This window comes from Rhipicephalus microplus, chromosome 3, assembly GCF_043290135.1.
Source record: "Rhipicephalus microplus isolate Deutch F79 chromosome 3, USDA_Rmic, whole genome shotgun sequence".
NCBI classification, from domain to species: domain Eukaryota; kingdom Metazoa; phylum Arthropoda; class Arachnida; order Ixodida; family Ixodidae; genus Rhipicephalus; species Rhipicephalus microplus.
This window is the reverse complement of record NC_134702.1, coordinates 237,562,172-237,850,529: the sequence shown is the minus strand read 5'-3', so window position 1 is coordinate 237,850,529 and position 288,358 is coordinate 237,562,172. Positions and strand designations below refer to the sequence as shown.

Sequence of the window (288,358 nt, the reverse complement as noted above, 5' to 3'; positions counted from 1 at the left end):
ACAAGTCCAAATTTAACGTTTTTGGACAACACGCTTTCACCGTTTGCGCAGTTGCAAACACAACTAACACCAGGTGGTCGAAATTTCCGGAGCCCTCAACTACGGCGTCTCTCATATTCATAGGGTGGTTTAGGGACGTTGAACCCCACAAATAAATCAATCAAACACAACTAAGCACAGTGAAATTAGTTTATCGCACATGGTAGTCAACGCGAGAAAAGGCAGAATGGGCATGTGACTGCATGGCGAAGCGAGGTAGGCGACAATTCACAAGAGCTATCTTGTATATCCACCGTTCGAGAGCTTATTTTTTAACCCTGATGTCACGAGAACAAAACAATCTGCTGTTGCTGCTGAAACGGGAAACGCTGAGCGACATCCCGCGACATTTTGTGCTGACCCGAAGATGACGGTTGACATCCATGCTGCGGCGGTCCCAATTCGATGGAGGCCAAATGGTAGCAACCCGCATATACTGTGTGACGGCAGTGCACGTTAAAGAACACCAGGCGGCCAGAATTTCTGTAATCCTGTAATATGGCGTCTGTCAATATCATATGGTGGTTTTAGTACTTATAAAAACGCAAATATAAATAATAATATTCGTATTTTCAGAGGTTGTTTACGAGCCTTTTGACGTAATGGACACTTCTTTATTCTATTCTTGAAACTTTAATAACTTTGCATCCAATTCAGCTGCACTTTTTATTGGTCACAAAAAATACAAATGAACGAATTTTACTGAGCTCTAATTTAGAAGAGTTACTTAACATTTTTGTTGCATGTAAATTTTCATAAAAATGTCTCACTGGTCGTTAGTTTCATTCAACGAGCTTGAATAAGATTTCCTCGAATTTCAAAGCTGTTGGCACAGTTGCTTTTGTGATGTGATTAAAAAATCATATTTTTCCTAAGGAATTTGCAGTCCTGAAATTTCTGCTGCACATGCTTCAATGTGTTCTCTTTCATTAAAGCTCCAACATTTATGCTGGTCTTGAAGTGAGACCTTCAACAAGAGTTCACTGCAGAGCAAAACGTGACAAGGTCCTTTCTTCCTTTTCCCAACACAACTGGTTGATCTCACTCTTCCTGGCCGTCCATAAAAAATATGTCACTCACACGCCGGCCGAATTTCATTACTTGGAGATATCAAAGCTGCAGTAGTTTCTTACCACGTATTGAGGATCAAGCCATATTTCACCACGCGATGATGTAATGTGATTTCGTTGAATAAACTCACCAACTCTAGCAACCTGTGGCATCATGATGTCACAATCTTCGGCGACCTGCAACATCATAGGGGGACATTATTTCGTAATTTTCCGCATCACTCACGTGAATGGTGGCACTGCCTGTCAGTTTTTTTACGTTTCGTGATTGATTGATTGATTGATTGATTGATTGCTATGTGGAGTTTAACACCCCAAAAACCACCATATGATTATGAGAGACGCCATAGTGGAGGGCTCTGGAAATTTCGACCACCTGGGGTTCTCTAACTTGCACCCAAATCTGAGCACACGGGCCTACAACATTTCCGCCTCCATCAGAAATTCTTCTTGTGTTTCGTGGGGCATCAAATACTTTCGACTTAAACGTTACCTCTGATCGGACGCAACCTGGGCTACTTCGGTTTACGCCAGATATCTATTGTCACCACCCATTGCGAAAAGCGCCATCACTTCTGCTTTCCTCGTAACTCCCAAAGATAATCAAATTCAGTGTGCACTTTCACATACGTAATTTTGTATACTAGTTTATTATTGTTGAACACGATCGTGTGCGCCTGCGTAATTTACCATTTCGTTCTGCCCAGCACCCGTAGAGTTTAAATGTGGCTCCAGAGTTACATCAGCTCTGCGCACTTGTACCAGTATTGTGGCAGCTTTTCTGCTGCCACAATACTTGTACCACAATCTTATGACACATTCGCGATGCCCTAAAATCAAGTATTACTTCATTCAGCACTTACTTTTTTGTATGAACTAAACAGAAGTCTTAGAAAGTTGGTTTTATCACGTAGGACTAGCGTGACTTTACGGAATGCATATTTATGCCGTAGGCAAGTCCCCCACGATGTGCATCGACATTTCTCGCGAGGTGTTTTGCCTGTGCATGCTGCTTTTGTGTGGGCATATGGAGTCAAATCTTGGCCAAAGTACTCAGGAGATGCTAAAACAGGTGCTTGAAAGCCAAAAAAGACTAGTAGCCGAAGCAGCACTCAGAAACCAGCGAACTAGTTTCCAGGACTTGTTTACACAATATAACCACCAGTTCACTGAATGGGAAAGAATTGCGCGCATTGACGAAATGTAAAAAGATTCTAGTTTCTTAGCGTGATATTCTGCGAAACGTTAAATACGTCCGGCCACACAGTGGGCCGGATCCACCGCCTCGACAAACCAGGTAATCAAAGACATGTGATAGTGTATTTTCAGGATTGTAATGAAAAAGAACTTGTTCTTAGAATCGCACACACGCTCAAAAGAACGAAATTAGCCACACAGAATGACTACTCGCGCAATACTGAGGAAAAAAAAGCTGTTGTGGAATAGTGCCATAAGCGAAAAGGAACAAGGCAAGAAAGTAACCTTTATTCACTATAAACTTGGATTCAATGTTAATTCGTGTTATTTAGATGAAACAACAACAGGCAAATTAAAATGCTAAACTAAAAACAAAGGCTCTTCAAAAAGTGGTTTACCAGTCTGAATACTCTGACCTTCGGCTTCTGAATATCAGTGCGTGCAACGTCACCAACAAAACTACGCAACTCGAAACGATACTTCTGCCTTATGCTCCCGTTGTGGTTGTAATCACTGAAGCATAGTTACACAGGATGCTGATAATGTTCCACAGTGTTTTTCTACCATCCTATCATGTTTTTCGAATGCACGTGGAGGGGCAGTTGCCCTACTTGTGAGAAGCAACACGCTGGCTTCGCTTACGCTCCAAGTTAATAATTATGTACGTATTACGCTGAAGTTGTCATGTAGGCAGCGCTGTGCAGTTCTGATTGCGCTAAATCGGGCACCCGATTCGCCTCATGAGTTTTGGCATTGTCTTCGCGATCATGTGGTGCGTTTTCCGGATGACAGAGTCAATATAACAGGCAATTTCAGCCTTCCAAAGATGAATTGAAATCACCCATACTCAGATAGTGCTACACCCGTGACCATATTGACTACGTGGCCGACATAATTCTGAGTGCTAACGTTCACCAGATTGTAAGTCAACCAACCCACTCCAATATAATACTGCTTCCTTGTTCGATCTCTTCTTCTTTAGCCATTCAGTTAAAAATTATGTAATGTCTATAAAAGAAGGTATCTCTGACCACCATATGTAGTGTCTTGCGTGTTTCATCAACGTAAAAAAAACAATCAGCCCTCCGGTTACTATTAAAGATTTCTCTCGTGATAGAGGTGAAAGTATTGTGGAACATAGGCAATTTTTAGGGGCATGCTACAGACGTGCTGTGGCACACATCGGAGAGCCTGTGCGCGTTCTGTCTTCATAATGTCGTGCCGCAGAAATTAAAAGAAAACAAGCAAAAATAATCCTTGGATTACAAGAGATATATATTTTACATCTCAAACGAAAGTTTAAAAGATTAAAGCTAGCTAACTAAATAAACCACACAATACGAATCCCCTATTATGGCAGGACGAGGCAATCTACAATTTCAATCAACATTATTTCGCCTACAATCTTCGTAATTTTATTAAAAGCTCTACCGAGAAGTGTTGGCGATACGTTTCCTTACATAAAAAGGTATCTTATCGAATTACGTGCGACGGTGTACCAATCGATGACAAATGTAGTACCAGCTGCAATATTTCATGGATATTTTATGCTGTGCTTTTTCAGTCAAAAATTAACAGTTACGTCAGATTGATTAAAATGACCATGAAAACTTCACCCTGATTTTAGAGGCTAGTGGGTTTTCAGTGTTGCTAAATTTAAAGACGAAGCCGTCACCATTCCTCGTCGGTATGCCGAAGTGCTTGCATAATTTTTTGTTGTTATTGTCCGTGTTTTCTTGTCATCAGCTAACATTACTAATAACTGGAAAACAGCTTGAACTGTTGCGGTCCTTAATAAGAGATACAGTACGTTACTAGCAAATTATCAAACGGTATCACTGACATTGTTAAGTTGCGAAATGCTGGAGCTTCTCATCGGATATTACATAAACAAGTTTTTAACTGAAAATAACACCAATACCCCGTTTCAGCGTGGTTTTAGAAGGGGCTGTCTACAGTGACCCAGTTGACAACCACCATATGTAACTTCACCTCCCTTCATGACAAGTTAGGACAAGTTGACGTTGTTCTCCTGAACTTTAAGAAGGCTTTTGTTCTTATATGCCTTTCAAAACAACTTTTAAAACTTCAGGCTCTAGACTTACCTTATTTTGTATATTCTCGGGTTACAGCATATTTAAGTGACACATTATAATTTGTAAGTATCGATGGCCATTGCTCGCGGCAGTTACCAGTTGCATGGAGTGCACCACAAGGAACTGCCCTTGGTTTCTTGTTTTCATATATATAAATTATATCGTTCATGAAATAAGTGAAGCCGTTTGTATTCATTGATTGATTGATGGATATGTGGGGTTTAACGTTCCAAAACCACCATATGATAACCCAATTTGTATTCCACATTTTGCAAATGATTGTGTGCTACTCAGTAAAGTGTCAGAGGATCAAGTACACTTTAAATTTATCTTATTAAAGGTTCATAAGTGTGAGTGATGGGATATGGTTCTTAACGCCCAGAAAACTGTGTTCATTAAAATAACAAAAATAACTATTGTCTTAACTTTTCCTATTCGCTAGAATGTATTCCATTTTTGAAGTTACAAACAACAAAAATCTGGGGATAACGATAACAAATACGCTGAAATGGAACTCACACATATCCAACAGTTGTGCATCCTCCTTCCGAAAAATCAGACATAGGTTCGAACAAACACCAGCAGACACGAGAAAACTGGCATATTTATCTATAATTAGACCGAAGCTTGAATACGTCACTATTGTTTGGCATCCACACATAAAAAGAGACATGGATGCACTCGAAAGAATTTGTCGGAAAGCTATATTGTTCATTTACTCAAAGTATTAGCAGACTGGCTTCCCAAGCACCTTATTTAGTCAACACGGTATTCAGACATTGCTGCTTCGGCGAAAGGTACACAGAATAAATTTTCTCCTTCAGTTGAAATACAGCAAACTAGCGCTAAAACCAGAAGATTACGTACCTCACCTTTCAACCCGACAAACTAGGTACAATCATGCTGAATGCCTAACCGCGTTCATCACCAAAACCAACACTTTCATATTTTAATTTTTTCCCACGTACGATAAATGGATGGGAGGCGCTCCCATTGACTTTATACACAGCGCACAGCTAATAAAACCATTGGTTAAACAGGACGTAGTAGTGTCCGTTTTTTGGTTTCATTATTTGTTGTTTTTTACTTCATTATGCATAATCAAGATGATATGCGAAGCACGAATGGGAAATGTTGATATGTCACTTTAAAATCAGCACAGCGTTACAAGGTGGAGGTAAATGATGCCGCACATGACTTGCGTCTTATGATTATCATGTTTGGATGTGTCGTTTACATTCGTGCTCTATTTACGTCACGTGATACCAAGCTTAGTATATGTCGAGCTAGCGAAACGGCCGCGAGCACACTATGGGCGTGGTATGTTGTCATGTTCTTACTTAACACGCGTGTCAGGATTATTATGTTTTCACCAGTCATATATTTCGCCATTCATTTACGTCACTTAACACCACATTTGGTATATGTGGAGCTAGAAAAACGGCCGCGAGCACATCATGAAAGGCCCAATATATTCCAATGTAGCGTTGATGCGTGCGCCCGCTGGGCACAGTGACACTACCAAAACGCGAGCACTCCATAGTCTGATGACAGACGCGACTGGTGCGACCAGCGTCCGTCGGCACGGCCCGACGGCAACCGGCGCGAGATGCGACATGATGCATTTCGCGCCGATGCGTTGCCCAAACAACACTGCATCACTCTCTTTTCGTGACGGAGGGACGCTGGATGCGCTGAAATGTGCATGTGTCAAAACAACGCAGGGCCTCACGCACCTGCAAGTATATGGCAGGACCCGCGCCTGGCGTAGCAACGCCGGCGTGATGCGACAAAACGAACACCGGCGAGCACGCGCACCGCGTCACGTCGAAATGTATTTGTGCCTTGACTGTGACATGTCATGTTTTCACATGACACCATCTCATGTATATCATGTTTGCACCAGTCATATACCTTCGTCATCCATTCACGTCACGTAATACGGAATTAGGCATATGTGAATATAACGAAGTGACCGCAAGCGCACCATGAGTGTGGCATGTAGTCATGTAGTTACATAACACGCATGTCGTGATTATCATGCTTGGATGTATCATTTACCTATGTCGTCCGTTCTCGTTGCGCAATACCGAATTTGGTGCATGTGAAGCCAGCAAAACGGCAGCGAGCGCATCATGAGCGTAACATGTAGTCATGTTGTTACATGACACGAATGTCACATTTATCATGTTTGCACCACTGTCGTACCTTCGTGATCTATTCACGTCCCGTAGTACCAAATTTGGTATAAGTTAAGCTAGCGAAACGGCCGCCAGCACATCATAAGCGTAGCATGTAGTCATGTTGTTACATGACACGCATATCATGGTTATGTTTGCACCAGTCACATGCCTTCGTCATTCATTCTCGTACCGTAATACCAAGTTTGTTATATTGTCACGAAGAATCACAAGTACTGGGGGTTTATTAAACCACCGAATAGCTAGCGCTGGGACGATGCGTCAGTCGTGGCTGGCTCTCGAGTTGTGAAGAGGCACGCGATCTCCTTTCTTTCCTCCAGATGGTAGAGCCGTTATTGCAGTCAGCCCACTACGTGTGGGTGGCCTTATCCCCCCTTTCGAAAAGAAAAAAAAGTCCCAAAAGAGGGAAAGAAAAGAACATAACACCACCCCGATGTTACGACATAGGCGCGCGAAAAAAAAAGAAATTGGAAATTTGTATAAAGTAAAAGTAGAAATTAACGAGCGTGTCAATATAGGAAAAATCAGTGAACGAAGAAGCAAGTTCACAAAAATAAATAAATAACACAAAGAACAGTGTACGGCAAGGAAAAAGTTACAAACGACGCGCAATAAATGGTTTCATGCGCAACACATGAACGACGTCCGGCCTCGGTCATGTCCTGCTCCTCGCCTGCGATGTTGAGCCCGGAACCACTTCGTAGTTCATGTCACTGACGCGACGTAACATTTTATATGGGCCAAAGTACCGGCTCAGTAACTTTTCACTAACGCCACGGTGGCGGACGGGCGTCCACACCCAAACTTAGTCTCCGGGGTTGTAAAAGACTTCTCTGTGGTGGATGTAATAGCGCCGTGCGTTTGCCTGCTGTTGCTGGCCGATGTGGAGTCGCGCGAGCTGCCGGGCTTCCTCAGCACGCTCTGCGAATTCATCAGCGTCAGTCGCCAACTCGTCTTCGTCTTGACACGGTAGCATAGAGTCCAGCATGGTCTGCACTTCGCGGCCGTAGAGAAGCCGAAATGGCGTGAATCGCGTGGTCTCTTGCACAGCGGTAATGTACGCGAAGGTCACGTAAGGTAAGATCCGGTCCCATGTTTTGTGCTGTACGTCGATGCAGATTGAGATCATGTCTGCGATGGTCTTATTCAGTCGCTCGGTAAGTCCGTTGGTTTGCGGGTGGTACGCAGTTGTCTTTCGCTGTCTGGTGTTGCTCAGCTTGAAAACTTCGTCCATAAGCTGCGCCGTGAATGCCGTCCCTCTGTCCGTTATTATACTGGAAGGAGCACCGTGTCGTAACACGATGTGGCGCATGAAAATTTTTGCTACCTCAGAAGCCGTGGCTCGTGGGATCGCCTGCGTCCCAGCGTAGCGTGTCAAATAGTCGGTCACGACGATCACCCATTTGTTGCTGTCCGCAGACAGGGGAAATGGCCCAAGAATGTCCATGCCGACTTGGTCGAATGGGGTGAAAGGTGCTTCAATGGGCTGAAGCAAACCAGCTGGCTTAACAGAAGTTGCTTTCGGTGCTGACATTCCCGACAGCTCTTGACGTACTTCTTGACGCTTGCCGAAAGTCCTGGCCAATAGTACCTTTCGCTCACTCTGGCAAGTGTCCGTGAGTAGCCCAGATGACCGGATGTGGGTTCGTCATGGCAAGCAAAGAAGATGTCGTCTCGCATGTCTCGAGGAACCACCCGAAGGTAGGCACGGTTGTTCGAACTAGCGTTCTTCTTGTACAGCACACCATCTCGAAGGCAGAACGACGGCAACGAGCGGAATAAGTGACGTGGTATGATTGTGCCCTGGCCCTCTAAATGATCGATCACTGGACGAATCTCTGCGTCATCCCGCTGCCGTTTTCTCAAGTCTGATGAGCTAATTGCGCCCAGGAAGCCTTCGTCTTCCTCTGCTTCCTGACTGACGACATGAAGGGGTGCGCGTGACAGTGTGTCAGCGTCTTCATGCTTACGGCCTGACTTATGGACGATGGTGACGTCAAATTCGTGCAGCCGCAAGCTCCACCGTGCTAGCCGTCCTGAAGGGTCGCGCAGGCTTGCGAACCAACAGAGGGCGTGGTGGTCCGTCACTATCTGAAGGGACGACCATAAAGGTACGGGCGAAACTTGGTGATTGCCAACATGACTGCGAGGCACTCTTTCTCCGTAGTGGAATAATTCGCCTCGGCACGGGATAGAGAGCGGATGGAGTAAGCTATCACTCTTTCGATGTCCTCTTGACGCTGAACGAGCACTGCAGCAAGCCCAACGTTACTAGCGTCAGTATGGACCTCCGTGTCAGCATCATCGTCGAGATGAGCGAGAATGGGCGCTGATTGCATGCGCTGTCGCAGTTCATCAAAAGCTGCTTGTTGCTCGTTTTCCCAGACAAATGGCGTGTCGTCCCTTGTGAGATGATTCAGAGGTTCTGCTATCTGTGAAAAGCCGTGAATGAACCGGCGATAGTAGGCGCACAAACCAAGGAACCGCCGGACGGCTTTCTTATCGACAGGAGCTGGTAATTCGGCAACAGCGGCAAGCTTGTCTGGATCAGGCCGGACTCCTTCGGCGCTAACTACATGTCCAAGAAATTTTAGTTCTTCATAGCCGAATTGGCACTTCTGTGGCTTTAGTGTGAGGTCCACCAATCGGATAGCCTCCAGCTCGCTGCGCAGGTGGTGAAGGTGCTGCTTGATCGTGGCAGAGAAGACCACCACACCATCAAGGTAGACAAGGCAAGTCTGCCACTTCAGCCCTGTGAGGACAATGTCCATCATTCGCTGGAAAGTTGCTGGCGCTGAACACAAGCCGAAAGGGAATACTCGAAATTGGTATTGTCGCGAGCAAAAACAAGACCTGCAGCCAGGAGTTAACCTGAGCCCGAGCAACGAAAATGTTCTCTTCCTCTTCGTAGCCCAAAACGGGTATGAGCCACAGTGGCTCGTTCATGAATGGTGGCATTACCCCATCTCCCAAGAAGCATCGTCTCGATGCTGTACATTAAGGCAAAAAAAAAGAAAGTGAGATGAAAATTACCATGCAAGCAAAATGAATGGCGTAGGGCGGAATAACATAGTTGGTTGTGGAGCCAAGAGTTAAATGAGAAATAAGAAAAATAGGATAGAATGTAAGGTAGAGATGAATAAAGTCAGTCACTCACTGGTGATTCACAGCGCGAAAAGTATGGTTTGAGCCGTGAAACGTGAACGACTTAAGTCCGTGGGGTGAAACGGGAACGGCTCGAAGTTCCTTCTGAGAGAACCTCGTATGTGACGTCGCTGAGACGTCGTACGACCTTGTAAGGGCCGAAGTAGTGGCGAAGAAGCTTTTCTGAACGGCCACGTTGTCGGATAGGGGTCCACACCCAGACTTCATCACCGGGCTTGAAAATAAATTCACGGTGACGAAGATTGTAGCGGCGTGCGTCTGTGGTTTGGTGATGTTGAATACGGTGACGAGCAATTTGACGGGCCTCTTCTGCACACTGCGCGAGTTTGGCGGCATCGGTGCGGTATATTCCTAAGTTGTTGGGCAGGAGCATGGCGTCGAGCATCGCCGTGACCTCGCGACCATGGACTAGGCGAAAAGGTGTGAAACCGGTACTTTCTTGAACAGCAGTGTTATATGCAAAAGTTACGAAGGGAAGTATGGCGTCCCAGTTCTTGTGATTGATGTCCACATACATTTGCAGCATGTCTGCAATTGTCTTAATGAGTCGTTAAGTCAGCCCGTTTGCTTGCGGGTGGTAAGCCGTTGTTTTACGATGTTCCATGCCACTTAATCGCAAAACTTCCTGCAGCATCTCTGCAGTGAAAGCTGTCCCACGATCAGTTATGACGACAGCTCGAACATCGTGACGTAAGACGATGCTGTTCAAAAAAAATTGGGCGACATCTGCTGCGGTTGCTTTTGGAAGCGCCTTGGTTTCACAGTAGCGTGTTAGGTAGTCGGTAGTGACCACAATCCACCGGTTTCCAGACGAAGACGTGGGGATTGACCCCAGCAAGTCCATGCCAATCTGATGAAAGGGCGCCTTTGGTGGGCCTATTGTTTGCAGTAGTCCCGCTGGTCGTAAAGGTGGAATCTTACGTCGCTGACAGTCACGACATGTGCGAACGTAACGCTTCACAGTCTTTGCGAGACGTGGCCAGAAGTAGGAGCGTTCAATCCGTTGCAGCGTGCGCGTATAGCCGAGGTGTCCGGACGATGGCTCATCATAACACGCACGTAAAATGTCACCACAAAGCGTAGTTGGCGCAACAAGCAGATACATAGCTTGTTTAGGATGAAAGTTCTTTTTGTAAAGCACTCCATCGCGGAAACACAAGGAGGATAGCGAGCGTGCAAAGCTTCGAGGAGGGTGGGAATGGCGTCCTTCCAGGTAGTCAATGAGCGGAATGACTCCGAGTCGTGACGCTGTTGCTCAGCCAAACGGGTGGCTGATGCGGCAGAAAGAAAAGTGTCGTCGTCTTCAAGGTCAGTGTTGGCATTTTCGACCGGTGCAGGTGAGAGACAGTCGGCGTCGGTGTGTTTCCGCCCAGATTTGTGGACGATGGTGACATCGAAATCTTGTAGCCGAAGGCTCCATCGTGCTAGACGACCTGAGGGATCTTTGAGGTTTGCGAGTCAACAAAGGGAATAGTGGTCGCTAACTACCCTGAAAGGGTGGCCATACAAGTATGGGCGGAACTTTGTTATGGCCCAGACAACAGCGAGGCATTCCTTCTCGGTTGCAGAATAGTTTTTCTCCGCTGGGGATAACGTTCTGCTCGCATAAGCGATCAGGCGCTCTACGCCATTATGCCACTGAACTAATACCGCTCCTATTCCAACGTTGCTGGATTCCGTGTCAGCGCTTTCGTCAAAATGACCCAGTACAGACGGAGCCTAGAGGAGGTTTCGGAGGGTGTCGAAAGCATGACACTGATCGGGACCCCAAACAAACGAGACACCGTCTTTTGTAAGCTTGTTGAGGGGTTCAGCAATCTTCGAAAAGTTTTTGACAAGGCGCCTGTAATACGCATAGAGCCCCAGAAATCGGCGTAGGTCGCGCTTATTTGTGGGCACGGGAAAGGCGGCAACAGCACGGGTTTTCTCCGGATCTAGGCGGATGCCGGCATGGCTCACAACGTGACCAAGAAACTTCAGTTCTTCATATCCAAAATGACATTTCTCGGGTTTGAGAGAAAGCCCCGCTGTTCTGATTGCCTGAAGTACTGCATGAAGGCGTTGGACGTGTTGTTCAACCGTGTCTGCAAAGACCACGACGTCATCAAGGTAAACAAGACATGATTGCCATTTGAGCCCTGTGAGAACCGTATCCATCATTCTTTTGAAAGTAGCTGGCGCTGAGCATAGACCAAAAGGCAACACTTTAAACTCGTACAGGCCGTCGGGAGTAATAAACGCCGTCTTCTCGCGGTCGCGCTCATCCACTGCGATTTGCCAGTAGCCGCTACGTAAATGCACGGACGAAAAATATTTAGCGTTGCGTATACGGTCCAACGAGTCATCTATCCGGGGTAGAAAATAAACGTCTTTTTTGAGGACCTTGTTCAGTTTACGGTAATCAACGCAAAAACGCAACGTACCGTCCTTCTTCTTTACTAGCCCAACTGGCGAAGCCCAGGGACTGGTTGATGGCTGAATGACGTCGTCTTGAAGCATCTGCTGGACTTGGTCACGTTTAGCATCTTGCTCTTTTTGCGACACCCTATAGGCGTGTTGACGGATGGGTCTCTCAGTGGGTTCCGTGAAGGTACGGTGCTGAGCAAGTGGTGTCTGTTTAACCTTTGACGTAGTGGCAAAGCAGTCTTGAAATGAGCCGCGTAAACGCAAAAGGCTTTCTCGTTAAGCCGAAGGTAGTCTCTCGTTTACGTCGAGAGTGTTCGCGAAGGCCTCGTCAGGGTGGCCATTCGATGAAAATAAAGCTAACGTGGGCGAACCATCGGCATCGGCAAGTTCTTCACAATATGCAATGGCAGTGTGTCTCGTTAGGTGGTGATATTCATCGCTGAAGTTCGTGACCAGCAGGTGAACATGCCTATTGCTAGGCTGAATGATTCCTCGGGCAACACTGATTTGTCGTGAAATAAGGAAAGACAAATGGGCCTCTGCAATTACCGCGTCAGACACGTCCTGTCCCAATTCTACTTCAAAAAAGAGGCTGCTTCGAGGTGGGAGAGTCAGAGAATCGTCGATAACACAGAGCGCTCTTTTCCGGAATTGTCTACTGTCAGTTGCAGCGCAAAAAGGATCCTCGAATGACACAAGTAATTCACGGAGGTCGATGACGGTACCGTTTTCACGAAGGAAGTCCATTCCTAGAATGACTGGCCGAGAGCACACGCGCAATACGAGGAAAGAGCCCGCAAATGTCGACGTACGTATACGAATGCGTGCCGTGCACATACCGGTAGGCATCACAAGATGACCCCCTGCCGTGCGCAACTGGGGTCCTTGCCATGGTGTGGTAACCTTCCTCGGTTCAGATGCCAGTGTGGCGCTTATTACGGAATAGTCGGCACCGGTGTCGACGAGGGCGTTGACAGCATGATTGTCGACGAAGACGGCGATTTCAGCAGAAACGATCTTTCTGCTGTCAGACAACACTGCAAAACCGGAATGGTCCTCGTCTGGTCGTTGCGTCGAATGAAGGTCTTTTACAGTTCACCGGGCCGCGACTTCACCCCCAGAAGTCACCGTTCCTAGTTTCTCCTGCGGAGACTTGGTGACCGGCTCCTGAAAGGAGCGGAAGATGATGAGGGCAAACTGGGTGACGTAGACCGGCGAGGCCACGGTGATCTCGACTGGTGGTGCTGAACAGTCGAAGGTGTTCGCTGGCCCGTGAGATAGGCTTCGATTTCGCGGGGGCGCTCACCGTAGCGCGGGCATCGAGCATCAGGATGGAAGCCGCGGAGACCTAGTTGCCGGTATTGACAGTTCCTGTATACGTGACCCGCTTCACCGCAGTGATAGCAGAGCGGACGGTTATCCGAGGTGCGCCGCGTGCTTGCCTTGCTACTACTTTGTCTTGAGGTAGACGGCAGATAGGCGGGTGTGCTCGGGAACCTTGAGCCGAGAGGCGGGCTCGAAGCAGTGGCGTGGAATGACTGCATAGCCTGGTACCTGGGCCGCATAGCAGGATCTGTAGCCGGTGGCACAGGGGATCGCAATGCCGCTGCGTATGTCAGGACTGGGGCCTCGGGAATCGGTGGTGCGATTGGGGTCAGGGGTGTGACGGCCTGCCGGACTTGTTGTCTGATTACATCCGCGAGGGCTGACACAGGTTGATGAGATCTCACTGCCTGAAGCTGTCGCAGTTCGTCTCGAACAATACTTCGAATGAAGTCTGCGAGGGCCTGTCTCTCGCTGTCGGAGCCGATAGAGCATGCGGTGGCCGGGATCTGGCGTTCGTATTGTGACGACCACTGCTGCAGCGTACGTTCCATAGTGGTGCCTCACTGATGAACAGGGCGACTGTCGTCGGTGGATTGCGGACGAGCCCAGCGAAAAGCTGTTCTTTTACTCCACACATCAAATGCCGCACCTTCTTTTCCTCGGGCATGGTAGGTTCCGCGCGCTTGAAGAGCCGAAGCATGTCCTCGACAAACACGGATTTTCATTAGTTCAGCCGCTGGTTTCTGCCGGATATGGCTTGTTCAGCCCTCTCCTTCCTCTCGGTGTTCCGATAGGTGTCACGGAGCTGACGGCTAAACTCTTGCCAGGTTGCAAAGAAGCCCTCATGCTTCTCGTACCACGTCTTCGCAGAATCCTCCAAGTAGAAGTAAACTCGGCGCAGCTTGCGAACATCGTCCCATTCGTTGATACTGGCAACCCGATCAAAGTGGTCAAGCCAGTCATCAACATCCTCGAAGATGTCTCCATGGAATGGCTTTGGTGTCTGTGGCTCATGAAAAACATGGGCGAGAAGAGAACCATGGGCATCGCTGGTTTGGACCGCCTGGCTTGTCATCGGAGTTGCCATTTTTCTGGGTGTCGATGTCAAGGGACCAAATTCAGGGGGTAACCCACGCAGGCGGCGGCTGCTTCTTGCTCTGGGAGATGTAGCTGTCTCCCCGATGGCCGACACAGCCGAAGTACACGTACGCAGCGTCTCCACCAGTAATGTCGCAAGCAAAAACAAGACCAGCAGCCAGGAGTTCACCCGAACCCGAGCAACGAAAATGTTCTCTTCCTCTTCGTAGCCCAAAACGGGTATGAGCCACAGCGGCTCGTTCATCAATGGTGGCAGTATAGGCCATCTGGAGTCACGAAGACTGTCTTCTCGCGGTCCCGCTGATCTACCTCGATTTGCCAGTACCCGCTTTTGAGATCGAGAGAAGTGAAATATTGGGCACGACGAAATCATTCCCGCGAATCGTCAACACGCGGCAGCGGGTACACATTCTTTTTGGTCACGTTGTTAAGCTTTCGGTAATCGACGCAGAAGCGTAGCAACCCGTCCTTCTTTTTGACAAGCACGACTGGAGATGACCACGGGCTGTTGGATGGTTCGATAACGCCATCGTCAAGCATCTCGCGAACTTGCGTACGTATCGCTTCACTTTCTTTAGCCGACATGCGGTAGGGGTGCTGGTGTATTGGGCGTACGACCTCGTACGTGATGATCCTGTGTTGAGTGATGGACGTCTGGCGGATCCTTGAGCAACTTGCGAATCAAGACCTGTACTCGAACAAGAGCGCTCGCAGCGCAGTCTGGTTATCGGTGAACTGATCAGGATTGATGTCAATGTTGCTCATTGACGTGTCTGCGTCATCCACTATTTCTGACGTGAGACAGTTGTTTACGTTTGCTACTTCATGGGCAAACGCTATTGAAGTGCCACGGAAAAGATGTCGATGCTCGTTGCTAAATTTGGTAACGAGCAATTCAGATCGGCCATCGCGAACGTGTATTACACTTCTCGCTACACAGATGCCTTGCTGCAGGAGGTGTTCTAAATTTGTCTCGGCCACCACATCGCCATCGCTCAAACCACAACATGTTACGTCGACTATAACACTTCCTCGGGGAGGAAGCGTCACGCTCTGTTCAGAAATACGGAGTACGTCGACACGCCTTCCGTCATCCTGCACGTTGATTGCTCGCTGGGCTGAGAACGTGACGCGGCCCTCTTGCAGATCAATGATAGCTCCATTTTCCTGTAGAAAGTCGAATCCCGGCATGAAGTCACGGGAGCGTTCATGTAGAACAAGGCAGCTTGCTACGAATGTATACCCTTGAATCTCTACTTTAGTTGTGCAGGCGCCCAGTGGAGTAACGACATGGTGACCAGCTGTCTGAATCTGCGAGTTATGCTACGGCGTGATTACTTTCTTCGGCTGCGTTGTCAGTTTCCCGCTCAGTATGGAATAGTCTGTGCCGGTGTCCACTAACGCATTAACTACACAACCATCAATTGTCAGTGCTATGTAGAGTGAAAGCCGGCTATCCTTCGCAGCTGCAGGTGATGTCGGACCAGTTTCTGTACGGTTCTGCGTCAATAGGTGATCTTCAGCGCTTCGATGTTCAGCGACCCCACCCCCAGAGGTCGCTTCGGCTCGTTTTCTCGGCGGGGGCTGGGAGATCGTGCGGTAGATTACCACTGGGGCGTCAATGAAAATGGCCTCGGTGATGGCGAGTGCGACTGGCGCCCGGCAGACGGTGGTGCATGCTGCTGGGAGAGGTAGTTTTCGATGCCGCGTGGTCTCTGGCCGTAACGGGGTGGCGGCGAGTACGCAGAGAAGCCGCGAAGCCCAAGACGGTGATATGGGCACTGGCGGTACAAGTGATCAGCTTCTCCGCAGTGAGAGCATAGAGGCCGGTGATCGGGCGTGCGCCAGACATCAGACTTCCGAGGAGACGAGTGCCAATCGTCGATGTATTGGACCGGTTGCACCGAACGATGGGTGACAGAAGCACCACGGACAAAGGGCAGGGCGGTGGCGTGTACGTGCCTCCGTAGTATGGTATGTGCAGTGCTGACTCGAGTGAAACTGCAGGGACAGAATGAACGAACAATGGTGGCGTTGCAGCAGGGCGTTTCAAGGCTTCCGCGTAGGTTGTCCCACGGCGGTATTCAGCAGGAGCTGACGCAGCTGTATCAGGAGGCAAGGTGTCCCGGAGGGGGCCTGGTGCAGCTCATCCTTGATCACAGTTGCAATAGAGCTAACCGTAGGATGAGGTGTTACACCAGCCTTTTGCAACTCTTCCCGTACAATATTACGGATGAGTTCACGTAAGGAGTCATCGCTGGTCCCAGCGGTGGTGAAAATGTCAGCAGTGGACATGCCACTGACTTGCCTGTCGTATTGCTTTGATCGCTGCTGCAACATTTTTTCCATTGTCACGGCTTCGGACAAGAACTCCGCGACCGTCTTCGGAGGGCTTCGCACAAGGCCGGCGAAAAGCTGGTCCTTGACACCGCGCATCAAGTGACGCAACTTCTTGTCCTCCGTCATTCTTGAATCTGCCCGTCGGAAAAGACGCGTCATGTCTTCGACGTACGCGGCCGCAGTTTCGTTTGGCGACTGGAAGCGGGCAAGAATAGCTCGCTCAGCTCTTTCTTGGTGGTCAGCGCTGGCATATGTCTCAAGAAGTCTACGAGAGAATTCGGGCCACGTCGTCAGCTGCTCCTGTCGATTTCGATACCACGTGCGTGCCCCGTCTTTGAGATAGAAGTAGACACGACCCAGTTTCGCCGCGTCGTCCCACTGATTCAAGGTGGCTACGCGCTTGAAGTCCGCCAACTAGTCCTCAACATCTTCGCGCTCCGTACCATGGAACGTCGCCAGTGTCCGTGGGCTTTCCAACGTATAGCGGTTCGACGACGTGCTTCTCGTGCCGGTTGGCAAGGTTTGTACCGAAGTGCTGGTCATGTTTGTTGACGTGGTGGCAGCAGTGTTGACGACTTCCGTAGGCAATTCCCTGATTCGGCGGCTGGTCCGATGCACGGGCGTATTGACTGGCACTGGACTCGTATTACGGCTTTCTGGGGGGGGGAGGGGTCTGTAGCATCCATGAGACTACCCAGCACCTTCCACCAATTTGTCACGATGAATCACAAGTACTGGGGGTTTATTAAACCACCGAATAGCTAGCGCTGGGACGATGCGTCAGTCGTAGCTGGCTCTCGAGTCGAGAAGAGGCACGCGATCTTCTTTCTTTCCTCCAGATGGTAAAGCCGCTATTGCAGTCGACCCACTACGTGTGGGTGGCAATATGTTATGCTAGCGAAACAGCCGTGAGCGCATCATGAGCGTGGCATGTAGTCATGTTGTTACATGGCACGCATGACATAGGATCTGTTGTTTGTGTTCGCTATGCAATCATGTCATACCATACCAGTTTTGCAACATGCCATGTGAACGAAACCAGAGCAAGAGCAGGAATACCATAAAATGTAAACCATGACATTCATTACATATATCAGGATTTTCATGCTATGAGTAATCAAATATGTTCTTCATCAGTCATGTTATGACATACCAACTTAGGTATTGATACCATTATCGGAATGGCCAGGAGAGCTAATAGGCGTAGGCAGCTAGATAGATAGATAGATAGATAGATAGATAGATAGATAGATAGATAGATAGATAGATAGATAGATAGATAGATAGATAGATAGATAGATAGATAGATAGATAGATAGATAGATAGATAGATAGATAGATAGATAGATAGATAGATAGATAGATAGATAGATAGATAGATAGATAGATAGATAGATAGATAGATAGATAGATACGCTCGAAATCACCAAAATTCGCTAAGAAATGCTTCGCATTTAAAACTTTGCCTTGAGCGTGAGCCGCGAACGTGCTGCTTAACCATATGATCCAACGCTCCCCCTCCGGTACGAAGGCGAACACCTCTTGCGGCCGTCACCAGCGGACACAGCAGTGCTCTCATAGTTGCCTCCGAGCAGCTGTGATCTCATGTGACAGAGCGGTACGGTAATGTCACGTGACTGAGTGGTACAGAGGTGAGCGTTCTCACGCGGTGGACGATCGCAACATGCGTCAGGAGGCATGGCCTCCGAGATTGCGTGCTGGCAGGAAGCTCCCAATTAAAACGAGAGCGACGTTCCAGGCATACTTTTTCTAGGAGGCTTGGTTTGGAGTGGCGTGTTCTGACACTTGATGGTAATGTTCGCCTGTGCCACATATTATTATTGTAATATTTGATGTTGTATTGCGAAGCACGTATACAAAATTCGTGTATTTGTAAAGCATGAAAGTTACGTTCTCGGTATTTTCGAACACTGGAAGTTTTCACTGTATTCACAAGGAGATGCGTGGCTCTGTATTATAGCACCTGCTTGCCACGCAAACGACCCGCGTTTGGTCCTCCCTCAGACCCAAAAAATTTTATTGTTTATCTTTAATAACCTCTTTGTCACTTTTTAAGGGATGCACAAGATGATTTTTCGCTTACAGCCAGCGATGCCGACGCCTACACTGACATCTAAGTCGACGCTGTAATTTTTGAAAAACTAGCGATTTTTTGCGCATTGAAACTTACGTTATACAGAAACGGTATTTACGCAATGTTTACAATATGGAGTAAATGCCACAACTAGTACACTTTACGATAAAATTTTTCTATAAAAGCTCATAAACAACACTATTATCAATTGAGTTGCAGATTAAAGTATGAAGTGATAAATTATCTACATGAATTATATATCCCAACACATTTGGAAAACAAATGGTCAATCCTATGAAACAAAACATCAGGAGCATTGGAATGTGGTCACATCGTGTTTGAACACTGGCATAGAGCTTTTGCGTTAGGTTTTATTGTCACTCGTAAAGTAATTCCAGACAATTTTGATATGTTTGGTTGTTCCTGAGCAAAACTTGGATAGATGCTTGTAGAAAAACTTGATTTTTTGTCTTGGCATTTTATCTTTGTATTTATGTGTGCTCTTTTTTCTGGCTAGGGTGTATTTTATTCTGAAGTCATATTCTTTCCCTTGTCAATTGACTGTTTTTCTCTGCTGTTGGCCACACGCCATAGCCGCGAATTAGTCAAGTCACATCTAGGCAGCTTTTTTTTCTATTGTCCCACATTTTCATGTATATGATGGAAAATAAACTCTTGCTGTCCTTCATTTTTTTTATGTGGTTCACTTGTGCCAACACAACGTTCCAGTCATTACATTTGCACTGGCTGCTTGAAAGCGCGTGAGAAAAACGGCAGAAATATATCGATTGCTATTAGCTGATATGCTGACATGAACTTTTTTTAATATTGTTTCAGGTAAGAGGAGGTTCAACGTCAAGTTGTGGAAGACCTTCACCGACCTCTTCAACTGCCTACCAGTGGCTGCCATCGTAGATGAGAAGATTTTCTGCATGCACGGAGGTAGGTGCCTGAATTTTTCGCTCCACTTGTTACCATAAGTCGGCAATGTCAATCGAAGCCCACTTAAACTCGTTCAACAAATATATTCTGCGCTTAAGGATTCCCCTGTCTCAGACAAGTATTTTCTTCATCCGGATCTACTCTGATTCAGAATAAACAAACTATTCCGCTACCGGACTCACTTGGACTCAAGGTTGCAAAATTATTATGAGTGTAGCTTCTTAGGCTGGCACTCCATGGTCACCGTCAGCGCTGGGTGAAGCTTCCAGCGACGGGCAAGCGTGCTGAGCCACGGCCGGACTCGACTCCTTCTCCGGCGCTCCCCTTACGGCCTTCGCATTGGGGCGTTTTGCTGCCTGCCGCCGCAAGTTCGGGGTGGCGCTGCTAGACCACTGTTGCTCCGCCGCCTCCAAGCGCGTTTACGGGTGCAGTGTGCACGCCACAGCGCTATGGCCATCATAACAGCGCTGAGTACGAGGAACAGAACCAACTGCGGCGCCTGAATTCTTGAAGATGAATGTTTTATTCACACAATACCGCTCGGTCGTTGCATGTGATGAGGTTAAAATGGTATAGTCGACCTCTGAGAGCACCGCTTACCCAGTCGCAACCATTCCGGCAGCTTTCCCGGATTTTCGCACACGCGTGTTGTCACAAGCAACAGTAATCCATTACAGCGCACAAAATTCAGAGAGAAAAAGCAATATTTATTTTGTCGTAAGGTGGACTAGAACTTAAATAAAAAAAACAATTTCTGTGCGAGGTGAGCAAAAATGCCTTTTTCTTTCAAACCCACGCTAGCAATACAAATTAACACAAACACAAATGCATGGTACAAATAAAGCGAACCTCCATGACATACTCATCAAAGTCTGAAATATTTTCTAGACGGCTTGTGCACATACGCAAGTGGTTTTTCATTTCTATCGCTCACCATCTTGGTGTAGTTAACGAGAAGTCTGATGAATTTGTCCGCAATTAAACGAGCTGTGCGCCTTGCGTGGCTGCTGTCTACACCCTCTGGGCAGAGGAGGACGGGTGATTGTTCGAGGTGTGGGGTAACCAGAAGTTGCAGCACTTCATGCACTTTTGTACGCGGAAGTTTGCTAGCAGTTTTTTCAAAGAAAGTAACAATGTTGTCCAACAGTGTCAAAAACATACGGTTTGGGTAGTGGAATGCACTTTTGTCCTGGCTGTGCAACATAACATACAAAGGATCAGATTTATTCGTAGTCGTCAGCATGGTAACACAAGCATCACACTCCAACTCACTGACGAGCTTCACGATGTATCCACCAACGTACACCAGACCAGAGTACGTGACAGACGGCGATAGATCACAGAGCTGTCCCTTCAGGTTCTCGAGGTCTGCAAGCACTTCTTGTGGCACACTCAGCGCTAGCTCCTCTGCATCAGCATCCTCCACTTCCATTTGCTTTGAACAGAGGGCTTTGCCCTTTACAATGTTGTCCAGGGCTACTGTCACTGAGCGCGCATATAGTACGTCGTTGCCCCCACACATGGACCTTAGCCGGCCAAAGAGTGCCTCCACAGGATCACTGTTAAAGTTCTTGGTAGAGACGTACTTGACACCCCTTCTTAAAAGAAACCGTGTTGCGTCCACTGTGGCCCTCGACGTGAACAACAAAGCATGAAACGTTTGCTCTGTGAATGCACCTTCTCCCGATGCAAGTGAAGCCTCTTGTACCTCTTTTATGTAGTCGGTGAACTCCTTCTCAAGCCACACGAGTCTAAGGTCATCCTCGTTAGATATTGGCCTCTTGTGGTCACTCCCTTTGTACGTTGTGTCATGAACGTCGAACCACTGTCCCATCATGTTCATGTTCATGGCCGAGGGGCCACGCGCTGCAGGTTCTTTACGCGGCCTCTTCGTAGCCGGGACCATATACGAAGGATACTGATCGAAGACCGTGGGCACAGCTCCTGGACGCAGTTTCCAGATACGATATCCGGGAACATAGTCATTTTCCTTGAAGTGTTTGCTGCACACTACAGTCGATGCGGACTTGTCATTGATGACGAGGTTTTCACGTGAAACATTTTTCCTCCACTTCGAACACAGTTCCTCATCGCTAGGAAATTGGTGGTACAACACACCCGGTGTCTTCCCTTGCTGTGACTTACACAGCGGCACGCAACAATAAACCATGGCTACGCTAGTGCAGTTAGCGTGCCTGAGCGTGTCTGATGCATTGTTTACCCGAGGTCATCGAACGCAGTCAAGAAAAGTCAACACTCATATCGTCGACGAAACAGTCTGCGCAACGGTGCGCGCACCGGAAAGTCAAGTTTTACACACCAACAACCACAAGCGTCTGTCCGCGAACAAACAGCTGCCGATGTACGTACAAAGACCGCGTTCGCGATGAGCCGATCCGCACGTGGTAATTGAGGAGACGCGGCGACGCGGGGAGCCGGCGGAGCTTACAGTGAGGTGGTGCTGCCCTCGTGCGGTTAGCCGCCGCACTACGCGTCAGAAAAAAATACATGCGCGGCGCCGGTATTGGGAGCGTGCGGAAGGAGCGTCGAGTCCGGCCGTGGCTGAGCAAAACAGCAGGGGCGTACTCCCGGTGACCGCAGGAGTGGCGGCAGATTCGCAGGCGCTCTCTCCACCCGCTGCACACCCTATTCGCAACTTCCGGGTACCATGGCACCGCTGAGTTCTGGCGGCCGGAAGCTCTGTTGAGATGATTCTAGTTTCAAATCTGCTTCAAAGCGCAGATGTCGCTGCTTGTTTTCCCGCCTTTGTACTCATTTTTCAACATTGTGAACAGCCTCAATGTTACCGTAACCCTTTGAGTTTTGCAAGTTAATAAGAAAGTAGAAAGGAAAAAAGTGGCAGATTTCACGTACAGTGGGAATCAATAATATGTGAAGCACGAATGAGGAACGCTGATATGTCTCATTAAAATTAGCACAAAGCTGCGAGGGGGCCGTAAATTATGCCGTTACATGACTTTCATGTCATGATTCTCATGTTTGGAAGTGTCATTTACCCTCACCGTTCATTCACGGCCACGTGACACCAAATTTGCTATTAGTGTAGCTAGCGAAACGGCCGCGAGCTCGCTATTAGCGTACAACGTAGTCATATTTACATGACACGCATATTATGGTTATCATGTTTGAACATGACATTTACGTTCATCGTTCATTCACGTCACATGACACCACATTTGGTATATTTGGAGCTAGCAAAACGGCCGCGAGTGCACAATGAGTGCAGCATGTAGTCATGTTTTTACATGACACGCATGTCATGATTGTCGTGTTTGCACAATCAATATGCCGTCGTAATTCGTGGACGCCACGAAACACTAAATTTGGCGTATGTGAAGCCAGCGAAACGACCGCGAGCGCACTATGAACGTGACATGTAGACGTCACTTACATGACATGCATCTCATGATTTCCACGATAGGGTCTATCACTTACTTATGTGTGCCATGCAGTCGTGTCATTGATTGATTGATTGATTGATTGATTGATTGATTGATTGATTGATATGTGGGATTTCACGTGCCAAAAGCACCATATGAATATGAGAAACGCTGTAGTGAAGGGCACCGGAAATTTTGATTACAAGGGGTTCTTTGGCGTGCACCCAAATCTGAGCACACGGGGCCACAACATTGCCGTCTCCATCGGAAATGCAACCGCCGCAGCTGGGATTCAATCCCGCGGCCTACGGGTCAGCAGCCGCATATCTTAGCCACTAGACCACCGCGGTGGGGCATGCAGTCATGTCATACCATACAATCTGTCATGCGAACGAAAGCATCGCAAAATCAGCAAGACCGTAAATTGTAAATCGTGAGTGACATCCATGACATACATACCATGATTTTTATGTTATACTAGTCAGTTATTTTCTTCATATATTCATGTTATGCCATGCCATTTTTGGTGTCGACATCATTATTGAAGCAGCCAGGAGAGCTGAAAGTCGTAGACGGCTAAATAGATAGATAGATAGATAGATAGATAGATAGATAGATAGATAGATAGATAGATAGATAGATAGATAGATAGATAGATAGATAGATAGATAGATAGATAGATAGATAGATAGATAGATAGATAGATAGATAGATAGATAGATAGATAGATAGATAGATAGATAGATAGATAGATAGACAGACAGACAGACAGACAGACAGACAGACAGACAGACAGACAGACAGACAGACAGACAGACAGACAGACAGACAGACAGACAGACAGACAGACAGACAGACAGACAGACAGACAGACAGACAGACAGACAGATAGATAGATAGATAGATAGATAGATAGATAGATAGATAGATAGATAGATAGATAGATAGATAGATAGATAGATAGATAGATAGATAGATAGATGTAGCTGAAGTTCGCTAAGAAATGCTTCGCATTTAAAGGCCGACTGATGTCACTGCGTGCCTTGATGCTCACAGATTATCTACACCAGAAGGAAAAGTAAACCTCCCGTTCAAATTCATCATCATCATCATCAGCCTGACTAAGTCCACTGTAGGACAAAGGCCTCTCCCCTGTTCCGCCAGTTAACCCGGTCCTGTGCTTGCTGCTGCCAATTTATACCCGCAAACTTCTTAATCTCATCTGCCCTCCTAACATTTGTCCCGCCCTATCCCGCTTGCCTTCTCTGGGAATCCAGTTAGTTACCCTTAATGACCAGCGATTATCCTGTCTACGCGCTACATGCCCGGCCCATGTCCATTTCTTCTCCTTGATTTCAGCAATGATATCCTTAACCCCCGTTTGTTTCCTAATCCACTCTGCTCTCTTCTTGTCTTTTAAGGTTACACCTACCATTTTTCTTTCCATTGCTCGCTGGGTCGTCCTCAATTTAAGCTGAACCTTCTTTGTAAGTCCAGGTTTCGGCTCCGTAGCTAAGCACCGGCAAGATACAGCTGTTATATACCTTCCTACAGAATCGAAAGTTGGGCTAGTAGGATATACCATATACCATATACAGTTATACCCTATACCTTCCTCTTGAGGGACAGTGGCAATCTACCTCTCATAATTTGAGAGTGCTTGCCAAATGTGCTCCACTCCATTCTTATTCTTCTAGTTACTTCAATCTCGTGGTTCGGCTCCGCGGTTACTACCTGCCCTAATTAGACATAGTCTTTTACAACTTGAAGTGCACTATTACCTATCTCGAAGCGCTGCTCTTTTCCGAGGTTGTAGTACATGACTTCCGTTTTCTGCAGATTCATTTCAAGACCCACCTTTCTGTTCTCCTTGTCTAACTCTGTAATCATGAGTTGCAATTCGTCCCCTGAGTTACTCAGCAATGCAATGTCATCGGCGAAGCGCAGGTTACTAAGGTACTCTCCATTAACTTGTATCCCTAACTGTTCCCATTCTAGGCTTCTGAAAACCTCCCGTAAGCACGCGGTAAATAGCATTGGGGAGATTGTGTCCCCCTGCCTTACACCCTTTTTGATTGGTATTCTGTTGCTTTCTTTATGAAGCACTATGGTAGCTGTTGATCCCCTGTAGATTTCTTCCAGGATGTTTATATATGATTCATCAACGCCCTGATTCCGCAGTGTCTGCATGACGGCTGATACTTCTACTGTCAAACGCCTTCCCGTAATCTATGAAGGCTATGTATGGTGGTTGGTTGTATTCTGAGCATTTCTCTATTAGCTGATTCATAGTATGAATGTGGTCAATTGTTGAGTAGCCTGTTCGAAATCCTGCTTGTTCCCGTTCAAATTAGTGCCCCAGAAAGCCATGAGTGGTTATGAGGGTTCAATTTAGCTGGCAAATAACCGAGGCACGTCAATGTATGCAGCGCCCATTTTGTGTACGAGTACAGCAACTTCTAGATTTGCAGTTTTCACTCTTAGTTCGTCTGCACGACACGGTCACGTGCAAACAGTAGCAGTACTAAATTAAGAATGTATTCCGCCTCTAGCATACAATGAAAGGACTGGTTTCAAAACGTTCATTGCGATGTTGCACATCTGAACCGTCTGCGAAGTGCCTTCATGACCTTCACGCTTGTAGCTGTTTATGTTCGCTCTTACTTGCTGATGGTGCTTTTTTGTCATTTTTGGCTCGCACCATGCTATATTTTGTAATTCTCAACCACGGAAACACAAAATACCAACAGGAACGCCACCTTTTTATATTGAAAATTGCATATTACCACTGGTTTCATTCACTGCTTGCATATTTATTTTATTAGTATTCTGTTGTTTTTTAATGAAGAATGCATTCTAAGAATATATTGCCGGCAATATGACAAGCCTCAGTCGGTGCTTATGCATCGATATTAAAAAACATGTTTTCTCTGCTTATTCTACCTCGTACTTTTAGGTGAGCTGAACAAGCATCACGCAGAATGCAATGCGAGCACAAGTGTAAGGTAAAGCGCGTCCCCAGAAATGTTTCTGATATGACTGACAAATTCGTACTGAGGCTACCCTTATAATACTTTTCCAACATGACACCAGGCGTTGCGTGCGATTACGCACTGTCATCAATGTGGAGAGCGTACGTGTGGGCCTTTTTCACAATTTTGCGCATATTTGTCTACCCATTGTGCTACCCGACCTTCATTTACCTAATATAGTGTGTTAGCGCTTCCCTACTTTATCAAAAACATAGATCGAAGGGTGGCCACGCAAGTACAAAGACTTGCACTCTTCGTCAGAGGCGTACTTTCCAGTACCGTCTCTCTCGGGGCAATCATCTCGACAACCGTCATGTTGAATGTACAGTCGCGCCATCTAGAGGTCGTGAAAGTTACGAATACTGCCCTCGTGAAAGCCAGCAGCGAAATATGGTGCATAGTCGCACCTTCGTACGCGCAAATGAAGCATGCGTCCGCAAGGCACTTTGGGAACCGCAGGCAGAAAGTGCTCGTCATTGCGCTCATTGTGCGGATAACGAAGACCTGCGCAAACGGGAGGCGTTCAAGCACGGATTGCGACAAGCTAGGTCCTCGCCAAGAGATGCAACCCATTGTACAAGAAACGCAGGCGGACCGAGCACGTGATGCGGCTGTAAAATACGATGAAGTGGGCCACTCTACTTCAACATCGGTGTCGACACTCGTTTCAGACGCTCGGTACCGAGTGCACTTTCGGGCACAGTTGCGTGTATGTGGCGGAGTCTAGTTGAAGAACAATATGTCTCACCCCAGTGGTATTCGCAACAAGCCAAAACGTGAACTCACAGTCGGAGTGCTCAAATAAACGTTTTCCCGTTCGGACGACTGCGCCGAGTTCAAATGCGGGACAACGTTCAGCATGGTGAAAGGCTTATACTACCCGCCGAAACCGCATCACTTGCTAAGGCTGAATTTCGTCGAAGGACTCACTCATCTCATCTCACTCCAAATCTCTTTATATCTGCCGTCTCACCAAGCTAGAAGTACAATAAGGTCTCAAGTGACAGTGCGTCAACGCACCAGTGGACGTTTAAAAGATGCGCAGTGACTCGCTGCGTAACCTGTGAAGTGACGTGGACGTTCCTGTCAATTAACATCAATCGGTTTCGCACTTCTATTCGAATTTAATGGTGGACGTTCTAATCAAGCCCCTCAAGACACCCTTCATAAGTACAAGGCAGTCATCAAAACCAAGCAAAAGCCAGAAATGTTCTATTAAAGTGTCTCCGCTAAACATTGTGAAAACGTACATAGTCGTGTTCGTGGCATTTCTGAAAAGGTTCACTCATTGGTTTTATCTGTACACGGAACAGCTGCTAGTTTTTTTCTGACCAGGACCCATCCAGATTCCCACTCACGGCCTCATATTACAACGAGCACGTCTGGAGAGTTGACTCGTGAGCGGGTTTGCCCACTCATTCCCGTTACATATACTGAAATGTGCGTCGAGAAAGTAAATATTTGATGCGCATTAGAAACTTTGAATATTCATATGCCACTCCCGTAAAGGCATCGCCTCGATCACGCGTTGATAAACTATATCGAAGATCACTGGCACTCACCTTGATGCGCGCAACATGAAGAGCACTGCTAACTTCTATGCAACGAAATGTTGAGGTCTGTAGTACTTATTAACCTTGCCCATAGGATGACCAGTGCAGCAGGGGTCCGTCACTTCAGCTTGTGGGCCGCAGCCACCAAATTTAGTCCCACAAGAGTTCGTATAGTTAAGGAGATTCTTGCGGGAAGAAAGGGTAGATATAATTTAACCTAACACTGTCGTTTCAAAGAAGGCATTCCCAAATCTCATATGTACAATTTCGGGAGTGAATTAGAATTGCTGAACCATGTACATCAATTCAGAAATACGCAGTGTTTGTTCCATGTATATCTCTTAACACATAGAGACTGCATGGGGTACTTCACGAAAAAGGTGCTTCAGACCAGTCCCGTCTCTGTAGCTCACCTGAAGAAAGCGTTCAGCGCCGCAGATGGTATCATTTGTATCACTTGTATCATTTACCAAAGTCGCATTTTATTCCTCTTGAAGCCGGTGGCTGCTAGTGACTTGCCCACTGGCCGGGTATTCTGAACCGTGAAGTACGGTTTCAGTAGCCTACACACATAGCTGTATCCTGGATGGTACAACACAGGAGGTCAGGATGCAGTCCTTCCGCAGAAAAACATATTCCGCTGATGTACTTGCAGGTCTAAGTCCCGACCTGCAGTCGATGGAGCAGGTGCGGCGGATAATGCGGCCAACGGACGTGCCCGATCAGGGCCTGCTGTGTGACCTGCTGTGGGCCGATCCCGACAAAGACATCATGGGTTGGGGGGAGAACGACCGCGGAGTCTCTTTCACTTTCGGTGCCGATGTGGTGGCAAAGTTTCTGCACAAGCACGACCTCGATCTCATCTGCAGGGCACACCAGGTGAGTTTTTTTGTTTTCTACTTCTGTTGCTTACACCTCTTCACTTTGCAGTATGGTCCCCTGAACGAAAGCCATGCTTTACGTTCACAGAATAGCAATTTACTTAGTGTCCATCCTAAACATCGTTTAATTTTTGTCGTCTTTGAAATAAAACACTTTGCTGCATCAGAGATTTATTGTAGTATAATGTCACAATAGGATGAATATTTATGGTTCATTTTTAAAGGCCGTGAAAACAAGACAAAAGAGCATTGAACAAGGTGCTGTCCTATAGCACTTTGTTTCTCGTCTTGCTGTCTTGTGCACTGCCTTCGGAACATAATGTCAGTACAGCACGTTTCTTTTTTTCGCAATAGTGTTAGGAGGATAAACATGTTCAAAGCAGTGCTTTCATAAGAGTGTTGCAATAACGAACACTGAAAGAATTTGTAGAGTACAAATGAATTCGCCTTTTTCTGCTTGCTCAGGTTGTGGAGGATGGCTACGAGTTCTTCGCCAAGCGACAACTGGTGACAATTTTCTCGGCGCCCAACTACTGCGGCGAGTTCGACAACGCTGGTGCCATGATGAGCGTCGACGAGACCCTCATGTGCTCATTTCAGGTGAGACTGAGCACTCTATCGCTCATCCTATTAAATGAGGCCGTGACATGGTTCCGGCAGGCGTTACCTGAAGAAAGCGGGGCTGGTAGACGTGTTACCGGATTGGTAGACGAAGAAAGTGTTTAACAGCGCAAACGACAGGAGGGGAAAGAAGAGACGAGAACAGAGCGGTAAACTAACAACCATAGTTTATTGCAAAGCAACTGCACTATATAGGAAAGAAAATCTGCGCATAACCATGCAACATAATCGGAATTGCACATACATGTCCCATAAGGCGTACATTATCAAGAACCAGTGATATCAGTGGATCCCAGATAACTAATTTTACAGACGTGAAAAAAAGATTGAGGACATGCTAACACAGGAAGCACCAAGTTGTTGAATGTTAAAGGCTTTGCTACTCTAGCACTTGAACTGACGGTATATCGCCCCATAATTACACACTTCTCGAGAATCGGCTGACAACCATACTTCTTACAATGGTCCGCCAAGTGGCTGGGAACGGAACCTTTTAGAAAGTAAGCGTGCTCCCTCAACCGATAATTTATGAATCGGCCTGTTTGACCAATGTAACAGCGCCCACGAGTAAATAGTATCTTTTAGACAATCGCTGAAACACATTCAACATAGCACGTAGCGTGTTTCTTAGTGCATACATTTTCTCAGGACCATCGCTGTTGACCCTGCAACATAGCCCAGCAAGCTTGCCGCGTGCGCAGAATACAACTATAAGTCTCATCAGTGTTGCCCGGTTAGGCGAGGCAGTATAGACAAAAGCTTGAGAAACTGCAGCTGAAATGTAGCAGACCACACAAGGAGATTTAGCCACAAGATTTGTAGCGAGCTATAGCTATTCTTTTTTTGTAGTATTATATGGACATTTTATTTTACATGCAATACTACAATCCCTTCTTGTACAGCCCATTGTTTGTGTATAAAATAGCCTGGATTCAAAAAAGGGGAAGTGTCGATGTTCTGGCACTCTCTTCTGCACGAAATAGCAAAACGTCTTTTCGCGCATTAGTAAAGCGAAATTCCACAATCCGTCTAGCACCACTCTTAACGGAACATGGCGCTTAGTGAGTGAGAAAACGCTAGAAAAGGGAATGTGGGTGAAGACTCCACCTTGAGATTATTGCGCCAAACTACATAGCACCTTAGACTTTGAAGACGTTTATATAGTTTCTACGTAGCTTATACTCAATAAATATAAAAAATTGACATCAATGGGTGCCAAAGATTTGGCATACAAATTTTAAGAAAAAATCATCGAGCCAATGTCACAAAAACATAGCATATGATGCTACAGTTCGCACAGAGTGTACCTGATTATTTTAAACAATGATTTATTTAGTGTTCCTTTAAGCAATCATCGGTCATTCATTGAAAAAAATAACTAGATTCTGCAAGCTACGTCTTATCACGCCTTTTTACGTATTTTTTTAGTTTTGTGTTAGTGAAATTTCAAGGTGAGAGACCAGTAATCTGCAAAATTGCAGTACCATACGCATGAAGAAAAACAGGGTCAACGTCGTCTTTTTTTTTTTAGCTTTCCTAGACAAATTTCGTCATCACAGCCAGCAGCTTTTGTCATCTGCCCCGTGAAAATTCGGCTAATGCGTCAGATTTAGTTTAGCGCCGATAAATAAACAGAAGGCCCAGTTGAAACTGTGTAATGCAATATTTTAGTGGCAGCTAGTGAAGGACAGACCAGCAATAGTGGTAGGTAATAAACAGCTGCCGGAGCTTTGAGTCTTAAAATATGGACGTAATTACGCGAAATGCCGTAGTGGAGCGCTCTGTAAATTACGACTGGAGTATACCTGGGGTTCTCAAGTCCCGACTAAGTTTAGCACACTGGCTTCTGCAGCGTTTTGACTTTAGGGAATCGCGACCTCCACGGCCGGGTGCGGTCTCGCTATCTTCAGGTCGGCAGTCGTGCACCATACCCAGTAAGCACGACACCGGGCGAAAACGTAGACAAAGTAATTTTTTTTTTTTGCGGAAGCTAGATAAAAGCGGCGCTGACGTCATTCAAAGCACGAACGGCGAGTATAGAAGCATCGAAATCTACTTCATGTTGAAGTATTTATTCACGAACATGGCCGGTTGCATGGCTCATCACAGTTCACCTCGTAGCCACTCTGGATTGTGCAGCTTCTACAACATACACCACTGTCTGTGATGCACCAGCAACCTTAATAAATACCAGATGAGCAGCTAAGGAATCCGCGCGCCTTCTACATATGCAGGGATCTTCTTGACCGCAACTCGGAAATATCGGCCTGACGTCACGTGCTTTGTATGCTACCATATAAAGCACGTGATGTCAGGCGGAAGGGCTTTCGACGGTAACCGCAAAGAAAAAAACTCTGGTCAGAGGGCCCATGGGGCTAGAAGCCTGGTCCTGCAGCCACTCAAGCGAGGAAGCGTGCAGAATTGTGGTGAATTTTATCACTTTAGGCATCTTCATGGCCAAATGCGAAAGTGCCTTTGGTGATTTCTTTCTGCTCGATCACAATGACATCTGGAGCGTGCTTTGCGGCGGCACGTCTTATAGCGCAAACATAGCCAAGTCACCCACTTCTAGACGTCCGACCGTAGCTACACTGCCAATCCACCCAAATCGACTGTAGCCCTGTTCATCTATATTGTTACAATGATTCAGGAGTACTGAGAGAGGGGGGGTGTTAAGCCACCGAGTAGCTATAGCTCCTGGACAATACGTCAGTCACGGCTGGCTTTCGAGCAGAGAAGAAGCACGTGATCTTGTTTTCCCTCCAAGTAGAGAGCTGCTCTCCGTCGACCCATTACGTGCGGGTGGCAATATATTGTTAAAACTGGCATCAATCAGCTAACTTCGGCAGTCGCTTGAAAAATAGCGATCCATGACGTCATTGCGCTTTTAGCCTCGTCAACTTACCGGAACTGCCAGCAAGTTCAATGAAGAAAGTACACAAAATGTGGAGTCAATACCGGCAGATGCCACGCGCAGTGAGACTCGACGTAATGCGAAGCAGCCAGGAAGAACGAAATCAAGCTGCACATGACATGTCTGCCGTGACTCGCATGTCACGACCTATCATTTACGTTCGGTTACCGTCACATCATGCAAAAGAAATTTCGGTGAATACGTCGAGCTAGCTAACCAGCCGTGAACGCACCTTGAACAGGTAATACATGTCATCACCGGCATGTTACCATCAGTGAGTTATGTTAGTCTTACAGTCACGTTGCGCAATACCAAAAGATTGCACCGTCTTCGACTAAGGAGAACCATGAGTAGCGTGCTCAGCAGCGCATGGGTCGACTTATAGTTCCGTTTCTCACGGGCACCTTGCTCGATGTTCGCGCGTCCTTGAGGGTGGAGTGCACCATGAAGTCACTGTGGCTGACGTTCCTGTTACTCGTTCCGAACGAACTCTTGTTAGAGCACGTCTCACGGGAGCACGTGGGTTCATCGCAATTCTGCAGAATCTCGTTCCCCGATGCCATCACATGATTGCTGAAAGAGTGTAAGGGGTAGAGGCCACAGCGTCTTACCCAGCCCCTAATACAGGCCGGAACCCGATAGCCCGTGAGTGCGTTCTGACAGTGCTTAAGTCAGCTGTTGCACATGGCCAGTAAGGATGGTCACGGTGCACCCCACCGGATCGAACTCCGCCATAAGCTGTTCGCGAAGCAATTTTGGGGAAGTGTGAGAACTTTGAGCATTTCTGTCCATACATCCGTCCGCGCGTCCCTCCGCCCGTCCATCCATTTGTCCATCTATTCATACATCCTTCCATCCGTCCATCGATCCGTCCCTCCATCCAGATAGCTGAGCTAGCTGGTAGGCATTCATATTAAAAAGGGGACGTGCGAACACGAACACAAGAGAGGTAGAATGGTCAATTTTCACGCAGACCACTACGCCCACCTAACTTACAGGTATTCTCTCTCACATAGAAATGCGCCGATAAGTATTTCTGAATCACGTGACATCAATAGAGTTCATACTCTCAATTGTTTTGTATTTGTAAAATACCAGTTGTGTAGTTGTTACCGTACCTGCTTTTCCAGGCGGTTGCCCAACCGGTGCGTCCGTCCCTCCTACGACCAAGACCATCGTGCGACATAAAATTTTGTGCATTTTGTGCATTTTCGGCTTTGCAAGCGGAGATATAAGAGTGTAGTCGAAAAGCACAACACGCTTAGTGCCGACATTGTCATCGTCATCATCAGCCTGACTACGTCCACCGCAGGAGAAAGACCTCTCCCATGTTCCGCCACTCAACTCGGTCCTGTGCTTCCTGCTGCCAATTCACATCCGGAAACTTCCTAATCTCATTTGCACACCAAACTTTCCGTCGCCCCCTGAACCCTCTCGCTTTCTCTTGGAATCTAGTCTGTGACACTTAACGGCCACCGGAGACCTTGCCTTCGCGCTACGTGCCCTACCCACGATCATTTCCTTTTATTGACTTATACTAAGATGTCCTTTACATCCGTTTGTTTCCTGATACCATCTGCTCTCCTCTTGTTCCTTAGGTTTACACTTATCACTTTCCATTTCTCACTGCGTCGTCTTCCACTCGGAAAATTTTTCTTCGATTGGGGCGCGAATTAGAAGATTGTTCACCACACCGGCGGCAACGACCATGTTTTTGTTCCATAAAAAATGCGTTTTAACTCTACCTTCATGTAGAATGCCGACAAATAAATGATCACTAGCGTCACCCAACAGTGATATGGTCAATATACTGGTACGACAAGAAATCTTCGCAGGAAGACTTATTTTGCCTAATAACCAACATTCGCAACTTGAAATTTTATTCGACACACTTGAGGCAGCTTTAGGGGGTGCTTTTGCTTTCTTTCGCGCGTTCAAATCAAGGTTTTAAAAAAGTTTTTGAACCTCCTTGGTTCAAATAGGCACCTGGTGTCACTGCAGGTTGTGTGTTTGCCTGAAAACGGTGTAGAAACGTGTGCACGGCGTCTGGCGGTGTTCATAAATACAACAAAAAAGTGGGTGTGCCTTAAACGTTCAATAAGGTATTTCTTGTATTAATAAACAAAATGCGTTGCAGCCTGTAAAACCTCACATGGTTTCAGTCTTCCACTTTTACCGGCAGTACAAATGGCATCACCTCCACCAACCATTGTTTTGGGCATTCATCCCGCTGATGGAATGAGACCGAGCGCATACCAAAATGTTTTATTTCAAAGACTTCTACACACTTTCCAAAAAACCACTGCGAGGTTAGACACCCCAGATTTACTTTTTTATTGCAACACAAAACAGAAAGGCAGTGACAGACAGACAGTACCTTTAGGTTGAAACCTCTTGGTCATCCTTCCGCTTTCTGTTGCGTAGGTAAGTGTCGCTAACACGCAGTAGTTTAGTAGCGTCCTCTTGGGGGATAGTGACAATCCAACAGGCATTATTTTAGAATGCTTGACGAATGTGCTTCACCCCACACTTATCATTTTTGTTACTTCAATCTCGTGGTTCGGCTCTGTGGTTACTACCTTAGTTGACGTGCTCTTTTACAACGTCAATCGCACTGGTACCTATGTGGAAGTGCTGTTTTAACTGTGAATACACTTTATAAGCGACCCCAAACCATCCACCACCGTCGGCGGCGTAAGCAGTCTTCTCTCTGTCTTTAAAAGAAAGAGGACTTGGCGGGCCGCAGCGCGACGCTCTACCGAATAAGCCACGGACGCGACGCTGATATCGGTGTCAGTAACGCGCCTTATACCCCCTCCCCCTTCGCTCGCTCCTCCGCTCTCCTCGCTCGCTGCAGCTGCGCGCGCACCCCTCTCTCTCGCGCGCCCGCCTTCTCTCTCAGTCTCCCGTCGAGAGCGGGTCGTGAGGGGGAGTAAAGTTAAAATCCGTTGGCATTCGCCAATGAGTTAACGTAAACTCCCCCGTGTGATAAAATTGCGATTCCCAGGAACCATTACACCATAAAGGCACCATGGTGTGATTAAAAAATATAACAGTGCGAATTAATAAATACCCCTCATAGCGTCACCCCGTGTATTCGCACCTAACCATGTTCACCCTCGGGGAAATGCTTCGGAGTTTTCTTCCGAGGTTATTGTTTATTTCCTTCATTTTCTACAGATTCATTTTAGGACCTGCCTTTCCACTCTCCTTGTCTACTTCAGTAACCATCATTTGCGATCCGTCCTCTGAGTTACTCGGCAATGCAATGTCATCGGCAAAGCACAGGTTACTAAGGTACTCTCTACCGACTCGTATCGCTAACTCTTCCCCTTCTAGGCCTCTGAAAACCTCCTGTAAGCACGCGGTGATCAGCATTGGGGAAATCGTATCCCCTTTCTTGCACCCTTTTTGTTGCTATTCTGTCGCTTGCTTTATGAATCAGTATGGTAGCAGTTGATCCGCTGTACATTTCATTCAGGATATTTATATATTTTGACATTATACGTGTGCTTTACGAATAAATAAGTGGCAAGCAGATATTGCTTTGGAAAGAGTAGTGAACTCGACAATGCAACTAATATGTAAAAGGCGACGAATGATTCCATTTCTTCAATGCATGCACTCGCCGAAAATGATTCATCCCTGTAGAAAAAAGTAAGCCCTCTTCCATGCTTTTGTATATTTATTTATTTATTTATTTATTTATTTATTTATTTATTTATTTATTTATTTATTTATTTATTTATTTATTGCAATATCAATTATACATGGACTATATATGAAGCTTCGTCGTCGTGTTTCATATAATGCCCAAATCGATAACATCGCTATGCGAATCGTAGGCTTTCGCAGGGATAACATTGAACATGCGATAACATTATCCAGCATGAGAAGACTCTCGTTGATTACTCATCAAGCAACAAAAAAACTTTGCTAGAAAGCATTTAAAAAGTGCCCCTCACCGGGTTTGGCAATTTTGAGTTGATCAGTGCAATGCATAAGTGGGCGCTCACAATCACGTCTTCTGAATTTCGTAATGCTATACGCGCCGCGGGATGGGCCAAAGTTCAAGATGAACGCTGCTTGCCCTTATTTTCGTGGGTGTGCGCACAGAGAATCAAGGCAAGACGTAGACTTAGGAATTGTCCGACGCAGACGGTGGTGCTGTAACGCCGGTCCTCTATGTCCTCTACGCAGACGACTGTGCTCTTACGCCGCTAACAGTAGACCGTGCCACGGTGAAAATTATTTCACACATGTGTATTTTGTCTGATTTTAGGGGCGAAACTCCTTAAAACGACACCTGTTCGTCCCTCGTAGCCGTTGTAATACGTAACAAGTATACCATTTTGATCTTCAAGGTGGTGCCGGTGAGAGATTTCTTCTGTGCGTTGTTGAACAATAAAAAATAGTGCTCAATGTGCACGCCAATGGCTGCTGCTGAGAAATAAGAAACAGGGGCAATCGGCTTTTAGTTAACGTGCACGCTGCGATCCTCATTAGCAGCCATTGTCATGTACATTGAGGACTATCTGACAAGGGGTTGCTACGTTATATTCGCTGGGTGTACCCTCCTTAGTTTTAGAAAGGTTTAGCGAGCGTTGAGCCGCATTGCCACGAATACAATAAACTAGTATATACCATAAATGAACTCGAGGTGGTTAAAGGTGGGAAGTAGATACGAAGCGCAAGCCGTAAGAAAGTAAAAGCCGAATTTTCCTGTCTCTCATTTCCCATTAGCAGCCATTGGCATGTACGTTGAGCATTATCTGACAGGAAAAGGTTGCTACGTTATACTCCCTGGCCGTAACCTTCTTGGTTTTAGAAAGGTTTAGCGAGCGTCGGGCCGCAGTGCCATGAATACAGTGAATGAATATATACCATGAACTCGTAGTGGTTGAAGGTGGTGGTGGTGGTAGTGGTTAGAAGATGAGAAAAGGCACCTAATTTCTGCAACCTGGTCGGGAGCACGGCGCAGTGCCTGCGCGGAAGGGAAAAGGGAGAAAAGTGGAAAGAAGAGGAAAGATTAATTGAGCAGTGGAACGGTCGTCATCAACAGAAGCAGCAGTCCAGAAGCAAGGGTGGGGGTGGCAAGGGGCCCGTCCTCAGCGCTAGAGGTTAAAGGTGGGAAGTAGACCCGAAGCGGAAGCCGTAAGAAAGTGTGCGTGTGCCACCTCTCGTTTAGTCCTCGGAATGTCCGCTGGATGGCGGTGCTTCTATATGGGGAATATATGATGAAAAGATGCGAGAGGGTGGTACTTGGAGTGTTGAATAGATGGACGAACTGACACACAGACAGATGCATGGATAGACGCATGAACGGAGGCCGGGGCGGATGCATAAATGAACGCAGGGACGGACGCACGAACAGACGCACGCACGGGCGGGCGGGTGGACGCGTGGACGGTCACACAGACGGACGCATGGATGGACGGAACGAAGCAAGAACGAATGGACGGACGAATGTTTCGCCGCACTCTCCATCATTCACTCCGTGGATATGCTGCCAATTTTTTTCGCTTGAATAAATGAATAAAAATTGAGATAAATAATGAGACACGAAAAGGAGATATGCGCGTCTTTTTTTTAAATTTGATTTCATTTAATTGCGATGATATGCGGGGCTATTAAACCCGCATTTGGCATGTGGTGGTGTCGCTGCGACGCCAGCCCTGGAAATAAATTGCCCTGGGCGTTCGAGCATTCAATATGATCATCTATTCAACCGCGTCTAAACCATCGTTTCCAAACGAGCGCGCACCGAGGCATTCAACCCGCACAAAGAGGCAGTACAACAATATAACGCTGATCAATAAAACAACGCCGCTCATGTTCTCGGGGGTTCCGCTCGCTCAGTAACGTCATGCAGTCATGCGCACGTGACCATTTGTTCGTATGCCAGAGAGGATAGAAAAGAGGTTTAACTTGCGAAGGCTACGCGGTGCTAGCGGCAAGGGTTTTGAGCTCGCCTCCTCTAATTGCGGTTTGGCGACTCTTCAAAATACTGGTTTTATCCATTCGTAATGACCCAATCAATAAAATTCCAGTGGCATAATGCTCTTCTTCGAACACACAACTAAGAGCGTCTGTCTATAAGTTGGCTTTACGTGATGTCATCCGCTTGAGGCGCTAGCGGCGTTTGCCTCCATCGCCATGGCAGTGGTCTGGGCGCGCCCTTTTTGAAGCGGCCAGTGGCACCGGGAGGTTGTGTGCGTGCCACCACGTACGGTACCAACGTGGTGAAATACGACTGAGTGCTTACGGGCGGGACTTCGAGGTCCGGCGAAACTTCGCTACGAAAATAAGGTTCACCTTTCCAGAGGAAATAGACCCGTTCGACATCAGCTGCGATGAAACTGTGTGTGATGCGCAGTGTTATTCCTGCATTGAGCTCACGGACATTGAAGACCACCTTGTTCGCGGAAAAAGCTTCGCAACAAGGGACGAGCTTAAAGCCTATCAATCGATGGACGTCCACAACTATGTGACTAGTGGATAGGCCAAACAGCACCGAGTTCGAAACCTCGGAGACAGCCACCGCCTCGTCATCGGAAACGTGACTGGTTCCCCTTGCTCAGTGCTCGAATAAATCATTTTTGTCACCATGGTGGTGTCGCTTCACCAATTCTTTGTGTGGAAGGGCTTCGCCGTTTGCAAGAGCATGTGGCGTCATACAATTGGCCTAGTTCGTTCGTGGTTGAGCCCAATCCGCTTGTGATCAAAAATGCTCTTTGCTGCAAAGTCCAACGACATGTGTCGGGCAGTTGCGCACCACACACGGTCTCGATTGTAATTGATCAACGTTAATGGGATATCACCGTTCATGTGCTTAGCTGACCATTGTCTTACACAGTCAGCGACGCAGTGTGCTCTCGTCAAAGCAAGGGTAAACGAGAACGCACTGCGGCATGCCCGCACTGCGTTGCTGACTGTTTACTAACACACCGAAATCAGTAACACGCCGCACCCACCTGAATGATGCCGCTGATAAGAAGTGATCGCGGACCTAGTGCGCGTGCTCGTCTCCTGCTGCGTAAACAAAGCTTCAAGGCACTTCGCGAAAATCTTAGTTTTTCACCACAAAAGCAAGCCTCTGTGAAGTTGCATAGGTTCTGAACACTAACCGGAAATGAAATGCTGAAAACACACGTAGTATAGTGTATGGCTGAGCCATCCAAACTTTTTGGATTGGTTTACAATCACTTTAAATGAAAAAAAAAAAGCCGACATCAGACGCATTCTCATGACCAAGCTTCTTAATCGAGTGGTTGTAGCGACCAAATACGCACACCTTTGATCATACGTTCTGCGATTGCTTGCCGGCGGTGGCCGAGAGAGAGACCACACAGATGAATAAGCTGCCTCTTCGACGCTGGCGCCATCTCATGGGCCACGCCTCTGTGCAACCGTCCTATAATTTGTTAAGGGGCCTGATGAGGGACCTTTTAAAACGAAGCATCCACATATGTCCGGGGCACACACCACGGAACAGATGGTAGACAGTTATAGTTTACCGTTGGCGTGATAGCGGAAATAAAGGAATGACGTTGCCGTGCAGCAAACGTTCGTTGTGGACAGCGTGTCACGCAGCCACCCTTAGGCAAACGAAGTTAAACGGAGAATTTCGCAAACGGCGCTCGACGATCTCCCTTTGCAGCGGAACGATATACTCTCGTCCCCAGTATCTGAAGGTAAGAAAAAAATTTCGACTGTAAAAATTGCCATAGTGAGTACAATAATACATTTTGGCATTATTAAACATTTTTTTACTTGCATTACTCATTCATAACGTGTTTGTTTACATATATATACGCTCGCCAGAGCGCAGCTATTCTCCACACCGATGCCCTCCACACAGTGCCTCACCTGTCAGGCTGGGCGCCGCCATTTAAAAATATTTCGTCCATGCTTGCGGTTCTTGTCATCGCTGTGTTTAAGTTCGACCGTGAGAGGAATGGCTGGCAGCGCTGCATTATCGTCACCTGCTTTGACAGCTGCAGGATTGGGTAATAGGACCCGACCTGATTCAAGGGCAACTTGGAGTGCGCTCACGATAGCAGAAAACCAATACACAATAACTTTCATACACGGGCTACAAAAACAACTATTCGTCGAGAACAGCGCAATATTAACAAACTTAGCGTTGGGCAAAAGGTGGCCAGCGTCGCTGCCAGCGTCGCTACATTTAACGAATGCGTTTTCATTTGAAATAATTTAAATTTTTTGTTCACGTCAGACCTACTCAGTATAGTGTTTTTGTAAAAACGGCATTACGAAGATCCACAAAAAAGCATCTACAGATGAAATTAGGACACTTCTGCAAAAAGCCAACAGCGCTGGCTGAGCCCCCTCGCGGCAACTATGGCAACCTTGTCATTGCCGTGTGACACTCCCACAACTCAATCTCCGTCAAACTCCCTAGGGAAAATTTACATTGACGGAGTTTAACAGAGTTCGGTGGTGGCCATGTGATAGGGGTAATATAGTTTAGTGGGATAGTGTTTACGTGGTTTACGTGCCCCAGCTGGGACGATTCCGCCACCTATCAGATGGTTAATAAGTTAAAAAAAGAGTGAAAGGGAAAAGAAAACGAGAATGTTTGCCTATTCCACCATACAAAGTATTTTTGCAGGTTCATTTTAGTAAAATAAAAGTACATAAATATCAACCACGCACCAAACGCGGAAACATTTATGTTGCCGGTTTATTTACATCAATTTTCTAGTTAGGCTTATACGCGTCCGAAATGGGAAGCTACCTAAAAAACTACGCCAACTTATCCGTAATACTCAGTCACCGAAGCTAACTTAAGGCCAGCGAAGTCACTTCAAACAGCCGTGTGCTGCTAACAAAGTGAATATTTCAACAACTACGCCAAAATCACTTCAAAGCGGGCGACCGAGAGCGCTGCCATGTTGTACGTCCACTACGTACACCTAGGCTACCACGATAACGCTAAATCTGAAATATAGCGCGCGTACGGTAAGCTGTACGGGTAACGTACGTATCTGCGCATGCGCACTTCTATCCCGCTATCACGGTACGCCTGGTGTCCTGGTAAGCCCGGTATACTATAACTGTCTAGTGTCGCAGGATGAAACGAGAATTGTGTTGGGAATTTTCTTCGCAACAACAAAATTAAGGCTGATTTTTTTTAATTTACAACAAGGTCGTCCTTACCAATAAAACTTGCTGAAAGACGCATTTAAATTTTTGTTGCAGTGGTCAAAAACTTAATTACCTTGAATACTGGCTCAGAACACGGATTTTCGCTAATTCTTTTTTTCCGAAGTGTGCAGCAGAATGGAATGAGCTGTCTGAAGAACAAGCATGTTGCACAAATGAAGAGATATTTGTGTCTTATTTATATTGTAACCTCCCAGCGGGAACCCCAAAAGGCAATGTGGGGTCGATTTTCAGACAAGTTCTTAGGTCTATTTCGACATAATAAAAAGTCACTTCCGGTCACAAGAATCGCTGTTGCGTGTCGCTCTAGTCTCTAACGTTGTTTCTGCGTTGAGATAAAATTATAACTGCTTTGTTTTATGCTTTGCCACTTGTGCAATGATGTCGGTTTATATCACAGTTCCGGAAGTAGTAATAAAAATGACATGGTTGATATGTGTCACATAGCTCTTTTAAAGAACTTCTGATGGTTAATATTTCCCCAATCCTGCAGCGTCCCTGAGAATGGTATCGTAGTCTTGGGACGTAAAACCCCAATGCTTGCTTTTCAAAGGCCACTGACAGGAAGTAGACCACCTGTAGAGACTGCAGTCACGCGAGGGGTGTGCGTAGTGATGAATAGTGACAACTCTCACAGCGCTTGCGCTGCCTCTCTTACAGATTTTGAAGCCAGCCGACAAGAAAAAGTTTCCGTACGGTGGCATTGCAGCGGGAGGGGCCAAGCCAGCACCACCAAAGCGGGGACAGGTGAGAGAGCATATTGCATCGCTTGCTCATTATAGTTCTGCAGGGCTAGCTCGGCCAGCCCCTCCGAAATTTTATACCTTCTGAAAACAATGACACCTCATTTCATATGAAAAGGAGCTTCATGCACAATCTTATGTTAAATGCTTTATGTATTTATTGCAGATGCTTTATGCAAGGTTGCACAAACTGTCATTTGCGATACTAAAACACTGATCATTATGAATCATTGGACGAGAGTTCTATTCCTGGCTAAGTGGCTTCATTTTGACGTGGGTGACGTGCAAAGACACCCAAATTCTTCCAGTGGCGGATTATCCTAATTCAGCGCCATCCCTCAACTGCAACAATCATGCTAGCCGTTGGTGGCTATATCACTCCAAATTGGGTACTTTTCGGCCCCGTCAGGCGATAAATACTTAAGGTTAGTGACATGGCTGTTTTCTGGCTCCCTTTTGCAACTGTTCTGGCGTATTGAGCAGTCATTTTTCCTATTGTTAGCTGATTTAACATACTAGTACATGGCGTAGTAATTTAATGACGTACACTAATGACGAGACGAAGATTTGTACCGTAACCATTTATTTACACATTCATCAGCCCTTGTTTGTGCTGTCATCGTACCTGACGGTCATAATCTCAGCCTTGTGGTCGCGAAAGTGTACAGTCAAAGGGTCTTTGAGAAGCATGCGCACGTTACAGTTTTGGGTAAAGGCGAGATCAATGAAACGTCCGTGAATGATAGTCGGACACTTGCAGGACTCGGCGGAGGCTGTTCCAGAATAAGGCACGCGCTTCACTCCATCGAACGGAAGAGTGGGGCGCTTGGAGGAGAGAGAGAGCAAATGGCGAGAGAAGGAGCGGCGAAGCATTGCACCTGTCATTTTACCTGACGGCCACAATGCCAGTGTCTTATCAACACACACACTACACAAAAGCTGTCAGCACGAATGCTACAAATGCGTATCGAACACACTGCATTGAGGCGGTGGTATAGTGAATTAGTTCACTATGACGGCAGCAAGTCACGTTCAAGTCAAGGAGGCGGGGGCTCCGGTTGCTAGGGGTGCGCCCGTAGCTGTTGCTAACAGCTGCCGACGCCGAGGCAAGAGATAGTGGAGGCTCCGGTTGCCAGGGACGCGCGCGCCCACACCTGTTGCTATGGAAGAGGCCTGTGGATGGATGCCAACGAACGCCTGCTATAGCCCGACCAAAAAATGCATCCGCATTTAAAAGACAAGTAACCACCAAGGAAAGACTCCGCAGCGGGCACACAAAAAATGTTATACAAAAGTAGCTTTATTTTCTTTAAAACGGCGTTATACAGCCAATATTAATTTATTCATACCTGACGAAAACAAAAAAAGCCCAGTGTATGGCTGGAACAAGTTGTTTATGCGCATTGAAACGCAAGCACACTTACGCAAGATCGTGTGAGGCTCTATTTTAACCTGTGTTTCGCCATCATTATAGGTAGACAATAGAGGCTTTCAGCTTAGTGTACGCAAGGCTGTACTGTACGTTAGCAACGTGCTGCGTGCGCTACGTTTGACTGAAGCTACCTCCTACAGCACTATAGTTTACCGTGTGCAACATCCGAAACGTGCACTGCACTTGAGCGTCAACAGACTTGTCTTCGAGTGTTGGTTAGTGCCACCTAATGAAGACGCATCAAGCTCTAATAATAGACATTGGTCGACGTAACGCGCCGCAATTCAAAACATAAGGCAAGCAGATATTTTATGATGACGAGTTGTAGTTCGGGATGCTCGGGCTGAATGAACTTAAAACACGAGGAATACAAACAAAAAAGACGGGTGCGCACCACCAATTTAACATTTATTGTCTCCTGCAGACAATTTGTAAGACAAAGAGAAAAACAAAAGAACCAAACCGGGCTTTCACAAGTAAATACAAAAAGTGGCTCGTTGGCGCCGGCATCTTTTCGCGCCACGAATGCTGCTTTCGCAATGAAGAATCGAAGAACCCCAGGTGGTCGCAATTTCCGGAGCTCTGCGCTACGTCGTACCTCGTAATCATATGGTGGTTTCGGGGCATTGAACCCCACATATCAATCAATAAATCACAATGAAGAAGGTGCTATGTTATGGTTTTTGGGACGTTAAACCCTACATATCAGTCAATCAAGGTGTTGTGTTGCTTATTCGTGCACGAGAACAATCACCCGAGCTTGGTAGAGCACTGACGTGCATCCGTTCATATACGCTACAAATGAATGACGAACTATTCATTTACTTTCTGACACTCGGCATGCTATTTCAGGCTATCAATCAGACATCTGCTGATTAGACACATGTAGCAACCACCACAGTTAAAATGGAACACACACGACACACAAGTTATTTTATTTCGGTGGCAAACAGCACACGAGAGTTTAATGAAAATTGCAGTGCCCTACGAGATCGGCACTAGTGCTACGTGCTGATATATTCCACAAGAAGTATATATATTGATATACGTGCTGATATATTCCACAAGAAGCATTCTGAGTGACGATGCGCCAGTAGCGATAACGTGTACGATCCGAGTGTCTTTATCGTGGCGCTCACTGGCGCCGAAGCACTCGCTCGTTGATTGATTGATTGATTAATTCATATGTAGGGTTTAACGTCCCAAAACCACGATATGATTATTAGAGACGCCGTAGTGGAGGGCTCTGGAAATTTCGACCACCTGGGGTTCTTTAACGTGCACCCAAATCTGAGCACATGGGCCTACAGCATCTCCGCTTCCATCGGAAATGCAGCCGCCGCAGCCGGGATTTGATCCCACGGCCTGCGGGTCAGCAGCCGAGTACCTTATCCACTATACCACCGCGGCGGGGCGCACTCGCTCGTCGCGTCTGATCTTTGTCGCACCTCTTTGAATGATTTCCAGAAATCATCACAATGAAAACCACCTTTAAGGAACAGTGAGAGAAAAGAGCATGACTAAACGTGTGCTTGTCGGTCAGCATGCATGTCGGGGAATCGTTCCGAGTTGCAGGTGAGTTGCAGTCGTCTCGTTCGAAGCACGGAAAAAAAACACTGCTTTCATGATGGTGTCTTTTGATATCACGTATGTGTTAAATGCCAACACGATCACAGGCTATCAAAGTGGAACAGCGTATAGTCAGACATTGTGGCTAACAAGTAACACGCCGGTATCGTTGAATTTTTGTTCATCGTAGACTTTGCGTTCGTGTAATACCGCGTTACTGCCACCGCCAAAGGCTGGATAGGTGGCACCATCTGGAGGCGCAAAGAAGAACCTGGCAAACAGGGAAGTATTCTATTTCTCCGCTGATGTTCATTCCCGATAGCGGTATACCATAGGCCTCTCTGCGTATACCTGAATGCTGTGCACGCCAAAACACACCAATATAGCTAACTGAGACACACGATCGAGCGAACATGTCTGAAGCATGCATCCTCGGGCTCCTCTTCAGTGCTGCTTGGAACGGCGGTCATTTTGGAATCGTTGCTGTGTAAAAGGTCTATCGAAGCAAAAATAACTCGCGGGGTCACGAATCGCGGAGATTCTGAGCTCCAGACTGTCGTATTCAACCCAACTCGACACTTTGCGCGGTGACGATGGCAATGCAGGTGACAAGGCATGACTGAATGTGTCAGCTAAGCAAACGAAATTTTTGTGGAGCAGCTGAGCCATCACTCTTTTCTGTGAAGAAGTGGTCAGCTGTGGCGTGATCTCGACGTGACCGTGAGGTAGCGCCACTGCTGGTGCTCCCAGCGCTAAAAATGGCGGCATTGCCAGCCGCTTTGAATCTCGCTATATACCAGTGATATTGACGCAAGGTAGGCCCTCTTAGGGGGATAACGAAGTAGTTCTGTGGGCGCGTGCTCTGATGTTCGTGCTTTTGGCCTTTGGTTACGAAATTAAACGCCCTGTTTTGTACCTGCATCCCTGTGTCCTTCTAACAACATAAATCAATAAAAATGATAGTTATTCGTCCCTCAGTTGCGTTTTAGGTCATAAATCGCTGCTACGGGGTCTATAGCCATGCAATATCACACAGCTTATAAGTGAAACTCTTAAAAAAATCTGGACACTGGCGATTTGATGTCAGTGCTCCTTCCATGACCGGTGATTATTTTGCCTCCATGCTATATACATGCCCTGTCCATCCGTATTTCTTCTTGCTGATTTCAAATATGATGTCCCTAAAGGACCCCGACACCAAATTTGGAAACTCGAAATGCTTGGGTTTAAGAGTCCTGTACTCGGCAGCTCTTCTGACCGCATATTATAGTGACGATATTTGCCTATGAGACATTTAAGTTTGGCTTTAAAGTAAAAGCTCATACGAGTATTCAGACCAACTCGACATTCTCTTTGGTTTCACGTAAACGGAGGTCCCCGCGTGACGTTGCAAAGGGCAAGAAATTCTTTTCGACGTAAGAGAACGTTTGCAGAATGGGCACAACACCCCGAATGTAACCCGGTGGGGACTGTTTGTTACCCCTCTCGCTCTGTCGGGCTGCTTTCAAGGTGGCTTGGCTGCATACGCCAGGAATCTTTTCTTTGTTGTGTGCGGGACACGCTGAAAGCACCCACATTGTTTTATTCTTCACCACCCCAGTTGAAAATTGCACATCATCTCACTCTACGCGCGACCATGTTGGGATGCGAAAGCATCGTGTGGGGTGCGCATCGAGTTTTCGTTTTATTTCACTTGGTAACACAAAGGTAATGAGTGAGAAAAGGTTCTCAGAAGAAAGAACTTGTTAACACGTCGAAAACCGAACGTTGTAACGGCCTCAAACGTCTTGCTGTTCTGGCCTCATACTCGCGTTGCGTCGTCGCTTCACGATCAGGAGCTGCTGCTCGACGCCGCCGTTGCGCTTCGACTTTCCGAGCCGGAAGCTTGGGGTCGGCTTGATAACGATGACGTTCCACTTCGACGTGCATCCGCAGAAGTTTCCTGCCGAAGTTGTCGTTTACGTTCGGCTTTCCTGGTCCAAAGTTTGGAGTTCGCTTGCCGACGCCGATGTTTACGTTCGCGCTTCCCGGGCCTGTTCATGGCGTTTATGACGTTGTTCATTGCGTTTCGCACACCGTTGCACACCAAGATAACGACTAAATTGCAGTGAACGCGTGCTTTATTTGGCGCGAAACTCACCACTGGAGGCGCGAGCGCTGCAATTGCTGTTACGTACGTGCGTGGTTGAATCAAGTGGTCTCGCCTCACTCTGGCGAAGGAAAGCTGGCAGTTCGATGCGTTGTTTGCACCTTGACTTCGCGGTGTTTCCATTTTCGAATGGCGTTGGGTTTTTGTGACTTCATGCACGTGGACTTATGCGGACTGCATAATTCGGAAAGTTAGAGTGTTACATGTGGCATGCCACAGTGCGCTACGTACATGAGGGCACTGGCCCGGCCTCTGGCTGTGCCACTGTCACCTCTCTGTTTTTCTGTTGCTGTGGTTGTTATTTCGAGCTTATGGGGTTAAAATGAGCACCGACCGTTAATTTTCACAGAAAAGCAGAACTTTTCTATTTCCGCATGGAAGCTAGCCTCTTTCACAACAAAAGTTATGGTGCAATCAATTGTGTATATTTTAAAATAGGACGCAGGTGTGTATATGCGGGAGAAATTGCCGTCATTACATTGAAAAATGTGTGCCGTTGTCTGAATTGTCAGACAGTCAAAATATACCCCGGAAGTCGGGCTTGTTCCCTTTATTTTCGTTAATTTTACCCTATCCCTGTCTATTTGTGGCCAGTTGCTACGGCGTGTTCTACCAGCCTGTTCGACAAAACCTTCTTTCTTACATTGTACATAGGCTGCTGTCACAGGTCCCATTAATTCGGGAGGCGATCGCCGGGCTAATTCCAAGGGTCGAAGTATCAGCCCCCCGAACCGCACCACGAAAGCCTGGACAATTTATAAGCGGTCCTGTTTGGCGCGCCAGCGGACGCCGGCTGTGGCCCAAAGAACAACTCAGAGCTGAGAGTTGATAAACAAAACAAAATTATATTCTCAGTTATGGCAGATCAAAATGATACACAAGTATGCACACTCGACAATAGTTGAATACAATATGTCACCAATCAAACAACGTACTACACAGTACAATCAGCCACACTCGAAACGACGGACACAGACAACAATACGCACTACAATGCAGTCGCATGCATCGAACAACCAAGACACTTAAAGACTAAAGAGTTGGAAAACCTATTCAGTCCAAAGTTCTTGGAACAAAATTCTGAATGATACTCTTCCGAGAATCACTCGCTCAAAGTCCAGCGTTGTTGTCGGTCCGCTGCCCACGAAGTTTCTCTTCCAGGAAACCTCGCGTCTTCAATTGGCCGCTCTCCAGGCTCCAAACTTCTTCACCGGAAACACGTCTGCTTCACACACGCAGCTGTTGCCACGCTTCTTCGCTCGATAGCGGTAGACACACACTCTTGCCTGTAGCTCGAGTCTTCACCCCTCAGGTGGAAATCCTCTTCTTCTCCTCCTTTGTCAAGGAAGAGAAAAGGCTTCGCCCACAACACGGAACACCCTACGTTCTCTGGCGCATACTTTCTTCTTCTCCTGCTTTGTCACTAAGGACAAAACCTTCACCGACAGACGCGGCGGAATACCCCACGCACACTGGCGCTAACTTCCTTCTTCTCCTCATCTCCCATCTCGGCTGCTCGATTAAATACCTTCCGCGCGAGATTCCAGAAAGTTCTCAACGTTTCGTCGGCGCGATACGCAGCGAAGGCTGGGGAAAGGGTGAGACGGTACGAGGGCCGTCCACGAAAGATGACGCAACCCTGCATCACCACGCCCCTTTCCATCGAGAACTCTATAGGGCTTGCTCGGCCGCTGATGCGAGGAGGTTCGTTGGCGAACCTACGCTTCCGAGGGGGGAGGGACGCGCGCCCGGGGAGTCTTTGCATGCTTGTTTTCTTTTTTTTAATCGTTGACCTCTCGGCGCTTCGTCGCGAGAATTTGGCGGCGCGCCCTTTTTTGAGCGCTCGGTTTGTGACACTACCCCCACTTTAAGAATATTATCTCATAATATCCAAAGCCACACAAGCGAGCGCACACAGTCCCCACACTCTCAAAGACTGTAACATAGTCCGTCCCTCATGACACGTCAAATTCACAATAGATCACTCAATACAAATGTACATTGCAATTCAATCTCACAACACATGAAATATAACCACAGGTACATGAGTTCAACACTCCATCACATATTGCAAACAATACAATTGTACAAAGTTCTCTCATTACAACAATGGTACAATACTATACGTCACATCACCGTAACAAAAATTTTGATTCACTCGACATACAGTTGTGACACGGGACAACAACCACATTAACTTAACATATAGCACTGTAAAACACATTCCGATTCGACCTCAACACCTATACCATGTATTTCGAGCTGCGCTTGCGTGCTTTCTTGCGGTGCTCGCTCGATCTCTTCTTGTTTTTCCTCGTTTTGTTCCAGCGAGCCTTTTCCACCGATGGTATCTGAGGCGGCGTCTCAGCCATCATTGTCACTTCCGACACCGTTAACAGGTCATAACGTTCAACCTATCCTGTCACCCACTTGTTCATGTTACGACGTTGGCCCTGGCTGGCCGACTCTGTCACCTTTACACTGTCGGTTGGTTGAGGTCGTGCCGACGTAAGTCCAGCTGCCCAGCACGTGAACTCGTTCAACACGATCATCTTCTCATTCACTGTCTCTTGCACCGCGGCTTCACCTTGGGCTCGAGTGAGATCCGTCACGGGATGCTCGTCCACTGTATCTCGTGGTCGCTGGGTTGGCGAGGGCTCTATCTTAGGGTGTTTTCTCAAATGTTCTGGATCAATCGGCCCTCGTGCCCCGTCGATGTTTCCGATGACTAGGTCATACAGGGGATCGTCATGCATAGAGCAGTAACCTTCCCGCTGAAGTACGGGGTTTGAACCTCAATTTCTGCTTCGGGAAGCATCCGAACCATACTGTCAATTAGGCAAACCGGTTTCGTTTTGCCTGTCAACTCACCTTCCCGTACCAAATTTCTCCGCACGATAACCGTGGAGCTACCGGTGTCTCTTAACACCGTAATCATCTTGCCCGCAACTTTTCCAGGCAGCGTTGGCATTCCCTTCGTAACACCGGTTGGCTGTTTTGTCACAACCGCACCCACAATAGCAAGTTTCTCCCCATTTTTCAACTCTACGAATCCGTCGGTGACGGCATCACCATCGGATTTCGGTGCTGCTAGTACACAGGATACCTGGTGAGTTTGACTCACTCCGTTACGACAAGCGTCTGCTGTGTGCCCAGTCTGACCACACTTGAAACATTTTACGGCCCTGGGACTCGTAAAGTTAGTTCAACAGTTGTTAGAGCGATGACCCACTCGGTTACACAGAAAACATCGCGGAACACTCTCCGGTGCACGCTTCTTTTGTTCGGGTGCCGAATTTTTCGAATATTCGGGACACTCCTTCTTGACCTTGGCCAAATTAGTTCCACCTTGCGCTTCCAAGAATTGATCAGCCAATTCAAGCATGCCTTCAAGTGACTCAGCCTTCCTCTCTTTCAAGTACAGCAACAGGCTTGGGTGGCCACTAGTAAGAAATTGCTCTCTAATAAAGAGCTCTCTAAGCTCATCGTACTCCTGCGCTGTCCGTGAAAGTTCAATCCATCTGTCGAAATAATGGCTAAGTCGGGTGGCATACTGCGTAGCCGTCTCACCATCAGCTGGCTTTCCTGTCCGAAATCTGTCCCGGAATACTTCCACAGTAAATCTAAATTGCTTCAGTAAAGCAGCTTTCACCTTTGCATAGTTGGCTGCATCGGTCGGCGTCAGCCTACCGTACACACTGAGCGCTTCACCACTCAAGCAAGTACTCAAAGCAGTTGCCCATTGAAGTTCCGGCCAATTCTGGCTCCTTGCAATCGTCTCAAATCTGTGAAGGTACGCGTCAAGGTCGTCCTTCCTTTCATCAAACGCTACGAGCAGCTTCCTTGGGTTCAAGCGTAAGCCATGATCTTCCCGTTCACTGTTTTCAACTCCAGCTTGGACCAGAGTTTCACTTCGCTGTTGCAAACGGAGCCGCTCGAGTTCCATCTCGTGCTGCCGCTGCCGTTCCCTTTCAGCCATCTCCGCTTCTCTTTCTTCTTTCGCCCTTTCGGCTGCCAACTTTTCTCTCTCCAACTCAGCTGCTTTTTCCGGTTTGGTTCTTTCGACCGCCAACCTTTCTTTTTCCAGCTCAGCTGCCTTTTCTTCTTTGGCCCTCTCTTTTTCTTCTTTTTCCTTCTGCGTGACCCACTTCCGTAGTTCAGCGCCAGAAAGACCCATCTTCTCACCAAGAGCTAACTTTTCGAGATCCATTGTGTCTCGCAAATGAAGTCTTGCCGCGTGTGAAAAGTATCTGCCTCAATCAGTCTATCGAAACACTCCCCTGCACTCGTTAACGAGAACACTGAGCAACACACAAAATCGTTCCGATAGCACTATCAACAACTCGAGGCTCTTTCTCACTACTTTGGACACACTGTGCACCAAAAGGTCCTGTCGCGGACGCCAGATTAATTGTCACAGGTCCCGTTAATTCGGGAGGCGATCGCCGGGCTAATTCCAAGGGTCGAAGTATTGGCCCTCCGAACCGCACCACGAAAGCCTGGACAATTTAGAAGTGGCCCTATTTGGCGCGCCAGCGGACGCCGGCTGTGGCCCAAAGAACAAGTCAGAGCCGAAAGTTGATAAACAAAACAAAATTATATTCTCAGTTATGGCAGATCAAAACGATACACAAGTATGCACACTCGACAATAGTTGAATACAATATGTCACCAATCAAACAACGTACTACGCAGTACAATCAGCCACACTCGAAACAACGGACACAGACAACAATACGCCCTACAATGCAGTCGCATGCATCGAACAACCAAGACACTTAAAGACTAAAGAGTTGGAAAACCTATTCAGTCCAAAGTTCTTGGAACAAAATTCTGAATGATACTCTTCCGAGAATCACTCACTCGAAGTCCAGCGTTGTTGTCGTTCTGCTGCCCCCGAAGTTTCTCTTCTAGGAAACCTCGCGTCTTCAATTGGCCGCTCTCCAGGCTCCAAACTTCTTCGCCGGAAACACGTCGGCTTCACACACGCAGCTGTTGCCACGCGTCTTCGCTCGATAGTGGTAGACACACACTCTTGCCTGTAGCTCGAGTCTTCACCCCTCAGGTGGAAATCCTCTTCTTCTCCTCCTTTGTCACGGAAGACAAAAGGATTCGCCCACAAGGCGGAACACCCTACGCACTCTGGCGCATACTTTCGTCTTCTCCTGCTTTGTCACTAAGGACAAAACCTTCACCGACAGACGCGGCGGAATACCCTACGCACACTGGCACTAACTTCCTTCTTCTCCTCATCTCCCATCTCGGCTGCTCGATTAAATACCTTCCACGCGAGATTTCAGAAAGTTCTCACCATTTCGTCGGGGCGATACGCAGCAAAGTCTGGGGAAAGGGTGAGACGGTACGAGGGCCGTCTGCGAAAGATGACGCAACCCTGCATCACCACGCCCCTTTCCATCGAGAACTCTATAGGGCTTGCTCGGCCGCTGATGCGAGGAGGTTCGTTGGCGAACCTACGCTTCCGAGGGGAGAGGGACGCGGGCCCGAGGAGTCTTTGGATGCTTGTTTTCTTTTTATTATCGTTGACCTCTCGGCGCTTCGTCGCGAGAATTTGGCGGCGCGCCCTTTTTTGAGCGCTCGGTTTGTGACAGCCACTCGTCTTTTTAAAGCTTGTTTCTCTCGCCAAGGTAACCTATAGCCGCAGCATGTGCCACCCCCACCCTCCTCCCCAGCTGTCTGTCTCCTTGTGTGTACCCGACCACACGGGTTTCTATCCGCCAGTAGCGTAGCCAGGGGGTGGCACACCAAGCCCTTTGCCCCCCCCCCCTATTTTCCCCCATGAATAACGGTCTACCACGATTACCTGCCCGGCCCCAATTCTAGTCAAGGTGATGCCCCCTCCGGAAAAGAATTTCGGAAACGCATCTGTCGTCTGGCACTTCAGCTCACAGGGTTGCTCGCTTATAGTTTACCTCTGTAGAATTAGCCACTGTCGCTAGCTCTCAATGATGTTTTGATCTACAGGCCCAAACTTGACCAGCTTAGAAAACTGATTCATCTTCTAAGAGCTGTCATGCAATATCACACAGCTTATAAATGAAGCTCTAAAAAACTGGACACCAGTGATTCCACTGAAACATGGGCGTTCAGATGACAGTACGCAAGACCTCGCAGCAGGCTCATTCAAGAGCGCAAAATGATGCGGCTGGCTGATCGAATTTTTCTCACAATTTACCCCTTGTTAGAAGTTTTGGAACTAAACCAACCATTCATAATTCGTTTTCGCCCATTTGTGGATCGATGGCGATTGAATGTGCAACGAGTGACCACTGAAGAAAATTTCGGCAAAAAATATTAGAGTAGTGTCGCAGACAAATCTTACAGCTCTGAATGAGGCACGCACGTGCATGATTCTCGCGTTTGCCCGCAATCATAACGGAAACGTTGCGGCTGGAAGAATGCTGTGCTGCTTTCCACAAAGCGGAGAATCCACCTGCGCTGTGCTTCGTACGGCTATTTGCGCTAAACAAAGCTAAATTTGCCCAGGCTTGTCATGCCAATCATGGCTCGTCTTTAGATGGAAACCTAAAATGAATAAAATAGTGGTTGCGCGCATTTGTTGCAGCGAAGGTAAGTTCTTTTACCTTTATTACATATTTCATGCTTTATTTTGACCAGGAATATCTCGTTATCATTTGCAGAAGCAGCGCTCTCAGCCTCCGTGGTTTTCACTTCGGTGGCAACAGCAGACGACGCCGGTAGTACGATAAGTGCAATGCGTTTCCGGGGCAGTTATTTAGCACTTTGTAAAGTGAAGGAAGGAGCTCGAGCAGTACTTTACTAATTTAGTTGAGGGAAGTACCACAGAAATAATAGTAATAAAAGCTGTCAAAAAATTGGCAGATCCCACGTACATTGGAATTCAATGATATGCGAAGCACGAATGAGGAAGGTTTATATGTCAGTTTAAAATCAATACAACGTTACGAGGCGGAAGTAAATTATGCCGTACATAACCTCCTTGCCACAATTATTACGCGTGGGCGTGTCATTTACCTTCACCATCTATTCATGCCACCTGATACCAAATTTGGTATATGTGGAGCTAGCGAAACGGCCGCGAGCGTGCTATGAGCGTAGCATGCAGTCATGTTTTACATGACACGCATATCATGATTATCATGGTCAGACGTGTCATTTAACTTCGTCGTCTATTGACGTCATGTAATACCAATTTAGTATATGTGAAGCTACATAAACGACCGTGAGCCCATCATGAGCGGAGGGGAGACGCGGGGAGCACTCGACGGTGACGGTCGCTCCCGCATCGGCTCCGTCAGTGATCAAGGATTATTGCGGTTCTTCACGCCAGTGGCGAAAAATCTTGGCCTCATTGACACCGCCAAGTTCTCTGCTCCGAGTGGATACCACCCGTGTCCAGGTGGGCCACATTTTCGACAACTTCTTCATGTTTTATCTCTACGCCAACGCCGAGCTAGGCCACGTCCCGTTAGGCCTAGCTCCGCAACGCCCTAGTTTTCCCGGCGCGGCCACTACCACGGTTACAGGCTATGACCCGACCACACTTCAAGTTGTGACGATGGAGACCACCTCCTCTGACCAAGGCATGCCGTTGGAGAACGAATATTTAGCTGACATGGTGAAACTCTGGGAACGGAAGCTATCACAGGCCGCGTCTGCGCCCAAGGGAAATGGGTCGTGCGTGGTGGCCCAGCAAAAGGCGGCTGCCGCCAGCTCATCCTCTCGCCCCTCTGCGGATGGTGCGCGCACCACAGCTCCTGCCTCGCCGATGCGTCAAGTCAAGTGGCGACCACGCCATACAACTCGTCTCTCTCGTGACGATTACATCATCGTGCTGAAGCCGTGCGCTCCTTTCGAGCTCAAATCCATCCTCTCGTCCGATCGTGTTGGTGATGCGATTCGTGCATACTTGGGTGAACACTCGTCCAGTACACTCCACGTGTGGCCAGTGTAGAACCAAAACGTTCTCGTGTGCAGTGTCACCTCACTATCCATGGTGCAGTGCCTGCTTGGGGATATTCAGTTACTGGTGGGAAACCAGCAGCTCCCTTTTCGGGGCCACGTCAAGGCGTCAGGGGAAATCTGCCGGGGTGTGATCACCATCAACCCGTCTGAAACCCCGCAGCGCATCAAATCTGAACTCGAATGGCCGCGAGGCACTATCCTGGCGGTCCGCAAACTTGTTGACTCTAGTGCAGCGGTGGTGACATTCGAGGGCACAAAGCTCCCTCACTTCATCTTCTACCACAGTGTCGTGGCCTACGTGCGCCCCTATAAGAAAACTATCCCAGCCTGCTCTCTCTGTGGCACCATTGGTCATCGACCCTCGGCTTGTCCGCGACCTACTCCCGGTCGCTGTACCCGCTGTGGCACTCAAGTCCAAGTGACTCCTAAAGGCCTAGCTAAACATGAATGCAACCCGACATGCCTCCTCTGCTCCGGGCCACATGAAACTGGTGCTCGGGGATGCCCAGTAAAGTATCGGAAACCTAAGCTACCATCGACCCCAAAGCGGACTGCGCCGCCATCAACAGGCCCACCAGCGGATACGCAAGCCAAGCGCGACTCACTTCTCACTGAGCCGCCGACCCCACCGCCAGCCACCTCAATTCACTACCCGCCACTTGTCACAGGATCACCTCAGGTAAGCAGCCAGGCAGGAATGAATGCTCCTCGGCCTCTCCTTCCCTTCCCTCTCCCTTCTTCCGTAGAACTCTCCACTCCACTATACGAAAAGAGAACGCGCTTCTTCATCGGCAAATCGCAGCTCTCACTAAGCAGATCGCAGCTCTCGAACTGCAACAGCAGAAATTGGCAGGACTTCCCACTGCTACCCCATTGGTTGAACCCACCGCCCCTAAACTTGACTATCGTGCTACGCCCACCCCGCGTAGTGATACCACTCCCCCGACAACGGCGTCGGCTACCCCTCCAGCTTAGGGGCCAACTCAGAACATTCCTTCTATAGACCAAACCTTACCATTGGAGGACCGCATTAGTCGCCTCTAAAATGCCGTTCTCTGTCACATGTCTACCATTAATGTTCAACACATTGTAGCTGAGGTGGTTCAGGCGGTTCAGGACTGGGCTGTCACCCAGTTTCGCACCAAAACTTGTTCACGCTCGGCCTCTACGGACAGCAATTCTGTCCCACATCGACGCTAAGTTGCCGGTTCCTCTTCAGCAGCTTGCAATCCAGCTTCTGTCCCCCTTCCAACTCTGCAAAGTCAGGGGCAGAACATGGAGGATGGACCATAAAACTTTAGATTTTCATCATGGCAGCTCCGTCATTTACATCTTCACTATCATCTCAATTCGAAATCATTCAATGAAACTGCAGGGGATACGGGAACAGGCGAAAACGCGCACACCTTTTGCTCTTCCTTCAATCTCGTAGCTCTCTTCCTGCCGTCATCGCCATTCGAGAATGCGGTTCAAACCCTACCCTCTCCAGCTACTGCTCCTATACAGGCGGCACTACCACTAGTCTACTTGTTCACAAAACATATACGGCTGTTCAGGTCGATCTAGACCTAGACCTCCCCTACGATTACTGCATGATCTCTGTTCTTCCCCAGAAACGAGGTACTCCATCAATTCATATTCTTAATGTGTACTGTCTCCCACATATACAGCGGGTCACTTTCGCGGAACTCTTCTACAAGGCTCTATAAGCGGCGGCTCGGCAGCCCTTGGTGGTGGTCGGAGACTTCAATGCTCCTAACCCGCACTGGGGACACCGCTGAAAAGCCTCGTGGCCAAAAGCCTAAAGAAGTTATATCCACTCTTGGTTTCACACTGCTCACTGAACCAGCGCATCCCATGTGTATCCTCCTTAGACCTGAGAGTAATGGCACGGAGAAATAACTTTGACCAAGTTCTTATACTTACTTTTGTGTTACATAGAACCCCCCAAAAATTATTGTGAATGTGCGCAGAGCCTAACAACAAGTAATTGTTTGTCCCCCTGCAGGGACACTGGGTCTATCCTTAGGCATTGCTAGGATTACGTATGCATTTTTGTGTATTTGGAAAGGGCCGCAAATAACTGTTTCCAGGATGAACTTTAGAGAAAGAAAGATTAAATTGATTTTTATTAGTTCTGGTGACACATTTAGAGCACAAAAAATCACTTTTGGGACGTTCTTAACCCCACACACCAGTGAGTCAAGCTATCAGCGCAATTGCTTTGTGACAGAACTCAAGAATGGAATTCATAGAAGCAGTCTCTTCCAACTTTTATGCAAAGGTACACGTCGCACCGAGCACATCTAAGGCGTGTCTTCATGCTGCAGCCAGCGTTCCGGCACCTCGCTCAATTTGGTAGGTCGTCCTTGATTGGCAAATGCAGTGCGTCTGTTTTGCGGAAATGTTCTGATGGCAGACCTTTTGGCCTCTTCCTTGGTGGGATGTCTAGGTCATCTTCGTCTTCTTGAGTTGCGATCACCTTCTGCCATACCAATGCTTCGGCCACGCAAAGCTTGAAATCAAGGTACTCTAGAATGTTTTTTATTTGGACGCCCTCTGCTTTCTTGTCTGCTCTGTACTGAAGCCAGCTGTTTACGCAAGCAAGATCAGACATGTGAAGAATTGTACGCAGTGTCCACCTGTTTGTGCGGCTCCATTGAGCATACAGGGAGAGCATTCTGTCAGCTAAGTCAACACCACCCATATTTGCATTGTAGTTTCTGATGACGGATGGGCGCGGGACATCTAGAAACTTCTTGTCTTTCTTGCACCATCTTTTGCACTTATCTTCAGGCTCCACTCCAAAGGCAGTCGACAGCATCACAATGGGCTTTTTTTTTTCGACCCATTTTGTGCAAGCAAGCCTGCTGTCTTGTCGCAGTCACTGCTCCGAAGTGCCCCGAGATTTCTTCAACAAATCTTTGTCATTTGTGAAATGGGCCTCTTTTGGCATTCTGTTCTTCATCAGAGTGCCGGTGCCAAAAATGCCCTTCTTCATGAGCTCATACATCAAACCGACCAAAGAAAACCAACGGTCACAGTAAAGCGTGGAGCATGCAGGCACTGTCTCAACCAGCTTCAAGACTGAATTGCCCGATATGCCAAGGCCAAAGGGTCTGGAAACGTCTCTGCCTTTGTAAATTGCAAAATCATAAATCAACCCGTCCTTTCCTGCGAGAACAAAGTTTTTCAGGCCAACAGGATTTGGTTTGTTAGGGATGAAACAAAATCATCAGCAGCAACAGCCGCGACGGCGGCGACGTTGACAGCACACAAACACGCACATGAACCCAATGTCCCTAAACTTAGTAAGTTGCGAAGCTCCCAATAACGTCAATGGTTTTCTCAAAACAGTGTCAACGTGTTCTCCAGGCATTATACCTTTGCACGCCGTTGCAATTTTTTAAAATGAAAAGCGTTAAGACCAACGATAAAGCGACTTACCTGGCCGTCTCGCATAAAACGTGGTGGCGCTGATTGCCGCTATGTTTTTTTCTGAGCGGGAAAGAGAAATTTCGCCGAGCTCAAGGTAGATGGTGCCACAGACCTTGTCCTCCTAGAGGGACATTGCTTCTCTCCGCTGCAACAGCCGTTGTAGTTTTCGTCGCCTGTGAACCAATGTCCCTGTGGGGGCACAAAAGGTCTGAGGAGGTGGGAAATTCGGTAACATGCGATACATGTCCAGACTTCTAAGTCACGCGTAACATTCTGCAGGCTACGTGGGAGAACCTCATTGATTGATTGATTTGTTGGGTTTAACGTCCCAAAACCACCATATGATTATGAGAGACGCCGTAGTGGAGGGCTCCGGAAATTTTGACCACCTGGGGTTCTTTAACGTGCGCCCAAATCTGAGTACACGGGCCTACAACATTTCCGCCTCTATCGGAAATGCAGCCGCCACAGCCGGGATTTGATCCCGCGACCTGCGGGTTAGCAGCCGAGTACCTTAACCACTAGACCACCGTGGCGGAGCCGTGGGAGAACCTCCATGACACTCTTGGCAGTGATCATTTTCTGCTGAATATCGCCTTCCCGACGCGGAAAATGCGCCAAATCTGGGGTCAAGCCCGTATCACGGACTGGTCAGCTGTTCACACTAAGCCTTTCCCCTTGCTCTCCTCCCAGGAGGACTACCAAGCGTGGGCATCATACGCCCTTCATACACAGCAATCATACACCAAACACATTCCCACTTCCACATAAGCACCTGCAGTGGATCCTCACCTCCTCCACTTTTGGGATGCACGCCACAGCCTTACCCGCTGGTGGCGACGATCTAAGCTACTTCCAAAAGGACTTGTTTTTGGGCTAGTTAGTGCATACTTGGTGCAAAAGACTGAGGCACAAAAACATAACGTGAAGCAGGAAGAGCAGAAGAGAAAACAGAACAGCGCCAACTACCAACTATTTAATGACCATCTAGGAAACGCACTGGAAAGAAGACAAAACCGCGCGATCTACGCTAAATCGTAAGCTTCACTCCCGCATTGAAATGCTTACCTCGGAGGCTGCTGCCTACTCTGCCCAGCTTGCGGATGCGAATTGAGTCGATGCCTGCGTGAAGGCTGCAAGTCAGATGAGCTCAAAACATACATGGCGACTATTTCGGAGCCTCTTGGATCCCTCTACCACCCGTGGGGAAACACAACGCCAACTTCACCGCGCTTACTATGCCTACCAGGGCCCGACGAGCCAACTAGCAAACGACCTCTGCGACCACTATTTCTGTCGTGCGATTAACCCCATGGGCTCCGAGTACGTCTACTCTGGGCTCCCAAACTCAGAACTTGATGCCCCTTTCACGCTCCCCGATCTCCGGGTGGCGTTAGCTAAAATGAAACTAGGTACTGCGCCAGGTAGGGATGGCATTACAGTCACTCTGTTAGACAACCTTTCCGATTCCGCACAACTCTCGCTCTTACATTTGATGAACGCAGCATGGGACGGTGAACCCTTACCACCGGAATGGACCACTGCGGTGATCACATGCATTCCCAAACCAGGCAAGCCCGTCAGCATTCAGGCGTTGTGACCCATCTCGCTTACCTCTTACACGGCAAAACTTATGGAGACCATGGTCCGCGACCGCCTGTCCGCATATCTCAAAAGGAAGGGCGTCTTTGGTGACTCGATGTTCGGGTTTCGCCCCCATCTGTCTGCGCAGGACGTCCTTCTCCAACTCCAGCATGACATTATTGCGCCTACTACGATGCGCCACAATGACAAAGCCATCGTAGCCCTCGATCTCCGGGTTGCCTTCGACAATGTAAAGCATAGCATCATCCTTACCAATCCTAACAGCACAAACTGTGGCTTGAAAGCTTTCCGGTACATTAGGTCATTCCTTTCACATCGCACCGCTTTCGTCCGCATTGACTCTGTCGAACATGGTCCGTATACATTAGGCACCCGCGGTACACCACAGGGAGCAGTTCTATCGCCCATCCTTTTCAATTTGGCCATGCTCAAACGTCTTGCGCTCTTCGCTCAGGTCGAAGGCATACAGTACGCTCTATACGCACTATCTGGACCAATTCTATACGCACTATCTAGACATCACTATCTGGACCCATTCGGGCTCCCCTGCAGAAATTGACCACATACAGCACGCGGCACTTATTGCGGACACTCACGCCTCATTATGCCGCCTGGAGTGTTCCCCCACTAAATGATCTCTTCTCTCGGTATCATCTCTACCACCACCTCAGATATCTCTTCCATCTGGCCCCATACCGGTTGTCGCAGAACTCCGCATATTGGGCCTCTACATCTCTTCTAGTATGAACCGTGGCTACACCACTGCGTGTTTTCGGCGTACTAGTGAGCAGGTTAGCCGTATGATTCGGCGGGTCTCCACCAAACATGGCGGCCTTCGCGGTCGGCACTCCCTTCGCTTGGCTCGCGCGTTTGTAACCAGCCGAGTCCTCTACGCTACCCCATACCTTCGCTTTCGTCGCCCCCACGAGAACCAGTTGGATGCACTGCTCCAATCGGTTTATAAGCGAGTACTAGACCTCCCCATTGCTACATCCAATCGCCGCTTTGCGGCCTTGGTTGTGCACAACTCGTATGCCGAAATGCGGGAGGCTCATCGCACCAATCAAATGAACCGCCTGTCCCAGATGGTTCATGGACGCTGCCTTCTGGACAGGCTGCACTGAACCCGATCTCTACTCCACCACCAGATTCTTCGGTTCCGGAGCTTTGGCGGCAAAAACTTTGGGTCGAGCCTCTTCCTCGCAACATGGATCTCAGTCAAAATACAGGCAGACGCTTAGCTTGAATGCAACTTCTCTATACTCGATACTCCAACACTCTTGGTGTCTTCTACGTAGATGTCTCAGGCCCAACCTTCTCGGGACACTTTACGCAGCAGTGATATCCGAGGGTCACCACGTTGACGGCATCTCTTTCCGCTCACCTGATGCAACTCGAGCTGAAAAGGTAGCCATCGATTTGGCAGCATCTCACCGCTCAGCAAGAGTGATCATCACGGACTCGCCCATCACCTGTTCCCGATACTTTCAAGGTACCATAGCTCCTCTGGCCGCCGACCTTCTCCAGGCTGCCTCATGGCGCTTTGAACCTCACTCCATCCGCATAGTATGGTCTCCTGGCCACGCGGGTCTCCCCGGTAACGAAGGGGCTCATGCCTCTGCCTGCGTTTCTCTCTCCCGGGCCGCTACCTCTTTCGACCCCGCGCCTCCCCAGGCACCTCAGCTCTTACGCAGTACCGCGAAATCCTTGATTGCTATCGAAACTCGTGCCGTCTTTACCCAGAACCTGCACGGGGTCTCTCTAAAGCGGACGAGCGACTTCTGAAACACTTGCAGACGAACACCTTCTTGTGTCCTGCAGCCGCCCAGCATTTCATGCCGGGTATACACGGCTACTGTGCGCACTGTGGGGTGCTGGCCGACGCGTACCACATAATTGCAGTATGCCCAGCTATACCTCTTCCTATTTCATCCCCCTACCCATAAGAGAGGCTTGGGAGGAGTTCCTGCTCGGCTGCTCCACCCGGGACGCTCAGCGCTTCCTGCTGGCCCGCAACCGAGGAGCGATGACCTCCAATGGACTTCTGGAATAAGGAGATCACCCAAGTGCAATTGTAGTGCAACTCTTTGTGCTTTTCTTAATAAATGTTTTCCACCACCACCACCATCATGAGCGTGGCATGTGGTCGTGTTGTTACATGACACGCATCTCCTGATTACCATGTTTGCACCAGTCACATACATTCGTCATCCATTCACGTCCCGTAATACCAAACTTGGAATATGTGAAGCCAAAGAAACGGCGGGGAGAGCATCATGAAGGGCCCAACATACTGCGACGTAACGTTGACGAGCTCACGCTGGGCGCAGCGATGCTACGCTAGCAAAACGCGAACACCCTATAGTTTGTCGGCAGACGCGACCAGCATCTGTCGGCGCAGCCCGGCGGCAACCGGTGCGAAATGCGACATGCTGCATTGCGCACCAACAACGTTACCCAGAATGCACCGCGTCTGCCTAGCTTCGTGACGAAGGGACGCCGGGCATGCTCAAACGCGCATACGTCAAAGCAACGCAGTGCGGCGCGTGCCTGTGAGTATATGCCAGGCAGATCGGTGCCTGGCATGGCATCGCCGGCATGACGCCACAAAACGAACGCTACAGCACACGCGCACCGGGTCACGTCTAAGTGTATTGGCGCCTTGAGTGTGGCATGTAGTCATGCTCTTACATGACACACATCTCATAAGTATTATGTTTGCACCAGTCACATACTTTCGTCATCCATTCACGTTACGTTATACCGAATTTGGCATATATAAATCTAGCGAAACGGCCCCGAGCGCATCATGAGTGCAGCATGTAGTCATGTTACATGACACGCAAGTCATGATCATGTTTGGACATGTCATTTACATATGTCGCCTGTCCGCCTCACGTAATACTGAATTTGGTACATGTGAAGCTAGCGAGACGGCCGCTAGCTCATCATGAGCGCAGCATATAGTCTTGTTTTTACATGACACGCATTTCATGTTTATCATGTTTGCACCAGTATCATACCTTCGTCATCCATTCATGTCCCGTGATACCAAATTTGGTATAAGTGAAGCTAGTGAAATGGCCGCCAGCGCATATCATAAGCATAGCACGTAGTCATGTTCTTGCATGACATGCATCTCATGATTATCATGTTTCCACCAGTCACATACCTTAATCAACCATTCACGTACTGTAATACCAAATTTGGTATATGTGACGCTAGCGAAACAGCCGCGAGCGCCTCATGAGCGTGGCATGTAGTCATGTTGTTAAATGACACACATGTCATGATTTTCACGTTAGGGTGTGTCGCTTGTGTTCGTCATGCAATCATGTCATAACATACCAGTTTTTCAACATATCATGTGAACGAAACCACAGCAAGAGCAGCAAGACCATGAAATGTAAATCATGACAATATTGACATGCATGTCATCATTTTCTTGTTATGACTAGTCAAATATGCTCGTCATATAATCATGTTATGCCATACCAAGTTTGGTATTGATACCATTATCCAAACGGCCAGGAGAGCTAAAAGTCGTAGGCGGATAGATAGATAGATAGATAGATAGATAGATAGATAGATAGATAGATAGATAGATAGATAGATAGATAGATAGATAGATAGATAGATAGATAGATAGATAGATAGATAGATAGATAGATACGCTCAATGTTGCCGAAGTTCGCTAAGAAGTGCTTCGCATTTAAAAGCGTCTGCGGGCTGCGCGAGGGAGGCAGTGGAGCAATCCAACCACGCACGGTATGTCCTCACGCCCAATACAGCGCTGGCGTGCCTTAGAGGGAGAGTGAGAAAACGAAATATATGCAATGATTTGCTGCGGCGCATCTGTAGCGGAGAGTAAAGGAGGACAGCGCACACCTGCGTAGATGAGAAGGGAAAGTTGCGCCTGCGCAGTATAGGCGCGGATGCCGCAGAACCGCACAATGCTCCGACCATATATCTCGTATCTCAAGGTCGATGCACACCGGCGACTAGCAGCGGTCGCGCGACCATTTACGATTGTTTACGGCCAGTTGCAAACGGTCGCATAGCTACTGCTTTGGTTGATCGCTTCTTGCTCGATTTTCAGTCGCGCGACTGCAGTCGCAAAACTGCAGGAAGCAATCATGGATGCCTAGAAGTGACACCACCATTTCATTACAAACCAGCACAAGTTTTGTTCTTTTTTTTTTGTTTTTTCATTGCACTGGCCTTCGGTCGCCAGATACAAGCGAATGGGGTAATCTGGGTCTGTGGCACCATGGCCACCACGGAGTACTTGGTTTAGAGATGGCGGTGCGCAGCAGCTCGAGCAGTGTCGAATTACGCATGGTGGCATTTGCAAGAACCTAAACACCGTGAAAATAAAGAGAAACAGATTGTGCACTGTCTTCTCCCGTATTCGGAATCGTCTTTTGTCTTGAACTTGATTTGCCAGTGCCTTCAATGCAGTGCTTTCGGAACGTGTTTGTGCTTCATGCCTTGAAACGACTAGAGACACATAGTTCGAGGCGCATTTGTGCTGCATTGGAGGCTGTGGCAAAGATGAGGAGGAAACAACTTTAATGCGGAGGTTGTGGCAAGTCAAGTAAAATTCAAGGAGCGTTTCCGAATACGTACGACTCTCGGAAATCCTCCTCGTCGTCTCAACGCAGGTCGGGAGGTAGGCAGCTTGCATGGCCGGCCAACTCTCGCGAGCGAAGGGATGGTCACACCCACCACCGGCTTTTTTAAAGATGATAGTCTTTTTTCGGGACCTTCGACGCAACAATTTTGGTCTGTCTGTCTGTCTGCACAATTGTGTGTTTGTCCGCCCTTAACGGTACCCTAAACGGCACCAAAGTGACCGAACGTTACTCCAAACGGCCGACCCCATCCGCAGCGCCCACCAATATTGCTCAAGGTTCAGCGTTCATATCTGTGCGATTGTTAATAAAAAAGCAATTATTCCGCATATCTGAGGCACCGTAATAACACTTCAATAATATGTGTGTGTATTTTTACTAGAAAAGGCACACATAAGTAATTTTAAGGATCGAAGCCTTTATAACACTGCGCTGGCCATGCTACGCTTGCATGTAACGGCAAGTGTTTCCAACGCTTTGCTAAGACGACACGGTGGTGGCACCTACCCGTCGCCTTGCGTTCTACACCTTATCATCCCAGAGACTGGGTTTTCCAGGATAACTGCCAGATAGCGTTCACGTCTCGCGTGTGACGTGACTTGATGCGCTCGTTCACCTCCGCTGCACGCTCGAGGCACTCGCAGCGCAACGCAGCGCCTCCAGAATACCATTCACCGATTTTCTTGCACAGAATATCAAATAAACGTTTTGTTCACTCTCTCCAGATGCAAGACTATCGTCTTTCGATGAACTTTGCGGTCTAACATGCAGATACGGGGCCAATTTTTTTCTCTGAAGGCTAGGCTCTCAAAAAAAAAAAAAAAGGCAGATCCCGCGTACTGTGAGAATCGATGATATGCGAAGCACGATTCAACAACGTTGAGAAGTCAATCTAAGATGAGCACAACGTTGCGAGGTAGACATGAATCGTGCATGACTTCCATGCCATGATTATCATGTTTGGAAGTTGCATTTACCTTCCTCGTCTGTTCACGCCACGTAATACCAAATTCCGTATGTGTGGAGCTAGCGAAACGACCACGAGCACGCTGTGAGCGTAGCATGTATATAGTCACGTTTTACATGGCACGCATGGCATAATTATCATGTTTGGACGTGTAATTTACCTTGCTCGTCTATTCACGTCACCTGATGCCAAATTAGTTATATGTGGTGCTTGCGAAACGGCTACAAACCCGCTATTAGCGTAGCATGTAGTCATGTTTTACATGACACACATGTCATGATTATCATGTTTGGACGTGTTATTTACCTTCGTCATCTATTTTCGTCCCGTGATACCGAATTTTTTTATATGTGGAGCTAGCGAAACGGCTGCGAGTGGGCTATGAGCGTAGCATGTACATCAAGTTTTACATGACACTCATGTCATGATTATAAGGGTTGCACTAGTCATACACATTCGTCATCTATTGACGTCACGTTCTACCGAGTTTTTATTTCCGAGTTTCGTATATGTGGAGCTAGCGAAACGGCCGCGAGCAGTGCGCTATGGGCATAGCATGCAATTATGTTTCACATAATACGCATATCAAGGTTATTATGTCTGGACGTGTCATTTACCTTTGTCGTCCATTCGAATCACCGGATACCAAATTTGGTATATGTGCAGCTAGCGAAACGGCCGCGAGCATGCTAAGACCGTAGCATGCAGTCATGTTTTACATGACACGCATATCATAATTATCATGTTTAGACGTCTCATTTACTTTAGTCGTCTATTCACGTTACATGATACCAAATTTGGTATATGTGGAGCTAGCGAAACGGCTGCGAGTGCCCTATGAGCGCAGCATGAAGTTATGGCATTATTACGGTTGCACCAGTCATACACATTCGTCATCCATTGACGTCACGTATAACACCAAATTTGGTATATGTGGAGCTAGCGAAACGGCCGCGAGCATGCTAAGAACGTAGCATGTAGTCATGTTTTACATGACACGCATATCATAATTATCATGTTTAGACGTCTCATTTACTTTAGTCGTCTATTCACGTTACATGATACCAAATTTGGTATATGTGGAGCTAGCGAAACGGCTGCGAGCGCCCTATGAGCGCAGCATGAAGTTATGGCATTATTACGGTTGCACCAGTCATACACATTCGTCATCCATTGACGTCACGTATAACACCAAATTTGGTATATGTGAAGCTAGCGAAACGGCCACAAGCGTATCATGAGCGTGGCATGTAGTCATGTTATTACATGATACGCATCTCATGATTATGTTTGCACCAGTCACGTACCTTCGCCATTTATTCCCGTCCCGTAATGCCAAATTTTTTACGTGTGAAGCTAGCGAAATGACCGCGAGCGCACCATGAGCATGGCGTGTAGGGATGACTAGTCAAAAGATGAAAATCATGACATGCATGTCATGATTTCTCTATTAGAGCCTGTCATTTATGTTCGCAATGAAGTCATGTCATACCACGCCAGTTTTGCAAAATGTCATGAGAACGAAATCACCGCAAGAGCAGCAAGACCATGCAACGTAAATCATTATGTATATTCATGACATACGTGTCATGATTTTCATCTTATGACTAGTCAATTATGCTCGTCATACAGTCATGTTATGTCATACCAATTTTGATATTGATACCATCATCGAGACAGTCAGGAGATCTAACTGTTATAGGCGGCTAGATTAGATAGATAGATAGATAGATAGATAGATAGATAGATAGATAGATAGATAGATAGATAGATAGATAGATAGATAGATAGATAGATAGATAGATAGATAGATAGATAGATAGATAGATAGATAGATAGATAGATAGATAGATAGATAGATAGATGGATGGATGGATGGATGGATGGATGGATGGATGGATGGATGGATGGATGGACGGACGGACGGACGGACGGACGGACGGACGGACGGACGGACGGACGGACGGACGGACGGACAGATAGATAGATAGATAGATAGATAGATAGATAGATAGATAGATAGATAGATAGATAGATAGATAGATAGATAGATAGATAGATAGATAGATAGATAGATAGATAGATAGATAGATAGATAGATAGATAGATAGATAGATAGATAGATAGATAGATACGCTCCTCGTCACCGAAGTTCGCTAAGAAATGCTTTGCATTTAAAAAAAGGCTAAGCGTCCTATGCTGCCAGCGCTGACACCATAGCATAGCGCATAGGTGCCATGACAATCTTTTGTTCTTCGCTTGAATCGAACTCCTTGACGCTGCTGGGAACGCTGTGCGAGAACAGACGAATATAGAACAAAAAAAAAACCCAAGAAACCTCTTCGTACGAACAGACACATACTGGCTCATGCGCAGATTGTAGCGGGAAACATTCTGCATCAATTTTTTGCTGGCAACGTTGTGGGCACCCCCTAGATTTGAAGGTCTCGTTGACTGTAAGGTCCCTGGCGCGCCCTATTTTGACACCGTTTCAAGGCATGGGGCGCTTGCCACTTCCGGCCGAATCTGTCGATTTCCGCGGAGTAAAAAAAGTTGCTACGAGGAGCAGATCTCGCGACGGAGGTGCTCCATGTCTGCAAATGGAACATACAGGGAGAACTCTCAATTCACTAAAGGAATAGACTTGTTCCGCATGGAGCAGAAGAAGGTACTACCGGAAGTCTGTGAATCTGCCAATGAATAACACCATCTGATTGCTCAGTTAAAAACGAGCAAAGCGTGAGGCCGTGCGAATTTCTGTGTGCAGTGTTGTGAGACTCTACTGTAAAAAACACCGATGAATGCTATGTACTATCAGCGTCAAATGAAACCCGAACAGCGGCAAGCCTTCGCGATGGTATAGTGCGTGCCGTCCAGCCATCCCCGCGGAAAAGCAGGCATATATGCGCAGAGCTGCCGAACAGTATGCGCGCGCCTTTTAGCGGTGATAACTGGACGGCGCGCACTACACTGTCGACAAGGCTTGCCGCTGTTCAGGTTTCATTTGACGCTGATAGTACAAGTAAAACAATGTGATCAAGTTTCGACTGGAATGATTTGATGATAACATTCAACCAACCTACGTGTCCGCAGAAAACCTCGGGAATCTGATATGTGTATGCTGTGGGCTACTATGCAAAGCGCGAGTTGCCATCTATTCTCACGCAACTCGCGTCTCGCAAGGACAAATCCCATTGATCGCTTCACGCAGGGCTCGGTTTGTTTACTGATGCAGGAAACATGCAAAGTCGTACTATTCCTTTTTTGCTAACGCGTTCACTCTGAGGATACAGCACAGCCGAACGAAGTAGACTGACAATCCTTGAGAGGATGCTCCTAGATTCTGCTTGGCGGCGCGACAGTCCGTCAACATTACTAATATACGCGCAATTTAGGCGAGGGCACCTCTCGGCTTGCATGCTACAGGTGCACATGTATTTACTGTCGCTCGGCGCATGTACCACTTTCGATGCGCAGAAAACACGCCTTGCGTTTCCACCTTTAGTTGCTGGCATGCCGACTAAGAAGTTCATGTGATCTACAAGTTCCAGCTATTACGCGAACGCGCTATACGCTGGCATGCCGACTAAGAAGTTCATGTGATCTACAAGTTCCAGCTATTACGCGAACGCGCTATACGCTGGCGGCGGTCAAAAATGATCGATATCACGCGTGGTACATTTAAGATTCCCGCCACCAATAACAAAGCCACCCAAACGCAACACTGCTATAGATGTCCTCGCGTTATGTTAGTCAGTATAGAGAGTTTGAGGATTGGGGACCCAAGGAGCTTGGAGACCCAAGAAGCTTGCGACGCACCAGGGCGCATGCGCAGAACCCCAAGCCAACCTTGGGCTCTTGTGTTCGTGCTGACCCTAGGCCCAAAACTCTAAAACTAGCGTGAGGCCCCAAGGCGTCTTTTGTCGCCAATGCGACGAAGCAGGCGCAGCGCGAGGCGTGGTGCCGTATGGCCCGCGTCTCGCGTAATTTTTAATTTGGCCAGGGGTGGCGCCCCGTGCGTTTGACCCAATCTACAAACTCTCCTGATCCTGCAAACCCTAGAGCAACCTACGTAACGCAGCTTGGGCACCCAGTGTCTTGGGGCCCTAAATTCTCAAACTTTCTAATAACGAAACATGAAAACATCTGATCGAAACAATGCCAACGACCGTAACATCACTCCAACCAGGCTCCTTCGCACGAGAGGAGGCAGTCGCACTTCACCGGCTGCTTCACTCGATATAACGCACTTCACTCGACATAGCGATGCCTTTCTAGGATGCGGTGCTCTCCCCGCAACTCTTCACGTTACCGCGGAGTGAAGCGCAGGTTACTTCCCTCCCGTCGCTCCAATCCTTTAGTCGACCAGTATACCCCAGAGCACTGAGAAGACGCCCTTCGCGATGGCACCCCCGAGGTTGGCCGGGCTCTCGTTCTGCGGGCCTGGGCTTTAAATTTCCATTAGAATAGGTTGTCATTGTCGGCTGTCATTAGAATAGGTTTCCGTTAAAATAGGGACCCTCCCCGTTTCCTCTGTATTTGAACAAGGAATTTTTGATCATCATTATCCGCTTGACGAGCGTGAGCGATTCGCGGCAACAGTGTTTGATGCGGAGAGTGTTTGCTAGCTACGCACCGAGTAGAGGGAGCCAGTATCGAGACAAGCAAGAGCGTAGGCCGGTGCAGCAAAGAAAGGGAGGAGTATGCGTTACTTTATGCGTTACTGTTTAGAAAAAATAACTATTTACACTGTGTGCAGAGCATAAATTATGCGTGACGAATCAGTGTTCAGGAATACATTCACATTTAAACAATCGCACATCACATCCTTACAATACAAAAATAACACTTTCACATACAGCGAACAGCAGAAGTCGTATCAACACAATAACAAATGAATATAACCCACAATCGACGCTGCAGAGTATGAGTTAAATAAACGTGTAGATACACATACTCTTTCATAGTATACATCAAATTGATGGTAGATTCATGAGGGCATAAGATAGTAAGGTGGCGAACACCGTTTAACAAGGCAAGGCGACAAGAACAACTTCGACTTAACTTTGGACGAAACGGTGCACCATGTCGGCCGAAAATTAAGCTGGACCATTTCATGATCAACGTTGACAAAAAGGCATGACCAGCCCCAAGGTATAATATTGTTACGAATGATTGTGTTTATTTACAGATGAGGTGAAATGGCGTTGGAAAAGAGCAGCGTACTTCTGAGACAGACCTAGTTTGGTTCACCCAAACACACAGTCCAAGCACCGCTCCCCTATTCTTCTTCTTCTTCCGCACACCGTACTCTCGCATATCTTCGTTGCATTTCCGCCGGCGGCAGACAAAGCTTGCCAAGCGAGTTAAATAATCCTATGATGATACTGTTTGAGGCGGGCTACGTGAACAATTTGCGTAGTGCGCGAACGCCGGTTATTGGTGTGACTCGGGCGACAACGTAATTCACGTCACTGAGACGAGTGACTATTACGAATGGGCCGGAACAGTTTGCTAGAAACTTCCGGTACAATCCTTTTCTACGAGCAGGAGTCCACAGCCAAACGTAGTCGCCAGGAGAAAACTCTATGGAGATATGCTTGGCATCGTAGCGAGTCTTGCTGTGTTCTTGAGAAAACAATGTTCGAAGGCGCGCTAGTTGACGTGCTTCTTCAGCACGACACAATGTCTGAGTGATTGACAGATCTTTCAGATGCGAGAAAGGTAATAGAGTGTCCAGAAAACTCCGTGGATTTCGGGTGTAAAGCAGAAAAAAGGGGGCGAAGGTCCAGTAACTTCATGCTTAGTGGTGTTATATGCGTAAGTAACAAACTGTAAGACGGCGTCCCAGTTCCTGTGGTCAGCATCAACGTACATCAATAGCATATTCGTAAGAGTTCGATTCTATTCGTTCTCTCAGTGAGACCGTTAGTTTGCGGATGGCAAGGGCTGGAGCGGCGATAAGAGGAGCCACAGAGGCGCAAAATTTTTTCAACCACATCGACGATAAATTGCCATCCTCGGTCGCTGATGACAACAAGTGGAGCACCGTGACGCAGTATGACCCGTTGTGACAGAAAAGAAGAAACAATGGCTGCTGTGGCCGATGTCATTACGTCCGTTTCCCTGTAACGAGTTAAATAATCCACGCACATTTTAACATATCGGTGGCCGGATGGGGCCTTAGGAAGGGGTCCGAGCAAGTCAATGCCGACTTTTTCACATGGAGATGTCAGTGGAGGGATGGCCTTCAAATAACCTTCCGGGGCAGTGGTGGATCGCTTGTGGCACTGACATATAGCGCAGCTGGCGGTGTACTGTTTTGTGGTCTTTCACATTTTCGGCCAGTAGAACCTCTCACGTAGTCGATGTAGCGGACGTGTGAGACCGAGATGACCGGATGTTATGTCAACGTGCATAGAATTAAAGACGACCTGGCGCAGGCTTTCCGGCAACAACGGTTGGCTGTCGGCTGAATAGTTTCTCTTATACAGGAAGTCATTTGATATTGTAAAGTGCTTGCCGGCGGAGTTATGTGAAGCTTCGAGCAAGGGTTTGGGGGTAGGGTCGCGCTGTTACTCACGTTTAAAGCTGCTGATATCTGGGAAGTCAGACGGGACAGAAACTAAATAGTCATCAATGTCATCGTCGTCAGCATTGGTGTGTATTGAAGGAAGGCGGGATAAGCAGTCGGCTTCCATGTGATATTGTCCGCTTTTATAGGCCACAGAAAAGCTGTACTCTTGGAGGTGCAACGCCCAACGAGCCAGCTGGGTCGCGAAGTCCCACAAGCCAGCAGAGTGAGTGATGTTCGGTCCCTATTGTGAACTCGCGGCCATGTAGATATCGTCGGAACTTCTGAATGGCGTAGACGACTGCTAAGCGCTGGAGCTCTGTGACGGTGTTCTTTTCTGCTCTGTTCAGTGTCAAGCTGGCATACGCTACGACTTGCTGACGGCTGTTGCAGAGCTGGACCAGCACAGCTCCAACACCTAGCCCACTAGCATCAGTATGAAGTTCAGTCAAAGCGTCAGGATCAAAATGCTGCAGGATGGGTCCTGAAGTCAATAAAAACTTCAGCTGTTGAAATACAGCCTCGCATTTATCATTCCACAAGTACGGTGTGTCTTTATGAAGAAGAGACGTCAGTGGGGAGGCAAGTTGTGCGAAGTTCCTAATAAATTGGCGGAAATATGAGCACAGACCCAGAAAACTTCGCAGGTCCTTAACTGTTCGTGGTTGTTCAAAGTTGCAAACCACTGCGGTCTTCTGTGGGTCTTGTCGTACGCCTTCTTTATCCATGAGAAAGCCTAATACGAGGGCTTGACGTTCTCCAAAGTGGCACTTCTTTGAGTTTAAAACAAGGCCAGCTTCGCGTAAACATTCCAACACAAGTGACAAGCGGTGGTTATGCTCTTGAAAAGTCTTGCCGTAAATATGCACATGTAAATTTTCCATTTTAGTCCACGGAGTACTGTATCCATAAATCTCTCGAATGTCGCTGGAGCATTACACAAATCAAAGGGCATAACATTAAACCCAAAAAGACCGTCTGGTGTTACGAAGGCCGTCTTCTATTTATTTGAGGGATGCATAGGAATTTGCCAATACCCAGAACGCAAGTCAACAGCATAAAAATAGGACGCAGAATGCAGGCAGTCCACGGCATCATCTATACGTGACAAAGGGTAGACGTCTTTTTTTGTCATGGCATTTAGGCAACGATAGTCTACGCAGAATCTCCATGAATTATCCTTCTTCCTGACTAAAATGACAGGAGCTGCCCACGGACTACACGATTCTTGTATGACGCCCTTCTTCAGCATGTCTTTAACAACTTGCTCAGCGATGACTTTCCTTTCGGAAGGTGATACGCGATAGGGCTTCTGGCGTATTGGTTGTGCTTGGCCTGTATAGATGCGGTGGTGCCTACGTGAAGACGGTGGCGTAACGGTTGACGTCTCGTTTTGGGCAAAGTAAAAGACTGAGGCATAGCCTGTGATCACCTCCTGCAGCAGCGACCGTTCAGTTGAAGGAAGTGACTTGATCATACGGTTAATGCTGGCAGAATAGTCGGGGTACGAATTGGCGTGGGTTTCTTTTACATCCACCGACAGTTGAAGTGACTGTATGGTACTTTGCTCTTGAAAGCTTGCCAAGTCCTGCAGGCAGATATATAGGCTGCGCGGAAACGTTCACAGTCCACAAATTGGCACAACCATCGACGATGAGCACGAGGCAACGAGGCACAATAACGTTTTTCTTAAGTGCGGCTCGGCTAAATCATAGTAGTAACCCGCACAAGAACGTGAAGAGTTCAAACGCACAAACATTGCGCTATGCGGGGCAAGCAGACGTCTTCAGACACAAAAAACACGTTCGAGCTGTCATCAACGGTATCTTCCATCAATGGAGAGGGCAACACGGGACGAAATATAATCTCACCACTACCATGCACAATCCAAAGTGGCACCACATTCACGCAAAAAATCTATAGACGGAGCACGCCTATCTCGCACGCCTTCGGCGGTATATCCTCGCTCCTAGAGACGCCATAATTTGTTTACAACTGCCAAGGCGCGCCTCTCTAGCATGGAATGCAGTGGCTCTAGAAGTTTAAAATGCGAAAAAGCGCCTGTTCACGCTGCGCCCGCTTTTAAAATGTCAGCTGGGGACCACTGATCTGTCATCGGATGCGACAACCAACGCAAGAGGAAGAGATTGCTGAGCACTGCCTGTGAAGCTCACAGCGTATAGCGGGAATCGTGCTGGTGCAGTGTTTTGCGATTGCACAGATTTCCATCCACAATGAAAAACGCTGAGCTCCGCCACCGTAGGATATATTCGCAATCAGCAGGAAAAACTCCAAGCCATCTGAAGTGTACTAGTAAGTTTGCTTATTGCGTTTATTCAAGCGCGACTCAAGTTGTTTCACTTTACAGCAGCGATTTGCATGCAGTATGCCTGTAGTGTGAGGAACAAAACTATTGCCGTAGTCTTTCGCAGGCCGCATGTCAATATTAAGATATACGTATTACGACTCACGCGTGGATGCACGCACCGCGCATGCTTAGTACAACTGCAACGGCCTACCATCGCGATGCGTGAATGGCGCGAAAAGCATGACTTTCGACCCGGTCGAACTGCGACGTGCCTTGATTGTCATTAGGCGAATCTACACGTGCTTTCAGCCGCCGTCACCGCAGCATTTTAAATACTGTTCTTGTTCTGGCTGGCACTTTTGCAGCACGTGTGTGTTCCGAGTGCCCGGCAGGACTGACAATTGATACACATGCGGTGCATGAGCGTGAGCTGGAACCAGATTGTAGCACTACGTTGACGCCAGCTTACAGCACAAATTCTGCCTTAATTGTCACAGCCAAGGCACGCCGCAGTTCGACTGAGTTGAAAGCAACGCTTTCCGCTGTTCGCGTTTCTTTCAATCGCAATAATACGTACCTTATGAAGCTGCTTCTGTAATCTGCAATGCACGGGCTGCAGACATTCCGGACTGTCGAGGAAGGTCTCCTCGACGTTTCACACGAAATCAGCATAAACTTTCAGCGCAGGAACAGCGCGAAACATGCTTACAGCCGGACTCAAGTTGTGAAGTTTCGTGTTTGATTTGCAGAGTGTCTGCTCACCTGGCAGTTGAGAGTGTTGCTTCGCCGCGCTTTCAACAGACGGCGCCACGCGCTTTTCTATATGGCAGCAAGCAGTGAGCTCGCTGTGTTCTGGGGCCGGATTCACAAAACTCACTTACGAAAACATTTTTGTGCAAGAGAAACTTTGTTGCGGCCCGTGTGCTCAGATTTGGGCGCACGTTAAAGAACCCCAGGTGGTCGAAATTTCCGGAGCCCTCCACTACGGCGTCTCTCATAATCATATGGTGGTTTTGGGACATTAAACCCCACAAATCAATCAATCAGAAATTTTGTTGCGTAAGTCGATTCACGAATCGGAAAAAAACGTCGTAAGAAGTCATCGTCGTCACATCGGCCGCTGCAATAAAGCGCACATGTCAGCGATGGTGATGCAGGTGCTATATTTGCTTACGTCACCGAAAAGTGCTCGTAAGTGAATTCACAAAGCAAAATTTTGCGTAAAACAGCGTGGCCAGGAAAAAATCTTAAGAGTGGTCCGGACCACTCTTAGGAACAATGTGGCTACTTAGAACCTGCCGCCGCGGCGGTATACTTTGGTGCCCTGGCTGGTTCCGAGTTTGTTCACGCCCATGAAGGGCTGCCTGATGACTGCTGGTGCGTTTTTATTTCTTTCGGCGCTTTGAGTTTCATGTGTTGTTTCCCTTGTACGCAGTGGATGGTATTGACAACCACCGTCGTCCAATAAGTTCGAAGTCGTAGTAATTGAAGAATCCTATTGGGCGTCATTGGTGTAAAATTATGCTTGTAAAGATTTGTGATTGGATGAAAACCAATGTGCTACGTGAATGGTCGGTGCGTTCAAACGCGACACGGCATAGGATCAACCTTATTTGTTATGTTGTCGTGTTGTGCGCCATCTCAACCAATTGAAAGTACGACTCGAGATCCTTGTCTCATTAGTGGAAATTACTACCAGTTAAAGCGGTTATTGCGAGCACATTCCTTGCATGCTATTGGAAATAAAAATGAGAGTAACTTTTTAGTGAGTGGTTCATGAAGCTTGGGCTCTAGTGTACTTCGATTGGCTCTAACTGTCCAATGGGTCCGATTTCTGAAATACAGCTGTCGATACACTTTCGGACGATCTGGAACGGATCTATACTTGGACCCTTGTTGTTTAACTTGTACATAAACGATCTTGCTTATATACCATATTCCCAAAGTGTAATTATGTATGCTGATGATACAAATGTATTTTTTGCTGGAAAGTCGCTGCAAATGCTACAAATTTCAATAAATAATTACTTAAAACTACTTATGTCGTGGTTGCACAGCAACCAATTGCAACTCAATGTCAATAAAACAAAATACATTATTTTTGCCCCTATTAACAAGCCGATCAATTTTAAGCTAGCAATACTGTTTCAAAATGTGCAAATAGAACAGGTAGAGGCTCATAAATTCCTGGGCATATGGTTTAGAGGCGATATGTCCTGGACGACACATGTGGAAAAATTGTCCGCTGAACTGAGTAAAATCACGGGATGCTTTAATAAAATCCGGGATCTGATACCGCTCTGGCTTAAAAAAGTATTATATTACTCCATGTTCTACTCTCGCCTTACATATTGCATGCTAGTCTGGGGTACAACATACTCAAAGAATTATCAGAAATTGATAATATTGCAAAAGAGAGTCCTTAGATGCTTTGAAAACTACACAGGTAGGCTTCGAGATTTGCGAACGCATGATTTGTTTATTAAACACAATTTGCTAAAAGCTAACCAAATGTACTATTATAGAATATTTCAGCATATAAAAAAGAACAAGCTCTACACAGCTAAATCACCCCAATCAAAATGTCGTTATTCTCTACGCAATGAAACTAGGGTAATACCGAAGTTCCGAACAGCTTATGGCCGGCAGCATATAGGCTACCAGGTTCCGCATTTAATAAATCACCTAAGCCCCCTTGATTTTAATACTATGTCGAAAAAATCTATGAAACTGTATATTATAAATCATCAATTGGAATATGTATGATGCGTATCTTTTTTCGTGTCATACTGTTATGTTTTTTGTTTTTTTTCACAAATGAATAATGCCATTCACACTCGTTGCCTATGTTATATTTTACTGAAGTCAGTATATTTTATTCTGTATAATAATAATCTTATGTATTTTGCGACTGTTTATTGTGCATATTTCTTTGGTATTCCGGGCTGCTTATCCGGATTGATTTGATTTAACCTACATGTTATCTTTTTATCATGTATTATTCATCAGATGGTCTGTATACTGCTTATATGATCTTTAATTTCATATGAATTTCTGTGATGAATTTTGTATTGCCATATGTACCGCTGATGCTGAGTGCCAACAGGAGTGGGAGCCCTTTGTCAGGCCTTTGTAGCCTTTTGCTCCTGCTCCTTGTTTCTGTAATGGAAGCAAAATATACTTCAAACTTCAAACTTCAAACTTCAAACTTACTTTGTAAACCGAAAGTATTAGGGGGTGCGTGATTACGCATGGAACTACAAACAAATCAAGCATTGTCACCTTCACTGTTCAGAAGCCGATATGGACCGTGATAATATGGCAAGCAGTCGAGATGAAATTACCCTATAGTAAGTTTAAATGACACCAGAAATACGCAAACTGTCACGATTCTGGAGCAAACCTTGGCTGAATTCGTCCCTGCGACAATTACCAGCCGTTTAACTTGGCGCACGAACATCATTCAAAGGTAGAGCGAGCCACTGAGATGTACTTTGTACAACGCAGCGACCACTTGACCTGGGAATAATTGCGTTGCGAAGGCGAATCCCCCATCGCATGCTCTGATCGAAGCGACGACAAACGCGAGCAGACGGCGGCTTGGCCGACCGGCACAGCTTATGATTGGTTATGAAGCAATACCCTCATCGTCAGCTCACTCCGTGGCGTTGCCAAAACACTTATTTCATCTGGCGCGCATGTCGTGTTCATCGTATCACCCCCTCGCACATAATAACAAATTTTGTCACACCGTAAAAAATGCGCACATACTTTCCAAGAGCTCTCTTACGTACTGCGCAGTTGTCGAAAACAACATGACGCCGCAAACAGCATATCGGTCAGTGCGAATTTTAGCAAACGCTTCTCGCATGAGTTACTTCAGCGTTCGACCGGATGCGTTGTGATTGCAGCAGCTCTTTCGGTGCGTGTAAGCAGTGTGTGTTCCCAGCTTGCATTTCTAGCTTTAGGCACGCGTTTCTAGCTTTAGTTCCTAGCGTGCTGGGTGATTTAAAAATACATAAAAAAGAACATACTTCTGCCTCGTCGCGCTCGCTTCCTTTTAAGCATTTATGCCGCACATTTCAAAAATATTGCACCTCTGGTTCCCTTGGCGTAGGAATTTCGAGTCAGTACGTGAAGGAGATGTTTTTACAAAATTACGCTGTCCAGTTCTAAAATTAAATTGTTATACGCACAGAGCTGGTCTTGCTCCTTCCCCTTTCCGCTCATTTGTAACAACGATAAAACAAAGGAGGATTATTTTAGGGGCGAAGCTCCTTATAGCGGCACCCGTTCGTCCCCCGTAGTATGTAACAAGTATAACATTCTGACCTCCAAGGTGGTGCTGGTGAGAGACTTCTTCTGTGCGTTTTTGAACAATAAAAAATAGTGCTCAATGTAAATGTCAATGGCTGCTAATGGGAAATGAGAGACAGGAGCATTCGGCTTTTAGTTAACGCGCAGGCTGCGATCACCATTATAGAAGCCATTGGCATGTACATTGAGCACTATCTGACAAGAAAGAGTTGCTACGTTATACTCGCTGGGTGTAACCTCCTTAGCTTTAGAAAGGTTTAGCGAGCGTTGAGCCGCAGTGCCATGAATACAATGAACTTTATACCATGAATGAACTCGAGGTGGTTAAAAATGGGAAGTAGATACGAAGCGCAAGCCATAAGAAAGTAAAAGCCGAATTCTCCGCCTCTCATTTTCCATTAGCAGCCATTGGCATGTACATTGAACACTATCTGACTGAAAAAGTTTGCTACGCCATACTCGCTGGGCATAACCTCCTTGGTTTTCGAAAGGTTTAGCGAGCGTTCGACCGCAGTGCCATGAATACAGTGAACCATGAACTCGAGGTGGTTAAAGGTGGAAAGTGGACCCGAAGTGCAAGCCGTAAGAAAGTGTGCGTGTGCCACCTCTCGTTTAGTCTTTGGAATGTCCGCTGGATGGCGGTGAACGGACTGACACACGCACGGACGGACAGACAGAGGGGCGCACGTACGGATGGACAGACAGAAAGATGGCCGCAAAAAGAGATGGACGGACAGACAGACGAATGAACAAACGGACGGATGCACCGAGGATCAGACAGATAGGCGGACGCAAGAACGAATGGACAGACAGACTGACGAACGCTGCGCCCCACCAATCATCATTCACTCCGTGGATATGCTGTGATTTTTTTTATCGTGTATCTATTTACTGAGGAAGAAAGTTCTTAAAGCGGCCTTCAATATGATTAGATGGGATTTCATTATATATACTATTTTTCCCTGGGAGCCTATCCATTGGGTCGTTATCACCGGGATATCAGTCCTCTGCAGAAAGATTCTTAATTGACTCAGGGCGGTTATTACTTCAAATATCTAATAAACCAAAATTATTTCTTCTAACTCTGTTAGATAACAATAGATAAACAATTATCTAATCTTCTATGTAATCGCTTGTTGGCCGTTATTCAAGATTAGGTGTGAGCCATACATATAAGCAATTGATATAAGCCATCAGAATCATCATCATCACTATGTGGCAGCGCTCCTTCACTCTCTAATGCTACGATACTGTGGTCGGCGCATGTACTAAAGCCACACATTACCTAAACATGGTCTCCATCGCGGCGGGCGGAGAGCTGTGTACACATTATTTATTCTTTTTATACCGGGAAACAAACACAAATTTATTTTAGAGGCGAAGCTTCTTAATCCGTGGGTCGTGTCTTCGCGGTTTATGTAGTTGTAGGTAGAGACATGTTGTTTTTCATGAAATATTCACTGCATGACAATACTTCTAGATGATTGATATATGATAAAAAGATGCGAGATGGCGGTATTCGTAGTGTTCACTAGATGGACGGACGGATGGATGGACAGACAGACGCATGGACGAATGGACAGACGGACGGACGCATTGGCGGATGGACGGACGCACAAACAGACACCTGGACAGATGGGCGCGTGGACGGACGCCCGGATTGACGGGTGAATCAATGGACGAACGCAGGGACGGTCGCACGAACAAACGCATGAACGAACGCACATACGGGCGGAAGCAAGAACGAACTGACAAACGGAAGCGCAGACGGGCTGACGGACGCTTCGCCCTACTCATCATCATTCACTCCGTGGATATGCTGTAATTTTTTTAAAGGTGAGCTGAACATTCAACTATAATCCATCAGTGATTTCTGGTTTCCGCATGACACGAAAGCTATTTTTTCGGCTAACGTAATTACCACGCGTATCAAGAGTTGAGGGTTCTTCGTTACCACATTAAGAGATATGTTCGATTCAGCGGCGACGTCATAAGTCCCGACGAAATTTACAAAAACATTCAGGTTTTCGGTACAAAACCAGCCACACGAAGAGGTCCACTCTGCGTCAGTTCGCGGTACAAGTGACAATCCTAACTGCTAGCAAACACAGTCAATATGACAAAGTTGCTCGGTTGTTTTTGTTGCACAGACACTAGTTCCATGGGTTTGTAGAGTCCCACTATAGAATAATGTTTTAATTGCGAAGCATTTGTTAGCGAACTTTGGCGACTTGGAGCGTATGTGTCTAAGCCGCCTACGACTTTTAACTCTCCTGGTCATTTCGATTATGGTATCAATACCAAACTTGGTATGACATAACATGACTGTATGAAGAACATAGTTCACAAGTCATAACATAAAAATCATGAAACGTATGTGAATGTCAATATTTACATTTCATGGTCCTGGAGTTCCTGCAGTGGTTTCGACCATATGGCATGTTGCGAAACTGGCATGGTATGACATGATTGCATGGCGAACACAAGCGAGAGACCATAACATGAAAATCATGACATGCGTCTCATGTAACAACATGACCACATGTCACGCTCATGATGCGCTCGTGGTCGTTTCGCTAGCGTCACATATACCAAATTTAGTATTACGGTATGTGAGTGGATGACAAAGATCATGTTTGCAACAATGTGAGTGGATGACAAAGGTCATCCACTCACATTGTTGCAAACATGATAATCATGAGGTGCGTGTTATGTAACAACGTGACTACATGCTACGCTCATGATGCACTCGCAGCCGTTTCGCTAGCTTCACGTGCACCAAACTCGGTATTACGCGACGCGAACGGAAAACTTAGGTAAATGAAACATCCAAACATGATAATCACGACATGCGTGTCATGTAACAACATGACTACATGCCACACTGATGATGCGCTCACGGCCGTTTCGCTAGCTTCACATATGCCAAATTTGGTACTGCGGGACGTCAATGAATGACGAAGGTATTTGACTGGTGCAAACATGATAATCATGACATGCGTGTAATGGGAGAAGATGACTACATGCCACCGTCAAGGCGCAAATATATTTCGACGTGACGTGGTGCGCGTGCTCGCCGGCGTTCATTTCGTCGCGTCACTCCGGCGTTGCCGCGCCAGGCGCCGGTCCTGCCATATACTCGCAGGCGCACGCCACGCTGCGTTTCTTTGACGCATGCGCGTTTCAGCGCTTCCGGCGTCCCTCCTTCACTAAAAGAGGAAGATAGCGTTGTCTGGGTAACGCTTCGGCGCGAAAAGCAGCATGCCGCGTTTTGTACCGGTTGCCTATTTCTCCTATTTTCCAGCCGTATCGCGGGGTGTACGCACTGTGGTAGCGCCCTGTAGGCCTTTTATGTCGAACGAGGAATGCATCAATCGCGACACCCATTTGCTTCGCCTCCAAATGCACCAAGCTGGCGGCCTGCGTTCTTCCCGTCGTGAGGCTATTCCTTGAGAGCCACTGACCTTCAATTCTTGTGCCCCACCAAACGCGACAAGTAACTGACCCCTTCCTCGTGTCTGTTTTTGCGTCCAACACATTTAAGGGGTGAGGCGTGGGTCTGTACACCCTCGATTTACGCAAAGGCGGTGCACTCGGTTCGTTCCGCTCACTCAGCTGGCGGCGATCAGCTGATCGATGCCGGTCTCCAGAGTTCTTGCTGATAACGAGATCCGGACGGGACTCTCCGGTTTTGTGCCCATATAGAGTCATGCTAGATTTGGCTAGCTGCCCGCGCCAAAAAAGAAGCGAGCCGCGTGGCTGCTGGCACAAAAGAAGCGAGCCACGAGGAATATTAGAGCGGCTGAGCTTTTGGCCTGGCTGGACGCGGCATCTGGTAACCCGTCTACGCTCGCGTCCCGAATAAAAGTTGAGACCACGGCACGGTCTCAAGCGCCACTTTCTCGTCTCACGTTCTTCAAGAAGCTGAATATTAGGTGTATTTGCGCATAAACAAAGAGCTACGAATTTCTCCCCGCTAGTCGTACGCGTCACCGAACCGTCATGGAGTGCTTGCTGGTTGACTCGCCAATACGACGGCGAAAACAAGAGCAGACGCAACGGCTCCACGCTCTAATAAAAATACCCCAGTCAATGATACTGTGAATTGCCACGGACCGATAAACTGAAGCTGTCGCCACCACACAGCCTTATCTACGTAGGGACTTGAAGGCTCTAAGTTCCGGCTTTAACTAGGAAATGTGAACACGTACTATAGAGGTAAATCGCGAAACGATCGCGGCCACGATCAGGTTTTTCTTGCCGTTGGTCTGCACGATTGCCGGAGCTATCTCAAAGGCCCCATTTTTGCATTTCATTGTTCCCTGAGAAAGTGTACACGTATCTCCATTTGCCGTGTATACAAACAGAAAACAATTATCAACAGAGCATTCTAGCAACAGTTCAACGTACAGGAAGTGAGTAATCGATGGTGAATGCAAACGCGAATGCGAAAATCATCAAAACCTTTCGTGCCGGATAAAGCGAGCTTCGTACCACTGATCGTAAAATACATTGCTTGTGTATGTACTTTATCGCTTTGGCATCATGTGCGCGTCCAAGTTGAACGCATTTATGCGTTAAAGAACGCACGTCGGAGTGCTTGCGTCTAACTCCATGTCGTGCAATAGTCGCATGTACTTAAAATCCCACTTGCAGCATGCCGATGCAACTGAAATATCTTTTGCATTGTACCGACAGTTCGTTTTGATAATCTTCCTATTTTTATGAAGTGAGGTTGTATTGAAGGAACAAGCCTGCCAGGTCTTTGATTTTCAGGAAACCGCGCCTCAAGACTAACGAAACTGGAGGGCCTATGCACGTTCGCATGCAGGCGGCTCTTTTTCCAGTGCTCATTTATGGCCGGTGCGGCAATGGGGACGCTGGTGACAACGTGCTTCGCAGCGCCACCTGGGAAGAGCGTGACGTATATTCAGAGAGGCCACGTTAAAACGTCAAAAAGCTTCCATGTGTCCCGAATGCATTCTCCAAAAATATTGCATCCACGCAGCCCCCCTCCCCCACCCCGGAGTTTCAAAGCTATCAGCAAGTGCAACGACTACGGTCGTCAGACTATTCAGACGCTTTTCTGGTGGCTACCACGGAATCGTTGCTAGTGAAATTAATAGGGCAGGGCTGGAGAAAAGCCGCACACAAAAACCACACGAGGCTTCAGGTGATCCCATACATCTATTAAGTAGCGCATGTCCTCCAGAAAGTGTACAATAGGAACAATATGCCGATAGCCTTTTCAGCGCCGCGCAAGCTGTCGAAGTTGGGTGCACGTGTCCCAGGTGAGGTTAAAAAAAAAGGAAAAATCGTGCAATTAACCATACAAAGCAATGCGTGGATGGTGCGGTGGGAGCTCTGGTAAGTTTTACTTACGAGAGCTTGGGAGCTCTTGTAAGTGGACTGAGCTCTGGTAAGTTTTACATCTGTGAAACAGGCTCGTGATCATAAGTTGGCGCGCACAGATAATAAGGGCGCTAGCATCTTCCTGTGCGGTGAGTGGCTGTGTACCTTTGTTTGCTGGTTTGAAGTTTCTGGGAAGAAGCAGAGAAAAGGTACTCGCGAACGAGCGTTTTACACGAACATGAATGGCGCAGATTGCTTCAGCCACAGGTAACTGCGTTTGCGGGAGCGAAAATGTCAATTGATTTACCTCAAAATGCAACAGATGTTATGTGATTAGCTTTTTTTATGTGTGCTCAGGCGTGCTTGTGACGTATGTTTTATATAATTCCCCTAATTTGTTCGTAATAAAATCAGTAAGTAGTGAGCGGCCGTCCTGTTTTTCTGTCTCACGTGTACCGTCTTTTCTTTTTGGAGCTCTGTAATGATTTTAGATTTCACAATTGATAGTGTGAATATGATCTATTGCTGAGTATCCTGTACGAAATCCTGCTTCGTACTACGGCGGATTGAATTTGAAGGTGTTCGCAATTATATCAGCTATTATCTTCGTAAATAGCTTCTAGACAAAGAATGGTGCGCTGATGGTCATGTAATTTTTCAAGACGACCTTCCTTCATATCGATTAATATTGTCAGCATTCTTTGAAGAGTGTCGCACCCTCTCCATCAAAAGAGTGTACAGAGTGGCTAATTTTTCTAAAACAATCTTTCCTCAATTTTTCAACAGCTTTGACTGACCCGATCCTCGCTATTGACTTTGCCTGTTTGCACTTCCTCCAAGGCTGTCTTTTTATTCTGTTGTTACTGGTGGGATATCCGAATACTCCGGGCTACCACTGCTCTTTACATTATCGTCCTGGGTTCCCGATTACTGTACAGATTTATGGAAAACAAATCAATTACTGTAACATGAGCAAGTAATGAAAAGCAAAGTCACTACCAGTATGGGTAAGATTGTTAAAGAAGCACTGTTACAGCATGTGTTAAGTCCGGGATTGATGGCTTTAGTGTGGGTTGCGCTAGTTAGAGGAGCTGACAAATGATCTCATCAACACCCAACTTGACGAAAACTGCCCTAGAAACTTTGGATTAAGGTTAGCCACTGTCCACGCGGTGAATCAACACTGTTTTTTTTGCCATCATCAGTGTCTAAAGATCTTGTGTTTCTTCATTAGTCCCGATGACACTGATAAAGAAGGTGTCGATGGAGCCACTTCAGATCGGGCCTAGCGTCATGATGACTTGACAACACTACAGCTACGCAAACCCTCAGAGGAGAGTGGGGAGTGGCCTGGCTTGGACTGCAGTGTGACCATGGTAGACATTCACACTTCAGTGACTAAGCTAACAGGTCCACATTACATGTAGTCAACACACATACATTACCTTCTAGATCAGCAATAGTAAGTTAAGCATGCTTTGTGACAACGGCATTATATCAAGCAAGAGTGACATCTAACGACGCACTGTGGGCTGTCCACATGTTTAGTTGTGAGCTTACATTACGTTATTACGAGTGGAAGCGACGCAAAGTTGTCCAAAATAAACGAGCATATTCGAATTTTCAGCATCCTAATAGTCTATATTGTCACCCCTCGCCAGAAGTGTGGGATACCGTGTGGGTGGAAGGATGGATCCCAACATGAAAAGATAACCGTTTAATCACCTATAAAATAGCATCGGGTGCATGAGCATTCATACGCTACGCTTGTTTGGTGTAGCAGAGCAATGACAATCTTGTGAGCTTGCCGCCTGATTTTGTAGACACCAACGGCGACGTATGCCACGGGTGACGCTGAGGTGGCGATGTGGCAGTGGCCGCCATGGCAGCCATGTCCCGCCGAGCAAAATCATAGGGGGAGGCTGCGCGGAATCCTGCGCAGATTGTGTCGCTACAGTAATGACGAACAATTGATCATGCTGGCAACCAGCGCTTCGATCGGCTTGTCTTTTGAGTCTACGTGTAGTGCGTGTGGCGCGCTACATGCTGTAATTGTGAAATCTATTTACTCCTTTAAAACGCTAGACTAAACAGGCTGCTTCTGCAGGAGTAGAAAGAGAAAGGCAGGGTTCAAGCAAACTTCGGTGTGCGTGCATCTACGTCATCTACATCTACAAGATGCACACATTTTATTCAGGGTAGCTCCTTCCCTTCCCGTTACATTTCACGCATTATATAGGCGGGACTGATGGCCATGTGAAGCAGGGGCGCAGGCAGAAATATTCTTCCTGGGGGAGGAGGGGGGGGGGGGGGCATCGCTTTGATTTTAAGTGGGGACCTTACAGGCAAACGGCGATCGGGAAAAAAATTCAGAAGGGTGTGGTGGTGTGCCACCCCCTGTCTACGCCACTAATGTGAGGGCGTCGGTACGCAGGCAATCTGCCAGTACCTACATGCAAAAAATATTGTCTACAATTTTTACTCGGCAAAGGAGGAGTAAGCTTTTGTCTGCGCGTAAAGCAAATAAACAAGCAAATTGATGTTTCACACGGTGCTGCAGAGTCAAGAGCGCGTGTTCAGTGCTAGTCAGCAGACGTCTTGTGTCGTTTTCAGGTTTAAGCAATTAACACACAAAAGCTGGCTTGCCTTCTAATTGTCATTTTTCTAAGTGCACCCTCGTATAGCACTCATGAATTGACTTTCTCTTCCTTGTTGCAGTGAATGGGTGCTCAAAAGGAGGGACGAAAAAAAGGCCCTCAACCATGCCTTTGCGGGCGAAGGGAGGCTGCACCAGGCTTTTCTTATTTTTTTTATCCGGTTACAAGACAACCAAGCAACCCCACTGGAAGAACGTCCAACCATGCCTCTGCGGGCGAAGAGAGGCTGCACCAGGCTTTTCTTATTGTTTTTTAATCTGGTAACAAGACAACCAAGCAACCCCACTGGAGGAAGGTGAGGGAAAGGAAGACCACCACCATGGCAGCAGTGGATGCAACTCAATTACCAACATGGAACCACACGATACGTGAGGGTCCCAGGTCATCAGACGGGACATCTACTGGCCCTCAACGTTCGCGGGACAGCGGGCTCCTGGAAAATGCCGAGCAACACATTTCTCATGTGTGCCACTCTTGCGACGAAAGGACTTGTGATATCGGGGACAAAGGGACTGGTCTTACTTTTTTTTTTTACGTCGTGACCCCTCAGTGTCTTTCGCATGTTGTGTCAACTGGGTGATAACAATTGCTGAGGCAGACTGACTGCTTAAACCGTTGCGCGCGTTCAGGAACACCTCGGGATACTCATTGGGTTGATTTTTTTTGCTCGCCTAGAAAAGCAGCTGTGCTTTTCCTCCCCACAGTGCCTTCTTGCTAGGAACTTTACTTTTTTCCTATGCAAGTCTCCCTTCCTCTCCGGATCATCAGGCCATGGCGCCGCCCCAGTCTTACCATTACCATTCCTGTACATGCACTTCTCTTCTGCCCCTGGCAAGGTTTCATGAAATGTACCACAAAAATTGGTGCGCCTTGGTGCACCATTTCTGACGAGCACCACTTTGATGGTCGCTCCCAACCGTCCCCCCTTTGACCCCCTCATTTTTTGCTTCTAACTTTAACTGTTTTTATTTACTCTTTCTCAGTCCTCATTGCTTTTTTTCTCTCTCTCCAATGCTGGTTTTCTCTCATTTTTTTCGACATTTTTCTTTCAAGTCGCACTGTTGCTATTGACAATAAAGTGTGGTTTCTTTCCCCAGCAGGCACCTAACCCTTGAAAGATAAGATGTGACGGTGTTGACCGCTGCGTGAAGAGCCGGTGAAAACAGCTCAGAGATATGGAATAGTGAGGCCTTCCTTGATTTCTTGTCACAGGGGTCACAGCTGTGCAAGTAATCGAGCCCTTGTTGTTACTTATATTTAGAGCTCATTCACACTTGACAGACGCTGAATGACCATCTGCGACAAGCAAATTGACTCATATCAGTGTCACACAGGCATTTTTAATCGCGATCAGTCTCGATCCGGCCCCGCCGCGGTGGTCTAGTGGCTAAGGTACTCGGCTGCTGACCCGCAGGTCACGTGATCAAACCCCGGCTGCGGCGGCTACATTTCTGATGTAGGCGGAAATGCTATAGGCCCGTGTGCTCAGATTTGGGTGCACGTTAAAAAAACGCCAGGTGGTCGAAATTTTCAGAGCTCTCCACCACGGTGTCTCTTATAATCATATGGTGGTTTTGGGACGTTGAACCCAACATATTGCTACCCACACGTAGTGGGTCAACGGCAACGCATAATGCCACCCGCACGTAGTGGGTCGACAGCAAGAGCGGCTCTTAGTCTGGAGGAAAAAAGAATATCCCGTGCTTTTTTTCTGCTTGAGAGCCAGCCACTGATGCACCATCCTGGAGCTAGCTACTCGGTGGTTTAATAAACTCCCAGTACTTCTGATTCATCGTGACAAACAGGTGGAGGTGCTGGGTAGTCTCACGGATGCTGCAGACCCCACCAGGGAGCCGTGATACGAGTCTAGTGCCAGTCAACACCCCCGTGCATCAGACCAGCCGCCGAATCAGAAGATTGCCTCCGGAAGTCGACAATACTGCTCCTACCACGTCGACAAATATTGACCAGCGCTTCAGTGCAAATCACGCCAACCAGCACGAGAAGCACGACGTCGAACCGCTATACGTTCGAAAGCCCACGGGTACAGGTGACGTTCGAGGGCGTTGAGTACTCGTTGGCGGACTTCGACCGCGTAGCCACCTTGAATCAGTGGGACGACGCAGCGAAACTGGGTCGTGTCTATTTCTATATCGAAGACGGGGCACGTACGTGGTATCAGAATCGAGAGGAGCAGCTGACGACGTGGCCCGAATTCTCTCGTAGACTTCTGCAGACTTATGCCAGCTGAACGAGCTGAACGAGTTATTCTGGCCCGCGTCCAGTTGTCAAACGAAATTGTGACCACGTACATCGAAGACATGACGCACCTCTTCCAACGGGCCGATTCAAGAATAGGGAGTTTTAGTGCTGGGTACCCAAGCGGCTTGCGTACGCAGGATGTTGGGGCGGCGGTATCGCGCATGCGCGAAACCCCAAACAGATGCGTCGCAAGATCGCTGGGGCGATGGGGCCATGCGTCCGCGCGGTCCACCTTCGCAAGAACTCACGGTATCCGCACTGCGGTTACTCTAGCCGTCGAGTTAAAATGAGCCAAAGTGCGAGCACTTATAGCGATTACACGGTTTCAGCCAGATTTCCAAAGGTAGAATGGCCTGGAACATAGAAACTACAAGACATATGCCAGCCCCCGACCAGCTGAATAGGTGGCGCCATCTAGCGCGGCCATAGTGAAACAGACAACCACAACTTTGTTATTGCAGAAACATTGTGCATTGTACATCTGGTGCAAAAACTGCGCAGCGACAATACTACACATGAGTAACCTTTTTATTCATTTTCACCTCAAAAACAATACACGTAAGCTAACATGTTCATGACTGCGATTGCACGAAGTGTAACAAGATGTCGACACTGTCGTTACAATAACCTCGCATTTTTCACTTTTTTGCGTATACCAGATTACTGTACACCATAGAAAATGTGTCCTGATCACTATGTATGTTTAATTTAACATTTTAAATTATAAAACGACACAAATGATACTTACGCGACAAGACGCTATGGCTCTGCGAGTGCATGTGAACTTCGTGCGGCTTGCGTTTGCGTGCGTGCCACTGTGGCGCCAACTAAAAGGCATTCCGGTTGGGTATGGGTTGGGCACGCAACGCCGCGCGCTCCCAAGCCCGCAAGGCCCCAAGAGAATGCGTACCCAGCACTAAAACTACCTAATGATGGAGGACAAGAAGTTGCGTAACATGATGCGTGGTGTGAAGGAGCAGCTTTTTGCCGACCTCGTGCGAAGCCCTCCGAAGACGGTCACGGAGTTCTTGTCCGAGACCATGACAATAGAAAAAAATGCTGCAGCAGCGATCCAACCAACACGACAAGCAAGTCAGTGGCCTGCCCACTGGCGACATTTTCACGACCCAGGGGCGGCGCCAGGGGGGGGCAAGGGTGGGCTGGAGCCCCCCCAAAATTCTCGCCTGCCCCCCCTATGCCCACCCAAGTGCCCGGAAGCATATATTGAAAACCTAGCAGGAGCAGAACTAGCTTGCCCCCCCGGAGGAACTCACTTTTCGTGGTTGCCCCCCCAGTAAAAACATCCTGGCGCCGCCCCTGTCACCACCACTGGAACCGGCTATGACTGCCTACGTGAACTCATCCGTTATATAGTACATGAAGAGTGGCGAAAGGCTGGTGTAATACCTCATCCTACAGTTAGCTCTATTGCAACTGTGACAAAGAATGAGCTGCACCAGGCCCTCCGGAATACCTTACTAGCACAACCTACGCGGAAGCCTTGAAACGCCCTGCTGCATCGCCGTCATTGTTCGTTCATCCTGTTCCTGCAGTTTCACTTCTGTCAGCACAGCACATACCGTGCTACTAAGGCACGTACATGCCACCGCCCTTGTCAGTTTTCCGTGGTGCTTCTGTCGCCCATCGTTCGGTGCAACCGGTCCAATACATCGACGATCGACACACGTCTGGTCGGAAGTCTGATGTTTGGCGCACACCCGATCGCCAGCCTCTATGCTTTCACTGCGGATTACTTGTACCACCAGTGCCCATATCGCCGTTCTGGTCTTCGCGGCTTCTCTGCGTACTCGCCGCCACCCCGTTATGGCCAGTGACCACGCAACATCGAGAACTACCTCTCCCAGCAGCATGCACCACCGTCTGCCGGGCGCCAGTCACGGTCGCCATCGCCGAGGCGATTTTCATCACCTCCCGAGTGGTATTCTACCTCACGGTCTCCCAGCTAGCCCCAGCCGGAAAACTAGCCGAAGCGACATCTGGAGGCGGGGTCACCGAACATCGAAGCGCTGAAGACCTACTATTGACGCAGAACCATACGCAAACTGGTCCGACATCACCTGCTGCTGCAAAGGATAGCCGGCTTTCACTCGACATAGCAGTGACAATTGATGGTTGTGCAGTTATAGCGTTAGTGGACACCGGCGCAGACTATTACATACTGAGTGGAAAACTGGCAACGCAGCTGATAAAAGTAATCACGCCATGGCATAACTCGCAGATTCAGACAGCTGGTGACCACGTCGTTACTTCACTGGGCGCCTGCACAACTAGAGTACAGATTCAAGGGTGCATTCGTAGCAAGCTGCCTTGTTTTACGCGAATGATCCCATGACGTCATTCTGGGAGTTGACTTCCTACAGGAAAATGGAGCTATCATTGATCTGTAAAAGCGCCGCGTCACGTTCTCAGCCCAGCGAGCAATTAACGTGCAGGATGACGGAAAGCGTGTCGACGTACTCCGTATTTCTGATTAGAGCGTGACGCTTCCTCCACGAGCAAGTGTTCTAGTCAACGTCATATGCTGTGGTTTGGGCGATGGCGAAGTGGTGGCCGAGGCAAACTTTGAACACCTCTTGCAGGAAGGCATTTGTTGCAGGAAGGTATTTGCTGCTAGAAGTGTAATACACCTTCATGATGGCCGATCTGAATTGCTCGTTACCAACTTTAGCAACGAGCATCGACACCTTTTCCGTCGCACTTCGATAGCGTTCGCACATGAAATAGCGAGCGTCACCAACTGTCTCACGTCAGAACTAGTGGATACCGCCGACACGTCAATGAGTAATATTTACATCAATCCTAATGTGTCCACCGATAACCCGACTGCGCTGCAAGCGCTCTTGTTCGAGTTCAGGTCTTGCTTCGCAAGCTGCTCAAAGATCCGCCAGACGTCATCACTCAACACAGGATCATCACGTACGAGGACGCACGCCCGATACACCAGCACCCTTACCACGTGTCGGCTAAAGAATGTGAAGCGATACGTACGCAAGTCCACGAGATGCTTGACGATGGCGTTATCGAACCATACAACAGCGCGAGGTCATCTCCAGTCGTGCTTGTCAAAAAGAAGGATGGGTCACTACGCTTCTGCGTCGACTACCGAAAGCCTCACAACGTGGCCAAAAAAAATGTGTACCCGCTGCCGCGTATCGACGATTCGCTGGATAGAATTCGTCGTGCTTACTATTTCACTTCTCTCGATCTCAAAAGCGGGTACTGGCAAATCGAAGTAGATCAACTAGACCACGAGAAAACAGCCTTTGTGACTCCAGACAACCTACACCAATTTGAGTACCCCCTTTTGGCTTGTGTTAAGCGTCAGCAACTTTCCAGTGAATGATGGACACTGTCTTCACAGGACTCAAGTGGCAGACTTGTTTTCTCTACCTTGAAGAAGTGGTGGCATTCTCTGCCATGTTCGAGCAGCACCTTCACCGCCTGCGCAGCGTGTTGGAGGCTATCCGATTGGCGTACCTCACACTAAAGCCACAGAAGGGCCACTTCGGCTATGAGTAACTTGAGTAATTTCTTGGACATGTATATAAAGTTGTTTTTCTCTCTCTCTTTCTTGGACATGTAGTTGGCGCTGAAGGATTCCGGCTCCATCCAAACAAGCTTGCCACTGTTGCTGAATTACGAGCTCCTGTCGATATAAAAGCCGTCCGGCGCTTCCTTGGTTTGTGCGCCTACAATCGCCGGTTCATTCGTGGCTTTTCACAGGTAGCAGAACCTCTGACTCGTCTAACAAGGGACTACACACCGTTTGTCTGTGAAAGCTAGCAACAAGCAGCTTTAGATGAGCTGCGACAGTGTATGCGATCAGCGCCCGTTCTCGCTCATTTCGACGATGATGCTGACACAGATGTCCGTATTGACGCTAGTAACATTGGTTTCGGTGCAGTGCTCGTTCAGCGTCAGGATGACATCGAAAGAGTGATAGCCTTCGCCAGCCGCTCTCTATCCCGTGCAGAGGCGAATTATCCCACTACGGAGAAAGAGTGCCTCGCAGTTGTGTGGTCAATCACCAAGTTTCGCCCGTACCTTTATAGTCGTCCTTTAAAGATAGTGACGGACCATCACGCCCTCTGTTGGTTGGCAAGCCTGCGCGGCCCTTCAGGACGAATAGCACGGTGGAGCTTGCGGCTGCAGGAATTTGACGTCACCATCGTCCATAAGTCCAGCCGTAAGCATGAAGACGCTGACACTCTGTCACGCGCATCCCTTCATGTCGTCAGTCAGGAAGCAGATGAGGACGAAGGCTTTTTGGGCGCCATTAGCTCATCAGACTGGAGCAAACGGCAGCGAGATGACGCAGAAATTCGTCCAGTCATCGATCATTTAGAGGGCCAGGGCTCAATCATACCAAGTCATTTATCCTGCTCGTTGATGTTGTTCTGCTTGCGAGACAGTGTGCTGTACAAGAAGAACGCTCGTTCGAACGATCGTGCTTACCTCCTGGTGGCTCCTCGAGACATGCCAGACGACGTCCTCTTCGCTTGCCATGACGAACCAACATCCGGTCATCTGGGCTACTCACGGACACTTCCAAGAGTGAGCGAGAGGTACTATTGGCCAGGACTTCAGGCAAGTGTCAAGAATATGTCAAGGGCTGTCGGGAATGTCAGCACCGAAATCAACCATCTGATAAGGCAACTGTCTTGCTTCAGCCCATTGAAGCACCTTGCACGCCGTTCGACCAAGTCTGCATGGACATTCTCGGGCCATTCCCCTGTCTGCGGACCGAAACAAATGCGTGGACGTCGCGACCGACTATTTGACACACTACGCTGAGACGCAGGCGATCCCACGAGTCACAGCTTCTTAGGTAGCACAATTTTTCATGCGCCACATCATGTTACGACACGGTGCTCCTTCCAGTATAATAACGTACACAGGTACGGCATTCACGGCGCAGCTTAAGGACGACGTTTTCAAACTACGCAACACCCGACAGCGAAAGACAACTGCGTACCACCCGCAAACCAATGAACCTACCAAGCGACTGAATAAGACCCTCAATCGCAGACATGATCTCAATGTACATTGACGTACAACACAAAACATGGGGCCAGATTTTGTCTTACGTGACCTTCGCGTATAATACCACCGTGCAAGAGACTACGCAATTCACGCCATTTCGGCTTCTCTATGGCCCCGAAGTGCAGACCATGCTGGACTCTATGCTACCATGTCAAGACGACGACGAGTTAGCAATTGACGTCGAAAAATTCGCAGAGCATGCTGGTGAAGCCCGGTAGCTCACGCGACTGCGCATCGGCTAGCAACGATGACCTAGTTCATGATGCTGCTATTAATAAAATTGTTTGATTGTTTGTTCTTATAATGGCAAAGTAGAATCTGATTTGTATGTAATTTTGTAATTCCGGCTTTTTTTGTGTTTTCCATCATTATGTTTTTGTGTAAACAAATATTCGCTTTATATGCCCTCCCTGCTATAATCTTTGATGAGATTGCCAGTATTGTTAAATAAATAAATAAATAAATAAATAAATAAATAAATAAATAAATAAACAGCAGGCAGACGCACGACGCTATAACACCCGCCCTAGAGAATTGTTCTACAACCACGAAGACCAAGTTCGGGTGTGGACGCCCGTGCGCCGCCGTGGCCTTAGTGAAAAGTTACTGAGCCGGTACTTTGGCCCATATAAAATGTTACGTCGCGTCAGTGACGTGTACTACGAAGTGGTTCCGAACGAAGCAGAACGCCACTGAGGCAGGACGTCGTTCATGTGTTGCGCATAAAGTCACTTATTGCGCTTTGTTCGCAACTTTTTCTTTGCCGTACAGCGCTCTTTGTGCTTTTTTGCTTTTAATTTATTATTGTGAACTTGCTTCCTCGTTCATCTACTTTTCTTATATTGCCCATTCTTTTATTTCTACTTCACTTTATCCGAATTTCATATTTTTAATTCGCGTGCCTATGTTGTAGCATTGGGGTGGTGCTGTGTACTTTTCTTTCCCTCTTTTGGTACTTTTTTTTTTTCGAAAGGGAGGATAATGCCACCCGCACGTAGTGGGTCGCAGCAAGAGTGGCTCTCAGTCTCGAGAAAAAAAAAGAAGTTTGCGTACTTCTATGCTCGAGAGCCAGCCACGACTGACGCATCAATTAGTCTCGATTCGTCTCGATCCACATTGGGTGTGGCTGCACGGTCACTTTTAATCCCTATCCGGCATGATCAAGATCAAAACTACTCCAATCGACGCATCGCGATCTGTCTGAGACATCTCGATTTTACTGTCATCTGCTCCCCTGGTCGAGCTCGTCGAAAGCACGATAAACAAGAAAATCGAGCATACTTGAATAAACACAGTTTAAAACATCGATATGTTTATAAAAAAGCAAGTAGTTAACGGTAGAATAGACGACAACCGTTGTCTTCCGCGCTTAGTTCAACTCTCGCACCGTCGGCGCTGTTGGAGCACCTCGAAGCAAACTGGTTATGAGTGTCGCAAGCCTGTCGACAACGTCGAAACGTACACGCGGTCGAATGAAGAGACCTTCACAGTAATTGACCACTGACAGGAGCGACTGCAATACTTGAGGCGCCAGAAGCGAAACTCGGGTGCGTACAAGATTCACGCTTCGCTGCGATTGGACGGCTACGAGCCGGGGCCATCAGAAATGAAAGCGAACATTAGGAATCTAGCACAGCAATGCAGGTAAGTGCAAAGAATGCACTATCGAAGCATGGATATATTTATGAAATACTTTTGTAGGCTTCGAGTGGTTCTTTCACTAACAACATTGCTCACAAAAGGCTCTATAGAAATATCGTACGCCGAGTTTTCTCAGGGACATACATACATACATACATACATACATACATACATACATACATACATACATACATACATACATACATACATACATACATACATACATACATACATACATACATACATACATACATACATACATACATACATACATACATACATACATACATACATACATACATACATACATACATACATACATACATACATGGACGGACGGACGGACGGACGGACGTGAGAACAGAAGTACAAACAGCATTATTTTCTCCTAATCAATAACTTGCGTTGCGGGTACTTTGGGTGTGGGACACGGGCAACGTTGCAATGACGTTGACCACGCGAATGGTGTAGGTGGCTGTTTGGAAGAAATTTGGTGCGCCCAGTTGCGTATTTTGGAATAGGTGACCAGTAATATGGGCCATCGCAGGAAACTTTTGGGTACGAAGGCTTCCGGTTCAACGCACCACGCGGGTTAGCAGTGGCACGCGCGTATTTTTGTACCGCTCCGTTGAAAGAAAACACCTCTCCGTTCAATGTCGGTGCCTTAGAAGTTGACTTTTTTGTTTTTGCTAACCGTGACTGTGACGATGACAAGCTATGCGAAAGCCATGAACGGCAAGGAAACTTTTTTATCGAACTAAAATGATCTGCAATGCTTTTATGCTGCTCGGGGGTACTGTCAGTTTGGCTTCTAGATCAGTGGATACATAAAACAGTTTTCATTGTATGATACGCTACTGCTGATAAAAAAGTCACAATTTTAAAGATCTCAGGGGATGCTGATAACTGTAGCGGTGTGCTAAGAGTTCATTTCGGGATCGCTGCTTCGGCCGACATCGTCGGGTGTTCGGCATGAAGCGCAGCACTTATTGAGTGCGTTGAGATATCTTTTTTTTTCTATCTTTCAGCGCGCTATAAGATGCATTTCTTAGTCGAAGCCAGATGCCTATTTAAACTCTGATCTTGATCAAGCAGCGCGGCAGGGCGGCACATAAACAATGCAGTCAGGCATAGACGGCGCCGAATAATCGAAACCCTGCGCTTTTTTAACGCACCTCTTTCTTTGGGTGCCGTCCTGGCACACAGTTTGACCAGGATAACGCAAATGGACTGGTCCAGCACTTCGTGTAAACTTACTCTTGAAAGAACCTGTTGTGCTTTTTGTTATATGTATGAGTACATTGGCCGGTGCTCATCTCGTATGGCAAGTCGATTTGACCCGCGCGTTCCCATAATATATTTGCGAGGCGCTTGCACGATAATTTATTTCCCAATATAATATTCGTAGCAAATTCATGCGCAAGCTTTCTTTTTTTAGTATGGAATACACACGTATATGTGATAAAATGGTTTTTTGCACACTCTGGCTTCAACGTTCCGTACTCAAAGGCTACCTCTCGTTGTGGCTCTCTTCACAGCCACGGCCCACCCCATTTTTTATTCTGTCTTCGTTCCACGGGAATCGATACACGCCGCTTGCCTTTCACGCTCAAGTTGGTGCAGCCAACGGCTGAACAACCGTCCGTGGTTTATCAGGACGAAGATAAACAGGCGACCACGCGCGCGAATTTCGAATAATATGAGGCTTGGGGCGAAGCGTTTCACCGTCGTCTACTCTTCTCAAACTGGAAGCCGGTAGCAGATGGTGCATCCCACAAATCCTCGCTCTTTTACTGGTCACCTATTGCTTGTCCCGCATCACACGAAAGAGAGAAAAGAAAGAGTGCGAGGAGGACACCAGCGTCAGGATTGCTCACGCACAATTGATTCGCCTCTGGAGGTGACGTGCTGGTGACGCGCGCTCGCGACGCAACGACATCGACTAAACTTGCTCACCTGCGCCTCATTTTCAGCCATGCTCCCCGCTCTCCTATTATCCCTCTCCGGCTAAGCGGCGCAGCCCCCGCCATAATTCATGGTACCGAGGGACGGGGTTGGGGATTACACAATAGGGTAGCGAAGAAAAGACTTCTGTTGGGTGCTCGAGCTGCCTATTCATACGCTGTGGAAGCCTCCCCCCCAAGATTGCCCGCTTCATGGTCGTTTGAAGCAACGACATGGGGCGATTTTTCGGTCAGCCGCGGATCGCTCTGCCGTCGTCGCGGAGTCACAGAAATACAGAGAAGTGCTCTTCCATCGTGCGGAAGCACCCTCGCCCCTTCGGTGCCTTGGATGGATCGATACCGTGCAGCGAGGGCACGAGCGAGTGGGTTTCGATAAGATGGCGTTAGCACGGTGTTGGTTTCAGTGAGCGAAGTCGTTCCGACATCAACGTGAAGTGCCTCCGTGACGCCTTCTGCATAGAGAGCAGCAAGACAACTAATACGACGTGGATCATCGTATTAGTTGCCTTGCTGTAGCTGGCGAGCCACTTGTGCGCATCCGTCTGTGCAGAGGTCGACGAGGAGGCACTTCACGTCAGATATGGGCCAGCCAAACTCGCGTAAATGTGCGCGTGGCTGCCATGTCATTCGGCACCGCGTCGTTGACCAAAACACGCTTCACGTTTGATGTGCTGGCGTCTAATTCAGACGTGAGCGTCTGGGCGTCTGCCATGACAGTCGGAATTGGGTTTCTGCATGGGCAGTTGGAACTGGAATGGTGAGTGACAAAAGCTCGATGCACGTGACCGAACGTTAGATGCTAATTTCGAACTTTAATTCGCACATGAGCGTCGACCACGCCAGAAGTGGCGCGAATGATGTAGTGGTTCATTGAATAAAAGAAAACAAAAAAAAACAGTCTCTCTCTTGCAACTCTTGCGGGCAGCACGGTTCAGCTCAGCCCTTACAGGGAGAGGGAAAGAGGGACGCAGAAAAGCAGAAGGGAAAGGGAGAAAAAGAGTGTGGCGGCAGGTTGTGGGTGCTTCCGTACGATGAAACAGCCGGGAAACTCTGCACATTCCATTGCGGGCACGTGCGTGCGTCACCTGCACGTCCCCTACAGAGAGGAACCAATAGCGCGCGAGCAGTCCTGACACTGGCGCTGGCGTCCTCCTCGCACTCTTTCTTTTCTCTCTTTCGTGCGATGCGGGACCAGCAATTCCAAATACGCCGCCCGGTTAGTTGTAAAACTAAGACCCGAACACAAAGTGGACCTGGTGGGAACCTACTAGTGCAATTGAACACGCGTGTGTGGTGTAGGCGGCAGCTTCAAACAGTTGTTGAGGTAGGAGAGTTAGAGGAGGCAGCTGGATAGCGGGATTATGGTTGAACTTAGGGCTGTTGGGCGCGGTCCGATGGTCAGGCGAGCGATGGCTAAGGAGGCTATGAAAACCACGGGCGAGAGTGTGCTGGTGCAGTGCGAAGAATGCAAGCGCTAGTGCTACTTGGACGAGACAGCATTCACGAGTTTGGCCGACGCGGAGAAGGCGAGCTTCTTGTACAGGCTGTGCGAGACACTAAGGCGGCCGTGCAGCACATGGAGGCTAGCATTGAGGGGTTTCAGGGGGAGCTTAAGGCGGAACGGGAGTAGAGGAGAGAGCTCCAAAAACAGCCCGAAGCGTCGCGTGAGCGGGAAGACGCTACCTCCAGCCTATTGGAGCAAATGAAGGGCGACCTTCCAAAAGAACAGGAAGTGCAGACTGAGCTCGAGCAGTGGGTAAAGGAGCTAATGGCGCTTTGCCCCGGCCCCGAGTGGTGTGAAATGGAAGGCGTGGGTAGCGGAGAAGGCAACAGGCGGGAAGGAACAGGCGAGAAGGGAGGTCAGGGGGTTTCAGTGTCTGGCCACAGCATGGAGGCTCCGAGAACATACAGCCCGGTGGCGTGGCAGGCTTCGAGCAGGGCAGGAACACAGTACACACGGCAGAGAGTGAAACAAGTGAAGCAAACAGGGGCGCCATCGCAAATAGGAAGCCAGCGATCGAAGTGTAGAAGGGTCCTAGTGGTGGGGAACTCTAACGCGACCAGGGTTAGGGATCACGGCAGTGAAGGAAGATGGGAGAGTGAGGAGTGGAGGCCCTGTCATAGAAGAGCATGGTGGATGTACTGCCCAAAGCTCAGGAGGTTGTAGAGGACAGCATGGGGGGGGGGCGAAAATCTCGTCATTATTCGTGCTGGTCTCAATGATATGCTGAAGGGCAAGGTCCAGAACCTTCAGAGACAGGTGGGATGCGCAAGCTCCGTACGCCTCTGGGTGTGTGCATGTGACCATATGCACAGTCCAAGAGGTCTAGGGTCAGTCTCGTGGGATTGAAAGGAGGGTAGTGGAGGCCAACTGTGTGATCAGGGGTATGAGCCGGCAGTTTGGATACAGCGTAATGGAGGTGAACGAAGACGTGTACGTGCCCGGCGCTCGCCCCTTTGCACAGGATGACAGTGGTGCGACGGGCAGGAGGCCTCGGTTGGTAATAGGATGGGTCCTCAAGCCCCAGCCTTTTTAGGGGGATGAAGAGCCCTGAGGCCAACAGTGTTTAGAACAAAGATTGTTCAAAATGGGCACCAATATTCAAGCCACACAGGGACCATGGGAGAAGAAATCGACGTAAGCACAAGGGCCGAGCTAAGTCAGACATAGGCTATATTAACATGCACGGTGGCAGAAATAGGTCAAAGTGAGAAGCTCCCCACTTTAACCTATTGTGTCCTACGATAGAAGAGCAGCAACCACCTTGCAGCCCGGACTATGTATGGGAATATTGTAATAGAACAGAAGGGAGCAAAAAGGGGGGTGGAATTGGCGCATTTATACATAAAACTATGGCTTGACAAAGAGTCGAGCATGGATGCATGAAACATTTATGGTTAAAAGGAAAAGTAGCTAGGCAGATGACACTACTTGATTTGGTGTACTTGTGGGCGGGAGCAAAGCCTAGAGAAGAAAACCAGGCAATGGTGGAGTGTTTAACAAATGACATTGAGGAATTAAGAGGAGAGTGCAAGATAATTATACTAGAAGCTATGAATGCGCACATATAAGATATATAGACGCATACTGGCCCAACAGGCAAAATGATCATGGATATGCGTGAAAGGTATGATTTGATCATTTTCATTAGTAGTGAGAAGTGTGAAGGGCAAATAACATGGGAGGTGGGAAGGCTGCAGTCGACGATGTATTATGCACTGATGTCACATAGGATGTATGATAGGCTCAGCGGAATGCGCATAGATGAATGTGGCTTCAGCAGTCTGGGTAGTGATCACAAACGCATCAAGCTAAGTTTTAGAAGAACAATGAAAGTGGGAAGACAAGATGAGCAACTACAGGAAATTTTATATTCAGAAAAGCAAGTAGAGATAGCTACTGAATAATTTGATGAAGTAATCACTGAGGATAGCAAAACATTGTGGACGTACATAAATCTATTTAGACTGAGCTAGAGCTTGCTAAGGCATGGTACAAGTCAGCCCAGAAAAGGAGACACAAACCCAAAAGTTGGTGGGAAGAGGAAGTTAAGAGAACCATAGCGAAACGCCAGGATGCCTCTAGGGAACACAGACATGCTAAAAAGCGGGGTGAACAGACAGATGATGTTGAAAGAAAATGGTATATCTTTCTAAGTTGTAGAAGGGAAGCATCCATTCTGATGAGTGACGAGATTAGAAGAAAGGAGGTTCGGTGGCTGGCAGATGTACATAAAAAGGATAGAAAGGGAGCTGCAAAATTTGGAACCATCTAAACTGATCTTTCATCGTTCGGATTAAAACTTTATTGAACAGACAGACAGACAGAGAACTTTATTGAGGTCCTGAGGAACGCTACCTCAAGGAGGTAAAGCAGCGGGCCGTTCCAACGTCGGAATGGCTAGGCCGAGCCTCACCCCGCGTCGTGAGCCCTCTGGACAGCCCAGAGTGCATGTGCAACTTCTGAGCTCCTGAGCGCAGAGCTCCATTTCTCTTCGGTCATGTGCCGAGAATCGCGTTATGAGATGCACTGCCCGAGCGGGCCCTAAAAAATGAGACACGCTTAGAGCAAATGTTTATAACTACAGCTCAAGGCATTAGGCAAGAAGGTGACGAAGCTATTGAATATATAAGAGCAAGGGTGACAGAAAAACTTCAACAAGGAAGTGCCTTATGCAACATAATAGACAAGGATGGATCAAGTGTGGCAGTGGCTCCATTTTCACAACGAGAGTGGGAAGGGGCTCCGAAAAGGGTTCCTAGTAGTACATAAACAGGCCCTGACGGCATACCAATTACGCTGATAAAGGAATTAGGTCTCAAGTCTAAGCAGACTTTGAGAGAAGCAGCGAGCAAAACAATAATCGGTGGTGAAGTCTCTGATGAATGGAAACTTAGCAGAATGAGCATCATCTATATGGAAAGGGGAGACAAAGCTGGCATAAACAACTATCGTTCTATAACAGTGACATCAGTGGTTTACAGGCTGGTGATGCAGATTATAGAGGAAAGACTGCAGGCATAGATAGAGGATGAGGGGGTGCTGGGGGAACAGTAGAATGGGTTTCGAAAACAAAAGAGGTAGGAAGAGAATCTGTTCTCACTGACGCAGTGCATCGAAATAGCAAAAAGTCAACAGTTATGATTTTACAGGCTGGTGATGCAGATTATAAAGGAAAGACTGCAGGCATGGATAGAGGATGAGGGGATGCTGGGGGAACTGCAGAATGGAGTTCGAAAACAAAGGAAGTAGGAAAAGAATCTGTTCTTACTGACGCAGTGCATCGAAACAGCAAAAAGGAACACAGGCTCCTGTGCCTAGCATTTTCGGATATCAAGGAAGCGTACGAAAACGTGGTGCAAGAGGTCTTGTGAGGAATACTGGACACACTAGGTGTGGAGGATGGAGTCACTAATATCATAAAGGATATCTATAAAGGTAACAAGGTAGTTATAAAATGGGAAAAACGGGTATCCCAGCCCGCAGAGATAAAACTGGGGCTTAGGCAGGGGTGTCCTCTGTCACCATTGTTATTCATGATGTACCTACAAGGATTAGAGGCCAAATTAGAGGGGAGTAGACTTGGCTTCAACCTCTCTTTCGTCAAACAGGGAAAACTTATTACATATGCACTACCACCATTGATGTACGAGAGAGAGAGAGAGAGAAAGATGCAAGGAAAGGCAGGGAGGTTAACCAGACGCACATCCGGTTTGCTACCCTGCACTGGGGAAGGGATAAAGGGGAGAAAAGAAGTTGCAGAGAGATGAGAAGGTACACACAATCACGAGCACACTTGGGGAGCACACACAGTCTACAGGCGGTCGCTCAGGTTTGTTGACTTTAGGTAAAGTAGCAGTGCTTTAGTCGCTTTCTGCGAGACTGAGGCAGATGCCCAAGGTCCTAGTATCTTCTGCACACAAAATGGTCTGGGGTCAAGTTGATTCAAAACCATCCGGAGCTGGCATCGCTGTGTGTCGTAGCAACCGCAGCTGCACAGGGCGTGTTCGATGGTCTCTTCAGCTCCGTAGTAGTCGCATGTAGGAGTGTCTGCCATACCAATGCGAAAGGAGTACACCTTTGTAAATGCAACACCCAACCAAAGGCGGCGTAACAGTGTCGCATCGGAGCGGGAAAGTTGTGATGGTAGCTTTAGCTTGAGCGAAGGATTCAGTTCATAAAATTGACACCTTTGGAAGCTCGTAGACGACCAGAACGTGCGTGTGAGATCTCGAGCCAGCAGGTAAAGTTGTCTTGCTGCATCATTCCTTGTTAGAGGAATGGGGACTACACGGGTTCCTTCATGAGCTGAGCGAGCTGCATCATCAGCTAATTGATTTCCGGTAATACCGATATGTCCAGGCAGCCATTGATATATATTATCATGCCCTCGTGCTAGAGCTTCATGATGGCAATGTCTTATTTCTTGCACCAATTGGTCATGACTCCTCCTACGCATGGCAGACTGCAAACTCTGAAGCACTGCCTTCGAATCACACAATATGACCCATTTTCCTGGACGTTCTTGAACGAGATATTGTAAAGCAGCCCTTATAGCAGCAAGCTCTGATGCCGTAGATGTAGTCATATGGGACAACTTAAACTTGATTGTCATTGCTGCAGCCGGAATTACAGCGGCACCTGATGAGCTGCTGGACGAGACGGACCCATCAGTGTATATCTGCGTTCGGGCTAAGTACAACTCATGTAATAATAGCAGTGTTCCTTGCTTCAATGCTACTCTGGAGTGATTGCTTTTCTTTTTGATTCCCAGAATTTCTAGACGTACTTGCGGCTGGTCGAGGCACCACAAAGGACATGCCATTCTCGCTGCTGGCGTATATCCTGATGGGATGCTGTTTAGGTGTTTGGCTATGACGTCTGAAAACGTAGCACGTGGTCTTCCGGAGGGTAGAAGGGCCAAGTGGTGGTCGGGGACACGGCTAGCATGTCGAATGTGCGCTCTGAGGCAATCCACAACTATATATGTCCTGACCGGATGGTCTTTGGCAAGCATGATTATGGCATAAGTAGAAGCGCATCGGGGCAGTCCTAGGCAGATACGCAGTGCCTGACCCTGCAAACTCTCCAATGAATGAGTATTCGATTTGCAAGTGTTAGTCAGTACCGCCAAGCAGTAGCGCAATAAACCCAGAAATAGGGCCCTGTACAGCTGTAGCATGGAGGCCAAAGAAGTTCCCCATGATTTCCCGCACATGAATTTCATTATATGCACAATAGATAGCAGTCTCTTCTTCAAGTACGCACAATACGGGCTCCACGAAAGACTTCTGTCGATTATTATGCCCAGGAAACGATGCGTCCGTGCATATTTGACACTCTGCCCATTGATGTAAACAGGGTATGGCGTCGTTGGTTTGCGTGTAAACGCCATCAACGCGCACTTCACAGTTGATATAGTTAGGCCTTGTTTCTGAAGGTAGGCTGTTGTGAGGGTCGCTGCCCGCTGTATTCGTGCACGCACCTGAGGGCGATTAACTGCAGCACTCCAGAGGCAAATATCATAAGCGTATATGGATAGGCACACCAACTTTGGCAGAACCTTCACCAGACCAATGAGGGCAACATTGAACAATGTGGGGCTTGAAACACCTCCCTGAAGTACTCCGCAGTAGGTGTAATGCTCAGCAGTTGTACCCTCATATGTTTGCACAAAGAAACCCCTGCCAGTTATATAATCTTTTATCCATTGAAACATTCGTCCACCAATGCCCATTGCTGCGAGAGAAGTGAGGATAGCATCGTGAGCTACATTATCATATGCACCCTTCCCGTCAAGAAAGAGTGCCACTGATATGCGCTTGCGACTTTTTTCTTGTTGAACAAATGTCGATAAGTCGAGGACACAGTCGATGGAGGAGCGGCCCCGACGAAAGCCTGCCATGCAAGAAGGGTATTTGGTGTATCGTTCCAAGTACCACTCGAGACGAAATAGAACCATTCTTTTCATCACTTTTCCGAGGCAGCTTGCAAGGGCAATAGGGCGATACGCTGTCAAGTCCAATGGTGATTTTCCCGATTTCAAAAGTGGTATTAATCGACTTATTTTCTATTCTCGGGGAACACTGCCGCTGAGCCAGGAGTTGTTGAAGCATGTTAAAAGTTCTTTTCTGGCTTTTTGTCCAAGGTGTCCCAACGCACTATAAGTAATACCATCAGGACCTGGCGATGACATGCGCTTAGAAGCGACTAACGCACCTTCCAGTTCTTCCATGGTGAATGGAATGTCCATTTCTGGTAATCGTGTCTCAGGAACAATCACGGCGTCGATGCTCTCGTTCATAATATTCCCGGCAACTCTCGTGCAAAATTCTTCAGCCACCTCGAGTTCTGTTTTTCCATGATGAAGTGCCAAAGCTTTAAAAGGGTGCCGTTGTTGCGGAGAGGAGCGAAGACCACGAACTGTTCTCTAGATATATGACAGCGGTTTATGAGGGTCTAGAGACTCGCAGAATGCTTTCCAGCGTTCGCTCTCCAGCTTGTAAATGCATCGTTGAATCTTTTTCTGGAGCCGCCTTGCTTCCCTCAGATCGTAAATTGATCTTGTGCGTCTGTATCGTCGTTCAGCATGCCTTCGTATAGCTCGTAATCTTTCCAGTTCGATGTCAAACTGTGTTATTTTAGACGAAAATGGTAATTTACATTTGGACGCTTGCATAGCTTCCGCTATGGTATTTTCCAGGCTGCAGGCGAGGTCTCCTTGGCAAGCGTCCTCAAAACGCGATCTAAACATCGACCAGTCAGTGCCAATTACAACACCGGAAGAGAAATTTTTTATGATACCATCGATCGTCACGTAGGTGGGTATGTGACCACTCCCATGAATCTCAATATCGCAAAACCATTTAACTTTGTGAGAAAAGCACCGTGACACCAATGTCAGGTCAAGGCAACTGCCATACGTGAGACTCCGCAGATATGTGGGGGTACCATCGTTCATGATGGAAAGGTCGTAATCGGAAGCGGATGTAACAATGTTCCGGCCCATGGCATTCATCCTAGTACTCCCCCAAAGCATGTGATGGGCGTTGAAGTCACCGGTGATGATCCAAGGCCCATCGGTCCTCATTAGGATGTCTTTTAATCTGTCGCAGTCAAATCACGATGACGGAGATATATATCCACCAATAAGCGTGAACGAAACTGCATTCTTCTTTACACGAAGACACACGTACTGATTATCGTCATTTGAACTTATTGGGTGCGAAAGATAAGTCAAGTCTGTGCGAATGTAAACAATTACTTTGCTTCGTTCTTCGCAAGCGGCTGAACAAAAAGCTTGATAACCGGACAATCTATAAGGCGCTGATCCATTTGGTTCACATATGACAAGTATAGGGAATTGATCGGCCCGAACAAATTGGCGAAAGTCCGAGATACGGGACTTCATGCTTCTAGCTGGCATTCCACTGAAAAATCGACGCACCTTTAACTTCAGTGCGGAAGATGAGATTTTGTGTTGAGCCAATGTGCTTATACGACGTTAGCAAGAACTGGATTCAGTGCATCCAGTATTTGCAGTGCACTCTAAGCAGACGGAGGTTGTATGCTGCTAAGTAGCGTGCGAATGATTGCACGATTGCAGTCACTTGCCTGTCTTGGTTGGAAAGATCTCGAACCGGGATCGTGGACTGGCCGATCCCGGTACGAAGATGATATAGTGCAAATGACCTGCAATAAGAAATATTTCCAGAGATTGATGAACATCTGCTGATGAGTGAGATAGATTAGATTTCAGATTCAGTAAGTAAAAGTCAGCAGTCATGATTTTTCATGACAATGAAGGTAGTAAGCTTGGAATACAGGAGGTCACGCTAGAGATAACAGATAAATACAAATATCTGGGCGTATGGATAAGCAATGGGGCCGAGTACCTAAGAGAACACGAAATATACGTGACGACTAAAGGTAACAGGAATCCAGCGGTGATCAAAAAAAGGGCACTGTGGAATTACAATAGGTATGATGTTGTGAGAGAAATATGGAAAGAGGTCATGATTCCTGGTCTGGCATCCGGCAATGCGGTCTTGTGCATGAGATCAGAAGTTCAAGCAAGATTGGAAATTAAGCAACGTGGAATAGGTAGGCTTGCCTTAGGAGCTCACGGGAATACACCAAATCAGGAAGTACAAGGTGATATGGGATGGACAACATTTGCGGGCAGGGAAGCTAGCAGCAAGATAAAATTTGAGAAGCGATAGAGAGAAATGAGGGAGGATCGTTGGGTTAGGAAGGTATTCAGCTATTTGTACATGAAGAATGTCGATACAAAATGGAGGAAGCGAACCAGAAAATTGACTGGTAAATACTTAGAAAACAGCAGGAGGTCAAACCAAAAAGTATTACCGGTTAAGAATAAGGTGAAGGAAGCTGAAAACAATATGTGGAGAATTGGCATGATTAAGAAGTCCGCACTAGAGATCTGTCGAACATTTAAGCAGGAAATTGCCTAGGAAAGGATCTATGATATTACTCGGGGTAGTTCTTTACTGTTTGAGGCCAGGACGGGAGTATTGCGAACTCAGGCCAAATACGAATGGGTAGACACGGTATACAGTGCGTGTGAAGAAGAAGAAGAAAGTGCGGAACACTTGATAATGTTCTGTAAAGGGCTTCACCCTATAGTTCAGGATGATGGCGCAGAGTTTTTCAAAGCACTGGGGTTCAGGGACAGGGAGGGCAAAATAGACTTTAAGCGGGTAGAATTAACTAGAAGAATGTTATCTGATTGGTGGCAAAAGTCAAAGCACGAGTGAAAATTAAACCCTTCACTGCAAAGTAGGAATCCTCAACCTCGCTATTTAAAGAAAAAAAATAAATCTATTTCTTGGTTCATTAAGTATTACGGCTGGGTGGCGCTAGCCACCGCCCGAACCAAAGGGTGCAGCCATATCCATCCATCCATCCATCTATCCATCCATCCGGTGAAGGGCAAATAGCATGGGAGCTAGGAAGGCTGTAGCCGACGATAGATTACGCACTGATGCCACATAGGATGTATGATAAGCTAAGGGGAATGCACATAGACGAAGGTGGCTCCAGAAGTGTGGGTGGTGATCACAAACATATCAAGCTAAGTTTTGGAAGAGCAGTGAAAGTGGGAAGGAGACAAGTTGAGCAACAACATAAAAATTTTTATTCAGAAAGGCAAATAGAAATAGCTACTAAACAAATCGAGAAAGTAATCACTGATAATAACAAAACAGTGTGGGCATACACGAATCTAATTAGACTGTTTGAGCTAGAGCTTCCTAAGGCTCGTGACAAGCCACCCCGGAAAAGAAGACACAAACCGAAAAGTTGGTGGGATGAGGAAGTTAAGAGAGCCATAGCAAAACTTCAGGAAGCCTCCAGAGAACACAAACATGCTAAGCAGCAGGGTGAACCGACACATGATGTTGAAAGAAAATGGGAAATATTTCTAAGCTGTAGAAAGAATGCATCCCTTCTGATCAATGAAAAGATCCGAAGAAAGGGAGTTGAGTGGCTGGCAGAAGTACATAAAAAAAGATAGAAATTCAGCTGCGAAATTTTGGAACCACCTAAAGTCCCTAAGAAATGGGACGAGACTAGAGCAGAGGTTTATAACTACAACTCAAGGTGCTAGGCTAGAAGGGACGAAGCTATTGAATATAATCAGAACAAGTGTGACAGAAAAATTTCAACAAAAAAGTGTTTATGCACAACAATAGACAAGGATGAATCAAGTTGCGCAATGGCTCCATTTTCACAGTGAGAGTGGGAAAGGGCTGAGAAGAGGGTTCCTAGTAGTACTTCAACAGGCCCAGATGACATTCCAATTATGCTGATAAAGACATTATGTCCGAGGTCTAAGCAGGCTTTGAGAGAGTCAGTGAGCCAGATAATAATAATTGATGGCGAAGTCCCCGATGGATGGAAACTTAGCAGGATGAGCATGATCTATAAAGGAAAGGGGGACAAAGCTGACAAACTACTACCGTCCTATAACAGTGACATCAGTGGTCTACAGACTGGCGATGCAGATCATAAAAAAAGACTGCAGGCGTGGATAGAGGATCAGGGGGTGCTGGGGAAACTGCAGAATTGGTTTCGGAAACACAGGAGGTTGGAAGACAATCTGTTCTCACTGACACAGTGCATCGAAATAGCAGAAAAGAAACACAGGCCCCTGTGGCTAGCATTTTTGGATATCAAGGGAGCGTACGATAGCGTGGTTCAAGAGGACTTGTGGGGAATACTGCACACACTAGGTGTGGAATATGGAGCCACTAATCTTTTAAAGGAAATCTTTAAAAGTACCAAGGTAGTTATAAAGTGGGAAAAACAGGTATCCAAACCTACACAAGTGAAACGGTGGCTTAGGCAGGGGTGTCCTCCATCACCCTTGTTATTCATGATGTACCTACAAAGATTAGAGGCCAAATTAGAGGGAAGCGGACTGGGCTTCAACCTCTCTTTCGTCAAACAAGGAAAACTCAATGAATAGGCACTACCAGCATTGATGTACGCAGATGATAGAGTGCTAATAGTCGACAACAAGGAAGATTTCCAGAGATTGAAGGACATCTGCGGTAATGAGGGAGATAGGTTATATCTCAGATACTGTAAGGAAAAATCAGCAGTCATAATTTTTATTGATAATGAAGGTAGGAGCTTAGAATACAGGAGGTCATGCTAGAGATAACATATAAATACAGATATCTGGACGAATGGATAAGCAATGGGGCCGAGTACCTTTTGTGGAAAGCTACGATTGGCCGAGCTACATTTACTCCCCACGTATTTCACAGTGAGAGTGCCCGAGCTATCATCGCCTTTTTTTCTGTATCTTGATTTTATGTTTTGGTAGCGCAATGACATCAGTATCGTGTTCATTTAGAGTGCTATCGACTGCATTCAAATCAGAGGGTCGCACATGCGGATGAAGGCCGTTTTGCTCCTCGTTGAGAAGACGCGCTGAACGTGCCTCACCTATAGAGGAGACCAGTTGTCGTTCAACAATGTATAATTAATGAAATAAAATTCATTTGATTTCAGCACGGTTGGACGGCAGTCGTACCGGCCTGAATAGCGAAAAACGCGTCTAAGACGCAGTGAAACCGCGTCGCGGTGCAGCTGTGATTACATCAGGACGCCTGGAAAAATTTTCGAAACAGCGTTACAGTGAAAATAAGCGCTAGTTACATAACAGAAAGGGAAAGGAACCCATTCATTTGAATGTAAAAAGTAATTCTTGAGCCTAGAACGCGGCATTCTTCTGACTTCGCTTGGGAATGGGGCTGTCATTTTTTTTTCCTTTTCGCCAGTATCCCCCTCCCTAGTGTACAGCCCGGTATATTCGAAGTATAGTATGTTTACAGCACATGCGGATCTCTTGCAGAGGCATCGCATTTATAAGTGCGGCGCAAATCTACAACGAAAAAATTGTCAGATCACACATACAGTGGGAATCGATTATATGCGAAGCACGAATGAGGAAGGTTGATATGTCACATTAAAATCAGCACAGCATTACGAGGCGGAGGTAAATTATGCTGTGCATGACTTTCTTGTCATTATTTTCATGTTTAGAAGTGTCATTCACTTTCGTCATCTATTCCCGTCACCTTATACCGAATTTGGTATATGTGGAGCTAGCGAAACGGCCGCAAGCGTGCTATGAGTGTAGCATGTAGTCCAGTTTTGCGTGACACGTACGCATGCCATGATTATAATGCAAAATAACAAAAACGCCGACCAAGGTGAAATACACAAAACTTAAAAAGACGTTTCGGCTCCCCACACGGGAGCCTTGTTCACAGTCTGTGAAGAAGGCTCCCGTGTGGGGAGCCGAAACGTCTTTTAATGTTTTGTGTATTTCACATTGGTCGGCGTTTTTGTTATTTTGCATTATGTTTGTCCCCGACCAGACGGGACTCCGTCAGACTCTTGACTATGCCATGATTATGTTTGGACGTGTCAGTTACATTCGTCATCTATTTACGTCACGTAATACCAAATTGGGTATATGTAGAACTAGTGAAACGGCCACAAGCACGCTATAAGAGTAGCATGTGGTCATGTTTTACATGACACGCATATCATGATTATCATGTTCGGACCTGTCATTCACTTTCGTCGTCTATTCCCGTCATGTGATACCAATGTTGGTACATGTGGAGATAGCGAAAGAGGGCATCATGAGCGTTGCTAGCGGTCAAGTTTTTACATGACACGCATCTCATGACTATCGTGTTTGCACCAGTCACATAACTTCGTCGTCGATTCACGTCCCGTAATACCAAACTCGGTATACGTGAAGCTAGCAAAATGGCGGCGAGCGAATCATGAAGGGCCCAATATACTCCGACGTAACATTGACGCGCGCGCACACTGGGCGCAGCGATGCTACGCTACGCGAGCACTCATAGGCACCGTTCGCTCGAGTTTGTTAGTCTGACTGCAGCGCCAGAATACATAGCCTAGCGGATAAAAAAAGAACTACCTTGAGACGGCGTCGGTGAAATTGGAATGCGACGCGGGCATCTCGCGCCCTGTATCTGTCGGCGGATTGTGGCCAGGATACATAGGAGACGCGCGCACGTGTCTACTTTCTGCTTGCCTTGAACGGCGAATGTCAAAAAAAAAAAGGCACCATATCCACGGAGTGAATGATGGTGAGTGGGGCGAAGCATCCATCCGCCCATTCGTTCTTGCTTCCGTCCGTCCATGCGTGCGTCTGTGTGGCCACCCGTGCGTCTGCACGTCCATCTGTGCGTCCGCCCCTGCGTTCCTCCATGCATCCGCTCCTGCGTCCGTCCATGCGTCCATTCGTCCGTGCAGCCATCCGTGCGTCCGTCCATGCATTTGTCTGTGTGTCCGTTCGTCCACCTATCCAACACTCCAAGTACCATCATCTCGCATCTTTTCATCATATGTTCCTCATATAGAAGCACTGCCATCCAGCGGACATTCCAAGGACTGAACGAGAGGAGGCACACGCACACTTTTTTACGGCATGCGCTTCGTGTCTACTTCCCACCTTTAACCACATCGAGTTCATGGTATATACTTGTTCACTGTATTCATGGCACTGCGGCCCAACGCTGACTAAACCTTTCTAAAACCAAGGAGGTTACGCCCAGCGAGTATAACGTAGCAACCCTTTCTTGTCAGATAGTGCTCAATGTACATGATAATGGCTGCTAAGGGGGAATGAGACAGGAGAATTCGGCCTTTAGTAAACGCGCACGCTGCGAATTTTTCATTGTTCAACAACGCACAGAAGGAATCTCTCACCAACACCACCTTGGAGGTCAAAATGTAAAACTGGTTACACGGTTACACACTGCGACTACTACTATGACTACGAGGGACGAACGGCTGCCCCTATAAGGAGCTTCGCCCCTAATCTGGAAAGGTGTTCAAACCTGCACGCTCTCTATGGCAGCGCAGTATCCTACCATGAATCTATTCTGGTGCTTGAAACTTTTTTGCAAAAAAACCTACACAGACTTCATATCGGGAACAAACCACATTAGCATATGTAATGTAGTGTGGTAAACGAGTAAATTGACAACCTTGCATTACATAATGCAAGTTGCACAACTAATGTGTCGTTGAATGCTTGCAAACTACAACATATCAAACTACATATCTTCAAGGGCTATGATTCACAAGTATATGTTGAGCATGCATTGAAACACAATGATCGAGTGTGCAAGGGAACGTATGACATACACGGAGGTTCAAGGGCGTAAAAAAGAAACGCCAAAAAACTACAAGCTCATTTGATTTTTAAAGCAATCGTTTACTGTTGCCATTCACTATAACTAACCCGAGATGGTATGTTTGCAACACAAAAGTAAATAAATATTTCTACGAGTGAGCAACACGAAAAAAATGGACGGATGGCTCATGATGATATGATGCGCAGAAAAATCTTTTTATGTGAAAAAACATGCATGAAAACACCCTTTGCTGCATAACAATGTCCATAAGTCCGGATCGAGGTGCGTGCTGCTTGAATTAGGAGATGACCACTCGTACAATTATAACTATCTTGTAAGGACTGCATTTGTTATTCACCTGAGCTTCACAGCACGCCAATGTATCGTGCAGCATTTGTTAGAAAAGGCCTACCCGAGTGCTAGATGGAACACGCAGAAAGCGACGGAACTGGCCAGAATTTCCGTCGGGCGGCACGACATCTCGAACCGGAAGTAGATGCTGATGAGCGCCATAGCCCACAATATTTTGCGTGAGTGACGATTTTGCTATCCACCTATTGCGCGCGAGGTCATCCGGCAGCGCCACCATGCGGAGGCATCCCTCTGATGTGTATGGTTGGATTGCTCCACTGCCCATAACGCGGAGCCCTTGGCCACTTTAGCGTCTCCTTTTATACACGGAGGAAGTGCTTTGAAAAACGCTGCGCCATCAACCTGAATTTCGGGTGAAGCCCTTTACAGAACATTATCAAGTGTTCCGCAGTTTCTTCTTTCTCTACACACGCACTGCATACCGTGTTTACCCCTTTGTATTTGGCCCGATATGTCTTGGTTCGCAAAACTCCCGTCCTGGCCTCAAACAGTAGAGAATTACCCCGAGTAATATCATAGATCCCTTCCTTGGCAATTTCCTGCTTAAAAGTTCGATAGATCTCTAGTGCGGACTTCTTAATCATGCCGATTCTCCAAATATCGGTCTCAGCTTCCTTCACCTTCTTTTTAACCGATAATTCTTTTTCATTTGGCCCCCTACTCTTTTCCAAGTATTTACCAGTCAAATTTCTAGTTCGCTTCCTCCATTTTGTATCGACATTCTTCATGTACAAGTAGCTGAATACCTTCCTAGCCCCACGCTCTTCCCCCATTTCTCTCAATCGCTTCTCAAATTTTATCTTGCTGCTAGCTTCCCTGCCCTCAAATGATGTCCATCCCATATCACCTTGTACTCCCTGATTTGGTGTATTCCCGTGAGCTCCTAAAGCAAGCCTACCTATTCCACGCTGCTTAATTTCTAATCTTGCTTGAACTTCTGATCTCATGCAGAAGACCGCATTGCCGAACGTCAGACCAGAAACCATGAGCCTTTTACATATTGCTCTCACAAGAACATACCTATTGTAATTCCACAGTGCCCCATTTTTCATCACTGCTGCATTCCTGTTACCTTTAGTCGTCACGTATATTTCGTGTTCCCTCAGGTACTCGGTCCCATTGCTTACTCATACGCCCAGATATTTGTATTTGTCTGTTATCTCTAGCGTGACCTCCTGTATTCTAAACTCACTACCTTCGCTCTCATTGAAAATCATGACTGCTGAGTTTTCCTTACTGAATCTAAAATATAACCTACCTCCCTCATCACCGCAGATGTCCACCATTCTCTGCAAATCTTCCATGTTGTCGGCCATTAGCACTATATCATCTGCGTACATCAATGCTGGTAGTGCCTGTTCAATGAGTTTTGTTTGTTTGACAAAACAGAGGTTGAAGCCCAGTCCACTTCCCTCTAATGTGGCCTCTAATCCTTGGAGGTACATCATGATTAATAAGGGTGACAGGGGACACCTCTGCCTAAGCCCCCGTTTTACCTCTGCAGGCTTGAATACCTGTTTTTCATACTTTATAATTACCTTGTTACCTTTATAGATATCCTTTGAAAAATAAGTGACTTCATCTTCCACGCGTAGTGTGTCCAGTATTCCCCACAATTCCTCTTGAACCACGCTATCGTACGCTCCCTTGATATCCAAAAATGCTAGCCAGTGGGGCCTGCGTTCTTTTTCTGCTATTTCGACACCCTGCGTCAATGAGAACAGATTGTCTTCCAACCTCCTGTGTTTCCGAAACCCATTCTGCAGTTCTCCCTGCACCCCCTCATCCTCTATCCATGCCTGCAGTCTTTCCTTTATAATGTGTGTAGCCAGCCTGTCGACCACTGATGTGACTGTTATAGGACGGTAGTTGTTTATTTCAGCTTTGTCCCCATTTCCTTCATTGATCATGATCATCCTACTAAGTTTCCATCCATCACGAACTTCTCCATCGATTATTACTTTGCTCACTGCCTCTCTCAAAGCCTGCTTAGGCTTCGAACCTATTGTCTTTATCAGCATAATTGGAACGCCATCTGGGCCTGTTGATGTACTACTAGGAACCCTTTTCTCAGCCCTTCCTCACTCTTGTTGTGAAAATGGAGCCATTGCGCCACTTGATTCATCCTTGTCAATTGTGGTGCATAAAGCACTTCTTTGTTGAAATAAATTTTTTTGTCACCCTTGTTCCTATATATTCAATAGCTTCGTCTCCTTGAGCTGTAGTTATAAACCCCTGCTCTAGGCTCGTCTCATTTCTTAGGGAGTTTAGATGGTTCCAAAATTTCGCAGCTGCCTTTCTATCTTTTTTGTGTACTTCTGCCAGCCACTGAGCTCCCTTTCTTGTAATCTTTTCATTGATTAGAAGGGATTCATCCCTTCTACAGCTTAGAAATATTTCCCATTTTCTTTCAACACCATCTGTCGGTTCACCCCGCTGCTTAGCATGTCTGTGTTCCCTAGAGGCTTCTTGAACACACCCGCGCCCCCTCTCTGCATCTGTCAGCGAGAAGCCGCGAGCGAGAAGCCACGATCACGCCGGAGGGCGGGACAGGAACTTCGTAGCGACATGTTTCGCGCTAGTGTGCGTATACCTTTCCCGGATGCCGCCGGAATTAGAATTTGAGATTCGATATTGACATGACAAGGTAAATTTGAAAGTATCGTCTGATAGCACAGTTGCGCATTTAGCGAAGCCAATCGCGTTCGCGAATGGCGACGTCAACACCGACGAGGCGCAAGCCAGGGAAGCCGAACGCAAGCGCCCACAGGGTAAGACCAGCGACACCGTCAAGGTGCGAGTCAAGTACACCGATCACGTTCGAGAATACAGATGGCGCGCGGGTAACAGCGACGAGACGCGAGTCAAGGAAGCCAAGCGCAAGCGTTTTTAACACGTCCCGCCTTCCGTGTCTTTGCGTTTCAAACAAACAATAACTCGAGTAAACGCTACACCCAGTTTCACTTCAAACCGTTCTTTAAACACCCGCGCCTACGCCCGTTTCAACCGAGTCAACGTCATGCGCACCGCTGCTTCTTTGCATTTCATCAGGGCCCCCTTCTGCGAGATGGTCCATAGTTTTCTTTTTTAAGGGGCGAAGATCCTCTTGACCTTACCTTGTCATGCGTAACCGAGAGAAGAAGAGGCGAGAAAGAAGACAGTATCTCCCGAACAGTATAATATACTGCGCTGTCTCATAGAAGTACACAGTAGGGGTTCGGTTCGGACTGTCACGGTGGATGGACGTGTTTTTTGAGCGCTCCCGATCGACTGCGCAGATAGGTGGTTTTGCATGTTTTGAGCTTGTCTTCATAATTATAAGGCAGCGTTTGAAATCTTCGTAGCACTAATTTTATGGTACGGCTTTTTCGGGGGTCAATCACCAAGTATTTATTAGTTTATGCGTGTGTGTGTGTTTGATTTTTTTTTGTGTTTTTTCTTGCCACCCCGTGGGGGAGGTGCGCGTACATTGAACACGCAAATTTTTGTAGTAGAGCTTAGACTTTCTTTTTCCTGTAGGGCAGGGCTTGAGTATTGTAATTCTCGAGTGAGACAAGTCATAGGGACCATTCTTGTCAGAAAGACATGGTTAAAGAGACTCTAAAGTGTTCAGGATGCGGGTTTGAAAATGGACCCAAGTGTAGAAGCAGATGGAGAAGAGGCTGACGCGAAATGTAGGCAATGTGAGGTAGAGGAAAAAATGGAGAAAATGGTGGTTGCCCAGAGTGAGCTGCTGATGAGAATCACCCAGCTGGAGACTGCATTGGCGACAGAGCAATAGAAAATGAGGGCAATGGGAGAAAGGCTGAAGTCCGCCGAGGAAGCACTAGCCAAGGTAAACAAAGGAGCGGCCTACAGAGAGAACAGCAGGGAAGAAGAATGGCTATTTGGGCTAGTTGGTTTGAATTCATGGTAATGAGGGCTGCAGCGCGAGCACGAATGTGCTAGAAGAAACAGACGAAAGGCGAGGCACAGAAAGCAAAGAGGACAACACGAGCGCTGACTACCAACTGAATTTTATTATTCGCAGCACACATGATAATATACACAACAGGCAACCTTTTAACAGCAAATGTGAGCAACATGACATTCTCTGGGGAATGGCCTGATAAAAAGAAGGTACAATGCAGCCCTCATTACCATGAACAGTAGGGAACCAGCAACCAGAACGGCGGAAAAGAAAGAGCAAGCAAGATTGGAAAAAAACAGGTTCAGCCGTTTTATTGGTCGCAAGGCCCAGCTTCAGCGAAGTAGTGGTGGGGCTGGGAGGGGACAAAGCAGCCAGCGTCACAGGTGCAAGTAACCCCCAGGTGCAGGACGCTCCAGCTGAAAAGTCACAGCATGTAATAATCGCCGGGGGCTCGAATTTAAATCGATGCACAGAAGCCATCATAGAGAGGGTAAGATGTGGCAAGAGGGTTGCAGTAGGGGGCGTTCCCAGGACGCAAGCTGGAAGCAATCATGAGGCAAGCGAGCGCAAAACTCAAAACTACAGCTGATAGACGAAACCTCGTTATAATTTCAGGTGGTTTAAACGATGTCTTAACTGAAGATCCAGCAGGACTAGCAACCACACTGGCGCAATGCGTCGATGACATGCGCGCCACTTCTCCTCAGGTACAGATAGCGATATGCACGATACCGGAGGTACCGGTGCGTGATAGCAACCTGCAAAGAGCGGTTGTCAACGCAAATCAAGAGGTATGGCGGATGAGTCAAGAGAAAGGCTTTGAGGTGGTGGAAATAAACAGAGAGGAGCATAGGTGGGGTGGTTTTCAACGAGACTGAAGTCACTTCGATGGGTGGCTAGGTCATGAGGTGGGTTGGTGACTTGCAGGACGCGCAGTAGCTTTTTTGGGGGCGAGCGTGCACTTCGGGGTGCAGGATAGCTAGTAACGAGGAAAACAACCAGGGAGACTCTTTGACAGGTAGTATGGACAGATACGATTCCAAAATGGCACCAGTATCTAAGATAGGCAGAGTCCAGGGCAGAAATAGACGTAGCCACGAGCGCCGAGCCAATTCAGACATAGGGTGTATTAACATGCAGGGTGGCATAACAGGCTGAAGTGGGAAGAGATAGAAGAAAAGCTAAGGGAGGAGAGGCCGATGGTATACGGTTTTGTAGAAACACATCTCAGGGACATGGAACAACCTCCTAACAATGCGGACTACGTGTGGGAATATTGTATTAGAACAGAAGGCATCAGAAAGGGGGGTGGTATTGGGGCATTATTTCATAAAATTACAGACTGGCAAAGGGTCAAGCAGGAGTGCAAGGAACCTTTATGGCTAAAAGAGAAACTGGCCGGACGAATGACACTCCTTGGTTTTGTGTACTTGTGGACGGGAGCAAAGCCAAAAGAAAAAAACCAGGCAACGGTAGAATGTATATCAATGGACATTGAGGAGTTAGGAGGAGAGTGCGAGATAGTTATACTAGGAGATTTGAATGCGCACATAGAAGATACAGATGGGTATACGGACCCGACAGGCAAAATGATCATGGATATGTGTGAAATGCATGATTTGATCATTTGCAACAGTACCGAGAAGCGTGAATGGCAAATAACATGGGAGGTAGGAAGGCTGCAGTCGACGATAGATTACGCACTGATGTCACATAGGATGTATGATAAGCTCAGGGGAATAAACATAGATGAAGGTGGCTTCAGAAATCTGGGTAGTGATCACAAACGTATCAAGCTAAGTTTTGGAAGAGCAGTGAAAGTGGGAAGGAGACAAGTTGAGCAACAACAGAAAAAATTTTATTCAGAAAGGCAAATAGGAATAGCTACTAAACAAAATGAGAAAGTAATCACTGAGGATGATAAAACAGTGTGGGCATACACGAATCTAATTAGACTGTTCGAGCTAAAGCTTGCTAAGGCACGTGACAAGCCACCCCGGAAAAGAAGACACGAACCCAAAAGTTGGTGGGATGAGAAAGTTAAGAGCGCCATAGCAAAACTTCAGGAAGCCTCCAGGGAACACAAAATTCTAAGCAGCGGGGTGAACCGACAGATGATGTTGAAAGAAAATGGGAAATCTTTCCAAGGTGTAGGAGGGACGCATCCCTTCTGATCAATGAAAAGATTAGAAGAAAGGGAGCTCAGTGGCTGGCAGAAGTAAATAAAAATGATAGAAAAGCAACTGCGAAATTTTGTAACCATCTAAGCTCCCTAAGAAATGAGACGAGCCTAGAGCAGAGGTTTATAACTACAGCTCAAGGTGCTAGGCTAGAAGGGGACAAAGCTATTGAATATATAAGAACAAGGGTGACAGAAAAATTTCAACAAAGAGAGCTTTATGCACCACAATCGACAAGGATGAATCAAGAGGCGCAATGGCTCCATTTTCACAACAAGAGTGGGAACGGGCTGAGAAGAGGGTTCCTAGTAGTACATCGACAGGCCCAGATGACATTCCAATTATGCTCATAAAGACATTAGGTCCGAAGTCTAAGCAGGCTTTGAAAAGAGGGGCAGTGAGCCAAATAATAATCGATGGTGAAGTCCCCGATGGATGGAAACCTAGCAGGATGAGCATTATCTATAAAGGAAAGGGGCACAAAGCTGACATAAACAACTACCGTCCTATAACAGTGACATCAGTGATCCACAGGCTGGCGATGCAGTTTTTAAAGGAAAGACTGCAGGCATGGATCGAGGATGAGGGGTGCTGGGGGAACTGCAGAATGGGTTTCGGAAACACAGGAGGTTGGAAGACAATCTATTCTTACTGACGCAGTGGATCTAAATAGCAGAAAAGGAACACAGGCCTTTCTGGCTAGCATTTTTAGATATCAAGGGAGCGTACGATAACGTGGTTCTGGAGGAATTGTGGGGAATACTGGACACAATAGGCGTGGAAGATGGAGTCACTAATCTTTCAAAGGATATCTACAAAGGTAACGAGGTAGTTATAAAGTGCGAAGAACAGGTGTCCAAGCCTGCAGAGGTAAAACGGGGGCTTAGGCAGGGGTGTCCCCTGTCACCATTATTAATCATGATGTACCTCCAAGGATTAGAGGCCAAATTAGAGGGAAGTGGACTGGGCTTCAACCTCTGTTTTGTCGAACAAAGAAAAATCATTGAACAGGCACTACCAGCATTGATGTACGCAGATGATATAGTGGTAATGGCCGACAACATGGAAGATTTGCAGAGAATGGTGGACATCTGCGGTGATGAGGGAGATAGGTTAGATTTCCGATTCAGTAAGGAAAAGTCAGCAGTCATGTTTTTTAATGAAAATGAAAGTAGTGAGCTTAGAATACAGGAGGTCACGCTAGAGATAACAGATAAATACAAATATCTGAGTGTAATGATAATCAATGTGGAAGAATAGAAAGATAACGCAAAATATACGTGACGACTAAAGGTAACAGGAATGCAGCGGTGATGAAAAACATGGCACTGTGGAATTATAATAGGTATGATGCTGTGAGAGGAATATGGAAAGGGGTCATGGTACCTGGTCTGACGTTCGGCAATGCAGTCTTGTGCATGAGATCAGAAGTTCAAGCAAGATTCGAAATGAAGCAACGTGGAATAGGTAGGCTTAGTTGCCTTAGGAGCTCACGGGAATACACCAAATCAGGGATATATAGGGCGCTATGAGATGCACATCATTTAAGGGCAGGGAAGCTAGCAGCAAAATAAAATTTGAGAAGCGATTGAGAGAAATGGGGGAGGAGCGTTGGGCTAGGAAGGTATTCAGCTACTTGTACATGAAGATTGTCGATACAAAATGGAGGAAGTGAACCAGAAAATTGACTGGTAAATACTTAGAAAACATCAGGGGGCCAAACCAAAAAGAATTATCGGTTAAGAAGGTGAAGGAAGCTGAGACCGATATGTCGAGAATTGGCATGATTAAGAAGTCCGCACTAGAGATCTATCGAACTTTAAAGCAGGAAATTGCCAAGGAAAGGATCTATGATAATACTCGGGGTAGTTCGCTACTGTTCGAGGCCATGACAGGAGTATTGCGAATTAAGACATATCGGGCCAAATACGAAGGGGTAGGCATGGTATGCAGTGCGTGTGGTGAGGAAAAGGAAAGTGCCGGACACTTGATAATGTTCTGTAAAGGGCTTCACCCTATAGTTCAGGATGATGGCACAGAGTTTTTCAAAGCACTGGGGTTAGGGACAGGGAGGGCAAAATAGACTTTAAGGAGTAGACTTAACTAGAAGGAGGTTATCTGATTGGTGGCTAAATTCAAGGCACGAGTGAAAATTAGACCCTTCACTGCAAAGTACGAGTCCTCAAACTGACTATTTAAAGGGAAAAAAATATATCTAGTTTTTGGTTCACTAAGTATTATGGCTTGGTGGCGTTAGCCACCGCCCGATCTAAAGGGTACAGCGATATCAATCCATCCATCCATCCATCCACACACAAACCACACTTGAGTGAGGACATTCTAGATGGCGCTGTACCACTTCTCTCCGATTGGCTGCTGCATAGGCTGTGTCTGGGTACGTAGAGAACGGGTGCCTCTCTTTCTCGTCGATAGTGGCCATGCGTAGCGGATCGTTGGTGGGGCACGGACGAAGCAGAACGGCGGCCGCGTTGAAGACGCTTGCGCTCGGCTTCTTTGGCTCGCGTCCCGTCAGTGTTACCCGCGCGCCGTCTGGATTCTCGAATGCGATCAGACGCATGGGCACATGCGTGAACGGACGGACGCTTCGCCCCACTCATCATCATTCACTCTGTGTATATGTGATTTTTTATTATTCTTGTAGTACTTCACTCAGCGAACTCGGTAAAATACTGCTGCAGCTTCTTGCCAGACTTTAAGAAGTGCTAAATAACTGCCCCGGAAAAGCGTTGCGCTTCTCATAACGCCCGACTGCCGGCGGCGTCTGCTATGGCCACTGAAATTAAAACCACGGGGGCCAAGCACGCTACTTTCCTGCTTCTTGAGAAGTGGTTCTTGAGAAGAGTAAAAAGGCACCTAATTTCTGTCTGCCATGTGGGCGACTCGGCGCAGTGCCTCGTAAGGGAGGGGTCAAGGAGGGATAAAAAGAAGAGTGGAAATATATAGATGAAGAAATAGGACAGACAAGCAACAGAAAAAGAAGGAGATAGGAAAGTTGCGAGCCTGTCGAAGAAGTCCTAGGACGGGGCACCACACGGCGAGGACTTCATGGCATCAGGAGGTCACGGAGAACGAACCAGTTGGCGAGAGCTACGCTGGCGTCGGAGATCACGGGCGGCACAACCGTTCAGCTTGAAATCCTCCGAGCAACTTCAGGCGCAAACATGATAATTATGATATGGGAGCCATGTACAGCATAATTTATGTCCGCCTCGTAACGTTGCGCTGAATTTTAAAGTGACGTAACAACCTTCCTCATTCGTGCTGCGCATATCATCGATTGGGATCTGCCACTTTTTTTACAGCTTCATTCATACCCTGTGTGATATTTCACGGCAGCTGTTAGAAGATGCATATCATTATCGAAGCTGACAAGATTTTCATTAGTAAATCAAAACAACATTCAGATGAAGTGATAGTGCCCCTTTTCTACAGATGTAAAATATAAGTGGGGATCCCCCCTATGAGGTGAAGTCGCAGACGGCAGGGGCGTTGGCGGAAATTTTTTTTCCGGAGGGGGCGCCACCTCGATTAGAATAGGGCCACCTTGAATTACCATTTTTTTTGTGTGTGCTATACACTATGGGAAACAAATTGGGAGTGAAGGCACGGGCTTTGTGTCCCAACCCCTTGCTACGCTATACTGGCGGAGAGGGACAGCCGGGGAGGAGGGTGAGAGTGGCACAGACTGCGGTTAGGTTACCTTGGCGAGAGAAGTAAGCTTTAGAAAAGACTGGAGCGGCCCATGAGGTATGAAAGGTTTTGTCGAACGCTCTGGCCGAACACCCAGAAGCAATTGGCCATAAAATAGACCAGTATATCATAAAAGCAACGAAAATAAAGGGAAAATAACAGGACTTCCGGGCTACATCTTCACTCTCTGACGATTCAGACAACGGCGCACACTCTTGAACGTAATGACGGCAACTTCCCCACATGTACACACCCACGTCCTATTTTAAAGATACATAAACGAACTGTTCGCTCATTCAATTTTCATTGTGAACGATGCTCCCGCGCGGAAACAAACGATCTGCTTTTACGTCAGCATTCATGGTCGGTGCTAATTTTAACCCCACAGGCTCGAAATAACAACCACAACAAGAGAGAAGAGAGAGGTGACAGTGCCACAGCCAGTGGCCGTGACAGAGCTCACACGTACGTAGCGCGCTGTGGCACAACGCCGGTAACTTTTACTGCAACCTTCCGGAATGTGTAGCCTGCAGAAGTCCGCACACATGAAGCCAGAGAAGAACAACGCTGTTCAAAAATGAAAACGCTGCGAAGTCACAATAAAAACAACGCATCCAACTGCCAGCTTTCCTTACCAAAGCGAGCCGAGATCACGTGATCTAACCGCACTCGTCACAGCGCTTGCAGCGCTCGCGCCTCCAGTGGTGAACCTCGCGCCCAATATTGTGATAGTAGCACCACTTAGTTTCCAAATCATGTCAGCGTGAAGTGACGAAAAAAAAAAAGGTCGGTAAATGGCGGGGCGAGGTGAGGTTGCACGCAACTCCCGCCCGCTTGACGTCTTTTAAATACAAGAGGTGGCTTGAGATCGAATTTTTCTTTCGTATTCTAAAAAAGTATGTCGTGTTCACTCACATACTCTTAAATTGAAAGATTTCAAACTGCATGCATCACATTCACATCCAGTGAAGCAGCTTTGTAAAAAAAAAAAAAAGATGCTTTCACAGGTCGTCAATCAGACCCTTATCTGATTCTTGGTAGAAACCTAGGAGGGGCTGTGTACAATGACAATGCCCAGGACAACAAGTGCCACAGGCTTCAGTGCACTGTGCATGTGACTCCAAAATTTATTACGTCCAGCGGCTGAACCAGCCATGTATGCAGTGCTGCGCTTACACGTATGTCCAGGATGAAAGTTCGAGTTCACACGGACAAAACTGACTTGCACACACGCGAATACTTGGTTCGCTTGGACGCTTTCACTTCAATTGGGGATTCAGACATCAGGTGCCTAAATATCATTAAGGCTTCGGCCTCACAGGGCTTCATTAATGGTCCAAAGGACACGATGATGAAGTTGTGCAGTTAACATATTATGCTTGTGTTGCCTTAAATGTACAGCTTTCTACTAATTCTACGTCATAAAGCTCATTTTATAGGAACGAGTGTTTTTGTACATTTCACAGTTTCACTCGCTATGGAAGCAAAACAAGATCAAGCGTGGTGAATATGTGCAGTTTCGTGAAAAGTGTGCTTTAATCTATAACTGACGTTTTTATTTCCACCAGGCTTTAATCACAAGTTCTAGCCAGTAGTCGGTCCCTTTATTTTTTTTTTCAGCTGAGCAAAACAAGTGTATGTACAGTAGAGACTCAGTAAACGGAACCTGAAGAGATTGGGAAAATATGTTTCATTTAACAGAAGTTTCGTTTTACTGATAGATGAACATGGGTGCAAAATACAAGCCCAAAACCAAGTATTTCAGAGGCAATAATAGTTCAGTTTAAGCAGTAGTTCCGTTTAACAAATATTCGTTTACTGAGAGTCTACTGTATATGGCTTTTCCAGTTGCCCCCTTTTGACAAAATGTGGCTTCCAGCAAAAAATGTTACTTCATACTCAAAACAAGACGCCACAGCAACTGGGCTAGTTACTGGTAGCAGACTACAGCGGCAAGTGTGAAATAGGAATCGCAAGACTGCATGTCTAAGATTATAGACGTTTTATTTCAATAACACATTGCAACCTAAACACTCATCTTGGCCTTTCTGTAACAATACAAAAGAAAAAAAAAATACAGAACACAAGTGAAAACAAGTCAGAGAAAATTTTCAAAACAGCAATTGTATATAGAAACACTTCGGAAGCTTATATAAATGTAAAAGGAAACAAGAATTCAGTAATACCTAAACTACAACAAATTACACTCAAAATATATTAAAAACTGGGGCAAAAATGTGCGTACTCACTGTACATATTTCTTATCATACAAAGCTGTCTTTCTATCCACAGCTCTTGCATAAAAAAAAAGGAAAACATTGTGCAGCAAGGGCCAAAAGTCAGGCTTTATGTTCACAAAATTTGTGCAGTAATTGTGGCCACCACAAATGGCAAATCAAGTCCAAGCCTTGCCAAGGCAAACCAACTAGCGAGCCCTCTTTTCTCTACCACACTAGCAAAGTTGGCCATGTGTGTGCACAACTTCATGCAAAGCTTATTGCAATAGTCTCCTGCAAAAGTCTGATAGACTACAGAACTATGCCGAGCACAGGGAGACCCCTCTTCCACAACCCTAGAAAAAAGAAAATGAGTGCAGACAGCCTCAGGATCATTACAGCACTTCCACTGCTGGAATGTGCAATGACAAGTGCATAGCTGTACTGTAATACTCTGCCCTATTTGTCATGTCAATAACTCACAGAGGGAACTCCACAATGGCATGTGACAGCTGAAACAACAAACTTGGCAATAAAACAATAACATTTCTCTTCTGATAACCACCAATGTCTATCTAGATCAAGCAAGTAAGAGGCAGCCTGAAATGTTTTCGCTACCATAACAGAGCTTTATTGTATGTCCCGGGCTCCTTGGCTTAAAAGCAATGTGGAAACATGCTCACCGCCACGTAGTTGTGCGCAATTTCTACACATGGACTTTCCTTCTTGTACATCCAACTGAATTTTCTCTTTAGTGACTTTAAATAGTTAATGCTTTCCTGTCAAGATGCAACTCTAGAGATTATTGGTGGAGTCAAAACTGCTTCAGTTGATGACAACAGCTGATAAGCCAGGTGAGAACAAAAGGCATACCAACAAACTCACAGGAACAAAAGGCATACCAGGCCTTTTCTTTTTATTTTTTTGGTCCAGCAGTGGATGTGCTTTGCAGGTAAAGCGCTGACCCAACAAGATCCTTCGATTCAGTAAAACATGGTACTATTTGGAAAACATTAGCTGTTGGCAGCTATTAGTAGAAATAATTTTGCCAATAATGCAGCACAAGCAAAGTGTTTATACTGCAAGCATACAATAGTTCCCCTGTGAATGGAAATTTTTTCCTGGGAAGTTTCTGTTATTAAAGCACTGCTGTTTCGGAAGCCAGTGCAGGCAAAGCTAAGTACTCCCAACACATCACAAAGCTTAAAATGGTCACTCTTTCATGCCGCACACACGCTCTGCTCTAACACCTCTCAAGAAGGATCCTTCATAACCAGGAGAATCCACTACCTACAACAATGACACACTTGCACATCAATCAAGACGCGATAAAAGAAATATTGATATGGCGACTGCGCTATACAAGTCTTCAGTGACCAACTGCACTGTACAAGTCTTCAGCAACCCTGTCCTCTTTGAATAACTCGCACCAGTCCAACAACACTCATACCATTATGCACACATCAATATTCCCCCAATCAGCCCTGCTGAAATTTCTTAGACTGGTGTCAAGTAGCCACTTTCCTGGAAAATCTGCAGCAGAGGGACTAACTAACTTACCACATGGCAGTAACTTACCACATGGCAGGTAAAACTAACTTACCACATGGGAGTGCAGTAATGTCTTTTCACAGATGCACAGACTGCAAAGCCACTCTCCAAGCACTCCTTGCGACACATTCATAACTACTCTCTCTCTTGTACCACTAAAGACTGCGAGAGATTCTGACGATTCTTCCAAGACTAGCAGTGTGCCACAAACAACCAACCGAGACACACTCATTGTAAAACTGCGGGAACAGCGAGTCTCTTCTTGGCACTAGATGGCAGCCTTGCTTCTCAACACTGTGCAGATTTGTTGGCAGTTGCCCAGAATTCTTCAACAAATTACATACATTAACAATGTAAAGAAGCAACATGACTTAAGAACAAAAAGAAGAAAAAAAGATGCATAACTTATTCAAGATAATTTTATATAGTCTGGACCTCTCCACTAGCGAATCTTTCTTTTATGTTCAATAACATAAAATTCTGCAAAACAGTTTCACAAACAGTGACAATGCTTGACTCACTGAGAACATATTTGGGCGATTTGAGTTATCGCTACGGGAATGCTCTAGGCTGCCACTTTTGTATCCGAATGCCCTTTTTTGAGATAGCAATGCAGGCATTGTTGCCGTCAAAATGATTGGACTTAGATCCTGTTCTCCACAACAACAAAAAAAAAAGTAGGCAATGCTTGACCCTGACATGTTCCACAGTCTACAAACACATCCTCTGGTCCCTCTGCTAGATTCTGGGCAGCTTTTCTCTAAAGTGACACGGCACTAAACATTCTCCAACACATCCAGTCCTGACTTTTGCTGATGTAACTACTGGAGACCAGTTACTTCCTTGAGCCACAATGAAAACTTATTGACTCAAGCAGTGATTTTCAATAAAGTATAGTAAGAGCTAACCAAATTCTTGCATAACCAGGAAGAACACAACTCTCATGACTCAACAACACGATCCAATACTGTGCCTTTGAATCAGCTCGCCCCACCAGAGAATTGAACGATGCTGCAATACTCATCAGATATTACGGGCTGCTCACCAAGTCGCTCAGTAAGAACTAAAGATTTTTTTTTTAGATCAAAGTAAACATCACGATGCCTTCAAGTAACCTTGGAGCACCACAAGAGAAGCTTTCAACACATTATGTATGCCAAGCAGAGCACCTTCAGTCAGATTACATACAGCTGAAAGAGACTCCTCCTTGAAGAGTGAGCACTGATTCTCGATTCCTTTTCCATTTCTTGGCGGAGAATTATGCACTAGACACAGCGAGATAAGGCACTAACACGTTCTTCATGGGCGAGAGAGTTGACCCATCACAAAAAAGTTTTTTCTCTGCCACGGGGTACAAATACTGTGGCGCGACACCATCTATTTGGCACCACTGTCTGGTGCACATTTTCCAAACAGTCAAGAATGCTGTGTGTTGCCACCCACTTTTTTTTTTTTTGCAAGTGCAATACGCCAAGTCAGACACACGGTTACACTGCTGTGTTTGTAAACACGATCAGAACAGAAACATGCAAACAAAAAGAATTATGCAGGTGACACAAAATTTCAGTCTTCATTCAAAAGCTTTAAGGCAAACAACATATCTAAAACCGTTCATTGGATATGCCTTGTTAGATGAGAGCACTAAGAACACAGAAAAATAGACACCAATTAGTGTGTGCCAGCCAAAGCGTAAGTAAAACTGGCTGCACAACTGCCATAATTCTGCAGCTGTGACGTCTTTCTTACAAACATCCAGAAGAAGCAAAATAATATAAAAGGTGAGTTGGCGTTTGACTAACACGTACAGGACAAGCGATCACAGTTTCTTTCACGGCTGCCGCACAAATGTTCCTGCAGTGAGAACACATGCGCATAAGCGCCGAGACATCAACGAGAAACAAGAGGCAGGAAGCTAGGCACCGAGAACAGAGCTGGCAAGAGTAGGGTTCGAAGTTATGAGAGTGATTAACCAGGCTAAAGAACATAGAATCCGCATGCCTGCTACTCATACGGAGGTATTACGCCAGACAATGTAAAAAAACAAAACAAAGACAAATGATGCATGTCTGTAGTCGAGCAAAGACTGCTTTGTTATTAGCCTGCATAAGCAGCAACAGAGCTGCACTCGTTTGGCTGCCTGTTTTAGACTGAAGCAAGACTGCCAGTTTACAATAAGGCACCTTCATTTGATGATGAGATTTGCTTTCTTTTTGTTTCAGGTCGATGCCTGCACACAAACTGGCCTTGTTGGAGTAATAGCTCTCAGCTCAATACGCAATACATGTGGCCATCTGCTATGTTTGTCGTTGGCTGCCATCAAAGATATTGGAGAAGATGCAAATGACCACAGAACACCACTTTCAAGAAGACATAGAACCTCTGATGGCAAACAACCGTATGGCCATAAAAAAAAAAGGGAAAGTCCTAGAGGCATCTTTCATGCCATCAGCATGCAAGCAAGAGGTTCAGGATTTTGAAATCTCTTATTGCAGAAAGCGCATACAAAAATAAAAACTCAAGCATTTATGTCTCGAGGATTCTTCTGCAAGTTTCATAAGCTGCACAATTGTGAGACATCATTTGGGAGCACCATGGTCAACGTTTTGTTTGTTTGTCTGGAACAATGCTGTAGCACTGTTTTGGCTGAGAAAAGGGAGACACTACACTGACGGAAGGTGACACGCAGCAGTGTTGACGCACCTGTACAAACTCGCACACCTGTCTGGCAACTAGTGGAGAGAACCTCGCATTGTTCAACGATGCCGTGGAACAAGTTTGCAGTGCAGCCAACAAGGCGGTTCACAGCTGAATGCTACACTGTCAAGAAACTGACGATGACAACTCCACGACAGGACAAAAGCCAAGCTTATGTTTCCCATTTGCAAAGGCTTATGCCACAGCAGATTTTCAACACAAAAAACGGCTGCTGCAGGCACATCACTTAAAGCTCTAAGCACAGTGATATTGTCTAGTTCTGTAATACAAACAATTAAGAATGTGCGAGTAATTGCCTTTTCTATTATTTAGTGTTACATTTACAAATTACTATGCACAAAACAAAAACAAGTTGTGCAGTATCACGCACACATACACACATATGCACAAACACACAAATAAAGCTCACAGAAAGATAGGCAACAACAGAAATGAACAGAAAGCACATACCAAGTCACGATAATTTTAAAGTTCTCAAGGACTCTTCAGGATGGCCAATGCCAAAACCTGGCACCTGCTGCCGCACACATCAGTCGGGCAGGGCCCCGAAACTGCATGAGGGGGATGTATGCACACACTGAACGCATACCATTCAGACTTGACTGAGTGTTCGCCGCGACACTGCATGACCCAAGAGGCACGAAAACACCACGAAGTTTTGCTGCCTGCATGTCCCTTTGCCGAGCACAGCAGCCTTTGCCTGGTGCATCGTGGAAGGAGGAGGCTGTACGTGTCCAAACACATCAGGATCTGCAGACACGCTAAGATCCAATTTCTGTCTTTTTCCTAGATTCTTCTGCTCTCGCAGCAAGCCACCGAAGCGGCAGCAGGCCCTCAGAGGGCTTGGCACGTGAGACTATTAGGAGACGACTTGGAAGCCAGGAGAAGCCAGTCGCAGTACGGCAGATGCATTATGGCTGCGAGAAAGAGTGCAACAGGTCCAAGCAAAGCACAAATGCTCAAAAAGCTTCTTTTTTTTTTCTTGGTGGCGCAGCTTTTTTTTTTTTTCCTTCTGGCATTAAAGTACCACAACTACGATGTAATTTCAGCAAGTGAAAACTCTGTATGAGAGACTACTTAACTTAACAGAATCAATGGTCTGCACATGCACATGCATAAAGAAAAGACCATTTATGTATGGAATGTGCATAACCCAATAAACATTATGGGACGTGCTACGTGCACCATTTTTAACCAAACCAGGACATTCTATGCATTAGAGAGCAATGAGACTATGTCACACAGTAATAATCGTCATCTGACTTGTTTCCCTTGTTGAAAACTACATGCGTGCTTCTACTAGCCATTGAGAGTGCTATGTCATGCCCACATGCTATATGGGGCTGATAAGAACCGGGCATGTGGTGAAAATGCAAGGAAGTCGCACGAAATAGATGGTGATTATTGACGTCACAGCGTCATACTCACCGAAACAAAAATATTCGACGTATGGCAGGGTTGTGAACACAAATAATACCCAAAGTCTCCTAACACCAAATACAGACAAAAATGATTGGGCGTACGAATCAACACGAGTATGAAGAGAATTCGACGTGAATCTACATGTGTTAAGAAGAATCAAGAGTGAACCGTTGCACATGAAAGCGGCTCAAGTGAATCAAGAATGAATCAAGAGACATGGGTGTCAATCAAAAGACATAAGTGCAAATTACGAGTGATCTAAATAAAATAAGAGCGCCTCAAAGAGCATAGGCTTTTTTCCGGCAATATCCTCAATTTTAGTCACTTCGTGACTTCTGTTTGCAGCAGAAATTTCATATGCCTTTTTTTATAATGAACAGCAACAATGCAAACTTTCCATTGATTGTCATATAACATTATGCATATACAGGGTGTTTCAAGAGATGTGTCCAATATTGTTTCAAAACCAGCAAAAGACGCTACTTGCTCACTGTCTTCGCAGTTGCTTTTTCTGTAGCAGCAGGCATCTTAAGAAAGTGGAAGACATCACTTGAAACTGTCTTTAGGAGAGTTAAGTTATTTACCTTTTTAATTAGTCAAATGGGAGAATACGTCAAATGGGAAAATTGAAGTATTTCATGCAAAAAACTGATTGCTGCTTTACGATTTCAGAAAAACGCCTCTAGCAATCACTACAAATTAATAAAATTCTCTTAAAGGCTGCAACAAAACCGAAACCAATGGACCGAACGGCGCAACAACCAGACTAGTACAATGACGTCACTGTTCAAAAAAGCGGTTACAGGGGTGCAGTTCTTCCCCGTTCGTCAACGATGTGCATCGCGCATGCTGTATTTGCGAGCACTGCCCACACACCCACACGACAAAGTCAGTTAATGGTTAATGTAACAACACTCCCTCATTTCAGTTGTGCTCTTTTCAATTTCGGTTTTGCTGCAGACTTGTGAGAATTTCATTAGTTTGCAGTTATTACTGGAGGCCGCTTTTCCGAAATCTCAAGGTGGCAATCGGTTCTTCGCCCAAAGCAAAGGACTTCCTATTCTCCTATTTCATTCAACTGCCTCACTCAACTATTTAAAAAGTTAATTATTTTAGCTTTTCTAATTACCATTCCAAATAATATCTTCAACCTTCTTAAGATGCCTGCCACTATAAAAGAAGCAAATGTGAAGACAGTGAGCAAATACTGCCTTTTTCTGATGTTTTTAATAAGATTGGACACACGTCTTGGAACACCCTGTACTTGGCAGTCCCACTGAGAAACTTTCGTCTCCTCTTGGTGCTCGATAAATTTACCACAACTGTTTCACCTTCTCGGCATTCCACAGGACTCGCCATGTTGTCAGCTTTTCTGCTGGCATAACCGATTATTAAGCCATCAAAAAACACAACCTTAAGAGATAAGAAGGGGCTAATCCTATGTTTTCTCTTAAGGTTTTGTTTTTTCGGGCTTCAAAAATCAAGTATGAACGTACACTAACTTGGCCAACAAAAAGTTCTCTATTCTGCTGGCTATTTAGTAAGTAGAAAGACAACTGACTTTTCTGACAAAGATGCATGGACCTATCATACAGCTGTTTGTTCTTTTTGCTCGTGCACAATACACCACAGACAAAATTGTCAACATGCGGACTAATCTGCTTGCAATGACCAAACCTAGTGAGCGGTCTTTTAAATACCGTCATGCCTAATGTATCTTTTCTATTGCATTGAGTTTCCCTGAATATTATGTAATTTATTATTATGTAATTACTATGTATATTACATCACAAAAAAGTATACAAGTCATCTGCAGTAGCGTTTGTGATTTACGAGGTGCAAGTTACAGTAGAGGATATCCTAGAAAGCCAATTACAAGATAACAGACAAACCAGATTTACCTCAAATTGCAATTCACATTTTGAAAAATATGTGCTCTTTGAAGAAAAATAATGCACTGATTTGAAACAGTGTGAAGTTGTTAAAGGTTCAAACATTGTCATTTCAATGACAATGTTTCTCATTTCAGTGCCACTTAAAAGGACACTAAGTCCAATAACAGTTTACATCAGAGTGAAAGCTCAATGTATGAGAACATCTAAAACGACAATATTTTGAACAGCAGTGCCCTATTTACCGATAAATTAAGGTAAATTCGCTAGAATGCATGCGCCACAGTTGGACATTCTCTAAATGATCCCGATGATATCAGACAAACTTGCCGACAATTAATCACTAGTAATCGAACTATCTGCACTAAATAAAGAAAGAACCTTTCGTGCATCAAGATATGTAATAAAACGCTGCTTCTTATGGAAAAAAGAACTGCCAGACGTTACTATGGGGAATAGCGTAAGTGGTCAAAAGTTAAATTTTTGTATGATTAAACTGGGCAGGTCATGCCATCCGGCAAGGTCTAGTTGAACCAATGTCTGCCATCTCTGAGGAGATGGCAGGAAATTGTTGAATTGCCGTTGTTGCTGCTGTGGCTCGCACTGCTTTCGTTCTGCTGCTACTAGTGTCAGCGGCCACGCAGTAAAGTCGGGCAACATAGTGCACGGCAACAGTGACAAGAGACACTCCGTTTGGGCGGGCGATTTGAAGTGCGCTAACCCGATTTGGACCAGTAAAACGTGATTTGTTTCAAAATAGGCACTTCCTTGGCACAAGTGTAGCACTACGGAGTTTATGGACTGCCTTTCAACAATCAACATCGACTTAATAGTTGCCTTTAGTGTCCCTTTAACCATCCTTGCCAGACGTTGCGAGCTGAACACTAATGTCAACCAACTGCAACGAACCTTTACTTGGGCGGAAACGACCATAAATACGTAGTATATATGCGGCAAGTTACGATAACGACAGCGAGAAATCTTGCAGTCGCACAGTTAATTTATAATTGGTGCTCTAATTTCCAGCAAGCAGACGACACGGAGCTCTAGCGGTGTGCCCAGGCAAATCAGACAGAACCGGATGTGACGATTACTACAGAATGTCGCCACGTCGCTCTTTGTGAGCGATCCTCCCGGCTACTGAATCGCTTTTTCCTGCGTTGAAACCGCTTTCACGTTTGAAACGTGTGTGTGTTTGTGATGCCTTGGCATCGCCTAAAGACAGCGGGTTCGAAATGCATTTGTGCTGCATTGAAGTCGATGGCAAGCCATGTTCAAGTAAAGTAGCGTTTCTGAATACAGGGTTTAGACAATGCAAACCCACCAGTGGGAAGCCCGGACCAGCGTTCGATAAGAGGCATGTTCACGCAGCTTTTCTAAGTTAACATACAAAAAACACACATACGCACGTTCGCGATGTACGTCCTCGAGGAGCGTGGAGCAGACGATTTTTCTGTCAGTCATGTCACTTCCAATCCGCCATAATGGCGTCGTTTTTTCTAGTTTCGGTCTCAAAAACACCATCGTTTGCAGGCTTTTTTTCTAAGGTAAGCGCTTGTATTTTGATGGCGACATTTGGCAGGCGGCACTACCTCTAGCTACGCTACCTATATATTAACTTCTTGCGGATTGCCAAATGTCGCTGCAGTTGGCCTTTAAGTGGGACCGAATGGAGAGTCTGACACTTTCAACTTCAGTTTTCCACACAAGATTAACTGGGCCTCACAGCTCCGTCAAAATAAAGTCTGCTTTAGCTGACATACAAACAAACCTAAATTCCCTGCATAAAGGCCATCCATTCTTGCATTGGGCTCAATCCAGTTGCCCTTCCAGTAAAAGATATCTGCACAGCTATCTTCTACATGCACACAGCAACATCAAACCTATAAATCAGGAACATGAATCATTAAAGAACCCTTGATGCCACATTTGAAAACTCGAGATGCTTGTGTTACTTGAAAATCCAGCATGCGGGTGCACTTCTGACCGATTAGTAGCGAGAAGCATTGCCTATTATTTAATTTCCTTTTAATGTAAGGGACAGTGCTCAGCAGAGTATTCAGGTCCAAGCAACATTTTCGGCGGTTTCACGTAAACAGCATGACATTGAAGAGGTCGAGCAAGTGTCGTCAACGTCAGATTATTTGCAAAGTCCGCACAATACCCTGACTGGCTCCCGGCAAGAACTGATGTTCTTCACCCCTCTCCCTGTGTTGTCGGGCTGCTTACGCCAAGAATGCCTTTCTTTTTTTTTCTGAAGTGGACATGCTCAAAGCACATTGTTTCATTCTTCACCACCCACAGATCCACAGATTTCAAAACAGCGCCTTCAGTGCCACCGAAGCTTGAGCACACGTAGCCATAAGTGCTGTTCCACTGCAGAGTGGTAGTTTTTTAAAGACGATAGTATTTCTTGGCGTACTTCGACGCAAAAATTTTGATATGTCTGTCTGTACACTTGTCTGTTTGTCTGCTGTAACGATACCCGAAACGGCACCAAATGATACCCTGAGTGGCCAACCCCATCTGCAGCGCCCACCAATGTTGCTCAAGTTTCAGCACTCATAGTTGTGCGATTGTCAATTAAAAAGCAATCTTTGCGCATATCTGAGGTACCATAAACACATCAATATTTTGTATGTTAATAATAATCCTACTAATGAAGACTTGTGGTACTGTTTAACTAGTGAACCAGGCCACTGTTTCATTTTTTTAAACACGGAATTAACTAGAAATCTAATATATATTTTTTTGTTTTTACCACTGCTTTGTCTGTTTCCCTTTGTCCGCAATTAGCATTGCTATATGGCCTGCTGAAAAAGAAACTGCCCATTTAATTTCCCAATCTTCCTGCTGATGACTATTACCACTTGTGATAAGGCCATGTCACCGATTTTATATGTACCAGGAAAATATAGTAATGATATAATTTACACAGAAAGTTAGTTTCGTGATATTGCATAGATGCTTGGACACTGCCACATGACCCAACAAGCTTTGTGTTCATTAGGAAAAATGTTCGTTTCTCTTTTTGCTGCTTGAAAGGTAGGATGCTTGACAACCAGCACTATACAAAGCCAACTGACAACACGTTTCAAAGTCACAGCTTGGTGCAAGACACACATCAATATGTCAAAAGCTTTTCAAGTGTTGTCACAGATTATTAACCAACTGTGCATGCGACAAGAATAGAAGTGTGCCTTCTAGGTGTTACGGGAGCACAGCCAATCAGACGAAATTAATGAATAATTATGCCACATGTATGAAGAGTTTTTCACATGCAGATAAGATTTTTATCACCAGCAAATGTGCTTACCGTCGCCATTTTGCTACGAATGTACTTTGACTGCAGGCTACAAGCTCACGAAATAAAGACAACATTCTTGCACTTTGTACTGCCATGTGCTTCATAGTGGGAAGTATCCGACAATGTTTACCAAATAGTGTCACAATAAAATTCACACCACCCAGGACTGTATCACTACAATTTTGCTACACTAAGTGCTTATCCAGTGTTCTTTAGTCGTCCTGGTTTCTCTGTGCCTTCCTAAGAACGATCTACTTACTTAGTTCGCCATTTTGTAAGCGATTAAAGCTCTTGGCTCAGAACCACAAAACTTGTTTTAATATTGCAATATATCTGACTATATCTCTTAACAATACATCGTGAATAGCCTCAGCAGGATGAATAAGCAAAAATGGCTAAGCCACTTGCTGAACTCCACGCCAACCATTTGCGAAGAAGAGAGTTCAGTCAGGCAAAAGGTACAGTCACACTTAGGTAAAATCTGGAAGTGCATGGCATCCCGATGCGGCCAGCGTTGCAGTTGCACGCCGGCAGCAGCTCGCCCATGTGCAGACCCTTGAGGGGCATGGAATGAGTCGCATCATCTGCTACAGTGGTGCAGGCTGATCATATTGTAAGGCAGTGAGGAAATTGCATCGTTACTGCGGGAACTGGGCTGATATTCTGTACTAAATGTTGTGTGGCACCAACTTCTCTACCTTTACAGGGGACAATGGAGTTCCTGAAACAGTATTTGACAGAGTACTCTGTTTGCCCTTTCGAGACGCTGTGGTACTGAGTGCATGCAAATATATTTATTCTTTCTGTGTGCTGCGACAATGTAGACACTATAACGAGTGGGCAACCTGCATAATATTATTTTGATGCTAATGAAAACAAAGCACTCAACAGCAACTGCTGAGGAGCTTTGCGGGTTTACCAGAATCAAACAAATGGGAACAAATTCAGGAATGCTTTAGGATAAGACCATGACCTGAGCGTGCTTGTCCTTGAAGACATTTCATTACACCAGACAGGACTTGCTCGCCGGCAGTGAAATGCACGCATCAGGCTTCAAACTTCTTTTCATACTTCGTCATGTACCTAGCGACAGCGATAACTACATGCATTCCAGACTGCAGTTAAGGCATACAGTGACTCGATGAAAGATACTGGCTTAGTTCCAACAGAAAAAATAAAATCCACGCAATGCCTAACAATGCAGCCAGTATACCACCGTAGTAGATGCACTTCAGCACTGCATCTCTCAAGCGTTTGCGCATTCGTGAGGCGTTGCTAGCATGCATGCCACTGCAGTGCTGGCCACATCACAATGCCTCGCACTCCGAGGCTTCCCCTCAGTGTGAAACAGACTGCACATGGGAATCTGCTTATCATGCACGATCTAATAGATTAAGTGCAGTGTTGCCCAGTTTACCATGCAACAAAAGCAATCATAAATACGGTGAAACCCTTTGATGTACAAAAGGCATTCGGCGTAAACTGTTCCAATGTTTTGCATGATGATACCAACTGCAAAGACATCTATAGAACTCCCAGTAGCCATGGATTGAAATATATTTTCATTTTTGGTATAATGACCGCTATGAGCAACTGGTCATGAGAACAGTGTCATGTTGCTGCGCAGCTGGCCAGTAAGGGCGATGTTGGCTAGAATGTCCCAAATAAAAATTACGCTAACGCAATAAGAACAACTCGATAAGAAAGCATGTGCATTGTTCAGCACTAAACTTATCTTTTTCATTGCAATCTGAAAATACTGTACACAGGAACATCATAGCATTGCACTTAGTTTGACATCAGAAAAATGACTAAGGAAAGTTAGGGATTTGCCTTTCTGCATCTGTGTTTGCTTGCAATTTTTTTTCAGAGTTAAAGCTTGTGCAACATCAATTACGAATGTGCAGGAACCAGCCACCTGCCCAGCTTTGCACATGTCCAAAGGAGGTTGTGAAGTGCATTGCAGAACCATTCTACAGAAAAACTATTGAAAATGTTACTAATATAGAAGAGTTTGAAGCAAACTAAAGGTTGCAAAGTTATAGTGAAAAGAGGCAATGTACCATCCCAAAGGCAGAGCCTGTCTCGCTCTTTCAACTAGCGTCGGCAGGTGACAATCCATGCACTTGGCTCCCTGACAAAGCATAGGGCCCAAGCATTGTTTATACCTTGTGGCGAATTTCCTGGGGTGTTCTTGCACAAAATGCCTTTGTAGAGACTCAACGGGTGTGTTCCTGTAGGCTGTTTGCGCAGTCCACGCAAGGTGCGTGGTGGCACCATTGCCTGTACATCAGCAGTAGATAGTTGCATACCTCGAGGGCAATATGGTGCTAGTGCCTCCTTCAGCGGCACTTGTACCACAATGGGAATGATGGAAAGTACAGGCTACCAAAGACTTTCGTTCTCAAGAATTGCGACACTTGTTTTCTAAGAGGAAACTAGGTGATATCAAGTTATTTTCAATTCGTTATTCTTTTGCATGTATAGTTTATGCCAAGAAGTTTTCATGAACATGAGATGGAACTGAAACCTTGACAAACTCAACCACAAAGGTATGCATTGTTATGCAATTGTGTTCCAGATTTGGCAAAAGGTCATGATGATTTATTTTTCACATTTGAAAACGAACAGGCTCATTTTTCCTTTGAAGGTATTCCTTATCTATTTATGGAGTAGGAAACACTGCTGCGATGCCATATGAGCCTGTCTGCCTCCAATGCATCTCTCATTTTGTTGTGAAGTCAAGTCACAGGAGCGCGATGGTGTCTAGAAACCTTCGCTGTCATTTTGCATGTGATTTGAAGAGCTTTGGCAAAGATTCACTCATAAAAAAAAGTGAACCCTATGCAACATCCCGCACTAGCATGGTGCCGCTACATCGGTGTACAGTGGTGAGTGCCCGACACTTTGCTAATACTTTCAAATACAACTATCAAAGCTGCAGCACTGCAGCAAACCAAAAGACCTAGTGGCCTTCAGCCTCTTTGAGCAACAAAAGCACTGTTTGAATGTTCTGCATTGCATGCCTTTACACACACTACGCAAAGAACGAAACTGAAACTAGAAAAATATCAGTAGAGAGTCCACTAGCTAACGCTATACGATCCACCACCTTCCATCAATTCAATGGTGGTAAGCACCAGTTTCTTCTCTAGGTTATTGAATAAAACTCTATAGCCAACCGATACCTTGGATCAGCAGCCACTGATAACAAATCCCAAAGGTAATTCTAGTTGATGGCCCACAGGAATAGAAGTTATCACACCAATAATAAGGCACGGCATTGGCCGTACAAAAAAAGTTATGTTTTTCATTATATCACTTATGACCAATGCAAGGTGCCTTAGCAAAGTGAAGGACTTGACGTATGCTGTAGTCAACTAATTAACCTGATTAAATCTGGCCTCGTCAACTTGGAGAAAAAGAAGGCGACAAGTGGGAAAGGCTCTCTTTGTGCTGACTCCTCGTAGACGCATTCTCGTGCCTTTTGTCCAAGAAGGGCTTTTGCACAGAGCGGTCAGTAAGACGAGCCCTTCTTAGTGGAGTTTGTCGTGGATAAATCCAACTGCTCAGTAAGAGAGAAACTTATTAGAAAACAAACTCATTTTATTTACAGCCTGCCAATTGTACAAGAGTCCTCTTTATTTGGTGAAGGGCAGATTTGTGTGCCAACTGCTTTATGGCAGTCAATGTAGTAGGTGTTTCAAACAACAGTCATTCAAAAACCTGTCCTTGAACAGAATTTATCAGTTTGCGACTGACACCACCACACAATCTGCAGTTCTTTGAAGCAGCATCGCAAAGTGTGGTCGCACAGGAAGGCACGTCTTGGTCCCTGGCCAAGCAAGCAACCACCTCTGCAAGGACTAGGCATGTCTCTTTTCAAACACTGTTTCATATACAGTAGACAATGCGACGGAGGTTAGGCTCTCACTGTACCATATGGACGAAATATATGGCAGGGCCATGATAATGGTGATTTTTCGAAGTGATTCGAATAACAATAAAAGTGAATTAAATGTCAAACCTTTGAAATAGCTTTTAAGCGAGTATCAGTTTTTCATAACTGATATTAAATTATGCTCCCAGAAGGGAATAGATCATTTTGGCATTAAAATCACAATCAAGACAGGTCTTGCGAGAGTAACAATGACCATACTTGTTCCCCAATCAATGTTGCACGTAGCATTGTACAAGCTCTCATACTTTATGCCTCCATCACACCCATGAGGATGAAACATATTCTTGTACCAATCCTTCACAAGTTTGTGAGCACATTGTAAACTTTTCTAGAGCTATTTCAAAGGTATTATTATTTGTAAACAGTGTCTATTTAATGAGAACATTACATCAAACAAAACACTATTGGAGTTCGTATTGGCAATTTTCGCAATATACACCGAGACTTCGGGTATGGTCATGCAGTTTTTGTATTTGCACGATTCTTACGCGTTTGCTAATTTGGCCTTCAAATTAGTGTGCACATTATTGTCGAGATTAAAAGCAATATCGGCTGCAGTGCTGCTAAAAGAATCACTGTGGACTTGCAGCCCTCCCTCAACAGCCCAAGAGGACAGCCAAATGAACAAAACGTGAATGAATTTTGTTGTACCTTCGCCACGTATCGCACATATAGCTATTGCTGCTATTGGCACCTTGTTTTAATAGTAACGGGAGATATTACCACAAAGCATCCTTCAAGCTCGAAGTTAATTCACTTGCAAAAAACCGAGGGGCATCGCGCAAACTGGGCATCCCAAAAATATCTGTACAATATGTGCATTGAAAAAAGCAGTGCCATATCTTCGTGCCATATTTTCGTGCGTGCTTCCCAGAAACGATTCACCAGCTCCAAGCAACGAATTGTTTGAGAGTTGAGAAGTAGAAGACAGTGCTAGGAAGGCAGGACAAAGATAGGACACAAACCATTAAGCTGTCTCGCAACCGCATTTTGAGAACTTGAAGCTCCGTAATATATAGCAAAACAGGAAACAAATAAATAAATGGGCTCACAACCACCAAAATTATGAAGGTCAAAAGCGACAAATGCCCTCAACATTCCCCACTCCAGTTTTAAGGCCAGCAGGTGCTGGATAGGAAGGCATCATCGCAAGAGACCTTTGTAGTGTCAAAAGAGCCATGTTTGCCGGAAGCTGCTGGCAGTCACGTAGAGAAGTTGCTAGCCTTTGAGAGGCTGGCGATGAAGCTCATACATTTGCCCAGCCACCCCACATGAACGGAAAAGCCGACAAGACATTTTCTCTTCGTTGCTGGCTAACTAAAACACAGCAGAAGTTTGAGGCACGGAGCAAGTGCGCATTCTTCCAGGAACGAGATGAGGATGACAGTGGTGCTGCGCTTTTTGGCTTACAGGCACAAGCTGAAGCCACGTTCAATTTACAAAAAGAAAATTCTGCCAGCGCAGGTCTCTAGATGTTGTAGTGCAAGGATATCAAACTGATGACAGACTCGATCCACACCATGTGGCAGGATAAGCCCGGAGCAGACCCACGTATGCGTGCCACACTTGTTGACACATTCACAGTTATCATGTCTATGACTGCACAAAGGAGAGGCTTGTAGAGTGCCTCACTGACCTCGTAGTCATCCAAAGTGCCATAGAATCTCACAAGTGCCGTTGCTAGATGCTCATGTGAAGGAAACAGCCACAAAATGTCCTATCTACAGGGACAACAAATCCCTGCTCGTGCACGACCACAACTTCACACCGCAGAGGCAAATGAAACGGATAGAACCTTCCGAAATGGGTTTAAGGAGCTTGGAAGGCACTCTAAAGGGGGCAATGATGGCACATATTTAAATGAAGCATGGCATTACCAACGCAATGAATGGAAGTGAGGATGACAGTGTATTGAAATTACGAGTAATCCCGAGACTTAGGTGCAGATCTCAAAAGCAGACCAGCTGTTCTTTAATTTCGCTAAGTTAGCAAACCCCTGCGTACAACCCCAACATTTGCAAACTCCCCTTAAGTTATCAGCATTCTTTACTGCAGTGTAGTCGCATTGCAGCAAATCTGACTTTCAAAATGTGCTACGGTGCAGGAGCTGCAGTGCCTTTGTTAGTGAATTTTCGGACGCACAATTTCAATAAACATTTGAGACTGAGAGTTTCTGCGTGAGAAACTTCAGGTGTTGTCATACATTGGCTCTAAGGCTTGTGGTTATCCAATGAAAGTGTTCGAATTTTCAAGCATGTGTGCACAAGCACCTGTGATGAATGTGGCTGAAGCAGAAAAAACGAGTCGACCATCTTCATTGCACGAAAGGTGCATGCGATAACATTACCATGTGTGCACAGCATGCTGCTGATGGCCCCTCAAGCAGAGAGGAAAGGCTCTCGTCGAGTGAACAAGCGTGAAGGGAGGCTGCATCGCTAGAGCAGCAACTTGAACTTTGATCGTACCGGCGCAATCGCTGGCGCTAACGCTCGTGCTATGTAGGCAAATATCAGCAAACAGCCCGCTTACTTCATGCTGAGATTACAGAGTACGAAAACCGCATCGTTCCATAGAGCTGCCGAGTGTTTTGAAGAGTTACGAGAGATCGGATCCAAACAGCTGACAGCCTTACTTCGTATAACATTCCAATTTGTTCCTACAGCATTCATCGCTCTGCCCTTGAAGTGAGACTTCTCGATTCGCGCCGTCGGGTGTAGTTATTCGATAGAAAGCATTCCACACAAATAGCCATTGTGCAACACAAGTGTTGCAGAGATTTTCACGGCAGTGCCAATGCGCACGCATCTCTGCAGCATTGCCTGCTACTTATGAAACAGTGCACAACAGTTCACAAGACGACACGCAAGGCAGAGTGATCACAAGACAGGCACAAATACATTCATTCTTTAATCATTTGCTTGAGATGTTGGCATTCAGAGACGCTTACCCAACAAGCCTGTCGCGGCACCTTGTTCTACGCCCACTCACCGATTTTTCCAACAAAGAAATGCCCTGCAAATAGAGTCCTTCTCAACCATATCTCCACATCTAGAACCTCAAATTTCAAACCGTGGTCAAGGTTTTGCTTCTTGTACCCCGAAGAACACAATCAAACAGCAACTCGAATGTGGTCACACGGCAACTTCATCTCGATCGATGGATTGCAGCGCATTTCGCATTTATCGAGCAAATCCTGCCAATATGTGCTGCCTCAAGGGTATCCCCCTATTGCTTGACCCTGGGAAAATACACCTGCAGAAAGACAGTCAAAAATGAATACGAGCCCTGCCTGATCAATGCCCACGCGAAACCATCAACAGTTCTGCGCATTTCTCTGGGCTGGAATGTGTGACCTTAAGATACTACCAATGTCAGGTAGAGCATCTCGTATCTTAACACCGTAAGCATCACAGCATACTGTGCTCCTTGCATTTTCCTAGAAGCTATAACATGTGAATAGAACTTTGTGTTAATCAGTCGCAAGTATTAACTTCATCATATTGTGTGCGCCTCATTGTAACACAATACCAAGGAATAGTAATACGAGTTCGAAAGCATAAACTGTATTATTCATGTTTAAGGAAGTAGAAATGAACAAAACATAAGCCTGAAGCACCAGCAGAAAAGCTCAAGCCCCACATTATGGGAAGGAAAAAAAAAATGGGGGGAGGAGGGTATTGTATGAAGATGTTGAAGTGCTGTTTACGTTGATACCGCTTTTCCTTGCGTACAACCCACCCCTACCAAAATCTGCACATGTAGGCATGAAGCGACAATCCTTCCATTATTGCTAAGCTATGCTGCAAAGTCAACTTGCACACAAAAACTCGCACCGCAAATGAGGTACATTAAACTAATTCTCACTTTTTTTGCCATTTCGATGTACGTGGGATCGACTTAAATGCCCTTGTTTTAACTTCAAAATAAGGATAGAGGACAGAGTGTACATTCATGCATAGCAATGCGCACGAATGCAAAATCAGATGTGCAAAGCCGGCTCACGCACTAACCGCAATAGACACTGCACTGTGGTTCTGTTAAGCACGATTTGTCAGCATCACTTCATGGCACACAATCATTCCTATAACAAAGGTAATGAGAGGCCCAGGTCGTTGTGCCTAACCAATTGTATTAAGTGGAAGATTAAATGAGCGAGACTAAAATTATAGGAAGTTTCCTCTTATAAATGCACTGTTTTACCCCACAAATCCAAAACACAATTCAATACCTAAGAAAATGAAAGCAACTTGTTGACCTTTATTTCTGGCCACAGAGCACATTTTTACGCACTCAAAAGAAATGTTACTGTAATGTAGATCAATCAGTATTGTTATCATTCGATTGCACTATTTAGCTGAACTATGCAATACTGAAACTTCTGTACGAGTCTATGCTGACAATTCCCTTACATGCTTTACATAATAATCAATTTAGACGAAAAAGTTATTCTTTCAAAACTATTTCTGCATTATTATTGCAACAAGTTTTTGCTAGAAGAAGAAATGCAAATATATTCTCACTTTTTGGACAGTGCCAAAATCACATTGCTAATCCATCACTGTGGCATTACAGAGTTCAAAATTAGCTGAACTATGCAATACTGAAACTTCTGTACGAGTCTATGCTGACAATGCCCTTACATGCTTTACATAATAATCAATTTAGACCAAAAAGTTATTCCTTCAAAACTATTTCTGCATTATTATTGCAACAAGTTTTTGCTAGAAGAAGAAATGCAAATATATTCTCACTTTTTGAACAGTGCCAAAATCACATTGCTAATCCATCAATGTGGCATTACGGAGTTCAAAAGTATATTTTTATATTTGAGCCATGCTGGTTCTTTAAGCCTACTCTATATTTGCGACATTAAAAGTCCATGGCTTTCTTGCAACACCACACGGCCAATTTTCAGCCATCAAGATTTAGCTAGGCCTTAGTGGGAGCTCTGAATATCTATGACCCTAGAGCTACTTGGTGAAAGAGCTCGAAAATAGAGTTGCCACACATTGTTTCTTGCACATTTTCGGGCTTGGGTGGCAAGAGTGGCCGTATTCTTTATGCTGTGAAAGTGTAGTTTGCTACCATATAAGCTAGACATTTCCTTTTTTGTGTGTGTGTGTGTGTGGGGGGGGGGGGGGTCCCTGAAGATTTTATCACTGAAATAAGTTTCCTGAACTGCCAAACTCAACATTTGAAATACATCAGGCATTGTGAGTTTAGCAAGTGCAGGCTGCGAAGAACCAAAGGTGGCCTTCACTTAGAAACAACGATGCATTGCTGCTGCACGGCCTTCAGTCATTTGCTGCGAGAGCAAGAAAGAAGCCAGAATGTCCAAAAGATAAATTAGTTGGTGGGAAGGCATTGTGAGAAGAAGCCTTATACATGGACTACAACACAAGTGGAGGATGTTTACGTTTACTGCATCATTCTTGTTACTGTGCATCACTTGCACTAATGCCTACAATGAAAACCGCCCTAAATGCGGCTGTTGGCTCAGTTGAACTTTTAGCAGCATTTGTGGCCGCTGAAAATTAGAGGTGTGGAAATATTCCAAATTCCAAATATGCATAGAGTGTTTTTCTATATTTGAAGCATATCAGGATGTTTCTCAATATTATTCAGAATATTCAGCAAATGTGGCATGTATTCGGACACTCTCTGAATATTCCAACAAGTAACAAGTGCTATGCTTTTATTCTTACAGCAAAAGTCATGACTTAGCAGCCATTTCAAACCTACTAAAAGAAATGCAGTTAGAACGAGTTCTCAACTAAGCCTTCATAGTGACTTACCCAGGCAGCTTGAGCCAAACATAAGTATTTCTGTTTGCATAATGGTAGGCTACATACCACAATGCACAGCGAAAGGCTGTCTGCCTTTTCAGTAGGCCCAGAGGCCCGAACATCAACAATTTTGACTTCGGCGCAAGTGCAGTGATGCCTTTCAAGAACAACACCACAAAGCACGCAACGCACAGCTGCCAATGGACACAAAGAGGCAAAGTCCTACCACGACCAAAGTCTCCTACCACGACGAAAGTCTCCAACAATTTGCTTAGCAATGCTTGTAGCACAGCACTGTTGTAAGTGTACTGCACGCTTTTCAAAGTTCGAAGTTTCTTCACCTGAGGATACCAGGAAAAATTTTCATCAATGACGATTCCCAGAAATCTGAGACCGTACATAAGTCAGCGGCCGTCCACCGAGGAGTAGTGCATACTTGCTCACTTTCTTTCTAGTGAAAGCAATGGCTGTGCTCTTTTCTGGTGAAAGGTGCATGCCTCGGGGTGCTAGATATATGGAGTTGTTCTGTATAGCTTTTTGAAGTCGCTGTTTGGTGATGTACTGTGACCTTAAAACGCTCCAGATACAGATGTCATCAGCGTAAATCGTGATGTGTACTCCTGGAGGAAGTGCCTTTGTTATGTGTTATATGCGTAGTTACACTTCACTCTGGGCAATAAGAATGCTTTACTTTATTCACTAAGATGTATGTATGATGCCCTGTCACTTCATTTCAATCTTATCTCTTGTAGCATGTACGCATGGCAGGAGCTGCTGCTGCAGTTTTTTTTTTTTTTTTTACAAACTATCATTCTGAAATTTTTATATGGCACATGTACTTTTGTGTTCTATGCAATAGGTTAACCTTCAAGAATGCCACCTATCGAAACAATATTGAAATGTCCGAAAAAAAAAAAAAAGACAAGCCACTGCATGCAAGCAATACAAAGCATCTTGCCACCTCTTATTTCAAGCGAGAGGGTTTTTTGCAATCACAGATATGAAGTGACGTGTGCAGAGCGAGTGCTTACTTTCAGAACACGTTGAGCAGTTGAATCTTTTTTGCATGATAGTTTGCCATGTACAAGAAGTTTCTTTAGCGTATTGCAGCTTGGTAAAACTCAGCTTCATTAGTTTGTTTCATAAGACCATTTTGCAGCATTTTTACAATGAACACACATTCCATAATCAGTATAATAGTTTGAGACAGCTCCTTGCCCTGATTGTATTTGAAATTTTCAATATATACACACAACCCTAATGCTAAGTCTCAGTACTACTTTATGAACATTTCAATTGTATGGATCGGAAAATTTGCTTTGTAATTACAGTAATACCTCGTTAACACAAACTCGCACATCTCGAAAAATGGGCTAAGTCGAAATTTTCCATGGCACCGAATCTTTTACGTTACATCCCATGCATTTTTTCCCCTTCATCTCGAAGTATTTCTGGATCGGAATGCGAATATCTCGAAATCTTGAGTGGGAGTGAAATGAAAATTCTGCCACCGGCCGTTACGCAAGATTCGCATAATACTGGTACGCCTGAAATTTGTCAAATTTTTACTTTTTATTTCTCATTTAGCAGCGCCTGCCGTTACGTCAACACTTTCTCCAAACGTGAACTCTGAGCCTAGCGGCATATAAACTTTGTCGAGCGACCCTGTGGAACGTGATGAGATTCTCACACAGCCGGCCTCGCTCTTTACCCCACATTTGGCGTAGTCACGTAGTTTTTCTTGTTCATTTCGCAGTGCTTGTTTTTCTAAGGTGTGAATTCCGTTCAGTCTAATGTGCGCAATGCACGTAGTACGAATCTAATGCTAACTTTGAGGAGCAGCGACTTAGCGTGTGCGGCAAGCATGGAGTCACAAAAGCAGTGCAAGTCGCTTACACTAGGTGGATTTAAAATAGCGCACCGCTAGCGGTGCGGTATTCTACTGTGCATGCATCGTAACGCGAGTCACCGGTCACGTTCGCGGCCCACCCGCAGAAAATCCGAAGTAGCGGCCGCGTGTGGTGCCCGCAAGCACTGGTTTCGAGTCTACGGTGTTGCTGTGATTGTATGTTGCAGTTTTCAGGAGGGCAAACGCATATGGCGCCCGCTGTGCCGGTGATGCCCGCAGCGCCTGCAAATGTTATTCTGAAGCTCCCTGCTAGAAAGAAAGGTTGCCCTAATTAAGGAAACGGAGAAAAGAGGCCGAACAAAACTGACCATCAAGCAGGGGTTTGGCATCCCTTTGTCAACGCTTTCGACGGTGCTGAAGAACAAGCAGGTGCTCGATGGATATCAGCCGAGCTTCTCCAGCCAGCAGAAGCGGGTGTGCCGGTGACGGAATAAATTACGGACGCCGAAATCGTTCAAACTTTGGTTTGTAATTACAGTAATACCTCGTTAACACAAACTCGCATATCTCGAAAAATGGGCTAAGTCGAAATTTTCCATGGCACCGAATCTTTTTCGTTACATCCCATGTATTTTTTCCCCTTCATCTCGAAGTATTTCTGGATCGGAATGCGAATATCTTGAAATCTTGAGGGGGCTGCGGAGACGCGACCGATGACGAACCACCTCGAGAGGCGCCGACATCTGCAGAAACATTTGCTGCGTTTGCTTCGAAATAAGGTGGAGTGCAGCGGCAGGGAAGATCGTCTGATGCGATGCGTGACGCAGCTGGAGGACGCCTTCCTAGGCCCGAGCACGACCGCAAAGCAGACGAGCTTTAGAGTTTTTCACCACTAAATAAGATGGCAGTGCTGCAAAATACAGCTCGTCAACGTCCCTTGTGTGATATTTTTTTTTTCTCTTTTAAACTTTCCCGAGAAGAAACATTAGAAACTGCCGCTAAAGAACCGGCAAGTAGTGATGATTTCGCTAAAAAGTGCTCGATTTTTCGGGACGATTTGTGCAACTTCACTTATCTCTAAATTTTCCCTGGTTTTTACAACTTCGAGTTAATGAGATATTACTGTATGTGAAAATGACACCCAAACAGGAACAAGCGCACCCACAAACTTCCATAGCTTGATAATTAAGACACACAATCTTGCAGCCAAAAGTTCACGTTTTTGTGTGCATGCTAGTCGTATGTTGATGTTTCAGAGGAGAAACAATGAACTCCAGCAGAAACAAGAAAAGAATCGAAAACCACAATGATAAAAGATGTCAAAGTTTCGACTCATTCTTCCTTTCACAGCAGACAGAGCTCACATCACGCAATAGCATCCACGAAAACTTGCTAGAATAGCAGTGCAGAGTTGTCAGCTCCTACCGTGTTCACTCAGTTACAATAGTAAGAAAAACCCCAAATAAAAGAAGCTACATTGCTCTGTTTGTTCTCATGTCATGTTCTGTTCAGCAATCCACAAGGACGCGCAGATGCCAAGAGAATGGGATATCAATGCAACTAAGTAGAGCCAAAATGCTGTAACCTAACATTACATACACAGCAAAGAAAAAGAAATGTGTAATGCCAGAGATGGATCAACTGATGCAGGAGATGCTATGTAAAATGTGACAAAGAAAGATTAGTTGTGACAGCCTGTGGAATTACCAAGGCATTCAAAGCATAGCGATAGCTTTCTAATGGCACCTTTTGATATATATAGCAACGCGTGTTCATGCGAGACACGCGATTCGAGGGAGCAGACTGAACAAGGACTTGTGACCAACAAAGCAAAGATCACACGCATTAGTCCTCAAGTCATCATTCCCACTCCATCTATGAGCTACGTGTTTTGTACAAGCACACTGTAATGCATCCCTTTCAAAGAGTGGCAGAAAGTGAACTACGGTGGCACTGCAAAGTACTATGTACTACCTAAGTACTGGAGACCTCGAGGCTTCATTGGATGTTAAAGGGACACTAAAATCAAATATTAGGCCTACGTTCGTTGTTGAAATAGCAGTCCAGAAACCTCTTAGTGCTGCTTTCGTCCCAAGTAAATGCTTGTTTTCAAATAAAATTACATTTTAGTGGTCCACATGGCATTGGCACACTTCCAATCACCCGCCTCAGACCGGGCCTACTGATATGATAGTTGCCTTGGCCAACGTTGCCTGTTTGTAATGCGTGACTGCCGACACGAGTAGCAGCGCAGCGAAAGTAGCAGGACATTGAACGGTCATTGAAGCTTGCTGCGATGGATGTCATTGGTAAACTTGACAAAACATTGGCTTGCGACAGTTGAGAAGAGGATGGCACTATGTCGCTTCAAACGTAAGGGTTCGTTTTGAGGCCCCCAGTGAAAAGTCACATCGATTTCATTTCTTTGCTGCAGCTCAAGTGACATACACCATTCAGGGATCCAGCAACATCACATAAAGGTGACGTTTGGGGCTTTTAGCTAGTATGTTTACTTTATAAGGTTACCATGTTACCATACTACCAGAATGCATTTACTGTGTTACCAGAATGCAAGCTTTAGCAAAGTTTTAGCGCCCCATACGTAAATGTCTACATATGTACATAAACGTATACCTTTATTCTTGCACAAACCACTAAATGGTAATGATAACTGTACTTTTAAACTATATTTCACTTAGATAAGATGAAATCACCGCTGCGCCAAAATCATGACAAAGGTTTTCAGCGTGTGCAGTATCCCGGCATACGCAAAAGATTGTAGGAATGCAGGGTTACCAGATGATGGTGTCGACTTCTTGCGACACTTTATGCGACCACAGACATGGACACGTTTGTATTTACGCCGCTGCAAAGCATTCACACTAGAAGTTGAATGCACAATGCTACTACAATAGAAATTTCATGCAAGCTTAATTTAACTGAGCCCCGTTAGATAGCGCCCCCTATCCAGCCTAACCACATGACAATGAAAGTTCTGAAACCCTCACACCATTCCCCATGATATTGCCATGCAGTTCCTGTTTCCATCAATCAAAGAGAAACAGACAAGCAGCATTTTATTACATGTTGTAATGCAAGAACAGTTATTTCAGCTGCTTTGACTACTAGTGATTAGTTATATTTGGGACTCTTGAGGTGATTGGGCTAATTTTGAAATTCCCCACTCGTGGCACAAATGCTGTCGTACCTTTACCTTAATATCTCGATTAGTAAAGCACTGCTGTTGATAATACAGGTGAACTCCCGTTAATAGGAACTTTGTTAAGATGAATTTTCGCTTAAGACGATCATGGGAGTGTTTGTTTGATTTCCTATAGACTTAATGCAAAAAAAATCTGCTTAAAACAAAGTGCATAACAGGCCTCTTCTGTTAAGACTAACTCGCACAATGACCAACAACGACGGGGATTCTGCACAACGAACATGAAAGTCTAGATGGTGACATTCAGGCGACCAAGAAAAAGCGGAAGTAAAAAAGAAGAAAAGCTTACTGGAGCAAAGACTCAAAACAAATGAAAACAAACTGCGATGTGAAGGGAGAAAGCAAGATAAATGAAAAAGCAAGGTCAGCACATAAAGCTGGTATCTCCTTCAACCCCTAGCCTGTAGGTGGAGAAAAGGCCCGCTTTATGAGCAAAGAAAGCAACAAAATGTGTTTGTCCTTTTTGTATTCTCCGCGTGTTCTTCAGTTCCCCAACAGGAGTACAGTAGAAAACAGAAGAACAAAAGAGCTTGGCTAGAGCGGAATGCAAGAGAAGAGGGCGAGAAAAGCCAAATGGAAGTGAAAACGGGAACAGATTGTCTGTACATCATAATCACATAAACGAAAACCACATATGCAGCACTAGCACTCCTATCAGGGGAGTCAGATGCATTGTCATCGCCGTCACACAATGGCGCCTGAGCACATGTTGTGGTCAGTTTGTGTTGCTTTGCATAAGACCTATGTGTGTTGTATCTGTCTGAAGTGAAATGCAGCAAATTGTGATGCATCATTTTCAAAGTGAAAGTGCATGGCAAAAGAAGGTCATTTTGCACACTAAGCTGTGTTGTTTTTTTTGTGTGCCCAAGGCTTGCGAGATTGTGAGTAGCGTAAACGGAGACTTTCAGCTGCATGTCATTCAGGAAAAGTTACTGCGGACTCAAAATAAAAAAATATCCGAACCTCAAAGAAAAGCTTGCAGACACTTATAAGCAACTTGGCGCAAAGCGGATTTGTCAATGTAGTGTTATACAATGACAGCGAATCCAAAAGTAATAGCAGAGCCAGTAAAGAAGCCTCTCAGAAGGTGAACGGCCAGAAGGGTAAATTTCCATTCTTTGAAAGAAAATTGTGCTTGTCTCTTCCTTTTCATCTTTTCCTAATAGTCAAAATAGGATCGCACTACAGTTTTATTGTTAAACTGTGGTAGTGGTAGCAATTTATTATGGACAAACGAAATCAAGTACTCGTTAGATTAGTCTAAATACTCTACTTGAAAGCATAATTCTATCAAGCAGAGCCAGTTAAATACTTTTTCTTGTTCCTTTATTTTAAGTACATTTCATTCAGTGTTTTCAAGCAACATATTTGGGTGTACTTGACATGTCAGCATTTCGTTTTTGGGGCCAGTTCTAATGAGACGAACTCCTGATAAGACGAACAAATGATCGTGGTTCCTTGGAGTTCCTCTTAAAGGGAGTCTTCTGTATAGATGTTTTAGATGTTCTCAAACATAGAACTTTCACTCTGACACAAATTATCATTTAACTTTACTGTCCGTTTAACACACACCATGAAAATTGGGGCGTGACCTCATACGCATTTTGCAATAAAATGTTCTTCCTTTGTGCACGTGATTGGCTGAGGCTCTAGTAAACTTCACAAACATTCGTCCTCACGACACAATAATAGCATTTGTGATCTCAAAATCACAAACGCCACAATCATGCACCACAAGGACAAATGTACTATTACAGAACGCCTGCAGAATCGTAGCCCTGTGATCAACGACACTCGTGGCTCCTGAAATGGCCAGTTGCACTAGTAATTGCACGATGCAGTGACAGAATGTGCTGGGTAAGCAAGCATACAGCATCAATTGGATGAAGTACCCGAGAAATCTACCACATCTGCTGCCTGCTGGCTGTACAGTGCTGCAACAGTGAAGAAGAGCAACTGCACCAACACAACGATGTTGCAAAGTGCACCCTTTGGCCAACACAGCGGCTCAAGAGAGCTGCCCAAGTGTGTGCCCCCGCCACATCGATACTTCTAGGGCTGCTTTAGTTTACTTTAAAAAATGGTGCACAATGCCGGGGTTGGTTACAAAGGCCATTTAACCATTTGGTGTCTGTCAACTGAACGAGTATTGCAAAGGCATACTGGATATTTTACTGAGAATGATGTGTCCCGATAAAATATGAATGTGCAGTGCCATGTGAGTCTCAATTATGACACTAATTCACAAATGTTTCCCTGTCTGTAAGGAAGTTAGATGCCAACTCAATGTTATAATAGAATATTCAACCCCTAGTGAAACAATAATGTATAATAACTTTTCCTTTAAACATTTAGCAGGTTAAGTTTGATTGAACATCATGTACTATGTATATCAAGTAACTGGAAAAAGCAATGCTGTTCAACCATTTTCATTCAACGAAGTCCACATACTCTAACGCTCAATACCAGCTGCCATAGCACAATAGCACGTCAATGAGAAGACACGGCAGAATTAACACTGCAGTAGAGGCAAAGACAAAGGCAAGTGCGACAGCTGTACAAACAAGTCACACAGGCACTATGCATCCTTGTTTTTGTGTTCCGCCAATGAGCATGCTATTTGCAGATGTGCACCGCAGCACTAAGGCCAAGATAGCAGTGACGTTGCGTAACTCGCCTCTGTAATTGTTCTAGCTGCGCGCCTTGTTTACACTTGCTACACTAGTTTGTATGACTAAGAAAGTGCCGCTGTGACAAGGGCCGCTAGAGTGCTTGCTACACTAGTTTGTATGACTAAGAGAGTGCCGCTGTGACAAGGGCCGCTAGAGTGCAAACAGTGACTCCTCAGCGAAAGGGTCCACCCAGATATCCAAGCAGACGACGCGGCAGGGAAGGAACAGCATTGTCACCACGTGCCTTAGGTCGAGGTGGAGGCGGCACCTTGCTCCGCGTTGGGATGGCCGGCGACCGCGGAGGAGGTGCACTGACCACCGTGGGGGCCAAGGGTGGTCCGCTAGTCGTGTCCATCTGCTCGTCCGGCGAGGAAGGAACCACTCCACCGTTCATCCGGCCACTTCCTCCACCGCTACTCGTCACCAATGGCGAGGGGCTGAAGCCAAAATGCGGCTGGGGACGCTTCGACACTGGGCTGCACAGCAAGCATAGGCGTATTTATGCCTCAATGTAATGGAGTAAGCAGAAGTCAAACTTTGTCCCATCACGTTTTTGTTTTAAGTTATTCAACTTTGCATGCAAAATACAATTGTGAACAATTTTTTTTATGTGTGAAAGCACGAAAAAAAAAAAAACTCAAAATAATTAAGAGGCCCGAAATGGCAATTTTCATCAAATTGTAGCCATTGCGCCATTGTGCAAGTTGAAAGCTGGTGACCACTCGTGCTTTACCACTCACAGCACCAACGAAGTCCTCAACAGCAACCATCATAATTTGCTCCAGCTTGGCAGCATCAGGCAACTCTGCACTCGTGTATGTACGGAATGACAACAGGACGCACCATTAGGCTTCAGCCAACATTTGCTTAACAGGGCTTCCTTCCATGAAGCGAATACAGAAAAAGGGAAACCTCGCAACAAGTTTATAAACACGCAAATTGGAAGCCTTCCTAATGACTTGGGTACAAAGTCTAATCAGAGCCATCTGTGAACATTTACTGGGCTGCCGTTCTTGAACGTTCAGAATAAAACAGCAAGAATTGTTTTTGTGCACAAGGATCTAAAAACTGCACCTTGTAAGCACTGTAAATGTACCGGGTGAAATTGAGGCTTTAGAAGTGCTTAAAGTGTCTGTAATACACTCAGGCAGGGCCCTATCTAACTGCTTCCTTAAAATAACTGAAAAATAACCTATAGTATATGGTAGCTGAAGCTAAGTGTTGGAATAATGACATTTCAAGAGTGTATGTAACCATATTTATTCTATCATTAGTGTTTTGTATAGCAACTAAAAGCTATTTCAAACTATGCACCAACTAGCCTAACAGACGACATAACTAATTAAGGGGAGATGCCAGTCAAAAAATGCGAGTTTTCTAAAAAACTACAAATGTTTTTTTGTTTTCACTTGTTTTGTTGATATTTATACCTGTACTGTGTTTAAGAAAAAAAAATCTACTCAGAGACTCAATTGGAAATGTTTTAAAATTGCATCTATAGAGCACGGGGCGCCTGTTAAAAGGCCAAAGGTGTGCAGTCTTCGTACCTTGCTGCTGTTAATGCGCCGCCACTCACCATTGTCCATCGCATGAGGCGAAGCACCAAGCCTCGCTCTTCAAATAACAACGGTTTCCCGCACAGCTCCAGAGCAACAAGTAATAAAAAGAAGCACGCCTTTGCAAGTTTTTCGAGCACTGCCACTGGCTTTTAAAATACCACGATACAGATCAGGTACCACCATTGGCCTGCTGCACGCCTGTGTTTGCTGTGAAGCCTACTTGCAAAGTCCGTGTCTCGTAGAGCTGAACAATGCTTTCCTTGTGCACTTATCTCCATTATGGATGAAGAAAGCCGTAGCTCACCCGATAGCTACGCTGTCAACGCAGAAACTGTTGAGGCGGCACACTCTGTAGGAATGGGCTACGAGCAGCTAGCCCAATTTGCGTCAATTATTGGCTTGCAAATTCCAATGCATCACAAGCCATTTACAGCTATCAGCCGGATGCGGCAATGAATGCCATCTGCGCCAATCTTGCAAGGTCAAGTAAGCTCACAGTAAGGAAAGTTAGCTGGGACAACATTGCCGTTATGTATGACGGCACGTGACACAAACAAGGCTACAACAGCCACCATACCATTGGCCCTGTTGTGTTGCTTGACACTGGACTTTGTTTAGATTTCGAAATCCTGCTGAACTTCTGCTTAGCTTGCAGTAGGCACAAGGCTCTGCCAGATGGAGCGAAAACATTTGGCAAGCGTTTCATGGCCCTGTCTGTGAGTGAAATGCCTGCAAGGAGTCAGCTCGAAAGAGCCGTGAAGTACGAAATTATGGTGTTGGCGAATTTTAGTGGCAGTGGCCACTAAAAGAAGGGTTGTCCTTTTTGGTGTTCAAGTTTCATTGCATTTAATGACATTCAAAAATAAACATTCTATTTTAAGTTTCAAACTCCCTTTTCTGAAAATACAAATTTTGCCTTTTTTTTTTCTCTCAATGTAACCCTCTTTTCTTGGCTATTTCTGGTGCTCGGATGTGCATGAAATTTTGCCCAATTTTTTTCCAAATTACACAAAATGCAATTATGTTGTTTATATTTCAATACTTTTATTATATAACAAAAAAAACTCTCCGTAACTTTAACTATGATAGGAGAAATATGGGCTTGCCACGTTAGAATTTTTCACAACCACTGCACATTTTGTATGCACTTCCCAATCAGTTTTTCTTACATTCTACACTTTATTTGAAACATTATGATCGATCAATAATAAAAAATTACAAAAAAGTTTAGTGATGAAAAAAGGGGGGGGGGGGGGAAGGCTTAATGTTTTCACTTTGTCATGTTCCAGAAGTAAAAGTATGAACTTGCAAGAAAGCTAATATATTTGAAATCAGCACACGATGATCCATAAACAGCAGAAGTTTCATGGCTCTAGCATGAATATTACAGAAAAAGGTCTTCGAGTAGCATATCCCCCTAACCTCAGGAGTCACCCATGGTGGTAAGACGAAAAATACGACAGCTCTATCCACAGCAATCCCATTTCTTTTTCTGCGATAGTGGCTAACGTTCAGATTGTTCCGTTTGATACCATTCGATACCAATTATGCTAAGTTTGTGTAAATATGTAGTGCTTTACTTGCAAATGGTAGACAGTGACAAACTAAAGTAAATTACACTCTACAAAAGATGAGAACTATTTTAACATAAATTTGAGCATTTGGGAAGTATTTAGGTATTTCGGGAGTATTTGGAGAGTATTTAACTAGCATTGCAATCTCTCTCGCACGGTTTTCTTGTCCTTTCTCTGCACTCCTCGCAATTTCCAGTCGCAAACTGCATGCACACTATCAGCATGACACAGCATTCAAAATGGGGAACTGGCTAGGGCAGAGTTTTCAGAAAGGAAAATCAAGCAAGCCAGATGATTATTGTTTCCTGGTATAAATACTCCCCCCTAGCACCCAATTTCTTTTAATAGGGCCACAGCCTGGTGCAAGTTGAAATACTTCAAATAAATAGACACTTTTGGGCTTCAAAGAAAATTAGCTGTAGGTAATATGCACTGACTTTGAAGTCTGGTTTCGCAGCAACTTGGTTTAATGGCTGAGTGGAACACCACTGCTGTGAAATCACAACTCAAAGTGAAATAAGTGAAGCTGCGGCTTTGTTGTATGTTTATACAAGTGGATAAATTTACTCAAAATCTGCTGCTAAATAGGGCAGCAAATCGAAAGCATCTTTTTGGAATCTACAGGCAGTAAAGCTGCTTCAACCAGTGCTTCTATGTGCATGATGCAACATGTATTGGTGACCATTTACGACTGAACTTGGCTCATCCCTTGATTGATTGATTGATATGTGGGGTTTAACGTCCCAAAACCACTATATGATTATGAGAGACGCCGTAGTGGAGGGCTCCGGAAATTCAGACCACCTGGGGTTCTTTAACGTGCACCCAAATCTGTTGGCTCATCCCTTAGCGAGGAAATAATGGGAAGTACAAACTGAAAGCACTTTAGGACAGAAGTCACGCGCATTTTAGAAAACTGGTGCACTGTTTTACTGAGCATTATTTCTATGGCAAAAATGATGTCAGTAATTTCTTGAAGCTGGACATAGAACAATTCCATGCTTAAAAAATTATTACAAAATGCAAGTAATATGTAATTACTCTCTTGCAGCGAGGCTTTGCAGCCATGAGAGTAGCGCCTGTAAAGGTGGCTTCACAGCAGTGTATTCCACACTGCCATGAACTTGGTCTTTCGCATTGCCTATAGTATGTGGACTAATGCACACATTCATTAGTTACGATTATTTAAAAACAAAGAAGTTCAAATGAAGTTGTATCACATTACTCAACTGAATACTGATGAACATCAAATATTCAATCAAATGATTAAATGTGACAGTCTCGCTGCGACACATGATTGAAGAGGGAACTCTCAAGAGGGAAGTGGGGTAGCTGAATGCAAAACTCCATCTTCCCACCTGGCGAGAGCGCATGTACAGACGATGGCACTGTGGACTGTGCGGTTGATGTGCCCACCTGAAAGGGGTCCGAGGACTGTTGGTGATCTTGCGTGGTGAGCGTGCCTTGATCACCATGGGCCGATGGAGCTCCTCTAGCACAGAGGGGGCCACATACGTGAAGCCCTGCACAGCACAATAGGCAGAGAAAACAGAGCTGTACCTTTCTGTTGTGCGAGTGAAAGTAATTAGACTATTGTTTCTCGGGCCCGTCACAAGAAAGTAGAGGCATACGTTACGCTTGCATATACAAGCTAAACCACGCCTTGTCAGAAGCTGCATATCACTGGGACATTGACTGATGGTACACTTGCCTGAACTCACAAAGCGAATATTTTTACAAATTTATGAGCCATGGTGCTGAAATGCCACCTGCATTTTCAATACATAGTGAACATAAGATATCTGCAATAAGTGGCTGTGCATGAAGTGTCAAGTAAAGTGCCGTAAACGTTGTTTGAAAAGCGCCACAGAGACGGCGCAGTGGAATCAGGGCATGCGGTGGTGAGAGACTGAAGCAGGAGAAGAAGCTAGGCATACATAGCTGAATATTGAAGAAACAGAGCACGGGAGCAGTGACCTGTCGAATTGTGGACGCGAGGCTCTACTACGGTCCCACCTGGGGCCAAGAAAGCCATTCAGGAACCTCAGCTCTGGCGTGGTTGAAATGTCACCAGGATTTTCCCACCAAGGGAGTCTGGTGTCTACCGCAGCAAGCATCAGCCAGTGTTCATGATCCGTGTGGAAGGAGCTATGAGTGTTCAAGGCCAATGACGTCGGCAGCGAACCGCGTTTTTGATCACAGCTTGCAGCGCACCCGCTGTGTTACCCCAGCATCGGCAGTTCTCTCCAAGCACAGAGGCTTCCCCCGGGACTTGACCAGTGAACCCTCCAGTGAACTCGCTCTTTGTTTTGTTCGGCTCTTTAGGACTCTTTAGAGTTCCAAGCACACGTTCCATTTTAATCTAGTTATTATTACATTTCTATCATCTTTTGTAAGTACATTATTTCTGTGAATGCATGAATGGCCTCATTAACGCTACGATGACAGTTAAGCCATCATGATTTTTTTCATACAAGCACGAGTGCCTCATTTAGAGCTCTGTCTTTCCATTTCCATAGAGCTTGTTGCAATGGCATTCAAGGTGGCAGGACAAAGTTGTTCATTGCATTACTTGCACGAGTTCACAGATTGCATTTCACTAAGAGTAGAAGAAAAAACAGATCAAAGATGAGCTTGCATTTCACAACACTGGTGCTGCGCATGGGGCTTGAAGGAGCAGAGTTAAAGGCGTAGGTAGGTGAACGGAAGGCTCGTGCTCCAGAAGATAGAGCTGCGGAACGCGAAGCAAAGATGGAGAAGATGGAGCAGATGAAGTTAGAACGCAAACTTGAGGTAGAAGGTTGGAAGACTACACAGTTGCGTCCTCAACTTGCTCAGGCTCAAGGCATTTGAGATTCAGTAGTGGCTGACCAAGGCCAACAAGATTGCCCGTCGTCTAATGTGAATCCCCACAATTTCACGCTGGGATTTATGGAGAACGAGGATGACTTAGACAAGAATCTAAAGAGGTATGAGAACATTGCTACTGGTCAAGATTGCTCAAATGACAAGTGGGCCATGGACCTAAGGTAGTATTTGAGTGGAGCAGCGCTCGAAGTCTTTGGTCGTCTATCTCTAGAAAAGGCACCCGATTATGATGAACCAAAATGGCGCTACTGCAATAATTCCGTTAAAGGGCCGTTGAGCAACCCCAAGGTCCGAAAACTGTTATGAAGAAAAATATGTGCACTGTGGCTATGTGAACACGCTACCGCAAAAATATAGCGAGTATGGGCTCTATTAAAAAAAGTTACGGGGGTGAGAACATCAGTTTCAGCTCGATTCAAATTTTTGCCCGCCTCGCCACCCTTCTTCCCCATAGGGAGGGCAAAGGCGTAGCCCGCCGTCGTGAATCCGCCCACTTTGGCAATGTGAAACGACATCAGTGATATGCAGGTCATTGGCACGCAGCCAACAACCAAGCAGGGCATCCCTGATGATAGAAGCATGTGTCATAGCAGTAGCACGATTCAAGGAGCACTCCTCCCTATAGCAGTAAAGTGGGTAGATGCCTCTATCTCGGAGGCTTTTGTCCTGGCAATACCGCTTCCCACGGTAGTCTCGGGCTCTCTAAAACGACAGAGGGTTGCACAAGAAAATGAAAATGTGAACTGCGCAGTCAAAACTGCATCACTGCAGGACCGCGGTGCCGCTTTGTAAAGGATCAATCGACGAACTCCGTAGTATGTAAAGTTGTCCATGGGAAAGCTTGCGTCACTGCATGTATGAGGGGGACTGGTCAGGAGAAAAAAATAGACCTGGGAATTGTTTTTCGAAATGGAGGGTCTGCACGGCACGCAGAGCTTTAACTGAGAAAATGTGATCGCTGCGGTCTACTGTACGAATGGGCTAGCTTGTTTTGGTGTGAAAAAAAAAAAAAAAAAAGAAGTTGGAGCCTGTTTACTGGCTTTTAATACTGTGGAGGGCTACCGTAAAAATTCCGGCAAAGCAAACCATAAGATGGTGAAACGCGCGTGCAGTACACGACTAGGCTAACCAGCTTCTTCAACGGATGGGTTGACATGTCCGTAATGAAAAATACTCATCCATTCAGAGTCTCATAGTTGCTGAGCAGTTTACAAATAACCGCTGCGACAGAAGAACTGCCGCAAGCCTCAAGAGATCGCGGAAGCAGCTGACAACTTCCTAGAAGATTAGCGACAATCAAACTTGCTGGTTTTTGTGGCAAAGCCAAAAATACTCTAGCAGGAAAAGGCGGAAAAACTACGTCAAAGGTGCTAACTTGATGTTTTGTGTGTGACAAGACAGACTACATAGCTGCAGAATGCAGATTTCGGAAGAGGCAATCATTCGGTAGATATCGTCCTAAACCTGGGCACAACACCCAAGCTTGGACCAAGAAAGCCGGCACCACCCGGAAAACGTCGTGTATATGGTCGCAAAAGGAGAGCTATAAGAAAGTCAAGGTGGTTAATCACAAGAGCAAAGAGAGCATGGCTAGTGCATACGGAACCAAAGGCAACAAAGCCAGTGTTGCAGGGCATCTTATTCAGCAAGATTGTCTTAGTGTTATGAGATACAGAGATAATACGACGATTGTGCGGCCTTCCCTCGTGCCAGACAAAACATTTAAGAGAACCATGGTGGCATTGTTCTTGGTGGACGGAAGAAACATTGCAGTTCCAAAGGCAAGGGTGGGAATTTTTTCACCATTCTTTTCAGGCGTACGTGCAATAAAATGTATGACTTCCCTGTGAGCAACATCAACTTTGGGAATTTGTCCGAATCACCTCAGGCTCACGACCCAGGTGCAACATGAGGAGAGAAACTTGCTGCAGCGAAGCTGGAGCCGGACAGAGTAACACATGGAAAGTACAAGGAGAAAGGTCACCATTGCAAGCCCTTGCTGAGCACAAGGTCCCAGCCGGACTCACCCACACTCAAGAATAACCAGCAGGGCCAGATTAACAGTGCGGAGGGCTTGGTCAGGGTTGCCACTAGTGGCTACATTATGCCAAATTGGCGAATTATAGAGACCTGTGGCAACCTTAAGCTACGAATCGCGACATGGCAAATGTTTGGCGATTTTTGGCATATGTCTCGACCGAGTTATGCATTCTATACTAAGCGTCTTCAAAACGAATAGGCAACAACATTTTTCTATTTTTTCTAGTTTTACACCCACCAGTAAAAGGTGCCCTATATGCATAATTTAGTATGTCTGTCTTGTTTCTCGTGTGTATCTCCTTAATTCACTTAGATCCTGGAGGCACTGGCGCATTCGTGCGCCCACCAGCAACCTCCCAGCAATTTAGGTCAGTAGACTGCTTCACGGGCCACGAGACCATGATGTCATACTACGTTTTCTGGGTCTTCAAGAGCTGTAAACGTCTTCAAAGTTTCGCATCGGGAGAGGCTAGGTGATAGTTAGGTCACATGTACCGACATCAGCTCCAACTGTCGCGAATAGCTTGTCGGCTTCTTCGTGGTTGTAGTACCACCTTATTTGGTATGTTGAGTTTAACTTTTCTGGTGGTCCGGTGCAGGCATTGGGATGGTTACACCGTATTTTTGAATTATTTCTGTTGCTTTGTAATTATGTTCTTCGATTATCGGACTCATGATTGCACTGCAGGGTAATTCTGTAAATCTGATGGAGGGCTACACACGGTGTCCCTCTGTTGTTGTAGCGGCTTCTTCATCCTGTACTCGCTACAACTGAAACCACCACAAGATTTTCTTATTAAGCGCTAGCATTCAGGGATGCTGATAGTGCATGCATGCCCTTTTGCAGTGCTCCCATGATAAAGCAAGAGATGTGACTGGCATTCAAAACATCTGTGTAATTTACGATTTATGAATGATACCACACTGCTCATGGCTATACACAATTTGGAATTTTTATCGCGAGGCACGCCACAAATAAGTACAGCGGCGACTTTTCCGGCGAAAATTGGAGAAAAATGGCGACTTTGGTGACATTTCGCTTATCCTTTGGTGAATTTCACTCTAAGGTCAGTGGCAACCCTGGGCCCGAGTAAAAAAAAATAAGGAGGGCCCCTCCCCCCTCCCTTATTCTTTCCCACATTGCCATCTGGTCATGCTTGAGACTTCACACTTTTTAGATTTAGCTGCAAAGAACGCAAGCCACATTTATTTTAGGCCTCCTTGGAGTGTTTAATATCCCCTGGGTGTTTTTTTTTTCTTGCGGAGCACAAAGAAATCGGCATTGTAATAATTAACAATATCACGAGACGAAGACACATGGACAGCATTAGGATTTGTCTGGTTCGTTGGATCATACAGAAAGAAGACATAACTGTGCAAGAAGCTAAAACGAAAAGAAGGAATGCCTACGACACTTAGAAGTGCAGTCCAAGCACCGCATGAGTTTTTTCCATTCGTCTAAACTCACAGCTTTGTTTACCCTTATTTCAAAAGAGGACATCTTCCCTCGAAAATCAAGGAGCGCCTTTGTGGAAAGTAGTTTCCTCTGTCTGTTTCAGCATCTCCGATTCGGCATTGCACGCTTTCGTTGCCAGCGTGCGAGCACTGCTGAAGTTGACAGGTGGGCCTTTTGCAGAAGCTGTTCACACATACTTACAGTAATTATGCTACCAATCATCAAGCTACATTGGATTTCATACAACACACATTTAAGCTCTTTTAAGGCAGCATTTCGATATAGTGTTATTATACATATTGTACATGCCTAATGATCACTAGTAATACAGATGGTTTAAAATTGAAATATTTCCAATATGGGAAAGGCTTCTCCACAATCTGGCGGCGAGATAGTGGATATATGTTGTAAATATTTCCCATGCACAACCATCACCAAGCGATGGTCTCCTAAGTTTCTTTATATAACCACCGAACAAGAACTAAGGCAAAACCACAATGCCAGAAGCGAAGAATCAAACCATTACTTCTTCGGAGTCCCCGCATAATCAGAAAGTTCTGTACCATGCAAATATTTCATGGTGCGTTGTTTGCACTATATGAAAGCATACTTTAGCATACCTATATGCGACAGCTTCAAATGATATTTCCAACAGGAACCACTCTCCACGAGTCTTGGCATTGCATGTTGGACCGTAGCTGCTAAAATCCTCATGAGGTTACTCTGTGTGTCTTTATACTGAATCAGCTCTTTCCCTCTACACAATGCATGGTCTTGGGCGAGTAAAAGGTTGTTACTACAGACTGCGGAACTATGAGCTCACTTCAAGATTATGCACGTTATGCAATGAATTGATTGATTGATTGAATGATTGATTTCTTGATTGATTGATATGAGGGGTTTAACTTCCCGAAACCGCCATATGATTATAACAGACGCCGTAGTGGAGGACTTCAGAAATTTCGACTGCCTGGGGTTCTTTCACGTGCACCCAAATCTGAGCACACTGGCCTAGGCATGCAACAAACAACCTCTTAAAAGCATGTATATCGATTATTGAATAGATAATCCAGCAGGCGGGTTAAACTTTTTCGAACAAAACAACGATGTCGGCCATCTTTTGTAGCCCTTGGGGAGCCCCCTAAAACTGGACGGCCCGGTTTATTTGTACCGTCTGAACCCTAGATAATTCGGCCCCGATTGACCAGAAAAGACTTGAAAACTGTGCAAGCAGAAAACAAAACCTTGAATATCTTCAGAAACAAAGTAAAACAAGTACCATATTTACTCTCATAATAGGTACACTCACACATTAGGTGCAATTCCAGTTTGGTCACGAGAAAACATTGTTTAAATTTCCGCCCATAATAGGCGCACTCTGAACTTGTGCTGCGATCAGAAGTTCTGTATTGTATTTGAGCGGTTGCAATTCAATGCTCTCTTATGTTATTTTAAATAAGAAAAAAAAGGGGAAAAAATGCGACAGCGCTGCACGGGCTCGCCGAGTGAGGAAGGGCAGTTGCTGGGCGTCGGAGTAACCTTTGCACCAACAAGCATGGCTCCCGCCGTGTGCACATCACATGGAACGCACTATCTCATTCTCATCTAACACATTTTGAGTTTCCCATCGGGAAAAGCATTGTCGTTATCGTGTTTGCTACCTCGTAGAGAAATTTAAAAGCTATTCGGCTTTCCAACACAAGCTTTTACCTTTGCTGCCACTATGACGACTTGCACAAGCTCGGTGGACTTTTGTCCCCGTTCATTTCCTGGCCACGACCTAAACATATTACGCACGGTACTCTTCGAACAGTGCTTCAATGAAATTTTTTCGCCGCCCAATCTTGATGTTGGCTTGTACAAACTTCCCGCGACAACATACCAAACCTTAGGCTAGGCCTAATCAGCGATGGTTGATTTTCCGTGGTGGTCGCGGGCGATCAGTTGTGGTTTTGTACACAGGGGTGCAACAGGCGAAATACAATTTGGGCAATTTTTGAAGCAGAAAAATGTTACTTTTAGAGCACTAAAATCCAAATTTGGAGCAGGTTACAGGAAAAAAAATTTGCATTTTTTATCATGAAACACCAATTAGGAGCAATATAACGAAGAAGGATTACATTCAGGAAAAAAAGTGTATAAACCATTCAACACCACCTAAATTGTGCAGTGTGAACATGAGCACTGCTTTTTCAATGAAAGTAGTATATATTTTGAACCACCCCACTGAGCAAACAATGATAAAGTTTATATTAGCATTTGCTGTGCCTATCAAATCATTTGGCCAACTCTGCGAATTTAAATACAAATCGGCCAAGCTTGCAGCTTTGAAATTTGGGACATTCGTAAAACCGAGGGGTAGCGGTCGTGAGAGAAAAAAAAAAAAAAAAAAAAAAAACTCGCCAACACTTCAGTTTCTTAGGAAATGCTTTCCTAAAATGCTTTCAAATGATTGCCAGTAACTTATTTAGACGTCAGTGATTATACTGCTACTCAGAATCATGCAGCGTACAAACGCATCAGTAACTGAACAAAATGTGCCGTGTCCCATGTCTAGCGCTAACAGTCGCTTCCATATCTCAATAACCTTTTCTGCAGGACACCAGTGTACTGCGGCAAAGGGGCTTAAGCAGCGTTCTCTGCATGGTTAGAACCAACGCCAAGAAAATTTCTCATTGCTACATTCCCCCTTCTCAAACTTTGTTTTTTTTTTTCTTTCACCATGTAGTTAGGTCCCACTTCCGACTCACTTGCAAGGCCCATTCGACCCGGTAAAGTAACCAAGGAGCGTGCCGGTTTATCCGGCGACAACACCGGATATCTGTTGCCAGGATCGTGGCCGAGACTACGCAATTTCAAGACAAAAAAAATTGGCCCCATGTCTGCATGTTTCATTGCAAATGCCATCAAATGATGATACTCTTCCATCTGGAGAGTGAGAATAAACATTTATTTGGTATTCTGCGCGAGAAAGTCGGTGAATGGGATTCTAGAGGCGCTGTGTAAAAGTGCCTCGATGCGCGCAGCAAGTAGGTGCCACCACCGTATCGTCTTGGCAAAGTGCAAGAAACACCCACCTTTTTGTGCATAGCGTTTCATTGTCAGCTTAGCATAAGTGCTACATTCTTCCGAATCGCTCTTGTACAACTTCTGTAGTATAAAGAAACACACCCCACTATATTGACGTGTTGATTTTCTACCTCAGATATGCGCAACATTTGCTTTTTAATCAGTACTAAGTACATGTATGAATGCGTAAGCCAGAGCAATATTGGTAGGTGCTAAAGATTTGGTTGGATTTTGGAATTAAAGGCAAACAGAATAAAAGGCAAAGAAACAAGCCGTTTCGGGTGACAGACAAGCCGACGGACAGACAGACAGACAGACAAAAATTTTTGCGACAAAGTATCCCAAGAAAGACCATCGTCTTCAAAAAAAAAAATTATGTGAAGGCAATCGATGTGATTCACGACAACGCCGGCGTTCACAGCCCGTCGAGCTTTTTCGCGCGAGGAAAACGCGGCATACGCTTCCAGCTTTATTTAGTGGCCGCATTTTCAGGCTACGAAATTTTACATTTTCCAAAAGAGTGTTTTATTCAGTTGCACTACAGCAACGCATTTCTGTCTTGAAGTTCCATCATCCCACCGATAGGTATCAGCTGCAGTCAGCGAATCGATGACTGCAGCTCAGCGTTGTCACTTTATCTGGTCGATCGCATCTCACGAGCGTAGGGCAGGTGCCTAGAATATTTCAGTCACTATAGCTAGTGTATGCACGTTTTGTCTGATGGCGCAAACTGCAGGTGGCCAACGTGGCCTGCATTTGTCACTAAAATTAGTGGACCTGAAAAAATTTTGAAGCTGTCTGAGCATTTTGGCACAGCATGGCACAATTTCAGCAAACTTCACGGTTTAGGTGCCACTTGGCGCAACAATCGGGAATTGTATCAAATTGGCACCATAGGTGCAGCAGCTGACCCCATGTATATTGAAAGAACGTAACTATTTTCGGTAGCTCTACTTAAAAGAACAGGGACATGGGTAGCACTCAAAACACTCGAGTGGTGGTTCACGATTCGATTGCAATGTTTTTAAATATAGGGTACGTGCGAGCCCGTGAAATGAACAATTAGTACCATTCAATGCACAAAATTTCTATTGATTTGATATGTGGGGTTTAACGTCCCAAAACCACCATATGATTATGAGAGACGCCGTAGTGGGGGGCTCCGGGAATTTCGACCACCTGGGATTCTTTAACGTGCACCACAAAATTTCTATTGCAATAATGCACATAAAATAGGTGGCCAGAAACGTAATCGGAGAATTTCCGCAATGGCACTTTCTTTTAGTAGTTTTCTTTCAAATTCATTTTGTTGGCAATGCAGGCTTTCTCCAGGTAATTTTTGGTAGTTTGAATGCCTGTAAGCACACCGCATCAACATGCCTCAATACTCTGACATGCGAGACTGCACGTTCAATACCTTTTATACTTGTGTAGCTTATGAAGAAAATTGTTTCGGCTTTAGTGTGAATATTCCTGACTTCGGCGACTTGACTTATAAACGATCTATGCTGCGGTAGGAAATATTATTTTGGGATATTTAACATCGCGTAATAGGCACACCCCAAACTTGGCTCAGGTATTTTGAAAAAAAAAAAAAAACAGTGCGCCGACTCTGCGAGTAAATATATGGTAAATTATGGAAGGAGATCAACCCAGTATATTCGTTCTCCATAGAAGAGGGGATACTCTAGCATTACTACCAGTTATCCTCTGGCAAAACGGTATAACAGGTAGTGGTTCCCAGTAAACTGCATAGTCAAGTGCTTGAGATAGCACGCGAAAGTCTGATGTCAGGACATCAAGGCATGAAAAGAATGATTGTGTGGTGGTATCGTTCTATGGGCCTGGAGTCCAGGAAGAAGTTAAATGATACATGCAATCCTGTGATTTGTACCAAAGAATGTACCCAAAAAAGCAAGGCAGGCCACCACTTGGCCAAATTCCGCTGAATGACACTCCATTCGAGTGAGTAGCACTAGACATTCTCAGCCCCTTTAAACCGGTCTCTAGAAGGGGTAAGTGATACATTTTTACAATGGTTGACTTTGTAACAAGCTCTCCAGACACAGTGCCTTGTCCCCCAATCGATTCTGTGACCGTGCCAGAGGACCTGTTGAAAGTGTTTTCATGCACTGGATTTTCCAGTGAGATTCTATGCGATCGGGCACTTGCTCCACGTCCGAGTTGATGAGAGAAGTCAAAGACTTGCTATCCATCGAGCAGAGTTCCACACTTTACCACCCTGTGTGTGGAACAAGATGGTAGAAAGATTTAATGGCACGCTGAAACAGGTGGTTCACACCTGAAGCGTCGTCCAAGGAAACGCGGAGGCTCTATGCCTCCGACCAAGTGCCGATATCAGGGTGAAAGCATCTTGGCAGACAGTTTCACCCACAAGGGATCTGCCACAACGAACTTCAGGGCCAAACCTAACAGCCAGTTATAACGAGAGAAAGTGCATCGATGAAAAAAGGGGGAGTAGGTTTGTCATGGGTGTGCATATTAAAAAGTGCTTCGTTCAATAATTGAACTCCAAGTGAACTTGTGACCTGTGAACACGTTGCCAGACAGTGCGAATTCGGAGCCGTCCCCGCAAGCGGGCCCCCCATACCGTACAGCAGAAGACACGAAGTTGCCCCCAACACGGGCCCCACGATCCCAGCGCCGGGTAAAGTTCAATGTAAACAATGTGCGCACCGGCGCGGCAGAAAGAAAGGCTCCTCTCCTGCTATTGACCCTCGAAAAAATTTCGGGAGAGAGCCGCGATATTTCGACGAAGCTGACCTGGAGCTTGAGGCAGTCGAACCTTGGCTCGGGCGAAAGGAAGACGCACGCCGACTCCGTCTGGACAGAACCCACATCGGCTACGCTTCGGTCTCTGGTGTCAAGTCACTCCCCCGGCTACGCCCCGAGGGCTCCAGCAAGTGTCAAGTGCTACTCCGGACCCCAACTGCCACCAAAAAAAGTACATTCGGACTTTATGGTTTTTAACGAGCAGCAAAACTAGGTTGTGATTTGGACTCTTCATTGGTGATGTCGAATTCGAAGCTGCCACTAGAGTTGTAACATTGTCGTCAGTACCTTTTTTAGTGTATTTCATTTTCATGTTTAATTATAAGTAAATACAGTCGAATCTCCATAATTCGAACTCGAAGGGGCCCGAAAATTAGTTCGAATTAAAAGAAGTTCGAATTAATGGAAGCTAAATAAACGGAAGGCTCTCCATGCAGTGGCGCATGTGCATTGAGCTAACATGCGAGGGGGAAGTTTCAGAAGACTTACATTTATTCACAAATCACAGGACATACGTTATTAATTGAAGTAATGGGTGATGCGCGTCTGCACACGTTTGCCTTGCAGCAAGTCAATCAATTCCGCACGCAGCTTGCAAAACATTTCTACTTCGGGTTCAGCATTCTCCTGGCAAGCAAAGTTGCGCGCGGAAATATCCAGCGCCGACACTTTCTAAAGATGACGACGACTGCGTAGCGGAGGCAGCCGCAGCATGGCCAGCGCATGACGAGAAAGGAGAAGCATCTCCACGCGGAGAAAAGCAGATCGGCATTTGAGAAAAAACCAACACTTCATGGCAGCTTTTTTTTTTTTCTCTGCGCGCGTCATTGAAAGGAGAAGGGTTACGTGAGAGGGACGGGAAAGGGGGAAGCGTGGCACCGGTGCGTGAGACACCCCCCCACAAGGCGCAGAGCCGTGCTCCGGCAAGGGCGGCATAAGTTAGTGCTTTTAATAGTGCCTTTTTCTTTTTCTTCAACTACACATCCATTCAACCCAGCGACAGTTTTTTTTTTTTTACTCTCTTTGCACACAGCGTTGGAAGGAGAAGGGTCTTTACGTGGCAGGGACAGAAAAGGGAGGAGCGTGACAAAGGTGCGTCGCAGAGCGGCATTTGAGAAAGAGCAAACATCTCACCGCAGCCTTTTCTTTACTTTTCATTTCCTTCGCGCGCAGCGTTGAAATGTCGCAGGTGCTGTTGCGGGATTGAGTAGGGCGCTGAGAGCATTTTCGGAGCGCGGTATGTTCGAATTAACCGTCGAAAGTGCTTGCGCGTTCGAATTACCGCGTGTTTTCACCCATAGGAATACACATAGCTTTGACGGGACCTCATCGTGAGATTGAATTAACCGGAAGTTCGAATTATACGTGTTCGAATTAATGAGATTCGAGTGTAGTTAAAGCGAAAAGAGTGTGTGCATCCCTCTGGTCTCATCACTTTACGGGCAATGACAACAATTTGGCGAGCCTGCCGGGATCCTAACTAAACAGCCACTTCGTCTTTAAGAGAATGTTGGTACGCTTCCCCTCGTACTGAGGCCACAGCGATGGACTTGGAAAAATTTATGATGATGTGCGGTAATTTGGGACTAAGCAGAGAAGAAATGCTTAAGCTATATGATCAGGAACCACAGAGGCTTAGAGACGACATGATATTGATTGATAGATATGAGGGGTTTAATGTCCCAAAACCACCATATGATTATGAGAGACGCCGTAGTGGAGGGTTCTGGAAATTTCGACCACCTGGGGTTCTTTAACGTGCACCCAAGGGCTTAGAGACAACAAAGCAGCAGCGCGGGAAGCCGCCCGAGAGGCAGAGGAGAGAGCCATACGAATGGCAGCGTTAGAAAAAGAGAAAGTGGAGGAGTAAATAGAAACGGTAGTGCATGAAAAAGAAAAAGCCGCACAGGAAAAAGAATTGCTTGAACTGCGTTTGAGCGCAGCAGATTCAGATGTCGGAGCAGGGAGTGAAGAGACCCACATCGACAGCCCGAGAAGAGGTGCCGAGAGCGACAAAGATATGTCCTAGGCCACGTTCGACCTCGAACGTGACTTGGGATGTATCTGGCCACGTTCATATATATGTCCACGTTGATATATTTGGCCACGACATATATGGCCACGTTCGACAATAAACTTGATGATCTCAATGCGTATTTGCATCACTTTGAAAGAATAGCCTCAGGGCAAGGATGGGCGTAAAGCAAATGGGCAACAGGCCTCAGTCTGCATGGTTGACAAAGCACTGACAGTGTTCAAACGGATGCCCGCGACGGAGTCGACAAACTATGATAAGGTGAAGGTCACCTTGCTGCAGAGATTCCGGTTAACGGCATAGGGATTCCGAGAAAGGTTTCAGGGCAGCGAGCCCAGTGATTCAGAGACGAGGAAACAATTTGCGTCCTTCTTGTCAGGCTACCTCGACAGATGAATGGAGATGTCAGGCACAGATAAAGCATACGAAGAAATCAGAGCCCTAATGGGGAAGGAGCAGTTTTTGTCCTGCTCCCACCCAAAGCTGGCAATATTCCTTAAGGAAAGGAAGATGAAGACAGTGGAGGAATGAACAGACTTCACTGACCAGTTCATGGAAGCGCAGGGCCTGAGAAACCTAGGAAAAGCGAAAGAAGAGGCGCCAAAATCACAAGGCACCAATAGATCACAAGAGAATGAACCCAGACCCACTCCTAGGTGTTTTATTTGCAACAGAACTGGGCATTGCATGGCATACTGTCGGTTTGGAGGAGCAATGGGAAGGGCCAAGGTCCTTGGCCAGAATTGCAACGAAAGGGGTCACAGTGCCAAAATGCAGGCTCCGTACCCAAGAAAATGCAGCATACGTCATGAGCGCTAGGCAAGAATGGAGGGCAAGTAACCAGGGTCATGAATGCTGACAAGGCCGAAGGCGACCCGGTGAGCGTAAACAAAATGACGAAGCCAGTGATTAGTGGTGCCCTAAGCATGCCAGTGGTGGACGGAGATATTAGCAGCGAGAGCATCTCGGTCTTAAGAGACAGCAGAATATCGTCCTTGTAAAAAGAAGTCTCATAAAAGACAGAGCTGACAGATGAGCAAACCCCAGTGACTCTGGTTGATGTAACTGTGAGGTGGCTGCCAGAAGTCGTTATAACTTCGACTCTCCTTCTGAAATAATGAAGGCCAATGACATTTCCCTTCTTAGCACACGTCGAAAACACATAAGAATTTACCTTCTTTCTCTTCTTCAGAGCCACAAACTTGCGATTGACCCATCGCCGTACCTGAGATCGTTATCAACCAGACCCACAAGGCATCATCACGACAAATCTCTAACACCCTATTTTTGCAGGACAGACGCTTATAAGTTCTCATATTTTCCACGCACAGTCTCAGATTGGAACGGAACAACTTGGACATCCTCAGAGAATCTATTTCTCCTTCGCTCTAAATAGCATTGTCCTGAAAATTCAGGTTTTCGATTTCTTATTACAGCGTTTTTCTTTTTTTTTTTTCGTTCTCTTTTCCATCTTGTATGTGCTGTACTTATTGTATACTTATGTATTCATTACTTTCTTGGCTTGAACGGTGAAAATAATTGTGTTTATTGTTTTGTATTTATTATGTATTTATTTTTACTTTAATCGCACGACATATGAAGTATGAATTTGTGGTGTTTTTTTTTTCTCTTTTGTCTGGTACATGCGTTATGAAATAATTTGCTATGTCGCTCCTTGTGTTCACTATGAGTGTATGAAACACTCACTCCAAACAATAAACAATCTTTATGCCACTTATTGTTTCGAGTATGTCCTCTTGTAACTGCCCACCTGCTTGGACCTAAAGGTCTGCAGTATGTAATAAATAAATAATAAATAAATAAAGTAACTGTGTCCACGCCATGCTATTCAGGAGAAGTGCTGGCGAAGTGCGTTGACCAGCCGTTGTATGACTTGATTCTTGGAAATATCACCAGCGTAACACAGGTAGATGACCCAGATCTGGAATGGAGCGTGATGTATGAAACAGATTGAAATACGTGAAGCTGCGGGCTACTGGAAGAAATGCAAGAACAGCCCACTCAAGGAAACCTGAATGAAAAAAGCAAGGAGACGACAGAAGTTAAACAGCTGGAAATAAGCAACCAACTCGTTCCATCGGCAGTGCAAACTAGAGCGGCCACTGCAAACAGAAAAAACGCCGTAGCTGAAGGTACCGGCAGTGGAGGCACTTAGTTACACCTGCGGAGTTGGCACAACGGCAGAAAGAGGATTTGTCACTGGCCGAGTGTTTCAGAAAGGTGGGAAAGTTCAGAAGAGAAAAAAGGGTCGAACAACATTCGAGTATCTTCTCCGAGATAACTTGTTGTACAGATAGTGCATATTTAGCACCGGGAGAGAGATTCTGCAACTTGTAGTGCTGGAAGCTTTGAGAGCTGCTGTATTGAGCCTCGAGCATGACGCAATCATGGCTGAACACCAAGGAGCAAAAAGCATGGCTACCAGAATAACAGAGGAATTTTTCTGGCCTGGGGTGGAGAGTGACGTGAAACGTTACGTCAGGTCGTGCGATATCTGTCAGCGAACGATACCAAAAGGACAAGTCGGAAAAGTGCCTCTCGGAAGCATGCCCACTATCGAACTCCCATTTCAGAGAGTAACGATCGATGTAATTGGACCTATCTCCCCTTCATCGAGGAAAGGCAACCACTATGTACTGACGTTGGTGGATATAGCAACAAGGTACCCGGATGCCGTGGTGCTGAAGACTATTAACACAGAGGGTATCGCAGAGGCACTGCTCGAGATGTTCTCTCGGTATTGAAGTTCCTAAAGTAATACTGAAATCAATGATTACTTTAAAGGGGCCCTGAAACACTTTCTCAAGTAACCATAGAATGAATTCACTGGAAGAGCTTATTGCCTCACAAATTCGATGCGGCAAAAATTTTAAGTATCTGTCTTGTATGAGCGGAGTTACAAAGATTTGCCGCATGCTGCCAATGCATTCTTTCTTCTCTCGTCCCAACGAAAGCGCTGGAAGCTATGCAGGGATGGATGAAAGAGGCAAAAAAATATGTAACGTGCGCCTCGTGACCTTGAGCACTTTTTCTCCTTTTTTTCCCCTTTTGAATGCCGTCTTTTTCAGTGTGATTGTGCGTGCACAGGTGGACAAGTTACTGCCCCCCGCGGTGATCTCCGTCACGATCAAGTGCACCATGTTCAAATCAGTCAATAGCTGATAGATGGGTTTGCTATGTGTGATTTTCGAGCACCTTCCGTCATTTGTTGAGAACTTTGATTATTCACTGTGAATTCCAGGCCACATGCTCTGCTGTATTATTTGGCTCGCGTGTTACCAGGAGCCTCTACTACCAAACGGCAGCATTTTCTGACCATGCTCAAAAAGTGTTGCACGGCTCCTTTAAAGTTCAATAGCACTGAAAAATGTGGGTCACAATTGGAGACACTGGTCAGCTACTGCTATTGGATGAAGATCCATAGGAAAAGCACCTTTTAAGAAAAATGTCACTGCATGCTCACTGTTCACATACACTTTTATGGACCTGAAGCACGAAAAGTTCTATATTGTTCCTCATCTATTCCTATGGTGTCCCCAGATTTCATTCTGTGATGTCCACGAATAGTTGTGGCAAACATTCTGGAGGCACATGTGCAGTTATTAGTGGAAATTGCTTAAAATTATGTGCAGTGCAATTTCTGAAACGCGCTCTCCACAGCGTTTCTATAATAGACTACGTTTGACAATTGAATCACCGCCACACTTGCACGCTACTGATTGGCCTAGATGACATGGGCCTCTGAGAAGAGTGCGTTTTGCCATTGAGCCAACTTGCACAAGAGAAGTTGCGTTGGTACCAAGCATACCATAGTAGATTACTTGGGATGCACACGCAATCGCTGTTTGTTCAGCAAAATAATTCTTGTTACGTGATTGTGCCTGTGGCGTCCCCAAGAACAAGCCGCACACTATTTGACGTGCTGCCGTGGCTCTTGTCTGAGTGCGGGCGTGGCTCTTGTCGGCGACAGACAAGAGCCACGCCAGCACGTCAAACCCCAGACTTTAAGAATATTTGGTGCAGTATCCGTTGATATTAATCTGAATGGCACAGTAATTATGGTGCACTTTGCCACAGTAGAGGTAGAAGTTAAATCACTGGTTTGAATCGAACTGTTTTAAGTGAGATTTTGGCAGAAAATCATTGATTACCTAATGTTTAATATTGAAAACTGTTGGTGACAATTGGAGACACAGTGGTCAGTCATGGCCACATCATCATGTATATTCTATATTCCATGAGAAACGTCTACGGAATGGCTGAAAAATATTGTAAAAAAAAGAAACTGTGTTTAAACAGCTTAAAACTTTGACAAAAAATAATTGATTACTTTCAAGTTCAATACCACTGAAACTGTTGGTCACAAGTGGAGACACAGCAGTCAGTCACAGCCATGTCATCAAAATATCATTCATATTGCGTGAGAAACTTCTTTGAAACGGCTGGAAAACATTAAAAAAATTGTGTTTGAACCACGAGATTTAGGCAGAAAATTTATGATTACTTTAAAAATCAGTACCATTGAGAACTGTTGGTCACAATTGGAGACAAACTGGTCAGTCATGGCCACATCATCAAGATATATTTCATATTCCGTGAGAAACTTCTATGGAATGGCTGGAAAACATTGAAAAAAAAAAAAAACTGTGTTTAAACCCTTTAAGATCTTAGTGCAAAATCATTGGTTAAAGTTTACTACCAATTTCCTATGTTCAGCCTATGTAATCTGTTCCTGATAAACGTGTAGCTCAAAATTTCTGCCAATTGTTTGCAGCGCTCAGAGACAGGGGTTTCGGGCATGCAACAAAGGCATGACATAGCTGTTCACAGCTTGCAAAATAACTTTCCTTTGATACGAGTTTCCATAATAAAAGGAGTGCAAACCATTTACATTTCACTGGAAAGAAATTTGTCGCAGACAAACTATAGCTGAGCATGAAACGAGCCTGAGCTGGCTGGCAGTCAGCGGCCGCTAATGCAACATTCTGTAGCCATATTGAGATGACGATGCCACTACATCTGCCAATGATGGTGGTTGTTGCTAATGCCAAGAAAGCGATTCCGATGTTGTACTCAATTCTCTTCTTTTGTGAAACCTGTTTTCCTTATGATGTCTGCATGTGATATCAAATTCATTAGTATCACCAAAAAAACAACAGAACATCAAGTTATCCAGGCTTGTGTCAATACTGCACGTTATGTCACCTGTGTCACTACAGCTAAAAGTACATTGTTTTCCCATGGTGGACAGCACGCAGCCACTATGGCTACACGCTACCGTGCAAAGAAAGCTGTTCTGTTCTTGGCCATGTTTTGCACTTACTTTTAACACGAAAGTGAGCAATCATCCAGCATCTGCAAAAGCCGTGCTCAAAGACAGTGTTACTTTTCCCACCAGCCGGCAACAACTGCCACAGAAAGCACCCACAGCCACAGAGTAGAAGAGGGCAATACCCGTGGCAGAAAAACACCAGATTTGAAGGGAGTGTGCCCTTGTGCGCCTCCTCAGTTGGCCTTCAGGTTCTGGGAGAGGCAGTGTGGGTGCAGCATGCCTTGCAATCTGGCGGGAAATAGCTGCAGTGAGTACGAAGCTTAGCAGATTTGTGAACCTTAAGATTTATAGTACCCCGACCATAAAATGAAAGAGAACATGTAAAGTGTTGCCGACACCACTGGTTGTATCCAATTGCGTAAGCAAAGACTATTTGGCCTCTGCATTTCTTCATTCTTCCTAAAGAAACCCGGGAACACCACTCTCTAGTATGCCTCTACAGCATTATTTTCACCAAAATAAATGCTTTCACGTTCCCATCACATAAAAAATATTGTTATGAGGCATGGTGCATGAGCCAGCCGATGTAGAGACATGAAGAAGGCTGGTGTACCATGCAAGATTCTGGGGTCTATTCAGTGGTACAGTTGCTTGTATATGTTGTATATATGTTTGCTTCCGTCTTCCTTGAGTCTTTGTTTTTCCCGTGACGTTTTGTGGAAATGTGAGCTGCCCCCGAAGGAACGGGAGGCCACCTCTACTGCTGGACTCAAAGATATGCTTGTTGCTTGTGCATAGCGAGGTATTTATAAGTTCGATGTAATTAACAAGTTTGATAAGCCACACCAAGACCCCAATTGTCCCTAAGGTCATCTAGTGAACAATGCTAGCCTCGCTGCCCATGAAAATGATTACTGTATACTCCCCATATCTGATTCAGGTGACGTCGGGGCAGAACAGCATCGGGACGCAACCCTTAAGACTGTCATTCAGCAAGTCTTCTCAGGACGTTACAATCCTTCTTTGCACCGGTATGTCCGACGCAACGGCATTCCGCATCACCGCAGCATAAAGCCTGATGGTCCAGAATTTTCACTAGTGACTGCATGACACCTGCAGGCTACCATTCTTCAACATCTACATGATGCTCCGACTGCTGGCCACCTGGGCATTTCACGCACCTACGGCCATGTGCTGCAGCGGTTTTTCTTTCCTGGCCTGTATTGTTCACCGAGCCAATATGTCGTTCTTTGCGAGCTCAACTTATTACAGCCCCCCCCCTCTCCCTTTGCTGGCCTGCTCAAACCTATCAACATCCCACCAGAAGCATTCTAACACGTTGGCTTCAACTTGCTTGAACCTTTTCGAACATCGGTATCAGGCAACAAATTGACTGCTGTAGCAACTGACTAAGCAACCAGGTATGCCATAACACGTGCCTTGCGAACTAGCTGCTCTACAGCCGTCACATACTTTCTGATCAATGACGTCATTCTTTGACATGGGCTCCGTGCCAGCTTTTAACGGATGGTGGCCGTTGCTTCTCCGCAAGAGTCATCGACGAACTTAGCTACTCTACCGAAAGTCAACTTATTACAGCCTACCATCCACAGACCAACCACCTTAAGAAGCACCTCAACCGAACTCTAACAGACATGTTGTCGATGTACGCCTCTGTTGACCACCATGATTGGGAAGCAATGCCACCCTATGTTACTTTTGCATACAATTCATCCACACATGACACTGCTGACTACTCGCTATTTTTTTTTTCTTCTGTACGGCCACAACAAACCGTTGCCATGCAAAACGCTCTTTCTATCTGATACTACCATACCAACCATATACGCTCAAGACGTCGCTTCCCGAGCCTTCATCGCTCACCGAATCGCCCACGCTAAGCTCTGTGCTTCAGGCTTCACAAAAGGAGCGCTACGATAAGGAGCGCTACGATAAGCAGCACTGCGATGTCTACTACCCTTCTGAATCTCTTGTCCTCCTCCAGACGCCATATCGATGCAAAGGCTTGTGCGAGAAGCTCCTCTCTCGATAAACAGGGCCCTACAAAATTCTCCACAAGGTCACCGATGTGGACAACCTCATCACTCTCGTTCATTCGCACACGTCTTCTGGTAAACCACCTACTGGTGTCGTTCATGTGTCGCGCCTAAAACCTTATTACACTGCCATATCAGAAGGATCTTAGAGGCGCCGTAACGGTGCTTTGTCAGCCGAGAGTGATGTTACAAGGCATGGTGCATGAGCCTGCTGTGGCAGACAGACGAAGAAGAGGGCTGGTGGGTCGAGCGAACTACTGGTGGCCATCAGTGGCACAGTTGCTTATAATTGCATATTAATGTTTCCCGTAACAATATGCTAATAAATGCCCTGCTCATATTTTCTGGAATTTCACTCGAAAGTACACTCAAGCCTCATTATAACAAAATTGTATCTTACCCAAAAATAAGTTCCTTGTATGCGAAAATTCATTATAAAGGTATGTTCCTCACACTATATCTATTGCAAGACTATCCAATTGACTTTGTTGTAAATATTTTGTTATATCTGGGCTCGTTTATTGAAGTTTCAGTATATTATAGAAACATTAAAAATTATTAGATTTGCACTCAAGTTTTAATTAAATTTGAATTGCATCTAAAAATTTTGCTATTCGTAAGCTCTACATTTTAGTGGCCCCTTAAGATTCACTGTATCAAAGTTAGACCGCAGGTACCAGCCAACTGTATACAGCATATTCAATGCACAGTACCAAAGCCTTTTAGCGACATACCCGTTTTAGAGACATTATGCAGCAATGCAAAATTACGATTATTAAATCACTAACAGCATGATCCATTCTTTCACCATGTAAGTCACTCTTCATTTCTTGAATGAACGGCAGCACACCCACACAAACAGTGCTGAACCACAAACACACAGCCGGTGAATTTGTGGTCCTTGTCTACTTTGTGTGGGTAAGTGTGCTGCAACTCATCATGAAACACAACGAGCTTGGTCTTTGCCTTCTTTCTCTTCATTTCTGCCCGCACATCACTGATTGTTCTGGACAGACGTCTGTTTTTTTATTGCATCCGACGCGCAAAATAGCTAATAAAATGCGAAATCCATGCAATACGCAAAATCGAAATAAAATGACAAAAACAATATACATACACCCTTCCACCATGTGTACATTATGAAATACGAGCTTCTAAGGAGCGCCATGCTGACATTGATTAATTGATTTGTGGGGTTTAACGTCCCAAAACCACCATTTGATTATGAGAGACGCCGTAGTGGAGGGCTCCGGAAATTTTGACCACCTGGGGTTCAGATGAAAAGAACATTGTTGCACGGTTCTGCTGCCGTGAAAAGAAAAACGACTTTGTTTGTAAAGCGCGTAAGACCCGTCCGAACACTTCTGATGTTGGCTTCTCCGGTAGCTCAAGCAAAGCAATCTATGCCAATGATCACCTGTCTCCAGAGAACAGAAGATTGTTTGCTAAGGCCCTAACTCTGAAAAAAGCACACAAATGGCCATTTCTGTGTACAGACAATTGCCAGATCAAGGTGCGGAAGTCTGGTGATGGCAGAGTATATCGCATTATCAAAGACAGTGATCTTAGCATCTTTTCATAGCCACTGAGTCCTACACCCATTTTCGTGCTGAACACTCGTTCACTTTCATCTTATCATCATGGCTTTGCTATCCCCTGACGAGGCTAAACATATGCTAGATGATAGTAATCGCTCCTTGGTTCATTTCATCGCGCGTAGCCTCCGCAAAAATTCGGATAATATTTATAACTTTATAGATTTACTCGCGCATTCTTTCTCCATCATTTGCATCTCTGAAACATGGCTCTGCACTTATGACGTCAATCTGTTCGGCCCGTCATCGTACGAAGCTGAGTACTGTCACCGTTGTTCAGACAGCTATGGCGGCTCAGCAATATTTATCGCCCCAGATCTGTCCTACACCCGCCGACAAGATCTTTCCTTAGGCATCTCACATTGCGAATCCGTGTGGATTGAATTAGATCATTCTTTTTTAAACAATAATAACAACGTTATTCTGGGGTGTATTTACCGTTCCCCTTCTTCGAATATGAGGAATTTCATTTCTCGCCTGGATACCATTCTGCATCAGTTATCATCTGAAGGCAAGCGCGTTGTGCTAGTTGGAGACATCAACATCAACTTGCTTAACACAGACAATTGTGCATGCAGAGAATATAATGACTGCTTCAGTGAATACGGTTTTGAGTCTCTCATTTCATCTCCTACTAGATGTCCTATTTTTGGTGCTGCTTCATTGCTTGATCATGCCATCTGTAATTTCTCGCCCTCTCCCTCTGCAGGAGTAATTGATGTGAACATCACTGATCATTATCCCATATTTCTTGCTTTCAACGTCATGAAGCTATTTGATCCACCCACGCGTGTTACTTCCGTACTGGATTAGGAATTGTTTTTTCAATGCCATTATTAAAACTGATTGGTCCAGTGTTACGTCCTTATGCAATGTAGACCAGGCATTCAACAAGTTTTCTTCCCTTTTCCTTAAAGCCGTAGAAGAATGTACTAAAACAGTCAAATGTAAAAAGAGGTACAAATATCCTAAGAACCCATGGTTATCTGAGCGACTGCTAAAAAGTATGCGTAGAAAAGATAACCTGTACAAAAAAGTCAAAAAACAACCATTTAACACTGCTTTAGCTTCATGCTATAAAAAATACTCGAATGTTCTTTCGTGTCTCTTGAAAAGTGCCAAGAAAAAATATTATGATGACCAAATATTTAGTGAAAAGAACAACTCTAAAAGACAATGGCAACTCTTAAACGATTTTCTAAATCGATCAATACATAGTTCACCCTTGCAGAAAGTCATATATAAAGGTGTTACACATGATAACCCTGAAAGTGTTGCTGATGCTTTTAGTAATTATTTTTTCGAAATGTTTAGTGAAAAACATAGCAGTTCTTGCTGTAATCTACAACGTTCTAATCATTCTTTTTTTCTTTTCCCCGTGAGCCCTGATGATGTTTCTACAGCAATCAAAAGTCTCAAAGAAACCGGCCCTGGTATAGATAAAATTTCAGCACGACACTTAAAACTTGCAGTAGACATTATTTCTGAACCACTTTCTATAATTATAAACCTTGCGTTCAAGCATGGCAGTTTCCCTACTTCTCTAAAAATAGCTAAAGTCCTTCCGATCTTTAAAAAGGGTGACAAGCAATCTATTTCTGACTATCGCCTCATCTGTATTCTTTCTTCCCTGAGCAAAGTCATCGAAAAACTATTAATAACCCGGCTAAACAAGTACCTTAATAAATTTAATATACTGAAGCCCTGTCAATATGGCTTTCGCGCTGGAAGTTCTACTAACCTTGGTATTCTTTCCCTATCAGACTTCATCAAACACTCCACAGACGCAGGATTTGTAGTAGGGTCAGTCTCCTTAGACTTCACAAAGGCATTCGATACCATCAATCATCTCATTTTATCCAAGAAACTCTAATCATACGGTATTACAGGTCCATCCCTCAAATTTTTAAACAGTTACCTCCTTAACAGAAAGCATACTGTTTACATATCGGGCTCATTTTCTTCTACTAAAACAATAAATCAAGGGGTTCCTCAAGGGTCATTACTGGGTCCGTTACTTTTTTTACTTTACATTAATGACCTTCCTGACATTATACACATGGCTCACTGCGTTTTATATGCTGATGATACTACCATTTCCATTGCTGATAGATGTATTGACAACGTCACTAATAAATTAAATGCTGTACTTTGTAGCGTGTCAAAATGGTGCCAGGAAAATTTCTTAATTATTAATCCAAATAAATCTAAGTTTATGGTTTTTAGATCAGCTCAACGCAAGTTAACTTCCTCACCACAGCTCACAGTTGACTCTCATTTGATTAATAACAGCGACAGTGTATCTTTTCTTGGCGTTCACCTCGACGCTAACCTTAACTTCGCTCTCCATATTGCTCACATTAGAAAAACGGCAGCATTCGGCATTCGCGCATTACTCAAAGCTCGCTCATATTTTTCTCATAAAGCACTCCTTTCCCTTTACTTCGCATTCATTCATTCTCATATCACTTATGGCATCGCATCATGGGGGAATACTTACCAGTGCCATCTTTCATCCGTACAACATCTACAAAATCGAGCTATTCGCGCTGTTTTTAACTGTTCTCGCGACAGTAGCGCCGCTCCCCTTCTTCAATGCAATAAAATCTTAACTGTTAGCTATCTATTCAGGTTTAATCTAATTATGTTTCTGCATAAACAAATAAGAAATCAACTTTCTGCTAATATCATTGATCCTAAGATGTTAGTTAATACTAACACAACCGGTTTGCGGCTAATAATAACTTTTTACTTCCTAAGGTTTGTACTAACTATGGTAAATCATCTTCTCTCTTCTGTACCATCACCATATGGTATAATTTGCCCACTTCGCTAAAGTGCAAAGTTTCTTTATTTTCAATTAAAAACTCATTAAAAGAGTACCTGTTAAATAGTTGATCTATCTTCTTTGTGTTGTTTTATGCTGTATTATTTGTTTTTTGATTACATGCCTTTTTGTTTTCATTCTGCTTTATATATTTTTGCTTCTACGATTCTAACAGCTGCTTGTGCTTTTATTATTTGTAATGATCACCGAGGGTCCCGTTGCAGTCTTGTACTTTGGGACCCTTGTCTGTATATTTTACTCCTTGTAACATCCTTTTATGACATGATAATAAACTGATTGATTGATTGATTGATTTAACGTGACCCAAATCCGAGTACACGGGCCTACAATATTTCCGCCTCCATCGGAAATGAAGCCGCCACAGCCGGGATTTGATCTCGCGACCTGCTGGTCAGCAGCCGAGTACCTTAGCCACTAGACCACCGTGGCGGGGCAGCGCCATGCTGACATGCATGCTTCATGCACACTTTAGACAGTATGCAGCATCTGATGAGACTGACTACGTATCCGATACTCTGCAGCAGTTTTTGAAAGTCAGAAATTTAACTCTGTCAAAGAAATGGCATGAAAAAGAGCTACACATGCTAAGCTTCGAAAATAAATTAGCATCTTCCCAATAAGAACCCTGATGGGATGCGAAACAGTAGCTTTGCGCATGTCGATTCAGCGGAGGGCGCACCACACTTTCGGGATGTTGTCGATGACCATGAGAATTCGGTGCGGGACTTCCGCGATCGGCGCTACCACTCGGCTTCTTTGGCTTGAGTCTCATTGGTATGGCCGACGTGTTGAAGACGCTTGCGCTCGGCTTCCTTGGCTCGTATCTTGCCGATGTTACTTGCACCCCGTCTTCATTCTCGAACACGATCAGCGTGCCTGACTCGCACCTCGTCGGTGTCATTGGTCTTCCACTGTCGATGCTTGCGTTCGGCTTCCCTGGCTCACCCCTCGTCGGTGCTGCAGGTGCGACGTCACCATGCCCGAATGCGATCGGCTCTGCTTACTCTCGCCATGCCAGTGATGCCAAGTTAGGGCCAAATCGCTTCGGCAGATGTTTCGGCAGGCGAAGGAGCTTTGCTTTCCGGCATTCTCTCTATCGCAGATAAACGAGCCGAAAGAGTGTTCACTGAATGTGCACTCGAACGTTGCGAGTGGTGGAGAGAGTGAAGCGAGAGAGAAGTGCCATGCGGCGAGCGCGCGGCAGGCGAGAGAAGGCCTGAAATACTTGGCATCTCCCCAACAGGACCGCGGTGCCATGTGTTGGCACGGAGACATGGACGGACAGCATTACACAGGCTAGTCAAAAAGCTGCTTCGCGTCTGAAAAAGGCACAATATTGATCATGTGGTTGTGACCCTGAAAGAACCAGTCGGCTAGTTCTTTGCTTCAGCAAATTGGCACCTGGGAAATGAGAACTAAAAATACAAGTGATACACGCTGTGCCCTGATTGCGGAGAGAACAGTGATTGGCCGTCGAGTAATCCGATCAGCAGTTGACATTTATTCATGTGGCATCAAAGATTCCAAGCTTTATTGGTGACCATGTTCTAGAATAATCGTTAAAGCTGGCATTCCATGCTGAAGCTTATCAAAATAAATCAAAACAATTCTGAATGCTTGACTATACTGTGCGGCGTGGAAGACAGTGGTTACACACACAAGTCCATTAAGTGAAAAAGCACACGAAGAAATATGAAGCGATTGGGCACAGTAGATCAGTGTATTTACAAATAAAATCTACAACCACAGGCTACAATCCTATTTCAGGTTTGGCCACATGCATATTGTTTTGGTGTTCTTGAACTTTTTCACTAATATTTCATGTTATAAAAGCAAACAGATGAACGAACAATGACGTGAAGCACTCAGACAGCCTTCAATTGTTTCAGATGATTGCATGCATACCATAGTGGCAAATCGCCTAAGTGGGCTCTAATTACATGGTTAGGATAATTAACCAACAGCCAGTTACTGTACTTGTTGAACACAACCACGATTGTAATGTGAGGAGTGACGTTTTATTGCCTCCAGCAGAAACAGAAGACTGCTAAAGTAATGAAAGGCTAGTAGAGGCATCAAAAGAGCACATTTATTTTTCATACAATGTCTTAAAAAGTGATATATCAAAAGAGCACATTTATTTTTCATACAATGTCTTAAAAAGTGATACTTCTCACCCACCCACATAAAGTGTTGAACTATGTTCACGAGATACCTATCTGTCGAGCGACACAGCTCTCTTTGAATTGAGTCAGTTCAAGAATGACCACCACAAGACACTGATCTTAATCAAGGCATGATGCTTAATTCAAGGCGGCAGTCATGACAAGGCCCGTGAAAACATTTTCAGCCGTGCTCGCATCTGAAAAGAAGCTCCCTCTGGAACCGCCACTTGCAGATGGTCGCCTGCCTCACATAGAGGCTTAAGACAGGAGCCACTTTCTTCAGCTGTCAAAATATCCCACCCCTTGAAAGAGCCATCATAATGAGCACGACACATCCCCATCACAAGGGGGGGGGGGGGGGTGCAAACACCAAACACGACAACACAAACAAACCTGAAGTTCACGCTATGACAGAAAAGAAACAGAAAAATTAGTGGCTTGCAGGTGATCCTATTGACATATGGCTGGCACATGTTGCCAACATTACAGCCAAGATACCCAAAAACGTAGTCATCAAGGACTGAGTGTATCATTGCACTTTTTAGAAAACTTGAACTTCGATGTTTGATAGTGAGGGCCGACTTCATGTCACAAAAGTCTGGAAAAATACAAAACGCTCGAGTGCACCAACAGCTAACCAACAGCCACAGGAGCTCATTCGCTTCTGTTACAGTCAATAGGGTGCATTTTGTACTCGTTTACATGTGGGTCTTGCCAGGATTTAACATTCAATACAGGCACACAATAGGCACACCACACCTCTAATGAATGACAAGGATGCCATGAAACACAGAAAGAACAAAAACATTGGACTCTCGGGTCAGTGCAGCACTTACCATGAAAACTTGGTTGACACTGTCGGAAAGCATGCCATCATCTGGACTGTCGATGGGTGTCTGCTTGGTGAACTTGGTGTCAAACTGTGACACATCTTCATCGTTCAGCTGGGCACAAAGAAAAAAAAATAAAGGTTGATGCTGCCGTCATAGGAGTCGGCAAAATATGACAGTGAAACATGTCCTTACAGAAGTAGTTTATTGCTTACTGTGCATTGATATAAGAAAGGTTGCGCGATGTCTAATGGTGTTTGACAGTCACACCACCGCTTAAACGTGGGTGCACCACATTGACGCTTAGTCGTACATCTTCATCCTGGCAACTAGCGTTCATCATTAATGAATAACCGAATCTTGTAGTATAGATGCTTACGGTAGCTGTAGCAGTTACGTGTGAGAGCGGAATCAGAGAAAGCAATTTGACAGCCAGAGAGTGCAACTGACTGGATGCAGAACTTTGGATAAGGCCAACCACTCGCAGCATGTTGGAGTTATTGAACACCACTGCCCGACCAGAGGCAAATGCGACATGTATCATGTCTTCCCTTTGGCTGGCCGCAATTATTCATCGGGCAAGCGCAAGTGGAGAACGCCAGGTTAAAGCAGACAAAGCCAGCAGGTTTCGCATGGCAATTTTCGACATGCAGCCCATTAAACGAAACTCGGTTAAACGGAAAAGTCGGATAAACGAAACTATCTAGGCACATTTGGTTGGTCTCCTATATACTTAATCATAAAAGTTTTGGGTAATCGTAACATTTTTTTTCGCTTACATCGGTTAAATGCAATTAAAGCGGGCAAAATCCATGAATGGCGGAAGTGGCCACGGCAGTCTTGCAACCATGAAACAAACCGAAGCTAGCCTAGCCAAGCCAATTCAGTGATCGCACATGTCCGCACACACCTTGGCTAGGGTGGCTAGAATGGGGAGGTGTGATGAGCGGGGCGGTTTTCGCTTGTCGTAGAGGGTCACTCGGCGTGCCAATGCCGCAAGGGGCGCTGCTGATAGCGGCGCGGGTAGAAGCGGCGCACTTCCCTGTGTTTGCGGCAGGTGCGCTGGGGTTTTCTTCGCAAGCAGTCGCTACATTGCAAGTATGCCATCAGTCAGTGTTTGCGCTCCGTCCCTCTGAAATGCCCGAGGATGTCAACGGTAAAAAAGAAGACCCAGCGTTGGTGCTTTGTGCCTGGGTGCAACACTAGATATTATAAATCGTCAGCAGAGAAGGTTTCCCTTTTTCGGGCTCGCACTTGTAAGGAGCTGTTCGAAAAATGGATGCGCGCCATTCCAAGAGCGGACAAGTCGCTTGACGAGAACTCCGCCGTGTGCGAGAAGCACTTCGACCCAAGGTATGTGTAAAACACTGAATGCTTAGTGTTCGCATTCTTGAACAGAGGACCAATTTTGCTTACTTGCGTCCCTCGTGTCGCATGCTGCATTGCAACATAACCGATTTGCTGTCTTTTTTTTTATATAGGTTTATTGTGCGGGCGTTCAAACATGAGATAAACGGGGAACACGTATACATGCCACGTGCTCTACCGATCTTAACAAATGACGCCGTACCAACGATTTTTCCGAATTTCCCCAAATACTTGACGAAAGCCCTGCCCAAGGAGAGAAAGAGACGGAAAAGCATGACCGAAAGTGCTGTTCCAGATAAACGAAGGAGCGTGAACCACGACACTGCAGAAGCAAATGACGTGGTCATTTCAGAACAGAGCATCATGTTGACCGAACAGCTGCATTCATTGAGCGTTGTGCTTCGCTGTCCTAGCGAGCTATGGTCGATGCAGACGTTCGAGCAAAAGAACGCATTATCCTACCAGACCGCTAAATTGGATAGGGATGCAACACCTTTTGTTGTTCACAACAAGACAGTCTTGTTTGAAATCGCGGTAGGAGCAGCTGCACAGTGCAGCGTCTTCCTGAATGGGCTCCTATTCAAAAAAAGTGACTTTCAGGCACAGAGCCAAGCACAGGATCTGCTCATGTACGCAGATACATTTAAACCCTGCATAGGAATCAGGAAAACGGGAGAGTTCCAACCATTGAATTTGGAAAGCATGACGAAGCTATCTCAAAACCACGTCTTCTCCCTTTCTTGCAATGGGTCTGCAACGTCCTCGCTACAAGGTATTATTAAATACCCTTATTGCCCTAACCTTAAAGATACCTGCGCCTGCTTTGGCTAAACTTATTCACCAATTATGGTACATTTTATAGATGGCTCATCCGGACGTTGCACTGCCTGCAGAAAATGCAGAAACCTTCTGAAGGCTCGTCTTCTCCACCTGAAAAAAAAAGATTAGGCGACCACTTGCACGGACAGCTGCGCAACGACTCAAATGGGCAGTTTGTACATTGAAGAAAAAGAAAATGAAGCTACTGACCTTGCAGGATGCCCTGAAGAAGATGCGAGAAAAGACTTCACAAATTAATGCATCTGTGTTTGAGGAAAGGGTACATTTTCCCATTTAATTGTAATAGATTAATAAAAGATAGCTTTTGCTTTCAGCTGAAACTTCTTCCAAAAAAGCAACAGGCTGCAGTGAAGGCTTAATTTGACGCTGCTAAACGGAGGTCACTGCGGGGATATTGCTACAATAAAGAATGGCTGCTTGAGTGTGTCATCCTCAGAATGAAAAGTGCACGACTGTATGAACATCGCAGAGCCCACAAAATTCTTGTACTGCCAAGTCGTGCTTGCCTCCAAAAATACATCAAGGTATGTGACTGTATATGGTGTGCAATAGAGAGTGTTCCTAATGTTATTTTGTTCACAGGGATTCACTGCTGCTTATGGGTTTAATACTAAACTCCTCAGCTGTCTGAAGGCCAAAGTTATAGACCTGGATGAAATGAAGAGGCATGGAGGCATAGTAGTGGACGAGATGAAGCTCTCTGCGCATCTGGACATGAAGTCATCCACTTATATTGAAGGTTTTGTAGACCTTGGCAAGTTCACCAATGCCGCTGAAAGACAGAAAAAGGCTGACCATGGGCTGGTCATAATGTTCCAGCCATTTGGGGGAAATGGACCCAGATCATTGGTAATAATTTCTAGTACTGCCGAAGCACATTTTTGAAAACATCTTGTAATGTTCCGTTTCCCTTCAGGTGTATTTTCGTCCAGCGGGAACGTGAAAGCCAGGCTCCTGACAAAAATTTTAATAGAGGCAACAATTCTATGCGAGCAAGTCGGCCTCTACTTGGATTACATTTGCTGTGACAGTGCACCCTGGAACAGATCCATGTGGAATATCCTTGGAATACGCGCCACCCTAAATGACGTTCAGTGCAGAGTCGTTCATCTGTGCGACAAACACAGATTTTTGTACTTTATTTCGGATTTCCCTCACCTGATGAAATGTGTGAGAAACACAATGATGAAGCACGGCTTCAACACCCACAACGGAAGGGGAGGCTCGCTCTGATAATTCTGTGGAATTTGTATACGTAATACGTACTGCTCACCGCTAATGTTAATGCTTAACAGTTCCTGATGCAACATGCAAATTTTACAGGCTCACTGGGAGCATGTGTCAACCATGTGGAAGCTTGACAACAGTGCCATCACCTTGAAAGTGGCACCAAAGTTGACTCGATCGCATATCTTCCCAAATGGATTCGAAAAAATGCGAGTGGACTTGACATTTCATGTTTTCAGTCCGCAAGTTACTCGATGTATGGATTTCTACAAAGATCAAATCGAGGCTCGATACGCAAATGTTGGGCCAACAAGACTTGTCATTGGTCTCATGGCGGAATTGATCGAGGTTATGACGTCCAGGTTCCCAGCAGAAGCTTTACGGTAAAAGTGAAATATTTGCCCTGTCAATAATTTGGCCAGGCATCAATTTTTCTACGTTTCATGCACTTTGTTTCAGACTTCATAGCCGAAAGGAAGCTGTGCTAGACTAGGCACTCAAGTTCCTTGATTTGTGGGAAGCTCATGCAAAAGGGCTTGGCTTTCTAAGCAAAAGTACCGCAGTGGGATTGCGTGTGACCTTGCAAAGTACGAAGCACCTCCTGAAGTACCTGACTGAGGATTCATTTCAAATACATTATGGCGGCTCGCCTAAGCCAAGACTGCCTTGAGCGCTGTTTTGGAATTGTGCGGCAAGCAGGAAGTGGCAATGATCACCCCACCCCTGCACAGTTTGTTGTCATCATGAGGTATATTAATATCCATTTTCTCACGTAATGTTGCCTGTCGTACAAACATGTTACATGTCTCACTACATTCGACTGCTGTTGTGGGTAAGTTATGCATTGTTTATTTATAGATGCCTAAGCTTCTGTAGCCTGGTGAAGAGTCCCAAGGGCGGCAACGTGGCTGACGGAGTGGTGGAGTCTCTTTTGTCCGTAGAAGAAATGATGCATGAAGCGAAAGATGGCGAAGAAGACAACGAAAGACTTCCATCTGATGCTGTAGAAGTGTCGATAGATCATGCATCGTACACTGCTGAGCGAAGTGACTCCCGCCTTGTATATTATGTCGCAGGCTACGTTGCGAGAAAGTGTATACTTAGCAATAATTGTGATGAGTGCAAGAACGCCTGTCTTGTCTCGAGAGAAAATGTGCCAGGAAATCTCCCAGCCCAGGCAAGCAAGCTGTGGGATCACGGTGGACTTTTGTATCCGTCGAATTCCCTTTTTACCCTCATCCTGAACCTTGAGGATAAAATCACTCTTTTCTTGAGCTCAGCACGTCTTCACGCCAAGTCGGCCATAGAGATGCTGAAGGGGATTGGCGAGACACAACAAATTGGCTGCCCAAAGCATGGTGCTCTCTTGACCAAAAGTGTGGTGCGATTTTATTGCCTCACTCGTGTCCACTTTTTTTTGAAAGGCATGAACCAAAAAGAAGACGAAAAGAAAGGGCAGAGGGTTAAGCCATGTGTACTCTAGTGGCAGAGCATGAATACCTAGGCATGCATGAAAATAAAGATATGTTTTTGTTAAAAAAAGTGTCTCCTCTATTTCTGCTGCTGGAGACAATTCTCGAGTCACAGCCTTCGTGGCATTCGCAAGTTTTAGCGCTCTTATAGCGTTACTCGTCTAAGTTAATGAGCAATTGTAGGCTGCTAAAACTTCTACGTTCGGGAACCGATAATTGAATGCCAAGTGAGAATTGAAGCTGCGACTCGCACAAGATTATGCGTTCGCGGCGGAGCAGCAAGACGAGGCTTTTGTACAGATGTTTCTGCTAGTGGATGAAGGAATTTTTTTTTCGGGGGGGGGGGGGGGGGGGGGGAGGGGGCACTTGCTGAAAACTAGGGCGGAAGGGCCCCTAGCCCCTTCCCACCCGGCTACGGGCCTGCGTCTAACTGCATGAAGAAGCCCCTTCCCCCCCGGTTACGGGCGGGCGTCTAACTGCGCGAGAAAGATTTCTGCGGAGAGCAGTGCGCACTCATTCGTATGTCGCCTGTGCAAGGGTACCCGCGCCTCTGCGTGCAGCGCTCCAAGCGGCATCGGCGCGCTTAGGGGACCGGTTTCAGCGGCCGCTTTTCACACCTCCCCATCTAGCCACCCTACCTTGGCGCACGCCGAGCAGCAATGAACATCTCGTCGTGACCTTGAGAGGGAACCAAAAAAACGGCAGCACAATGCACTTTCGCTCGCAACGAAAGTAAAAATCATTCAAGAACTTGACTGGAACGACCTATCAAAGACGGAAATTGCGAAGAAGTTCAATATTCCCAAGTCCACGCTGTTGAGGATACTCGAGAACAAAGGGAAGATTGAAGAAGCTGTAAAGCTTGGGAACTTCGCCACAGACAGAATGCGGATGAGAACAACGGCGTACAAAGAAGTCGAAGATGTTCTTTTCCTCTGGTTTAGGCGAGTGCGCAGTGCGAACTTCCCAAAAAGCGGCCCCATTTTGGAAGAGAAGGACAAAGAGATTGCTACTGGGATGGGGATCGAGGACTTCTGGGTGAGCAATGGCTGGCTAAGCCGCTTTAAATGCCGCATGGTCCTGTCTTTAAGACAGTTTTTGGAGAAAATGCGGCTGTAAATAGAGCTATCCGTAGTCACTCGCAACAGGGGAGGTTGCAAAAATTTTTGGAAGCCCACGATCAACCTATTTAATGTTGATGAAATGGGGTTGTTTTACAAAGCACTCCCTACTAAGACTCTTGCTTACAAGGGAGAAACCTGTGCCGGAGGAAAGCAAAGCAAAGATCGTATTACGGTGCTAGTAGGTGCCAACATAGACAGTAGCGAAAAGTTGATGGTAGTCGTGGGGAAATCTAAGCACCCACGCTGCTTCAAATGTGTGCGCATGCTGCCTGCCACTTACCACGCAAACGAGAAAGCTTGGATGACACAAGCAATCTTCAAGACATGGTTGCTCAAAGAGAATGGAAAATTTACCCAGCAGAACAGGAAAGTTATTTTTATTGTTGATCAATGCCCTGCTCACGGTCAAGTCGATAGACTCAAATCGATTAGCCTAGAATTCCTGCCACCAAATTCGACTGTAATCATTTAACCGATGGATCAGTGCATAATTCGAAACTTGAAGGTTCTATACTGCCGCCAAGCCCTCCAGCGAATGATTCTTTGTGCAGACAACAAAAAAAATTACAATGTGAACTTGCTCTGAGCTCTTCACGTTCTAACCAATGCCTGATAATGCATGAAAGTGTCAACTGTGCAAAGGTGCTTCCACCATGCAGGATTCTCAAGACAAGAAATCCTTCCAGATGACGGAGACAACATTGCCGAAGGTTGGGGAGGCTGATATTCTTTTCAGTCAGATGACACAGTCTACTTCTTTCTCGCAAATGGACTATAAAACACTTGATGCAAACATCACCACATAATACTAATATATATATATATACCTAATAGACTAATATATACCTAATCGTTCATTTCAAATACTTCTATATTTCTAATAAATTGAATTCACATTGAAGAAAACTCAAATACTGTATTATTCGTGTGAGTATACAAAGCCTTCGAATATTCGTACAAGCCTTGTTTTCTTTTTTTTTTTTTTTTTCATGGAAAAGACGCCTTCCAATACTTGAGCTACTCCATATTTTTTATTACCATGAAATTTCGAGCAGGTACCCCTCTTCCCTCCATTGAAGTCGAAATTGCCACCAAAGTGGGGGAGTGGGGCGCTATCTCAGAATGGCACCAAAATTCAAGATGACGGCAAAATTTTCGTGCCAAACAAAAAAAAACACCCAGTGCGCATGGATCAAAATTCAACACTGGTTTGTCGAAAATTTGCCTTCCTGTGGTTTATCTGCAGCAAATTATCGAAATTCTTTTCCCATTTCCATCCCCTTTTTGTCAAGCTTGAAATGTGGAGACACCTGGTGCACGTTCCTTCCGTTTTCTCGATGCCATCAAATAAAAACTCAATTTTTTTTTTGCCACTGTGTAGGACTGCAAAGGCATAGCTGACCTCTCACTGCAAACACAAAGCAACAAATGGCGTCGAGCAAACAGGCTGCAGTCTAAAGCAGGATTCTATTGGATTGGATGGGGAAGGGGGGAACCCCTTTTTGAAACGGCGCGAATAGTTTAAACTGCCAGTGGAGTTGTGGTGGCGGGCGCTTGTACGGGTGGGGGCGCTTGCTCGAAATTTCGCGGTAGTTTGATGTTGGGGAAGGAGGGGTCAACTAATTTTACAGTTTTTACTACCTGGGCTAAATTACATATAAATTCGGGTGTCAAGAGAGAGTTTTAATTTTTTTGTGGTCTATTTGTCATTGGCTGTTTTTGATATGAAAGCAGAAGTTAGTGGGTACCACTTTCACCCAATGCTTAAACCTGAGAGAGAGCACGATGAGCTATCACACCGGATGACAACAGCATTGTGGGGGAAGGATTCGTCCCCTGCAGAACCATGACGAGGCTCACCAGCTGTGGCTTGATAGGGGGCTCCACGCGCCTTGCCAGCACGTCCTCCCAGATGACGTGCCGGAAGAAGGGGTGCACCCTGATGTCGGCTGCATCGCCCGGTCCGCTGCCCAGCCGCTGGAGCACATTGCGCCTTAGCAGCTGCACCAGAAAAGGTACACCCACTTGCATGGTTTTTTCCTTTTCTTCATATTAATGCTACAAGCGGTAATGCTTCCCAACTAGCAAGGGACAGCTAGTATAAGTATCATAATACAGTAACGATTTCACCAACACACTTGAATCCGAGTGTTGTGAAATTCCATTAACGGAATTTTCCCAGCCAGTAGTCCAGAAACAGTGCCCAAGGAAATTGCCCACTGTACTGACACTGGTACATTAAAACATACAGTCAAACTCCCCTGCGATAAAATTAACAGGAATAAGGAAAATTTTCGTTGTAGCAGGAATTTCGTTATGACTGAAAAAGTGGTAAATAAAGAGAAAAAGATATTCACGACACTTAAGAGAGCAGTTTATTTCCAAAACTTAAAAAAATCAGTTGTTTTCGACTGCTTGTGCTTTCGCACTAGCAACGGCAGAATGCACTGCTCACATTCTGTGAGGAGCTGCAGGGCGACATCGTCGTCATGGGCATCAAGGAAACGACGCAGAATGTCCAAAGAGTCCATGACCTGTGAAGTGGTCACTGCTGTCAGGACCGCCAGAACACCATGTGCAGCTTCGTAGTCATTCGATGAATCGGCGGAGACGGTAGTTACACGAGCACTTTTGAGGGTCTCGGCATCACTCAGCTCCTCGTACACGATCACGTCCTCGTCTGCATTAACGTAATTGGTCAGGGCAACGCTCCCGGGCACATGCTGTCATCCTTGCGAGCTGCCCATGCTACGGCAGTTTCCGCGACTTGCCCCAATCCAACGTCAATCAGCAACTTTTACGTTGTCACTTGTGCAGGCCAAGTTCATCTCTTTGGGCCGAAACCCTGCGTGCCCAAAACAGTTCTCAACAACTCATGCTGTGTCGACATCCATGCGGCGGCCAACATTTGCACAGCCATGAACAAGTCGACATTGGTGATGCGGCCATGCTGTGTTAAACAGAATTCGCTGAATAAGCCTTGATCGGTATGCTTTCTCAAGCTGTTGATAACGCCTTGATCAAATGGCTGAATCAGCGACATGCAATTTGACGGAAAAAACTTCACTGCAATGTTTGTCAGCTTGACGTTGCTGGTCCAGGCGATGTGCTCAGCAATTATCCAGCAGCAAGCAAACACTGCAGTCTTGCTTTTTCATGTTGAACGCAACAATCCAGTCGGTAAAAATGGCCCTCGTTAACCATAAAAAGCTGTTGGGAACGTACTTCACTGGCAGGTTTTTCGTGAACCCATGAAGCCCCACTGTTTGGTGCTCTTACCCATAACTAGAAGGGGCCGTCTGTCGGACCCGTCCATACTTGCACGAAGCAACATGGTGACGCGTATTTTGCTCTCCTTGCCTCCGCGGCACTGTTTGCCTTTGAAGTCTTTGTTGGTAGCGTTTCATAGAAGAGCCCGGTCTCGTCCGCACTGCACACATCGGACTCCAGCGTAGTTCTCAACGATGTCAGCAGCATTCGAAGCGATCCACAAGGACGCACCGTCGCAGTCCGCAGAAGTGGACTCTCCAGACAGCACCTTCCCGACGATCTCATGGTGCTCTTTAAATCGATTGAGCCACCCGGCACTTGCCTTGAAGTTTTCATTAATGCCCGAAATGCAGGCGTAGTTCAGCACTTTCTGCTGAATTAGGCTACCGCTGATCAGTATCTTCTTAGCCCTCGTTTCCCAAAACTGGGCATACACTGTCTTGTCAACTTCTTTATGGCCTGACTGAGTCGTCTTCTTCCGATGGGCAGATGTGCCCGACGCTAGAGCATTTAAGATGCTCGCTTCAGACTCCAGTATTGTTGACAGCAAGCACGACGAGATATCTCATTTCTTGGCGATACATTCATTTTTTTCGTCCTGCTGCTACCATGACAAATATTTCCGCCTTCTGCTTTAGCGAAAGAAACTCACATTCTTTACTCTGTGGTGCTGCCGTAAAACCTCGCTGTCATAGATCGAGGGGAAAAAAAATACGCAGGTGGGAGCTAACAAGGTGCTGAACTACTTATATACATAGCTAACGAGACGAGGCATGAAGCGGGGACTAACCAGGACTAACACAGCTAACACCACAGATCACGTGAGAAAAAAAACGAACCAGTGCCCAATATCCAACGTGTGGATTCGGCTCGGCTTCGGCGGGCCAAGCTCGCAGGCTTTCACAACATAACTCTATGTTTCACGGAATGCTGCGAAGCTGCAACCACAAACGATGGCGTCCCCCACGGAGGAAGGAAAGGTAGAAGAGGGCATGCCCAGCCGGCGCGCTACGTGAAAAGTGTGGAGGAAATGACATTATGGCGGCCATATTCACTGGGCACAATGGCGGCGTTGCTATGGTTACGTGTTGCGCAGTGTAGCTGGTCTAGCAGTGAGCGGCCGCGGCTGGCGGCGGCATGTGTGCCTCCGCAGGTCTCGTGCTGAGACGTGGCGGACAATATCCCTGCTCTGCGACACGTTATTGGTTACGCAATGTTCTCCTGGCAGTTACCGTACTCTTAGCAACGTTTACAAAACCGTTCGTCCACCATAGGTCTTGATTAGTGCGTAGAACCAGTGCATATACATTTGTTGTGCGGCGGATGACCCGAATGAAGCATTTGAAGTGTTCAGCGAAATTGCGTTGGGCACCATGACGAAGCTGAACGACGACGAACGCCGTGCAGGTCAGTGACGATTGGGCAGTGCTCCTGCTTGTGGCAACGGACGAAACTGTTGTGCCCAGCGAGACGCAATGAGTACTATGTGCACATACGTGGTTTCATGTTTGGTATGTGTACAGTAACAACTTGCATGTACATAATGAAACACATTTTCTGTTCTGCTTGTTATACTCGCCCCCAGCATTGTAATTTAAACATTAGAGCAACTGCGTTCAAATGTCACTTGCACCGTGCTGAAAGTCACCACGGTCGCAGAATGCTGACGCCGGTGAGTTCCACGCGGAACACGGGCACAGTGGCCGGGCGCTGCATCAGCCTCGTGTCGGAATGCAACGGTGGAAGAAGGGGCACGACCGATCGTGATGTCTGTACAGTTGCTGAATTAATGAAGTGAAAACACTCGTGGTTGTCAGTGCATCTAGCACGCGTTCTCTTGTACTTACTTCGTTGTCGGCGAGCTGTTACTCGCTGGTGATACTCGGACGAAATGATTTCGCAGCAGGTGTCGCGCTGGCCCAGATTGTTGAGCCCCCGTACCATTAGTTTTGGATCGTCACGACACGCGCGCTGCGCAGCCCACGTGCTTTCCGAGCCAGAGAGAGTCGTGCTTTCTGCTTTACGATCGGATATGAACAAGAGAGGAGAATTTGCCGAGTCAATATGGCCGACTTCCGGCTTCATCGCGACTTCACAACGAGTGACGTCTTTCCTTCCTCCGTGGCGTCCCCCATGGTGTCATGGTTTTGCACCATTTGGCGGGTTACGTGGACTTGGGTCAACTTTGGCACATTTCCAATCATTTTAACTGTCTGATAACTAAGAAAATGCTTAACATAGACTGATTTTTGGCCAGCTAATAAGGATTTCCTTTTAGATACAGTGCGAGAAAAAAAAATGCAGACAGCCATTGGCATATGTACTTTTTTTTTTGATCCGTTTTGAAGGATAAAGAGTGCTCTCACTTCAGTATACCAGTTAGCGTTGTTCGATTTGTGGCTGGTCAAGTTACTCACGTGCCGAGAAAATTTCATTGAACCGGAAGAACAATAAAAAAGTGGGTCGTTGTGGAGTAAGTTTTCAATACATTAGAGGATGCGAGCAGAGAACCGAAAAACGTTCGTTAAACCTGAAATTTCGTTGTAGCGGAGTTCGTTGAAGCAGAGTTTGACTGTATACAAAACGTGATTCTCGAAACAAAGGCACACTTTTTTCGCTTATCTCGCCAAATATTCATGGCGATCCGAACAATGCCGAAGTTCAGGAGATGCAATAATATCGTCTACGCTCATTATAACAGACCATTATTCAGCATAAGTTTGGTCTGTGTATAATAAATTAATAGAGCAAAGTTCATTTTCTACAGACCACAATACATCACACTATTATCATGCTAACGCAGGCTGACAACAAACTTGACCACGCAGTTTTCTGCGTGCTAAAGCCACAGCTAGCAATGATGGTGGCTTCCAGCCAAGCCAAACCTGTAGCCAAGCCAGTCTGAACACACGTTGGTCACGCCGATGGTTCAAGTGCTCCAGCTGACTGAAATGCAGTGCAATGCGATTTCATGATTACTCAAGGGCGCACCTCTTATGACAACTTTTTTGTTTTCAAGTTAACTGTAAATAAACTGCTTTTGTTTTTGTGTTAGTCATTCGTCACTCATTGCATAAACATTGTAAGACATCGCGACCAAAGTTTTGGAAGGCGCTGTGGCGCTCGCTCCAAGCAGGAGTGTTCCGCTGTCAAATTCAAATATTAATGTGAGAGGGGCCTTAGTATTGCTCAATTCAGAACCCTCACAACAGCCTTAGACTGTTCAGTGAGCCGTGGAGGATGCGTGGGAGCAACAGCAACCAATAGGTGGCCCCATTTTAAGCAGCTATGCCTTCCCATCCGCACAAATAAGAAAGGATCCATTCCAGGCTGATCAATAAAAGTGGTTAAAAAAAAGCCAGCTTGAAATCCTTTATTACCAGGCTAAGCTTTGCTGCTAAGCAGGAGCTAACCTATCGTCCCACCATCACAAGGAGCTGAAGAAGATCGTTCTAGCACTAATTCCGGTGACGAGGACGACAAAGTTGATGCAGTTTTTCATGAAATAATGGTTTGTCTGTGCTGAATACATTTTTCTTTTGTTTCGACAGTTCATTCGATAATCCGGAATTCAGTAAACTCTGGCATCTTCACTTGTCTCGTGAGATCTGGGTTAACGAGCTTTTACTGTAGCATATATCCAATGAATTCCCAAGAATGATGACACTCTCTTTAGGGTTCTCGACACCCATGCTTTTTTATGTAGAATGACAACCTGAAAATATGTAAAACCTGTGTCAGTACTCTTTTACGTGCATCGACATAGGACAGCACACGGATCTGTAGCATTTTACCTACACTGAAATGAGACCACAGCAGCCGGAATCGAAACTGCAACCTTCAGGTCACCAGCTGAGCACTGTAACAGTTACACTGCCGCAACAAAGAGAAGTTCAGGGCAAGATGAAAGCTCGAAGAAATGAAGTCATTCAACACACGCAGAGGCGCAGGAAGGAGTGCAGAGGCATCGCCAACATGCTCGCACATGCTACTTTTGCAACACATGCTGCACGAATCGATGACACGGGGCTTTTATTTGCTACTGCCGACTCGGCACAGTGTTAAGCAACACATGGAACATTTTCAGTCCAGTGTGATAACAGCTCATCTGTGAGACTAAGAGCACTGCCCTTATGTAACTGCATATGATCATATATGGCTCTCTGTATGTCACTTCACGATTCCCCCTTCAGCGTTGTCAAAACAAGTATCAATTCGCCGCTATTTACGGCCCCGTAGTCGCCTGAGGAAGAAACAGCAAGTCGGCTTTTTCAGGTGGGAAGCACCTCAGGGGCTCGACTCGTCGACGTCTCCTGTCATCGTGGTGTGTCACGTAGTGACGGTCCATCATAAAGTTAACTTCATGTGACGATGTATTCCCATCACAGTATCATGATGACACAAGGTCAAAGAAAAGTGTGATGCGATCAAGCAGTGATCATGATGTGACGTAGCACCATGGGTCTTGGCATGTCGGCATCGAATGTCGTCACTGTGTCGTTTCATCACAGTCCATCAAAACAATACCCCGAAAATCGGGTAAATCCCACTACTGGCCACCGGTCTATTAAAAATGAAGAAGGCAACTGCTGGCCCAACAGTTTTCACATCAACAGAGGAGAAACAACCTTCCCTACATGCTTCACTCATCTCCAGGTTTTTTTTCGTCTGACTAAGAGGTAAGCACTCCGTGGGTAGCAACCAACAAAGTGAGGCTAGTGTAAATCTAAAATTTTGTTAGACCTTCCATCTAATCACTTATTTTCTTTGAAAAAAAAAAATGCCTTTTTCTTACCCTCAGCATTTTTCTTTTCTTTTTTTTTTTTCGATCGGTAACCAAACTCACTCATAGCAAAGAGTGCCGCCTACAAAAAAACAGGTATTTTTCAGCCAGATTCTTTGGTCTTGGGGAGGCCAATGATTGTAAAGGCCAACAATTTACGAGTTTAAAGAAGAGCCACTAAAACTGATCCTTTATAAAGCTTTTTTTACACTAAGTTCTGCTGTGTTCTCAAGCACCTCATAAGCAATGTAGGGCATATTGGAGGATGCTGCAATCTACTCAAAACAAGGTCCACAAGCATAAGATGATTTCAGGTGGACAACCAAACTTATTTCAATTGCCTGCTTTTCCTCTTCTAGACTTTTTTTTCTTTAGAAACGTCCCAAGTTTGATTTAACACACCTGGGAATACAGGTATCGCTGTCACCATGCCAAGTTAAAAACATACTGCTGCAAATATGCATTATTATATAAGCAACATTCTTCAATACCACTTACTTTTCTTAGGAGATCCCTTGCGTCAGGTGTCAAGTAAGGAGGCAGGTTGAGCCGACAGCGCAGGATCTGTAACAGACAGGGCGAAACTTAAATCTTAATTCACCACGAAAATGTTTCAAACATACCAGTTTGTAGTCGTTCTGCTCCGTAATGATTTCAAAAACATTTACAACACAAGAGGTTTTAAAACGATGCTTACAGACAACCTGAAGAGGTGGCCGAAATTCCATTGTTGTCACTGCAAACCTCATGATAACGACACAGGAAAACCACAATGCTTCATGCCTATACAAGTTAACCACTGCATGTGACACCTCGTTGGCTGCAGGTATTCAAAAAGGACTAGTTGCCATCTATAACCATGTTGTTGACAACTGCTTCAGTGGTGGTGGAAAATTTCTTTCATGGAGTAGCAAAGAGAAGTATCAAGTGCGTGTGGTGGTGGCAGTAGCGGTAGTAATTAGGGAGAGGCTAAAAACAAATTTGAGGCTAATTAAGACTAGGTATTCTTGCGCTGCAGTCACACTGTGAAAGAAAACTGTAGAAGTAGGAAAATTGTTGTTTTTAGGTTGCTTTGATGCGAAATGAGTACAGCATTTACATAATGCAAGCATGAGCGAAAAAAATTGATCAGGAAAGTAACACTGCATTGATGTAAACACACTTTTTTAATTCTTTAATTGATACTCTCAATAATTAGGAATTCGGTCAATTCAGAAACTTCTTTCGATTTTGTCAACTCCCAATTTTTTTGCTGGGGAATTGAGATACATTGAAAGTGAAGTAAAATGGCGGCCCACTTAGCACAATTGCTTCTATAGCCACTCACTTGCCACACTGTTACAAGAACATGTTATGTGCAGCCCGAGGAAACTACCCTTGTTGCATAGAGCGCAACATCGAGAGCACTAGGCTAAGCTTACGTTCATATCGCGAGTGAGCATAGACTGCTTCAACAAAACGGTACCTACTTTTTCTATAGTCTTTTTCCTGTTCTCCGCTGTATAGGGAGGCTGGAAAGATTAAAACAAGCAACAGATTACAACTACCTCAGTGGACACAAACTCGCAGAAAAGCAATGTGTAATACTTGGGATAAGCAGTGGTGATCCAGCCAGTTTACGACTTGGAGCAATTTTTGGAGCATGACTGGGTTTCGGAGCCGATTTTGAGCACACAAAACAGAACTTTGGATCATTTGGCGCAAAACATATCTATAATTTTGGGGAATACTCTTATTAGTGTGCAAACTGGAAATTCTGCTGCAAGATAAACAAGGAGACAAAACAGAGATCCAGAGAGCAGCCATTAATCAGGTTCTTAGCACAAATGTGTCACATTCTGGTTTCACAAGATGTGCATGATGTGCAAAAGTGAAGCATTAGTGATAAGCACAGTTAGATGTGTTAGTGACAAGGTAAGCATGGTGTATACTGTTTTTGCGATATTACAGGTGTCACAAGGTACAAAAAAAAAGACCTAATTAGAAAACGAGAAATCTAACAAAGAATGAAGACAAAGAAAACTTGATCGTTGCAAGTGAGAACATCTTGTTTGAAATTGTTTATGTAGATTGTGCATTAAATAATCATCACGAATCCCTTTGAATGATGCTCCGCCTTAATAACTAGTAGAGGTGCAAGCAACAAGCGACATTTGTCTTTAAATTTAGAAAAATTTGGGCTCAGCACTTCTTATTTTCCAGATTCAGAAAAAAAAGAAGTATTCAGAAAATGAAACTGGCATGATTTAAACAGCTGGTATGAAGGAGATGGTGTCAGTGATTAATCTAAACATGAAGGGGGGGATGCATTTCTTCAAAGCAGCCATGAAGGAGACGAGCCCGTTTGTCGAAATGTTGGCTTTAGCAACGCCACGTGTTCACGAATTTTTCACCGAATTATGCTGTCAAGGTGCAATGGGCGAGTACAAGCCCCCTGCTACTGACACGGTAGGGGAATACTATGGCGTTATGCTAACAGGCAAGATGACAGATGGTGACCGACTGGTTAGGTAGGAGGAGTGCTACCATTTTCTTTATTTGGGGAGAGGAGGGAGTCAGGGTGCGATTTCCGGATTTCTGAACAAACAGCAGCCGCGCTGAGCCAGCTGGCAACCGTAGTTCTGAACAAGTGCGAGGAAATCACTTGGAAATATTTACAAGCCAGGGACACATTTAATTTTTTACTGTGATAGCAATTATGTCGCCCCATCTGCTTCACTCAGAGGCACACGAGATAAGATCTCCTCCCCCAATCCTTCAGACTAGCCGTAAAATGCTCACCAGAGAGGAAAGCCCCCCCGCCCATCTTTAACTAGGATCAAAGGACGCGAGTGGTCGGGGGCTGTCACTCCAGCAACAACCGAGACTTGATTTTACGAACGCAGTGGTGGCTTGCCCACTCGTTATATTTCTATCTAGGCAGCCATCAGCACGAAAGAAGATGAAGCAGCCTAAGGAGCACAGCGCAGCGCCTTTTGGAATGGCAGGCCGCCATTCCAAAATGGAAAGAAAAGTATGTGTGAAGCGTAATCCTGGAGCGGTTGTACTCTCTTGATCCAGCGTTTCGTAGACTTGCGTGAGATCGGATCCTAAAGAGTAAGCCTCCAGCCTCACTTCGTATAACATTGCAATATGTTTCTATGGCATTCACTGCTTCACCCTTGCGGTATCGACTTTTTTTTTGGTCAACTGACTATAATACCAATTGTTCTAACGGCATCAAGGAGGCATGAGAGCACTTGTTCTTTATTTGTGGCTGACTTCACGGCTCAATTTCAATGTTCATTGGCTAGTCCCCGGAATTCAGAGGTTTCGCAATCAATATGCGCGACGAACCCTTGAACATTCGCAAGCAGCAGTTGCACCTCATCGTGCAGGACGCGCTCTACGTGTATACAGTTAAACCTCGTTATAACGAGACGGGCTATAACGAAATAATGGATATAACGAGCAAATCCAAATTCCCCTTGAAAGTCCCCATACAAACCAATGTATTCAAAACCTCGTTTTAACGAGGCAAAATTTGCCTGTTATGGGATATAACGAAGAAATTTTGTTAGGAAGTAAAATTTTGAGCCGATGTCACGACAGTGCACAACGCGAATTTGAGACGGCGCGCAACGCGAGAACTGTATTTAGCAGTTCAAAACTCCCGCCACGCGCCCTCCAGCAACGCGCGCAAAGCAGACTGCACGCGCTGTTTCCAGAGGAGAGGTCGCTGCACGTGCGCCGCTTGACTACCACCAACAGCGGAGCGCTCCGCAGCTCCGCGAACCGTCTCGCCGTTTTCTTTTCTTTTGTGTTTTTTTATATTCTCCCTCTCCCCTTTCTCATGGCGCTGAGGCGCACTTCCTAATCTTACATACCCCCTTCCCCTTGAGTAACCGGTTCCTAGAGGGCAGCGCAAAAGAGCGCCTCTTCTGCCCCTTCCTCTTCACAGTCACTTTCTCTGCAAGTGTTGTCGCTCGCCGACGTGAGCCGCGTTGCTTTTAAGTGAGTGTTTCTTCTCTTTTTCGACCGCTTCCGCCTTATCTTTTATCGTGCTGCGCTCGTGATTCCAGCAACATGAATGCGCCAGGCGGGAAGCGAAAGCGCATAACGCTAGATCAGAAGGCGGCTATGATAAGAGCCGTCGAATCAGGGACCAAGAAAAGCAACGTGGCAAGAGACTGTCGTATCGACGAGCACACTGTCAACCATCTTGAGCAAGCAGGAGTCCATCATCGACGCTGTTGCACGTGGCGTGAAAGGAAGCGCTAAGAGGATGAGGGCACCTGCCTTTGAAGCAGTCGAAAGGGCCGTTTTTAAATGGTTCTTGGACACGCGGGCCGTGAATCTGCCAGTGAGCAGCGCCTTGCTGCAAAGAAAAGCGAGAGACTTTGCCTGCATCATGGGCTATGACAACTTCGTAGCAAGTTCGGTTTGGCTCCAACGCTTCAAGGAGCGCCACGACATTGTCGGGAGAGCGGTCTGCGGCGAATCGCAATCTGTCGACGAAGCAGAGGCTACCAAGTGGGCGAAAGAAAACATTGTGTGGCTGCTAGAAAAATACAGCGCGGAGGATATTTTTAACGCGGACGAAACCGCTCTCTTTTTCAAGATGTTGCCGCACAAGACGTTAGCCCTCAAAGGCGAGCCGTGCCATGGCGGCAAACAAAGTAAGCTGCGGATTACTGCGCTACTTTGTGCAAACATGACCGGCTCTGAGAAGCTGCCAATTTTCGTAATTAGCAAAAGTGCATCCCCTCGCTGCTTTAAGGGGGGACATGGGCCTTGGGCAAAACATTTATTGCTACTGCTACTAGAGTAATGAAACTTGCAGGTAATATGTAATTTAATGTGCTGATTTCAAATATGCAACCAGTTTTTCTGTATCTCACGAAGAAAAAATTTTATACAACTTTTTCTGTTTTACACTTTTGGGATGACTGGCAAAAAATATTTTACAATAACCAAGCTAAAAATTATATTTATATATTCCTGAATGCTCAATGAGTGCAAGAAGCATAATTTCGTGTTTCTACATTTATTTTATCCCAAGTTATAAAAGTTCAAAAATTTTTATTGAGACATGAATTCTTTGTCTGTTGTTTGCCCAAAATTTCAAAATGTTTCAGGGTGAAGAAACATTGTATTATAGGCATATTGCACTCTTTGGAAGTCTAGCTATAAGACAAAAAAAAACCCATTAAAATTGGATGATTAGAAGGGTAACAACAGCCACCCAGAAAATTGGAGACTGCCAATAAAAGTGTTTTGAGAAAAGTGGGAAAAACTAATAGACATGTGAAAAAAGCCTTTTATTCTCCTGGATGGGCGAAATTACAACAGCCAGTGGCTCAGAAGGCTCCTGGAGAATAATCTGGGTGGGGCTTTCCTCTTTGCCTCCGCTTTGCAGCTGCCTGAAAGGCTGCTGATGACCTTCTCTTCTTTTCTGCATTGATAGTGCGTTTGGGAGTCCTTTTCATTAGCCCTTCGGCTACCCTTGGCGGTTTGCTCTACTTGGAGCTCTCGCTCTCGCAATATGCTTGAGCTGGCATTGTGGGTGCCAAGGTTGAACCTCATCACAGCCTCTCCAACTGCTGCCTCGACTGCATATAGTGAGGCATTTTTGTCTTTGGGCGTGAGGCTCCAAATGACTGAATGCAGTCAGTGCCTCATTAGCGTTCCGAGTTTGTCCTCTCAAGCACCGCTGCAGCAACTTCTTGTCAGCCAGACGCTCAAAAATGGGCCGCAGTGCACTGCTGACCGCTTCTGGCAAGTTGTACCTGCTTTTTGGTGGTGGTTCGTTTTTTGCCATGGCCGAGTTATATTTACACCATGAGTCAGGACCATCCGGACAGAAGTTATGATTGGGCTTCTCATCTGTCGACGTAATGTGATAGAATGTGGCCCACACTGCGTTGTGCATTTTATCTAAGTCTCCAGCAAAAGACTTGATAGCCCATCCATAATAGCTGGAGATCTTGGTGATCAGGTCTGCGGTCAGCCGTCCTTTACCACTAATGCGCTGCGCATCACCCGACTTGTGCTTTTGCACAAGGGTGCGAAGCGCTGTGCCCATTCGCTTCTGAATGTGGTTGGTGCACTCTTCTTTTACCACAGGAATAAAGCCATAAACTTTGGCTTCATCAATGGCAATGAATGAGCGGCTATCACCATCACAGAGCATGGTTGTATACCTGAGGCCATGCAGAGAGAGTGAACGTTGAAACAGAATCTTTGCTGCCTCAACTTCCATTTGGCCTGCCTTGCAGCTTGTGTTTTTTTGGCATAAGTGCTGTGCCTTCCATGCAGCATAATCTGGGCTATCTGGCTGCGGCCCACACTCACAGCCGAGGCAGAAATTGGAGAGAACCACGTAATCTAGCACATATCCTGTAAATAGCTCAATCACGGTGGCCACACCGATGTGAGAAGAGTGTCCACGTGTGTGCCATGAGCCATCAAAACAAACAGCAATGTTACCCGGATTTCCAAAATTCAGGTCACTGTACAGCTGTTTCACTTCGGCAGCACACTTTGCCAAGTTCTCAGAGCATGCTTTTGCCGTAGCTGGGTTCAGCTTGGTCTTCAAATAAGGCTGGTAGGTCTTATTGTGAAGACCTCTGTGAGAAACTCCAATGGCAGAAAAAATGTCATTTAGGGCAGTCTGCCCATTCCCCGTGCTTTGCACCGCCCGTGCAGCAAGAATATTTATTTCGAAGGGATTGCACGTCGCCGAGCCAGCAACTCGCCGCGAGCTCCACTGCGATCGCAGTTCACCGCAATTGCTGCACGACATTCAGTTTCACGGCGATGCCGTACTCACGCGTGTCCCTCTCAATAGTTAGATCACCACGGCACACACGGCAACTACCAACCTCGAACAGGTTATTTACAAGGTCCAGGTCAACAACCGTATACGCCGTGGTTGAACTCGGGGCACTGTCACTCGCGACGCACTTCATTTTCCTTTCCGTCGCCGATACTGACGCTAGCTGGGAAAGTCTCTGCTGCGTTTGTTGCTCGCGCAAAGCACAATCTGCACTTGTTAAAAAAGTCGAGTCCAATCTTGTGCGCTCAGGCCGCGCAGCTCCGGTGTCCTGCACGGCCGCTGCCGCAACCGTCGGGGCGAAGTCCAGGGCGTGCGCGTCAGTCGCCGGCTCGCGTTCCGCCGTTGTCGTGTTATCTGATGCCGGTCCAAGGTGCACAGCGGGCTCCGTCGAAGGCAGCGATGCATTTCTTCGCTTCGCAACACGCTTCCGTCGCGATTTGCCGAACTTGTGCACGGTGCGAAATTTCCGATAACCGTTAGGCATGGCGCACGACGACAGACGACAATGGTCTCTTTCAAAATGACGGCAGTTCGTTTTCGCTGCAAGCAGCCGGAAACAACCACGGACCAATGAGGAGGCGCACTTTTGTCACGTGGCGGCTGTGGGCCAATGAGATAGCTAGGTTTCGTTTTCTTTTTTGTTTGATTATTCAGTTACAGCGTATCACTGAAAACTCGCGTTTGGCGGGAAAAAAAGGGCGAAGGATGCAGTTTCAAAGGAGGCCAAGATGGCTGCGCTCCGTGGCACGGTTGCAAATCGGCGGCGGCGCGAAACTGATCGTTTTATGGCGTTTACCGCGAGCGAAACTAGAAAGTTCGCGCAGTAAATATGATCGTCCGGGAAAACTATACTGTTTACAGGCCTAGAGTTTTGCGAGAACGTGCAGGAAGATGTCCTGAACGCAACAACAACAACATTGAAAAATCGTTTTTTTCGCTATTTTTTCGCTTTCAAGACCCGTGTCCCCCCTTAAGGGGAAGAGGCAGCTCCCCGTCAAGTACGTAGCCAATCGCAAAGCCTGGATGACCAGGGAAATTTTTTCAAAACGGCTTTGTGAATGGGACGAGAAGCTGGCAAAGGCGAACCGCAAGGTGTGCCTTGTTTTAGATAACTGCACCGCCCACCATACCACTGCCATGCTTCAAAACATCGAGCTGCTGTTCCTTCCTGCCAACTGCACAGCAGCAAAAATACAGCTGCTTGACCAAGGCGTGATTATGTCGCTGAAGGCAGGTTACCGCAAGCGTGTGATAGACAAGCTCCTGCTCAACATGAGGATGAAGCGAGACATCGATGTTGACTTGTAAGCTGCGCTCGAAATGCTTCAGGCGGCGTGGATGAGTGTGACGGCGACCACGATCGCAAACTGCTTTCGACACGCCTCATTTGCCGCCGCACCAGACGCCAGCGATGAGCCATCAGACGAGCCCACTGTGCGGGACGGTTTTGCCACATCAGACGAAGTCGCTGCATCATGGACGGTACTTCGTGACGCCGGTGTCGTGCCTGACAGCGAGACGTTTTGCGACTATGTGAGTGCGCACTCGGAAGTGGTGGCAACGGAGCAGCTCCTGGATGGCGATATTGTGCGCGCTGTCAGTGATCGTAACGAAACCAGTGACGATGACTCTGTCGACGAACAGGAGACAAACGTGCCGACGGCGCCGGAGGCATTAGACGTGGTGGACGTACTGCGCCGCAACTTCAGCGCTCATGAGGACGGCGAAGATGGCTTGAACATTGCGGCCGCAGCTGAGCGAGCCATCGTTCGCATCAGGAAGATGCATCAACGTCCAATTACGGACTTCTTTGCAGCTAAGTCTGCCTGAAATGCAAGCTGTGTATATTGAAGTGCATTAAAACAGGTGCATGACTTTTTCCTTTTTATTTGGGAATGCGGTTATTTTGTTGCATACCACCGTGCGGCGGGATGCTATTTCGCCCACTATTTTTTTGGGGTAAGCACAGTGCATAATATTTGCGGTAAATGCCCGCTATGACTATAACGAAATATTGGTTATAACGAGCAAATAGCGGCGGCCCTCCAATTTCGTTATAACGAGGTTTAACTGTATTAAACTTTAAGATAGGCATACCGAAAAACATTGCGCAGTGCGACAATTAGGTCGTATCTACTTTTTTTATGAAACATCAAACAAGATGTTTCATGGCCAAATCTTAATTTGCATAAAAAAGCAGTTTGGAGCACGCAGTGCAATACCTGTTGCCCAGTGGCCACAGTGACTACATTAAGGTACCCGAAGTGACTCGCAAACAAAAAAAAAGTCACTTCTGTACATGTTACATGTTATCGCCCGTACCATAACAAATAAGAGGCGCCATCGACAGCATGTTAAAGTTTGAACAACGGAGACACACAAAGCGGCGCAGATACTTTGGTTACAGCGGCAATATGAAAAAAGCTTTAGTTGTGTTTGTTGCAACCAAAATAGTTTTAGGCCATAAACAATCCAATGCCACGTAAAAGGCGAACTTGTGGACTTTGGCACAGTTGGTGCAAGCTGTATGTGCGCAGCACAGTGCAGGAATATGGAATTGTAGAAAAATTGCGCAAGTTGCACAGCTGGATAACCACTGGATAAGGTAATAAGCATCTAAACGCACACAACTAAACGCACACAACTAAAGTCTTACTGTAGACTCTCAGTAAAAAGAACCCTCTCAAACATATTATTAATAATATAAGTTAGATCTATTCACCAAGCATGTGCCCACGATTACCGTAACCAAGAAAAAGTCATCCCCGTGGTTTAACATCACATTAAAACGCCTAAATAACAAAAAGAAACGACTCTTTCGATCGACAAAGCGGTCCAATAGCGCATGTGCGTGGAACAGGTACTACGCCGCAGAAAAAGAATTCGATAAACTTGCTAACAAAGAAAAACTTATTTTTTTCACAAACATTGCCCGCCATGTTAAGCAACAACCCCAAGAAATTCTGGCGCACAATTAACCCCAGTACTTTCCAACCTTTAGTACAGCACAACGATCAATTTATCTAATTCCCGATCACGAGGCCGCTGAACAACTTGACAGCTTTTTTTCTTTCGTGTTTACCATTGGGCCCGTCGATAACTTGCCTTCATTTCTTAATCTCAACCACAGTGAGATGCGGGACATCACATTCTGCTCAAACGGCATCGCAAAACTAATCGACTCACTGAAACTCACATCTTCATGCGGCATGGATGGTATCAACGCGAAAATGCTCAAAGACACAAAATCAATTGCTAGTACACTACTCTGTCATATTTTTCAGCAGTCGCTATCATCAGGAGTGGTGCCGGAAGATTGGAGAGTGGGCAAGATTGTTCCAGTGCCCAAAAAAGGTCCATCTCTTTGCAGCAGTTATCACCCCATTTCCCTTACTAGCGTTTGCTCCAAACTAATGGAGCATGTTATTTACTCTAACATCGTCAAGTTCTTAGTCAGCAATAACTATTTTCATTCCAGTCAGCACGGCTTTCGCTCAGGATTTTCATGTGACACACAACTAGCTTTATTTTATCATGATATCAGTTCCAGCCTCGACATAAGTATAGCTGTTGACGCCCTCTTCTTAGACTTTGAAAAAGCATTCGACTTTGAAAAAGTCCCGCATCAACGGCTACTACTAAAGCTTTCTCGTCTAAACATCAATACAAATGTATGTAATTGGATTCGCAGTTTCCTTACCAATCGCCAACGATTTGTGCATGCTAACTCCGTCTCATCTAGCCGTTCCTCTGTAATCTCTGGTGTGCCGCAAGGTACAGTGCTTGGACCATTACTTTTTCTCATTTACATCAATGACCTTCCATCAAACATCTCTTCAAGCATTCGCCTCTTTGCAGACGGCTGCGTCGTATACCGTCCCATAGCAAACAGCGCTGACACTACTACACTTCAAAACGACCTCAATCTAATTGTATCCTGGTGTGATAAGTGGTTAATGTCTTTAAACATAAAGAAAACTTCATTGGTATCTTTTCATCGCAGGCCCCACCACCAGTCAGCAGAATACACCATTTCCGGCACTGCAGTCTCACCCGCTGAATCATACAAATATCTTGATGTCACATTTTCAAGTAACACTTCCTGGTCAGCCCACGTGACTAACATAGCCAACTCCGCGAATCACACTCTGGGTTTTCTACGTAGACACTTAAGACTTGCGCCCCCATCAGTTAAACTAATATCGTATGTCAGACTTGTTCGTCCAAAATTAGAGTATGCATGTTCTGTCTGGGATCCCCACCAATCTCACTTATCCAACATTCTCGAATCGATTCAAAACCGTGCTTCACGTTTTATCTACCCTGAATATACCTACCATTCCAGTGTTTCCAAACTTAAAACTCGTGCTCACCTTTCTAATCTACAATTACGACGTCACATATCTCGATTATGCCATTTTCACTAATTTTATCATGCACCCATCGAAGTTCCAGCCATCCTGCCAGTCCATCGCTCATCAAGCCACACAAACCATTCAAGCGCAGTGTATCCTCCACCAGCCCAAAGAACCGCACATCTTCGCTCCTTTTTTGTGACAACCGCATGGGACTGGAATCGTCTGCCTACAACTACCGTGCACAACTCCGACCCGCATCAATTCAAGATTGCCGTCGAATCCCTTTTTTTTATTCTGTATATAATACCCATCCCTCATGTAACACCCCAGTTGGGGCCTTTGAGGTATTCAAAATAAATAAATAAATAAAATAAAGAGATGTGTGAAAACTACAATACTGTCACGTGGTCATAGCATTGAGGAAGACATCAGCTGGTATGTCCAAGATGAAACTGTTTGGCCCAACTAGTGGCCATTAAACTGGAAGTGTGATTACACTGACACGGAGAGCTGCGAACAGAGCATCGGCCATCAATGAACTGGTCTGGGGCGACGCACGTCGTCACCTATAAATGCAGCAGTGAACATTCGAGCATCACTGGGGCTGTTCAATTTTCAGGTCTCTGGCAGCTCTCTGGCAGCCAGAGCTAGCCAGAGGGTCAGTCAGCTAGTTCCGGTCTGGACAGCAAACAGCGTCGTGGTCACGTGTGTGGGGAACCCGAGACAACCCGAAGCTGTCCGAAGATTGCAAAATCAAACACTGGGACAGCCAGCGTAAACGTAAACAAACACAACCGTCATGGCAGCAAACGAAACAATGCACAGCATGCTTGTTGGTTCTTTTCTGTATTGTCCGTTTAGAAATAGGCAGCCAAGCTCAACAAAAAGCTGTAATAGTATCCTCAAGCGTACGCATTTAGGGTATGACTTCATACGCTCACAGAATCACTCCCCGCATCCGTGAACGAAACAGCTAGCTGGCACACGTTGCCTTGAGAAGGATGCAAGGTGCGCTGCCACGACGTTGATGGCTCAACAAGCTTAGGTCTCTTTAGTACATGTAACAGTCATTGCAGAAGACGACGCGAAATCATGCGAAAGTGATCATGTCCCCAAAAGAGCTTGAGGCTATATACCTGCTCAGCTATCGTGTATCATACATCGCAAACACACAGTGACCAACTTACGTTTTTGTCGCAGGTATGGGTACGAGTGCACGTCACATATAAAATAAACATTTACAGGACACGTCTTCGACCCATTTTAGAACTTGCCTTGGCCTGTTTTTGAGTCTTAAGTGGCACTTAAGAAATGTCATGTATATCAGCTTTGATTTGTCTTACTAGGTCATAGTACATACTGCGCAGCATTATTACGAAGAGGTGAAAAAAGACAAAGCCAATGATGAAATAGGCAATGAAAGGATGTATACATGTCTGAATTCATTCTTCATTTTTTTTTCTTCCATCGTATTGTATATCGTACCACATATGCTGGCCTATAGATCGAAGCAGGTTTGCATGCTGTTCGCGACCCGCAAACATCACCAACAGTTGCCATCCAGGGCCTTCTATCACCATCGAAGATCTATTGAGTAGTCAGGACAGAGGTTCTAAGAGGTTCACGTACGTAAACATACGACGGAGCGAGCTTGTTCGATGACAATCGTTTTCGCTAAGTGCACAGAAAGCATTCACGACTCCAAAAACAACTACTACAAAAAAAATTAACTCCAAAGTTGTCTCCATGCATGCGTATGAACGTGTAGTACATAACTTTCGAGGCATGTCAGCAGGCACATGCCTCGAAATGTGCCTGCTGACTGCATCATAAGTTCGCCACATAGTCCACAGGAGGAAGCTTCATGGGAAACATAACAAAAGCAATGAACAGTAGCTTCAAACACTCCCCGCCACTCGTAATCGCCTCATCTCGCAAGGCGGAACAGGCTTTAGAATATAACGCCACACGTAATGACAAGCAAAGGCGCAGTTCTCAAGCGCCCACATTGCGATCCATCGAGTCCTCACAAGGATGGTGCCAAGCGCACATCGTACCTTTTCGGCGTGTGCTAGCCTGAAACCTACCCAAAACCTTCCAGAGAGCTTCCACGACTAAATTGTCCTGTAAGCGTATGGCGGCCCTGGGGCCTGCCGCAGGTCGCCAGAACCGCCCAACCCGAGAAAAACGAACGCCAACCGGAAGTACGCCGCAGGGGGGATGGAGCAGCCCGAGAAAAACGAACCCGCTCTGGCTGGCTCTGGCAGCCTGCGGGTAGCTAGAAGTGGAAAATAGAAAAGCCCGACTGGTGGCCCAATTTGTTTGAGAACGATCTCCACTATTAGCGTTTGCGTGCCTAAGGGGGGACACAGGTTGTAAAGATGAAAAATCGCGAAAAAAAAAGTTTTTTTATTGTGTTTTTGAAATATACAGCTACTAGTGCACTTATATCGTGAATTTCATGCCTATATTATCATTATTTTAGCTGCTAAGACCCTTTATACGGCGCTTTCTAGCTAAATATGAGCTGAAATCGACGTTAAAATTGCACATTTTCCGTGACGTGCCCCTGCCCTTTCATGTGTGCCAGCGCGGCCTACTTGGTCCCATCTCAGAGAGCCATTTTTCGTCTTCGAATTCCCGCCAGAATGCGTGCAATTCAACCATTGGCAGCTTGTAAAATGAGTAGCAAAAAGAAGTATCAGAGCGCCTCCCTATTCCCTACTTCGCGCACGTGACTTGAGCTTGCCTCCCTATTGATGGAGGCTCCCGGCTTCGTCTGCTCCGGGTATTGAGGCGCGCGTCCATGCGCACCATTTTGCCTCAGTGTCAGCGGAGAAGTTCCACGATGTCAAATCCTGAGCGCAAATTTCGCACGCGATACAAGTTTAGTGCAAAAAAGGTGCAAAGGACGCTAGTAGCGAATTTCAAGAAGTGCTCCGTGATACAGCAAAACCCCCGAGACGCTACACTATGCACGTCCCATGGCGAAGTCGTCGACGTTACCACGGGAGGCCTAGCTACCACATCAGTTGTCACGAAGCCTGTGCAAATCCGTCAGCTGCGGAGCCTTCGAGCAGCGGTTGCGTGCGTCTAGATACTATTTATTGGCAGCAATCGGACTTGGAAGAGGAGCGAGCTAAAGCCGAAGATAAGTTATCTGAGTTGTCATCCGCTGCTGCGAGGGAGCGGAAACGTGCATTCGTGATTGACGGTGGCGACGAAGCAGCTCGGCCGCCTCATGGAACCACGTTCACAATTATAGATATGGACACAGTGCACAGCGCTTTGTTGGCATTTGCAAAGTGCAAGGCATGCAATGGAGAACTGCAGATTGTCCGCGACCACTGGGAATTCGGACTCGCCATGATGTTGCGTTTTGTGTGTTCGACCTGTGGGGATACTGCGTCGTTGTGGAGCTCGCCGCACGTACGAAGCAATGAATGCATGAAACCTTTTGCTGTGAACGTTTCAGCCGCGCATGCCATGCAGGCAACGGGGAACAGACAGACTGCGCTGAATGATGTGTTCTCGTTGATGGGCATCAGCCGTCGGGGTCTTCACACAAAAACATGGCAACACTACATGAAGATGAAGTTGGCACCCGCGGCCGATCGTGCTGCACGCAATTTTACAAGCAACTGCGCGCGGTCGGTTCGCGAACTTTACGCCAAAGATAATATAGGCCACATGGGAAACATCGCGGTGTCGTTTGATGGGCCATGGATGACTCGCGGTCATTCGTCACATATCAGTCTCGGCACCATCATAGAATTGTTCAGTGGGCTGGTGCTTGACTTCGTTGTTTTGAGCAACTTTTGTGCTAGATGCGAGTCAGGCCCAAAGGAAGGTGACCCTTCTTATGCAGCGTGGAAGGAACATCACCAGTGTCAGAAAAACAGTGACAAGAAGGCTGGGGAAATGGAGGTTGAGGCTGCCCTTATCCTCTCCAGGAGGTCACATGAGTGGCACAACTTGCGCTACACCACGGTGCTTTACGACGGGGACAGCCGCAGTTACCTTGCGCTACAGGAAGACAAGGTTTATGGGTATATCACAGTGGAAAAAGAGGACTGCATTAATCATGTCCAAAAGCGTATGGACACTGCTTTGCACAACTTGACTGCAAAACACAAAGACCCTGGCCTTGAGAGTCTTGGGGGAAAGGGCCGCTTGACAGGAGACCTGATCTCCAAGCTCACCAATTATTATGGGTGGGCTCTGAAGACACACAGTGGTGATGTTGATGCTATACACACAGCAGTGATGGCCACTTATCATCACATCACGTCCAATGATAATGTGGCAAACCACACTTTGTGCCCACTTGGTCCAAATTTCTGGTGCAAACAAAATGCGGCTAAAGCCAAGGGGGAGCCCATTCCCAAACATCGTCGAAAGCTGCCTCCACATGTCTGCCAAGCTTTACTTCCCATTTATGAGCGCTTGTCAGACAGAAAACTGTTGCAACGATGCCAGCGAGGGAAAACCCAAAATAACAACGAATGCCTGCGTTCAATGATCTGGGCGGTGGCACCAAAAGAGCGACATGCTTCACTATTCACGGTGGAGGCAGCTGTGGCAGAATCAGTGCTCAAGTTCAATGCAGGCAATAAAAAGGCATCAGAACACATTATGAAAGAGCTGAGCCTAAACCCCAGCTGGCAAAGCCGCAGCCGCATGGTTGAAAAGGATCGACGGCGCACGGCAGCATCAGTCAAGAAGCGAAAAGCAACGGAGAACATGCACCAGTCCCTGAAAAAGCGCCACACAGACTCATAGTCAAAAGGACTACATGCCCGGTGCATACTGAGCATATTCAAGTGCAGTTACGTAAATGAATGAGTTTTATTTCTTTTTCTGAGTTTTCCGAAAACATGCTTTTTGGTGACTTTACTAGTTTGTCGGGTTGATATTTTGCAATCTAGAATAGCTAGAGCAATAATTTTTTTCCTTAACGTAAAGCCCAATCTGTGTATTAGAAAGTGCTGAGAGCAGAATTTCCATTTGCTGCCCATATAAATTTAGAAGGTATTAAATTTCTTTGTATGTGATAGCCATGACATGACTCCTCAAATTTCATCATCTGCAGAATCACTAGTTTTTCTTTAACTTGAAATCTGCTTGCAGCATTGCACTTATTGCTAATTGCACTGTCTAGCTGTGCAATATTTACTTTTTGATAAGCACTTTATGTTATATTGTCTCCGAAAACAATAGAGTGGCAGCATTGTGTATCTTCTAAATTAATTGACCGACAATAAAATTTTTTGCATATTTGAAGTCAGCAGGAGAAACTACATAAGCATGTATTCTAAGAGAACTTGTTGTTGGGCTAGTTGGTAGATCATTTCGAAAAGTTAATTAGAGCGCGAAAACTTGACACGATCACTCACACACGCACACACCCATGCATCAAACACACAGCGCTCACTTCCAACTGATTTATTCATAGCTCGAAGGCTTGAATATATACAGGACACATTGTGTGCACACACAACAAATTAACTTTTCGAAATAAGCATGCATATTCTCATCATGTTTGGTCCACAAATACAGTAAATATCTCCACACACCATGTCCCCCCTTAAGCCTACCAGACAATCCCGAAATAATGAGGGATGCTCTCAGAAATTCTGGTGCAGTTTGGGTAAAGCACTGTCAAGATGTGCAGTAAGCTGGCAACCTAAAACATAGAAAGAAAAGGGTGTGTGTGGCAATACGATTGAGACGCACTGTAGTGAAGAGGTCATGAATTTTCGACCATGTGGTGTTCTTGGACATGCACCAACATCTCACAATACACGGGGGGCCTCTTTCAATTAGTCTGCATCGAAATGAGACCACCATGGTTGGAATCAAACCCGCGACCTTTTGGTCTCCAGCTGAGCATCGCGACCACTGTTCTACCGAGGATGAACCGGACGATATCTGAGCTGCTGCCACTGCTATCACATCGCATTCCAAGTGGACCAAAGCAGCATCCAAAGCATATATCAACTGTAAGATAAGTTGGAGAACGCTGGAGCTTTGCTTTCAACTGTAGGACATGATAGCGTAACCTTTGCACGTCGCCTTCTCAACTGCTAGCCTAAACTGTGCCATGAGGAAAACAAACTACTGTCTGTGTAACATTGGCCGCTTCAAACTATTCTAGAATGCCTGTTGCAAGTACAGTTATGTGCCCACTACGCGTACGTAAGGCAACGCACAAACCTACGCAGCTGCTCACTTTGTGGATGCATCTGCAACTGATTGATTAAATATGCCTGACCACTTTGGAATGAGTAGGGATTTAAAACACCCCCTCGTACAATTCACATGTCTTGACACCTGGCATGGCTCTATGCTTCTGCTGCACAAATTTGGCGACTACATCAAGAATGTTGTGGGTTTCCTCTGTATGCAAGGACACTCCATACAAAGAATAGGACACAGCAAACGTTTAGAATATATTTAGTTTAATGCTCATTCTCCTGATAAAAACCCATCGCTAGTGCGTCTTACATTGACATAGCTCTATAATAAAGGCAATGAAAATTGTAGTGACAGTACGCCAGATCTGTAGTAACATCTCACCGGATATGTAGTAATCCGAATGACTTGGGGACCTTCACACCATACGTACCAGCATCGGTTGCTCCATCAACCGCAGCTGCTGCCCCTCGTTATAGCAACTGTCAATGGGTTAGTTTTGCAAGTACTTTTGAGGCACATGTGTGCGAGAGCACATAATACTTGGCAGGGAGCACGTCAAAGCCTTTTGTGGTGATGAGATCAAGCCACCTACACTGCTAGGTCACTGCCCAACTCATCACCAAGAAACCTAAACAAAAGTTTACCGCATTTAAATTATCCAGAAGAATACACGGATCCTGGTGTGTGTGTCTCATGCTTTCTGGAGCTAAAAGGAACACTGGCAGGAAAAAATGCAGAAGCCACAAATTTGATGGCACCGCTCTTGTAAGGAGAGCTCTTTCGCTATATGGTACTGATTTAGTGTTTTTCTCCACAGCAGTGCCAAGCAATAGTGTGGCTCTGCGGTAAAACACTTGCTACCACTCAGACAGCCTAGATTCAATTATAATTATCATTATTTTATTTGCATCTTTCAACTTTTTAGTTGCACGAAAAATTGTTTTTTCCTCAGAACTAATGACACCTAATGCCCCCACCAAAATTTCTGCGAAACGAGCTGCTTAACACTATCGTGTTAAAATGGGCACCGGCATGGACCAAAGGACACTCACCGCTCCTGTGAGCATGTCGTACATGAGAGCGCCTAGACTCCACCAGTCGACAGCCTTGGCGTGACCACTCCTGGTGAGGATTTCCGGAGCCCTGAGTAGCATGTATGAGGAGGCGTTCAGACATGCATCACAATCCGCCCATGTAGCATATAATATAGTATAACTGGGCACACTTCACCTAGCACATTCACTCGAACAAATAAAAAAAAAGAGCACTTTACAACCCGGGCTGTCGTCGCTTAACATAACGCAGGCAAAGCCATGTATAGAAATAAAAAAAAAAAGGAAGCAAATGAGAAACAGACAGTAGGAGATAACAAAAAAGAGAAAAAAATACAGAAAAGAGGAAAGAAAAAAAGCCAACAAAAAAAAGAAAGCTGCTCTGCAATTCCTTCAAGGTTGGCACCCCTGGGATGAAGCTGCCTTACTTTTTATTTTTTTTTTAACAGATCGTACCTGCAGTCCCAACCCTGACGTTACAATCACATACCGAAATTCAAGTTGCCTAAATAGAGCAATGATGCCTAATCTTTTATTTTTTTTTTTCTTACTGGACACAATGAGAAGTACCTCTCTTGTTATAACCGTGTGTGTTACAAAGTAAATACGGTATTACCGAGAAGGTATGAGTGGCCATTCCTTTGAATGCAATACTGTGAAGATTAAGGCAGTGCACCGTGGCATATGGATACAGCATAGCCCAGTTATAACAAAAATTAGCGGTAATCGTACGTTACTTCACTATAACCACTTTTTCACTATATCCAAACACTAAAAAAAAAAGTTGGAACATCAAGCAGACCAAGTAGCAAATTTTTATTTATACCCTCTGAAAAAAAGTGGTCGAGGGTTCCCTGCACAGGTTGCCCAAACGCGTGTTTTAGAACCCTGGCCTCAACAATGTCCATCAGAGTGCGATTGTCTGGTTCGAAACTGAAATACATACGCAGTACGTAGACAGCTGTGAGAGCTCTAGAGGTTACTAGCTGAGGTGCAGCAATGTCGTTGACTTCGGGATCCGAGGAGCTGCTATCGGCGATTGTTTCCTATTCTGAGACACTAGTGGCAAGTTAGTCGGTGGTGAGGTCCTCAGTTGCAATGAGATCTGCATTCGGAAGAGCAAAGCCCATGTAAACCAACCTGCTTAGGACAAGGCTTGCATTGCCAGCGGCCTCCCAAAGCTGCCCTAAGTGCATCACAGCCGCAGCACCAGCTGCTGCTGTTTCTTCTTCAGCAGCTCTGTTACCCCATGAGAAACCCACTTTTTGGAAACAATGAAGGATCGTTTGACACTTCACATCCCTCCAGGCTCCACTTCTGAAAAATATTGCCTTTACCAGTGCCGCTTTTAAGTCAGACGAGTTAGCTGTTCGGATGTCGATGAGAAGACGCTCGATGACATGGAAGCGATAGTGGGCTTTAAAGTTTGCAGTCATCCCCTGGTCCATCGACTGCATCTTGGGGGTTGTGTTGGGAGGCAGGAAAAGGACCTTGACAGCACGTAGATGTGCATTGACATGGGGTGCACTGCAGTTGTCAAGCAGAATCGGCATTTCCTGGCGAACTTCATCCAAAATGGCGCGTTTCACATTGAGGGAGGTATCACTGGACTTGACATTATTGAAGAGCTCGTTGGTGCACAGGGCAGGGCAAGCTGTTACCACGAGAAAGTCCAAATGCACTGTGATGACCCGCTTTTCACTAATGAACAGAGCTGAGCAAGCGTACGAGTGCTGCTCTTCAACTGTACTGCTATGTTTTCGCACGCGAACCATGCCAACCACGCGAACAAGCATGACAGGCGTAGGCAGGTGTCGCTGGTGGCGCCATGCCATGGAAAAAAAAGCAAATTAGGGGCGCAATGCAAGCTTTTTCACCACGACACGACACCACAAGCGAAACAGGGCTGGCGCAGCCCCGTGGGAGGCCCAAAGGCCCAAAGCGTGGGGTCGTGTTCTTGTGAAGCAAGCCAGGGAATGCAGTACGCAGTGTGACGAGATAAGATACCAGCAACCTTTTACCTGGCCGTCGGCCAGCCTGAAAAAAAAAATTGGAACTGTTTAATTGTTTTGGCGACCGTGTAATGCGATGAAACAAGCCTTCGCAAAGAGCCAAATAAAAGGGCAAATGATGCTGGGGGAGGCTGCCGGACGCCAAGAACCAGCATTCTTTTTTTTTACCGTTTTGATTCGTGTGAAAGCTCGAAAGGATGATGTTGATGGCATTTTTTTTCCCTTTTTCTTGGAAAAAAAAAATGCTTCGCTATATCGACTGAGGTGGCTTTATATACTTCATTAAAACGGGACTTAAAAGGCATTGAAAATGCAGAAACTACAAATGCAAGTCAGTATCGCTTATTTATAACTGCTATTTCACTGTAAGTGGGTTCGTTATAAATGGGCTACACTGTATGATGACATCATCGGACCATTAAAATCCAATCTTCTGAAATGTATCGTTACATGCTGACTGCCGTTTAAAAATTTATCGATAAAATATATAATTTTGAAGGCAGCACGTCCAGATCTGCATTATTACCAATAACGGACTGTACAAGACCAGAGTGAGATTGAGTGTTTATGTGAAGTCATCTCCTTCTGGACCACACAGCTCATGCTTCCATATACCACATACCGTATTTTCCCGCATAATCTGCGCCCCCGCATAATTTGCACACCACCAATATTTTGCTAGCTTTACGAAAAAAAAATACCCGCGTATTTTACTCTCTCTCAACCCGCCCGTGCCAGCTCACCGGCGCGCGCACGAAGAGCCTTGGGACCTTGAATGCCTTGCAGGGGCGCGCAGGACGCGCGCCTTGCCGAGCAGGCGAACACTGTTAAGGGGAGACGCGGGTCGAAAAGTCGCGGTTTTCCGGAAAACTTTCGCTTTTTTTTTTCCGGCTGTATTGGCATCCTTGGACTATAATCTATTACTTCTGAAAATATCAAGCTGAAATTCGCACGAGAAATTATCAAAAAATGCTTCCAAGTGGGCAGCGGTGACGCGAGAAATGCGCGAGAAAAAACGGCGAAGTTCGCGTCGTCCCGTCGCGAAAACGACACGTTGGCCGCCATTTGCAATCGTGCACGCATGCTGCGAAGGCCGTATCCTTCATAATCCACTAGTAGCCAGTCTCGTGCCTTCACGCAGAACAAACAAAAAACGAGAAAAACAACGCGTACATCACGCGTTTTGAATATCGCGGCACACAGCGCGAGGCCGCCATTGGACGGCGGTGCGCTCCACGCTCCTCCCCCTCCTATCTCTCCGGCAAAAGAGCGAAGCCTCGGACGTCGCGATCGAGTTTTTCTGCGTTTCTCTGCATTTTTGCGTCATGGCAAGCCCGAAGAAGTGCAGTCCAGATAATCGAAAGTTCAGAACTCGCCACAAGTATCGAGGGAAACGGCGTCGGACGCTTCGCAAAGCGACAGCGAACGACGATGTCGCCCCCGACCAACGCCCCGACGCTCCGACTTCGGATAGGCCTAACACCGTCACCGAACCCTGCGACAGTGGTTGTGAAATAGCCGCTGCCGTGGAATTCGTCAGTGCATCCCAAAGGAGGATTGGATTCTTCGAGAGTGAACGTAGACCGGTAGATGCTGCTACTGCGAACATGCTGCTTTGCGAAATCGATGCGCTGACGGCACTTGTGGCGGGTGCGCAATGCCCAACCTGCCGCGAACGGAAGCTCGGCGTGCGAGAGGCAGCTGGAAAGCGCAAAGGACTTTTGGCATAACTCGAACTGTGCTGTCAAAATTCTGATTGCCCTGAATCTGCACTTTCGTTCACGCACACGTCGAGACGTACTGCTTCGGCCGGGGACCAAGGAACGAGCGCTCGTTTTGACAGCGGCAGCTCGCGTGACAGCTTTGCTGTAAACGTGAAGGCAGTTCTGGCAGCACGCGCTATAGGCGCGGGCCACGACCAACTTTCACGATTTTGTGCGATTCTCGCTCTTCCGAACCCGATGCATCACAAGACATTCAACGGCATTTGCAAGAAGCTCCATGGTGCGGCGATGACGGCAGTGAGCAAAAACTTGCACCAGGCACGAAACATCACGAAGGACGCAGTCGGCGGCAGAGATGTGCCAGTCATGTTTGATGGCACCTGGCAGAAAAGAGGTCATAAAAGCCACAATGGAGTGGGCACAGTCGTGTCCCTGGACACGGGGCTCTGCCTCGATTTTGAAGTTCTTTCGAACTACTGCCATGCTTGCAGTATACACAGGGACCTTGGGGAGGATGAAGAGATATGGCGAGCTTTTCATCTTCCAGTTTGCCAAAAAAACACTGACTGCTCATCCCATGCAATGGAACCTGCGGCAGCTGTCAATATATGGCAGAGGACCTTGTCTTATGAAACTCCACTGCGATTCACCAGCTTCCTAAGTGATGGTGACAGCAAGGCCTACACTGCAGTCTGCGAGGCAAATGTATACTGTGACACCCCCATTGACAAAGAAGAGTGCACGAACCACGGTGCAAAGCGCTTGGGAACTGCCCTACGGAAATTGGCAACGCCACTGCCACGAGGCGAAAAACTGAAAGATGCGACAATAATAAAACTACAAACATATTACAAGATCGCCATCACGAGCAACAAGGACAGTGTCCGAAGTGTCCGAAATATGTACACTGCCATATGGGCATCGTATTTTCATTGCTCCTCCAGTGATGGTGCCAGTAGCCACAACTTTTGCCCCGCGGGACCAAATTCGTGGTGCAAGCACAAGCGTGCGGAAGCACTGGGGGAGCCTGCACCACGCCACACCCCACTGTTGACGAAGGCTCAAGGATTGGCAATTATGCCTATCTACAAGCGCCTTACAGAGGAGAAACTCCTTATTCGGTGCCTTCATGGCAAGACACAGAATGCAGCCGAATCGCTGAACAGCAAGATATGGCTGCTATGTCCAAAAACAAAGTTCGCCTCCAGAACAACTGTGGAGACAGCCACCGCTCTTGCTGTACTCTGGTACAACAAAGGCCACAGGGGCTTTGAAGAAGTGCTCGAAGGCATTGGAATTCTCCCCTCACAAGATCTGGCCACACATGGTGACCACTGTGACGTCATGCGCATCAGGAAGATGAACCTGAAGGAAACTGCAGAAGCGAGGGCACACCGTCGCAACACAGCGAAGAGAGCTCGTGTTGAGGACACTGACCGCAAGAGCCGTGAAGGACCAAGCTATGGTGCAGGGGACTTCTAGACACTTGCAGTGCATTCAAGGCAAGGTACTTTTCATTGTGCCCCAATTTGATGCAAAAAGAATGATTTCCTAATAAATGCCAACTTTGCGAACTTTCAAACTTGTTTTTCTCATTTTCATTTTTTCTGACAGTTTCACGTTTTCCGGGCAGCCTTTTAGAAACTTATATTCATTGTATAGTAACGAAACTTGGCACACATATTCTTCAACACATGCAGAATGCAAATATCTACTCTAAATTGCAATGCCTACCAGCATTAGTTGTGAAAATATTAGCTTATTGTTTCAAGGGAGATTGAAAATAATAAGTCATTCAATACAATTTTTTTTTTCTTGGTTCCAATATTTCTGTGACATATCTATATAGATATTTGCACTTTTCAATCTACCAAGAGTCAAATAAGATCAGACACAGTGCTTTTACTGAAAGTTTAGTACATAAATAGAGTGCCCGCAAAAAATGTAACTTTTTGCTATTGTTTATGGCATAACTCAATAATTATAGCAGCTACATGAAAAATGATTGCATATTTGAAATCTGTATGAAAAACCATACTAATAACAAACTTTTCAAGTCTCTATTACTAGAAATAAAAAAAAAACTTTTTCGAGGAGCATCTCCCCATAAACGGGCCGCGAGTGCGAAGCCCCTTTTTCCGAGGACTTCCTCTGAACTAGGTTCCCTACAACACCATACCCGCCAGAACAGAACCTCTCGAGCCTTCGCCTCCCTCCCCCTATCTCTGCGATCTCTACCATAAGAACATACGCTCGCGTCACGGCACGGACAACTTTCTGACTCAGAGGCATGCGAGTGCCTGTCGCGCCAACTGTTCCCTTCATTCTCTCCGACCGTGCTGTAACACATGCTTGGTTGATTTCAGAAGTTTGGATTTTGCCATCTGTCCATCAAGTTTTTACTGTTCTCTTTCGATGGCATATGGTAAATATATATAAACGGCAAAATTCAAGCTCGCTGCTGTGATGTTTGCCAAATAAAACTGGAACCATGCCGCCACCGAGCACTTCAGCGTGAACTGCAACGCATGACGAACGGTATGGGAGGGAGAAACGGGAGAGAGAACGGTATGGGAGAAAGCAGAGTATGCACTTGCTAATACAAGTTCTCTGCTGTTGAAAAAGGCCTTTGAATCATATGTGAATGCTTAGGTCCTTTGGTATCGCCATCTCGTGAGATTTGTTTCTTCCAGCAATGTGGAGATAAAGAAAACGGGGAATTCGAACGCACTTCACAGAACCAAGGACGATGCGCTTTGGGAGGGCAGTGACAGCGTCCGCGACGATTATTCTCAATCTGAACTTTCCATCGGCGATTCCGACTAGACCATGCATGACTGATTCTGACTAGTTAAAGTACGTTCTAATTCTGTGTAATTAGCAAGTATACTCCGTATGTGCTTCAATTTATGCTTTAGTGTATATACTGCACGTTAGGTCTATTGCACATTCTGTCGTATGTGTTCGCGAAATCCCCGTGTAATTTGCGCAACCTCTTCTTGGAGACCCAAAATCGCGAAAAAAAGTGCGCAACTTATGCGAGTAAATACGGTAGGTGGGGATGAAATTTCACAGTGCCATGCACGTTCCATTCATGGTAAGGTGAAATCAGAAACTTCAGGGCATGCACAAGCAAGCTGCGGAGCTTTCTTTCAGAGCATAAATAATGCACTTCAAGCTGTCGTACCCACTCAATTTAAGTTTGCTGAATCTTCGCTGGCTCTCAGCAAAGTGTGCAGCAAGTGCTTGCATTACATGCCTATCTAAGATTTGCACATTATGTACCACAGTGCACGATTTCCAAACATGACTAAAACTATTGCATTCAACTGCGTTCCTTATGTTAATCACAACCTTGTACACATATTTCCGGTTGAGGTGGCATGTTAATTAAACCTGCCTCTACCTGTGAAACCTCAGTCTTAAAAAGATTGCTGCATTTATGAACTGCGCAATCACAAGCGCATGCACCTAAGGACCGTGATGAACTTCTGTGTAGACTGTGACAATTCATCAGTGCCTACAATAGTACCATACTTTCCGGAGTACAGTCGAACCCTTCTAATAGAGACACTGATATAATAGACAAATGGGTAGAAGAGACACCGGTGTGTATACAATAAAAAACGAGTTGATAAGAAAATGCATACTAGGTACCCTGCTTATAAGAGGCATCTTATATAAAAGACAAGAATGGCTGCCTGGAGCATGCCTTATAAAGGGGTTTAACTGTACAAGACTTTTTTTTTGTCATTTTTCATCGGTGCGTCTTATGAATGATGCGTCTCATATACGCAAGAAGTCGTGCAATTCAATGAGACTACTATGTCAATATTTCATTTGGGAGTTCTATAAACTGAGCGCGAAAGCCTTCATCAAAAGATTGCTAGAGCAATGAAGCGGGTGTGGTCTTAGATGGTGGTGACTTGATATTCAAGCAGTGTGGCGACCACAGAGATTACGGCCGCAATACGCCAACTATGGTACTGCTCAAACTACTTGTCCTTCAACCAATCAATAAACCCACAGAATGGGGGCAATAAATAAAGAACGGTGCCACAAAGTTTCCTTGCAACATTGTAGCACCCACAATACCAGTTCAAAAACAAAAGTACCGCTTTGCTTTTACCGTTAGTTTCCACATGAGGCAGTGCTCCAGTCCTGCAGTAGTCGCTGGCTCCAACATCCAATCGTCATTCACGTTTTGTATATTGTGTGTGTAGGTGTGAAATGTGAGGTGTGATTGTTGTTTGTGTGTTACCACGAAGCCTCGTAATGCAGTAGTAACAACACCAACAACGTGCTCGAAATCGCTTTCAACATCGCTTAAGAGAGTTACTCAGATGCTGACAACGTAAACCCCCTGAAGCCATGAACTGAGGCAAGAAGCGGAAGAACTTTTAACAGCGCATTCACGAATGTGGTTTTGGATCTTAAGGAATAAACATTGGTTTTCTGCCCCTTATGACAGAGTCATTTACCAGTTTTATACTGCTGCTTGGAGACATTCATGACTGTGTGTGACTACACATTTCATTATTTTATGACATTTACAATGTGAGAAATAGGAGTCTTATACAAAGGTGTAATATATCCTTTTAAACTGCGAAAGTTGTAAAAGTAGGGGCGCGTCTTATATACAAAGGTCCGACTTCTGCACCAAAAAATACAGCAATATTTATAGCAATTATGATTTTCGCTACTTTTGTTTTGCAGTTGACAATAAGGGCCAGCAGAACACATGACACTACAAAAAGATTTCGGAGCCTACTTGTTCAATACCGACATAAGAATGTTGAAAAAGAAGTAGGAATCTGGCACACCTTTCTCCCGACCACAAGATGCAATACCAAGCGTTATAATAATTGACATAGAAAATGACAGCACCTCGGACACTTCACAGCTACTTTTCATTAGCCTGACCTGTCGCAAATCATGCTCGGACTCGATGTGCCCAGGAGTCACAAGCAAGCAGACAAAATGCATGGCACTTTCTAGGGAGAGAAGCCTCTGCCCCTGCTCAACAGAAGGCCATAGCTATAATTTGCCATGTAGAAGACATGCGACTGCAAACCTTGAAAAAATCACTGCCATGCCATTACCATTTATAATGACAAACCATTCACTTTATTCAATAAACAGAACATAATTAAGGTTGACACAAGGGGGCCCAGCTATGTCAGCAGCAAAAAAACAAGATGGTCGCCACTCACATGTACTCTATTGTGCCACAAAATGTGTGCGTCATAGCACCGTCCTGGATTGACTCCTTGCAAAGTCCAAAGTCTGTCAGCTTCACGTGGCCTATAAAGAGCAATGAATGAGGCGAAATAGCACAGTTAAAGTAGCTGTAGAAACAGCACTCAAGGGTTTGCTCTTGACATTCAATGAACAGAACCTGGATGCAATGGCCAACAATGTTCCTTCCCACTTAATATTCATTTCTATGTCAAAGCCACAAAGTGATACTGAGGCATGCCATAGTGGGGGTTTCCGACCATTTTTGAGCACACAGCCTCCTTTTATCGCACATCTCAATCTGGACAAAAGTGCTCCTTTATATCACCCCCTCCCCCCTCTTGCAGTTGTTCTATTATCGGTTCAGCGAGTCACCAAGCTACTGCAACCGTTTTCCTCTTCTAAATTAACTCACTTTTAATGTGCAGCTATATATCCCCAAATAGTCACTATAAAAACCTAAGCCAGTTCTACATAGTGAGAAATCTACAGAAACAGCGGAGCTATGATTCTCCTCTGTCTCCCTTGCAATTTTCTGTGATGTTTTTGTGAATTTGTGAGCATGTCTGCAATTATGTTACATATAGTGAAATCCTGATCATACAACTTTCAGGGGACCATGCAAAACCACCATATAATCTGGGTGTCGTATAATTAAAAAAAACTAAAAATATAGGCAGTGATGCTCAGCCTTGCCCAATAAACGGGTACAGACTGCCTGCATAAGCCTACGGCCTGACCTTGTGCTTCTGCAAGGAAGGTACCGTAATTACTCGCGTAATGGACCCATCTTTTTTTCAAAAACTTGGCACTAATTTCAGGGAGCGTTCATTAGAAGAGAAAATAATATGGCGGGAGTTATCGTAGTTACCCAATTCCAACACAGACCTTTCTTTGGGAAAAATGAACTACCTTAAAATCACATGCTCACTATATTCAGGTTAATAGAACAACCAATCTATTGTGGAAGCAGCCACAGCTGAAAAGAACCTTATACGCCACACACGCATGGTAATCAGTACAGGCGTTTAAACTGTGCCATAGCTGTATAGCTGTATTTTTGTTTTGGGGTCGTGCAAGTCCAGTGCACATTGGAATTGGGCGCCCGTTGAAATTTGGTAAAAATAGTAAAAGAGTCATTTTTGCGTGGTAGTATTGAGAAACTCGCTGTCCAATCACTCCTGGCCTTGAGGCCAGAGGCAAAAATGCCTCGACTGCGGAGCCTCTCAATATATTTGAGAACTTCCCTCTCCACAAGAGGAAACATTTTTAGGGTCACAAAATGCGTGAATATTTTTTTATGGCCCGAAGCTTTTTCCCTTGTTTTATCCAGTAAGAAACACACACAGATCAATGATGAAGTATCAATCCAGTCACTCAGTCGCCATGCTCCAGCGCATGTTCAACTAACTGAAAGTTTAAAGCCAGCAATGTAGCCAGCGCACCGACTCAATGTACCTTAAGGAGCAGGCGCAGGCATCAAACGAAGTTCTCTGTGAGAACCAGACAACTAGGGTGTTTCGATGGCAATGTTAATTTGTACGCTAGTGTAGAGGCGCCCTGGCGACAATAAGAACGCTGCGTCAGATAGCAGCACAAGCACGTTGCGGGTACACATTGGCTGCGAGCACATTGCGGTTGCACCTGTTTGCGCGGTTGCTCTTTGTGTTTTCCTTTGTTTTCATGCCACTGTGCTTTTGTGATGCTATAAGCAAGGAGGTTTCTTCTGCGTTTGATAGATGGCAATTCGCTACAAAAGATCAGTTTTTAAAATTTTCACCCATATCAGTCGCACTCGCACTGCTCGCAACTGTTTAGCATGTTTGTTAAACTGTTCCCAACATTTACTGCATCGTCGCCTTGTGATACAATGGCTGATTTACATTATTTAAAGTATCAGACACTGCTATCCTTCTGAAATAAAATGAACAGATAAAATAAAAAGTTTTTTTCATGAAACAAAGCGGGAGGTTGGTTTCTAATAAAAGTCAGTTCATTACGTGAGTAAATAAAATATGCTATATATAATTATTCTTGCCAATGCCAGCATTACTAAATTGAAAGATATGCGAGTGAATCTTCATTCTGCACTTGTAAAATCGAATCCAATGCACACCTTTCTCCCGATTGAGCCCAAATAATGCCTGCGTGTGAAAATTCAACTGAAACCACACTTGCAGCAGCCTCCCATCAGAAGAGTCAGACACCGTGTCGTCACCATCACATTGTGGCGACAGACCAAAAGCTTTCATAGCATGCTTTCGTGTGGGACTAAGCTATGCGCCAAGTAATTTGTTGCCTTGCGAAGTGCAAGTAGTGATGTCCCGCTATTATAATGAAAGTTGACGTCAGGTGAAAGTGATCTTGCACGGTGAAATTAGCTGCATCATGCCCTTTTGCGTGCTCAAGGCCTGTCAATGCGAGTGCCACAAACAAAGGTAGGTGATCAGCTGTATGATGATCAGCCCGAAAACATGACAATATCGGGGTCTTAGAGATGAGCTTTTCGGCCAGCTGAAGCTATTCTGTGAGGATAGAGCTTGTCTAGGTAACGATGCTGGACATGCATGACATGCATGCGATTAAGACATCCGCTCTCCCTCTCTTTTTTTTTTTTTTGAAATGAAATGAACAGATTTTATTTCTGGAAAGATACAGGAAAACTTCCATTTTCTTCCCTTTACTTCCCTTTTCTAATCATCAACCGAGAGTAACACAAGTTCATATTTTGCACTTGTGAATGTTTGGTGGATGTTCTATTTGAGTAAAGTGTTTTTTTCTTTCAGACAGAATCTGAACGTCGTAAGATGCGGGGTCTGCGTAAAACTGCATCATATAACTAAGGTTTTTAATACATTACTTCTATAAGGACTTTGCAAAGACCAAATCAATTAGTCACACAATGCGGGTCGCAATGAAACCGGGGGATGTACAATTGAAGTTCCACTTTTATGCAGTCGAATCTCATTTTTTCGAACATGCTTAATTCGAACTTCCGGTTAATTCGAACTCACGATGAGGTCTCGTCAAAGCTATGTGTATTCCAATGGGCCGAAACCCCCGCCAATTTCAACGCGCAAGCACTTGCGACGGCTAATTCGAACATACCGCGCTCCGAAAATGCTCTCAGCACCCCGCCCAATTACGTGGCGCCACCTGCGCCACCTCAACGCTGCGGGCGAAAGAAATTATAAGAAAAGGCTGCAGTGAAATGCTTGCTCTCTCTCAAATGCCGATCGGCGACGCGCCCATGTCACGCTTCTCCCTTTTCCGTCCCTGCCACGTAATGACCCTTCTCCTTCCAACACCGCGCACGAAGAGAGAGCAGGGAAAAAAAAAAAAGAAAGCTGTCGCTGGGTTGAATGAATGTGTGGTTGAAGGAAAGGAAAAAGGCACTAGGGAGTTTTAGTGCTGGGTACGCATTCTCTTGGGGCGTTGCGGGCTTGGGAGCGCGCGGCGTTGCGTGCTCAACCCATACCCAACCGGAATGCGTTTTAGTTGGCGCCTTGGTGGCACACACGCAAACGCAAGCCGCACGAAGTTCACACGCGCTCGCAGCGCCACAGCGTCTTGTCGCGTAAGTATTATTCAAGTCTTTTTATGATCTAAAATGTTAAATTAAACATACATAGTGATCAGGACACTTTTTTTATTGTGTACAGTAATCTGGTATACGCAAAAAAGTGAAAAATACAAGGTTACCGTAACGACAGTGTCGACATCTTGTGACACCGTGCAACCGCAGTCATGAACATGTTAGCTTACGTGTAATGTTTTTGAGGTGAAAATGAATAAAAAGGTTACTCATTCGTAATATTGTTGCTGCGCAGTTTTTGCGCCAGATGTACAATGCACAATGTTTCTGCGATAACAAAGTTGTGGTTGTCTGTTTCACTATGGCCACGCTAGATGGCGCCACCTATTCAGCTGGTCGGGGGCTGGCATATGTTTTTCAGTTTCTATGTTCCAGGCCATTCTAGCTTTGTAAATCTGGCTGAAACCGTGTAATCGCTATAAGTGCTCGCACTTTGGCTTATTTTAACTCGACGACTAGAGTATCCGCAGTGCGGATACCGTGAGTTCTTGCGAAGGTGGACCGTGCGGACGCATGGCCCCATCGCCTCAGCGATCTTGCGACGCATCTGTTTGGGGTTTCGCCCATGCGCAATACCATCGCCCCAACGTCCTGGGTACGCAAGCCGCTTGGGTACCCAGCACCAAAACTCCCTACTATCTTCTACAGCCCTTGCTCCTTGCGGGAGCACGGCTCTGCGCCTTGAGGGGGGGGGGGGGGGTCTGGCACGTAGGTGCTACGCTTCCCCCTTTTCCGTCCCTGCCACATAACTCTTCTCCTTTAAATGATGCGCGCGAAGAGAGCAAAGAAAAAAAAAAGCTGCCATGTAGCGTTGGTTTGCTCTCAAATGCCGATCTGTTTCTCTCCGCGTAGAGACGCTCCTCCTTTCTCTTTCTCGTCACCTGCTGGCCGTGCTGCGGCTGCGTACGCTACGCAGTTGTTGTCGTCATCTTTAGAAAGTGTTGGCGCTGGACATTTGCGCGCGTAACTTCTCTTGCCAGGAGAATGCTGAAGCCGAAGTAGAAATGCTTTGCAAGCTGCGTGCGAAATTGACTCGCTGCAAAGCAAACGTGTGCAGATGCATATCACCAATTACGTCAATTAATAACGGATGTCCCGTGATTTGTGAATAAATGTAATTCTTGGGAAACTTCCCCCTCCTGTGTTAGCTAAATGCACATGGCCCACTGCATGGAGAGCCCTCCTTTTATTTATCTTTCATTAGTTCGAACTCCTTTTATTTCGAACAAATTTTCGGGCCCTTTCAAGTTCGAATTATCAAGATTCGACTGTAGTAGAGGTGCAGAGGTCACACACAGCAACTTACGTCCATAGTCACTCTCAAGTTGCTTGTTCTCTGTTTCACTGTTTCCCTACCGCCTCGATTGCCACAGCTAGGGCGTCTACAGGTGCATGCGAGAACCAGAGCACGACACACAGTGCGGACGCTCATCTGTCTTCAAGCCCGGACCAACAAACAGCCCCACCGTTGAAATTGATTGATTGAATTGTAGGGTTTAACGTCCCAAAACCACTATTTGATGATGAGAGATGCCGTAGTAGAGGACTCCGGAAATTTTGACCACCTGGGGTTCTTTAACGTGCACTCAAATCTGAGTACCACCGTTGAAATTGCCCGTTTTAAAAGATTGGATGCAAAACCAAAGTGCTCTTGTGACAATGGCAGTCCACTGTAGGAGCCTGTGCCAGAAAGTGGAGAGATAGTGTGTTCTTATGCAGTTTAAATAATCTAGAATACCATAGTGCTGTTTGCCAACATTGCAGTCTTTCTAGCAAGAGAAACAATTCCAACAGAACAGAACGGGCATTTTATAGGCAGGTAGTGGCAACGAAGCAGGGCCATGATTTTGTTTTCGCACTCTGAAGCCATGCGCGACGCTACTGAACGTGTACACAGTCAAGTCAGAGTGGCGACTATGAGCTCACCATGTGCATCGAGCAGGACATTTTCGGGTTTGAGGTCCCTGTAGATGATGCCTTCACGGTGAAGGTGCTCTAACGCAAGCACTATCTCCGACAGGTAGAAGCTGCAAAAAATCAAAATGAACACCGATTGAAAACGAAAATTGGGGAATCCTTAAACTTCGCCTTTAAGAGTTGAATGCGACAGCGATATTTTGTCCATAGTGCATACTTCTAACATTTAGTGCATGATATGATTTCGAACTTGCTATGCACATATTACATGCTTTAAGGAAATAGGTGCAGTAACCTGTGTGCATTTTGTAGTGGGGTACGTGCTTTCAGCCATGGAGCCATTATGATAATCACATATTTTGGCGCCTGCTGGCAATGAATGCTTGTACCACGCATGCAATATTTCATACTGTATTGTGAAGCATTTCTACAGAACACACGTGTTTGTAAAGCATGATAATTACTTTCACTGCATTTCCAAGCAGAGGAAGTTATTTTCACTGTATTCACAAGCAGACGAGTGGTTGTTTGGTGAACACCCGCTTGCCAGGCAAACGACCCGAGTTCGATCCCCACTAGGATTCAGAATTTTTCATTAAGTATTTTATTTGCATCTTTCTCAATTTTTGGTTACGCACAAGATGATTTTTTGCTCACGAGTCACTACCAATAACACCGATGGCGAAATTTCTGCAAAACGAGCTCTTTAACGTTATTGCATTGAAAAAAACCAGGCACATGCTTCCACTGAATGTGCACTAAGGCGTGAGCTCCTTTAATTACCTACAATGACTGCACCAACAGCTTACTCGGACACTTGCAGATCACTTTCTAGAATGCCGGTGAAAAGGAGGCTACAAAAACATGTCATGACATGTGTAACTGTGTGAAGTAGGCACAGCTTGACAGTGCTTCCGTGGCTCCAATGAGCAGGAATTACTAGTTCAGCTGAGCTTGCTACTTGTTAAAATTCTGTATTACCCTTAACAACATTGAGAATGGCTAAAATAATTAAAAATATAAAATACAGTATAGGCCACTCATAGCGCAATGAACCAGGAACAGCACGAGTTATACGAAGTTCGCGTTTGCGGCCGGGAAATCAACAATGATGAAAACCTGCAGCTTCTGAACTCACTCGCAGCAAAGGCGAAAGCTGACATCATAAAGACGTAAGGACGATGTAGCAAATGCGATGTCTAGGAAGCTCGATAACGACCCCGCTTTTGCCAGTAGGAAACTGTTAGGCGCAGTTGAAAAGAACATCACACATGCCATGTTGAGCCGCACACAGCCAGAGCCACGCTAGTGATGCTAGTAAACTATAGCCGCTTCGGCGCTTGTGCAAAGGTCGTTATTAGTCACAGAGGCAACCGCCTTCCTTCCTTACTCAGCGGCTCCATGCAGCGTGCCCAAGTCTTTTTATTGCGATAGCAATCATATGGACATTCTCGGCTGGATTTTGCCACCGGCGCCGGCGCCGCCGTCACTTGCTGTATATTTACACGTATCTATACATATATGAAAATGCAAGAAAGAAAAAAAACAAACACTCTTGCGCGCAGGATCGAACGTAGGACCTTTGCGTCGTGAAAGCGAGGCGTTAACCAAACGGCAAGTTATTCATATCTACCACTTACCGCTGCTCACGAGCATCACAGGGGGAATTACAGTCTAATCTCATTAATTCGAACATGCTTAATTCGAACTTTCGGTAATTTCGAACTCACGATGAGGTCTTGTCAAAGCTATGTGTATTCCAATGGACAAAAACACCCGGTAATTCGAATGGCCAAGCACTTCTGACAGTTCATTTGAACATACCCCGCTCCGAAAATGCTCTCAGCACCCCGCCCAATCCAGCCGCGGCACCTGCAACACCTCGACGCTGCCCGCGAAGGAAATGAAAAGGAAAGAAAAGGCTGCGGTGGAATGTTTGCTCTCTCTCAAATGCCGATCTGCGACACGCCCGAGTCACGCCTCTCCCTTTTCCGTCCCTGGCACACAAGGACCCTCCTCCTTCCAACGCAGCGCGGGAAGAAAGAGAGGAAAAAAAAAAGAAAGCCGTCGCTGGGTGAATGAATGTGTGGTTGAAGGAAAGGAAAAAGGCACTATCTTCTGCAGCCCTTGCCCCTTGCGGGAGCACGACTCTGAGCCTCGAGGGGGGGGGGGGGGGAGGGGTGTATCTCCCGCACCGGTGCTACGCTTCCCCTTTTGCCTTCCCTGCCACGTAACCCTTCTCCTTTTAAAGACGAGTGCGGAGAGCAAAAAAAAAAAAAAAAAGAGAGAGAGAGAGAGAGAAAAGGTCGATTTTTCTCTCAAATACCAATCTGCTTCTCTCCGCGTGGAGACGCTCCTCCTTTCTCGTCACATGCTAGCCATGCTGCGGCTGCGTAGCGGAGAGCGGCGTAGCAGAAAGCGGGAGGCTCTGCTACGCAGCGGTCGTTATCGTAGTCTTTAGAAAGTATCGACGCTGGACATTTTCGCATGCAACTTTTCTTGCCAGGAGAATGCTGAAGTCGAAGTAGAAATGCTTTGCAAGCTGCGTGCGAAATTCGTAGACTCGCTGCGATGCAAATGTGTACAGACACGCATCACCGATTACTTTAATTAATAACGGATGCCGTGTGATTTGTGAATAAATGTAAGTCTTCTTAAATTTCCCCATCGTGTGTTAGCTCAATGAACATTAGCCCCTGCATGGAGAGCCCTCCGTTTACTTAGCTTTCATTAATTTGAACTTCTTTTAATTGGTATTAATTTTCGGGTCCCTTCAAGTTCGAATTATCGGGATTCAGCTGTATGTTTTTAGCATTACCAGCAAGATGCCGCAATGAGGGCACGTCGCCACATCGCGCGGCTGCGCCCGCTCCAATCTCCTACGTGTACTTTGCCCAGCTAAGAGAAGAAGAGCGACACTACCTCGTGCGCCCTTATCTTGCGGGGGTGAGAAGGGAGGATCAAAAGTCTCGGCTGGCCTTGGGCTTTAACTGGAACTATTTTGATGTAGTTACCTGGCGCACGAAGGTCACTGCAATCATTGCAGTCTCAGTTTGCGAAAAACGCACACTTTTCAGACACAGCGAAGTAACAGATGAGACATCTGTGTGCATCCGTACCTGTGAGTACGTTTTGTGCGTCATTTGTGCATGAGAAACGCGGGGCACGCTTGGATCTGCTGTCCATTCTGCACGTGACCTTTCAATTTGTTGCTATCACATTCATTGCCGCGCGTTTCCGGCAAGGCTGTGACTTTTTTCTCCTTTCTTCCTTCCACCTTCGTAACGACCTCGTTGCTCACTCCGCAGCGGCACACATAGCACACCTCTTTTCAGATGCGCACTCGCTACCATGTTTGCCACCAAGATCTTTCGGCCCTCGCATTATAACAGGTCTTTCACCTTGGGGGACTGCACAATAGGCAGCATGCGTATACTACATGGGGTCCTATGCGAGGGTTAGCGACAGTCGAAAAAGACTATGTCGTAACCGGTTCGGGACTGTAAGCTGTTACAATATAAATGGTCTACACTGTACAACACAACTTACTGCAATTTATATGACAATCTTATTGAAAACAAGCTGATAATGAAACCGAAGAAGGTATGGGGAATATTAATTGTACTTTTTTAAGTGCACTTTTGCGATATAATTGTGACATAGATTTGAAGATATTGAAGAGGACGAAAAGTCAACTTTCCGCCAGCTGGGACTGAATCTGCCACCTTTGGATTATGTCTCAGATGCCCATATAATTGAGCTATGGCAGCGGTCGTCCTCTCGTCCCCTCACCAGGTGCACGCAAGCATGGGAGTGCTCATCGGCACCACTCTTAGCCACGACTTCAAGGGTTGAACACTTTTTTTTTGCCAGATGACATCAGATAGCACATGAAGCGTGCCACATGACATCGAAAAGAAGTTTATAAATGTGGTCATTTCAAAAATTGTAATAGTATAACTTGCCACACCAGAAGACCTAGTATTTCTTTGGTTTCAATTGAGGTATAAAGCTGATTTTTAAACAGAGCACCACATCATGTCAGTTGCACCTTATATGGACCAAAGTTATTTTCTCGAATTCATTTTTTTTTTTTGTGAAATTTGCAAGGTTGATTGACCTGAAAATATTTTTAACACAGAATACACCAGTCACAAAATAAGTATTCATTACTCAGATATTCACACATAGGACTATAATAAAAGGGAAAGAAAGCCAACATGACACATTTTAGTGAAACTTCTGGAAGTGTATGTGATAAAAAAAACGATGCCAGGCCTGCGCAGAATACGCAGCGCAGTTACAGCCAAAGGTGGAAGAGCGGCCTTTCACAGTCTTTTTTCAACACTCTTTATGTAACTGCTACAAGCACACGTGCATGATACCCACTATAATTTTTGTGCAGTGGGGAGGCATTCACTAGGCTATCCCTGGTTATTATTCCACGAAGTGTGGTACCCGCTACACACTGGCAAGAAATATTGTGCAATTTTTTTTTATTTTCTGGCTAACGAAGAATTATGCCTGAAGCTTTTGTAGCTGGTTGAAGCATTCGATGGCCTACTTGTTATGCAATTCACATTGCGTAAAGCCTGGTAATTCATTTGCTGTTCTGAAACGCTTTATTACGCATATTAATGCAATTCCCTTCCAGACATCAAGCCAGCCTAAGGCCAGCTTGTACAGAGTTTCAAGTCCTGTCGTAGAATACTGGGATGGCACACAGAGGACCCGGGTTCAAATCCCATTGCATTCTTGGTGTTTCTCATTTACTTTTTTTTATTTTTTTGCGCAATAGTGGCCACGGACACCAACGGCGGACAACTGCAGCATACGCGACCCTTGTGATCTTAAATAAATTTCACAGTAAAATTACAGTACAGTCGAACCTACTCATAACGATCCCAGATATAATGATCTATCAGTTATAACAACCATATTTCAGTGTGCTTACGATTTTCCCAAGCTACACATTGAAACGGCATCCACATGCAACGATTGTTTTTCAAGGCCTCCCACTTTTACAACTAACACTTTCAACACAGTCATGGTAAAAATATAGCCCATGTGAAGCAAAAAAAAGTTACAACAGGTATTATAAAGCATGCAAGAAGCACTTCCTCGTGTGTGCTTTGCTGCATTTTACTCGCAACAACGATATCATATGATATCATAGACTGCGGCGAGCACTGCATGCATATTTTGGGCACTGCAAGGGAGCTCGTTCACTTTCCAGGCTTTTTTTCACTAGCAGAATGGCAGTGCGAAAAAATAAAAAAATATTAAGAGGCAGTATAAGTGCTTGTCAGCTATCGCATAGTGAACTTTTCTGACGCCATTCTCTACATCCAAGACCATTGACAATTAACCAAACACTGTCTTCAAACGCAAACAAGCCATATGTGCAAGAAGCAAAACTTATTGTCGTATAAATGTTCACTGCGGAGCTCTACTCGCTGATGCCACAATCAACTGGCATCTGCCATTACCGAAAGGTCTTCCACCTTTCGGCAATGGCAAATGCCAGTTGATAAATGATAACGACTTTCACGTGATTGCGGCAGTGGCTTAACGAATAAACATTAGAAAAGAGCAAGGTGGCGAGTTGCGATGAGTGTCATTTTGACTACCATATTTACTCGCATAATGGGTGCACTTTTTTTTTTTTTTTTTCAGAAAATCCGGCCCGAAGATTGCGTTGCGCCAATTACGCGGGGTAAAATTTTCTATTGACATGTGGGGTTTCACGTCCCAAAACCACCATATGATTATGAGAGACGCCGTAGAAGAGGGCTCCGGAAATTTTGACCAGCTGGGGTTCTTTAACGTGCACCCAAATCTGAGCACACGGGCCTATAGCATTTCTGCCTCCATCAAAAATGCGGGGTAAAATTTTTGAAAATTTTTTTACTCAGTTCTCGCGCTTTAAATCTGAACATTTGTCAAGTAAAGGGTTACTTTTTCGTTTACTGATTAATTCAGCATAAAACAAACATACCTATGTAACTTTTAATGAACAAACTAGAGCCATCAACTGCACACACACACATAAAATTTATTTTCACAAAAGTCATAGGTGTGCCTCCTTTTCCCCATTCGGAGTCCAAGACGGAGAGCACACATTCATCCTCGCCAAGCGGGGATTCGTTTTCGGTGTCCAAATCATCCGCACCCCACAACAAGTCATCCTCACTCGCATCCAGTGCGTTCAAGATACCCGTCTTCTTGAAGCTTTTCCTGGCGACTTCGTCGGAGATCGCCTGCCACAGTTCCACGATCCAAGCATACAGCATTTCCACTGGCGGCCTCTTAATCTTACCACCTGGAGTCAGCTGATGTCCTCCAGCCATTCAGGTGGTGTACAGCCTTTGAACATCGTCCTTGAAAGGCTCATTCAAGGACATGTCCAAAGGCTGCAGTATCAATGTGAGGCCACCCGGAATCACTGCCAGACCTGTGCGCAGCTCCTTTAGCTCATCTCGTACGCGGTCTACTAGGTCCCTATGAAAACTGTCCAGGACAAGCATGGACCGGAACAACAGACCACCCGGCCGCCAACCTGAGACTGTTTTCACTCAATCCAACATGAGTTACGCGCTCATCCAGCCTTTTTCCGGGACTCTGACGTAGATGCCTTGAGGGAAATTTGCCTTTGGAAGTGTCTTATGTTTAAAAATAACATAAAGGTAGCTTGCGCCCATCCGATGTCACCTCCAGCATTATGAAGCATCGTTGTCTATGAGCACCAGACGCTCTGACAATGACTCCGTGAACTTTTCTCCTCCACTGTCCTGTTCCCCGACATATCAAAGCAAAGGGGGGTCTGATCAGCGTTACCGATCTCAAACAAAATGAAGTCTTTCTGCTGTCGGAGCTTTATAACGAAACGGTGGAAGTCCACCCTATCGTCCTCATATGCTACGGGCGAGGGCTGGCACAAGGTGGTCCGCCTTCACAGTGCAAGGCCATGGAACCGTATGAAAAGAGTTGTCCATACAGAGCTGGCTTTGAACTATTTTGCTTTGATGCGCTGTGCTCAGGCTATTCTGCGCGCCTTAGTCTGCACAATATCCAATGACACAGCACAGACGTCTTGCCGTAGCTCCTATATATGCCGGACCAGTTGCTTTTCGAGGTTCGAATACCTGCCGGTCTTGGCACCGTGGAAAGCCCGTCGTGACTTCTTCGTTTTCCTAAGTTTTTTTTTCTTGATCCCTCCAGTACCGAATACTGGCTTCTCCAACACCGAAATGCCTGCTTGCAGCCCGGTTGCCATGCTGCAGCGTGTACTCCCCTGCCTTCAGTTTAAAACAAGCCATGTAGCTTGCGTACTTCCCCATGATGGAACCAAAGTTGAATACACAACCACAACATACGCATACCACTTGAAAAAATGGTGTTTTTTTCTTTCTCTGATAGTGGTGATGGCAATCGAGCCCCCGGCATTGTACACGTGACCTCCAAGGAGCACGGCGATTTTGGGAGTACAAGCAATTCATAGAACAGTGGGGTTTTTTTCTCCTTTTTTTCCCCTTATGGACACTTTTATTTTTTTTCAAGCTTTATTTTGACAAACACGTTGGTTAGGTCATTGCACTTTTTTTTTTTTTCTCGTCGATTTGCCTTCTTTTTTTTCTTTAGGATATGGGGACTGCGCTCCAACTGTGCCGTTGGAGGGTAGAATCGTTTCTGATCGCGGCCAAGTTCGGGGTGCGCCTATTATGCACGGAGTTGTACAAGATAGAATATTCCGCAACCAAACTAGGGGTGCGCCTTATGCGAGTGCGCCGATTATGGGAGTAAATACGGTAATTGCCGACAACCTTATCACAGTAATTTGCAGATATCTGCTGATTTGCACATGTTTAAACTGCGTGGAGTGACGATGGTGCAAGCGCATCATGTTGTTGTTCGCCGCGTCGTGCGAGGCCACTTGTGCATTGCTTGTACAATGCAATTTCTTCGTCGTGTTCAACAAACAGGCTACTCACCGCACTCAAGCACGATCCAGAGTGAAGCATGCACGAAGAATGCACAAATGCACGCAGAGTTGGACTGCAAACAGTCCAGCATGCAACAGCGAGAGCAGAGCAAGTGGCGTGCTGCGCTACTAGCCAGGAATGATGAGGAACTAGCTTCGGTTGAATGGAGCGAGTTCATTGCAAACGTGGTTTAATTCATTTGTGAGAATACAGAGGGTGTCTATTAGCATGTGAAAAGGCCTAACCTCCACCAGAGGGGCTACTAGGACTTGGTCGCCCGTGATCATGCTTTTTTGGAGACAAGTTTTTCTCGCCTGTGGCCAATAAAGGTGCTTTTTTTCCTCATAAATCTTTTTTTCCGAACTCCTGAGTATTCAGACTTTTCAGAAGTTTTCAACGAGTCCCCGCAAATGGTTGGCAACTATAATTCACTGTTTTCAATGCAAGAAATCACCACGCTTTTTGCAAGAACTTTTGAGATGGCTGCCAAAATGGCAGGGATGTTTAGCGGGGAACGATCGGAAGGAAAGATGCTAAAATACAGCAGCCATGGCAACATTCAGGTCAGTGAATTTATAGTGCAGGCCAATAGCCATTCGTCTTCTTACACCAATGCCGGTTGAAAGCAGTAGTCCTAGTGCTACGTACACATGAGTTGACAGCTCTTTTGTTGTAGTTAATGCATTCGTGTGCCGATGGCGTAAGGTTCTTCAGACGAAGTTAACACGCACGCTACAGATGATATTCATCTATTCTACTGTTCTTAATGCATACTGTGCGCTGCATGCACAAGATGAAATTTCATAGTCAAACGTAAACCATCCTGCGACTACACCAGAGTGAAAACTTACCTAGCAGTGTCTTCCAAAAATATGCCCTCTCGCTCTAGATGCATGAACAACTCTCCACCGCTAAGGTAGTCCAGGATGAGGTACAGCTTGCCACCCGTTTGGAAGGCATAAATGAGGTCCACTATAAAGGGGTGCTGCACACAATTTACACAACCATTTCATTCATGCAGGGGGACAAAGCTAAAAAACGAGCATGAAAGATTACCATAAGAATTAAATGACGCTCAGGACTACACTTAAACATTATTGAAAAAAAGAAACTATTAAGACATTTAAGGGGCCCCAGTCCTTCTGGAATGGGTAGCCATGAGTAAAAATACCAAGGAATTACACCTGGCTGCCTTGCCAACACTTGCTTCCACACAGCACATAACAAAACTTCAGTTGGCATCTTAGAAAAGCTCTAGCACCAAAAGCGCACGAGGAAAGTCGAGTGCGAGAAAGTAGAGGCTTTTAGTATGAGTATAGGGAGAGCCGAGGGCAGATTGTATCAATTACTAATGAATAGCTGAATGCCACAATGAAAAAAGTTAGCAACGAAGTAAGTACAGTTAAACTTGAATATAACGAAAAATGGGCAAATTTCCAGAAAAGTTTGTTACAAAGAAGATTGCGTTATATGCAGGTTTGGTAAGAAAATTTGGAAAATAAACGAAATAAATTGAACAAAAAGGAGATTGAATGCAGAGCTCACCCAAACCTCTTATTTAGCAGTCAAAAACTACGTTACCATTGCTATCAATTATATAGACACTCTCGGCGGGTCCTTGCCTTTGCCGCCATATTCCCTAACTAGTCTAAATTGATAACACGCCCCAGCGCATCGTAACTTTCACAAGCGGACAAAAACGTGCAAGCGTTGCCGAAGCAGAGATCAAATGGGTCGGCCCATCTCTATCGTCTGGAAGACACGTAAGATAACATTCCCTGCATGTTAGAACTGTTGTCAAACACTCAAACAGAAAAGAAACCACAAGTCTTAAACGAGCATGAAAAAATGCTGGGTGAGGGGGTGGATCACTCGGCTACAATGAACTTTGATATTAAGGGCGGTCGCGATCACTGGCACGCTCGCTATCTCGGCAAGTATCCGTGCGCTTTCAATGCGAAGGGACTGTGTGAAAAGAGCACTTCTCCCTGGAGCGGCCGTATTTGCTCACACCAGCGTTTTGTAGAAGTTCCGCGATATCGAATTCGAGAGAGTTGCCTGCCAGCTTTACTTGGTATAATATTAAAAATTTTCGCCACAGCGTTCATTGCATTGCATTCAACAAGCGTAGTGTTGCTGCCTGCTGCGCCGTGCACGCCGCTGCCGCTTCGCGCTTCATCAGCGGCGGGGCACCTGCGGAAGATGCACGCTTGTACCAAAATACGGGGCGAAATTCCTAGATTGTTCGTGGCAAATATACGTTATATCAAACTTGTCTGCCTCAAAAATAGCCCACAGGGCAGTTTTGGAGGATAAATCAACTGAGGAACCGCTCTTTTAATAAGGATGAGCTCTCGTTAGAATGAATTTGGCAGAAGTTTAAAACAAAATGAAAGTTCTTTAAAAGAAAAGCACGGAATTATATGTAACAGATATAGATAAAAAGCAAACGTAATGTTGCAACACATCACAGCATCACCATTTTCGTTGCTGTACCACAGCTACTGGTGGTACTTTTTTTCACTTCGAACTTATGTCGAGCCCTTCAATTCAGTTTTCAAATTTAGTTCCGATGGGTGAACATAATTTGTGTAAATACAATAAGCCTCAGAATTTATTGTAATATGTTATTGCTCTCCTGTGGTGTGTACAAGTCTGCTTGGTACGACTGAACAGAATGCCCACCTTGACTACTTCCAGAATGTTCCGTTCAGCCTTTGTGTGCGCAGTGTCCTTCTGGTTGCGGACAATGGTGGCCTGAATACAAAAGCAGGCACACGTTTCTCAAGAGCAGGCCACAACAGCACATACATGATACCACACTGTACACCAACAACAAACACTTCACTATACAGCAAAAGCACATCAATTCAAACTCGGTTAAACTTGCTGTGAACTCAAACTCATGCTCTGGTCCCGCCTGAGTCCTATGTATTATCTCAACGCCTCCTAGAAAAATTATGCCTGGAACGTCGCTCTTTTCCCATAGGGAGCTCCTTGCCACGCGTTTTGACCAAGTGCCGTGCGAGAGCGCCCGCCTACATACCGCCTGGTCACGTGATAACCACAGCGCACCCAATGGCGTTACTCAGAGCAGCCGGTCTACCGGCGGTGCCGGCGGAGAGCAGACGACGCTGTGTTGAAACACGTTGAAACCTGCCTGTAGCTTCGCAGAATAATTATCTATTAAAACAAACCAAACAGTGACAAGAAGCCTTGTAAGGCAACTCGTAAGACGCACTTACCCAGGCACATAAGCGCAGCAGCGTTCTTTTTTTATTTGTGTTTCTTCCCCTGCCCCCCCCCCCCCCTCCCAGCCTGCAAATTGCGTCGCGGAAAGCCTAAACGAGGGCAGAATGTAGCATATTCAGCTTGCCGTGCTACGTGGTGTAAGTCATAGAATTTTCGACAAACGTGCGGGATTTGCTTATTGCAATGAAGATGAGCATAGTGCATGTCGATGGACAATATAAATAGCGCATGGAAAATATGACTGTCACGCACATTTTTCTCGTAGAAAGGGACCTAACTGCTAGCTTGTAGGCACGTCAATTTGTTTTAAGCGTCTCCGCCTTCGGACGTGCTAGGATGTACAAATATTCAGTGAGTGGCACGAAATAACTCCAGGTGAAGGAGAAAGAAAGGAATGCGTAGATGTAAACTCATAGACACTGAGAACTTTAATTGGGCACAAGGTCAAAGAAACACAGAAACAACAAAACCAAACAGGCGAAGCAAAACTATACACTTTAAGCACAAAGTAAAAAAAAGAAACTGTTCTTAAAATGGTTCTGTGCTAGCATTGTCCACAAGTATCGCATACGCTGTTGAGACACAGCCTATCCCAATACGTGATATTTCATGCACTTTTGTACAGAAGGAAGGCACGATGTCCAGAGTACTGTGGGGACTGTACGAGCTATAATTTGAGAATTTTTTTTAAAGGGTCTTTCTCTGAAGAAACTTCTCAGTTGTGTTCATGTCGGTTTTTCCTTGGGCATAGTTAGCACAATGTGGTTTAATGAACTTTCGTGTGATCACCTCCAGCAGAACTTTGCTGTGGTCTGAATCGGTGATGCCAGTTGAGTTGGCCACGGTAACAGTTCATTGTGTACTGTTGGCAATGACGTGCTCATGGACATACTGGCCGCTGTCGTACTCTCAATGTTTCGAGCAAGGCTCAGCGTCGGTCCACTGAACACGCTAGGCACTGCATCTGGCTTGAGTAGGCGCCTGGTGAAGTCTTGCTTGAAGTCACTTGCATGGAAGAGCAGGCTGCATACCACGGAGTGCTCTTTGATTGCAGTGCTGGGAAAGGTGCCTCTTAATATTTCTTGCTGCCACTTATCATGCAAAGAGATCACGGATGGCACTTCATGAAAGGAAACTCCCGGTTGGTTTCGTCGGTGACTAGAAGAACAGCTGGGTACACAACAGCACCGCATTACGGCCTAAATTAGGTGGAGCGACGGCTCCGCAATAACGAAAGGCATTGCAATAACAGACAGCGAAAAACTACCGCAAGGATATGCTACAAATGGCAGACTGCTATGAATGGCACTACATGGATTCGGCCTGCAAGGATAGGGCAGCGCGGTCACGGCTCACGTTCCAGGCATAATTTTTCTAGGAGGCGTTGATTATCTATAGGGGAAAACTCCCTGTAATGAACTACCATGGTGATTTCAGTGCTACAAAAGACATAAACATGTAAGAAACAGAGAACAGACACGTGCTACAAACAACTTATTTATATATATTATTGCAAAGGCGGCAAACCAAACGTAAAGACACTGGTGCACAGACGCAGTGAGCACACATTACGGTGACACCACTTATCGGGTACGCGCGTGTGCCGTAAAAAAAAACCAGATTCCATTTTTGCAGAAGACGTGTCACTAACACAGTTGCTTACTATCCTTGTAAAAAAATACGAATCAACTGTCCTTTCCTGTTCTTGTTGTCAAATCACCATGTTGTGCAATCATCAACTCGCCCAATAACAAGTTCTCGCTAAAAAGAATGAGGTGGTATATCTACCAGCGGTTAATTCGAATTGGGAGCACCCTGGCTTTCATCCCTCCTCACGGAAATTGGCCCAGAATAATCACCCAATTTACTCATTACTTTCATCTGAGTAAGACAAGTCTCGTGCACTAGTCTAGTTTTATACTAAAAAGCCAATATCATTGCCTTCAATTGAATTTTTATTTTAAATCCCCCAAAACTGGTAGCACACCAGGCTCAAGTAAATATAGCATTTCTTGACAGTACCGGGATGGCATCGTACAATAGAGGCCAGTGTGATAAAATTTTGTCAAATATACATTTAAGGTTTTCGATATGCTATTTCAATGAGGGCTTTGCTTGGACAGAATTGATTTGCTGTAAAACGCAGGTTGTCACATACAGTAAAACCTCAATACAACAAATTTCGAGGGACTGCTAAAAATAATTCGTTATTTTGAAAAGTCATTGTAGAGAAAGCATTAAAATTTGTGCGAAATTCGCAAACGCAAACACATAAGTTGCTGCCAGTGCTGTGTATATGTGTGCGAGCGCGTAACACTCTAATAAGTGAGAAAAAATAACATGAAATAGTGCAGAGTAGTGCATGTTAATTTGAGGAAGAGTGCGATCCATCTTAATGTGGGCAGCTCAAAATATTGATATACAACAGCCGGCACAGCCTGGCTGCAAGAAAGAGAAAGACGACGTTGGTGGCTGGTTGTTGATGAACTGTCGACATCTTGTTCGCCGAACACTTAAGGGGGAGGCTATTACGAAAGGGCTACTTTTTCGTTTGTTTAGATTCCCTAATAAAATTTTCATGGTTTTATACAGCACAGCCTGAGACATGCACCGGCATGTTTAAAATCAATGGCGTATTCAACATACATTCGACCTATGCTTGAATACGCTTGTGCGGTGTGGTACCCCAGGCAAAGTACTTTAAGTGACAAACTTGAAACAATACAAAATAGAGCTGCAAGGTTTGTCCTAAGTCGGTACTCAAGACATGGCAGTTGCACCAATATGAAAAATGAGTTACGATAGGAATTGCTCTTGTGGCGTCGAAAGAAACTACAGCTAAAGCTCTTGTACCGAATATTTCATTGGTAAAACCGGCATTCGAAAAGAAAATTACCTTCACAGTCCTCATTACATCTCTTTGCAAAATGATCAGTTTCAAAATTCTAGAGTACCGTACCAAATCTAATTTGTATGCTAATTTATTTTTGTTCGTTCCATTAGAGAATGGAATTGCTTATCTAATGAACAAGTATGCTGTATAAACGATGTGTTTTTCTCAACATTGTAACCAAGCTGCTGCAGCGCCTTCGGGCTAAGCGGGGTAATCATTGAATAAAGAATAAATAAACAAATAATTAAACATTGATATTTACAGAACAGATAGCATATAAGACATGCTACCCGAATATGTGGTTTACAAAAAAATTGACTTCTTCGAGATTTTTCGGTTTTCAAAGGGTGCATCCCTCCTTAAGCAGGCACATTCTTCTTGCGCAATGCGAAGCATCGGCATTAAACACGGATTCTTCTAGGTGCACATGCGCTGTAGTCTTCGCACTAGTCGCAGCTTCCTTATTACAACAAATGGTATGGATCAGATCGGTCATCAGCTACGCTCATGTGCACGCTTCGTCGTCGCAGTGTGCATCGTAGTGTTCAAGCACTAGTCACTCACGTCGCACTTTTCACTGTCGTAGTATTCATTTCGCGCTGCTACCGGAGTTCATGTCGAACACTTAAACACCAACTAAAAGGCTAGGAAACAGCTGTTTAAGCAAGAAGGTAATGCTGGTTGATGAAAACAATGGCAACAGGGCGAAGCCTGGCATGACAAACAAGTACCAGGCGATGATAATGAAAATAGGGCTATCGCACATTTGAATAGGGCAAGCAGATAGAGAAATAGGCAGACGTTGTGATGACAGTGGCAGGCACAAAGCTGAGTATTATTTTTACAGCCGCGAGTAACTTCTAAAAATCAGTATTCGTTATTTTGAAGTGTTGAGAAGACATGGGGGAACAAAATTTGATACATTATTCTGAAACATTCGGTATTTTGAAATTCATAGTAGTGAAATAATTTTACATTTAACCAATGGACATCTGGAAGGGGTTTTCAAAAAAGTTGTTAATCTGAAAAAAATAATTCATCTGAGGTTCGCTATAACAAGATTTGACTATAACCAAGGGACCCATAATCGAGGTTGTACTGTATATCCTGCATAAGAGAAGAGAAAGAGACTCTTGATTAGAAAAACAGACATTTTTTATTGTGTCTATTGGCATTCTACTCTGTATAAGAATGGGCAGGGGCAATACAAGATTCCAGAGGAGAGAGAACAAATCTTTTAATCCAATATAACTGTCAAATTCGTGCTCTGTTGTGCATGTAAATCGCTTGTTCCATGAAGTAGGCCCGAATGTATATACAAATTTGACAGAAAATGTTAAAATCCAAGCTGTGTTTGAACGTATTGTTCTCCACGCACATGCAGTCGTGTCGTTCACACTTAGCATGCTAAACCAACTAGCCAACTAACGCACCTTCAAGTTGAAGCCCACTTTGCACCCCGTGCTAACGTAACACCTACCACTGAGAGCAGCAGCTTTAAGCCACCAATTCATCTTATTCTTAAAGTGCATAAATTTTCTCATGCTGCACGCGTCTTTTACTTTATAGTTTTTATGTAAGCAATCCAGTCGGTGTGTTGCAAGAGTGTTACGATGCTAGATGTGAAACCCGTTGAAGTTGGCACTCGAAATGATACAGCTCTCGTGAAAGCCTTCCACAAAGTTGCCTGCATGCTTCTAGAATAAGCAATGAGGTTGGTTTATCGAAATCATCCAGATGGCATTGATGCAGTGGAGGACGCCAGAAATTTTGACAACTTGGAGCTCTGTCTGTCTGTGTCCATCCGCCCGCCCGCCCGCCCGCCCGCCATGACTACATGCCACGCTCACGATGCACTGGCGACCGTTTCGCTAGCTTCACTTATGCCAAATTCGGTATTATGGGATGTCAATGGATGACGAAGGTATGATACCATTGAAATTATGATAAAACATGGGATGCGTGTCATTTATGGTGCATTCAGACGATGGATCGAATCCCGATGTGGCGGGACGGACGGCGCGTCACGTGACCTCACATCAGCGATTCCCCTCGTCCGCCACTCGTCCGCGCGGCTCGCGGACGGATGAACCCAACCTGTTTCTCACATCGGGATTCTGGCAGGAAAAAGGCGATACTTCAGCGGATTAGCTTGGGATTTCTGGCAACCAGTACACTTTTCGTCTGCTCGTGGCATGTCCTCCATGGCTCGCGGATAGCTGCATGACTGGTCGGCATGATCTACGCTTGAGCATGGTTTACTTAGTTTCCGGGGGCTTTGTTCTCAAGTGATTAAATACGCAGAAATCACTCTTGGTGGTTCGAGAAATGTCGCCGCCGTCATTTGACACGCGAGATTCTTAGCCGTCATGATGGTGAAATATTCGAACTTTTGCAACCGGTGACGTGCCGCCTCTAAAAAAGGATGGGAGACGCGTTCAGAAGTTCTACAACTGGAGAACAATGTAGTCGAAAAAACATTCTGCCAGCAACTCTCTTTTCTCCTGAAAGAATAACACTCCTCGTTCATTTGTCACAACGCGACAGACATCGCAGTCAAGCGTCGCTTCTTCCATGTGGAATACTCTCAAACCGGTCTGCTTTCAGCGGGCGCAGGTGAGCAGAGAACCTGCTGTCGAGGGCAATCCGGCTGTTTTCTCCTAGGACTCCGTCCGTCGTGTGGATGCGCTTGCAGGCGGATCATCCGCGGATTAGCTGTCCGCGTCCACGACAAATCCGGATTCGGTCCGTCGTCTTGATGCACCATTAACAACATGACTAAATGCAACGCTCATGATGCGCTCGCGGCCGTTTCGCTAGCTTATCGTGTACCAAACTCAATATTCAAGACGTGAACGGATGACATAGGTAAATGACACATTCAAACATGATAATCATGACATGCATGTCATGTAACAACATGACATGTCACACTCATGATGCGCTTGCGATCGTTTCGCCAGCTTCACATATGCCAAATTTGGTTTTACGTAATGCCAATGGATGACAAAGATGTTAATCGTGACATGAGTGTCATGTGAGAACATGACTACATGTCACGGTCAAAGCATCAATAAATTTAGACGTGACGTTGTGCGTGTGCTTGCCGGTGTTCATTTCGTCGCGTCACACCGGTGTTGCCATGCCAGGCGCTGGTCCTGCCGTATACTGGCAGACGCGCTGCGCTGCGTTGCTTAGACGCATGCGCGTTTCAGCGCGTCCGGCGTCCCTTCGTCACAAAAAGGGGGAGACGCCGTGTTTTTTGGGTAACGCATCCGCGGGTTGCCTTCAGGCCGTGCTGACAGACGCTGGTCGCGTGGGTGGCGCCTGGCGTCACACTACAGAGTCCTCGGGTTTTGCTGACGTCGCATCGCTGTGCCCAGCGTGCGCGTGCGTCAATGCTATATTGGAGTATATTGGGCCTTTCATGATGCGCTTGCGGCGATTTTGCTAGCTCCACATATATCAAATTTGGTGTTACGTGACGTCAATGGATGACGAAATATATGACTGGTGCAAACATGATAATCCTGAGACGCATGTCATGTAAGAACATGACAACATACCACGCTAATAGCGAGCTCACAGTCGTTTCGCTAGCCCCACACATACTAAATTTGGTATCACGTGGCGTGAATAGAAGACGAAGGTAAACAACACACCCAAACGTGACAATCATGACACGGAAGTCATGTAAGGCATCATTTACCTCCACCTCGTAACGTTGCGCCGATTTCTAAGCGACATATCAACATTTCTGATTCGTGCTTCGCATGTCATCGATTCCCACTGTACGTGGAATCTTCCAATTTTCATTATTTACATACATACAGGGAGTAGGAGGGAGATGGCCCGGTGCGGGCCAACCCTCAAACACACCAGGTGGGCTCTTCGTTACAGAAGTCCATTGGCAGCCAACGCGACTCGAGCTCTATTGACCAGGGCCTTCTGGATCGCCATGTCGGAACAGCTGAGCAGGGCCGACTCCCAGTCCTCTCGGGTGGGGTTTGGTTTTGGGGTGAGGTGCGGAGTTGACTGGCATGTCCACACTATGTGGAAGATGTCGGGAGACTTCTCCGCACAATACTGGAATTTTCCTGTACAGGCAGGATCGAAATATTTTAAAACTGCCGGGCACAGCAGTGTTTTGGTGTAAAGGCGGAGGAGTAAGTGTTCTTCTGCCTTTGTAACGCCTTTACAGGGTTTATGATAAAAATTGCGTTGCCAAATCGATAGAATTAAGTAATTTCTCTAAATGTTAAGGCCTGATTAAGTTCGGGATCCATCTCGGAAAGGTCTGAATGCGTTGCCCAGAGAATGAGCACGCGGGCTGCGGCGGCAGCCGTTTCATTGCTTTTGAGGCCCGTGCGAGCTGGAGCACGTACGATTCTATGGGACGCAGGACGCAATTACTGTTTTGTAAGATGCAGTACGCCAGGTATGGGACGTAACCACGTTTAATATTTCTGCAGGCCTTTCTGGAGGCCATAATGATGATGCCCAAGTCCTGGTCTGCTGCAGCTAGCGCAATTGCGACTTCTTCCACACGTGTTATGTCTTGTGCTCTGAATGTGAGCCCATTCACAAAGGCCTCCACATAAAAGATGCTGTGTTTGTTCCCATAATGGCAGGCTAGTGCCTGCACCCGTGCAAGGCACCTGACATTGTGGTCCTCACCTGTCATGTTGGCTGGAAGAAGGTGCACGTGCAGGGCATATCTCCAGGCTTCTGAGATGCGTACGCGCTCCTCCGTCTCAGTTGAATGGTGGATGTGTAGTCGGGCTAATAGGCAGCGACCTGACGAAGTCTTTGAAAGTATCGTGTATTCAATTGGTCAAGTGTGCCTCCCGGAACTCTGCGAAAGGGTTTACCATCTCCAGGCCCATGAGGCGCTATGTGGTTATTGGGAGACCGAGAGCATGCTTGTACATCTTCCCGAGAATCGCCTCAAGGGCCTTCTCATCGAAGTTGCGCAGGTGGAGGCAAGAAGCAAAGTAGAGGACTCGACTGGTTATGAATGCATGCGCCAGCCGCAAGGCGTCTTTGCATCGTAACCTCCTGCACTTGTTGGAAACCTGGCGAACCGTGACCAGGACTTAATCCTGCAACCTTCAGGCCAGCAGTCCGAGTAGCATAACCACTGAGACATATGGGCACTTGCAATAGAAGAGCTCCGCCAGAAGAGAAAAAAAAAATTCCGCACCTTTTTGAGTACTTTCATGGCGAAAATACGACCGCCATCTTTCCCAGTGAGCTTTCGGACTTGGAAAACCTGCGATCAAACACGAGTAAAGAAGAGGTTAGCAGCGGCAATGTTCATGCACACAAACACAAAAGAGAAGAGCTGCAAACTGTCAAGAAAATTTCTACATTTAAATAATATAAATTACGGAATTCATTTGGCAAAACATGCTCATATTATGAAGCATACATTAGAGGCGAGTATTTGCATTGTCTCCAACTCTGATGCTTTCTTCTTAGGAACTCCACAAGAAATTATGATCCATAGCCAAAACTTAAATGGCTGAAAAGCCTTTGATGAGCTTTTACAGAACACATCAATCTAGCAAAGAAAGTCCTTAGGATCATTAGCAGTCTGGTGTAAGGTCTCTGTGTAAGGTATGTAGTTTGTTACAGAGATTTAAGGCTGCATTGCTATGGATTGTAGCAGCATTATGTTCAGATGCCCCTGCCCATGGCACATGCCTTAGGTAAATGACAAAAATAATTTTTTTTTTATTTATTGTGAACAACTGTCATACGTAGTACCTAGAATACATTGATATGAATCTCGCATAGTCACCGCAAATATTTGTATCATTAGAAATTTGGGGAACCAGAAAACACGGAATGTTATTACGCAACAAAAAAAAAGCTAGGACAGATTTTCACTTATTGTGTCGCAGTTGGACTACAGCAACGTCATAAAGAACTCTGAATTAGTGACTGTAAGGCGCCTAAATGTCAATGATTAAATTTTCATTGGTAAATGCAGATGCTTGCATGCTTGAGTAATTAATGAGCCCGTTGTATCGTGATCCATAACAGCTAGTAGCTCCATCCAAATATTAGTGCGCTTTTCTGTATGCCACCACAGTGCTGCGGCAAAAATTACTTAAAAGTCAACTCCAGCGATTTTTGGACGTCAATGGATCTCAATGAAATTCGCTAGGAACGCTCCTTTGCACATTTCCGTCATTTATGCCAAATTGCATGCTTGAGAGATGCACTAATTGTTTGCAAATGAATTTTCAAGGTATGCTCGAAACGCTCACCTGCCTAGACAGAATTATTGCCATCACTCCCTGTGTGACGTCATGTTTGGTATGTTAATGAAAGTGACGCAGCCAATTGCATCGCTAGCTTTGGCCCCTACAGCCTTTGCTGAGCTGGGCACAAGGCGATTGCAGCAGTGTTTGGCACATAGAAGCTTCCTTCCTTTCTCTGTGGTGTTTGGCACATGATTTTCTGTTCACTATGGATGGGTATGCGATTAGGGATGAAGGGTGTTTCGTTATGGGCTGCTCAAACCGCTCATACAAGACACAGAGGATTTGCTATCACAGCTTTCCGAATGACAGCGCTCTCTGTGAAAAGTGAAGCAGAGCGATCAGGTGGGACAGCTGGTTACCGAGCGAAACGGCATGTGTGTGTTCCAATCATTTCTCGCTGGAATCATACACGTCATAGTCACCGCTATCCGACAGCTCCGAGACACTATCACTCGGATGCACTCACCTCTGCTCCGAGTGCCTGCTTGTCCTCGCTTTCGCAGTTTTTGATACTCCACGCCGGTGGCACCGGTATAAGACTTCCTGTTCTTATCAGAGAGCGCGTCATATGTGCACAGCGTGCTCGGTTGGGTCTAGTTGCGGTACAGCGTCTTTTTGCTTATGAAAAATTATTTTGGAATTTACCAAGTGTTTCAGCTATCGGGCTCGTGACAAGAGTGCCTTAGGAACATATAAGCACCATTACGTTGACATGAAACCACGAAGTCAAAAAAACTTTAAAACTGCTGTGCTCTGCCTTTAATTTCTTATCACAGTGGTGCTTGGGATGCTTTTTCGGAGATTCGCAGTCATGCCAGCACAATCATAAAAATTAAGTAGTCTCCCGCGCAAATGGAGTTCACATGCAGGAGCACCCCGAACAATCATGCACCCGGACAGTGCAAAGCCTAACTTCTTCACCTCGTCTTTCACAACAGTGAGGGTAGTGTATATTCGTATCAAACGCCACAGGGTGAAAATCCATTTACAGCAGCTGTACCCCAGTATATTGCAGGCTAATGGGCCTTGGCCAAGACCACAAAAAAAATCATATCATCCCAAAATTTGTACAAGACGTGATCGTATCACCAAGGTTTCACTTTACTTTTATTTGTTGCATTTAGTCTAGTACCAACGAAGTGCAGTCTTGTTAATGCCTGAATTCCACAATTACTACTACATTGCCAATTCATTTTCAAGGATTCCCACAGGCTGCTAGCCAAGCCATGAAAATGCAGCTAAAAAGGTTTGTGACGATAAGAGGCCAATCAATTTTTTGAAGCAAGGAATGCTTCTCCGAACTCACTTTTCCATAGCCACCTTTGCCGAGCACCTTGAGCAGCTCGAAGTCCTTGGGGCCAGTCTTCTCCTGGTTTGGGTTGACCGTGTCCTCGGACAGCTGAATCTTCTCCACATCTTGCAACCTATAACAGCAATTCCTCGGTCAATCCTCAATGAGAGCTTGTAAACATATGCACTACCCTAGGTCGACACAATGGCAAGCTTGACACACAATGCCCCTGCTGTGGCAATCAGAGTTCCCATCGGATAGATTAAATAAGAAGCCACAAGTGAAGCCAAAAATAGCCAAAATAGCCAAGTCAATTATTCTTATCACCAAACTTGTAACCAAACGATACAAAACTAGTATTACGATTGTTTTTATTATTATTATATCTGAACAACGACTATCATTTCAAATCAACAATAAAATTGAAGTAAGAGCACATTATCGTTTTGCCTCTTGCTTTGTCTTCGACCCATGAGCAAGTTGCAAATAAATGAAGAAATTACGAGTTCATTGCACTTGCATATAGTATCTGAATAAAATAATACATAGAGCAACTGCCAGAGACAAAGTGATGATATGAAATTTCAGCAAAGCAGTCAGTAGGAATCTTTCCCGCAGCTGCAGGTCACACTTGGAAGTCATCATATGAAAATCATCAGTAGTTTGCATAATGCCGATTCAACATCAAGTGCTCATGTCTGAAAATTACCAGCCGAGCTCCTTTCTGGTGAGGATCTCTGTTATTGAGATGTTCACAGGAGAACATGCGCTGTGCATCTCTTTTACAAACTGTCTCTTAGCATCAGCGTTGATGGCGGACAGTGTAGCGTGCCGATAACGAGTATCAACAAGCGCTGAAGAAAGTGCCAAGTCCAGCCACTTTCTTTTCGCCAAGAGACAAACAGGAAACAGGTATTCTCACAACAGGTGTTCTCACAACCTCGCTCCGAAACAGCCATCCCTTTCTAAACAAAGTTAGTTTTTTTGTTCGTGCAAAACGGTGCAGCCAATTCTTTTTTGATCTACAACAGTTTCCTCATGCACATAACTTCATCAGTTCATAGACAAAAGTCAAGCTTAAAAGTGTGGCAGCTTGGGCTAGTTGGTATGGCATGATGATAGTTATAGCGCGAGAACAAAACGACGACACAGAGACAAGAAGGACACGAAAGACACGAGCGCTAACTTCCAACTGAGCTTATTGCGCAGAGCACGAAAATATATAGAGGAGACAGTGACCATGGCACAAGAGCAGAACATGAGTAAGAAAAACCAAAAACAAACAACACAAATACAAAGGCACTGAAAAACAGCAAAGAAAAACCTAGAAGAAACCGAACCAGAAAGGTAAAGCTACCTGCCCGCACCGAATCCTTCGAGGAACCTGCGTTCCTTCTCGGACTAAGCCACGGAGGGCTTGCTAATCCAAGGCACCTGTTCGCGTTACCTGCCCGCACCGAATCCTTCGAGGAACCTGCGCTCCTTCTCGGACAAAGCCACGGAGGGCTTGCTAACACAAGGCACCTGTTCGCGTGCCATCTGCGCAGCCTCGACAATGACCTGGGTGCTTACATCTCTGTGTTTGTACAACGTCGCTGTTTCCTCGAAGAGGGGAACACACTTGCACTCAGTGCAGTGCTGGGCAAGAAAACCATCTTTCCCGTTTTTAACATTGTTCGCGTGCTCTCTCAGCCGATCGTTCAGACACCTTCCGGTCGTTCCGACATAACAAGCACCACATGAAAGAGGGGTCCTATAGACGACTTCCCGGGAGCAGGCCGCATACCTGTTTCGATGTTGAACTCTGCATTTCGTTGATGATTGCGTTTTCAGGGGGTTAGCCGATTTGGTGAGGCTGATTAATTTGAACGGTGCCGAGAACAGGACACGAACTCCAACACGTTTTCCGATTTTTTTGAGCCTATGTGATATCTGGTGTATGTATGGAATCACGGCTATCCTTTCACGTTCTGTATCCGTGTCGCTCAGATTCTGTCGCTTCCTCTGCTCTGCCTTATTAGTCCGCAGGATCGTCTAAGCAACAGACGCGATAAACGCCTCGGGGAAACCTGAAGCCTTAAGGCGGGAAACTTGAGCTTTGAAGCTCGCAGAGGTATTGTGGGCGCACGACCTATTTAAAGCATTCTCAAGGCAGGTTCGTGCTATGTCTCGCTTAACTATCTTACTGTGAGCAGAAGAAAAGGGAAGTAGAGGTTTCTGCGCACGTGGTTCATAACACCAACAGATGTGCTGTGAGCTAAAAACCAGATTCAAATCCAAAAAGCGTAATTTGTCATTATGGGGAATTTCATGTGTCAACACAAGAGGCTTCAAACAATTTTCGAACACACCTATAGTTTGAGTGGCCAACGAGTGAAACGTAGAAGACTTACAATTTAGAATAACCAAGAAATCATCCACGTATCTAAAAATTTTGACGACATGCGAGCCTTCTAACTTTTCCTGCAGTTTTTTGCCCATTTTTGCCGATAGAAGATCACTGAGTAGAGGTGCTATGCATGAACCAATTGAAACACCCTTTTGATTGCATTTATCTGCAGAAAAATGCAAGCAATTTTTCGAGCAGCAAAATGATACTTCTGAAGCACTAAAATCTAAATTTGGAGCAGGTTACAGGTAACAAAATTTTTTATCACAAAAGACTGAATTCGGAGCAGTATGAAAAAGAAGGCTGACATTTAGGAAAAAAAGTACATACAACCAGTGAACATCTCCTCAATCGTGCAGAGTGAATATTGTGGCAATATGATCACTGCTATTTTAACAAAAGTAGTATTTTGAACCACCCCACTCAGCAAACATGTGATAAAGTCCAAATAGTATTTACCACACCTCTCAAATCCTTTGGCAGGCTTGAGAACTCAATGTGGATCTCCCAAGCTAGCAACCTTGAGATTTGAGAGATTGAACTGAAGAAGTGGTCCTTCGCCAATTACATGCAGTACATGTAATTTTGGCCAAAAAAAAAAATCGACCATAGCAGCATTTTGTTTTAACTTTATATGGCAGCAGAAATGTCATACACTGCTACAAATGATTGCCTGTAACTTTTTTAGACGTCAGCAATCACATCAGTACTCCCAAATATGTGGTGTATACACGCATGAGTAAGTGAACGAACTATGCTGTGTCTCCCGACTAGAGCCAACAGCACGTTCCAAATTTTAGAACACATTTAGGGGCGAAGCTCCTTAAAGCGGCACTTGTTCGTCTCTCGTAGTAGTCGTAGTAGTAGTAGTAGTGTGTAACCAGTCTTACGTTTCGACCTGCAAGGTGGTGCCGGTGGGAGATTTCTCCTGTGTGTTGTTGAACAATAAAAAGTTTGCAGCGTGCACGTTAACTAAAAGCCGAATTCTCCTGCATTTCATTCCCCATTAGCAGCCATTGGCATGTACATTGAGCACTATCTGACAAGAAAGGGTTGCTACGTTATACTCAACCTTCTTGGTTTTAGGAAGGTTTAGCGAGTGTTGGGCCGCAGTGCTATGAATACAGTCAGCTAGTATATACCATGAAACCGAGGTAGTTAAAGGTGGGAAGTAGACACGAAGCGCAAGCCGTAAGAAGGTGTGCGTGTGCCACCTCTCGTTTAGTCCTTGGAATGTCCGCTAAATGGCGGTGCTTCTATATGAGGAATAAATGATGAAAAGATGCGAGATTGTGGTACTTGAAGTGTTGAATAGATGGACGAACGGACACGCAGACAGATGCATGGACGGATGCACGGACGGATGGACGCATTAACGGAAGCAGGGGTGGATGCACGGATGAACGTAGGAACGAACGCACAGATGGACGTACGGACGTACGAACAGATGCACGCTCGGACGGGCGGATGGACGCACGGACGGTCACACAGACGGACGCATGGACAGACGGAAGCAAGAACGAATGGACGGACGAATGCTTCGCCCCACTCTCCATTATTTACTCCGTGGATATGCTGCCATTTTTTTTTTGAAGGACACCAGTTTATTGCGGTGAATGTGGCTTGAGTGGTGTTCTCCATGAGTTGGAATAAGGCCAAGAAATTTTTGAACCACTACACCCCCTCCACCTCTTTTTTTTCTCCAATGGGGGTTAACTTTAGAATCTCTCTGCTCGCTTGCAAGGGGTGTTCAACTAGATAAAGTAAAAACGGCACGCACCTGTTGGCCCGGTGACTACACCGAAAAATCTATCACATGTGCCATTGCTACGGCAACAGTGCTAGCAATCGCAGCACATTGAGTTTGTTTGCACACAGTGAAAAGAAGCATAAGCTTTCAGCATTAGTTCCCAACATGCCATAGCCACATTGGCTGCCTAGGAAATTGATATTTTCCGCAAAGCGCTGCTGGCTACGGCAACGCATTTTTGTGTTGAAGTAGCGTCCACTCGCCAATAAAGATCCGTTATGGTCAGCAGACCGATTTTCGTGCAGTATTGTTATTAATTTGGTCGATCATGTCCCGCGAGTGTCCCGATTGTGGGGTTATGGTTAGTGTCTGGATAGCTGGAAACCAAAAGAGATGCACTTGGGCTGAGGCTGAAAGTTTCATGCAAGCAGCCTCTGTAGTTGATACTTTGCAAAATAACGAGCACCACCTGGCATACACTTCATAAAGAAATGAAAGTTGGCTTTCCAGCAAAAATGTTTTTCACAAAACCTTCTCTTTCCGGGCTGCTTTTGACGCTCTGTGTTCAGCCCGCCACAATCCAGCGAAGGGTGGACCAGCACCACGGCTTTTCAGAATTTACTGTAGAAATTTCATGCTCCATAATTGGTTCCGTCGTGCAAGGAAAGAAAGGAGGAAATGAAAGACGGAGAAAAGGCAGCTCTGCCCTAGAAGTTCCAAGCCTGAGGGAGGTGCAGAGCCTTCTTCGTTTTCCTCGTTCATCCTTGTTCTCTTTTCCAGCCTTTTTGTTTCTTTCTCTTCATATATACTTATTTCAGATTTTATTTTCTCGCTTTCTTCCTCTTTTAATTTTTATACATAGTTTGTGTCCTGTTTTCCTTGCCATGATAGTAATGTAATGTCCGCACTTTTGCCATCATTATCAAGGAAAATGACTTCTCTCAGGTGCAAGCATGCACTCAATAGGCTGGCTACGCTATACGTGCTTCTGCCTGCGTTGCACCAACGTTAGCAGAATGGAATGAGCTTCCACATGCTATCGTCAAGCTATCGTCACTTCGTTCTTTCACAAATGCCGTGCAAGATTACCTGTTACCTTGAAACGAGCTGTAATATAGCCTGGATATCTAATGCCATGGATGGTACCAAAGTTAATCCACAAATATGCTGGAAAGTTGAGTGTAAGTAGCAGTGCCAAAGATAGCAAGGACAAGTGGTCAGGAGCACAGAATGAACAAATGACCAAATGGATCTTAAGAAAAAGGACAGGATTGGTTTTCGCTGTGGCAAGAAATTACGAAGGAATGTGCCCTATTTTACTTTCACAGTTAAAAAAATCAGACCTCATGGGTGTGATGCAAAAGCACATCTTGTAAAAAGTGCCGACATTATGCGAGTCTATACAACATTTGCACACTCCCATAAACCAGGATGAAAGAATGACCAAGCGGCTCCAACGAAGCACCGTTGTGGTGTGGCAACGAGAGGATGACCGCAAACAGAGTGGTAGGTAGCGTACAACAGCTTACACAGAAAACAGGCATACGTGAAAAATACACACACACATAACGCAATAGCTTTCCTAAAGCACTTACTTATACAAACAAAACAATACCCCGCTCTTTGAGAAGCCCGTATATTGACAAGAATGCACACACGCTGAACAATGGAGTACTTTCTGGAGAGAATGAAGTCATCACCAGCGAAGTGGTTAGAATAAACCACCATGGTGTCAGTCATCTTTCCAGTGCGCAAGTTTCTGATCTATGCCATTCTCCGTAGTGCATCTACATCCTTAGGGAAGTGATACAATGATACGTTGCCACCTTTCCACTGCATTAGAAAGTGTGGCACTCTTCTATATCGGACTAGTAGCGTGACGAAAATAAAGAAACTATGCAGGCGCTTTTCAACCCCCACAACATGACAACATATCTCCTTCCAAGAGTGACCCTGCTAGTGCCATTCCCAGGCGCAGCCGCTAGATGGCGAGCACTCAGGTGGAATCGTGCATAGCCTGGTGGTGTCAGTGGCATGCAGCTGTCATATTATGTTAGTAACCTGTGTCACACAACCCCTCTTGAAAGGCCATCCAGGTAATGGCCATCGAAACGCCACAACTTCATCAACTCGGCTCAGCTGTTGCGCTGCTACAAGGCAGTTTTGAAAGGCCATTGAGTGGCTCAGGCATTTACCACAAAAACTGTGGGGCACTGCAGATTTCGTATCCATGTTACCTCAAGTTCACTTCAAAACTCAAATGTATCTGATAATGTTGAAATATTTCCATATTAGCTATCAATGCATATTTAGCTACAAGTTATTGAGCAGCAAAGCTGTGGCGAGCGATACACAGTGAGATAGCACACTTTAAGATGAGCATGTGCTTGTTGTCGAGAGTATGTGTAGTTCACACATGCCAAGTGGCGAAAATGCTCTATTAAATAATTCCCAACCTTCACATATACTGGTCTTAAAGCACACCGATTAGGTTCCTTTTTTCTAATCACCTTGCTAATCTTTTGTACGAGTGCATCAGGTACACCGGGAACAAGAGGACACGTTCGCACCGTTTCAGTTTCCGTCACTCAATGGCCATCGGAGTTTCAGTGGAGTTGTGGGGTGCTTCGTTCACTGGATACGACTATTGACTCAATGACCTTCAAAAACACCTGTTAGATGGGTATAAGACTGTTTTTCTTTAGTTACATTCAGTTCTGATCACCTGCCACAGTGAACAGTGAGTAGCAACAAAGGCTGGGTAGCAGGCCACCCAATCACAAAGCGAGAGAAGAAAATGAACAAAAGCAAACTGATAATACTTCCCTAGGAAAGCACTCAATGCGGCCGGCTGCCAATGACACTGCTAGAGCTGTGCAAACAGCAAAACTATGAGTGTGAAGCGAATTCGCATATTGCAGTGCACGTGCAAATCGAATCGTATATTTTTCAAATATTTATAGAATATTTTTCAAATACTTTGAAGCAAAATTGCAGAAAAAAAAGTTGGACGGTAATTCTAAGCATATTTTTATGGGATAGCAACACGAAAGGTTTTCTTTTGGCTAGGTGGGGTGGTGTTTCATGGCGGGTGGTGTTTCATAATGGTCTTATTGGGAATGAGGCAATGCAGAGGCTGAATTGTATTTATGTACAAACACGTCCACTCTTAAATGCAACGTTTGCACGCAGGGCATGCCCAGATTTCGTTTCCTTGCAAAACCTTACCGACTTGGATTTTCATAAAAATGGTTTACAGTTTTGACTCCTTTCGACAGACTCGTGCCTTGCACGAACAATTTCAAATTCACTTGCAGTTGGAGCCAGCAATGCCACGGGTTCAAATTTGAGTGTTCCCTTTAACAGTTGACTGTACTGTAAGGTTTGGTGCAACCAAAACATTGCTGACAACAGTTTACATAGAAAAGCCAAAAATCATACTTGCTCAGCCTTTCCTCCTCTTCCAACTTCTGTGGAAGCACAACTCTTTTCAAGTGCAGAGTTCCAAATATACCTTGTAGATGTGAATATGGGAGATGATTTAGACTCCAACCAAAGCTTTTTAAGAAACCCGACGTTTCGAAACCGACTTGGTTCTTTCCTCAGGGGTGACTGCGGAGACTACGAAGCAGCGGCGTCTTCAAAGCACTCGCGGAACGGATAATGACTCCCCTCCTCTCTCTCGTTTTGCCGTGGAGCGCACTCCATGTGTATACACATACACATGTGTATACACATACATTTGCCGTGGAGCACAGGCCATGTGTATACACATGGACTGCCATAGGCTGCCACAATAGTGACAACCCGTACATCGGTGAAACTAGTGATTTCAAAAAAAGATGCCACAAATATGACGCCACGAAATGACGCGTGGTCTCCACTGCCCTCGCTGAACACGCAGGATTTACAGACCACCAAATAGACTTCTGAAACGTGTGTGTTATGAACAAAAAAATTAATGCATCTTCCCACGGGGGACACTCAAGTACACTCAATGCTCTCGACTGAATCCCGAATGCCTGATCCAGTCGGTGAACGGTCGTGCAGCATGAACAGTCGGTTTTTACTAGCAGACGCTACCTGCGTCGGCCTTGTGAGGCGAAAGAAGGGTGGGAGGGGGGTAGCAACAGTTGGCACGAGATGCGAGCATGCACAATAGGGGTGTAGACACCACCACTGACGCTGGATTTGCGAGTAGGTGTGACTATAAAATGCTCCACATAAATAAGTTTGCATCATGCCTGCACCTGGAATCCAGATACAGACAACTGTACATACGCTGAACAGGAATGATGGGAAACTTCCGGCAATGTACTCTGACTGCTTACGTCCCATATTTAGGCGTACTTAGGTATGCTGTGCCTTTCTTATGGCTTTTATTGTGAACAAGGCTCTCTCTCATATCGGGTGCTGAAACGTCTGTGTTCCATGAGTCTGTGTATCCTTTCGAGTTTACACTAAGAAGCAAGAGTTATGCACTGTTTTTTTTTTTTTCACACGCCTTCTAGCAGCTCATTGTAGATGCAGCTGAAAGAGACTTTTTGAGCTTTGATGAATGGTAATGCTTATTTTTGTGACGGTCGCACAGAACTGTCAATTTCCATGACCTGGCCAGGATTTTCAGAAATTCTCTGACTTTTCCAGAAGGGTCCTAAATCACTGACTTTTCCAGGTTTTCCAGGTTAGTAGACACCCTGCGGCACTGTGTGCTTGGAAAACATCTCGATGTGCGTGAGTGGAAGGCCTACTGTATGGCAGAGATGAAATCGACATTAGGCTTGCCATTTAGATAACGGAAACCAAGATCTTCTAAATTCAAAGAAATGCAGCTAGTAGAAGCCCTAAAGTTAGACCAGAAACCAACTATAAGGTTTTCGTATCAAATTTCGTGCCAGTCCTAGCAAGAAAAAGGTCCCTTGTGCAAGCACCTGCACAATGCCTACTGAGCACTGATCATGCCAACGAAGTGGTTCTCAGAGATGTGACGAGCCCTCTTGTAAAGCATTTCAGCAGTTTATGGGCAGAGAATGAAGAGCTTGCTTATTTTGTCAAAGTCCTCAGGGATGCTAATGAAAATGATCCTAGAGAACATTTGGATGTGAGCTGCTCATGCTGCGAAGATGCACCAGCATTTCATTGTGGGGGTGCTAATAATCCCTTTAAAATCGCGTGCGCCTCGTGGCGCACATGTTTCGCGCATAAGTCGCATTTAGGGTTCACAACTATCGAACGATATGTGCCGCAGCGCTCACACACGGTCTTCATCATCATCATTATGAATAGCGCAGTAGTGCCAGCAGTGACTCCTGGCGGCGTGGCTTGGTAGCAGTCCTGGGCGGGGGGTGCCGATCATTCGGTAAGCTGCTGTGTGCGGCGAGTCGGGCCACCTTACAAAGCTGATGTCTCCTTGCGGCTACCTCTTCTGCGCCTAGGCTTGGTACTGTGTGAATGCCGGTTGTTGTCGAGCGACTCATTCATCATAAGGCTCTGCACAGCCACCAGTCGCTAGTGGCACAACTAGGTGGATCGCGGTGTTGAAGAGTTGCACTCTACTTCCCTCATTTTTTTTTTTTTTTGTCTTGCAATGCACGATTAAAGAAAAGCGACGGTTGTTGTTGCTGGGCGTTTCGGTCCCCACTGATGTATCTGCTATTAGTACTGACCATCATACCATCGTACCATGCTGGCAAGGTGCCCAAAGTTCCCTTCCCTTTGCCCTAGAGCATTGTTCTATTGAGCCTTTTGAGTGTACGCAGCGGGAGTGATGTAACCCGTGGTTGGCTGCCTTCTGCGCATCGTCTTTGCCGTTGGCCAGGAATGCAGTCGTGAGATCGGGCAATGGACATGCCTTGGGCCTGCGCAACTGACTGTAGTCCAGCACCCTCGTGAGCCGTGGTCACAACCAGAAGATGTGTCGGCGTGAGTAATGGTTCCTCGTGCCAACGGCCATGTTGCTGTAGCGGAACTGGTGCTGGACTGAAGTCGTCGAGCCGGACCGTGCAGCAGAGACAACCGACAGTGGTGTCATGATGCACAGACATTCTTTAGGGACGTGTGTTATCACCTTTCGCTAGAGCTTATGTAGCTAATTTCTTGCATGCTTTTTTTTTTAGTGCGAAGCATTTCTTAGAAAAACTTCGGCGACTTTGAGCGTATCTATTTATCTATCTATCTAGCTGCCTACGACTTTTAGCTTTCCTGGCCGTTTGGATAATAGTATCGATACCAAACTTTGTATGGCATGACATTGACTTGATTGATATGTGGGGTGTAACGTCCCAAAACCACTATATGATTATGAGAGACGCCGTAGTGGAGCGCTCCGGAAATTTTGACCACCTGGGGTTCTTTAACGTGCACCCAAATCTGAGCACACGGGCCTATGTATGGCATAACATGACTGTATGATGGGCATATTTGACTAGTCATAACATGAAAATCATGACATGTCATGAATGTCATGAATTACATTTCATGGTCTTACTGCTCTTGCGGTCGTCTCGTTCACATGACATGTTGCAAAACTGGTACGGTATGACATGATTGCATGGAGAACACAAGCGACAGACCCTAACGTGGAAATCGTGACATGCATGTCATGAGTCATGACTACACGCCACGCTCATGATGCGCTCGCAGCCATCTCGCTAGCCTCACATATACGAAATTCGACGTTACGTAATGCCAATGGATGAAGAAGGTATGCGACTGGTGCAAACATGATAATCATGAGATGATAATCATGACATTATAACTACAAGCCGCACTCATGATGACCTCACAGCCGTTTCGCTAGCTTCACATACAACAAATTTGGTATTACGGGACGTGAATGAATGACAAAGGGATGTGACTGGTGCAAACATGATAATCATGTGATGCATGTCATGTAACAACATGACTACATGTTACGCTCATGATGCGGTCATGGCCGTCTCGCTAGCTTCAGATGTACCGAATTCAGTATTACGTGACGCGAACAGACGTCACATGTAAAGGACATGTCCAAACATGATAATCATGGCATGCGTATCATAGCAGAACATGACTACATGATGCGCTCATGATGCGCTCGGGGCCGTTTCGCTTGATTCATATATGCCAAATTTAGTATTACGTCACGTGAATGGATGACGAAGGTATGTGACTCGTGCAAACATAATAATTATGGGATGTGTGTCATGCAAGAACATGACTACATGTCACACGCCACACGCAAGGCGACGTGACCCGGTGTGCGTGTGCTCCAGCGTTCGTTTCGTCGCGTCATGCCGGCGATGCCACGCCATGCGCCGATCTGCCTGGCATATACACGCAGGCACGCGCCGCACTGCATTGCTTTGATGCATGCGCGTTTGAGCACGACCGGCGTCCCTTCGTCACGAAGCTAGGCAGACGCGGTGCATTCTGGGTAACATGGTTGGTGTGAAATTCAGCATGTCGCATTTCACACTGGTTGCCGCCGGGCTGCGCCGACAGACGCTGGTCGCGTTTGGCGTCAGACTATAAAATGTTCGCGTTTTGCTAGCGTAGCGTCACTGCGCCCAGCGTGCGCTTGTCAACATTACGCCGCAGTATATTGGGCTCTACATAAAGCTCTCCCCACCGTTTCGCTAGCTTCACATATTCCAAGTTTGGTATTACGGGACGTGAATGGACGACGAAGGTATGTGACTGGTGCTAACATGGTAATCATGAGATGCGTGTCATGTAACAACGTGACCACATTCCACGCTCATGATGCGCTCGCCGTTGTTTCTCTAGCTTCACATATACCAAATTGGTATTGCACGGCGTCAATAGACAGTGAAGTTAAATAAATGACACGTCCGAACATGATAATGATATGCGTGTCATGTAAAACATGACTACATGCTACGCTCATAGCACCACATATACCAAATTTGGTATCAGGTGGTGTGAATAGATGATGAAGGCAAGTGACACGTCCAAACATAATAATTATGACATGGAAGTTATGTACGGCATAATTTACCTCCGCATCGTAAAGTTGTTCTGGTTTTAAACTGACATATCAACCTTCCTCATTCGTGCTTCGCATATCATCGAGTCCCACTGTACGTGGGATCGGCCAATTTCTTTCTTCCGGGATATAATTTCAATTCAGGTTGGGAGGATGTGGGGGTGCTAACAGCCCCTGTAATGACAGTGCATTGGTGCACGAGTTTCGCGCATAGGCCGCATTTAGGGTTTACAACCATCGTGCGGTAGGTGGCACAGCACTCACACGCGATCTTCATCGTCATTATGGTTAGCACGGAAGCGCCAGCAGTGATGCGTGGCGGCATGACTGCGTGGCGGTCTTCTTTGGCGATGAGCGGTCCTCTTTGGCGCGAAGTAGTCTCCCGCGGTCGCTGGGTAGGTAGATGGCACCGCGAGCCGTCTGCAGTGAGCCCTCTTGGCGAGTTGAGCATTGGCAACGCCGTCTTCACGCTACCTTGTGTTTGTTGTTATGTTGACAGAGCATTGGAATATTGAGTAAGGTTGTTTAACATGTTGATGAGTAGTGATGTATTCATTCTGCTGGCAATATTATCGATCTAAATAAATAAATGTGTTCCTTGGTTTGGTCTGAACGAGTCTTCTGTGTCGGTTCGTTCCGAGAGCGTGCCTCACTTCAAGACTCCACATCGTATATAGTCGAAGGCTCTTAATTGAAGCACTGTTGTCTATGTTTGATTTTCTGCCAAAGCTCGATCATACCACCCTTGAATGTCAATCTCAATCAATTTTTTGTAAGAATATTGCAATGAATTCAATGTGTCATTTCAATATGAACCAAATGTAAAGTTATACTATTATTGGTCAAGTCCACTGCATATTTTTTAATTGTGGCCGTAAGGTTTTACCAGCTGACAGGTAAAACATATGTAATAGATTTGACAGCGTAGTGTTCACTTTCCGTAACAAATTTTCACTGATTTCACAAATTCTGTTTCAATGGATTTGACTCTTTTCAAAAAAAAAATTCTTCACTTGGTTCTAACATTTAGTACCCTACATGAGACTGCGCCAGATTTTTCATGCTGAAAGCTACGTTCCTCATGAACCCTTGACAGTTGGCATTAAAGGCGGCACACATTTCATGACTTGCTTGCCCAGAGTTTTTCCGTATGTCGCGAATTCACGGCATTCTTCTACTCGTAGTAATGTCCCGCTCAGCCCGAAGAGGTCCCTGATGAGGATCATGGTAAGTGTTAGATTAGTATTCCAGCACTCACATTACCTGTCCCTTCCAGAGAACTACTCAGAAGGTTGTGGGTTCACATCCCACAAGCACAAAGTTAGTCTTAAGTCTCCTTTGAGTTACCATTATCTTGTTACTACCATAATTCAACTGCATGCCTCAAATAATGTGCCCTAATATGCCTTCTTTAGCCCAATCATATGCTCGTTTCATAAGGTTGTGCCTAATGCAGTTCAGCCTGTTGATATGCATTTAAATTCAGTTTATTTCCACCATCAAAACAAAACCTGATAGCTGAGGAGCCCGCAGCAAAAACTATCTATAGATGGCATGCTCATAGACGATGCTTCACAACAACACAGCTTTGTGCAATATCCCACACTGACCCAAACAAGAAAGAATCAAGGAAAGGAAATGTGCAACTTACTCTAATATTGAGTTGATGTTCGGCTCCACCGAGAGACTCTGCAAAAAAGAGAAAAAAAAACACATCATTGAAAAATGCTAGCCTCTGTTATCACTGTGCACTGACAGTGTTACGGGGGAAAGAACTTAATTTTTATTTTTATATGAGAGGATTATTTCTACCCTGACCACCTGTAAAAAATAATGAACCTTTCAGCAGATATTCATACCCTGTACTTGGTTTCCATCACAAGACTGTCCCAAATTATGAACAAGGCAACAAGAAAGATTCAAACAGCAATTGTAAAATTATTAAACTACTATTTGTCCATGTCCTGCAACAACTTCCTACTTTGTAGAGTTCAAAACCTATACTCTGCTTTAGAAGTCCCCTTCAGCACTGTGAAGGCTACAGGGCCCCTCAGCCAATAGGAAGGGCCCCTCAGCCAATAGGAATAGGATGAGCTGGGTCGTCTGCTCACCACCTTTGTGCACGGCGTCAGCTCACTGAATTGCGTATACCCACCCATGGCAGTTAATATGGCTGGTTTGTTAACTTCAAGATACAGTAAAACCATGAAGCAAGCAACTACACCGGGTCTCTGACTTCGCCTATTTCGAAAAATTTGATAACTTGGAGATGTAACACTGCAGAAACTTCTTCGATGCCATTTGTGTGGTACACACACGTGTCAGATCGGTGGCTGGGGGGTAAATAATAACAGGTGCAGCTGTTTGAATTTAGAAAAAACTGTACTTGAATCGAAACATCGACCCATTATAGGGGGATCATACATGGTAGCCATTTCTCTCCTACGCTGTTCGTGGCTCTCGTATGAATGCTTCTTCTTCGATGTATTCCTTTGCGTCTCCCACTGCAATGCTCTTTTTCTCTCTTTTTTTTTTATTTCCACCGAAAGAAGATTCAACATGTGCAGAACGCAGTGCAAGGCTGCATGTCCAATATCTGAAAATTCAGCCGAGCACGGCTCAGCGCGTTAGGCTTAGCGGATGCGGCTAAGCATGCAGCATATCTTACTAATAATGAGAAAGCACACCTTATGCTTTATCCTCAAGGGAAGATGAAATAAATAGATGGCTGATTTCACCACTTAGTTATTGCTGTCAGCGCAGTGAGTGTGTAGCAAGAGCAAGCTCGGATCAAAGTGGGCGTTCCATTCTTCATGGGTGCTGCCATGTTTATTTGTAACCACACTCACTGGCAATAACTGACACAAAAAATTAAATGCATATGAAATGGATTCGAAGAAGAATGAGCATATCGCGCATCAATGTGGCGTAACACACACCAAACCAACGCCAATTTTAGCCAACCCTGTCAATTTTAAGGCACCTATATCTGGGACTAAGTTTTGCTGCGCCAGGGTGTGGCTTTTTTATACCTCATAGCTTTGATAGTGCTGAACCACAATGGTGAAACAGAGTATAAGCAAGGTATCGTGTAATATAAGCTTAGTAGATAATCAAAGATTGGCAAATTTTAAAAGAAAAAGACATCTATCTTCATATTGTCGCGGGTAAATAAGACACAGAGCCAGGAGTCATCTACTCCACAACCAGAGCACACGGTTCATACCGGTTTCCAAAGCGAAAATTCAAGAATATTCAAGGACTTTCCAAGATGTGTCACAGGTTGTTTAAGGGCTAAAAGTGGCACGCAATGTTGAAATATTTTTACTCTAAATTTTTTTACTCATTTTTATTGCACTTATACAGTACACGCATATCGCAATTATAACAAACATGTCTAGTCTGCACTTTAGCTCACTTTAACTTGACTAGCTTCACCGTTCGCACAATAGGGAAGGAGCCAGCACCGAAGAGCATTATAAGTCTCTCACTTTGTTTTTTCGTGATTTCACGCAGTAAAACTATCACCCAAGCAGTTTTGGAAAGTGAAACCATACTAACTGATGCAAAATTACTGTTTCTAAAATAGGGAGTTGCTGATCCACAACCAGCCAAGTTCAAGAATTCCGAGTCTGGGAAATTTCCGCAACGGAAAGGGGAGGAGTGGTGTCGCGCAGATTTATTTTCCCCTTTCCTTTTTGTACCAAAAAAAACACACAAAAGAAACACAACAAAGGGTGGTCAATAAACATCGGCGTAGCGCGGTCTCATACCAGCTTGGTGTGGCTGAACACCCAAGGGTAGGGTTTCTCAACAACAGTAAAAGGTGCGAGTCTCAAAGGGGGTGCACATACTTGTATCTAAAAATTTTGCATCATCAAAACAACTAGCCAAATCTATTTCTGTCAAAAGAACTCGCGTATGCCTTCCTGGGACACACATGAATGAACGGGACAGCAGAGCTGGCTGCCAGGAAGGCGCGGGTCCTAGCTTCGCTTAAGGACAACTGAAAACTTAATTCGAAAGTATAGCCAATGTACCCAGATCAACAGGAACGATACTAGATTCTTTGGACAGGTACACCAAAACGCTTTAAGCGTTTTTTTACATCTTCAACTCTACCGCTGCATTATCCGCATGCCCTTGGCTTATGAACGCGTCGCCGCAACTGCGGTTTCGCACGCTGCGGTTTGGAAAAACGGTAGTTCCATTGTCAATTCACGTGCCCTCGCTGTGCATGTACCTTCAAAACTGTCGTTTTTTTCGTGGAAAGCAACGCTTTTTCGTGGAAAGCATTCGTGGAAAGCAACGTCACTTAACCGGTCCAGCACTGAACGCATGCGCACTTTCAGAGTTCTGTCAGTAACGTTCTCGCCACACTTGATTGTGTCAAGAGCGACCACGGTTCCGTCCACAGCAGTTGTGGCAAACGATAACTGCAGTTGTGACAGTGCGTGCACTGGCCGCGCGCATCCTTCCGAGGCTTCGAGCACGCTGCTCTCGGCTTTTGTTCCACGGTTTCTGACTAAAATTCATACATATTGACCTGATGAGGAAAGGAGCTTGGAACATCCGAATTTTCGCCCAATGAATGTTTAGATGAACGCCTCCTAAATTCTTTTACAATAAAATGCAGATTGTACTGCATTTAACTCGTCAATGCAACCAGATCAGGCACAGAAATTTCGATTTCTGGGATTTTCTTGACAACCGTAAAAACGCAAGAACTGGTAGAAAATCAGGGAGACTTCGCAGGTATGCTGATCTACCCCATAGAGGAGGCCACAATGTCCATTGGGTGTGCCCAGAAAATTGAAGGATTTTCAAGGACGAGAAAAAATTCCAGGACTTTCAAGGGCCTTGAAAATGCATTTGTCAAATTCAAAGGTTTTCAAAGACCTGTACGCACCCTGAGAGCAGCAAAACGTTCATCTAAAATGAGTATGTGCCACAGATGGTGGTTCATAAATATGTGTCATCAACCTCTCTCCCACAAAGGCATTGTTTCAATGCAGCGCATTACAATGAAAAAAAAAAAAAAGGTACTATACAATTTTAAGGCATGTGTCGTACACAAAATAATTCAGTTGGCTGCTATATGCAAGGTATCAAAAATAAAAAGAAGTAGAAAACAACAGAATGAAAAAGAGAAAGTAATAAAACGCTCTAGGTTGTTGGGAAGAAGCATGGCGTCAAGCATTGTAGCTACTTCCCACACGTGCACAAGGCGAAATGGCGTGAAACCTGTACTTTCTTGAACTGCGGTATTGTAAGCAAATGTGCCGCAAGGAAGCATATTGTCCCAGTTATTGTGGTCAATGGTTACTACATTGAAAGCATGTCTGTAATAGCATTGTTTAATCGTTCAGTGAGTCGATTTGTATGGGGGATGATATGCCGTTGTTTTGCAATGTTCCTTGTAAGTTAGCTGGAAGACTTCCTGCAACATCTCTGCAGTGAAAACTGTCCACGATCAGTAATGACGACATTTAGAGCACCGTGACGGAGGACAATGCTGTTGAGAAAATGAACGACGTCCGCTGCGGTGGCTTTTGATAGAGCCTTTGTTTTGCAGCATCTTGTTAAGTAATCTATAGTGACCACAATCCATCGATTTCTAGACGAGGACATGGGGAATTATCCCATCAAGTCCATCATGCCGACCTGATGAAATACCATCGGTGTCTCTATATTGGGCGTAGCAGTCCTGTGATCGTACAGATAGAGTCTTACGTCGTTGGCAGTTGTCACATATGCAAATGTGGTGTTTCACTATTTTCTTGAGTCTTGGCCAATACTAGGAACAGCGAATTCGTTCCAACGTGCGAGTGTAGCCACAGTGTCTAGAGAATGGTTCATTGTGACAAGCATGTAAAATTTCATCATGAAGAGTGGTTAGCACAAGTAGTAGGTATGTAGCTTGCGTATTGTCAAAGTTGTTCTTGTAAAGGACTCCATCCCGGAAACAAAAGGCAAGTGAGCGGGTAAAATTACGAGGACAGTAGGAAGTGCGCCCATGGAAATATTCAGTGAGCACACTGAGCTTCAAATCAACACACTGTTCTTGAGACAGCTAGTTGTTAACATGACAGAAAAAAAAAAAAAAAGAATCGTCCTCTTCATGGTCAGTATTGGTATTTCCGACTAGTGTAGTGCAGGTGAAGGACAGTCAGCGTATGTGTGCTTTTATCCAGATTTGTCTACGATGGTGACATCGAATTCTTTAGCCGAAGGCTTCGTCGTGCTTGACGCCCCTAATGAATCTTCGGGATTCGCAAGCCAGCACAGTGAATGGTGGTCGATAACCACCCGGAATGGGCGCACGTATACGTAGGGTCGAAAGTTCGTTATTTCATAATACTGTCAGCCCTTTCTTGCGGGCTCCTGCAGGAAGGGTACAACCAAATACAAACCAGCCAATATACGACTGCAATATACAATACAATATGCAGACAATGGCTAAGCATTATTTTTCTGTTGCCGAATAGTTTTTCTCAGCGCATGACATTCTTTTTGCATATGAAATCACGCACTCTATGCCATTATGCCATTGAACCAATTTAGCACCTAGTCTGACGTTGCTGGCGTCTGTGTGTAAATTTGTGTCAGTGTTTTCATCAAAGCGACCCAGTATGAAAGGGGCCGGCAGATGGTTGCGGAGAGTGTCAAAGGCACGGTGCTGATCTTGGCTCCAAGCAATGGAGCCACGGTGCTGGTTTACTAGGTGTCTGGACGGATGCCGGCATGGCTCACGATGTGGCCAAGGAATTTCAGTTCTTTGTAGCCGAAATGACATTTCTCAGGTTTGATAAACAGTCCAGCTGTTCCAATTACCCGAAAAACTGCCTGTAGATGCTGCGCATGTTATTCAAGCGTGTCTATGAAGACCAAAACATCGTCAAGGTAAACTGGACATGAGTTCCACTTGAGCCCTGACAGAACCGTGTCGACCATTTTTTGAAAAGTTCCTGGCGCTGAGCATAAACCAAAAAGGCAGGACCTTGAACTTGTAGAGGCCATCAGGAGTAATAAAAGCTGTCTTTTCACAATCCCACTCTTGAAGTGCCATCTTCCAGTAGCCACTACGTCATTCAATGGAGGAAAAATACCAAGCATCGTGTATACGGTCCAAGGAGTCATCAATTACGGAGGCGATAAATGTCTTCCTTGGTGACCTTATTCAATTTGCGATAATCTACTCACAAGCACAACATACCATCTTTTTTCTTTACCAACACAACTGGTAAAGCCGAGAAACTGGTCGATGGCTGGATGATGTTGCCATTGAGCATCTGCTGCACTTGGTCCTGCATAGCGCCTTGTTCTTTTTAGTGGGACACCCTGTAGGCATGTTGTCGAATGAATCATTTGGTGGGTTCGACAAAGATACGATGCTGGGCAAGTGGCATCTGGTTTATGTTGGATGTTGCAGAGAAGCCGTCTTGAAAGGAGCTGAGTATACGGCTTTCTCGTTCTGCTAAAGGCAGACCCGGTTTTATCTCAAGATTGTTCACGAATGCCTCGGCAGAGTGCTTGCACGGTGAAATAACTGTTATTGTTGACAAACTTGTGGCATAAGCAGTATCTTTAATGTATGTGATGGCGGCGTGTCAGGCAAGGTGACGATATTGCTCACTGAAGTTTGTGACCAGTATGCGAGCCTGTCTGTTGTGAGGCGGAGTGATTCCTCGGGCAACGCAGATTTCTCAGAGAGAAAAGGTAAGACAAATTTGCCTCCCCATTACAGCATTCCACGTGTCTTGTCCTGATTTCGAAGTGACAAAGAGACTGCTTCAAGGCAGCAGAGTCACTGAATCGTTGGCAATATGTAACGCTGTTTTGGCGAATCGGGTGCTTTAGATTCAGCAAAAAAAAAAAAGTCCTCAAATGACAAACGCAACTGATGGAGGTCAATGACTGTGCCGTATTCTCGAGGAAAGTCCATTGCCAAGATAATTTGCCGGGAGCACACAGGCAAATGGAGGAAAGGCCCCGTAAATGTCGATGCACGGATTTGAACACGTGTCATGCACACTGCAGTCAGCATCACCAGATGGCCACCTGCCGTGTGCTGCTGGGGTCCTCGCCACAGCGTGGTAACTTTCATCAGCTTAGATACCAATGCAACGCTCATGACAGAATAGTCGGCACCAGTGTCCACAAGAATGATGACGGCATCACTGTCAACGGGGATGCAGATATCGGCAAAAACAACCTTCTTACTTACTGCCAGAAAATTGTGAAAAACCGGAACGCTCGTCGTCAGGTTGTTGCGTCGAGGTAGGTTCATTGAAAGTTTGTCGGACAGCGACTTCACCCCCAGAAGTCACGGTTGTTAGTTTCCCCTTCGGGCTTTGGGGACTCGCAAAACAGCTCCAGAAAGGTGCGAAAGAGGAAAAAGGCATGTTGGGTGGCGTAGACTAGCAAGGCAATACTGACGTGGACTGGTGGTGCTAACAGTGGAAGACATTTGTTGGCCCGTGAGATACGCTTCAATTTCGCATGTGCGTTCACCTTAGTGTGGGCGACGAGCATCGGTGTGGAAGCCACTGAGACCAAGTTTGCAATACCAGCAGTTTCGATACACATGGCCCCCTTCACCGCAGTGGTTGCACTGTGGACGGTTATCCGACATGCACCACACGCTTGCCTTGCCGGCACTTGGTTTCGAGCCAGACGGCATATATGTGGGAGCGCTCGGGAACCTTGAGCCGGACGGCAGAATGGAAGAGGTGTCTCGAAGAGAGGGGACCGAATTTGAGAGGTAATCCTCGCAGGCGGCGGCTGGTTCTTGCGGTGGGAGATGTCCCCGAGTTGCTAGGAGCGATGGCCGACCCTTGGGAGCAAAGGTACACGTACCCAGCAACTCCACCAGTCATGTCGCGGGTAAATAACAGACACTGCCAGGATTTGACGTATGCTCCAGAACCAGAGCAGCAATACCTTCTTCTAAAATGAGTATGTGCTACAGCTGGCGGTTCATATATTATGTGTCAATATTTGTTTTACATTATCGAGAGTTCATGTTTCTGATAGAATTGTACTACTAAACACAAGCATTTGTGACGGCATGTGCTGCCTGTTGATGATTACATATCCAGCTGATTTCGATGCGGGGCTTGAGTTCATTGCAATAATTTTTTTTTTCTTTTGTATCGATTTGTTACAACATGCAGCGGCGGGACCATGGAGAACAAACAGCGGGCGGTCTCAATAATGTCCTGGATTTCACACGCCAATAACCATTATATGAATATGAGGCACGCAGTCACAGGAATTTCGACCATCTGGTGCTCTTTAATAAGGCACTGACATAACACACTGCAAAAGCCTTTGGCATTTTGCCTCCATCGAAATGCAACTACCACGACTGAGATTAAACCCACAACCTTCCGAGTCTGCAACCACTGTTCATTCATGGCAGACCATTCCCTGTTGTTCGAGATTAAAATGAGATTATGCAAAGGCTGCTGCCCCTCTTTGACCTGGATGACGCTATCACATGGATAAGTTTGTAAAGGATGGGAAGCTATGCACCCCGTGGAGACCAAGTAATGCCGCATATCCCACCAAGTACAGCTACCTGGTTCGTAAAAATAAAAGCCTTAAAGAACACTAAAGAGAAACAACAGATTAGGTTATACTGTTAAATCATACAAATAATACTCCAGTGCTATTAACTGCACGATCATAGGTTTGCTAATAAAAAAAATCTGCGTCAATTTTTTCTTTTTTTAATTTATTTATACCTGCTGGAGCACTATGCAGGGCAATAGCAGAATTAGGATGTTATATAGTACTATAAGCACGAAAAAATGCAAGAAAATAACTTAAATAACAAAGCAAGAACACTCATAACAAATCAATATTCAAGAGGAAGTTAAATATATGTTAGAAAGATGTTCATCCATTGCAACAATTAAGTTCTTTAGTGGAAAGCCACGAATGTTACTAGGCAGGAATTCCAAAGCTGCAAAGCTGTATTGCACGTAGAAAACAAAACCTGTATATAAAGGTACCAGCAAGCGAAAATAAAGTTGTTAGGTTTTAAGCATGGCAACTCAGAGTACAACCTTCAACAGAAAATGTGATGCGGTTAACGTCAGAAATACCAGAAAAAGATTGATATGTGGCGTTTACAGTCTCAAAACCACCATATGATCATGAGAGGACGTAGCCAAAGGGCTCTGGAAATTTCGACCCCCTGGGGTTCTTTAATGTGCACCCAAATCTGAGCACACAGGCCAACCGCATTTTTGCCTCCATCGAAAATGAAGCCGCCGCAGCCGAGTACCTTAGCTACTGGACCACCGCGGCGGGGCAATGCCAGAAGAGGAGTTAATTATTGTGTATAAACACAATATTTTATATAAACACAAGCTTCATTCTGGTATCGTGAAAGTTGTGATGGAATGTTTAATAATTGAAGTGTTAAAATCTGTGAGAAGTTGCGACTGTAGCAACCAAAAAGAAGTGGATAGATTTTCGTTGAATGTTATTTACTGAGTTTATTTCACAGTGTTCGTAGCAGAACCAGACCACTAATGAATAATTAATAACTGGGCGAATCAGTGATTTTGCAAAAGAAGCTTAGTGTCCCGAGGGGCATTAAGTAGGGTGTGGTGCAAGTAACCCCAACTTTTCCAATCTTTCTTTAGAGCTCTGCCATGAATGAAATCGATGTAGGCCATCCACAAGGGGTGCTCAGTTTAAATTACTCCTAAGTATTCATGCTGAGAAACTCTGTTCAGTCCTGTGCCACTTGTAGAATGATCAAAACAGAGTTATACCCGTTGGTAAAAGACATCACCAATGCTTCAGAACAATTTATGTTCATTTGCCACTTTTAGAGCATTCGCTAATGCACAAGAGCGATTGTGATGATCATTGATGGAATAGATAGTTTGATTTAGAACACAGTCATCTGTGTAGAGTCTTATTTGAGATGCCTTGCTATAAGGTATAATAATGAGTAATAAAAAGAATGAAGGGCCTAGCACGAATCTCCGTAGAACGCTGGAGGTCAGTGACGTCAATGGGAGATGATTCTGTCGAGTTGAAAGAGACGAATTGTGAGCATGGATGAAGAAAACTGGCAATTCAAGAAAAAATACGAGGGTTTCCAAAAATAATGTTTAGCTTAAACAGTAGCTTAGAATTAATTGCAGAATCGAAGGCTTTGGAGAAATTAATGATGGAATCCATTTGATTGCATACATCTAAGTTATTAAAAAATGTGCATAAAACTAGTTGTGCTAGTACCGTAACTGCAGCAAGAGCAGTGCTGAGCTGATGATAGGATTTTATTATAGTCAACAAATTTGATTATATGATTAAGTTGTTTGTCACCTGATTTAAGTATTTAAGTACGTCCACTGAAAGACAGTGGACATACTTAAAAAAATTGAAAAAAGAACGGAAAAAGACATTCATATGAGGACCATGGGCTGCTAGCCAAAGGTGCATGAAGCCCTGGTCTAGAATAAGCACTTATTGGCGTAAGCTTCTATGCCTCCACATTTAGTTGTGGTAACGCCACTCCCTGCTAAAGTAGCCCCGCCGAGGTGGTCTAGTGGCTAAGATACTAGACTGCTGACCCGCAAGCCGCGGGATCATATCCCGGCTGTGGCGGCTGCATTTTCGATGGAAGCAAAAATGCTGTTGGCCAGTGTGCTCAGATTTGGGTGCACGTTAAAGAACCCAAGGTTGTCAAAACTTTTTAAAGCCCTCCACTACAGCATCTCTCATAATCACATGGTGGTGTTGGGATGTTAAACCTCACATATCTTCATCATCCCTGCTAAAGTTCCGCCCAACTATAGATCAAACTGTTTTGACAGATTACGCATAGCAATACCTGCTTTTTCCATTCTTGTAACCACTCGCCCACATTAGACACAAACTTTAGTTGCAAGTGCTATGGTTATGTTTTTGAAAGAGATACCGAACAAAATTGAGAGAACTGATGAAAACATCGAAATCCAGCTCTGACGACATAACGAGTCTCGCGTACTAATGAAAATATGGCTGTATTTTAGGTGCATTATCAGGGTGCAGTGGCTGCACGCGAGCGGCAACACTGGAATCCCTGAGGCACACGCAGGGTGCACACCTCCCTGTCCTCTTCCTTTTCTCCACCTCTCCTTCCATTCCACTCCACCCCCACACATAAAAGTGCTGACGCTTTACCCCAGCTGGGAGCATTGTTCGCTGTCATTGTGGCTGACGAAAATGTAGTGGGAACCGAGTAGGTCGACAGATGCAGGCCACAGCCGGCTGGTATTATTGAAATGCCCGTTTTTAATGAGTAACGTCACCGAAGGTGACCAAGTTTGGAGCACAGCTGCTAGATGGTGTGGTTCGTCAAAAACGCATTAAATTGATTATTTTCTTGTATTTGCTGACTGAAATGAAGGTTGCATTCATCGATTTCGACACCCAATCTTTCGATTTGGCTTAGCATCTTGATGGCGAAACTTTGTTCCTTTCCCCTTTAAGGGTTCTTGGCTCAAGTGTACAATGTAAGTTTTTATGAAAGCGAACACGCAAGCGCGTGACCTGCGCTCTGCCGCTGGTGCCTAAAGCACAGATAAAGGAAGTGCCACCGATTTTCGTGTTATCTGTTATCAAAACAAGCCATGACTGTTGGACAAGCGCTGCTAAATTGTACTCCCACTCTGGTCGCGCAATGGGTGATGCTGCCAAAAGCGGACACTATTTCTTCATCAGCCGATGGTGCTGTAGGCAGCCACCGCACAGCGCAGGCTATGGGCTTGCTTGTTCGCTTTCTTAAAGATTTATACTGTACAGGCAATACCAACTGAAACAATGCTGATGCTTCACCTTGTTGGTGTAGCAATACAGTAAAGGAGTCAAACAACAGGGTCAAGCAGCGGTTGTGTTCTGATGCACCTGTCCTTCCAGCTCCTCACTATAATACCCAAAGGTGCATCCTCCTGAGCTACTTAGCTTTACCCTTGTCAAGATTGACATTATGCAAGCCATACGTGCCAGTTTGCAGCTGAACTGTGTGTGTTTGACATCAATGTGGTAAATACAAAATCTTAACGAAAAAAATGCCCCTTTAACTTTAGCGCTCACAGCGGTGTACACTTCGAAATACCCGATCTTGTTGGATGTTCCGAAACTAGAGGAACCTAAAAAAAGCTCCCGAACACTGCGAACGCGCTAGCTCGCAACCTTATGTATAAACGCGCGCTCTTACAATGGGGCGTCTTCGAGAACGCTCGGCGCCTCGATTCAAACGAGCTATGCTCCCGTGGCACCTTATCGCAGCACAGGTGGCGCGGAAAAGCCGTCGCTGACGCGCACAGATGTCGCACACGGCATCGTGGCAATCGCGTCACGGCAAAACACGTGTCTGCCTCCTCCTCGAGCGGAATCGACGACCTTGCGAGGGCGAAAGGCTGCTACGGCAGCCGAGTCTACCACATATCGAGGTCAAGTTTATTCGCGCGCACGGCGCATTCCCGGCCGGCCGCCTTGAGTCTTGCGTAGCCTCCGGTTTCTTTCCGCTACTGCCACGCGCATATCAGCACGCGCAGGACTGAATCAGCGACAGCTCAGCGCGCGTTGCCGTCACCGAACGGCAACGCGCGCAGCGTCTCAAATGAGCAACAAACAACAATGCGCGAAGTGCACAAGTACTGCGCGGCGTTCGCTTCCGCATCCTTTACCTTTTTTTTTTTTTAGACGGCGTCAACGCCCACACCCTGCGAGCGCTGTAGTACTACGCGAAATGGAGCAATGCGACTTTCGCACTGCTACGATCCACGCCTCGGCGCGGCCGAAAGGCTTGCAGGAGCAAGAGAGCGTGAGGAGAAGCCGATGATCGCACCGCGGTCCGCGAGGAGAGTCCGCACACCTGCGAGTCGCTCCAGCAATTACGTCGCTTCCTGGCAAGGCGCGCGCCGGCCGCGGTGAAACCCAAGACTTTAACGGAAGCCGCGGAAGCACGTGTCAAAATAAACGGGGCACTCGCACACCTCGTCGGTGTCAGAGGGAGGGAGTACACGACACCCGCCCGCACAACGACCACGGGAGTTCCACCGAGAGTGAGGTTCTCGGAATGCGGCTGAACTGGGCTAATGGAGCAGTCCCCGCGGGCGGCGGGTCGCCCCGCCATACGGTGGCTATGCGCCGCCACCGTGTGCAAGCCGCGTGTCGAGCGCGCCCATAGCAGCGGCAACGAGCGCAGTCTGCGCACTACGCATGCGGTCACCACTACTGCGGTGCGATACCATGTGCCTCCTACCTGCTCGTCCACTTCGATGGCGTCGTCGCTAGATTCGTCGTTCTTGTCATTCTCGGCGTCGTGTAGCTCCAAGTCGAACACTCCGGCCATCATATCGGGGCAGCCGCACTACGGCAGACCCATGACAAGTCCACAAGCACACACACACTCGCGCGCGCAACAAACGCACCCCCCAATTTCACCACCACGCCGCTCCGCTCACGCGGGTGCCGGAAAAGAGTTGCACACACAGATTGGCGCACACCACTCGTTCCACGGCCCACAATGGTGTGATGGTGCACGACGCCTCGCACGCCGAATTCACTCGTCGGTACGCCCGCTGATGGTAGCCGCGTCTAGCCTCGATAACGGATGAAGTTTCAAAGTGGAATGGAAAAAATGAAAACACTGGCGAAAGGGCTTTTTCCCACGAGGCTTGTTAGCGATAATAAAAGTTGACCAGGCCGAGGCCTGACATTCTTGCTAAATTTCATCGCAAGTGAGACGCGGCGCTGTAATCTAGTCAGTTTTTTAATTCTGCCTTTGCCGGCTAACGGTAGTTATAGCGCGAGAACATAACGGTGATACAAAGACAAGAAGGACACGAAGGACTGTCCTTGTCTCTGTGTCGTTGTTTTATTCTCGCGCTATAACTACCGTCATGCCATACCAACTAGCCTAAGCTGCCACCCTTCCGAGTTGCCCGCTAAAGTTTAGTGGAGTTCATATAGCGCGAACTTCAAATTGAGTTTTCAGTATATGCTATAGTCTAATAAAAAATGGAGCATTCGGGGGGTAAATACGCTACAGGAGAATACTCATCTGACTTGCTCACATTTACTTTTTTGAAAAAAAACATGGCGCTGGTCACTTTTTTGTTGGGAATCACGGAGGAAGGAAATTTCCTTCCTCCGTGTTGGGAATGCTAGGTCACCTATGTGTATGTAGCTATGCATGCGCCGTTCGCGACTGCCAGTTGTATATTTCCTTCTTCCATGGCGACCGCGAAGCACTGGAACCGTGGTGATACACTTATCATCATCATCAGCCTGACTACGTCCATTGCAGGAAAAACACCTCTCCCATGTTCCGCCAGTTAACCCGGTCCTGTGCTTGCTGCTGCCAATTTATACCCGCCAACTTCTTAATCTCATCTGCCCACCTAACCTTCTGTCTCCCCCTAAACCACTAGCCTTCTCTGGGAATCCAGTTAATTACCCTTAACGACCAGCGGTTATCCCGTCTACGCGCTACATGCCCGGCCCATGTCCATTTCTTGTTGATTTCAGCTATGATATCCTTAACCCCCGTTTGTTCCCTAATCCACTCTGCTCTCTTCTTGTCTCTTAAGGTTACACCTACCATTTTTTCTTTCCATTGCTCGCTGCGTCATCCTCAATTTAAGCTGAACCCTCTTTGTAAGTCTCCAGGTTTCTGCTCCATAGCTAAGTACCGGCAAGATACAGCTGTTATATACCTTTCTCTTGAGGGATAGTGGCAATCTACCTGTCATAATTTGAGAGTGCTTGCCAAATGTGCTCCACCCCATTCTTATTCTTCTAGTTACTTCAATCTCGTGGTTCGGCTCCGCGGTTATTACCTGCCCTAAGTAGACATAGTCTTTTACAACATGAAGTGCACTATTACCTATCTCGAAGCGCTGCTCTTTTCCGAGGTTGTTGTACATTACTTTCGTTTTCTACAGATTCATTTTAAGACCCACCTTTCTGCTCTCCTTGTCTAACTCCGTAATCATGAGTTGCAATTTGTCCCCTGAGTTACTCAGCACGATACACTTATAGCACGACGAAAGTACTCGAAGTAGATGACGATTATTGTTGTGTAGCAGAAACACTCCCAAAATACACAATCTTTTTTTTTTCTTTAGAGTACAGGGCAACATTTAGAGAAACAATGGAGGAAGTATCCTCTATAACAGAACCTGTTCAGTTGCCAAACTCTCCACCATACACTGAAAGCGGCGCAAAAGGCACTACTGCAACAACAGGCTCAATGTACATGCTGTGGGGGAGCTAAGGAAACAATGGAACATGTCCTGATTGAATGTGGTGAGGCTTTGGGTTTTATTGACAAAGATGGAAAGCTGAACACGTCCGCGATAGAAGCGATACAAGAGACGGTTAGAGTATTGGTGGCAGAAAAGTAGAGATAAAGAACAGAAATACTGGGAAAATAAGGTCGTTCTGCCTGAAAGGGCAGATATACGGAACATAAATTTATATTTTTCTTTGTTATGAAAAGACCGATTTATTCGAAGTAGATGACACATTAGGCCAACAAGAAAAGAAGGTTTTCTTTTCATTTTTTTTTTTTGTCTTGCGAACCTAGTGGCACACGTGTCAACACCCCGTTATAAAGGGGACGCTCATAACATCCACCCATCCATCCAGCTCCTCGTAGCAGACTACGAAGCACGAGTGAACGTAGCGCATGCAGCTGCTTATACTCAAATCAAGCGCGTAGCCAGAAATTTTTTTCGGGGGGGGGGGGGGGGGGGGGAGGGCTGTCCGTTTCTCGCTCTGTATGCTATGGAAAAAAAAATTCGGGAGCGGCACGTACCCTGTGTACCCCCGGCACAAATATTGGTATCAAAACGCAACGACGAGACCGACAAGGTTCTTTTTTCTTCTTCTTTTTAGGTGATTGTTAAGGTTTACTAGATTACCAGGAAAGCCTGAAAAAGCGTTATCCGGTATTCTATTATAGCGAGCTATAGCAACCACCCTGTGATCGCCCGATGCTGCGGCTTTCATCAAATTCAGCGTGACAGGCATCATTGTTGTTCATTGTCTTACTGACCAGCTGTGATGACAACTTTTTCAGCTGACGGTGAAGACTCCAAAGATTCTGTGAAAATATGTAACGGCAGAAATTCGTTAGAGCCGCGCGAGTGGTGCAGTGGGATCTGCCCGCCCGCGGTGGTCTAGTGGCTAAGGTACTCGGCTGCTGACCCGCAGGTCGCGGGATCGAATCCCGGCTGCGGCGGCTGCATTTCCGATGGATGCGGAAATGTTGTAGGCCCGTGTGCTCAGATTTGGGTGCATGTTAAAGAACCCCAGGTGGTCGAAATACCCGGAGCCCTCCAGTACGGCGTCTCTCATAATTTTTGGGACGTTAAACCCCACATACGAAACAATCAGTGGCATCTGCTCGCATCCTTTGCATTGTCCATTATAGTTTGTGTTAAGTGCTGAAAAAACGACTAGAACGCATAGCTTAACATTGTCAGGCAGATTGACTATACGGCACAGCACATTCGCAGAAATCAACCCTCACAAACGCATGGCTATATATAATCTGTGGCTGTGTCACGACACACTTCGATAGAAATCGAACCCAGTCAGGACCAGATTTTTCTCGCTGGCTCATCTTCGCAAGTTGCGGAAAGGAGCTAATTAAACTCTAGAGCTTCCGCTTCGAAGAAAGTATGCAGCTTGTGGGTTAATACTTCACAGCTACTGCTTCTATCGCAGCCTGCGGTGACACATTCAGTGCTTCAACGCGCGAGCAGTTTTGTTAGGTGTGGAAACACGTTGATACGGAGTGTCAGATTAAGTTGTGTATGCAACCTGTCCATTCGGTCACGATCCCGACCACACCGGTCGCCCTTCGATGGAGGTGAATTGGTGGAGGCCGTGTACTGTGCCATGTCACGTTAAAAGCGCGAGGTGGACGAAATTTTAGGAACCCATCACTATGGCGTCCCTAATATTGATACTATGTTTTTTTTTTGGATATGTGAAACCTATAGATAAAATAATTATCATAGTGTTAAGTGTCCAAGAAACGTCAGGCTAGGCAACTCGCTATACGTTGTTGTGCAGGTCTATGCGGCACAGCGCTTTCGCAAAATCAACCCTCGCCAGCATATGGCTAAGCTATGTATGTGCACGCTTCGATATAGCGATCAAGCGCAACCGTGACCAAATTTTTTCATTGGCTCATCTGCATAAGTTGGGGAAGAAGCCCATTGAGATCGGGAGGTTCACATTCGAACAAAGTATGGCTTATAAACTCTGGGTTAATACTTCTCAGGAGCTACCTTCTCCTTCACATTGCAGAGCTCCTGTGCATAATCTTTCGCAGCCTGGGCACACATTCAGTGCATCAACGCGCGCGAGCAAATCTGTCAGTCGTGAATGCACGGTCCTATAGAGTGTCAGATTTAAATGTCTTTGCAACAAGCCCATGCGCACTAACACTCACTGGCTTATCTTCAGCGAAGATGACGCATTTTTCTATGGTTAGCGTGCGCTCTCTAGCGTTTATAGCACAAAATGTCACAAAACGATCGTTTTTATCAGAGCTGCCAATGCTGCGCCAACTCGCTGGCGCCAAACTAATGCTTTCGATATCATTCAATGTGAGTGCACCGCTGGCCGTATCCGCACTCTTTTCAGGCTCGTGTGGCTACCGTATACACTCGCATAATTTGCGCACTCATTTACGATTTTGGGGCCAGAGAAGGGGGTGTGCAAATTACGCGGGGATTTCACGAGCGCGTACGAATTATTGTGTCAAAGTCCTAACGCGCGCAGTATATATATATATATATATATATATATATATATATATATATATATATATATATATATATATATATATATATATATATATAAGAAATAAATTGGAGCACAAACGAAGTGTATTTGTTAATTTTGAACGAATTAGTGCGTAATCAACCAGTCAGATCCAGTCACGAGTGGTCTAGCGAGAATCACTGATCGCGAAAATCGACCGGAAACCATCGTCCCCCCCCCCCCCCCCCTGTTCCAATGAGTGCAGTCGAACACCCGATTTTCTTGAAGCTCTTTCGACAATTCTGGGAAAAACTAGGTCCCACGACATGGCGATACCAGAAAAACTAACATACACACATAATATAAAGGGCCTCCGCGCATTAGCAAGCACGCATTCTTCTGCTTTCTCTCGCGTCGGTCGTCACATTGAAGTATGTCCCTGCCGTTGAAGCGCTTCGCGGTATAGCGCGCTTCCTGTTTTTAAATGCGAAGCATTTCTTAGCGAACTTCAGCGACTATCTATCTATCTATCTATCTATCTATCTATCTATCTATCTATCTATCTATCTATCTATCTATCTATCTATCTATCTATCTATCTATCTATCTATCTATCTATCTATCTATCAGCCGCCTACGACTTTTAGTTCTCCTGGCCGTTTCAATGATATCGATACCAAACTTGGTATGGCATAACATGATTGTACGAAGAACATATTTGACTAGCCATAAGATGAAAATCATGACATGGATGTTATAAATGTCATGATTTATATTTCATGGCCCTACAGCTCTTGCGGTGGTTTCGTTCGCATGGCATGTTGCAAAACTGGTACGGTATGAAATGATTGCATGTCGAACATAAGCGACAGACCCTAACACGAAAATCATGACATGCGTGCCATGTAAAAACACGACTGCATGCCGAGCTCATAATGTGCTCGCGAGCGTCCCATATACCAAATTTGGTATTAGGTATTACGGTACGTGAATGGATCACGAAGGTATGTGAATGGTGCAAACATGATAATCATGAGATGCGTGTCATGTAACAACGTGACTACATGCCACACTCATGATGAGCTCGCAGTTGTTTCGCTAGCTTCATATTCACAAAACTTGGTATTCCATGACGTGAATGCATGACGAAGGTATATGACTTGTGCAAACATGATAATAGTCACATGCGTGTCATGTAACAACATGGCTACATGCCCCACTCATGATGCGCTCAAGCCGTTTTGCTAGCCTCACATATACCGAATTTGGTGTTACATGACGCCAATGAGTGACGAAAGTATATATGGCTGGTGCAAACATCATAATCCTGACACGTGTGTCATGTAAGAACATGACAACATACCATGCTCTTAGCGTGCTCGCTGTCGTTGCGCTAGCTACACATATGCTAAACTTGGTATCACGTGACGTAAATAGATGATGAAGGGAAACGACACATCCAATCATGATAATCATGACCCGGAAGTAATGTACGGCATCATTTAACTCCACCTCGTAACTTTGTGCTAATTTTAAAGCGACATATCAACCTTTTTCATTCGTGCTTCGCATATCATCGATTCGCACTGTACGTGTGATCTGCCTTTTTTTTTTTTTTTTCAGCGAAGTTTACTACAGCGAGCTTCAGTTTTGTCGTACATATAATCAATGAGGCACATCGCAAGGGAACCGTCAAAATGCGTCGGCTGGATGGCAAAACCTTAACTTGCAAAGTCGATCAAGCGCCTGTTACAGCGCGGACGCAGAGCACGAAGGGAACAGTTCACGTTACTGGCAATCGCACGCCTCCGATGCAGAAAGTCGTCCAGTCGTGACGCGAGCGTCCATTCTCGCCATCTCGAAAACGGAGGAGCGCATCCTGCGGCGCCTACAGACAAATACGCTGCTCTGTCCAGCCATACTAAAATATTACGACCCAAAAACAAGTGGGCAGTGCCAGTACTGTGGGCCAACACTTACCATATGGTCTAGGCCTGCCAAATGAACCCAAAATTAACCCCCTTTCCCAACCCCACCAAAGAGGACTGGGAGACGACCCTACTCAATAGCTCCACAGAGGAACAGCGAACTCTAGTGCAGCGGGCTCGGGTGGCGGCCTCGACTAATGACGTCCCGGACTAGGGATGTCAACCAGCCCGGAGGGGATAAGGGCTATCTGGCACAGCCGGCATCAATAAAGGTTTTTTCCTCCTCCTCCCTTCTCGCCATTATCGCGATGATAGCGATTGGGAGATAGGGGCAGGCAAACGCTCGAGCAGCTCCGGCGACCCGTCCACAGGAATACTGCACCCGTCCACAGGTTCGGGTGCAGTATTCGGGTGCAGTATACCCTAGTTCGGGAGAAATCCTCAGAAAAAGGAAC

General features: G+C 45.8%; 2 protein-coding genes across 2 annotated transcripts in view; one reads left to right on the top strand and one right to left on the bottom strand.

The window, feature by feature from the left end:
* The window catches only part of LOC119187955 (serine/threonine-protein phosphatase PP1-beta), a 102,694-nt gene extending 14,322 nt beyond the window's left edge, over positions 1-88,372 (top strand). Inside the window, exons 3-7 of the mRNA XM_075890827.1 lie at positions 19,871-19,975; positions 28,617-28,840; positions 29,308-29,442; positions 42,227-42,313; positions 87,338-88,372. Of these exons, the coding sequence (XP_075746942.1) occupies positions 19,871-19,975; positions 28,617-28,840; positions 29,308-29,442; positions 42,227-42,313; positions 87,338-87,340 (554 nt within the window). The 3' untranslated portion in view covers positions 87,341-88,372. The remainder of the gene's footprint in view (positions 1-19,870; positions 19,976-28,616; positions 28,841-29,307; positions 29,443-42,226; positions 42,314-87,337) is intronic.
* A 42,444-nt stretch (positions 88,373-130,816) lies between these two features.
* On the bottom strand, positions 130,817-281,903 carry LOC119169107 (ribosomal protein S6 kinase beta-1). The gene is made up of 16 exons (XM_037420218.2): positions 281,456-281,903; positions 268,832-268,869; positions 255,070-255,187; positions 252,695-252,763; positions 244,032-244,103; positions 242,198-242,331; positions 233,374-233,474; positions 227,828-227,918; positions 218,879-218,969; positions 201,923-201,964; positions 200,952-201,017; positions 194,261-194,401; positions 186,376-186,483; positions 158,737-158,843; positions 154,432-154,663; positions 130,817-130,992 (listed from the first exon to the last, which is right to left on the bottom strand). The coding sequence occupies exons 1-16, from the start codon at positions 281,546-281,548 to the stop codon at positions 130,987-130,989; spliced, it is 1,509 nt and encodes a 502-aa protein (XP_037276115.1). The 5' UTR covers positions 281,549-281,903; the 3' UTR covers positions 130,817-130,986.
* Between the last annotated feature and the right edge of the window lie 6,455 nt (positions 281,904-288,358).

What these genes read in the sequence shown, in the direction of transcription:
- LOC119169107 (XM_037420218.2), bottom strand. Translation starts at nt 281,548, where the DNA reads ATGATGGCCGGAGTGTTCGACTTGGAGCTACACGACGCCGAGAATGAC. An exon ending in TGTCCTGCTCGATGCACATG is followed by an intron (nt 227,919 to 233,373) that starts GTGAGCTCATAG and finishes TGCTCTTTATAG; the next exon opens with GCCACGTGAAGCTGACAGAC. An exon ending in GTGTCAACCAAGTTTTCATG is followed by an intron (nt 158,844 to 186,375) that starts GTAAGTGCTGCA and finishes TGTGCTGTGCAG; the next exon opens with GGCTTCACGTATGTGGCCCC.